Here is a 288,358-nt window from a genome sequence, read left to right on the forward strand (position 1 = left end):
GAAAAACTCCACTCTAAAATCTAGTGCACATTTTCCCAGAGGAGTGGAGATCCTTATTACAGCAAATGGGAATTGCAGTAAATGTGGAATGGGTTGTTCACAAAGTAGATACGAATCTTATGGTCCATATTATGGTCCAAAATTTGGTCCATATAGTGTATGTGCATGTATAAGGTAAAAATTTCAAACGTTGAAATCTTTCTTGTTCCAACCTGCTATAACGCTATTTGTCTGAATATCTGGATGTTAAAAAAATCCTTTTCCCATTGCTCTACATTATAAGTTATTACTTCATTATATACGGTAACATTATTGATTAGTATCCTGTTACCTGAACACAATTACCCCCATTAAATATATGGAATCTTTAAAAAGTTACAGTATCAAAAAAGCATATCATCTACATTCCCCAAAGACCAACTGTTACGTGCCACAAAAGTGCGTATTTGTTTGCATGGCTTTCCTCGAATGCATGATGGGGGATCTGCCACACCCCAGTCGGAGTTCTACATTTTCGGGTTCCCTCTTCTCTCGCTATCTGCCCCCCTTCCTTCCTTCGCAACAGCACTTTAATCCTCAATGCTCTGCCTCTTTAGTGACGTCTGCTTCCGATAGGGGTGTGGCAGATACGTTCTAATTACTGATGATGTAAAAGTTTTTCCCCCCAAAGTTTAGAATGCATGTAAACTATTAATTTACAACATTCATTTCCATGAAATCATTAGAATATCCTTAGAGTATTAGCATGGATGCTAGTTAGCCACATTTGCTGCATATTTGCTCATTCTATGCATTCTATCATTTAGGAACAAACTCCAGAAACCTGGTTTGCACAAACAAATAAATAAAATTCTCTGAGATTAGGGACGACATTTTTAAATGGTTGCATGCATGCTTTCTTTTTTTAATAATTTAGACAATCAAAAGCGTAGAATCAGTTATGAGTTAATATATCAAGTTTAATATTACTAGCATTCTTAGCATATGAGACGCTATGCTAATGATTTACATAGTTAATAAATATTTTCTGTCATGTTGTGTTACCAGTCAGGGATATTATGATACGGTGACATTACTATGTACTTTTCCATGCTGTGTTGAATAGCAACCTGACTTTATGGGTATACTATAAAGTATATGCTTATAAGATCGTATAAGTAATGCAGGAGGCCTTTTCCCTCCACTCATTTCTCTGTGTGATGCAGTGAGCTGATGAATGTCTGACAGGAATGTATGATCATCACCTATGCAGATCCTTTCCCTGCAATGCTATTCTGATCAGCTGCGTCGTACAGCACTGGATATAAATGCTCAATGCTGTCCCGCTACTATATGCAGGAGGAACATATTACAGTACTTACCTCGTATATTCCTGCACTTGGCTACACACAGATTCTACACACACACACACACACGGACAGCAGGTCGGATTGCATTTATGCAGAGTTCATCAATAATGGTAGGTACCTCTCAGGTTAGAGACCTGCTCAAAGGATCAAAGTTGTCAAAGGCTGAGGCAAACCATTCCACGCACTGTGTTCATGCTCGGCCACTGTCACGTCCTAATCTGACATCAGCAGCTGATGCACTGTTCCCTTACATCTCCTTTTCCCCCCTTTCCATCACCGCGTGCACACCGTAATCACCACAAAGGCGCTCGACCTTTGCCCAAAATTTCTAAATAATTTTCATTCAAACATATTAGCAGTCGGAATACAGGAATCCGTCACCATTTTTGTTGTGAGGACTATCTAAGAAGCAATCAAAGCCGCACGGATGTGTGTTCTTTGTCTTTCCTGGATGGGAGAAAAGCTGCAGATCACCTGCACCACACTCTTTTGCATAATGGCCTTCTTACTCTCCTCCAGCGCAAACGGACAGCGCTTTGAAACCTATGCCGGCAATCCATTACATTTACCAAGCTCGAGCTCCTTGTTCTTTAATCTAATGCTTCCTAGGGAAAGGGATCAGGATGGGGCTTTAAAGACCTTTTTATGAAGGCAAGCATGCAGCGCTCCATCTATCTTTGCCAAGAGGCTCCGACACATTTATGTTCCATGGACAGGTTATGTGCCGCCATCTTAAAGAGCAAAAACTTGCCATTTTTACCTCATTGGCAAAGAGGTGACTGGGAGAGAGGGGCCATCTGCCAAGGCCACACAGTAAATGCAAGGCTGACCAACCGCATGACCAAATTCTAATTACCCATAACTTAACTCAGCATTAAGCGATATAATTATTCATGGATTAATTGCGACCTATTCAAAATGATATGAAATATTGATGTAAAATAATGATTACAAATTATATTTGTTTTTGCAATATAATCATTGAATATTATCATTATTGTAATCTTGGTAGAATCTAAAATAGCTGACACAAAATATAAATTGTACTTCTTACATTCTGTAAAGCTGCTTTGAGACAATGTCCATTGTGAAAAGCGCTATAGAAATAAACTTGACTTGACGTGACTATTTAATTAGTCGACATAAATGTTAATTATGCACATTTGTAAAAAAGAGAAAATGTTATTCTAAAATTTATATTTGTGTTTATATTTGTGTATAAATTATATATATATATATATATATATATATATATATATATATATATATATATATATATATATATATATATATTTATATATATATATATTTATATACTGTATATATATCTGATATTGAAAGATATCCAATATTAAATATAATATAGACAAAATTTGGTGTCATTTAAAAAATTTACTCTCGAATATCATATGCAAATTACAATATTTTATAACAAAATATATGTAGCAATTGTAAGAAGAAAATATGAATGCTATTTGTATTCTTCTTCTCTCTTGCTTTCTCTTTCTCTCTCTCTCTCTCTCTCTCTCTCTCTTTCTCTTTCTCTCTCTCCCTTCACTTGGAAGCTACCCAAGCTTGACAGGACATTGACTGCAGTTTTATGTCAGCTCGTTTATCTGCAGTTGATATTTTCTATGACCGCACTGTCTCTTTCAAGAACCTTCAGAAATACACTGGCAGTAAAAACAGCCACCTCTTGTCCAGAGTATACCCCAAATATGCTAATGTTTTTCTAACTGCCAGTTGACAGATATACATGTTTTAGCTTCAGCTTTACATTCTCAGATTCATTTAATCCGTGCTTCGTTCCAAACCTGTACTGTGCACATCACCATGATTTCGACCGTGTGCACTGTAAAACATGAGTGATGATGAACTGTCGAGGATGAGTGACAAAAATGATTCCAAGGGTGCCTGCGGTGAGAGCAATAAAGGATACTGAGGCAAAGCAAGCTCACACTTCATAACATCCCTTATTACAATCTGGAGCATTTTACTTTCCATATTTTGACGAATTTTGTAATAAAAGCCAATACTTTGATGTTGGGTTTGGTCATTTAAAGAATAATAATGGGTCTTACTCTAATCTCGACTTTATTTAACTATTAATGCTTTCATGCTCCTATATTTAATGTGCTTACTGTATAATAATGTGCCCGGGAAATGTAATACACACACAGAATTAACACACTTAGAAAGAATTCACAGTACAATTCAGAAAACCACATATACACAATTAAAATATACTATATACATATACATATACATACACACACACAACACACACATTATATATATATATATATATATATATATATATATATATATATATATATATATATATATATATATATATATATATATATATATATATATATATATATATGTATTTATATTTATTGTATAAGTTTTTATTGTAGCCCATTTCTTAGATAGCAATGTAATAAAAGCAGTACTTTCTTACTGAACTTGGTAATTTACAGAATACTACTACTACTAATAATAATAATAATAATAATAATAATAATAATAATAATTATTATTATTATTATTATTATTATTATTATTATTATTATTTTATTATTATAATGTCCTTTATTCTCATCTCTAATTTATTTTTAATACCTTTGTGCTTGAGTATTTAAAGTGACTACTCTATAATGATGCATTATACAAATAGAAATCTAAATAAAAATGGCCAAAAAGTATACAGAATAAATGGATTTAAAGTCTTATACCAACTAATTAGCACAGAAGTACAGCACTGCAATAAAAACAAACTATTGTACATTTTCTACATGAAGAAAATATATATAATGAACAAATAACAAGCAACTGTTGTGTTTTACAGTTACACGTGTTCTGTTTTCTAAGAATAACCAGCACAAATAAGGGCAAACTGTAAGTATTAATACTAGGTATTAATTATATACTGCAAAAGATGACACCTTACCAACTTAAATCTTCCTTATGTTCTACTGGATGTGGTATTTTCTATTAAATGTGTAAAATAAACCAAATACATGACTATAAAACCAATTTACAGATTTTTACTATGTTTGACATGGTCATATTCTATTGGCAAATAACCATGCTAATTTTATGCATTTATTTATGTACTTATCATTTATTTATGTACTTTTTTTTTCGCTTGCTTAGATGTCGATTTTGCAGTGTTCTTATATTGTGGTTAAATGTTTGCATCCTATGTTTATGATAAACGAATTTACTGCCCATGCATTAAAAAAAAAACAAAAAAAACCCACATTGCATATTAAAACACAGTGTAGAATATTAAGCACATTATTTATCACTGTCCTGCAGTGCATATTTTGGTCAAGGCTAAATGTTTGAGCAGATGCACATAGAGATGCAGCGGGGAAAATGGCTGACTCTAGGCCAACTGCGTGCACGCTGTGAAAGTGTTTATTAAATTGCAAATCAGGACGAAAGCAAATTGAAAAACCCATGCTCTTGTCATAGCAGTTCAGTCCCTATGCAACTCCCCCTTACACATCATCTACCCCCCATTTCACACACACACACACACACACAATGATGCGCACACTCACTGCCCCTTCTGTGTGTGCTAGGGCACTTTGGAATTATAGCTCACTGAAGTGCAATGGCAAAACCTGCGAGATTCATAGACAGTGCGAATGATGAAGTCCGGCCTGGGAGAAGTGCTACCGGTGCAATAACAGCCTCAGAGGGTCACAATAAAGTTTAGTTTAATGACAAGAACAAATAACTTCAGCATTTGGCTGGGGTGCTGAACCCTGCATGGAGTTAGATCACATCTGATATATCAGAGCTCAACTAGCCGTGACTACTGGCCAATTGTCCTGGCCTGCGTACACTGAGGGGCCCCAGTGATACATGTGGCCGCCGTGGCAGGTGTCCATTTTATAGAGTTATTCAGCGAACAAGGCTGGGTGCTCGGTCAGGTAGCCAGACCCCAGGATTATTGTTCCTGTGCAGCTGACGCATCCCAAGCCCCTCTTCCTGAGTATGCCATGGTCCGAACCTTTGACTCTCATACATGCCTTGTTAGCATGGCCGTCTCGTAGAGTCTGCACAACAGCAATAACAAACCTGTCAGGCCTGGACACAGTCCCAGTGGCTGGGGTAAAGCTGACTTTCACTTTCTATAAAGTACATGTTCAGCAATTATGCGCAAGGTAATAATGTAAGCATTTTTATAAACTGCCAATATCGTGTGCTATATGAGATTTACATACTGTCTGAAACTTGTGATTTCATGCAGCTGCCATGCACATATTCTACATAGAGTACAATTTGCCAAAACTGTAATATAAGATATATTAAATAGTATATTCATTATTATTATATTTACATTTGCTCTTTTATATTACACCATTTGATTTCCACTGGATTAATTTTAGCATGTAATTTTGTTACACACGATTCATTTATTTGAATGAGATTTTTCACTATTTTATATTTTTCTTTTATCTTCACAATGTGCTTAGATATGTCATTTTTCCAAACACATGATTTATTTTATTTTCATAAATAATTTACATACAAGTTTTTAGGTATGGTTCTTAAATTCTCTCTTGATTTTTTATCTTTTTTTTTTACTTTTTATTTATTGACAGTTAATTTTTAACAAACAATTCATTTGCTTTTATGTGATATTTTCAGCGTATTTTTTATAACATGACTTTTAACACATGCTTTTTTCACGTTATCTGTTTACATAGCATATAGACCATACGTTTTTAATTTAACGTGACTTTCTTTAATAATACATTTAGTGTCATGATTGTGTGTGTGTCTACTTGAGTTCACAATTGCTATTTCAGTACACTTCGCATTCAAGTGCATTTTCACATGCAAAAAAAACTAATTTATTTGCAAATGCAGCGTAACACACTGAGATAAAAAAGTGCTGTCTACACTCTTCCACATACAATACAGTGTTATATTTAAAGCTGTATAATAATTATTCAGGTGTTTATTCCTTCTAAATTTTAGAGCAAAGCAAATCTTTTGAACAATAGTGACACATGCATTAGGTATCAAAGAATAGCACATTATAAGCATGTATGAGCAATTATGTAGTAAAACAGTTTGCAGCAAAAGGTTTTAATACTGTCACAGATGCTTTGCTAGTATAATTACAAATTTCTCATCTCTGTGTCAGTTTTTCAGCTTTTAAAATGTATTGTTTTCATTTTTTTATGAATTTGTACATATTTGTACATGTTTGTGCCCATGAACATGGGCTGGTCTGTTAATAGGCTAGTCTAGACTAATCACTCAGCTACACAAGAATCAGGCTGTACACTTTATAAAGTTCAACCATCTCACAGGTCATAAGGCACTGCTGTCAGTGGGGAAATGTTGTTTTTAGCAAACACAGTGCTCTAATAATGAGCATCTGCTCAGATATTGTTACATTTTAGCACAGATAATGTCTGCAAATGCTAATTACACAACAGCAAATCCTTGTAGTGACCCTCTTAGCCTCACTTATTTGTTGCCACATTTTCAGTTTACACGCGCCTCAAAGACCCATTTAGTCGCCCTATTGTCCAGTTTGGCCTGCATGCAAATCCTTTTCAAGATTCATTGCTTCAGAAGAATAGGAAATACAAAAGGAAGACAAGTGTTGACAAATGATTCTTCCTCAAAGTAGAGTATGATAAACTGATGCCAAGAACACAATGTATGCTTGCTTCCCATTAAAAATCAAACAAAGATCTGCGATTATTTAGAGCTGTCACCACATTGTTAGAATTTTAAAAGGCATTTGCATGCACAGTGCTAGCCATGAATTTATATTTCGCCTAAATCTTTTCATCCAGTCTGCAGCAAAAAAAGGGGTCACTATGCTTCGATTTTTATGATATTTGCAAACTGATCTGGCATAAAATAAGCGCTAGGAGGGCAGTTGATAACCTTGGCATGTAAGTGCAGATAAAATGTTATGCTAATTCTTGACAAGTTGGGGTAATACAGTGCCTCAGGGGACTGTTCCTCAGAGCCTGATTAGCGATCAGTGTTATAATTAAGAGTCACTTTGACACGGGCGGCGTTCCAAAAAACCCCACTCAACTGCAAAATCTCTCCTCCTGCTGCAAGTGTCCTAGCTCCCCCTCCCCTCGGCTCCCCCGGCTCTCCTCTCAAAAGACCCTTGAGGCCACTTCACAAGGCTGTTTATGGCACTACCCTATTATTTCCCAACAAAAGCCAGCAGGGCCACCCAAGCCCGAGCCAGCAGTGAGGAGAGGTTCACTGTAGAGATCTGCACCGTCTCTCTAGTGACGATAAAAAGCAACTTGAGTTTAAACAAAAAAAGTTACACCATATTTGCTCAAACTAACTATGATGAAAGGCAATGAAGACAAGGGCTTCTCATGCAGGTATCAATATAAATATTACTGGAAGGTCAATTAATATGTAAATTAACTCCTCCATTTAATTAGCTATTTAACTATTTTCTGAGGCATGGACATATTAAATCATGCTTAAAGACCTCTCTAACTAGCCTCTTGACAATAGTGCTAGGGAGTCGCAGGATCATAAAGCACCGGCTTGACCTATAAAGAGCCCCGAGTCTGCTAATTCCATCCCAGGCTAATTTTATTACTTGCATAAAATAACCATAGTGCTGCTTTGTGGCTGTAAAGAAGATATGGGTGATAAAACTAGCTGGGGGAAGCATCTGAAAATCTCCCCTTTACTAGTGTCCTCATTTATTATTCTATTATTCTTTGCCAGGTACCGAGCCTTTGTGAAAGACAAATGACCTTATTATATTAAATAATTTGTGAGGATATTAACAGTTAATCACACATAAACATCATTTTAAAGGTATTGATTTTGCCACACTTTCAACAGCTTGTAAAATTTACGCCTAATAACAAGATAATAGATAATCAGCACGACTGGGACGTGTCATGTAGGGGACAAATAGAAGGTGAGCATTAATACCCTATGTGACCTCTGTCGGTGACCTCAGGCTCTCATGCTAGTGTGTTTCTGTATTTGATCATTAATTTATGTAGTTAATACAGATTTTGCCTTGTCCAGCTCAGTGATTTTAATGAATGAATAGGCAACGACTGCATGCACATAAACATCTGTGCACATGTGGGTTAATTGCCATTCATATAATATTTGTGCACTTATAGACACACCTTGTTTGTCGTTCTGCAACCTATCAACATTACACTAATTATAGCATAAGTATTAAGTTTTATGGCATGTTATGGTAGATCATTGGTTATAGAATTTACACTACATGGCACCTGAGCATCACACCTAAACTGCTGCCACAGATATGGACGCATACAACTAGTGTGTGTAGTATGCCATCTTATCGTGTAGATTACACATTTTCACTTCAGTGGAACTTCAGACCTCAACACCACTGCACACCAGGCCTCCTCACCTCACTCCTGGCTGATCTCACTAATGCTCTTGTAGCTAAAAGATCACAAATTCCCACAACCATGCTCTAAAATCTGGTGAAAATCCTTCACAGATGTGCGGTGGATATTTTTAATAGCAAAGAGAGATTGAATCTGGAATAAGGCATTCAAAGATACATTAAATTGTGTATTTATAGTGCTGTAAGTTTTGATATTAATTTCAATATATGGAGGCTACAGACATAACTATACACCTAATTATATGATGGCTGTCGGTATTATTTTACAATCACAGCAGCTCTGATGAAGTTCCAGCTTAAAAATTAATCACAGATACACTATATGGACAAAGTTATTGGGACACATTACTTTTTCATCCATATGATGTATTCCCCAAACTGTTACTACTAAGTTGAAGGCACACAATTTTTAATCAAGTCTTTGCATCATGTCAATGCAGTAGCCATTTTTATTTATTTTCACTTGATCTAGGATACCCAAACCTATTCCAGCATGACAATGACCCTTTGCACTAATCTAGCTCTATTAAGATATATGCTTTTCATGGGTTTGAATGAAAAATCCTGACTGCTATAGCACTCTGACCTCAATCCTACTGAATACCTTTGGGATGAATTGGAAAACACTCCAGGACTCCTACATCAGTAACTGATTTTAGTAGTGCCCTTGCAGCTAAATGAGCATAAACCTCCACAACTACACTCCAAAATCTAATAGAACATTTTCTCAATAGAGTGTAGGGTATTATAACAGCACAAATGTATTTTATGGTCAGGTGTCCACAAACTTTTTTTCATATGGTTTAAACTTACATCCATCTACAATTTATATACAACTTACATGACTTGCATGACAGATAATGCATTAAATGCTTATAATATAAAACAAATAATGCACATATTAGTGTTTATATGCTGACATCTATGGTATCAGTGTCCTGCAACAGTTTTTTTTTACAATACTACTATAGAAATCATGTTTTTTTCTGCATACCTATATTTTCAGTTTTTCATTTAGCTTACTTGGTAGAGCCTAATATTTTGTTGGTCCTTCTTTTGCTGCCAAAACAGTCCTGACCCATCGAGCATTAACAGCATCAACTTCTTCAGCACTTTGAACTACAGGAGCTCATCTATCGGACCACACGATCCAGCCTTCGCTCCCTACGTGCATCATTGAGCCTTGGCCGCCCATCACTGGTGGTTCATCACTGATGGTTCATCACTGATGGTTCATCACATCACAGTTTCATCACTGTTCCTATTCAGCTGGCTAGATTGTGACCTAAAATAGCACTGAAGTTGATTAAAGTAAGTTTGTTCCATTTACATGACTGAGATTTAAGGAACTGGTACACATGCACAGACTGATGCTTGGCAGTTCAACCGACTCTCTACTTTCACAAGAACTGCTTCTTCCTCAGTCAAAGATCTAAAAGCAGTGAGGCTCTGAAGATAATGGCAAGTTCATTTCCACCAGCTGGTTATATAATGGCGGTTAAGGTAATTCAGTCATAATTATCACTTTTACAGCACCAACAGCTGGTGGTGGCATTGAATAAAACAGAGGTTTTGCTGCATATCCAATGTAATGTTCTGTATCTGGGATAATGCATTCAGTTTTACTTACAGATGTAGAATAATTACTATGATTCTTTGCCTAATAGGTGCATTGTCACTATATATGTGATGTACCGTGTGTGTGTGCTGCCACACCTTTACTTTTAAATCTACCTGTGTGTGTGTGTGTGTGTGTGTGTGTGTGTGTGTGTGTGTGTGTGTGTGTGTGTGTGTGTGAATAGACCCGCACTTTAAAGCTGACACAGGCCTGGCTGATTGATTATGACGGCACTATCTTTTATTAAAATTCTATCTTAGAGGGGAAAAAGCTGGGACTTTGGCTGGATTAATATAGCAGATTTATTATTTTAGCACCTTGAGATCGGGATAATCATATGAGGTGCTGTGTATTTGACAGTTATGAGAAAGACACTGCTTTTCATTTATCTGCAATGTCAGAATTTTTACTTAAAATTAGCATAGAGTATATTATACCTAAACATTCGGCAAACATCAATGCTGTACGTTTATCGCAACAACATTTAGGGGAAAGTGGGAGCACAGTGGTTACGTCTCTGCATTACTGATCAAAAGGTAAGAATGGGTTAATGCCTTAGCACCGCCAAGCTGCCACTGTTGGGCCCTTGAGCAAGGCCCTTAACTTGCTCTGCTCCAGGGATGCTGTATCATAGCTGACCCTGCATACAGACCCCGCCTTCCTAATAAACATGCATATGCAAAGAATTTGTATTAGTGACAAATAAATAAAAGCATCTGCCCAAATTGAGAGGATTGTTATGCAAGTGTGCTGTGATTTTCTATGATCAAGACTATTACAATATCCTTCAGGGAAAAAACAGGTCTGGCAGAGTGTCTTAGTTTGTGAAGAGAAACCAACCGATACATTTATTTAGATTTTGACATAAACAGCTGATGCTGAAAAACACAGACTTAGTCATGTTTCAAATAGACAGTATGAAGCAACACAAATTCCTGAGTTACTTAAATGGGGGGAAAAAAACTATTTAAATCCAGTGTCTTTTCTCAGCATTACTGGAAAACACAGAGGTAATATTTATTTTACTCATGAAAACCTGTGGAGTGAATTAACGATGATCCGGTGGAAACAGCGATTCAATTAAATCATCCGATCAACACTTGTAAGCTATGCCTCCATGCACACCGAATGGAAACTAAATGAAGGTGGAATTCATGGGGTTGATTACAGGCTGCTTTGAAAATATGTTAATAATGAATGGATTCCAATCAGGAAAAATTTGCCTTATTTATTGTATCATTCAGAGTTACAAAGTGAGCAACTGAATTACATCTGTCCAATTAATTCCAAGATTAGTTTCTAGATGCTATTTTTCATCCTATGTGGTTCAACTGGGTTAAAGAGATGATATGATATAGAAAGAGTCTTAGCATCAAGATTATGGACAGGAACTACAAGTCCCATCAGCCGCTGAACATCACTGAATCATGTCATGTAATTGCAAAACAATAAAAAAAAATTTTAAACCAAGAGATTTGTGATTGCATACATTCGTGATTACATTGCAAGTTCTTTACATTTTAGACCAAAAGTATAAAAATAAGACTAAACAATACCATATGAGATCTCATATAACATATACCCATTATTGTAGATGGGTGGTTGCAACAGTTGCACGACATTTCATTTAAAACTTGTTTTCCACACACAGTTGACCAATCGGATTTCACTTTGACTGTTTTCTAGTGTCATGGAGAGATATGTTGTTAAAACCGTCACTGGTAGTTTGATGGCAGCTCTGGAGATTGGGAGGAGACCCAGGCTCTGGGCTTTCTCTGTGCATCGGCTCACGCTATTGCCCAGGAATCAATTCCCTCTGTTTACAGACCATTTCACAGCCCTTTACCTGCAACATCACTTGTGTCAGGCCCATAAATACCTCTGGATATATAATGGTTGAATTAGCATAATGGCTAGACCCACAGTCCTTTGCCAGCACAAAAGGAAATGTCAACACGTCCCCCTCTCTGCGAAAGCAATTAGGGACCCATTATGTGGCCTCACTGGAAACATCATCAAGGTTAAAGACAAGCTGAACACCCCTCTGACCGCTTCTTTTTATTCTCGCTCGAAACAGATGAGCCATAGAGGCTGAAGTGTTAGTAAACATGCAGGAGGCAGGATTTTAAGATCATTTCGGGCTGCAGTGGTCAGTATCTATCAAAAATAGTCCAAGGAAGGAACAGTGGTGAACCGGTGACAGGGTCATGGGCGGCCGAGGCTCATTGATGCATGTGTAGAGAAAAGCCTGGCCCATGTGGTCTGATCCAACAGACGAGCTCCTGTAGCTCAAATTGCTGAAGAAGTTATTGCTGTTTATGCTTGATAGGTCAGAATTATTTTGGCAGCAAAAGGGAGACCAACACAATATCAGGTGGTCATAATGTTATGCCTGATCGGTGGCAGTTATGCCCGAATGATGTACAGCATTATTTTTTAGCTAATTTCAACCTCATATCATGCTAAGTGGTGTTATTTTGTTTACTGTTCATGCCAAAAGCAGGCAGGTTGATTTAATGTCACTTGCTGATGTCACTTGTAGTTCGAAATATAAGCTTTGACTTTAGTTTAAATAAATAATTAATTCTGTAGGATTTGATTCGTTCTCTCCAATAGCAGCTCTGATAATAGTTTAAACTGCAAGGCAGGTCAAACAAGTATTTTATAGTAAACAAGTGTTTTCATAGTAAAAACATATGCAGGGACTTGTATACTGGATGCTTCATATAAATTATTTAAATTGTGTGTAATTAAAGTTTTCTTTGAGGAGACATTTATTTACAATTAAGAAAGAATTCTCTGATGCTTATGCTTCAGAGAAATAGCTGTAACATTCATTTGTCCTGTAAAAACAGGAAAATATTTAGGATGCTGGCCATTAAATGACTACAGTCTGCATTTATTGTTATATTAACTTGAAGAGAAAGAGAAATAGATGCTGGTGAATGATGAGAAGCTGGTAAAGGTGTTTAGAGTAATTATAGTTGAAGTGAACACAAGCACATGTTCTGCAGATGCTCCTCAACAATGAATGTATTTAATAAAATATAAATATATAATCAATTACTCTATAAATAATAATCTTATCCCATTAGGGGTCGCCACAGTGGATCATCCGCATGTTTGATTTGGCACATGTTTTTATGCTGGATGCCCTTCCTAACGCAACCGTCCCCATTTATCCATGTTTGGGACCGGCACTTAGAGTGGCTGGGGTTGGTTCCCTGACCGGGGATCGAACCCGGGTCCGAGCGGTGAGAGCGCCGCTTACTAACCACTAGACCACCAGGGAACCCAATTAATCTATAAATAAGTATTATAAAAAAATTATTACAAATATTAAACCTATATAATATAACATTGTTGTAGCATCACAAGGAATCACATCACATGATCACTGATCATTTCCTTTTCACAGCACACCTCACCATGGTTTATTTCTTACTTACATAGTATTTTAAGTTGCATATAAATGCAACAATATGCTGAAAAGGGTCAAATCAATTTTGCATATTTTATAACATGTACATACAACATGTATGTTGTATGTAACACAAGGAATCTAAAATCACCATTTGTTCATTATCATACACTTAGTCGACTAAAATGGTGTTACTAATAATTCCCCAGGAATCGATAGTCTAAAATATCCATCAAAAGATAAGTTAGCGTTTTTGTTTTGTCGAACACTTTCTACATCCAACAAGGGAAGAGTTAAGAATCAAAAGGCCTTGTAAGTACTGCCACAAAACTGCAAAGGCAAGCAAGGCTAAGGAACAATAGTTCATGACCACCTATCATTTGCTGTGTGGTCAGTTTTGGCCATAGGAGTTAACATTAGCAACATATGGGTCATGGCCTTGAGAGGGAAAAAAACACACACAGCACAGTTATAACAACCCAAGCTAAAGCAATAAAAAGTGCTAGTATTCTATTCTGCAGAAATGTAATTTTTGCGGCTTTTCTTGGTACTGTTTCTGATTTTTTTTTTATCTGACTACACGGACATACTGTATATGCCAACAAAGATCAAATGCTTTTAGACGTGTATTGTTAAAACTTGTTCATTGGTTGGTATATACCCTGGCTTAGAACTAGCCAATGATTATTCGCATTGTGTTTTATAGGCATTTGAACAGGATTGGCAGTCCATATATATCGTAAATGCAAAGGCTGATGTGGTTTTGTTACACACCTCCACACAACACACACAATGATAAGTCACTGAGCCATGCAGTATTGATTGGGCTCCCAGAGACTTAGCTAAAGAGGAGGCGGGAGAGAGTGATTGTGTTTTACAGAGAACATTATCAGTCCCTCAGTGGCATTAGACACACACACAAAAACACACACACACACACACACACACACACACACACACACACACACACACACACACACACACACACATAAACTAACATGCACTGAGATTTAGCAACCAAACTCAAAGCCAGATTGTGTCCAAAGCTAATAAGAATGATTCAGTTTTTTTTCTTGTTCACATTCTCATTTTACTTTTTCCATGACATAATGATATGTGTGTTGGTAAAATGTCTGTCTTAAATTTGAAAAAAAAAAATGCCTTCTAGTGTGCATGAGGGTCTGCTCAGTGTTGGTCTTCAGTTTCTCACTGAAGCATTGAAAGAGAGGTAAAAAAGCACTTGAAAGCAGCAAGATGGATAAATCTGTCCTTTACAAGAATTTAAATAACTCTTTTCACTTTCATCATGGTCTATTTGTTAGGCCGGAGATTTATTCCCAGCCCCGCCTGGGTGGCCACGTTTCTGATCTGTCCTGTCTAGAGATTAAATCTGGATCAGCCCGAGGAGAAACCTGCTTGACTGTTGTAATCCACAATTGTGGATGGACGGTTAAAAAATCGCCCGGAGTCAACGGTGATGCTAAACAGAAGTCTTCTCAATTTCAATTTTTCCCCGTCTCATCCTCCTCTCACTCGTTCTCACTCTCTCTCTTTCTCTCTCCATTACAAATTTGCTACTATTCTGTAAAGCTGAAAGTGGTCCTAGTGATATTCTGCGCTCGTAAAGCTCTGAAGCCAGGTGTGATCCGAGGCTGTGGCCGGCCTAACAAGGAATTAAACGTTTCTTCTTGCTGCCGCTTTAATTGATTGATGCTAAAAGTTTAGCAAATAAAAAAGCGAGCGGGCGGGCCAGGGTAGGTCCTGAGAGGGGAGCTGGCTCGATTGAAAGTGGCAGCTTGTATTTTCGGCTTTCAGCCGCCTCTGTCATCTCAGGGGCTGCATGTGTGTGTGCGCATGTGGATGTGTGTGTGTGTCTGCTTCTTCACACAAGAGCCAGACTGAAAGACACATGTACGCCGAATCAGGGAATCAATAGAACACTTAATGAACAATTAGGGGAACAGCTGTAGACCTGTCAAAGACCCATCTGTACATGGCTGGAAGCAGCGAGAGGAGAAGGTGAGGGAGAAGAAGCTTTCTGTGGTGTGGACGGAGTGCTAAACACCAAGTGCATCGTTTACACCACCTGCACACAAACACACACACACACACACACACACACACACACACACACACACACACACACACACACACACACACTCAGAACACCTCTTCTGTTCATAGGAACTCCAGAGCATTCTGCATTCTCTCATACCACAATGCTGTTGAAAGCTCATTTCAGATTGGTCAAAGGGTGCTGATGAATTTTCTATAACAGCATCTCTGGCAGCAAGTCAAAATCAAATGTTTGTATTTGTTTGAATGCATGATTATTTCTATAGTAACAGCAAGTTTACAGGGACATACATGGCAGATGCTCCACATAGTCAAAGTGTAATAGTAAAAGGATTAAAAAATCCAGGTTTTTAAGAAATAAATGCGTACACTCCTTTGTAATGTGTAGTTTACTTTAAGAAGACGTTCATGTAACATTAATCGAAGGAGTCTCCAGTGTCAACACTTAGTAATGATCAGTGTTTTTTCACCAAGAGAGAGAGGTTTTTTTTTTCCTTCTGTAATATGACATGCTGTGTTTTGTTTGTTAGAAAACTCAAGAGAGATTAATAAAAACAAAAGATGGTTAAGAAACAAAGGTTAATAGTTGGTATAGTGTAAGTAATAACCCTATTTTATGGATGTTCCACAACATTAGAATGAATATATATATAAGGACACCTGAACATTCCTGCCATATGTGGTTCTTTTCCAAACTGTTACCCTAACGCTGAAGGCACACAATTGTATAGGACATCTTTGGATGTGGTATAATAAACTTGGAACTTGGAAACCCAAACCTGTTCCAGCATGGCAATGCCCCTGTGCACAAAGTGAGTTCCATGAGGATATGGTTTACATGGTTTGGAGAGGAAGATCTTGAGTGGCCATCTGTAGAGCTCTGATCTCATCCACACTGAATACCTATGGGATGAATTCAAATCACTACCTGACTTGTGGTTGATGAACACAAATCTCCACATGCACTCACTAAAAATTATTAGAACATCTTCCCAGAAGAGTGGAAAAAATTATAAGAGCAAATTGGTATTACATGTGGAATACGATGCTCAATAAGTACATGCTATACTTATGACTAGGTTTTCGCAAACGTTGGCCAACATATATGTATATTTTCATTAGAAAGTCTATTTGTGTATTTTATTTCAGGTAAATATTGTGATAACCTTTTGTGACTTAAGCTGACGCTGAGAAATGCACAAGAATTCCAATGTAAAAGCACTGCAATGTACCTGTGCAAATGGCAATAAACTTGAAACTTGCTGCAATCAAAAATAAATAGCAGAATGGCAACAGCGACATTAGTCCACCATGACATTATTTTCCTATAACAACACACGCATTCATGTTTTCTTCTTTCCTAATCAGATAATCTCACTCACAATCCAAAAACGCCTCATATCACACCACGATTTGCCAAAACTATGTTTAATTAAATCATCCAGGTTTAATCAGGGAAGGGTGTGTTTTGCCGAGCAGCTGTGACCGTTGCTACTTACTACTCCGATGAATACATAAGTGCAGACGTTATGCCTCCGGCTATTATATCACAGTCATGTCGTGAAGGGGGAGGGGCTGCACTACCTCGAAACACTCACATGCCCTTTTCTGCCATACCACTAAATGAATAGCTTGTGCTGCATGACTCCTAACATGTTCACGACACATAAAGAGATCCTCCAAAGCTGACACACACAGGAGCCAAGCCTGCGTCCTGTTCACCTGATACACAAATGTTGACCTTATATGCCAATCATGAGGAAAAATAGCCACTATAAAAAACACACACACACACATGCATATGCACACACTGATGAAAGATTGATAGAACCTTCTGATACTGGACTATGACTGACAGGTTTTAGTTAAGCAAGCACTGGTATCTGTGTCTGAGGAGAAAGCAGAGGCTTATAATTGATTTTGGACACCGTGAGTCGTGCTTTATTAAAACTTCATTTAAAGAAGACCAAACCATGGCGAGATAATGAATTAGACGGGAATCCATTATGCATTGCACACAAGAAAAAGTAGAGCCCGAGACCTGCTTAAAAATATATTTTTAGTACAGAAAATTAATGCGTCCTCCCCAGCCCACTGAATCATTTTAAATGGCTTTTTTTTAAGTATATATGTATATGTGTTAAGAAGAGCTATATTTCAAGCCGCACATAGACTAATGGCTCATTAATGGAGAAATTGCACTTGATGTGCTTGGGGATGATGGCTGGGTAGTGATGCTATTTTTGGTCGCATTTCTTTGTAGTGAACCCCTTTCTCAGGATGGGTCTTGATTGGAAGACTGTAACATAAAAAATCATTAAAATAAGTCAAATTAATGAAAACGTATGTCAATTAAGCCTCGTTAGAAATAAATACACTTATGTTTGCTGTCAGTTTTGTTGTCCTTAATGACCAATTTACTGTTGCGGTTGCAAACCGAAAACATTCTGGCGTAAAAAAAATTAATTAGACTAAATAGAAGCAGTTGGGATTTTATGAGCTATGACCCTTCTATTCCAATAATTGAAACTAGCATTAAATTAATTGCTGTCAAATAAGCGATTAAAACCTATGTTTATCATGAGTAGAGATTCATAATATATGAGATATTCATGAGATTATGTATAAACTTGTTTACTCACTCATATATATTTAATTATATCCATCCATTCCTTGTCAATAGCAATAAAAACTATTTTTTTTTTATATATATATTTAACACACATGATAATATCCTATAGTTATATAGTATGCCACAGAACCCTATAGGATGTTTTTTATTAATGGATAAAATAATTATAAAGTCTAATACTCTTGGGAAGTGGTAGCTCAATGATTAAGTCATTAAGTCTTCTGATCTGAAGGTGGTCAGTTCATACCCAAGCAATAGCAAACTGCTGTTTTTGGGCCCTCAAGCAAGACCCTTCATTCTCAGCTCCTTTGTTAAATACATTAGTATTAGTTGCTCAGGGGCCCAGCAGTGGCAGCTTAGTGGATCTGCGATGTTGGGACCTTGTAAGCAGAAGTCCAATGTTTTACCACTGAGCTATCACTTCCCTACAGAGGATGCGACTTCCTTGGCCATCTGACTATTTGGTTATTAGAGGTAAATGTGTTTAGTGTTGATTTCTTAGTTAGATAAATATGTTTTGTTAACATTTCAGTAAGTCAAACATCTAAAATTTACACATAGGTGACTGGGTTTAAAAGGTATTTTGTGATTACTTTACATGCGTATTTATATATCAGCTGGAAACTAATCATAGAACTGACGTAGCCATAGTTAGCTATGCAGGTTTTAAACCAAATAATAATAAAATATAAAGCCATGCATAATATATTAGTGACATTTCCATTGAATTAAAAAGGGTTGACTATCACATCAGGATAGCTGATGTCCCAGTCACTGTTAATTCCCTGTTGCAGTTGCAGACGAATCTCTGTTTATTAGTTGCAGATTTACTGTGGCCTGCATCATTATAAAATCTGCAGAATTGTAGAGCTGTAAAGCACAGCATTATCCATGAACTCAGCAGCATTTGGTGTGTAAACCACTGAGTGATAGTCAAAGTATTTTAGAGACAGATGTGCTGCATAGTGTCCCCTTAGAGTGAAATGAGTGTCAACGTGTTTTGAAGGCTTTTTGATGATCTACACACACACACACACACGCACACACACACACACACACACACACACACACACACACACACACACACACACACACACACACACACACACACAGAGCTTTCCTGAGCCTCCATCTTAGCTTCGTAGAACACACAGCTGACTCGACAGGCCCAACAGTAGGCAATATCCACTGCCATCAAGCCCACGCTCGCAGCTCTTCACCATGCATTCGGTTAGCAAAACGTGACAGGGGGCTCGGCCATGCCTGAGAGGAGAATGGAATGAGGACGCCGCCATTCGCTCAGCATCACCCAGGAGAGGAGAGAAAATGCCAGAGAGATTTTGCTGTCACTAAGAAAGGAAATAGAAATGGGCACACACATCTGTTATCCAAATGTTAACTTCGGGGTGCACCATGTTGTCACAGTGATAAGACCGAACGGGTGGGGGATTAGACACAGCCGGGAAATGGTTCACATGCAGGAAAATTTTCAGATAGAACAAGTCAGAAATATAATGTATTACCTAGATAATTTTCTGACTTTTGGAAAAAGAAGGGAGTGGTGTTTTTTAGTGCATGAGGGTATACAGCAGAAAAATCTTTAATTAATTTATTCAGATAAGGACATAACTGATATCAGGCACTGATGTTCCCTACGGAGGTACAAGGTGCACTCAGATTTTCAAATCATTTTATAAGTTCAACTGAATTTGTGTACAGGGGCTTTGTCATTCAAGTACAGGTTTGTGTAAAAAAAAAAATTGTTAATACTGCATGCAAAGACAATATAGACCTAATCACATGTGTGATTGTAAGGTGTCCTAAGGTGGTTTTGGACATATATTAGATTCTGCTGAATGCTAAACAAATTCCCAAAAAGAAACAACCTTACAATCATCCATCGGTGGGAGCCAGTGAAGCAAAATTGACCATGCTCTCAGGGTTCGGAGGGATGGCATTACTGTCGCTCCTCTGTCACTGTGCAATTAGAATAAATAGGCATATTTGAGCTCATGTATGTAGAAGAAAGGCCTCAAATAGAACTCCTTAAGCAAAGAATCCTTAAAGAGCACCTTTTCCCTTTAGGCTGTATCTATGGTCTTGGTACAAAATTCATTGATCATGGTCTAGAACAAGGTCTGACACCTTGTGTCCAGCTGTGAATGAATGAAAGCAAAACGGTTGGGCAAACAACAAGGTGAAATATGATGTAATCATTTACCCATAAATGTGTCATTCAAAAGTAGGATGCAGAGTATATATAAAATTAGAGAGTGTCTGGTTCGGCTCTTTTATTCCTACACACTGGAAATGAAATTAAAGGGGCAACACAAACCTTTTTAAAACAAGCTCCCTGAATGTAGTCCATTATACTCAGGAGGACAAATAATCATAATTGTAAAGGTAACTGTCTTTATTAGCATTTAGCTGTGAATATCTTGCATGCAGTCTAAGAGCCATAGACTACATAATCACTGGGTATCTTCTCTGCTGATTCTCGCTAATGCTGCTATAGTTAGTTCTATGTTGCTATAGTTAGTGTTTCAGGGGATGTTTAAAAGTACCAATAGTATTATCTCTTCTCTCATGGGCATTAAGAACAACTTGTCAATAACTTCACAGGAGTGGTTTTACTTTGACATGAAGCTTGTTGGACAATAGACTTCTATGTTTGTTAACAAAGAAGTAAGTACACTCATGCAGCCGGCAAGACGCTAGGCCATTCTTAGACCATTCGACTTCATTATAATCAGTTCATGGTGTAGACACACATTTAGTATTTACATTCTCCTGAGTGAACATACACAGTTCTATCACTGTAATATCAGCATGAGACTTTTAAGTGACACTTATTTTCAGGATTCCCAGCATTCCATATGACAGCAGTGAGAATAAATCTCACTACAGAGAACCTGGTGTGAAAGATCCAGCCTTACCGTCAGTACCTTCTAGAAACACACAGACTTATAAGTCACCTAATGGTCAATGTAAGATGAGGATGATGAGGAAAAAACATTCCAACATTTAAAACTAAAGCCAATTGATATGACCTGATGTCTTTCAGCAGAAACTTTTTTCTTTTGGACCAGCTAGTTCACCCAGTAGTCTTAACACTGGATTTGGCTCCTCTGAAGATGAATGAATGTACAACATTTTGGATTAAAAAAAAGCCTTTGCTATCGGGGCTGACTATTTGTAGTTTCCTGAGCTAAAACATAAAACAGCAAATAAACCCCCAATACCTGTGGTGTACAAATGCACCCTCCCCTATTTATTTGTGTTTTTACAATTTGTGATAATATCGTTGTGAGCATGTGAGGTTAAAGGCTAGAAACAGACACCAACAAAACAGAGAAACTACATGCTAAATGGCAGACTTTAGCATATAGTCCAAGTGCTTTGACACTGACAAAGACCATCGCTAGTAATCTAGAGCAGTCCAAATTTAATTCCGATGGATACGTCCTGGATCATCCATCATGAGTGGATTTCTCTGTCTCTCGGCTCTGTAAGGGCCTCAGCAGGGCAGCGTTAAGCACAAGATGGCCAGCACTAATTAAGAGGCACTGCATAATAAATGCACTGGTCTCAGCTCCACTGGGGCAAACACCTTCAACAGCCTGAATTAGTGTTCCACTGAGGTGAAAAAAGATGCACTCAGAGTAATGGATTTCAATTAGGACATACTGTATACTGAACCTGTTTTTCAATTCTGCAAATCTTCAGAACTTGTTTGGGTCTATATATATTAAAAACACTATCATTTAGCATGATCGTTTAATGAAGTAAAGGATTTGAATGTATAAATAGGCACATTTATCATGTAAATGATCTGTGTTTTCAAATTTTTCAGTCTCCACACTGCAAAGCACAATGAAATCATCAGTTCATTGAGTTTGCACACTTGGTTATGTTCTTCTGTAGTTCAGATACAAGCTTGAATATCTTCTTTCTCAAGAGCCATCAAGATTGTTTCTGAGTCCCAAAATTGTTCAGGAATCTGTAGGAATTAATGCCTCCATTGGCAACTATGTTAAACCCTAGCTCCTGGTTTCCTCCTCAGATAGCACATTCAGGCCCTGAAATCCGTGACTCATTAATCAAATATTCATCCAGACAGCATCGTAAATACACGCAGAACAGAGTCCCCTTAAAATCCCTGATGCCCCAGAGCACAAATGTCCTTTCATGTAACACTCACAAAATGGCATCTTGGCATCTTGCTGCATTCTTCTACCCCAGCAGTCCTCTTTTCCTCTTCCTCAGTGCTACATTTCCTAAAAACAGCCCAGAGTCAATTTACTGATCACAGACACAAATGCTGAAAAACGCAGCAGTTCGATGGACTCATTGTACTCTGTCGGGTCTGTCTTCATGACATGCCACGGTCAACACAAACGGCCGATTCTTCTGCTGCAGCCCTCAAAAGGGCAGACTGTTCCCCAAAACAGAGCCAATCCTCAAAGGCCATGGCCTTTTTAATACAAGAATTTGGATTTAACAAGGAAACAGGACAAGCATTTCTCAAACAGAACAGCAACAGAAGAATTAACCATGGCAACACTGAGTCCAGTACACGTACATTTTCTTTTCCTCTAAGAAATGTACAATAAGCTGTTGTCTCTTCTGGGGTCCTGTTTTTCCCATTCGGCTGACAGGAGTGTGGGTGGCGGGGTTGAAATGTACAGTTAACATTCATCTTGGATGATTATTGGAAAATCATTTTAAAGCATTAAAACAAACAGATGTGGAAAAAGTATAGAAAAATTATACTGTATTTGTGAAAGGATTAAATTGTGTCAAAAAAATTGCAGGTGGAAGTATCAAAGAAATATACTTTATTTGTTGCTATGGAATTAAACAGAAGTAAAATATCATGTAAACAACCGATATTTGCCACCATTAGCTAGATTTGAATTCCTGACAAACTTCTTCTGTTTATGCTACTATAATCGATGTCTAACCTGCATTATGAAAAATGTTAAAAAAAACAAAGCAGGTAGATGTAGCTAGTTAGTGTTAAAAATGTGCATACCTCAGCTATTTTTTTTTAATAACATGGAGTTTATGAATTCTAGAGAGAAAATCAAAAGACTAATTTTAGAGGTCTATGCTCATTTATGAACCCCAGATCATTAAATTCTCAAGTTCAATACTGTTGTTGGTTGTAATGTCCATAATCAGACACACAGGAACAAGTATAGTAACAGTGCTTTGTTAGCATCATGTCAGCTCAGATGACAAATGGATAATTCTTGAGTTTTTTTCTACATTGATGAATGTAATTGGATGATAAACTAAGCTTATTTAGCCAATACAGTTATTGGCTGAATAGGAGAATTATTGATGTAATTTGTAATGCAATAATTGCCATTAAATACAGTGGAAATGTTAACATGTAGAGTAGTTATATAACAACAACAACGCCTTTGCTCATAAATTCCTCATTAGCTTTGTGAACTGGCTTGTGCTGCACTGTAATTCACTGTGCAAGTTCTTCTATTGTTCTATTGCCAATTATTGTGTGTAATTTGTTGTTTTATGAGGCACGTTGGTCCCAGAGGAACATATTTAATTTCACTGTTTACTGTAACAACTGTATATGTTTGAAATGACATTAAAGCCTCTTGACTTGGCATTTATAAAAAATATATATATATAATAATGTAATAAAAATCGAATAGCTAATTATTAAAAGTGGAAATAGACCAAATAAACACATAAGTAGAATAACAAAGTATAAATTCTCAAGTATTTTTTACCAGTGAGAAAATTGACATTACTTGAAAGCACCATTTTACTCTACGTGCCATTTTAAAGAACTGTGTGGGAATAAGTTGCAATAAAGGGGGATCTCCAGGGTCTCTTCTGGCTTCATGGACAGTGTTTCTGGGATAGGCTCTGACCTGGATAAAGCACTTACTTAACATGAATTACCGAATAAATGACAAAGCAAATAAAAGAAATTACAAAAGAGATCAAGTTCGTCATTTCAGTTTTATTTGTAAATTACTGTTGCACAAAATATTAATGACCGCTGTGCAAAATGATTTGAGTTACATGAGCGATATATATATATATATATATAGTAATAGTGTTACTGTCATTTGTATACACTTGACATCAAGAAGATAGACAGAATCTTACAGACAATTTTACTTCTTATGAAGAACACTTTTTTTTTAATGGACATAACTTCGTACTGCAGCATAATCAACATGGTTATAAGCAACAACAACCATAACAACAACAAAAATCACGTTTTTAATAGTATTTAGTCTTTCTTTAATGGCACGGGTCAGGAGAAGCTGTCCTTCTGAAGACCATTATGATTTTAGCAGCACTGTGATCCGGAGACAATTTAAATCAGAAAAAAAAATATAATAATATATCATATATTAGCCAGAAACAACTTTTTTATGTGTGTGAGTGAGTAAGTGCTACAATTGCAATATCTCAGTGTGTACAAGACATTTCGGAAGCACTCGAATGCTGTAGGGCCCTAGAAACATCATGCTTCCAGGAGGCACTAGGACAATTTTGAAGGCTGTGTAGAGTTTCTAAGCTTCGTTTTTATGTTTAGTTTAAGCACAGTGTTGCAACCTGGAGTGTGATTCTTCTCTTCTAGATATAAAGTATCAAAAAATTGTTTAATAACTATAAGAGTAGTAAGAAGGAACATACTAACAATATACAGCTTTTGAATTTGAGTGCCAGATGAATACATAATGTAAACATGATGTATACATCCATCCTGAAGAATGTTTTCTGACCGGAAATGTGTGTGAAATATATTGCGTATGTTTACAGTGTTAAGTCGAGGTGTTGAGTTTAAAAAGTTGGTGTTTTAGTTTCTGCTTTCAAAAAAAAAAAAAAGAAATCCTAGAATCAGGACTATTTTCCGTACATGCTTGGTATGGCAGGACCATTAAAACCAGCATAATGCAGAAAAGAAATCATACACATAACTACATTTCAAGCCCTCATTTACAGCAGCACAAAGTCCCCTGCGGTGGCCCCAGGATTGCGTGTGTCCTTGATGAAGGGCCATTCTTTCTTCTCCATGGGAACAGACAGTTCATAATCTCTCCCGTGTCCTCTCATAAAGGTAAATGCCGGGTACTTCTCTTTCGATGACGGCTGCAGAAGCTAGCTCGTGCAATCACAGAAACAGATTTATAATGAATAAAAAGCCATTGAGATGCTTCGGATTTAAACTTTTTCCCACAATGGCAAATGTGAGTCAGTTGTGTCAGAGCAGACACTATAATGTGCACTAAAAAGTCAGCTGGACGGCTGTCATGTCGTACACGGTTAAATGCTGCCACCTGCTGACAGATTCTATACTGACTGCATTCGCTTCTAGTTCAATCCAAATATTCAGTCTGAATAATAGAGCAGGTCTTCAAAAACTGACCATATGCTTTTTGAACATATAATTAAACATTTATTCCCAGTTTGCTGTTATAATAACCTCCACTCTTCTGGGAAGATGTTCCACTACATTTTGGAGTGTGCTTGTGGAAATTTGTGCTCATTCAGCGACAAGGGTGTAGTAAAGATTTGTGAGGTCAGGATGCCTGAGGTCCTGTCAGCATTTCAATTCATTGCAAAAGTGTTCAGAAGGGTGTGAGATCAGAGCTATAAAGCAGGCAATTTAAGATCTTGCAATCCAAACCATGTAAACCATATACTCATAGAGCTGACTTTGTACACATGGGCATGTTGTTATAGGAAAATGTGTGATGCTGAAGTTGATTATTTTCCTATAAAAGCTACACACAATGTGCTTTATTCTCCAAATTCTACCATAACAGTTTTATCTGTTAAAATAGCAATGTGTGTTTTATCCATTATGGCTAGTTTCCAGTTACATTTTTCTCAAATAAGTTAGTTCCTGTTCTCACTCATATTATAACACCAGCCTCTGTTGTCTTGCTCTTGATGTTACAAAGTGCTGGCACTAGAGACTCTTTACAAAATGAATATGAATTAACCTCATCAACGTAAAAGAAAACTTCATTTCTACAATTACACATTGTCTATTTATATAAAACATCCACCATACAAGACCTTGTGTATGTCTTTACTATAAAAAATAATTACCTATAATGGTACGTTTATACAAGCAGCAGTAAATATTTGCAAAAACTTTCAATTTTAGAATTAATTTACAGTTACTGTCTGTCTGTCTGTCTGTCTGTCTGTCTGTCTGTCTGTCTGTCTGTCTATCTATCTATCTATCTATCTATCTATCTATCTATCTATCTATCTATCTATCTATCTATCTATCTATCTATCTATCGTCTCAGATTTATGGCGTAACCCGACACACCCACATCTAGTTGCTAATGATCGGCAGAATTCGCCAACTTTCATTAAACATGAACAATCTCTGGTCGCTTTGTAGTTGCGAAACGTTTTATGTGTGAACGTACCATTACAATAAAAACATTAATAATAAAAAAATTATTTGAATTAACGCTTGCACCGATGTCTCACCTTCTAGCCAATCAGAATTCAACAGCACTGTAATATAAAGAATACTAATATACATGTAAACATCTTCAGCACCTCAGCAGTTAACAGTTTTTACATTACACATTATATCTATAATCCTCTTATCCAGACAATAGCTTTATGACATAAAATCAAATGGCATTAGTTTATCATCCAATTAAGTTCATCATTGTAAAATTAATGTTTAAGAATGATCAATTTGTCATCTGCACATTTTCAATCTTTGGTTTTATTCATATATTTTTATTAGGATATTTAAATGGCGTACTTGAGCATTTTTGTTATTAATGATAACGACATGTAAATGTGAAACTCGGCACAATAAATGGTTTGCTGCTTTGTCAGTTTTGTCAGGGGATGTAAACCTGACTGCATTCCTTCACACAAAGTTTGTTTGCTTTAACACACTGATTTGGCTGTTTTTAAACCAACCTATACTACATCTCACTCTTTTACTTGTTTATCTTAAACACTGTACCGTTACTCTCTTTAGAACTGCAGGTTCCACTTACCTTAGACAGCTCACCACTAATTCTTTCATAATCCTGAACACTTTTGGAGTAAAACCCAATAGTGCAGCTTGGATCCATTTTAATGAAAGGCATCTTCTTTGGTGATGGGCAATGATATGACTGGAAAAACATACATACAGACCAGTGGTGGACAAAGTACACAAACCATGTAGTTGAGTAAAAGTAAAGATACACTAAGTAAAATATTATTCGAGTAAAAGTACAAATATCCACTAGACTAAAGGTTTATCTGTAGGTAGCAAAATAAAATCCTCACATGTCCATGTGAACTAGACAGAACAAATAAGCACCTTGACTTGGCCAGGTGAAATGTGTTTTTCAAAAATGTTGTTTTTTTCTTCTTCTTCAAACTTTCTCGTTTGAACAGCTGTGACAGACAGGCGAAAGGAACGGCTCGGTATTTCAGGCTGTCATGCCGCATTTTTACTGCATACGAAAATGTAAAAACATTTTATCGTGCCCATGAAAAAGGTCCTCACACAAGCAGGGGTGATGTAAGAGCTGATATATTTGGAATTCCGCTTGCCTCTTTTTTTTCACGAGACATGTCCTAGTTGTCAGATAGAGGTGTAAATCGACTTTCGTGTGTTCGGTAATTGAGTGCAGACGGGCTTCTTTAAAATTCATACCCTTAAGTACTAACAGAAACTATTAAATTCACATCACTAGGCAGCGGTCAGCTTTTTTTTTTTTTTTCTTTTTTTTGCAATTCCACATTACCTGCAGAGGAAAATTGCTTGTGCTGACATCCACAAAAGACTGACAGTAATGAGGGTCCATGTAAATCATGCTGTCATCTGCAAGGACAAAACAAAAGACAAGTTATTCAAAAAAAAAAAAAACAGCACGATGATAATAATCCATATCCTTTCTCAATTTCTATGCAGAGCAGCTCAAAGTCATGCACAGATTGTCTTAGGCTCCTAACAAATGAACCCCAGCATGGATTTTTTTTTTCCTCCCTGTATAGTCCTTCACCAAACTGAAATGGATTAAACTCTCTTTCTCTCTCTTCTTTTTTTTTTCCAATCTAGTTGTACAAGCACATCTGTTACAAAGTGAAACAGGATTGTCATTTAATTTTTTTGGTGCTGGAAAATTACTTTCACAAACATCCAATTATATTGCGTCATTTGCATATGATAGATGCGTGTGGCAGCTCGGGCCTGGCGGGGAGAACGAGTTGCTTGTCATCAGCCTGGTTTTAAATTGCTAAAATGTAAATGGGTAAATATTGACTGCTAGCATGTACAACCGAAGGTCCCTACTCACAGATCAAGGTGATGGAAAATGGACTACTTTGGGTGGCACAGATGTTCATACATGATAGATGGAGCGCTATCCATCATAAAATAAGCTCTGCTTCAGCCATGAGGTTCATTTCTCTGTAGAATGTTTTAACATGTTAAACCAGAAGACTCACCTTGAAATCCAACAAAGTAGTAGGCCTGCTTGGGTTTCCCTCCAATGATACCAATACAGTATTCCAAGCTCAGAATGGCCTAAAGAAAGAAATTATGTTAATCACTTTAATCATGTTATCTCAAGGACAAGTTCAATTTTCCCTTTACTTGAACTAGAAGACCTAAACCTGTTCCAGCATGACAGTGCCCCTGTGCACAAAGCATTTTGTAAATCTGGCAGGAACGCTGAGTTTGATCCACCTGTGAAAACCATTAGACCAAACTTAAAAAATTGAATGAGAAATGAGGCTCATTAACCAAAATGCTCAGATATGAGAAAACAAGATATTCTGTACCAGTAATTATAGACCGTGAAAATGTTAAGTTTCATAATATAAACAATTAGAATGACATTTTCCTTGAAATTGATTCTTTAATAAATAAAATGTGACACACATGATGATGTGAAATGTGTCCGTGTGGGACGGTGGTACAGTGTTAATGTTTTACTGAGAATGTGGGGAGTTTTACATGTTCTCATTGTGTCTGTGTGGCATTACAGTTGGCTTTCTGGTTTTCTCCCACATCCATTTACATGTACATTTATGGCATTTGGCAGACCCCCTCATCCAGAGCGACTTACAGAAAATGTACATTCAGAAGAAGACGTGAAATTGCTTTTGTATGCCTGCTAGATGCCACCGAAATCTGAATGGTTAAATACACAACTTCAAGCAACATGTCCTTTTTTAGCTACTAGAAGGGCCCTAAGTCGGCCTTAATCACTAACTACCACCTCCCCATCCAAAAACACGTGAATGTGTTTGTGACTGGTGCCTTGTGATAGACTGAGATCCTATTCATAATGTATTGCTAACCCTATACAAACCTAAACAGCACAGCCCCAGTGTTCCTGTGTTATATTGCAAAAATCCTGACCAGGATATAGCTATCGTAATACAATTTCTAATATACCTAAGTTCATTGTGTGCGTTTTAAATTTTCATTTTAGTGTGCGATTTTTGATTTCAAGTATTTGAGCACAAATTTCTGCAAATACAAATGAGCTCTTGTCACACCATAGCATCCTATTGAGAAAACTTTATTCAAACAGTAACAAAAAAGTAAGAAAATAATAAAAATAAAAAAAATTAGGACAGAATCCCAAAGAATAATTAGTCTAATAAGTGAGCAAATATTTAAACAAAAAATAAATTGCCAGTGCAACAAAGTATAGTAATACACTGACATTCACTACTGGTGTTAATAAGAGGTCCAACTTTATCTGTGGCTGCATAAATTCAAGTCAGTCATGCACTTCAGATTCAGAATACAAAAGTACAATGAAGGCAAGAACCTATTCATTGCCAGAGGTACACCAAACTTTCATCGTTCATTTTAAATACTGATAATAATAATGATAACCTATTTGTCAAGGATTTTTCAAGGTGAAAGCATCCTATAGGGAAATATATATAATATAAATATATAAATTATATACAAATATATAATTACTGATTCCCCAGTAAGATAAACTTCTGCAGATTGTCCAATATACATAGGATCCATCCTAACTTTAGTTCCTACCTGCATTCATTCAACACTTCATCAAATGCAGTGCTGTAGCAATAAAACCATAGGCTCACATTTAACCTGTATTTACTACAATATGGAAATATATTTGAAAAAAAATAAACATATTTATAAAAGGTATACGTTTTTAACTATATACCATTTTACAACCTAAGCTACTAATTGGTTACTAAGGTAAAACAGTAATAATCAGTAAATACCACAGCCCCCTGCTTTGCTTTGCTGGTTTTCTTCTCTGCACCTACTTTAGCCAAGAACTGTAGCCACACAGTTTTTATAGCCTCAGTATCCGCCTAGCAGCATGAGAATGGTTTGCTTCCCACCTGAAAAGTCACTCATACAAGGTAACATGAAGGGGAGATGTGGTTGCCCCACACAGACTCTCCAATGGTCCCACAAGGCTCTGTACTTGGTCCCCTCTTATTCTCTTTCTATACCCACTCTATTGGTGAAGTCATATTGATATAAACAGGTTTTCTTACCACTGCTATGCTGATGAAACTCAACTCATCTTTTCTTTCCCTCCTTCAGATACCACAGCTTCTGCTCTGACCTCGGCATGCTTGACGGACATATCTTCATTGATGATTGCTCATCAATTAAAACTCAACCCTTGCAAAACAAAACTTCTGGTCATCCCAGATGAATCATCTCCAGGTCAAGATCTTCAAATAACTCTTCATAACTATCTGCTCTCCTCTTCAGCCACTGTTTGAACCTTGGGTTAACTATGGACAATCAACTGTCCTTCTCCTCGCATGTTGCTAATGTGGCTCATTCTTGTCTATTTCTTCTCTACAATATCTGAAGGATTCAACCATTTCTGTCCACACAGGCTGCTCAGGTGCTTGTTCAGTCTTTTGTCATTTCGATACTGGACTAATGCAACTGTCTCCTGGCAGGTCTACCTCTGAACGCTATTCGTCCACTGCAAATGATCCAAAACGCAGCTGCACAACTTGTGTTCAACCTGCCCAAGTTCTCCAATGCCATCCCAGTGCTGCACTCCCACTACTGGCCTCCAGTAGCTGCATGTATCAGATTAAAAAAACAGATGCTTGCCTACAAGGCCAAAAAATGGACCAGCACCCTCTTACCTCAGAGACCTCATCACACCTGTCTGAGATCCTCCAGCACTACTCTACTGGTACCACCTTCTCATAGAATGAGAGGTAAGTATACTTCAAGGCTCTTCTCTGTTCTGGCACTGAGGTGGTGGAATGAACTTCCCTTTCAAGATGTTAAACAACCTTACCTTGACAAAGCTGAAGTATTCAGGGTTAATCTTCTCTCCCCCGAGTCTGACAGGAATGAGAATGATGACGGCTCTGTTGTCAGTGGCCATTCCCTCAGGAACCGAGCGTGTGTCCACCTGCACTGAATGACTCTCGAGAACATCAGCGCTGTACACTGCAGTGAATCAACAACACAGAGGCATTTCTAAAATCACTGGATTACTGCTTTAAATGTAACTAACAGCATTGTTGGTGTGTTTTACTATGTATTAAGGATTTATGAGTACCGTAATTTCCGTACTATTAAGCCACACCCACTGAATTTTACAAAGATTTTATTTTGAACATAAATAAGCCACAGGTGCCTACATTGAAACTAATGAACTTTACACAGGCTTTAACGAAAGGCAGTGTCTGTTACACGGCTTGTATCTAAACAGTAGCCTACCAAGAAAGTCATTGTTCACTGTCTTCCTCCTTCCTTTCACAACTATTTCTCTCGGGAGTTTTTCTTTTGGCATCGTCGTGCGTTTAAAAATCACCATCGGTGAAGCTTCTGATTTAATATAAAGAGTTTCATTGGTTCACCTGAACCCGTTCGGCAATTTCATTGGTCTAATGTTATGGGGTTCAGTTTTTTGGCTTGAAGTTTGTGAAACCGAGAAAAAACCCAGAAAAATCCATAAATTAGCCGCTTCATTGTTTAAGCCGCGGGGTTCAAAGCGTTGGGAAAAAGTAGCGGGTTATAGTCCGGAAAATACGGTATGTGATATTTTAAGGAAATGATTAGGGCATGTACAGTATTCCTTACACACCTGTGCAATCCTGTGCCACATAAACAGTCACACCTTGCAGTTCAGGATCTGTAGCCTCTTCTACGGCTTTCCTAGATAGTAAATGAGTATGGATTAGTGGAAGTTTCTAGTATAAGGTTGTTTTATATATATATATATATATATATATATATATATATATATATATATATATATATATATATATATAAGAGCAGCCAAACCAACCTGAGTATGTGTGCCACTACACCAGGGCCATACCAATCTCCTGCTCTTTTCCCTGAGGTCATACCCAGATGGACCAGCCTGTGAACACTGAGCTGGGCAGACAGAGTATCTCCAAACCAGGTCACAACAGTGCGATGGTACACCTCTTTCAGGTGAGCGTCAGCTTCTTCTGCCCCACACTGGGGCTGGCAAGATGGGAATCTCAGCCTATCTCCCTGGAATGAAGCTTCTAATGAGGCGACCAGTTTTCGTGCTGCGCTGCTCGTCCTTGTCTCGGTGTCCAGAGGCTCCAAGGACAGCGCATCTGGCCAGGTCCAGTCTGGGAGCACCAAAAAAAAATAATACAGTAAAAGTCAGTGTTGCAAACTTCCAAGACTGGAAAATTTCAATGGGAATTAAAATAAATAAATGAGAACTAATGAACTAAAATTGCAGGTTAGCCAATAAAAGGGAAAAAACACCATATTTCTTTTCATTTCTTAAAACATGTCAACAAATGTCCGTCTTGGCGAGTATTCATGTAAATTACATAAATAATGCACAAATTAAAGTTTCAAACTTCCTTGTGCTGTGTCAAGAATTTTATTTTTAAATGTGTAGTAATTTGCTTGCAAGTTCTGACAAAACAAAATGTTTATATTTATGTTTATAACAGAATATTTCCAAAAGTCCCCAGATGAAGTTTACATGGAAAGTTTCCAGAAATCTTTTGGAAATGTTGATAATATGTGCCTTGTATGAATAAATACAATACAATTCTTATTCAATATTTTGGAAGGTGGATGACCTTTAAAAACTACAAATGTCCATACTGGAGCAATAAGGATTGAGAGAAAAGTATTTTTTAAGCTGCTATAAATCATACAGGCATATTTTAAATGACTTCTAATGAGAAGAGCTACTACTTAAAGAACAGTCCAATTATAAGATTTACTGTTGCCAGTATTTTACTTTTACTGCATTTTATCCTTACAAAGGCGATGGGCACCTAAGTGGTGGGGCTAAGCCTAGCGAGTTCCATAAAGTGTCTGATTCTGAAACATTAACGTAATGACATCATGTAATTGATCAATAAATATGATTTATGTCCCTTCCAATACTTTGCATGAGATATTTCAAATCAGTCAATTTGGCACCAATTTCTTCTTAAACGTTGTTTTCTCAATGGAGGCTATAAAACAGAATCCGATCAGATGTTCATTATATAGAATATCACTATGGTCAGTTACAGAGGATCTTGCTTATCATTTGACTATACTCGCGCCCCAGGTTTATTGCATTTGCCACATAACTAATTTGTTTCGATTTGTTTGATTTTCCCGGCCTTCTCGCGGATAGCACGATAGACCAAAAAACATATAGGGAATTGTTTTTATGGAGTTTTATGTTTAAATAATAAAATGTATTTTAAAAAAATATAATTATTAATTACAAAGTGTACTGTAGTTCTATAAATTTACACAAAACCATACTGGATGCCCGTGATCTTTGGGCCCTTAGACGGCACTGCATCACATACAGGAATGCTACTGTAATGGAAATCACAACATGGGCTCAGGAATACATTCAGAAGACCGTTGCCGGCTAAAACTCTATAGGTCAAAAAAGAAGCCATATCTAAACATGATCCAGAAGCGCAGGCGTTTTCTCTGGGCCAAAGCTCATTTAAGATGGACTGTGACAAAGTGAAAAACTGTTCTGTGGTCAGACGAATCAAAATTAAAAAAAAGTTATTTTTGGAAAACTGGGACACCATGTCATCCGGACTAAAGAGGATAAGGCCAGTTTAAACATTTGATTTGTCATCTATGTTGTATTCTGAATAAAATATTAACATTTTAACTTCCACATTATTGCATTCGGTTTTTATTCACAATTTGTTCAGTGTCCCAACTTTTTTGGAATCGGGTTTGTACTTGACGTATAACTTGACATTATATGACATGACATTTTACATCAGTGTTATTAGCTAGGTTCGGGCTATTTTGTGTGTGTTTTGTTTTTAAAAGTGAGATCAATACATTTACTTCAAGTCACATAATAATTGAGCCTTGAGTGTCAGTATCAGTCATTTTGGCTTTAGAGGAAAAAGCATCATAACTTAAAATGTTTAATGTACAAAAGAGAAGTAAATCGCTGAGAAAATCCTAATGCTACATTCATACATATAGTTGACTCACAGCCACAAAGCAACCGAAGACCAGTAAATTTGACTTTTTGAGAAAGTTGAAAAAATATGGTGGATCTGGTGAAGAAATGCTGAACCAATAGAAAGTGAAGTCAGTCTCCTGATCATTCTCCTGATTTGTTGTCAAAAGTTGATGCTAGTTGTGACACCCACTTTTAAAAAGTTGCCACAACAATATGACATGTGAACGCAACATAACACAAGTACTGTTCCCTGTTTTTGAATCAATCAGCGTCTATAAAGTGGTTCTGTTCTAAAATGTACCAGGTCCAATTTATTTTCCAAATGTCCATTCAACACCAGACAAAGGGGAACTTAATCCAAACCTAAAACCAACCTCTTCCCAGGAAATTTAGAATGAGTGCCTGGGCCAGCATCATCTGCCCGGCTCTGAGAGTGCAGCCCCAACCACAGTCTGTGGTGATGGTCGATTCCGGGAGTGCAGCAAAATCATCCCGATAAGTGAGCCAGATCCGAGATGCGAAATCCCTCCGAAATCCTTCCACATTGCCAATGACAGCATAATCATCATCAAATAAATCTGTGCTGCAGCTCTCTGTGGGGCTGTCTTCATCTGTGAAAATAGAGCAGCAATAAACATCATGAAATTAGAATATAAAAATGTAGTAATTATCTCTATATAATATAATCTATATACTGTGCGTGTATTTGTGTGCATGTGTGCGGACAATCTGTTACCGTCTGCCTTGAAGTGATAGCATTTGCCAAGCAGGAAGACCACAGAATTGCGACTAAAGGACGTCTTTGATTTCAGCACCCAACCTATAATAATAATAATAATAATAATAATAATATTATAAAATTAAAAAAACACAATTAGTGCACAATGTAAGAATTTAAGTACTTTAGGATGTAGTGTAAAATGTATAAAATAATTCATTCATAGTATTAAATAGAACAAAAGGAACACACAAATTAATTGTAAATAAATAGAATAAAATGTATAAATACATTATTTATTTATTTATTATTATTATTTATAAATAAATAAAAAAAAACAGTGCATTATATTTTTAATGCTTATCCTTGCTGCATTTAATGTTGGGAAATGTCCATGAAAACCTTTACCTTTAATCACCAATGTTTAATTTTTTATCTAATATGACCAAATATGTCAAATAAAGTGTGTTATGTTACGGAGAAACTGGAAAATGAAAACAGGCAAAGCCCACAGTGCTGTACACTAAAGGAACATTTGTACCTGTAACACTTGAGTTGACTTTTGTTAAATAAATATCTCCTTCCAGTAAGAATATCAACAAATAACCATGATTAGCTTTAGCCAGACAAATCTTTTCTTGCAAGCGATTATAAAACAAGTGCAATCAGAATTTCATAATAATTTACATGATATATTATTTAATTTGAAATGTAAGAAATAATTGACTCTGGTCCATATAATGCATACAGAAGGTGTTAATCAGGCCATAATGTGAAGCGGGGTGTATTGGAGGTAAAGCGGGGGTGTGCTTTATTATTGAATGATTCCGCTTATACTAGTTACCACACTTCAAAACACTGTTGTTTCCCTAAAAGTCTTTTGTGTGTTGAGGTAATTTCTTACTAGGATGATATTCAGTAAAAAATTGGAGAGAGTAAGAGAGACAAGAAAAGAAAGAAAGAAAGAAAGAAAGAAAGAAAGAAAGAAAGAAAGAAAGAAAGAAAGAAAGAAAGAAAGGAAGAAAAAGATATCTATCTCTCTCTCTCTCTCTCTCTCACTCTCTCTCTCTCGATAGATGGCAGCCTGCCTATCTATCTATCTATCTATCTATCTATCTATCTATCTATCTATCTATCTATCTATCTATCTATCTATCTATCTATCTAAAATAATAAATGTAATTATTATGTGCATTTTTTTATTTCTAAATAATGCATTGAATAATGAATGGGGGGAGAGAGAGAGCGAGAGCGAGAGAGAGAGAGAGAGAGAGAGAGAGAGAGAGAGAGAGAGAAAGAAGGAAACAAACAAACAAAAAACGAATACTGAATCCCAAATCAACCTAATCACGTGCACTACACACTAAACAGACCAAGCAAACTCGCTGAATGTCTGAAAAATCAGGAAGCTGAAAGAACTTTTGACTAAATACAGAGTGGAAGATCACATGCTCAGGTCTATAACCCTAGAAATCAACACCTCTGTAAACAATGTAACCTGCAGGAGGTAGAAACAGAGACACGTTTCACTCTTATTAGTACGAAATCTAACCACATCAGACATGAATATAAATGAAAATTCTTATCCGTCATCTAAAACCTCTCTGAGCACTGAACATAAACTCAGCTGTGTTTTAGGGGAACATGTAAGAGGTACATGACTAGCAGCTACATTCATATTCACACTGCATCAAATAATAAACACATCACTTTATATCTACTGTAACCTAATCTAACCCTAACCTGTACCCCATTTATATACGTGCATTTGTGTGTTTGAGTATGTACATACAGATATGTAGGTATGTAGGTAAATCCAATCCTGCATATGTATTAGAAAATATGTATAATGTGATTATTGTTTATTTATGATTATTGTCTATGTAACGCTTCACTTTCTATCAATTTCTTTGAGTATTAATTGCTCATTTACATCACTTTATATTCAGCTTTGGAAACAATGCTAAAGCAGTCACACTAACACAACATTCTGAACTGAAGAAAGAGGGAGAGAAAGGGAGAAAAAAATGAATAAAAGAGATTGAGAGAGAGAGGGAAAGAAGAGTGAGAGAGCTCTTATTTTTGTTGTTATTTGTCCGAATGTTCTATGCTTTGGCAATACAAATGTTGGGGGGGGGCAGGTAGAAAGACACGCAAAAAAAGAGAGAGAGAGAGAGAAAGAGAGAGAGAGAGAGAAAGATTAATGATAATAAGTTAAATAGTTCGGCACTGTGTGTGTGGACGGTCAGTTGACTTTCCCAGTACCTTGGCGGAGTGATATAAAACTGTAATGCGGCCAGCGCCTGTCTGGATCTACTTCGCATTAACAAAAAATAACTGCGCACCTCAGAACCCCCATCCACCAATCAGAATGCAGGATCACACAGTGCCGCGTTATAAGAAGGGCACATGGCTACACTACTGTAGGGAGCAGGGTTTGATTTGTGACACAGCACGTAGCTGGACCGGTAGCGGCGGCTACGGCACTTACTGTATTTTACATTGTTCCACGCCGACATGAACTTCGACTTTATTTTCTCCACCTCGTCGTTCCCTTTCATCTCCATTGCACCTGGCACGGATCGGAACCCATCACCGCGCGCACGGCCAGAGCCTAGGCGGTAAAGACAGGAAGCCAGGTGCCTACAACTGTATATAAACATTTCACATGTAAACCTTAAAACATGACTAATGCACACACACGATTACAACCTATTCAAGGCCAAGAGAACATGAAAAACCCTCTCATTTAGGTTTCACTTATTAGCAATTGTTCCGCCCATAGGCTAGCTGTTCTAACACACCTCTGAAAATCAGTACAGCAAAAACTTAACGCCCAAATATTATGACTACTATCAATAATGCATACTACATTTACTGTCCCCTGAACAATTCTACCTGTTCACATGATCTGAGATATTTATCTGGTCACGTCGCCTGCATGTCAGTTTTGTTTACATTTTTGAGGAAACGACCTCGGAGAGTCCAGTGAAATCTCGCGAGACTTTGAGTTTGACTTTCCATATGTTACCACTAGGTGGCGAGTATGTGCCACACACTTGCTGTGAAAAAGTATTTGCCCTCTTCCTGATTATTTATTTTTGCATATTTGCTCATTTGTCACACTTAAATGATTTTGATCATGCAATATTTTTCAACAGCTATATGAAAGGCTCATTTGTTCAATCAATACTTGATTGCAGTTATGTTTAGGGGTGAAATAAATTCACATGAGCCAGGCAGGTTTGGACAGCTTTTTACCTGTAATAAATGCATTTTGTATTTACTTGGGTAATCTTTAGATTAAAATTAGCTTAATGATCTGAATCATTTAAGTGTGACAAATACTATTTCACAGCACTGAAGATAGGATTACACTGTGTATACATATACACAAACAAAAAAGAACAGAAATCAATATTTAGTGTGACTTCTTACACTTGCACTTATTTGGTGTTCATTTCTTACACTTACACACTTTCTGAATGGAGTTCTTTTTATTTAGAGACCACTCTGTGCAGCTGGGGATGGTTCCAAATGAACAACCATGAAGTTACTGAGCAACTCAAGAAGTTTGAGGATGGATTTGGACTCTATCTAATATCAACAGTCTGCTACAATGGCTAAGGACTGCAATTTGCATGAACAGTTCTGCATTTATGTACCCAGCACAGAACAGTTCATCTCAACAATGATAAAACTACAATAGATTGATATTTCTTGCCTGTTTTTGTTTAGTGGAAGGAAGCCAGAGAACCCAAAAAAACACTGGGGGAGCTCTTGCAAAGCTCCATAGAGATGCCAACCTAAACTCAGGATCTAAGCAGTAACATTGATGATGATGATGATGAACATAAGATTTATTATTGTAATTGTGCTTGTACAATTCATTATCTATCTATCTATCTATCTATCTATCTATCTATCTATCTATCTATCTATCTATCTATAATACATTTAATATTGTGCACTTTTAATAACAAAATAAGTAATTAAATTATAATAGTAACATATATATATATACACACACACAAATCTATCTATCTATCTATCTATCTATCTATCTATCTATCTATCTATCTATCTATCTATCTATCTATCATAATAAATGCAATTATTATGTGCATTTTTTATTTCTAAATAATGCAATAAATAAAAATTATTATTGTTGGAGAATGAAGAGAGAGAGAGAGAGAGAGAGAGAGAGAGAGAGAGAGAGAGTGTGTGTGTGTGTGTGTGTGTGTGTGTGTGTTTTATTCCCGGACGTTTTTCACACCTCATACAGCTCTATCAGTTTCCGCCTTCATTGTTACTGTATGGATACAGGATGTGAGTCAGGCACTACTGCACGCGCACATCTGCTGCTGCTGTTATTCTCTCCCATTACACACACACACACACACACACACACACACACACAAACGTTATATATAAATCTAGAATAAAAAGGCAGAAAACTCTACATAATCCTTACATTAGGCTTTATTTTTTAGGGTTTTATTTATATTAAGTGCGTTTACATGGAGCATTGTAATCGGTTTAAAATCCAAGCCGAATGAAAATGCTCGATATAAACATCTCAATCAGAATGAAAATGCTCAATATAAACATCTCAATCAGAATGAAAATGCTCCATATAAACACTTCAATCCGAATGAAAATGCTCCATATAAACATCTCAATCAGAATTAAAATGATCCATATAAACACCTCAATCAGAATTAATATGATCCATATAAACACCTCAATCAGAATTAATATGATCAATATAAACACCTCAATCCGATTTAAAATGCTCCATATAAACAAATCCGAATGAAAACGCTCCATATAAACACCTCAATCCGAATAAAAATGCCCAAACCCAACGAAATTGGAATCGGTTTGAGAGGGGTGGGATAAACCTTTCTATTAATGTAAACGCTTTAAACCGATTAATTGCAGAAGATATAGACGTGCTTTTTTTCACAAAACGTGTGAATGACCGGCCAATCATGCGAAAGTTTAGTTTCCATTCCCTCCAGTCCTCACTACAGACCTTCATCCACACGCTTCTGCTTTTGGGAGGATGGAGAGGACGTGTTAAGATGCTCCTTAGAGATGCACAGCCACCAAAAAGCTCAGCTTCCTGCGCCCGTCTTCTCCTCATACCGTCCAGCAGTAGTTCACCTACAAATTCACACTTGATGGAGCAACACTTTACATAAAAATAATGGCACTCCATGTGGGCTAATGTGCGCATGTCACAAAGTCATTCCAAATCAAAGCCCCCGCAAATGTAAACACCATATCGGATTAGATAACGTCTCATGCAAACAGTAAACCGAATCTTTCAATCGAAACGATTTTTAAAAGTGTACATGTAAACGTAGCTTTTGTCAGTCGGAGAGAAATGATATTTTATTTTCCGTTCAGTTTGAGCCCCCGTGTGTCAGTTACCGTAGTGAACCCGAGTGCGCATTAGATCTCTTCACTCCTGATTAGTTTCATTATTTATGTTGTATTAAATACAACATAAAGTTTCATAAATAATTGTGTATTAATTAAACTAAGATTAGCTCGCGACCTGGGGTTTTATTTGGAGGTTCGGTGAAGGCTCTGCGCTTCTTTTATGTGTTTTACGGTATTTTTTATCCGTTTTTTCCTCCCGTTTTATCCCCCTCTGTTTCTCTCTCCCTCACACACAGGGACCGGATCGCGTTTGGGATTCGGAGTAGCAGCAGCAGTCAGCGGTCGCGGCAATGGCTGAGCGCCGCGCCTTCGCTCAGAAAATAAGCAGGTAAGACCCTTCACATGGCGGGTTTCTAAATGTATATTATATTGTCGTTCGGCGTCGTTTCTTTGCTCTTTGGCTAGTCCCCGTTGGGCGGCTGCCTTCCGCGGGTGTTAACCGGTGCTAACCGAAGGCCTAGAGAAGGTTGGTCGGTTTACGGGTAGCTAGCGTTAGCGTTAGCGCTGTTGTTGTCAGAGATGCCCCAGTGACCCACCCAAACCACACGGAATGATGGCGTTGTGCCCTCGCACAGGTTTCTGCCCGCTTCTATATATAAAAAAAACAGAACATTCTTCACGGGAATACTCCATGGTGTAGCTTGAACCACAGGAGCATGCTGTGCTTCTTTATTCAGAGGGAAATCCTGCAAAATGATGGCTGCCAAGAACATGATTGATGCACAGAGAACTGCAGGGCTCTGGCTCCTCTGTTTACTCCATGTGTAGTGATCTAGATCCTCTCTCCCCCTTTCAATCCTCCAGACCTAGATCAGTTCAACTTGAAGATCCAAACCTGTTCCAGCATGAAAATGCACAAAGCCAGCTGCATGAAGATCTGGTTTACATGGGGTTGGAGTGGCAGATCTTGAGTGACCTGTGATAGACCTCTGACCTCAACCCCTTTTTGAAAACCTTTGGGATGAACTGATTCTATGTTCCAGGTTCAATCCTGGAGATCTAGATCAGTGATCAACGGTGCTATAATAATCTGCTTTTTAATGATTTTGAAAGAAATTGATTCTCACGTGTATTTGACAGCTTGCTGATTTGCCCAGTTTTGGAATATGATTATATCCAGGTAGCACTGATTAATGAAACCAATCCCTCTTTTATCTGAGATTAAAACAGCACATGGTTTCAATCTCCAGTTTCAATCCTGGAGATCTCCATCACTGCTATTATAATCTGTTTTAATTTTTGGTATTACTTGCAGAAAGAAATAGATTGTCACTAGTTTTTTTTTGCCCTGTCTTGGAATACGGTTTCATTTATTTAGCATTGCCTTATAAAATCAATTTCCCTTATCTGGGAAATAAAACAGCACATGGAGAGAATATAAGACAGAAAACATACAATATTTATGAATAACAGTGATTATGTTGTGGCACCTGTCAAAGTGAATAATCCGTTTTTGAAATTGACGTGTTGGAAGAAGGAAAAATGGGAACGCTTAAGAATCTGGCTGACTTTGGCAAGGACCAGATTGTGAGACCACTGGATCAGAGCATCTCTAAAATTGCAAGGCCTGAAGGGTGATTGATATGCATTGGTACTTACCAAAAAGTGTTCAAAATAAAGGAAATCATGTAAACAAATAACACGATCATGAGTGCACAAGAACTTTTAGGTACCCGTGGATTAAAAGATCAGCCCTGAATAAACCAGTCCCTCAAAACGCATACTAGCAATAGTTACTAAAAATCCTGGACGTGTGACTCCAGTAAATATATAAATATGTTAGTTATTTATTTATTTATTTATTTATTTATTTAGAATACCCACACATACAGCCAGTTCATCATGATGCCTCTCCAATCGGTGGTGGCGTAGCGGGAGGATTAGCTCAGCTATAAAGTGGGATAATGTGGGATTTTGCAAGGGCTTGCGTTTGAGCTTCAAGACGTAGACAAATATATTGCCTTTATGTGCTGCTCTTAATAGTGTACCAGTGAAATACTAACTTGACGCACAGGAGGAATTCTCTTTGCACCGCTTTATATTTTGAGAATCGTGCATGTCCAATTGTTTTAAAAGCACATAGTTTGCAAATAAAAGTTGTAGTGTCATTCAGATGCCATTATCCAATCTGTAAAAGCTTTAGACAGTACTTAAGAGTTTCGATTTCATTATTATTATTATGTGGTTGTTTCAAATTCAGTGATGTTCTCTTATAGTCTATGGTTATAATCTTGCATTTTGACAAATATATATATTTTTTTATACAAGTTGTTCAATGGTGGGCTTCAATCAGCTTCAGTTTTTATAAACTAATGGCAAATTTTGAGAAAAGCACTATCCACACTCTTATACACGCAAGAACTCACAGATACCTGCTGACTGGCCAGTGTCACTGAGACAGGAATGTCACTATGCTGTTTCCCACCACACAGAAATCAGTCATATTTTGCTCTCTTTTATTTCAATGGATGGCTGTGACTTTCAAGATCTCCAGGTGATGCAGTGCTTCATTAAAAACAGTGTATTTAGAATGTCTAAGCATGTTTTAACATTCAGTCCAAAGACTTCGCATTCTGGAGCGATTCTGGGATTATTCCAGGTCTGAGGTCATATTCACCAGAATAGATGGGAAGAAATATTCACAGATTGCACCAGCAAACCAAAAAAGCCAGCGTCTAAGCGATATTATTTAGAATAAATTAAACTCAAAATTCAATATTTACTAAGAAAATGAAAAAATGAACTATTTGGATACAGTGTAGTATAGTAGGACTGAAGAATACTTTTCGTTTAGTTCATTTAACTACACATAGAGCATTGTGGTTTCCCATGGACCATTATTACTGATGTACCACCCGCTAAACCCTGGAGGAGGTAAACAATGCAGAATGAAATAATAGAGGAATAGGGAAGAAAACAGTGAGGGTGAGGAGATTCATATGGAACCCCAATTCCACCACATAAAAAAAATAAAAATAAAAATCTCGCATTTTTATTATTTTTATTTTTTTTCCTTGCAATTCCAAATTTATATCTGGCTAGTCCGAGTATTTTTCTCGCAATTCTGATAGTTTTCTTTCTTTCTCCCAATTACAACTTTTTGTTCCCACAATTCCGAGTTTTTTCCTCGCAGTTCTGACACTTTCTCACAATTCCAACTGTTTTTTAATCCAATTGTTGCAGTCACCCTCTCTGTAGTGCCGGAAATCTTTACACATTGAAAATGAAATAGTCTACAATCAATAGAATCGCATGTTATCAAACTAATCATCTGATCCCTGGAGAGAGCTTTGTTTAACAATCAGCTCTGGAGGTTGTACGTTTACGAGAAAAAAAGTTGGCATTGCGAGTGGAAAAAAAGCCAGATTTGGGAGGGGAAAAAGTTGTAATTGTGAAGAAAAAGTTGACAAAAAGGTTTCCAAAGACATTTCAAACTAAAATATAAAGAAAACACCATATAGTGCATTTACTGTATTTTTTTTAAATCTGAAATTTTGTATATTTGTATTAGATTTTTTATTTATATATTTGTTCATGTTATTTATTTGCATTTTGATGTAATATGGCAATTTAATCTACTAAATGGGTTTCATTTTCACAGATAATCTTGTAGGCAATTTCAGCAATAAAACGTAAATTTTTCTATAAAGGAAACAAATTACTTGTTGATTTTTAGAGACCCGTCTTATTTTCTCTTGTATGTTTAGTATCGTGCTTTGATAAAGAAAAAGTACTTATTCGAATAACTCGATTAAACGACGGAGTAATTGGTAAAATACTTGATTAATAAAATAATTATATTATTATTATTATTATTATTATTATTATTATTATTATTATTATTATTATATAGTAGCTGCAGCCCTAAACGGGATTTTCAAAAAGCAAATACAAACCTTATGGTCAGATGTTAACAAACTTTGGTCCAGATTGTGTATTTCTAATTAATTATTTTTTTTTTTTATGTTAGATTATGGTTTGATTGTTTTTTTAATGTTAGATACACTCAGACCCAAACTGCATTTCGTTGCCTTGTACATGTGTAATGACAATAAAGTTTAATCTAATCTAATCTAATCTAATTATGTGCTGTTAGAATAGAGGAAAAATAGTGGATCACCTTTTGGCCAATAAGATTTGAGAATGTAACTGTGCGGGTGTATCTGATTGTATGCAGTGACAGTGTGGATATTTTAGTGTAGTCTGCCTTTAGTGATCAGTGGGCAGCTGTTCTGCTTTAATGGCAACCCAACTCAGTGAGATCTGTAATCTTTTAGGGTAAAATATGGACTTTAGAAAGAGGAAACACATGGCCTTGTGGTATGAAGTTTTTCACGATGATATGGCTGAACCTAAAGGTGGCTTTGGTGTATAGATTGCCCTGTGATCATTCCTAAAACTCTCTTTGTCAGAGGGTCAGATGTTTCAGATTTCCTACATCTGTTTGTGCTTTATTCAGGTATTGGATTTTTTTTTTTTTTTTTTACAGCATTTATACTATATTTGTGCCCAAGAACCTGGAAAAGTAGAAAAAACAAAGGTTCATTTCATAATACTCATTAGTCTTTTTCAGCTGCTAATGTAAGTGATAATATTTGGGTGCTGCACAACATTACATGCAACTATATGTTAATGCTAACTCCTTTTGACCTGTCCTGTACCAAAGACATACTTTTCTGCTCACCGAGGTTTCATGCATTTTTGAGCTGCCATACACATGAACCCTTAGCAGCTTGAACCGGTTTGACCATTCTACTGTGAATTTCCTTAATGAATGCCTCTGATGCTCACTGGATGTTTTTTGTTTTTCGCACCATTTTTGGTAAACTGCAGCGACTCCTGTGAGAAAATCCAATAAAACATTATTGCATGTTGTAATTAATTAATTGTAGTGTTTGCAGTTTTTTCAGATGCTTTTTATTTGCTGTTGTATGTAAACAGTGGTAGTGTCTGTTTTGTTTTTTTAATTTGATTAAATTTTTTTTCTCAAGCGTCTAATTTCTTCGATTAACTTTTCATGACGTATATAATTTGAAGAGTTTTCTGTGTGTGTTTTCTCTAACGTGCAGATAGAATTTAAAGGTGCAATATGTGATTATAATTATTTCTAATATGATTAATGTGGGGAAAAAAAATAATTATGCATTATGCAGCTGGAAAAAAACCAAAAACAAACTGGAACGTTGCCATCTGCTTCAGAAAATTCGTTGGTATTTGGATAGACTCACGTCAGCCATTTTATAGACACGCCCCGAAACCTTTTGTTAACTTACCCTCAAATTGTTTATAGCATCGTAACTACATTCAACCCGTTGAATATACGAGTGTGCTTTATAATTATGCCCTGGCTGTCGTTGCTAATCGCAGTTTAGCTAGTGTTAGTTTGGGCAGCAGAGCTTTTTCTGCATTAATAGAAATAGGAGTATTCAGTGCATTTTAAAAAAACAAAAAATAAAAAATAATAATTAACTCAGTCAAGTCAAGAAGCTTTTATTGTCATTTCTACCATATATATATATATATATATATAGCTGTTGCAGTACACAGTAAAATAAGACAATGTTCCTCCAGAACCTTGGTGCTACATTAAACAACATAGAGCTACATAACAGAACACAGAGTTAAGGACTTAAGTAAGTGTCCTCGCCACATGAAGTGCATCGTGTACAACCGAGTGCAGACAAAAACCAGTGCAGACTGACAACTGAAGACGGTGTTTGTAAACATAAACACAATGTTGTGCAAATACAGCAGTAGCAGCAGTCGAGAGGTGCAAAACAGCATGTAAACAGTATAATATGATTAAATATATATATTATATGGGTGGTGGATTGGATTGAGATGAGTGTGTGAGTGTGTGTGTGGAGGAGGCTGATGGTTTGAGCCTTGAAATGTTGCAGTCTGGATGTGAGGCCCGAAAACTTCAGAACCTCTTTCCTAATGGTAGGAGAGTGAAGTGTGTGTGTGTGTGTGAGGGGTGTGTGGGGTCGTCCACAATGCTGTTGGCTTTGTAACTTAATCCACCATGTACATAAATTGGATTTTTTTACTGGTAGTTGGACAGGGGAAGATGTTCAGTCTTGACCTCTGGTTACCCCCTGAGCTGATCTCAGGCTTTTGTTTTTATTCAGTAAATGTATTTTTTTTTTCCTGGTTTGTGATAAGAAGATTAAATCAGTTTCAGTTGATGTTGCAGTGTGATTTTATTTTGTGGGTTTTTTCCCATCGTTTCTTATTTTAGGCTTTAAAGTGCTTTTTATTTCCTAGTGATCAAAATCTCTTGACAAGCTGTAGAATCAGCCTCCTTATTTTCGAGTATTTTTTTTTCCATTTTTTATTTATTTATTTTTTTTGCAGAAGGCATAAAACAAATACTATGCTGACAAAATGCTCAACTTTGCACTACAGCCTATTTTTAACAGCTTATTTTGCCGTGTTTTGGTGCCAAGAAGAACATGGATATGGACATTGCTATTATGAATCGTCTAGACGTTACTTGTTCCAGGCAAAGCTCAAGGAACAAAAATGAAACTAGAACATTTTTTACTCCGGGTTCAAGCTGTTTCACAACTTTGGACGCAAGATCTTATCCATATGTTGCGTTCCAGCTTTAACTGTCTTTGCAATCAGGTTTGTACAGGAGCTGTCTCGGCTGGCAGTTATGCCACGAAACACGAAGGTTTTAACCAGTGCCTTAGTAAACATTATACTCTTTAAACTCATTTTCTCAGGTTTGTCAAGGAATGCTTAGTCTAAATAAAAGCCTGACCAGAATCAACAAGGCCACTGGTCATGTGGTGTTGACTCTGTAACCTCTACTGTTTGTGGGTGGATTGTCCTGTGCAATAGATGTGGTCTTAATATACAGTGAGCACTGTGTTAAGTGAATAAATTGCTAGTCTCAGGAACCCTGGGCGGCAAAGACCAGTGGTGACATCACGGCATCATATTGTTCCTGTTAGCGTCTTATACATGTAACAATTTAATGCTAATCAGTGATGTCACATTGGTTTTTGCTAAGATTTCTTCAAAATCTTCACCCAGCCAATTAGATACGTAAAAGTTTTTGTGCATAACTTGTTTTTCAAGACAGTAAATGGAAAAAAAGTTGTGTTCAAGAATGTAATAGGTTTTATATCAAGGCTGCAACAAAGTTTATTATTTTTGTGAATTAACCAACAACAATGAGAATTTAGAAGATAATCAGTTATGGAATTAATGGGCATTTCTGTTATTATTTTTCTGTTAAAGGATGATTCCACTGATATACATGTATTATAATGATGAAAATTAAACCTTGAGTATGTGCAAATATTGATCTGCAATATACAGCTCTGGAAAAAAAAATCAAGAGATCACTGCAATTTACTCCTTAATCAGCATCTCTATGCATTCAATGGCAGTCTTTGTTTAATTTTACACAAGCACACATCCTTCTGCTTAATGAGGTTCCGATTTGGTGATCATCTGAATCCAGTCCTATTTAATAGAGAGAAACGTGTATATTAAATCACTGCTGTAATCAACAGTCTCTTTTTGCAATGTGACCAATTGGAGGGTAAAAAAAGGCTAGAAGTCTTTCAGAGGTAATTGGAAATTAAAAAATCACCATTGAACATGCCAGAAACAGTGAAAAGAGAGGTTGAAGAAATGAAGAGAGGTTGAAGTGAAGAAAGAAAAGCCACAATCCTAGCTTCACTGGCACGAGGATTCAGTAAACGGAAAGTTGCTTCTATCCTTAATATTTCAAAGGCGGCATTTCACAAAAACAAGATCAAGCAGCAGAAACAAGGATCAACAAAGCTACAGCCTGGAAGAGGCCGAAAACGGGTCAGTAAAAAGCGAGGTGACTGCAAACTTATTCGAATGTCAATCAAGAACCGTAGGCTGACTTTCTACAATAGTGAGAAACTGAGACTGGGGTGAAGTGCACGGCAAGAACGGTTCGAAACAGGCTTCTACACGCAGGGCTGAAGTCATACAAAGCCAGAAAAAAGCCCTTCATCAGTGAAAAGCAAAGAGCCAGGCTAAAGTTTGCATAAGACCACAGGAATTGGACTGTAGTGGACTTGAGTGAGGTAATCTTTTCTGTCCAATTTTCAGCTTTGCCCGACACCCGGTCATGTTCTGGTTAGACGGAGACTTGGAGAGGCCTACAACCCACAGTGTCTTGCACCAACTGTAATATATGGAGGAGGGTCAGTGATGATCTGGGGGTGCTTTAGCAAGGCTGGAATTGGACAGATTTGTCTTTGTGAAGGGCGCATGAATCAAGCCAGGTACAGGGTTGTTCTAGAATAACTTTTCTTCCTTCTGCTAAGCCAATGTTCCCCAACTCAGAAGATTGAATTTTCCAACAGGACAATTCGCCATGACACATGTAGCCAGATCAATGAGAGTCTGGATGGAGGATCACCAGATCAAGACCCTGTCATGGCCAGCTCAATTCAGATTTGAACCCTATTGAAAACCTCTGGATTGTTGTCAAGTGGAAGATGGATGGTCACAAACCATCAAGCAAAAAGAGTGGTATAAAGTTACCCAACAGCAATGTGGAAAACATGGTGGAAAGCATGCCAGAATGCATGAAAGCTGTAATTGCAAGTTAGGATTATTCCACCAAATACTGATTTCTTCATGTTATTTAACCAATGCATTAACACAATTTGTTTACAAATTATTTGCATTTTGTTTTATTTGAGTTATTAAAGCTCTGTAAATACTGCATGATCCTGGGTTATTTTGATGTGATGTCATTTCCTTTAAATGTACACTCTAAATAACTAGTTATATATTGAATTTGGGAGAAATTTTGTCAGTTCACAAAAAATGAAACAAAATTGTTTATCTCACCAATACATGCACCTGTAAGAAAAAACACAAGAAACTGATTATTTTGCAGTGGTCTCTCCTTTTTTCTTTTTTCTTCTTTTTTCAGAGCAAATACAGTACAAATACTGATGTACTGATTAGTACAAATACTAATCCTTTTTTTAAATTTATAAAATCTTTCATTTTTAATAAATAAAATGTTAATCAAACAAAAATTTCAAACTAGTAGATTTTTGCAAAGGTTCTTTCTCTTTATTGTTGTTTATCTTTTATTGGAATAGTCCCATCCCTATTTATTATTTGAGGCATGCTTGCCAATTTCTACAGTCTAAGTGATCATTAGAGTTGAATCTTTAATATATGTCCCAGAAGAGGTATTAACTGAACAGACATAAAAAAATAAAATAAAATCAATGAATAATTGAAAATAAATATTTCTTGACACTTATGAAACTTGCAGCTTCTTCCCTGGGATGCTGCTTTAGTAGATTTTTAGATAGCGGCTATAACTTCTACTGTCGCTCTGCTGATGCAGGTGTTTTGCTGTAATGATTTAATAAACGTGTCTAAAGCGGGGAGGGGTGGGACGTGGGCTTCTTTTCAGTTTATTTGAATATCGCTGACTAATATTTAGGTGGCCATATAGTGTCATGAAGCCTATATAATGCCCCAACTAAGCATAAAACTAGTTCATGCCTGTATCAAATAGTTTTGTTGTATTTCCTGATGCTTTCACAAGTTCACAAAAGAACCCTAATTTAAAAAAAAAATAAAAAATCCCAGTGATATCAAGAATGTAGACCCTTTTGTCAGTGCATTGAGTGTAAACCTTTTGTGTTTCCGAGCCTGATTACAGTCAACATCCTTCCCTATTGTATGCTATTGTAGGTTACAGCAGGTAGGTTTTCAGAAGTACATACCCTAAAGGATGTTCCCAGCAATTTTAGGCGTGTTCATCTGGAATATTTGGTCTCCCCTCAAAGTGCTATGTCATAGGCATGAATAAAATATTTATTGATTCAGTCCATCGTTATTTAAAAATGAAGTTTTATTGTATGCAGGACCTAAAACTTGACTCTGTATCTTCTGTTCAGGACTGTAGCTGCTGAGGTGAGGAAGCAGATCGCTGGTCAGTATGGAGGGTCCCCTCAACTCCTCAAAAATCTCCATCTGGGGGGTAATGCAGCGAGCAACTCGGTGAGTGTAGTCCAACAACACTCACTCATGTATAACTTCCTCAGGCTCTAGAAGTAATAGTCCCTTTTTCCATCTTTCACATTTAGGTTTGAGTTCTTAGTATTTATCAGTGATGGATGAAGTTCACAACCATGTAGTTGAGTTAAATTAGAGATACAGTAGGTTAAATATTACTCCAGTAAAAGTGCTCCCTTTAAACTTTCACTTGGGAAAAAGTACAAAAGTATTTGCTTTGAAATGTACTTAAGTATCCAAAGTACTGTGATTTATTATGACTATGAGTAATGTTCCCATTATCTTTCTTGTCACAAGACCTAATCATCTCCGTGTATGTGTAAAGAGACTGTTGCTCTTAGCACACCAATCTATTAATAGAATGAGATTATTGAGTCAAACACTGAATCGTACCTATTAAAATGATCACGAGTCCAAAATCTTCTTTTTAACTACTTCAGAAAGATTGTGCAAATAAAAGAAGTCAGAAGCTTCTTCCATCATTTATTACTCTCAAAATGTTATACTTGCTTTTGAACCAACGCTGAACTGTTCAAAACAGAGCGCGCTCTTCCCTGATTGGTGGATTGCTGCATGTTTGACCTGTTATCTACTCATAAATAAAAAACAAACGACTGATTTCACAAAATGAAGTTGAGAAGTAAAATATTTGAAATGTAAACTTTGAAATGTAAAGTTAAAGAAAAAATATTCCCAAATGGAAATCATTTAATATAATACAGATACACGAAGAACCTATTCAACCCCTTAGTTGTCAGCGCCACACCCACTCTATGCCTTAAGCAGCGATTTCAGATCACTGGTTTTCAATGGAAAACGTAAAACGAAGGTATTTGCTGAATGTGTGTAAGCAGTACACAACAACTACATGCATAAATGCACTACTTTATATTATTATTGTAATAACGAGTCACAAACACATCCGCTGCTGCTAATCCCGGTTTATTAGGAAAGATAAGGGTCCAGTAAACAACATGCTGTAAAGCATTTCTGCTCCAAACAAACAATAGTGTTGTAATTTAGATGTTTATTCTTTTGTTTATGTCACAGAACTTCGGCTGGTTTTTGTGTTTACATATTTCGAAATAACTTTCGCATAAAAAAACGACATCTTGCTGGTAAAAAAACCCAAATATGGCTGGTAGAATATAGTGTTACAAAATAAGACCACAAAATAAATAAATAAATAAATAAAGTAAAAGAGGCGGAATCTTGGGTTGAGTCTCCACTATAGGTGTTTTTATTATGCACCACCTATCATTTCAAACCTTTTATTTCCAGCCAGTAGCATTATGGAAACAAAATGACTGATGGAAAATGTAGCCAGTAAGTGCAGGATTCTAACGATATATGAAAGGATTTTATTCCCCACGTGTTATGAGTCTTAGTTTTATTAGTCTTTATAAACTCTTACTGGCCGAAGCAGCACGTGGAGTGACGAACCAGGGAGTGATGCAGCTCTCCGTTGTTTTCGCACAACCAGCTGTTTGTAACGCGTGCAAACTGGACTTTGTTTACAAAAACAGAAAGCAAAGAAAAAAATGGATAGTCAAAAAAGTTGTTTATCGGAGATTTGCAAAAAAAAAAAAAAAGGCAGCGATGTGGAAAATATTCGTTGGGGTGGAGTAACAACAGAGACTTGGAGATCTGCATGGAGATGCTATTTTACATCTGTAAGTTACAATATATCTCCCTTTACAGTTTTATACGATTTTATAGGTTTTGAAGGTCAAAGTGTGTTCTTTTTAAATATATTTGTTTTGTGTATGTAGCCCACTTTTATCAGGAACTGTTAACATTTAAAGTTAGGTAGGGTATTTTCAGCTCCGAGTCCCAAAATCTGTGCCAAAGGCCAACAGGTTAAGAACTGTTACACATTACATTTACTTCATTACTGTCCACCACTGGTAATTATACTTTTTAAAGTCAAGTTTATTTCTATAGCGCTTTTCACAACAGACATTGTCTCAAAGCAGCTTTACAGAATTTAAGTTAAGGTGAAAGTTGTGTATTTATCCCTGATGAGCAGCCGTGGTGACTGTGGCAAGGAAAAACTTTTTTAGATGTTATGAGGAAGAAACCTTGAGAGGAACCAGACTCAAAAGGGAACCCATCCTTATTTGGGTGATATCTAGAGTGTGATTATAGTCTTTAAACATTATAGAACACATGAGCACTGGAATGTAAGATTGAAGGATGAAGGATGCCTGTTACTCATCAAAGTTTACACAGTAACGAAACAAGTGCATGTTATAAACGTAAATGCGATTCATGACTTTTTTTTGTGTGTGTGTGTAAACCATAATTTACCCTCATATCATATTTAGCTAAAACACACCCTTATTTATTCAGGTGTGATAATGTGCCAGTTAAAGGACAGCTCCCCTCAAGCTATGTGCATTTGGCTGGCATTTCAATTCAAACCGACTCACAGTTGAGACAGGATATAACTGTACAGCTTGGCGGTGCTGGGATTTGAACACCTGAACTTCTGATCTTCAGCTCAAAAGCTGTAACCAATGTACCAGAGAAATTTTAATGAAATTACTACGGTTTGTTTTAGCTACAGTGAGGAAAATAAGTATTTGAACACCCTGCTATTTTGCAAGTTCTCCCACTTAGAAATCATGGAGGGGTCTGAAATTGTCATCGTAGGTGCATGTCCACTGTGAGAGACATAATCTAAAAAAAAAAAATCCAGAAATCACAATGTATGATTATTTTTTACTATTTATTTGTATGATACAGCTGCAAATAAATATTTGAACACCTGAGAAAGTCAATGTTAATATTTGGTACAGTAGCCTTTGTTTGCAATTACAGAGGTCAAACGTTTCCTGTAGTTTTTCACCAGGTTTGCACACACTGCAGGAGGGATTTTGGCCCACTCCTCCACACAGATCTTCTCTAGATCAGTCAGGTTTCTGGCCTGTCGCTGAGAAACACGGAGTTTGAGCTCCCTCCAAAGATTCTCTATTGGGTTTAGGTCTGGAGACTGGCTAGGCTATGCCAGAACCTTGATATGCTTCTTACAGAGCCACTCCTTGGTTATCCTGGCTGTGTGCTTCGGGTCATTGTCATGTTGGAAGACCCAGCCTCGACCCATCTTCAATGCTCTAACTGAGGGAAGGAGGTTGTTCCCCAAAATCTCGCAATACATGGCCCTGGTCATCCTCTCCTTAATACAGTGCAGTCGCCCTGTCCCATGTGCAGAAAAACACCCCCAAAGCATGATGCTACCACCCCCATGCTTCACATTAGGGATGGTGTTCTTGGGATGGTACTCATCATTCTTCTTCCTCCAAACACGTTTAGTGGAATTATGACACAAAAGTTTTATTTTGGTCTCATCTGACCACATGACTTTTTCCCATGACTCCTCTGGATCATCCAAATGGTCATTGGCAAACTTAAGACGTGCCTGGACATGTGCTGGTTTAAGCAGGGGAACCTTCCGTGCCATGCATGATTTCAAACCATGACGTCTTGGTGTATTACCAACAGTAACCTTGGAAACGGTGGTCCAAGCTCTTTTCAGGTCCTCCAGTGTAGTTCTGGGCTGATTTCTCACCTTCCTTAGGATCATTGAGACCCCACAAGGTGAGATCTTGCATGGAGCCCCAGTCTGAGGAAGATTGACAGTCATGTTTAGCTTCTTCCATTTTCTAATGATTGCTCCAACAGTGGACCTTTTTTCACCAAGCTGCTTGGCAATTTCCCCGTAGCCCTTTCCAGCCTTGTGGAGATGTACAATTTTGTCTCTAGTGTCTTTGGACAGCTGTTTGGTCTTGGCCATGTTAGTAGTTGGATTCTTACTGATTGTATGGGGTGGACAGGTGTCTTTATGCAGCTAACGACCTCAAACAGGTGCATCTAATTTAGGATAATAAATGTAGTGGAGGTGGACATTTTAAAGGCAGACTAACAGGTCTTTGAGGGTCAGAATTCTAGCTGATAGACAGGTGTTCAAATACTTATTTGCAGCTGTATCATACAAATAAATAGTTTAAAAATCATATATTGTGATTTCTGGATTTCTTTTTTTAGATTATGTCTCTAACAGTGGACATGCACCTACGATGACAATTTCAGACCCCTCCATGATTTCTAAGTGGGAGAACTTGCAAAATAGCAGGGTGTTCAAATACTTATTTTCCTCACTGTGTATATATATATATATATATATATATATATATATATATATATATATATATATAAAAACCCCATCCCAGAGACTGCATTCAATCAAATTTTAATTGATAGCTCAAATTTAAAGATCAAAATCAGGCAGAATTTATATAAGGTCACATGCATGTAGTTATTCAAACACTATTTTTATTTGTATTTATTCTAAAAAATATGTCAAAAGCTGCAATTGCTGGATAAAGTGTCGAGAGTCTCAAAAATGGAAGTGCTGAAAGGCTGTTACAGAAAATGATTTTACAGACAAATATTTATTGAAAGAAATGCAGATAATAAAAGCAATCACTCAAATGGCAAACCAACAGGCTAAGCTAACATAAAAATGTGATTTAGTATTGATATAACAAATTTAATAACCTCAAATGTCATTAAACAAAAACTTGCTCAGCACAAATTAACTGGAGAAACAAAAAAAAAAAAAAAAAAGGGATGATGCTAAACATACTGTATACACATTTTAATCTGTTTTAACTTCCACCTCCCACCCATTCCTGTCTACCTGTAGGTGCCATTAACTGATGCTGTGGAGCCAGTGGACTTTGAAGAGTATTTGATCACTCATCCACCAATTATTGAGTCAGGACCTCTGAGAGACCTCATCGAGTTTCCTCCCGATGATATAGAAGTCACTTACACCCCCAGAGAGTGCCGGACACTGGGTCAGGCAGTGCCAGATGAAGGGTGAGCATGTGATGTGTGTTTATATCCAGTGTACTGTGAGGTGGTTTGCCGATTTTTTGGTGGCTGAGACACCGATGGAGATGAGTAGTAAAATTAAATGCAGTTTTAATTCCTCTTGAACATTTCCAGATTTCGCAACGTTGCATGCTGGAACAAAAGTTTGGATTATATAGCATTTATATAGAAAATATCCCACAAATAAAAGACAAAAAAATCAGCGGAGCAAAATTGGAAGAAAACAAAACCTATTACTACCACAAGTAACACAATTCCTTTCACTACAATACTACTATTACTAGTACTTTTAGCACTTCTCTTTCTCTTCCTCCTCCTCCTGCTACTTCCACTAATATCACTGCAACTACCACTATTACTCTGCCACTTCCAGTACGACTACCACTACGAATACTATTGCTACTATCATTAATTATATTATTACTAATACCACCCCAATATTATTGCTACTACCAATACTACTATAACTACTACTACTGCTACCAACATTAGTACTTCCAGTACCTCTACTGATACTATTACTGCCCCTACCAATACCACCACTACTGCAACTAATGATACTGATACCAAAGCTCAAGCAGTAACTACTAATTATACCATCACTAACAATTCTACTACAATCGATGTTACTTTCTGACCTTGCAGTCCAGCGTATTTTCTAAATAAGGTTTACAGAGCTTGTACGTATGCTTTGGGTCATAGTCTTGGTGTATGGTGAAGTTGGTTCTGACTAGACGCAATCCAGATATAATTGCATGACACTGAATTATGGAATGGTAGCCATATTGGTTCAAGATTACTTTCACCCAGAAAAGGTCTCCAAACTTCCCGGCTCTAAAGCAACCCAAATCATTTAGTTTCCACCTCCACGTTTCACTGTTGGTGTGAAACACTCTGCTGTCATCTACTCTCCAGTTGTCCATCTTGCATAAGTTCTAAAATTTCAGTCAGTCACTGCCCAATTCTTGGGTGTTTTTAACATTTACATAGTTTATTGCATATTAACAAAAAGAGCATTTTATATATTTATAAATATCTTCTTCTTCTTTCGGCTGCTCCCGATAGGGGTCGCCATAGGGGATCATCCGTCTCCATACCCCCCTGTCCTCTACACCAAACTACCTGCATGTCTTCCCTCACCACATTCATAAACCTCCTCCTTGGCCTTCCTCTTTTTCTCCTTCTTAGTGGCTCCATCCTCAGTATTCTCCTACTGATATACCCCATGTCCCTCCTCTGCACATGTCCAAACCATTTCAATCTCGTCTCCCTCACCATGTCTCCAAAACATCCTACATTCACTGTCCCTCTAATTAACTCCTTTTTAATCCTGTCCATCGTCGTCATTTCCAACGAAAACCTCAACATCTTCAGCTCTGCTCCCTCCAGCTCCACCTCCTGTCTTTTACTCAATGCCACTGTCTCTAAACCATACAACATCCTAGGTCTCACCACAGTCCTATAAACTTTCCCTTTCACTCTTGCAGATACCCTTCTATCACAAATCACTCCTGCTATCACTCTTCTCCACCCACTCCACCCTGCCTGCACTCTTTTCTTCACTTCAACTCACTCTTTGCACTGTTGATCCCAGGTACCTGAACTCCTCCACCTTCACCTCTTCTCCCTGCAACCGCACCACTTCACTGCCCTCTCTCTCATTCACACACATGTACTCTGTCTTACTCCTACTGACTTTAACTCGTGTACCTCCACCTCTCCAGGCTCTTCTCAACCTGCTCCCTAATCTCACCACAAATCCCAATATCATCCGCAAACATCATAGTCCGCGTATATATTTAAAAATATAAATAATAATAAAAAATTGATAATACACTAAATAGCAAAGTGGTTTTAATTAAATGCTACATTAAAAGTATAATTTTACCATATAACCCCAAGTAATGAGACGTACAGCATTCTTGGTTGAAAAGACTTGCAGAGGATTTATCCCATATTTTGTCTTTCTGGGGTTTGGTATAATTCAGTACATGGGTCTTTTTTCAGCTTCCCACGCTGTCTGCTGTTGTTTATTACAATGCCTGCGTATTATACTTAAGCATGGAGGGGAACTCCTCCATTTCCTGTCTGACACTCACATACTTAAGCCGCTTTCTCCTTGCTTTTATTTCATGGCCTATAACCCAGTCATGCTAGCTTAACTCGTTTTTTTTCCTTATTATTATTTAATTAGGTATATTTTCCTTTGCAGCTAATGCTGTGGGAGTAGATCTGTATTTCCTTAATATTTCACATCCACATTATGCACATTAAGTAAAAATGTACGAGCGTTTGTGCCCGTTTCTGAATGCCTTTTTTTCCATGAGCAAATTTGCGTTACTATTAATAGAGGTAGTTCCCCACAGCTGTCTTTATACTTGCAGTGAAATGTAGTAAATGTCGATTACCATGTGACTTAATCTTGTAATCACATTTCAGTGACAATGATGCACATGTCCGTGACTGTATCAGATCCTACACTGAGGATTGGGCCATCGTCAACCGCAAGTAAGACACCCAGATTCCTCAACTTTGGCTTGCTTTATGAAAAGTTGTATTTATTGTTTATGGAGATTTGACAGATGACATACGTTCCACAAGTCAAACTAGTAAAACAAAAATATTCAATATAACAGTGTTTGCTTATTAAGGTTTAATCTTTTGGCGTACTTGAGCACGTTCCCATCCTGTTTTCACTTTCTTCATTGTATTTCCTTCCACCTAATTTTCTCAGAAAGTGACTTGTAATGCATTGCACTTTATTCCGCTCTGTGTCTATGCTATTTGAGAATAATTAATGGTAAATACATAAGATTAGATTGTTATTGTTTTTATTCTACTGTTATTATACCTACAGTGTTTAGTTATAGATTACATGTATTTTGTACAGCGCTTTTAATAGTCTGGGTTCTGGAAGAGCAGTACAGGCCACAGTTACAGGGTTGTTTATTACCAAATCACCAGGATTGAGGATCACAAAGCCTACATTGTGTTAGCGTAAGAGGTTTCCTCTAATCTAAATTGCACCACACAGTTCAGCCTGTGATTAGAAACTGCAGTGCACGGCACCCTCCAGTGCAGTAGGAAACATTTAACATAATTTATTTATGTGTTGAACAGCGGTTCAGAGGTTGTGCTTGTTTTTTTAGTTACTGGTTCCCCACAGGTACTGAAAACAGATTGAAACCATGGTGTTAGCAAGAATGTGTGTAATTGTGGATAGAATGACATTTGTTCAAGAAATGTAGAATTCTCAGCATAATTTCTTGGTAACAGTCTGAGGTAAAAGTTGTTTCTTATATTTCAAGTTGTCTAATAAATGGCATTAACTGGTGGCACAGGTATCATAAGCTGGGCACCGGCTTTAACCCCAACACGCTGGACAAGCAGAAGGAGAGGCAGAGAGGTTTACCCAAGCAAGTGTTTGAGTCAGATGAGCTTCCTGACCCCAGCAGCTATCAGGACGATCAGGTAAAACATTTCCACACACACTGAGCTGGAGTTTTCATTTACCATGAGTGTGAATAGAGAGTTATTAAACTGAAATGACTAGAGCACTAGCTTGGCTAATTGATTGATTGTGTGTGTGTGTGTGTGTGTGTGTGTGTGTGTGTGTGTGTGTGTGTGTGTGTGTGTGTGTTTTGTAGGATGACCTAAAGCGCAGGTCCATGTCCATAGATGACACTCCTCGCGGTAGCTGGGCTTGCAGTATATTCGATCTGAAGAACTCCCAGCCTGACTCTTTACTCCCACACTTGCTGGACAGAGTGCCAAACGAGGAGATCGACCGGCACAACGAGGAGCAACGCAAAGCCAAACGACACCGAGAGCTCTTTGCCCTGCACCCGGCACTCGACGAGGTGTGTTTGAGGCTCTGTTACACCACGGTTATTAATGCAAATACCTACACTAAACTTGCAGTAACTTGTGGATGTTTATTGTTCGCCTATTTTTTTATTTCCACTGGGAAGCAGTAGTTATTATACTGACCAGGCATTACTGTCTGGCCACCGATCTGTTATAACATTATGACCACTTGCCTACTATTGTGTTGGTCCACCATTTGCTGCCAAAACAGTCCTGACCCTTCGAGCATTAGCAGCTTTAACTTCTTCAGTTATTTGAGCTACAGTTGCTTGTCTGTTGGATCGGACCAGCATTCGCTTCACAAGTGCATCAATGAGCTTCGACCGCCCATGACCCCTTCGCCGATTCACCACTGTTCCTTCATTGGACCACTTTTGATAGATACTGACCACTGCAGACTAGGAACATCCCACAAGAGCTGCAGTTTTGAAGATGCTCTGACCCAGTCGTGTCTAGACGTCACAATTTGGCTCTCGTCAATCTCGCTCAAATCCTTACTCAAATTTCGCCCATTTTTCCTGATTCTAACTCATCAACTTTCAGGACAAAATGGTCACTTGATGCCTAATATATCCCACCTCCTAACAGGTGCCATGATGAGTTAATCAGTGTTATTCACTTCACCACTTATAATGTCATAATGTCATGCCCGGTCGGTATACATGCTGATTGTGGGGAAGTGGTAGCTTAGTGGTCAAGGCTCTGGTTTATTGATCAAAAAGTCGGGGGTTTAAGCACCTGTATCTTCAAGCTGCCACTCTTGGGGCCTTGTGTTCTGACTCCGGCTTTCTAACATCGCTGGGATATACGAAGAAAGAATTTCACTTTGCTGTAATAATAATATAAAGTATAATTTTTATAAGTATAAAACTTTTTAATGCCATAACCTTATAATCTTCTACTTGTTTTTCATTTACAACAGTGTCTGCAAATTTTCTTCATTGCCTTAGAACCATTTACCTGTACTTCTCAAAAATGTACTATGCAAAGACAATAAATGTCCTTCCGTTTATCCGTCACTACGTCACTAACTGTTTGGTTTTGTTGATTAACAAACCGACCTTTCTGTAACTAAACTTAACTGAACTTACTGTAAGCTATGTATCATCAGAGGTTGTAAGAAATTGTAGCTATACGACCTGTTAATCTACCAATTTGCTGCTATTGCTGATTTCAAGGATTATTAAAAAAAAAAAAAAAATCATACTCTATACTTGATAATGTGTCATAAGTATTTACTACATAGCTGTTTTGTATTTTAGGAGGAGCCGATCGAGCGTCACTGTGTTCCTGATGTTCCCAAAGAGCACTTTGGCCAGAGACTTCTTGTGAAATGCTTGTCCCTAAAGTAAGTGCAGCAGAGTGTGTTTAAAAGATCAAGTTCTCTAGCACAATATTGCTTCCTGCCTTCCACTGACTCTTTTTTTTATTTATTTATTTATTTATTTTTTCTCCCTGTAAAGGTTTGAGATCGAGATCGAGCCAATATTTGCAAGTTTGGCTTTATATGATGTCAAGGAAAAGAAAAAGGTTAGCTATTATACCTGTGCTTTTGATTAAAAACGTTAGGAATTTTGCACAAGAATCGCTGTTATCATATCCCAGGTTATTAAGTGTTGCATTCAAAAGTCAATGTTACTGTATGATATTTTATATTGTTTGTAAGGGGGTAAACTGACAAAAGCAGCAGTGGATCAAATAATGATTTCCCCCACTGTATCCGTTAATTCTTATGTAGTTTTTAAAGTAATCTTAAAAGCATATTTGATCATTGTGCGTCTCTGTAGTCTACCACTAGAGGGCAACAGTCACCATTTATAAGAAGCCAAACAGTAGGCTGCATTTCAGATTTTTCTGTATTCATTGTTGTATTGTTCTATATTTTTCTCTTCAGATATCAGAAAACTTTTTCTTTGACCTGAACTCAGAGCAGACCAAATCCATGCTGCGTCCACATATCCAGACAGCTGCTATCTCCACCTTGGCCCGCTCCGCCGTCTTCTCCATCACCTACCCCTCTCAAGACGTCTTCCTGGTTATAAAGGTTTGCGTCTCTCCACGTTTTGTCTCATCTCGTCTTGCCTGACCACAATGGATTTTAAGTTATCTGCCTAGACCTTCTGTCCAATCAGAACTGAGTATACAATTTGACTATAGTGTAATGGAAATTATTTTGCTTTGTTGTAGTTAAAATGTTCCACTTAAAATAACTATTTGCTAATATGACTATTTAGTTTAATTAAGATAAAAGTATGTTTAGTTTCTTTCTATCTTTGTCAACAGATATATTGGAAATATTGGACAGAAATGAAGGTTGAAATACAAAGCAGGTTTGAGTCGTCTTGTTCAATTTTATTTTCTCGTTCTGTGTGTGTAGCTTGAAAAAGTTCTTCAGCAGGGGGACATCGGAGAATGTGCCGAGCCTTACATGGTCTTTAAGGAGTCAGATGCTGCAAAAGTAAGAGTTTTTATAAATAAATCCATATACTTCATCATCCCCTCTTTGTGTTCATGTAAACAGGAGATGTTTTTTTCCATTTGTTAGTTTTACTCGTGAACATTTATTTGTAGAATAAAGAAAAACTGGAGAAGCTGCGTACTCAGTCGGAGCAGTTCTGCCAGAGGCTCGGTCGCTACAGGATGCCCTTCGCTTGGACCGCCATCCATCTAATGAATATAGTCAACAGTGCAGGCAGTCTGGAGAGGGACACTGAGCTGGAAATGGGTCTCCCAGGTCAGCCTGTTTATTTATTTATACAATTTATTTAATTGTAAAATGAACTGGCTTTATACTCAGCAATGAAATGTTTTATCTTTGGCCTGAATTTTAATGGTGTGGTCGAGTCATGCTCATATGAGTTTTTTTTTTTTTGTATTATTTTTTTTTATATAATTTTTTTTTTTTACTGTGCACCACGTTAATAGAGCGTAAGGGTTCCTGGTCTGAGCGGAGGAACTCCAGCATTGTGGGTCGGCGCTCTTTAGAGAGGACCACCAGCGGGGACGAGTACTGCAATCTGACCAGTTTCAGACCTGCTACACTGACTGTCACCAACTTCTTCAAACAGGTCAGTCCTCATTGCGAAGGCATGAAGTCTGCTTTAACAACTTGCTGTAACAGTAATTCTGTATATGTAGATAAAGTGCTCATATCATCTGAGCTCGTATTAGTTCTGTAAGCGTTAAAAACTTGGAATAATGCTTAAGCTGAGCATTTAAGCGAATAAAACACCTATTTGCATTATTATTTAGTGTTGAAACTATTGAGATAAAATGCATTGGAATCTTATGAATTAAACTAATTGATAATTATTATATATTTTTTTTTTTAAGGAAGGAGATCGGTTAAGTGATGAGGATCTGTACAAGTTCTTGGCCGACATGAGGCGGCCCTCTTCAGTGTTACGCAGACTCAGACCTATTACAGGTGGGCTTAAAAATCAAACAAAACAAACTCAGGCAAAAGTACAGATATCTGTGAGAGACCCGATGTTTTTTTTTCCCCTTTAAATAAGGAGTCTGTATGCCTTGCTAGACAAGTGCCTTATGATTGAGTGCATGCAGTATTATTAGATTAGCATATTTCTACTAAGGTTTTAATTCTATAAATCCCAATATAAAATTAAATAATTTCAGTGTGCCATAGTCACCTTTTTTTTTCCTATAGACTTGCACATCTATCACACACACCTGATTCCACTGATTGGCAGTGGTTACAAATAACTATAAATAATAAATATAGATAAATAATAAAGCATAGATTTCCATAAAGTGACCTGTTTATTTAGCTGAGTGGTTGAGATGATGGACTTCTGAACTAATCTGCCACTGCAGGGCCCCTGAACAAGTCCCTTAACCCTCTGCTCAGTTGTACAGTGCTTCTGGAAAGAATTCAGTGCTTCACTTTTTCCACATTTTGTTATATTATAGCCCTATTCCAATATGGATTAAATTCATTATGTTCCTTAACATTCTACAAACAATCCCCCATAATGACAACGTGAAAATAAGTTTGTTTGAATCTTTGCCAATTTATTAAAAATGAAAAATAAAACAAAATCACATGTACGTAAGTATTCACAGCCTTTGACATGACACTCAAAGCTCAGGTGCATCCTGTTTCCACTGATCATCTTTGAGTTTGGAGGCCACCTGTGGTAAATTCAGTTGATTGGACATGATTTGGAAAGACACACTATATGTCTATAGGCCCCACAGTTAACAGTGCATGTCCGAGCACAAACTAAGCCATGAAGTTCAAGGAATTGTACTGTATGTAGACCTCAGAGACAGGATTGTATTGAAGGCACAGATCTGGGGAAGAGGACCGAAAAATTTCCGCAGCATTGAAGGTAAATTGAAGAAGCTTGGAGCCACCAGGACTCTTCCTAGAGTGGAGCCGCCTGGCCAAACTGAGCGATCAGGGAAGAGGTGCCTTAGTCAGGGAGGTGGCCAAGAACCCGATAGTCACTCTGAAAGAGCTCTGTGGAGAGAGGAGAACCTTCCAGAAGAACAACTTTCTCTGCAGCACTTTACCAATCAGGCCTATATGGTAGAGTGGCCAGACAGAAGCCACTCCTCAGTAAAAGGCACATGACCACCCGACTGAAGGACTCTCAGGCTTTAAGAAACAAAGATCGAACTCTGGTCTGAATGCCAAGCGTAATTTCTGGAGGAAACCAGGCACTGCTCATCAACTGGCCAATACCATTCCTACAGTAAAGCATGGTGGTGGCAGCGTCATGCTGTGGTGATGTTTTTCAGAGGCAGGAACTGAAAGAATATTCAGGATCAAGAAAAAAAAATTAATGGAGCAATATACAGAGACATCCTTGATGAACTTTGGCGACGGTTCATTTTCCAACAGAACAACACAGCCAATATAACAAAGCAGTGGCTATGGGACAACCCGTTTGAACATCTCTGGAGAGAGCTGAAAATGGCTGAACATCGACGCTCCCCATCCACGCTGATGGAGCTTGAGAGGTTCTGCAAAGAAGAATGGGAGAAACTGCCCAAAAATGTGTGCCAAGCTTATAGCATCAAAAAAAGACTTGAGGCTGTAATTGGGGCCAAAAGTACTTCAATTAAGTATTGAACAAAGGCTATGAATACTTATGTATGTGTAATTTCTTTTTATTTTATTTCTTTTTATTACATTTTTTAAATTTTTTATAAATTTGCGAAGATTTCAAACAACATGATCACTGGAGATTATACTTTGTTTTGTTTTTTTTATAGCTCAGCTAAAGATTGACATCTCTCCTGCTCCCGAGAACCCCCACTACTGTCTGACTCCAGAGCTACTTCAGGTCAAGCCTTATCCAGACACCAGAGTACGGCCCACCCGGGAGATTTTGGAGTTCCCAGCCAAGGACATCTATGTGCCCAACACCACGTACAGGTACCAGAGCTGAATCCTGTTTCACGCAAATACAGTTCTAATACAACCTATTTAAAAATAGTTATTTATTATTAATCATTTGAAGTCCCCCAAGGTTTTATTGATTTTGAACTCATGAGTTGAGAATCAGCTACTATATATGTCTGTCAGTGATTCAGCAGTGGGAAACCTTGGGATTTGACTTCTGGTCATTAGCACAGAATTGTATCTACTGGGCAACATGTTTTAATTTACCTTTTCAAACAAAATCATGGCCTTGCTACAGATTTGCAACTGACTGGTTCAAACTGCTATTTTAGTCAAGGCTTCACAAGGGGTTATGCTGACACAGTTATCTACTGTGTGTGTGTGTGTGTGTGTGTGTGTGTGGTGGAATTTAGCAGAGGTGCCATACTGCTTGCTAGACCATGCTAAACTGTATTTACAGTGATTTGCTTTGTACAGCAATAATGCAGAAGTGTAATAATTGTAATCAATTTGCTATACAGTATATAGACCAATGTTTGTGGGCACCTGACCATAAGAGTGAAGATCTTTTAAACAATTTATTACACTTTTCAGTCCCCATTTTCTGTTATAATAACATCAACTCTCCTAGGAAAATGTTCCACTAGATTCTGTAGTGTGTTTATGGAGATTTGCGCTCACTTAGCCACATGCATTTAAGTAAAGTCTGATACTGATGTAGGGTGAGGAGGCCTGCAGGGCTGTCAGCGTTTCAATTTATCCCATAGGTGTTCAAATTAAGGTTGAAGTCAGAGCTGTATATATAATGCTACCACATCCAAAGACATTCTATACAAAATGGTTAGGGTGAAGAACCACATATGGCTGAAAAAGTCAGGTGTTCTAATACTTTTGTTCTAATTTGTAAGTAATCTACCATATTTTTCAGGCTATAAGCCGCTTCTTTTTTCCCACGTTTTGAACCCCGCGGCTTAAACAACGAAGCGGCTATTTTATGGGTTTTTCCCGGTTTCGCAAACTTCAAGCCAAAAAACTGAGTGACATAACATTAGACCAATGAAATTTCTGAACGGAAACGAAAAAACGCACTTCACCTGTGTTCTAAACTGCACGGCATCGGGAGAAAAACTTCCGCCGGTGGCGCACGACGATGACAAAGGATAAACCCCCCAGAGAAATACAGTGGTACCTTGACCTACGAGTTTAATTCGTTCCGTGGACGAGCTCGTATCTCAATTTGTTTGCACATCAAAGCAGTTTTCCATATTGAAAATACTTAAAATGGCATTAATCCGTTCCAACCCTCAAAATGACACCCTGTTTTTATGTTTCATGTTATTAAATTGGAAAATACATTTCTAAATAACAAATCTTGTATAAAAACATAATAGAAAGAGAATGTAAAGATATAATAAGGATTTATTCAGTGTACTTAGGAGACAATTGAGCTAACGAAAACACCGGTGGGGGGGTGGGTGGGGTGTGTGTGTGTGTGTGTGTGTGTGTGTGTGTGTGTGTGTGTGTGTGTGTGTGTGGAGGGGGGTAGAGGCAATAAACGGAGGCGGAGGGAAAACTCGTTTTTTTACTATCACTCCTGTAGACTACGTATCCCTAAACTTTAAAATTTTTACTTTTTCTTCTTTGCTTATCTTAATTTTCATCACAATCTTCGCTTTCTGTCTTCGCTTCGCCATCTAGCAGCGGCGTCTCGAGCTCGTACCTCAATTTTTTGCTCGCGTAACAAAGCAAAGAAATCGACCGAGTGACCGCTCGTACCTCGGAAAACTCGTACATTAATGCACTCGTAGGTCAAGTTACCACTGTAGTTGTGAAAGGAAGGAGAAAGACAGTGAACAATGATTTACTTGCACGTTTTTTCTGGGTCAAGGGAGAGTTCACTAAAACTCCAGTTGCAACAGACAGGTTTCCAAAACTCGTGCTTTTTTATTTTTCTTGGCAACAGCGTTATGGGTTAGTCAAAGAAACTTCATCAGAAAATAATAAGGACATATTCCTCGGTCTTGCACACATGCAGTAATACCGGAAAATGCAGTGGCAGGCTATTCCCAAAATACCGCTATGCTCCTAATAGAAGCGCAACATATTGCATTTAGTGTCTTTCGTTAAAGCCTATGTAAAGTTCATTAGTTTCAGTGTAGACACCTGCAGCTTATAGACAGGTGCGGCTTATTTATGTTAAAAATAAAAATCTTTGTCAAATTCAGTGGGTGCGGCTTATAGAAGGGTGCGCTTAATAGTCCGGAAATTACGGTATATGTATATATTGGTTAAATAGTAATATATTGAAACCTTTGTTGATTGTTAACTAAAGTTAACTTTCTGTAAGGACAATTCTGTTATGAAAAAAATATGGTGGATTGAGTTATTTTTATTTCTATTATGAACTAGTCTTTTCCCATAATAGTCCATCTTGAAGTGTTTGGTATAAATAATTAAGAGGATTCGCTTATCGTAACAACAGAAACCGTGTTAGATCTGGCTATAAAATAAAAGTGACACTGGAGACGCCTCCTTAAAATTTGACTAAAATGTCGCCTCAGAGAAAACCCTCACCATATGAACAATTAAAACAATGTTTTAACTCGTGTATGATCAGCCTCTGCCCTGCGAGTCTGTGTACAAGTTGTTACTAGATTTTTGAAGTGATCTGAGCCTTTTAAGACAAAATGTGTGTCGTTTGGTGGATTCATTTATTTCGTTTATAAAAATCATGATTTCTTTTTGGGACATTCTGTAAACAAACATTTACTGTACAGTTGTGTAAATTGTGTAACCTGGAGTCAATATGACTCATACAGTAACATAAAAGAGAACCATGTTTCTTGACTAGCACAAAACATAAACTTGGCTTAAATATGGTGTTAAGTTATAATGCAGTATAAAAACAAGAAAGTGAAAACTGTGACATGGATGCGATTGTGAGACTAATTTTCTGTGGATGCTTTGGTATATAAGGATCTAGTTTCAATTCAGCATAAAATGTCACTAGCAATTTTTTAAATAGTTCAGAAAGTAAAATGCTGTAGCAAGTGTTCACATGCAACATCTGTACATTTAAAGGTTAAGGTCAGGTTGATGAACTGTTGCATCATGCTATAAAGTCAAGTCATCACCTTTGGACTAAGTATAGAAGAAAGGGGAAGTTTGTGTGAGCCAGAGCCATCACTGATTGGCTGAGAGTTGCCTGATCAGTCAGGCTTACTGGAACTGTGATGAAGGCCTAATGGAGATCTTTGTGAATTTGAGGGTGTAAGAGCTTCCATTGGAAGGTCTCCAATAGATCCCTTTCCTCCGTGGATTACGATTCCTGGACCGCATCCAGGTGAAGCGCCCGTTTAGGTTGGTGCCACCACATCCATTAAACCACCAACCACCTGAAAAAAGGAGGAAAAAAGGCTGTGTTTAACACTTCATTGTTTAAAATATGGTCTGTAATTGACAAATTGGGATCTATAAATGTAAGTGTTGCTACCTGAGTAGTTGCGAGCACAGCTGGACTCATCGAGATTGTCGTTGTCCTTATCTTTAGTCGAAAACATCATGCCAGTGTGGTTGCTTAAAGCATCGGGCAGGTTTCCAAACAGATAAGTCAGATGGATGGTGTAATGAGATGCAGGACCTTCCAGAGTAAACATGTACTCAATTAATCTTCTCTCATCCTTCCAGTCCTCCAGCTCAATGCTGAGAATGTAGACCCCCTGTCGGGCAATGGAGTAGATCTTTGCCAAACCAAGCCAAAATTCATCTGCAATACAGAAAAGTAGGTATTTTGCAGCCTGGTTTTTCACTTTAAACCAAGATTGTTTTTAAGAAAAGCTTTAGTTTATTTTTAAGGTCTGGCCCAACAAATGTGTTTGTGTTTCTTGATTAACTCTGATTTTGTAAGATTTCTTCCTGTCAGGTTTTTTTTTTTTTTTACTATTAAAATAAATCCATGTAGATTTCACATTGCTTCAAAGTGCTCACTTTCCAGATTTCCGAATCCAATCTCATATTTGTCCCAGGTCTGGTCAAAGTCCACTGTACCATTCATACGCCGTTGAATAACCGTGGCTGCTCTTTCTGCAACGCCAATAAAAAAATGATTTGATTTGTTGAACATCAACTAAAAGCAAGCTAATGTGTTTTCTGAAAAGCTATCTATCTCTGTTGAAAGAAATGAAAGTGTAACTGGAAGCTGTTTAGGTTTGCATAAAAAAAAAAAAGCAATAAACCAATGGTTACAAAGTTAAATATTAATATTATTGAGTTGTGTTGAAATGTATTTCTCTCTGACCTGAACTGATCTCACAGTACACATCGAATGGCTCTGATGTATTGGGTTTAATTGGGTAAACGCCGCTCTTCCTCTGGCCTCTGTTAAACACTTCACTGCAGTCGGTGGGAAGATCTGTAGCAAACGTTGCATTAGGGAACCACACTGAACAGCTGCATAACATGAACTTTCATCAAAAATTGACCTTTTTTTTTTTTTTTTTTTTTAAACTCACCGTCTGTGCCACTGGTTGAGTTAATTGTCAGGTATTTGAGAAGGTTTGGAGCGTCTCTGGTTGAATCTGCAAATTTCTCAGCAGTGTCTTGAAAATCGTAATTGATCTGTAAGGAAATGGAGCGAGAGATAAGGAAGCAGAAATAACATGTCAAGTGTGTTGCATAGTTTTATCTTCTTTTTTTAATCTACCTTCTCCTCTAGGCTTTTAATTTTGTTTTTCTGCGAGTTGAGCTGGTCATGCTGCTCTCTTACAGACTTTAGTAGGTCTTTTATGGTCTTCTCTTGAGTGTCGATCACATCCTGTAGCAAATGTTTATCATATGAAGAGTTGCATGAGTTACTGTTTGATCTGTTGCTGATTTTTGCATTTAGATTCATACACAAATTTTAGACCTACCTTCAGAGTAGCGATCTCCTGGATCTGTTCTAAGGGCACTACACTTTGGCTAAGGCCTTGCAGCTTCTCTTCCAGATTTCCAACATGGCTTTGAAGCTGGCCTCGTTCCTGCAAAATAGTATCGACTTTGGAGTTGATCTCCTGCGACATATTCCGGATTTCCTCGTTGTTGGTCTTGAGGATCAAAGTCGTTTTTTTGAGTTCCTCTTCCTCCTCTTTAATTTCGCTGGTCACAACAGACAGCTGGTAGAACGAGCGGTCAAAGATGTTCAGCTTCTGTAAGATATCATTGATTTGCCTCCTGGTCTTGTGCACGAACTCTCGCAGGCTCTGCCCTAATTGGAGGAGGCCGTTAGCCAGCAATCGCACATCGTCCAGCATCGCAAAGCTTGACTTTGCTTCCATTGGTTCCGGTTTGTGAAGTACCGGTGGGTCTGTGGCCGCATTAATGGTGCACATGCTCCCCAGGAAGAACATGCAAATAAGCTTCATTTTGACTCTGCAGCTAGTTGGTATTCTCTGATCTTATCTGAACTTTGGGTCTCTCTCCCTGTGGTGTAGACAGCAGAATGGGAAACCAGACTGCCTTCAATTTATACCCCTAGACCAGAAGGGGAGGGAGAATTTGTTGATCATTAAACAGATTATGCAGCTGCATCTGACCCTGACTATCAAGGGGGGAAAAAAATCTCCCAGAGGCTGCTTCAAGAGCAAACAAATTATAACGGCATGCACACCCACCCCCCTCGTAACCCACCAAAACCTGTCAACACACATCCATAATCCATTTCGCCATCCCTGTGGCTTCATTACTGGAGTGTAACCAGGGCACTAATGAATCATCTGCTTGGTCGATCGCATCATTTCAGAGATGGTAGTCAGGTGAAAATTCATAATAAACCTGTAAAATTTACATCTGTGCTTGATTTAGTGGCCTGCTGAAGCAGTGCTTTATCAATCTTGAGCCCCTGTGCAGGTCTCTCTCGCTCCGTGTGTCTGTGTTTGTGTGGGTGAAGAGCCTTGTTGATGGAGAGGAGTAATAAAAAATGTTGAAGGTTTTCTTCAACAACTGAGAGTTTCCAATGTCAAAACAGGAATGTTTCTTCCGATTCAGAGAATCCGAGAGGGGAAAAAAATGTGTTCTTTAAGCATGTGCTTGTCAAAGTGGCACATTATGGGCTTGGGGTTCTTTTAGCAAAGGCAGGGGGGTGTTACATAGTTATATAATATTGGTAGCTCAGTGGGATCATAAGTTTGTTAGTTCAAAATTCCAGCAACACCAAGTTTACCACTGCTGGACCCTTGAGCAAGGTTCTTAACCCTCAACTCCTCTATTGTATACACCGGCCAGGCATAGCATTGACATGACATTTATAACGTTAAGAACTGATTAACACTGATTATCTCTTTAGCATGCCACCTGTTAGTGGGTGGATATATTGGGCCACAAGTAAACATTTTGTTCTTAAATTTGATGTGTTCGAAGCAGAAGATTTTGGGCAAACGTACGGATTTGAGCGAGTTTGACCAGGGCCAAATTGTTATGGCTAGATGAGTGGGTCAGAACATCTCCAAAGCTGCAGCTCTTGAGAGTAGCGAAGGCTGGTCCCCATCATCCAGTGCAGCTACTTGCTGTAGAAGTTCATGCTTTTAATGCTCGATGGATCAGGACTGTTTTGGCAGCAAAAGGGGGACCAACGCAATATTAGGTGGTCATGATGTTATGCCTGATCAGGGGTAAATGAGATGAATGTAAGTCACTCTGTGTCAATCTGTATTTGAATCGGTATGGATTTTCAGTCATGCCTTTTATTTGCACTCGTGTCCCCACCAAATATATAGAACAGAGTACAGGAGGCTTACAACAGATGGGTTGAAGATTAATCTACTTAAGATTTGTGGAAACAAATCCCTTTTTGTAGTTGTAGTCTGTGATGTATAAAAACACATATTAAACATCTATTAATAAATTAAACTCCACTGGACTACAGTGTAATCGTGACAGCATTTGACTAAAACAGTTCCTTGATACTTTTCCTTAAAACAATTGATTTAAGCATAATTCAGTTATTCAGTCTTTATCTCCAAAAACGTTCATTAATAAATTAGAAGTAACGTCTGTAGGGTTCGTTATAAATGCACTGTATGGTGGTAGATCACCACATGAGTGATAAGTTGATAAGGAAATGTGACTTTATTTGGGGTTTTCTGTTCACTTCAATTGAAAGTGCTTTTTTTCCCCCTTTTGACAGTTTTTGTTTTTATAAATGAAACTTGCAATCCAACATATCAGCAAAAACCTATTTGAAATGTTTTATGTGCCTCTGTAGAGGACAATGTGTAATATATGGATGGGCCAGATAATGAAAACAGATGGAGATAGGACCGCTTCTGACATCTTTATATTGCATATATAAAGAACATACAGTATATTTACACTGTGAACTCGATCACACTGAATGTTTTTGGTATAATTCTTTATGTGCAAAATTTAGCGCTCATTTGTTTACCACTTCTACACGTATTCTGTTACGCATACAACAACTAATCAGAAGTTTAATCATATACAAATTGGCTATTATAATTGGACCTTGATATTAAAAAGTGATGGACATCATACAAGAACTGTATTAAAAGCTGGCTTTTTCACACGGCTGAAAGGTAGAATGCCGTGGGCTGAAATGGATAATAATCAATGGTTCATTGGAATTTCTTCCTGTAATTTTCTTAGGAATGGTAGTTTGATTTGTATCACCGCTTGTTGATTTTTACCGTCTGTCTTGACGAGAAGAAAAAGTGTTCTTGGTTTTGACACATTCTCAAATTAGCTGTTACTGTTAAACAAAACACAAAAATGGCGTTGACGCGGAACAGCGCCACTCCTAGTCATCTGGATTGATCCCGGACTTTCCTTTCGATCCACGTCTGGAAACAGAGCAAACACAACGCTATCCTTGTGTGTGCTCAGAGGCCTAGCTTATATAAGAGCCAGGCCCTGTCTTCCGGACCAATCAGAATTCCACATCTCTCAATAGAGAAAATGGGGATATAGAAACCTGTCTAACATCTGGAACCCAGCATGAAGAGCAGATTCTGACAAATGTAGTGTTTTCTTCTGGGCTGCTGTTTAAACGGCTATAACTATCTCACACATCCTTCTCATTTTTTCCTGAGGATGTCGGAACAACAGTTCAGGAAGAGCGTGAGATAGACATTGAAGTGGAAAACATGGTTAGCAGCATCAGATGAGGAAGAGGGTAAGAGACAGTGAGTGCATGAGAGAGGACCACTTTGCGGATAATATTTTTGACCCTCATGCTCCCCGGAGGTTGAGCTTCCTGTCATTTTTGCGACAAGTCGCCCAATGTAAACACTCCTGTATGCACTGCTCTGAAACTTCCTACTGTCCTTCAACTCTCTAAACCACAGAGTCCTTTCTGAAGTCCTTTTCCTCCATGTTCTCATTCTTTGGCTAAATATTTAGAAATCAAATACCCCAGGAATAAATGAAGTCATACTACGACATTGTTGAAGGGGTTGTTTAAGTTTCTGTGACAACAAGTCTGATATTCATGCTGACTCTAATTCAAATCTAACTTGAACCTGCTTGCATATTTATTATATATTTATTATTATTTATACTCGCACCTTATATTCAGTACAATGTTTACATGCTGTTTTGCACCTTTTATACTACAGTATAATGTTTACATGCTGTCTTTGCACCTCCTTGCTGCTGTCTTTTTTGCACTACATTGCCCTGTTCTGTTTATACTTTCTCCTGGGTATAGTTTTTACATTCACCTCACACAGTACTGTATATGTAAGTATACAGTAGGTTTACTAGTCGGCGCTATACTTGGTTTTTGTCTTTTGTCTTGTCTTGTGTTGTCTGTCTGCACTCTGTCTGTCTGTACTGTTCTTTTGTTTGCACTGTTTGCACCAGGCTGCACTCGATGCACTTTATGTTGTTTTGTTGTTTAGTATAGCACCAGGGTTCCGGAGGAACGTTGTTTCGTTTTTACTGTGTACTGTGTACCACTGTGTATAGTAAAAATGACAATAAAAGCCACTTGACTTGACTTGACTTGACTTGTTCTAAACAGTTCTTTAAAGCGTGTTAATTAAATAGGAAAACACGCACTCCTCAATATAGCGAACAGAGAAATTGTTTATGGAAGCAACCTCAAGTGTTTAAGTCCTTGTAATGGTTAGACGTTAAGGGGTCTGTGGACATATATTCGTTTATAGATTTAAAGAGGAATTAAGGGACACAATGTTTATAGCTGCTATAATGTAAGTGATAACAGGACGTAAAAAATTTATGATGCTTCATAAATAAAAAATCACATTGCTGTGAAATACGGGGAACAAAACTTAATACAGCATGCAGTTATATAAAAAAATCTAAATTGTTGGTCATAACAGAAGCACTGCATCCATTACATCACCTTATTTCTTTATTTTAGAGATATATATTATTGATTTACTCTGCCACCTTGTTATCTACTTCTTATCTCTCAGTTGTATCCATGTTTTATTGTTCTTATACCTTGCTTTTTTCTTATTAGGAACCTGCTGTATGTCAACCCACAGAGTCTGAATTTTGCCAACCGCCAGGGCTCTGCTCGCAACATCACAGTGAAGGTGCAGTTTATGAACGGGGAGGACCCCAGCAATGCCATGCCTGTAAGTAATGAAGCACAAGTTGACTGGAGTGTATTCTTATTCACGTACTGTACTTGCATCAAGGATGCCATGTAATCTGCCAATGCAAATGTAAAAAAATAGACTATAAGCAGAGTTTCCGCAGAGTCTAAGGAAAAAGTGTCAAATTTGATTGAAAAATGTAAATGTTAGACCTTAAAAAGTCTTCCAATCGCTGTTCTTGGTCTTAAATTCTAAGGAAGTCTTAATTTTCCAATCTCCAAGTAACGTGACCTCTAATGCTCATTGAAATGCAGCACTTTCAAATTATTTATTTATTTATTTATTTATTTTCCTTGGTGTTGTAGCTCTTTCTTTCGCTGGTCCAAAAATAATTTGCTGTATTACGACTTCTACCAACATTCAACAGCTTTCTGTTACTGGTGTAAATCTGTCTTGGATTGTACCACCGATATTAACCAGATTTTATTTTTCAGCTATGTGCAAGTTTAGCGATATTTGACTATAAAGGTAGCTAAAGACATATTTGTTTGTGTTTTTGATGTCATGATATCGGTCTTAAATTTCATTCTTATTTGTCTTAAAATTTACTTGGATGTATAAGGGTTTGCTATATGGAAAAAAATAACCAGGACAGGATACTGTGATGTGGCCAGGGGTAAGGAGGAGCTGCAACACGTGACCAAGTGTTTTATTTCTCTTATATCACACCAGTGTGGCGACAATTATACTTTATCAGTATGTAGCAATTAGTTCCTGTGATAAATGTCATTTGTTAGTAACACAGTATAAAATGCTGCTTGTTACTGAGAGAACTGAGAGAATTCCCTGTATCTAGACCTTCCCTTGTTAAAACATTTGAAATATCAGCTTTACCTAATTAGAATTTCAGATCATTGACACTGAAGACTTCGAGATTGTCACAATAACCGTTGTATGATTTTCTTAACTTTAGATTATCTAGGGCATATACTGAGCATGCTCAGAGAAGGAGTTGTTTCTATAGAAACAAATAAATGTGCTTTGTCTTTTGGCTGGAGCTATTGTCAGTGTTACTATAATAGATGGTTATGAAGCATCTTCTGACCAATCAGCTTCAAGTATGCAAATGTTTATGTAACAACGTGTTATTGTTGTAATATACACTACTATTAAGAAAATAAATCAAGCAACTTATCATGTAAAATTCTAAGAAACATCAATCCATACTTGGTTGTTTAGGTGATCTTTGGTAAATCCAGCTGTGGAGAGTTTTCCAAAGATGCATACACTGCGGTGGTCTATCACAACCGGTGAGTTTGACTCCAGTCCAACTTTTTTTTGATCAGTGTTCTCATTTTCTCTGCTGTTCTATTAACCTCGTTATCTTTTATTCATAAGACCAAATCACAGATGATGTCACTAGGTTTTAAAGTTGATCAGCTGATATTCAAGTCAGATAGCTATTGAAGGAAAGCGTAAACATTGCAAGCCGTCACCCAACCACACACTTTAAACTGCAGTTCATGACACTTTCACCACAAATTTCTTTGCTTGCTGTGGATTGTATTACATTGAATGGTATTCCACAAGGGTTGGACTGCAAATCAGCCTACAATCCAACATTTAACAATCCAAGAACATTAACAGACATCTCAAAAAGATCAGGCATTTACAGTTAAAGAGCTGTTCAGCAAATAGAGAGAAAAAAAAGATCTTTTAGTTAATTCTCACTTGTTGATTCGTCTCATGCACTCCTCCAGCTCTCCAGATTTTCATGATGAGATCAAAATTAAGCTGCCTGCCTCCCTGAACGACCACCATCACATCCTGTTCACCTTCTACCATGTCAGCTGCCAACAGAAGCAAAATACCCCTCTGGAGACACCAGTTGGATACACGGTACACACGCACACGCACGCGCACACACAGCTGTGTGCTTGAGAAAATCTGTTTCTTGAATCTTATATTATATTTTTATTTTTTTTTTTTCCCCCTTATTCCAGTGGATCCCTATGCTTCAGAATGGACGTCTTAGAACAGGCCACTTCTGCCTGCCTGTGTCTCTGGAAAAACCACCTCAATCTTATTCTGTTTTGTCTCCTGATGTAAGACTCTTTCGAATGCTCAAATACAGCAGGCTTTTATGAGGAAACTATTATTGTTTAACCAGCTACTTAGTGGTTTATTATTAATTGAGATGGATGTATAATTAATTTGTGTTGTATTGAATGTATTTTTTGAAGGTTCCTTTACCTGGAATGAAATGGGTTGATAATCACAGAGGAGTGTTTAATGTTGAGGTCATATCCATGTCCACTCTCCACACACAGGTACTCTTAGTCCATACATTTCAGATTTTAGTGATGAAGCAATGAGCTGTACTAAATCCTCTTCACTCTCAGGACCAGTATCTGGATAAGTTCTTTGCACTTGTGCACGCTCTGGATGAGCACATGTTCCCAGTAAGGATTGGAGATATGCGGATTATGGAGAACAGCCTGGAAGCAGAGCTGAAGGGCAGCATAACAGCTCTGAGCTCCTCTCAGCTAGAACCAGTGGTGCGTTTCCTCCACCTGCTGCTTGACAAGCTGGTGGTGCTGGTGGTGCGGCCGCCCGTCATCGCTGGACAGATTGGTAACAACTCGCATCTCTGATGCAACACTTAATTGCTAATCTTAACATCTTACTCAACTACTGCTACGAGACGCTGAGACTTTCTCTTTTTTTTCTGCTTCCATGTCCTCCTTATTGCAGTAAATCTTGGCCAGGTGTCTTTTGAGGCAATGGCGTCCATTGTAAACCGTTTGCATAAATATTTGGACACCAGCCAGGACATGCACGGCCGGAACAGCCTTCTCTCTTCCTACATTTACTACGTCTTCCGTCTGCCCAACATGGACCCTAACTCTCCTTCCCCCGGTAAGTCTTCTCTCTGCTACGACCATGGGCCGAATATGGTTTGCCCCCACATTTGGAACATTTGGCCCTGCGTATTTTAAAGATCTGTTTCTCATCTGTATTTTATAATACATGTTGGCTTTAAAACAAAAATTACCCGTAGTTTTTAATAAAGGAAGACGGCACTGAGCGCTATCGGCAAAAATCCGAACTGATAGTTTTTCCAGTTTACGGTCATTACAAGAGCGGCCTCTAGGGGTGAATCACTGGCCCCGCGTGCTGTTTGTTTTTACACGCGAGAATGCGCGCTGCACTGAGAGCGTTATATTTATTATTTATCATTTATTGAATTCATAAATTACATTTATTGATGAATTAATTTATATTTATTTTCTTTAGCACATTTTCATGATTGTTTTTAATTCAGTATCTATTTTTAAAAATCGGTTGATTATTTGGATATCAGCAAGTAGGGTCCAACCTAGAAATTCGGTAAAAACTAGTTATTGGTAACATCCACTATCGGTCGAACTCTAGTTATTAATATAGTCTAATTATTTGTTAGATTCACCCACCAACCACTTGCATATACATAAGAAAATGTCTTGATTTCAATAGCAAATAATAGGAAACAATTTGATTGTGATAGTAATAATGCTCTTCTAATAGGCTGTATATCTCTTAAAAATTAATGCTCATTTGTCTGTGCAATGCATAACAAAATAATAAACTAATCTAACATTAGGAGGCCTAATAAATACATTTTAAATCATAATGAACTCTCTACAGAAACGCTGATAATCACTCCAGCCTATGTAATGTTCTGTTACAGTTACTGACCTGGCCCCCATTAAAGAAAGGAAAAATTATGTGGTCCTCACAGAAAATAAGCTTGGAGACCCATGTGTTAAAACAAGCTTGACCGTAGGAGGTTGAAAACAGAAATAATAATTTATAGACGAGATTCTCATAATTCTTTTCTTCTCATTTATTCATTCATACAGGTCCTGGAGGTCTGGGGGGCTCGGTGCATTACGCCACTATGGCTCGCTCTGCCATCAGACCAGCCAGCCTCAACCTGAACCGCTCCCGTAGCCTTAGCAACAGTAACCCTGACATTTCCGGCACTCCAACATCACCGGACGATGAAGTTCGTTCTATTATTGGCACTAAGGTAGGAAGGTCTACATTTGAGGTTGACATCAAGAGAGAGTTTTAAGTGTCTGAATGAGCAAGCTGATCAACTTGAATTTATACATATGAGCATATAATGCACTTTATAAAACGTTTATAATCACATCCCACTAGACTCCTTGCTTTTTTTTGTATTTATTTCTTTATTTAAAAACCTTTCTAACATTGGCTTGTCAGCGCCATGCAACAGTGATTTACAAATTTCATTTGCTAGGCATCACAGTTCATAACTTACTCCAGTGGCATTTTATGGCTTCTTGAGCCGAATTTATTAACAAGCATGCTAGGAAAGCTGTGACTCGTCTTAAATCCTGCTGAGGATGAATCTCAGCAAGTGCCGCTGAAGTGCTGACTAAACTGACTGCATTCCACAGTCGAGTTACAGCTAACCCTATAGTTCATTTGTATGGCAAACATCAGCTGGAACATCTTATCTATATAGCTGCTGTATCATTAACCTGAAAGGAAATGGAAATTCTAAACTTACGTTAAGAAATTAATCAGTCACAAGCAAAGTTTGTAGTTAGGAAAATACGATTTAATTGAAATTTTATTGTCATGCGTAATTCCTGTTTTTGCATGCTCTGCTTTTATTATATCTGGTTAAAGACATACTGTGGTAGTATTTTCGAAATGCTGTCAAATGTTTTTCATTTATGTGTTGAATAATCAAATGCAACTTGCTTAATGGTATCTAAAGTGCAAACTGTGGTCGACAAAAGACAATGATCTAACTGCTTTTTTTTTTTTCTCTCTTTTCTTGCATTTCTGACTTGCAGTGTCTAAATTTGAATGTTTCTTTCCAAAACTAAATCTGTAATCCTTCTCGATAGCTTACATTCTAACCTAACCTACTTTCTGAACAAGCTCAGCGTCAGTGTTCGAAGTGCGGACTTAAACTGAATGACGTTTATCCTCTTTGTTTACTCATGGCATTGACCTGTAAATTTTGACCTCTCACTGTTGCTTTGCTTTGCTTTGCTTGCTCCTGCCCATGACACCTTTGCTTCCCTCCCCCTTGGCTCGCAGGGCTTAGATCGCTCCAACTCCTGGGTGCACACCATGGGCTGCAAGAGCGGCCCCTGGGGGACCAGCCCTGGCTCGGCATCCGAAACCGCGCAGGTCGTTAAAAAAATAATAATCCATCCCCTTAAAACAAAGCGAAGAATAATCACCTCTCATATCTGTCCCACGCACAAATGAAATACACCCCCATTGATTTTATTTATTTTATGTGGAAGGTTTTATGTCCTCACCCCACAATTCCTGGTGCGTTTTCACAAGAATCTGTAGGTTCAGTCCAGCCCTCAACCACCAGCCTGGTAGAAAACATACTGACTCTCACAAGCCTCTAACCCTATTGTGTGCTCTGTTCTCAGGCATGCATATCCCCTGTAAATCTGATACGGTCATAGGCCTATGTCACAAGCAGTATGTTTTAATGTTCATCATCTATGCAGCGTATCTAGAAACAACTATAAAATGTATTTCCTGGAGTGAATGCTTTTGAGGTTCAGAATCTCTTTTACCAGGCTCGTATCAAAATATTGGTAAGAAGGGCTGATTAGTTTTAGAAAAATCTTAAAGCGATCAGTCTTGCTTTAAAACTAACCAAGTGTATATTATGCCTGGTTTATGCTTCTTCAGAAGTGCTTCTGAGAGCAGCCCTAGGAAAAGCTCTTCAGAGCCTTGAGCATTTATGGTCTTTAAGGATAACTGGAGGTGGTTTGGTGTTTGGAATATTATACAGTAGTTAGAATAGTGAAAACACTGTCTTTTCTTGCTTCAGCTGAGATAATGATGTTGATTAAATATTTATTTGAATCCAGTCCTGACTCATAATACTAAAAATTTGTTAAGCCAACTCAGCAAAAATTTGTAAAGCTTCAATGACAAATATCCTTCTTACCACCACCCCCAGTTTGGTCACCTGCCAAATGCTACCCACCCTTCAGCTCTTTTTCCATCTACAAATTTGGGAGAGTGAAGGTGAACATTTTGCTTCTTCGAATCCAGACAAGGGCATTTTTTCAATATGCTGCATCACAGTGTTACACTGTATGCCCTCTTCCACATACAGGATCTCACACACCTACTAGTGCTGCTGTACATGTCAGGGGAGAGGTTATAGCCAGTTATTCTTTCTTGACTCATGGATGACTACTGCAATCGTACAGAGGAAAACAGTTAAACATCTATTGGTTATAAAGGCAAATTGTTTTTTCAAGTCGTTTTTTTTTTTTGTTTGTTTTTTTTTTACTACAAGTTGTTGTTGGTTCACTTACGAGTGAGTATAAATGAAATGAAACATATCGAATAAGTTTTAATCTCCTTTTTGACCTAAACCCTTCATCTCTGATACAATGCTAAATAAACTTTCTTTCGGCTTCTCCCGTTAGGGGTCGCCACAGCGGATCATCCGCACGTTTGATTTGGCACATGTTTTTACGCTGGATGCCCTTTCTAATGCAACCCTCCCCATTTATCCGGGCTTGGGACAGGCACTAAGAGTGGCTGGGGTTGGTTCCCTGACAGGGGATCGAACCCGGGCCGCAGCAGTGAGGGCGCCACATCCTGACCACTAGTATCTCTGATACGATGCTAAATATTTTATATAAATGTGTGTTGATTGGATAAAACCACAACAGATGATCTGCTACAGAAGCCTCTTTAGATCATGTTTCAAGAACAGAATTAGTATCTATTTTATTGATTAGCTAGTGACCAGGTGTAGATAAACGTTACATTTAGATTGGCGTATATACACTGATTAAATGATAGGATTTTATCTCTGTTACATAGTCAACAAAAAATGTTGGTTTTACACTGTCACAATGGACAAATCGAGAATAGATTATTCATTACGGCAAAGATGATGACCACTGTCCTGTGAAATAAACGCAAGGTAGTCCTAGATGTAGCTGATGTTGCTGCTAAACAATCACTGCAGAATTATATATTTATATATCCTGGTTATGGAAAGCCCACTTTTCCATAGCATTTTGGCACTTTGAAGGTCTTGGAAAACAGAAGGAAGCATAAATCAGGCCAGCTTAAATTCAAATTGGTGTGTTGAGTTTGAAACTCGTTACTTGACTGTAATTCCAATAAGAAAAGTGGTTGAGCGGGTCATCGGCGTTCATGACGTTCGCTCTATTCATGTGACAAATATTCCATCTTCATTCTCTCGCTCTCTTTGTCTCTCTCTCCCTCTCTCTCACTCGCTACATTGCCTTCATCACTCTGTGAGCACTGCATGGCCATAAAGCACTAATCCCGCTTTCTCTCTCACACTCAATACGGCATGTTGTGAGATGCTGCATGCAAACCGTGTGTGTGTGTGTGTGGGGAAAAGACAAATAGTCTTTGGATGTATGTGTGTGTCTGTGTTTGTTTTGTGGAATGAAGTTAAATGCAGTTACTCGTAGTTTTAGTTTTAAAACTGTTACTGTATAATGTAACACTGGATAATGCAAGGTTTAAATCTGAGTGTACAGTCTTACTGGACAGTACTATTCTCATTAGGAGTACAAGTATAATCATGTATATTACTGTCATTATTTCTTGTACTATATGGACAAGAGTTTGTGGACACCATAAGATTTGTATGTATTTTTTGAACACCCTATTACGCATTTAGTCCCCATTTGCTGTTATAATATCCTTCACCACTTCTGTGGAGATTTCGACTCATTCAGCCATCAGTAATGTTAGGTACTGATGTAGGGTGAGGAGGCCTGGGGTGCAGTCATCATTAAAATTCATCCCAAAGGTGTTGAGGTCAACGGGCCACTCAAGATTTTGTACCCCAACCCTTGTAAACCTAATCTTCTTGGAGCTGGCTTTGTGCACGGGTGCGCTGTCATGCACAGGTTTTGGTCCTAGTTCACGTGAAAGGAAAATGTAGTGCTACTGCATCCTAAGACATACTGTACAGCTGTGTGCCTTAACTTTGTGGTAAGAGTTTGGGGAAGAACCACATATGGCTGGAAAAGTCAGGGGTCCCAGTACTTTTGTCCATATAGTGTATAAGGGTTGATAGCTTTTACTATTTGAGAGTCTGTACTGATTTCTGGTGTGTGTGTGTGTGTGTGTGTGTGTGTGTGTGTGTGTGTGTGTGTGTGTGTGTGTGTGTGTGTGTGTGTGTGTGTGTGTGTGTGTGTGTGTGTGTGTGTGTGTGCGTGTAGCTGTGTCTATCTGACTAGCAGATGGCACCACACACTCCTGTCCTTCACACTAATCTGTTGTCACCCTTCCATTCATCCCCACCAATAGGCCATGGAGCGCAGTGGCAATCGCATGTCATCGCACACTGAGAGCGCCAGTTTCTTGCAAACTTTAACAGGACGCTTGCCGACCAAAAAGGTAGAGACCCGCCATGGTGGGGGAGGGGCCACAGCCGCCTCCTCGACCGCCCCCCTTCTTCGCCTGTGTCTTGTCTGTGGCTCTTGATTGGATGGTGTTTGGTGTGGTGGTTGTGGTCTTGTGGGATGCTGTTGTGTGTGTCTCGTTGCGAATGCTGTGGTGTGTTGGAATGATACAAGACTCCAAAACCTAATGTGTGCGAATGTATGTTTCGTTTCGAATTAATCCAAGGCTTCGTTTTTGCAGCAGCCAAAAGGAGTTTTGTCAAAGGCCTGTTTCAGTTCCTATAGTCATGTTCCAACAAAGTATTTACATAGTTCTCTCTTTGAGATGTGTGTTTGTGGTGAACAGCTGGTAGCTGATGGTGTTTTGATGCTCTGCTGGTGTTCCTTAGCTCTTCCATGAGGAACTGGCACTGCAGTGGGTGGTGAGCAGTGGCAGTGTTAGAGAAGGAGCTCTTCAACAGGCCTGGTTCTTCTTTGAGCTCATGGTAAGAATCAATATAAAATGTAAAAAAAAAATGGTGTAAAATGATCATGTTTTTAATATTTGCTAATATCAAATCAAAATTTGTCACATACATACAGAGTACGACATGCAGCGAAATGCTTTTTTACGAAGGTCCGGCATTCAAGCGTAAAAGGGAGCGGAATATAAAAATAGAATGAGGGAAAATAAACCAAGAAAAAAATAATTTGCTCTTAATTTTCTTTCTATTTCTTTTTAATATTTTAAAGTGACAAGACTTTATATTAAGAAATTCAAGCATTTACTCTACCAACAGTCCTGAAGTTCATGTTGTAGAAATAAAATTTTGGTTGAAGGTTAAAGAAAATATGATTTATTTTCAATAATAATAATTAATAATAATAATAATAATAATAATAATAATTCACGAGCCCAGGAGCTTTTGAAGTAATGGGTGGAATTTATTTGGTACCTGAGCTCGGAACAGGGCATAAATCTTCAGTTTTAAGAAGCATAGTTGTTTTTTTTTTGTTTTTTTTGTGAGAATGAGTAGAAACCCATTGTCCACACTTGGTTTGTGTTTTGCAAGTATACAGTAAGTCTTCTTAGCCTGTATTTCACATTAAATTAACCACATTTAAATAAGAGTAATCCTAAAAACTATGACAATTACAATATAAAGTGGAAATTTGTGTTTTTTTCCTTAAAAAAATTATTTGTTTAGGGAAACAAATAATACATACATGTCATTAGACCCCCAGGATTCATCTGGTAAATCATTATATTAGTTACCAGTAGAGCAAAGTTTGTTTTTTTGTTCTGGAAACTGTTACTGTATAGCTGAGAGCAAAGCGATTGATTTGCTTCCTGCAGAATCAGTTTATAATAACTGCTTCTTTACTGCCTGTAGGTCAAGAGTATTATCCACCACTTGTATTTCACTGACCGTCTGGAGTCTCCCAGGAAGAACCGCTTTCCTGAGCGCTTCATGGATGACATCACGGCTCTGGTCAGCACCATTGCAGGGGACATCGTCTCGCGCTTCCAAAAGGTAACAGAACTTACGCTTTTAGAGAATACCGTATATTTTTTTGCAAACTTGGTTTAAAGGCGTGAAGCTACATGATAATAGAATGGAATGAGTCTCGAGTGTAACAGTAAGAATTTAAATTTAGTCTAAAAATCTAGATATTTCTTATTAATCTAAAAACTGAGGATGGATTTGTACTGTAGTCATAGGACTGTAGTTTGCATGAAAAGTTCTGCATTTAAGAGCCCATTACTGAACAGTACACCACAACAATGATGGCGCATTCAGTGTTGAGGATGAGGGTGGTTCCCTTTAAAGGTTGTTTCTTCCTCATACCATCTTATGTAGTTTTTCCTTGCCACAGTTGTTACTCATCAGTGGAAAAACTTATAAGGAACAAACTTAGTCAAAATTTTTTTACAATTCAACCAAATAATTTCTTCCATTGAATTAAGTTGTCTAAAATAGATACCCACAGAGACCCCTCACATTTCAGGAACAATTTTATTATATGTTCTCAAGGGACTTGGATATCGATTTGAAAATTGGATATAATTGGTAGTAAATGTGCAGCTTGTATAGCAGTATAGATTTATATTATTGTTTAAATAACTGGCAGCAAAAGTGTGCACACAGTAAGTGAACGTGTAAAATTTGTGTCCAGATTGTCAATATATTGTGTGAGCACCATTGTTATGAGGGCATCGAGTTCTGCTTCAGAATATCACAGTATTTGTTGGTATCTATGTTTCCTTCAATGAAACGCAGCTCCCCAGTACCAACAGAAATCATGCAGCCCCAGACCATGATGCTACCACCACCATGCGTGACTGTAGGCTCCTCACCAGGGCAATGCCACACATGCTAAACACCATCTGAGCCAAACAAGTTCTCATCAGATCACAGGACATGATTCCAGTAATTCATGCTCTTGGACAAGTTGCCTTCAGCAAACCGTTTGCAGGCTTTCTTGTGAGCCAGCTTTAGAAGAGGCTTGCTTCTGGGCCGATGTCCATGCAAACTGACTTGTTGCAGTGTGTGGCATACAGTCTGAGCACAAACAAGAGGACCTTTTGCTTCTGCAACCTCTAAAGCAATGCTGCAGCACTCGTGTCTGTTTTTTGAAGCAGCTTTTTTACCTGACGCCTGAACTCCTGAAGGACTTAACTTCTTTGATGGACGATTGCAGTAAATCTGTACTGCTATACAATCTGCACACCGACTACTCTAAAATATATCCAAGTTTCATTTTTATAGTATTGTCCCTTTCAGAAAAAAATACATGGTTAAAAACTGTTTCTCTTGTAAAAGTTCGATTAGATCAAATTTGATACTTGGGACCACTTTATGATGAGAACAATAACTCTGGTTTGTGTAGGGCTACATCACACTCTTATTTTGTTGATTCTTTTTCTACCCTGCATAAACTCTCAAATGAGTATAGCTGGCTAACTGGGCATGGTGAAAAAATTTATTTGTTGGAAATTGAATTATTGATTGGAGGCAATGTAGAAATACTGAATGGTCTTAAATTAAAATGTAATAGACAATACATAATTTTAGATAAAATGTTCTGCTATAATAGGATCTGGAGTTGGTGGAGAGGCTAAACACAAGCCTGGCCTTCTTCCTTAATGACCTGCTGTCTGTCATGGACAGGGGCTTTGTCTTCAGTCTCATTAAGACCTACTGGAAACAGGTACACTTTATTTACAATCTATTTCCAATTCTGATTTAGCACGATTGAACTATAAAAGTAATTGGAATTATTTCTTAAACACCTTCTACAGTTTGGGGTTTCAGCCTCTTGTTTATTAGGTCCAGTTCTCAGCTATTCTTTTTCCCTTCAGGTGTCCACGAAGCTGTATGCTCTACAGAACCCCACCCTGGAGTCTCTGAGGCTCGACTTCCTCAGGATCGTGTGTAGCCATGAACACTACGTCACGCTGAACCTGCCCTGCAGTCTGCTCACTCCTCCAGCCTCGCCCTCTCCCTCAGTCTCGTCTGCCACATCACAGGTACGAATCCGCTCCGGTGAATTATACAAAATACACCAAGAGAATAAGCAACCTCTGGAGATCACAGATCTGACTGAATCATATCAATGCCATGAGAATACAAAATGAAAGATGAATCTGAAATGATTTTTATGAAAAGGTTTTTGGATTGTTAAATAATCCAAGGAAACACTGTTAATGTACAGAACGAAGTGATAAGAATATGTAACTGCTAAATCTCTGTTTTTATTTCCCTTCCCCTCCAGAGCTCTGGTTTCTCCACTCATGTACAAGACCAGAAGATTGCAAACATGTTTGAATTGTCGGTACCTTTTAGAGAGCAACACTACCTGGCTGGTTTGGTTTTAACAGAACTTGCCATTATTTTGGACCCGGAGGCTGAAGGGTCAGTACACTGGTGTGTGTCTCATCTCATCTCATCTCATCTCATCTCATCATCTCTGTTTTACATCCTGTTTGTTCTCATATTTAGAAAATGTTTTCTCTTTTTCTCCTGTTCAGTATCAAATCAAATAATAATATAATTGTTTACTGATGATTTAGATCTAGTGTTTTGTTAGCACCGTTTTTTTTTTTTTTTTTCTCCATCGTGTCATGAGGGAGGTGATTGCGCAACCTGCTGCTCGCGAGTCACGGCAGAACAGATCCAGTGCGACTGTTCCGAAATGACCAGTTTGCACAATAGACTTCACTAAAATATACCATTTTCATATAATGAGTATTATACAGTTTTTGCTTACCGTGCTGATGTTCCGCCCTCATCAGTAACCACACCTAGTGTGTTTTCTTCTCATCTGCTCATCTGCAATCACTGTGGTATTCCATACCGCACAAACTCCGCTTGCATGTTTACAGTGTTCTTTGTTGCGTTTAATAGAAAATGCTCCTAAGCCCTCAATGACTTGGGACGCACACTTGTTATCTTAAAGTCACGCTAACCCGTAACTTGAGCAGCCCAACTAATCGATAGTGGCATTCGTTACAACGAATTTCATTTTCGTTTGCAGCTCTATTTAGTTATCAGCATGAAAATCGCTCGTTTTAAAAATCGCCAAACATGCAAATCATATGCACTACTGCCCTCTCATGCAAATCATATTCGAGGTTTTCCATGTTTTTTTTCTTTCTTTGTGCTGTTAATGAGAAGTTTACTGTCACATTACGCTGTAAAAATGTGCAATGTGCTGATTTGCTCTTCTGTATTTAATATTGTTGACTAAAATTAAAAATGTTCAAACCTGTGTATTTTATTTAGGATGTTTGGCCTGCATAAGAAAGTGATCAGTGTGGTCCATAACCTACTGTCCAGTCATGACTCGGACCCACGCTATGCTGACCCTGAGGTTAAAGCGAGGGTCGCCATGCTCTACCTACCTTTTATTGGCATTGTCATGGAGACCCTGCCCCAACTCTATGACTTTACAGGTATGCTCAGACGCTTCCTATGTCCTGTTATTGTTGGATGTTTGCTTAAAGTGCAATGAACATTTTGATACTCTATGTATAAAAATCAGTCCAAGACTACAGGATTATTGATGGATGTGATTTGGTTAAAAGCTCAAGCTGCACATTTTGAATGTTGAGAAACTATCTGGATTAAAGAGCTCAAGGTGTTGATCATGGTGCATCATTTGACATTGTGTTGTAATCTGTTGATGTTCGGTTTGTCCTGTTTTACAGAGTCTCATAACCAGTGGGGTCGTCTTGGGCTAGACGAACAGGAAACTGAGAGCAATAGCATGATCAGTCAGAGCGTAGCAATGGCAATAGCAGGGACCTCTGTGCCTCAGACGTCACGTCCCAGCAGCTTCCTGCTTAATCCACAAGTAGGCAGCATAACTAAGCCTGGGAGAAGAGTCTCTTTTTTCTTTATTTTATTTTTTTTTCTTTCTCTCTCGTCTATTTTCTTACACTGTCTTTCTCTCTTATCTCCAGGCTACCCGTCAGCACGGTACCTTTTCCCCCGAGTCCAGTCGTAGTCTGCTCATCTGTCTGCTGTGGGTGCTGAAAAACGCAGACGAGCTGGTGCTGCAGAAATGGTTCACTGACCTGTCTGTGTCTCAGCTCAATCGCCTGCTGGACATGCTCTACCTCTGCGTCTCCTGTTTTGAGTACAAGGTAAAGTTTCAACAACACTAAATCCTGAAATCATTTCAACAATGTGGATTATTTAATCACAATGTAAAATCGTGAGTTTGATGTAAAATAAAAAACAAAATTAACCATCTTTTTTCTATTCATCCATCTTATCAAAAAGGCCCATTTTTTATTCATGCAGGGTAAGAAGGCTTTTGAGCGCATGAACAGTCTGACCTTTAAGAAGTCTAAAGACATGAAGGCTAAGCTGGAGGAGGCCATCTTGGGCAGTATTGGAGCCAGGCAGGAGATGGTGCGACGCAGTCGAGGACAGTTAGGTTTGTATTGGCAGTTTCTCATTATGACAGTTATGGCGAAAGCAACACTTGGTGTATCAGATATATTATTAGTTTTTGATAACCTGACCATGAGTGAAGGAATTGCAAAAGAGGGTGAACGATTGTCAAAAGATCTAATTAAGTAACATCCAGGATGGACAGGATTAGAAATGAGTTAATGAGAGGGACAGCGCATGTAGGACGTTTTGGAAACAAGGTGAGGAAGGCGAGATTGATATGGTTTGGACATATGCAGAGCAGGGACATGGGGTATATCGGTATAAGAATGCTGAGGATGGAGCCACCAGGAAGGAGGAAAAGAGGAAGGCCAAGGATGTGGATGTGGTGAGGGAAGACATGCAGGTGGTTGGAGGCAGATGTAGAGGACAGGGGGGTATGGAGACTTATGATCCGCTGTGGCGACCCCTAATGGGAGCAGCTGAAAGAATTAGAAAGAAATTGACCAAAAAAAGGACTGTCATCTTGACAAGTCAGGTATTTATGGGTCTTGCATTGCGTGTGCTTAAGAGATGACCTTGAGACAGTAACTCTTACAGCTATTTTTGGGCTGAAGTTATACAGGTTATACAGCTGCATAAGCAGATTTTGAAGTCCCAAGTCTCATCACATTCACCAAATCAGTGCTGGCATGTTGATTTCACACCACAGATATTTAGATATACCATAAATTTTACAACTTCCCCTAGATGTCCGTACAGCAGCGTCCCTGACTATCTTCAAGCGACGATTGAAGACTTACCTCTTCCTGAAACACTACAATTAGCACTTTCCAAGTTTGCCTTGTAGAATTCAAGAGTTATATTTATATTAAGCTTGTAATCTTGCGTACCAGTGTAGATTTATTCATTGCTAGAGACTCAAAGCACTTTTGTCCGTCGCTTTGGATAAGGCGTCTGCTAAATGCCGCAAATGTAAATAAAATAGCAATAATGCAGCACATTGCGCTCAGTGTATCTGTACGGCAGTTGCTGAAGCTGAAACTTCTCTCTGTTTCAGAACGGAGTCCATCAGGCAGTGCTTTTGGCAGCCAAGAGAACCTGCGCTGGAGAAAAGACATGACGCACTGGCGCCAAAACAGTGAAAAAATGGACAAGTATGACTACTCAAGCTTTCTTTTTGCTCATTTTATTTTTCAACCTAAGATTCACTACAAAACATGCCACAGCACAGCATGGATTTGTATGGCTTCACATAATAAATGGTAAAAAAAAAAAAAAAAAAACGTTTTTAGAAAGATACATATAGTGTTTTTTTTTGTTTTAATCCTGAAAATAAAATGCATTGCTTTTCATCTTATTCTTTTCAGGAGACATTGAGAGAATGGCACCGTATAGCTGTTACTTGATAACAGGAGCGAACATGTTCGAATGTAGCTATAGATTGATAAAAAAAAAAAAAAAAAAAAGCTTAAATAAGTACTAATTCTAATTATTAGGCAGTTTTGCTGTAATATACGATTGAATAGAAATGCATCAGGACATGCTAGGAAAATTGCTAAAGTTACTCAACCCTCCTACTGATCATTTTCCAATAGCTTCATGCCTCTTTGTTTTATTTCTTGTGTTCTGGTTTATACATCCGATACTCTTATTTATTTTATTGGATTTACTTATTATTTTATAATCATGGCCCACCTGTGTTCCTTCAGTACAGAGAGCATTACACATTGTACTCCCTTAACTCCTTTTTTTTTTGGTGTGGAGTAACACCTCCATTTGACCTTGTTCTTTCATGTACTGTGTGTCTAGGGGCCACAAATCAGTCAGGTATTGTACAATTGAAGTGTGTACTTACCAACCTTCCTCTGCTAACCCCCTCGAGTATAAAGACCACCTTCGCCCCTCTCCCCGCCTCCTTGCTTTTTTTTTACCTTACGCTTCAAGTGCTCTGGGTGAAGCTGGACTGCTATGTCTTTGTAACTGGGATTGCTCTGCGGTGTGTGTATGTGTGTGCGCGCGCGTGCTTGGTAAGAAAAATGTGAGCTGCTTGGGATTCAGTCATTCTTCCACATTTGAGCAAGCAACATTATTTCTGTGTTCAAGGCTGTAATTTCAATAAAAGTGTGCTTTTAAAGCATGTGCATAACTCCCGTTATACAGTGCTACTGAAATAATGACTCAGACACACCCAGACCGTCTTTTTGTACATAAATGGCAGGTTTTTGTGTAGATGTCTTAACATACACTATTTGTTAGTTTTATTATTTATTAATATTTACTAGTTTTAGCAGTACAGCACACCATTCCTGGGCAAATCCCCTGCTTATTATAGATATTACTCCTATAAAAGTACTCCTTTTACCTTCATACTGTAGTAAAAGTACTGATTTGTAAGAACTTTATTTGAACATGTTCTGTTCTCCTGCACATCATAACTTTTTAAGAGAGAGTTTTTTACTGTTAAAGACACACACACACACACACACACACACACACACACACACACACACACACACTCAGGAGAACCTTGGGGCTCAGTTTGTGCTTTCGCCACAGGTTATCCAGTTCATTTATTAGCTTTACATTCTTGAGCTGCAGCGTTTTTTTTTTTTTTCTTTTCTTCTAAAATGTAATGGAGTAAAATAATAATAATAGATATTAAGCATTAAAGAATGAAATTCTTTATCCAAAATAAAAATGCTGATCAAGTACAGATGTTAACCTACAGTACAGTAACGAGTAAAATAAAAATGTTTCGTTACTGTCCATCACTGGTTACATGTAAAAACGAAGATAGATCTGTCAAAGTTGAAACGAGTCCGTTTTCTGTGCCGAATTTTGCACTTAATTAATTAATATTTGATTATTCTGCAGTGTGTTAACCAAATCTGCCTAAAAAAAAAAAAACTTAAACTTTGAGATTTTGTATTTTATTCTTTTTAAAAACAAAAAACTTTACATTTTGTGTAACATTGTAAACAGTAATCAGGCTCGCAGCATTGGCTGTGACTCGTGCTTTTTTATTTTTCTTGGCAACAGCGTTATGGGTTAGTCAAAGAAACTTAGAAATGAGCATCAGAAAATAATAAACACATAATCCTCAGTCACACACGCACACACACCGGAAGAATGCAGTGACGTGCTGTTCCCAAAATGCCGCTCTGCTCTTAAAGGAGCCACAACATATTTTACCCGTTACACCCTGTAACAGAAACTCTCTTTCGTTAAAGCCTGTGTAAAGTTCATTAGTTTTAGTGTAGACATAGTGTAGGCTTATTTATGTTAAAAATAAAAATATTTGTAAAATTCAGTGGGTGCGGCTTCTACAAGGGTGCGCTTTATAGTCCGGAAATTACGGTACACACGTGTGTTTGTGCGTGTGTGCATAGAACTGATCATTATACTACAGTGCTGTGGAACTTTCGAGTCTGGTCAAAAGGTGTTGTTTTATTTTCTATATTAGTAGCTCTGACAGTTGTATTGGCTATAAGGCTATTATAGGTAGATGACTAAAGACTGTGTCGTCTTTCTCTTACTGTTTGCTCATGAGTTCTACTCACTGTAGTGTCCCTGCATCACTAACCCCAGTTTTAATTTATTTATAGTCAATGTGAATTGCTGGGACTCTAAATCCAGCTTCCACATGTGCTCAGTAGTAGCCCATCCAATTATGTTTCCTGCAAACCCTACCTACCCCTGTATCCATGATCCATCCATCTAAGTGTGCTTTATATGGATGCGGTCGCTTGGTTGGGTGCTGGCCCTGCTCTCGCTGTGTTGCATCTTTTATGCTGTTCAATTTTGTCTGGCTTGTTTTGAATGAGCGGTGTGCTGTGCAGGTTTACGGAAAGCCTTCCGCGCAGTAGGAGGAGCCAGGATGCCTTGTTGGATAGGTTTGTAAGCTTAGATGAATCTAAGTCCTCATACACCCCCTTCTTCCGTTTACGCCCCCATTGTACACAAATTACAATGGATGATGCCTGAGACGTCTTTTATATCTGTGTTAATTTGAATGAGCTGTGGACAGTTTGTGCGTTGTGTCTTTATTGTCATTGGATCTGTATACAGTGTGACGTCTTCAATTTTTGAGCAGTATTTTGCATTCAAAGGGGTCCTTGCCTTTTTTCCACACATAACATAAAGCTATTCTAATGTGTTCTCTGTTTTTGGCTTTTTTGCAGAACCAGGGCAGAGTTAGAACATGAGGCATTAATAGACGGCAATCTGGCAACCGAGGCCAACCTGATCATTCTTGACACTCTGGAGATCATCGTGCAGGTGAATATTTTAAGCAAAGAAAGAAAGATTTAGGGGCCCAATTTGGTGTAATCTTAAAAAGCGATGGTGGTGTTTTGTTCAGACCGTATCTGTGACCGAGTCGAAGGAGAGCATCCTTGGAGGCGTCCTCAAAGTCTTGCTTCACAGTATGGCATGCAACCAGAGCGCCCTCTATCTTCAGCACTGCTTTGCTACACAGAGAGCTCTCGTCTCTAAGGTGAGTACAAATTCATTAACAGTTGTATGGTGGTGGTGGAAACGGCTTCGACCATGCTGAGATTCTTCTGGTGGTTTGTGTGGTGTTTTTAGTTCCCAGAGCTGCTGTTTGAGGAAGAGACGGAGCAGTGTGCTGACTTGTGTCTGCGTCTGCTGAGGAACTGCAGCAGTAGCATCGGTACCATTAGGTCACATGCCAGCGCTTCACTTTACCTGCTAATGAGGCAGAACTTTGAGATTGGAAATGTGAGTGTGCTGTTTTTTCCCCTCTGACAAATTATTGATGGCTGCACCTGGAAATATCTACATTATCTTATCCGTTGGTTTGTTGCAGAACTTTGCCAGAGTGAAAATGCAGGTAACCATGTCTCTGTCGTCTCTGGTTGGCACATCTCAAAACTTTAACGAGGAGTTCCTGAGACGCTCACTCAAAACCATCCTGACATACGCTGAGGAGGACCTGGAGCTTCGAGAGACCACGTTCCCTGATCAGGTACGTTCTAAACTAGTGTCAAAGCCAGATTGCAATCTTTGCTAGAGATATTAGACGGAGAAATATTGGACACTTTTTTGCTTGTTTTTAAATCACACATGATGTTCATAATAAAAACATTTAAAAAAAAAGTATATGTATAATATGTTAATTAATGAGCAGTTGTACTTTGATGTTAGAATTATAATGCAGACATTATTCTTATTTCTAATTGTTTTTTATATAATTATATAACTAAAGCAATAATTACATGCAATGACAAAATAAATAAATAAATTCTCATGCTTTTGTGTGTTTCAGGTTCAAGACTTGGTGTTTAACCTGCATATGATTTTGTCAGACACAGTAAAGATGAAGGAACATCAAGAGGATCCCGAGATGCTTATTGATCTGATGTACAGGTCTGATTACTGGCTTTTTGTTGCACTTTATTTTGATACTGAATTTCCTCGCTTCTGTGGAGAAATTTAAAATTCTGGAAAGTCTTACAATTTAAAATACATTCCTTAGCCATGTTTATTCACAATGCAAACGCATGTGTAACAGAATTGCCAAGGGGTATCAGACATCCCCGGATTTAAGGCTGACCTGGCTCCAGAACATGGCAGGAAAGCACTCCGAGAGGAATAACCATGCAGAGGCGGCTCAGTGTCTGGTGCACAGTGCCGCCCTGGTGGCTGAATATCTCAGCATGCTGGAGGATCGCAAGTACCTACCTGTGGGCTGTGTCACCTTCCAGGTACTCAATCTGATTTGATCAGGCTTTCCAGAAATCTGATTTTTTCAAACTAATAGTTTTATTACCCCAACACCCCCTTTGTTTAGAATATCTCTTCCAATGTACTGGAGGAGTCTGCTGTATCTGATGATGTCGTGTCTCCCGATGAGGAGGGTATTTGCTCAGGGAAATATTTCACAGAGGCTGGGCTGGTGGGGCTTTTGGAGCAGGCTGCCGCATCCTTCTCTATGGTGAGGAAGTGCACAATCATAATCCTTGGAAGGTTTTTCCCCTGTCAGTGTATGTTTTAGTCCTATGATTAAAAACAAAAATAGAAGATTATAAGTAATAGGAGATCATAGAGATCTCTAGTCACCATCCAGCATAGCACCCAGCATTCCATATCTTGTGTTGTGTGGCATCATTTATTCTGTGACCTTGTTTTGACTCTCTGTCTGCAGGCTGGCATGTACGAGGCTGTGAATGAAGTCTACAAGGTGCTCATCCCTATTCATGAAGCTAACAGGGATGCCAAGAAGCTGGCCACTATTCATGGTAAACTGCAAGAGGCCTTTGGCAAAATAGTGCACCAGGTAAATGCTCACACTGTCCGGTAGCAGTTGTGTCGGGTCATTGCACTCGCTGGCTGTTTCAGTTTAAAATAACAGGACTTTGCTTTTACAATATCATCAAAACATCTTACCAAAGTCGGTGTAGAAAGTCTTGTTTATTCAGTTGTATGTACCCACTCGTACTTGCAGTAATGTTCGTACTGCCATCTACACATTGTGTGTTGTATATATTGTTTTGCACGGTATATCAATCCACTTAAATTTTTTATTTTTTTTAATTGTTGCATACTCGTACAGTGTTCATTCATGCATGGAGATATACAGTAAAAGCATATGTCTTTTCCACCAGTGCACACAGCAGGTGTTCACACACTCAATGTCAGCACACGAATGACTAAGCAAGGGGTTTTGCATGTGTTGAGACAAAATAATGTTTCCTATGAGAAGACCAAAGTTCTTGCATGCTGTTTACCAACACTTATGGGGTTATAAATGAAATGAACTCTAGCAGGGGTGGGCAAATAATAAATGTGTTACTTAACCCACTCAGGAAGTGGAAAAGTCCAGTCTGCTTGCTTTGTTTGCCCAGGAATATAATGGACTAGGTTTGAAACATACAAACTATGACTATGTAACCATAGTCTTATTTTCTATTGATCTAATGTAGCATATTATTTGTTGTTAATAATGACGTTTGCAGAGTTCCTCTCCCTGTTACGCAAATAAAATCTGTGTTTGAGCCCGTCTAGCTATATACTTTTGTAACAGTAACTTACCCTTGCAGTTTTTCACTTATTTTCATCAGTCTTCCCGAAACGATTCGCTGTCATCCTTAATGAATCACCACCAGTAAAAACTTGTATATGTTCGCAGGTGCTCGCTTTTAGAAGCTTTCAGTGTAGGTCTGAAATCTGACCTGTGTAGGGGATAGAAAAAAAAATGGAATCATTTTCGAGTTGCATCATCTCCTTTAACATTATTATCTAGTGTTTGAATTGACAGCAGACCTGTTTCATTTAACATTGCTCAAAATTTGACCAAATAAAGGCAGGTACGTCTCAAGAAATTTTGGCTTCCTGAAAAGTGTGCTAAGCAGATGGATAAGAAGTAAAACAGTTAGCTATGTATGATAAGGTCTGATGATGTAACATTGCCAAATATTGCATCACAATTTGACCAAATAAAGGAGAGTACGTCTAAAGGAATTTTGGCCTCCGGAAAAAATATGTAATATATAATTTAATAATAATTTAATATGTCTCAAGAAATTTTGGCTTCCTGAAAAATATGCTTAGCTGATGGGTATTGAGTATACTAGTAAGCTATGTATGATGTTAATACGTTATAATAATATGTATGGAGTATTTTTAATACAAAAAAATATTGAAACTGAAAGCGAAGCAGATTTGGAACTCTAGTAAACGTCACTAAATATTGTAGCACTATTATATTGAGTGATGGTGATTAAATGTTACAAAAGATATTAGAACTGTGGTCCGTTTTATTTCTGGGCAACTACAGATTAAAAAAAAAATTTAACCTGGTCCCAAAATCGGTTTGTTTAAGGCATCCAGGCTAGTGATTTTTCCAGTCCTGAGTACTGCATGCAGTGTTTTGAAGATCCCAAAGGGAAAAATATTGGCTTTTCGTAGTGGTGAGGGATTCCTGCTAAACTCATAAAAGGGTGTACTGTGGGCGTATGTGTTGATTTGTCTTATATTCTTTCTCACACAGAGCACTGGCTGGGAGGTAGGTGGTGAACCTCATGCTTAATGCTTGACCCACATGTGCAAGCTGTGGGCATTGATCCTGGCTTTCTCTGCTGTGAAATCGATCCATTAACCTTTTTATCGAAATGTGTTTTTTTTTTTTTTTTGTTTGTTTGTTTGTTTTTTTCCTTCATCTCTCTCATCTCTCACATCTGTGGCGTGTAAACATGCCATTCTTTTCTATCTCACGTTCCCCCATTTCTCTCTCTCACTCCCTTTTTTTCTTCTGAACAGAAACAGTGTTAACATTGCTCGTTTCAGCAGGCCATGTGCATGGGAGCCAGTGTGTGACACTAACGACGAGCTGTCGATGAATGCGTCACTTCATTTGCCTCATCTCTCTCCCTTTACTCTTTGTCTATCATCAGCACTGGCACTGATGTGACCTCACTACAGTCATCCTAAAGCACAGGGTTCGATTTATGCCAGTTAAAAATAAAAATTAAATAAATACAGGTCAATTAAAAATATGTATATATTATAAACCAGCAACTTTTTTTTTTTTCCCCCCTCTGTTACCACAAAGATTACTCTGTGGGTAATCGGAAGTTTTTTTGGAGCTTTTCCCTGACCGTCATTCTTTATTTAAAACTAAATCGACCCCTGAGTATTGATTTCTGTTTGTTTGTGAATCGCTTTTAATACATCATTTGTCTCTCATGGTTCTGTGCATGACTCCTTGACAGTTTGGCACGACGCTGTCCTCTTCATTTAACAGGATCTCAGACTGTTCCTGAATCCCATCTCATACTCACCAAATCCTTCCTGCTTGCATTCTGCATGTGCCCTGTTTTGGGGATCATTTTGCCTTTTTTTTAAGTCATAAATCCGTTTGAAGTGTTGTTGCTGTTTTGATTTGTCTCTACAAGAAAGTTCATGGTTCCCTGAATAAAATTGTTCTGTTCTCTCCTTATTTTTTTTTTTGCCCCTTCCCCCTCCCCTCGGTTGCTGATCCCTCTTCTTCCCACTTTAATTATTATGTCTTGTGGTAAGTTCCTAGTTTGAGGTTTATTTCTGTTGATTTAATAGCGTGATGAGTGACTGAGGAAACAGATAACTGATATTTTGTTTTTAACTTTTTAAGTATAGGGTTAATGATGTAATTTGAAGATGCAAAGTAATTCAGACTGGAATTTTATGTGCCTTTGTTTATTTATTTATTTTTAAATAGTATCAGTAACTTGATGGCCTGCTGATATTTGTGTGACACTTTTACACAGTTTATACATAGTTCTAAAAACTAGATTTAAAAATATGTTGATCTTTTGCAAATTTTTTTATTGTTATTTATTTTTTGCCACTGTCCTCACATTAACTTTTCAGGATTGCCTAGACATTTCCAAATAGTATTTTATTTTTTTTTGTGTGAAATTTTGTTTCTACTCCACTGCAATAGTTTTTCACCTAAGCATGCTGTCCTACTGCCTTATTCCCCATACCTATCGTCTCCAGCACCACCTCCCACACTTGCTGTCTAGCTAAATACTACTGGTTGATAAACTGAACCCATTTACGGTTCTTACTACATTCTTGTGGATTATATTGGTTTATATACTGTTATACTCCTGTCTTTAAGCTACTTTGGCATCCATATTTTGGGAGTTAGGTCAACCTAACTGTTCTCAAGCAGTATAAATAGATTTATTGGATGTTGACAGTCATGTCTTTGCCAGTTCAGAAGTTGTCAGTAAGGGTGTGGAATAAATGTTCAGTGTTAAAACATTTATTTGCTCTTTTTTTGAAATGCACTTTTCCTGCCTTTGGCTTTAAATCCAGCTGTATGGCATTATTTAGAAGGTTTCGTTTTTGGAAATGAAAAAAGTTTTACCTTTCTAAATGGTACAGTCATGTTTAAGTATTTAGCCTGGGATTTAAAAATTTCCGTCTCTGAATCTTTTGCTTTGTTAATGTTTATGTTAAGCAGATTATTAAATGAAAAAAACTGAGCTCATTGCTGCATTTATTTATCATAAAATTGGGTAGTAAAGCAATGTAGAATCTAGCAATTTGACATAGTAATAACATTTTAGTAGCAAATACTTGATTTTATAAATGCATTTTATTTCTATTTGTTGAGGTGCATGTCATTTCAAACTGTATAGTCCTTCTTGTACCGTATCAGAACATGTATGCTGGACAAACACACACATTTGTGAATCCTGCAACTAATGATTTCATGAACTGTATTACGGTGTAATGCTAATAAAAAAAATACTATATATATATATATAATTTATTTATTTTTTTCCCCATTTGAAATCTCCTTTCAAGCACCTGTGACATTTTCCTATAATACACTATGCAGTGTAGTGCACTGAGTGATTTGCTGTGTTGGAAGCCTCATTGTGTGTGGTCACTGTTTCTGCTTATATTATTTATTTGAATTAGAGATTTTAAAAAAAAATTTCTAATTATTAATTTACCAGACAGTGTTTGTCTTGCATGTTTACCAGGTCTGATAACTTGGTGCCATTTCAACATGAACTTTTCCTCCGCTTGTTTAACTTCACCTTATTCTGGCCATGGCCCAGGAGTTACTATAGTTCATTTTATAATACAAAGGTTGTAGTTTAAGGGATATTATAAGATGTGAACTGGATGATGAGAATGTCTAGATTGTAAGAATGTAAGAATCTTGATAGAATTGCACAAACTTTTTTTTTGTTTGCTAAATTTGTTGCAGGATGGAAAGCGCATGTTTGGTACTTATTTCCGAGTTGGATTTTATGGTTCGAAATTTGGCGACTTGGACGAGCAGGAGTTTGTGTACAAAGAGCCGGCTATCACCAAGCTGGCTGAAATCTCACACCGGCTTGAGGTACACAATCATTAGAAGCTGTTTTGTTATCTGTGTGTTTGTCTCTTGTCTTTTTTTTTTTTTTTTTTTTTTATCTGGTTTGTGACCTGTTGGGTTGCCCTAGGTCCACAAGTTTTTTTTTTTTTTTCCTAACCCAGCTTTTGTTTATAATGCAGATCTATTTATACAGATTATGTTCATGGAATATTTAAAAATAATTATCTGGTCATATACAATAGTGATGCATGTTTATAACATTTATAGCACTTTATATTTACTTAAACAGTGAATGAAATAATATAAATAAATTCTCCACACGCGAATGTGTGAAATTGTCTTTAATGTTCTCAAGAGCATCAAATCAAAATAGTGATCTAGGTTGGATTGATAAGTCAAGGTTAACCGAAAGCCTTCGTATTTTCATAAACATACTGTGAATGTTTCTATAGACCTTGTTCTCATTTTGTAGGGTTTCTATGGGGAGAGATTTGGGGAGGATCAAGTTGAAGTCATTAAGGACTCGAATCCAGTGGACAAATGTAAACTTGATCCAAATAAGGTATGTGTTTCGTGTGCACTTTATGTAGCTCTATGTTGTTTAGTGTAGCACCAGGGTTCTGGAGGATCATTGTCTCATTTTTACTGTGTACTGTGTACCACTGTACAGTAGAAATGACAATAAAAGCCACTTGACTTGCAGCAGCACCTTTATGGTCAGATAGACAGTAGCATTAATATTGAGTTAAATGCAGACGTTTGTATAAACTTAGAACCTGTTTGTATTCACAGGACTGCCTGTGCATCGATCTCCTGATAACTCTTACATAAGTGAGCTATAAATAGGCTAGATGTCATACACTGGCTTCTTTAAATCACGTGTAATGCTTGACACACAACCTTGACTTTGGCTCCTTATTTAAATTTTTTTTTATTTTTTTAAATATAAGCTGTTGATTTTGTCTTTTGTTTGTTTTTTTATGTTAAAAAAAAAAAAACTTTAAAGTGAGGTGAATTATTTATATATTATAAATTATATTTTATAATACATAACAAATATTATAATGGTTAATATATAATATAATATTGAATTTTTGTTTTTTCACTAATAATTCCAGAGCGTACTGTATATTTGTGCATCCCTGTGTGCTAAATGGATGATGCGTTTTGTCACAGGCTTTCGTTCAGATCACGTACGTGGAGCCGTACTTCGACACGTACGAGATGAAGGACCGCATCACATATTTCGACAAGAACTACAACCTGCGGCGCTTTGTTTACTGCACGCCGTTCACACTAGACGGCCGCGCACACGGAGATCTGCACGAGCAGTACAAACGCAAAACCATACTTACCACCAGCAACGCCTTTCCCTACATCAAAACCCGCATCAACATCATTCACAAGGAGGAGGTACAACCCGAGTATAACCGTCCTGTCCACCCTGTAGAACCGTCACATATAGTGAAGTCAGTTCATTAATTATAGGTCATTTTTCCCACTACTTTTAGATTATCTCCATGCCCATTGAGGTGGCCATTGAGGACATGCAGAAGAAGACACAGGAACTGGCCTTTGCCACACACCAGGATCCAGCTGATGCCAAGATGTTACAGATGGTCCTGCAGGGGTCTGTGGGCACCACAGTCAACCAGGTGATTAAAACAGTAGCTTTAGTAGAAAAATAATCTACTGCTGGAAATGTATGTGTATAAAAAAATATATATAAAATCGCTCATCCTGTCAGAATAACTGCACACTGGTGGTATCTAGTCAGTATTTTTCCTGACTTGATGTACATGTTCCCCAGGGTCCACTCGAGGTGGCTCAGGTCTTCCTGTCTGAAATTCCAAGTGATCCTAAACTCTACAGACACCACAACAAGCTCAGACTCTGCTTTAAAGACTTTACCAAAAGGTATAACGACTAAATATCTTTAATTGTGTTACTTTGTGTAGAATCACTTTAAAATCATCTACTGAGTTTTTTTTTTCTTTCCTATCATTGTACGTGTTCGTTATTAGGTGCGAAGACGCCCTCCGCAAAAACAAGAGTTTGATAGGTCCTGACCAAAAGGAATATCAGCGGGAACTGGAGAGAAATTACCACAGGCTGAAGGAAGCTCTGCAGCCGCTTATTAACAGGAAGATCCCGCAGCTCTACAAGCCTGTACTCCAGGTTAACTCTCACAGGTTAGAGAACCAAACATAACAATATTCCAGACTTGTTGTAACAAGCTGAAGGTGTAATATTTACACTGTTGTAGACAGCAGGGTTTCTAAAAAAAAAAAAAAAAAAAAAAAAGGAGAGATTGGTTTACATTTATACATGACACGTTTTTCCAGAGCAACTTAGATGTGATTTTCATCAAGAAAAGAATAGCTGAAAAAAATAATAATCTCAGCCAGTTTTGCCATCTGATCTTCTGGTGTGAAGTCTGTCCTGATTTGTTGTTAGTAAAACAAAAGTGCTGCATTGATTTGAAGCTTTTCTAAGGTCAAACACACACATTTATGAAGCATTATGAGGCAAGCAGTTACATTATCTGGCATATCCAGGAGATGGCAATAATCTAGAGTTTGAATTTGGTTTACTTGATGAGGAAAGGAAGAGTTGATATCTCACCAGACATATAGTACATCATGAAGAACACACTGCCAGACAAAGCAGCCTGGGAAAACCTTTCACACGGTTACATTTCCTACTGTATGTAGTGCGGCCATTCCTCAACTGAAATGAATGTACCATGTAAAATTGGCTGTGAGCAAGAGTATATTTATCTTTAGTCTGCTGTTTGTCAGACTGTTATTCGACAGAACTGATTTTTCATGCTCAGGCAAGGTTATGCATTTGTGTAAATATTTTTTAGTAAACAATGCCTCATCGAGTATAGAAGTGTATTTGTTGCAGGAATAAAAGTGAAACAGAAATTAAGAGAAAATATTTGACGATATTTTCCAGACCACCGCATACATTTGTTTTATTTTTTTACAGTGCACTCATTTATGCCAGTCCTAAGAGCCCATGCATTAATAATATTTCTTTGTTTTCTCGTGATTTTGATTAAAAAAAAAAACTTTTCCCCACGACGTAATTGTATAGTGAGAAAAGCTCGCACCTTGTGAACGTTTCTGGTGTATATCAAGGCGTACATGCTGGCGTCTGAAATCGGCGTCTCCATCATAGTCACCAATTTTCCACAGCAAATATCGACTATCTCTAGTTTGAGTGAGTCCCTACGAAGATTAAAAGATGCTGCCTTGATGCTGCCTCTAGAACATGTTCTTATGCTGATTACACAGACAAATTAAATGCTGATTTGATTAGCACTGAAATCGGTACTAAAAAAAAAAAAAAGAGGCTATGCATCATCATATATTTTTCTAAGTATAGAAGATTCATTAATTGCACTTATTTATATTGTCCCCCTCGCAGTAGGGAAATAAAATCCTATAAACAGCTGGCTTTTCTCCTGTCACTTAACATTTAAACCAGTTTATATCTCGGCTCTTGACTCGATAAATGCAGACATTTACAAATCAATGACGTTTACACTGCATTTCTGATTAGCGTTTTTTGTTTTGCTTATTTGGCAAGCAGCAAACGGACAGCTTGACAAGGTAGAACATCCGAATTAACATTTGTATTCATTGTAATTTAGGTGGGAATTTTGACTAAATGGACCTACAGCAAGACTGAATAATGCAGGCCATCATCAAGCCTGTACAGAACAGAATTCAACTAAACCATGTCTTTTTTTTTTTTTTTTCCCCCCCTTCTCTCAACAGAGATTCCTTTAGCAGAATGAGCCTCCGCAAGCTTGATTTGTGAGAAAGACGAGACAGCTGGCATTTAATTTATTTGCTTGTAAATATTCAACTCTACTTGGGGAGAAAAAAAAGAAATCAGTGTTTTTGCCAGAACGGAGAAAACTAAGCTAAGTGTTATAGTAGTGTCATTCCACTTTTGTATGGGTTTACAGAGACGACCTGTTACACTCTTTCAGCCTGTGTCAAAACTCTATTTAATATATGGTGTGCACTTTTTTTATTACTGTGTCTTCTAACATTTTATCACAAAATGGTACGACTTTAAAAGTTTACTATTTAATCCGAATGAAAAGCAAGCAAAAAAAAAAAAAAAAACGCGTACCATTATTTATCATGGACATTTTTCCCTCATTTTTTTTTTTTACACATTTGTTTAGTTAATGAAATGTTTCAAACATTTGCATAATTTTATGTAGCTTTTGTTTACCTTGAATATTTTACTAAATAAATATTTTAATGCACAACATCAAACAGATTGGTGACTTTTAATATGCTGGTGTTTTAATGAGTGTACAAAAGAATCTACAAAAAGTCATTGAACATAAAGCATTTTTGCTCCCGGATATAATCAAACTGTGTTTTATTTTGTACGCGTAGATGTCTCAAGCAGAAGAAAAATATTTATTGCTTATAGATACTGGCTTTAGCTTTGACACCATGTCAGCATGTGGCTTCGTTCTTCTATAACTATTCAAACGGTTTAGATCTTATCCCACATCTGACTCAAAATGTAGCTTAGTTCAGGCATGTTCCACTGAATGTAGAGAGCTGTGAAGAACACGGTCCAGATCTCAAAACATAGAAATGGCATTCAGGGGGGAAAAAACACTACAAAAATACACTTCTCTATTCCTGCAGTTTCCTATAAACAGCTCCTCTCTGCTCAGAGCTGGATTTTTGTTACAGCTTTTACACAAAGCAGAGCCTACATTTTATACTATGGTATATTTACACCCTAAAATGCAATGTTCAAGATTAAAACAAAAATGTACAAAAGCGAACTTAAAAAATATATATATATATATCCACGTATAAAAACCAGTGTGTGAACAACAAAGGCTTACAGGACATTAAGTGCACTACAGTTGGTGCCAAGGTGCATAATGAAAGGGCCTTTGAAAAATTAGGTGATAAAATGAATGTGGGGAATGTAGATGGGAAAGAAACAAAAAAAATTAAATAAAGGGAAAAAAATGTATTTATATATAGAGAGAGAAATTAGGGGGGGTTACAAAATACAGTGTGTCTATACAAAAGTCTCCATACTTTGTATGAGTGGTGTATGACAGCACCGCATTTGACTGGACGTCCACTTCTGCATTGGTCTTCCATTTTTTCAGCAGTGTCATGTGTGATATGCTTGCTATGTTTCCCGATCCAGCTATGAGAATGATTTGTCGAAATTATTGCTATTAAAGACTAGAAACTCAATATAAAAGATCTTATTTGTAAGCAGACTTTTAGGACACCCTGTAGAATAAAAATATCAGCTGTTAAAGGGATACACTGTTCTGCTCAGGAGAACCAACGTGCATCCTGTCCAACCTCATCACTGCAGTGACTGTGTTGAAATTCTCATTATGCGTCTGAGAATAACTTTTCATCCCTGGAATATTCCTTCCAACCTGGACCTCGTCTTCAGCTAGTTTCTACTCAGCAAGTTCTTTCTTAAAGATTTGGTCTAGCTGTCGTTCAGTTCATTTCTCCTGGGACTTTCTTGTAGAAAAGGAGGTACGGTGTGGAGGTGGCGCAGCTCTCGGGAGAACACGCGCGTAGGAACTCTTCCTCCTCGAACAGCCTCACCTCGGAATCGTCAAAAAGCATCCACTTCCCTTCGTAGTCCATAAGATTCTGTAAAGCCGTATCCAAGCTGACCAGACTGTGTTCTTTCACTGCTTCGTCCTCGTTCTCCTTCTTCACCGCTCCGTTCTGAACAGGAGAACCGGCGTACGCTGCCACGTTGGCGGTTTTCTCTGTAGTAGCCTGCTTGCTGGTGCTGATCTCATAGCTTGAGATGCTTCTCTGACCTCCCAGTAAACTGACTCCTTCTGTAGATCTTTTTCCGCCAGTTTTGCTCGACAGACTCGTTATATTCTGTGGTTTGGAGCTCACGCTGAAGGACACCTCGCCATCGTTGTAGTCAGGTGGCGAAACCTCTTCCTTCTTGAGCAGTTTTGTTTCTCCGTCTTCTTCTTTCTGACTCTCCTCCTGAGCCTGAAGCTCTAGCTTGGTGCGGTGGAGGTCCATCATGCGGATGTAGGTGGTGTAATGGCCACTGCTGATGGTCACACCACTGTGCATGACTACAGCGAAAAGCCTGTAATGGTGCTTCTGGGAGGGTTGTGTGCTCCATTCCTCCAGGGAGAGTTTCAGGGGGGTGAGGAGAGGCGTGTTCACCTTTGACAATCCAGCATACGGGTCCATCCTGTTCAAACATCAGGAATTCGATTGTTTAATTGGTTAAAGCATTCATTTTACACAAAGATGATCTAATTAGCTGTTCAAGTTGTGCTATAAAATTTTTTTTTAAATCAGCAGGATGCTGTACTGCATTACCACCAGCTGATCAACAACTGTTTACATTTTTAAAACTATTTTAAATCAAATGGCTGCTTGCTTAAATAATCTATAAAGTTATATTTTATAAAAAAAAAATAGAATAAATCAAATTTATGCAATATACTTTTACATCAATTAAGTTGAAGAATTGATTGAATTAAATAAATGGAAAATTTAATAGTCAGACGTAAACTAACTTAGCACTAACTATTAACGTGCAATTAATGCATTTTAATTAATTAATTAATGAAATTCTTTTTAAACATTTTTATCCAAAAAATGTGATAGAGGCAATATTAAAACCTTCAATGCAACACACACTGATTTTCAACGTCCTGTCTTTACTCATTATTTATATATATAATTGTATTTTTTTTTTTAAGTCCTGTAACGAAACAATTCGATTCTAATACAAGTACCGTTACACCCCTAGTCAGTACTATTCAGATTAGAAAAAAAATATTGGGAATAAATTAATAGGATATCAAACAAGTCCAGCTCTTCTAGATACAAGTCAATATCTGAAAAACGTATAAACTTTAAATCCTTATTATTAATAATTGTAATATTACAATTCAACAAACTCACTCTAAACCACTAGCAGCAAAACACTTGAGGTGAATGGTGACAATGTCAGGGGTCTTGTCAAACAGAAGACTCCTCTCCGCCTCTGTGTAATGGTGACACGTCTCGCAGAAATATTTATCCTGGCCGACGATTCGCTCCACTGATGCAAACTGGGAGATGGCCCACCTCAGAGTCTTCTGTTCTGGCTTAGGGTCTGGGGAAACTGATCACAATGTTGATCATTGACAAACAGTCACAAAATAAAAATCGTACTTTCTTACATCTAAACAAATAAACTCACTCTCTGAACTGGGTTCTGAGGAGCTGGGCTCATCCTCTTGCACTGGTACACTTATATCCTGGAAGTCCTCTCTCCTCTCGGTATAGCACTCACACTCCAGGCAGCGTGTCCTCAGCACCAGCTGACCCTGGAACAGCTGCTTCAGCATATCCAAGCCCTGGAGTTCTGGGGTTTCTTAGAAGAAAAGGTGTTGTGGGAAAAATGAGCACACAAGTCCATACAGCTTAAACTAAGCTTTATATTATAGTTCCAAAGCTTTATCACACGCAAAATTGCTTAAAAAAGCAAAATCCACCCGCAAAATCCACTACCGGTTGACCTCTATTAACCTTTATCCACCATCCACCCTTATCCACCCTAGGCTTGTTTGTTATTATTTACATATAATGATGTAATTGATAAATTACAAATAATAAATATAATCTGGTGCTCTCCGTGCAGCACGCAGTCTCACTTGTTAAAAATAAATAAACAAACAGGATGTGGCATCAGCGATTCACCCCCAGAGGCCGCTTTTGTAATGACTGCGGATTGCAAGCCGGATCAGTATTGATTTTTGCAGATAGTTTCAGCAATCAATCGGTGTTGATTAATCGGTTGACCTCTAGTATTTAACTGCTCAAAGAGTCAGTGGGTTTGTTTGTTTAGTGTGTAGTTACCTTCTGTTTCATTTTCTGTAGTCTTCACACTTTTGACAGTGGCTTGACCCTGGCCCTGAGGGTCACGGCTGCCCGTGTCTTGGTCCTTGTTCTCTGTTCGGTCTCCTGCATGAGAGCTGATTCGACCCATACTGCGGAATTTAGAGAAAATGCTAGGCTGCTTTCCTGATGGTTTCAGCCAATTTAGTTTTGGCCTTTTCTTCCTTTTATTCGCCTCCTTTGCGGTTTCTTCGCTCTTCTCTTCCTCTGCGTTGCCTCCTCCCTCTTTCTCCTCCTTGTCCTTCTCAGCCTCCTCCCTTTGACCACCAACAAAATTCCCAGCCACATCACCAAAAGACTTTCTCTTTGAGCGGGTTAAAGGGCCGCTTTCCTCGTTGCTTTTCTTGTGTTTGCTCTGAGATTTCGGCTTCTTCTTGGCATTGCCCACTTCTGTGTCACTCTTCCTTTTCCCATTCATCTGTCCATCAGGGTTCTCCTCTTCCTCTTGGGGAAGTGGTGTTGTCCCACTGCACGTGAAGTGCTCACTCTCTTCTGGTTTTTCACCATGGCTGGTTCTAAGGTTTTTCTTAATGGTATCGCAGGCCTCTTGGACATATGCGAGGATGCACTGTAGTACCTCCTGGGCATCATGCTGCAGATAGCCCTCATACATAGGATTCAGCTGTCTGCATGTGTACAAATTGCAACATTAGTGTTTATTCAGTAATCTCGTTCAAGAAAAAAAAAAAACATTTGGTGGACATAAGTCATCGAGTATTATGTCGTGATCCGTTTTATATAGCACCAAGAATTCCAATTTGTCTGGACCATCATCAAATTAACTTTGAAACTAATAAGGTAAGTTCAGAATGCATCAGGGAGTCACTACATTTTTTGATGGATAAAATAAGCATTTTGTAGCACAGGGTCGCAATGGGGTGGAACATTTCAGTTCAATTTCTGGAAACTTTCTATGGGAATCTCATTTGGGGAATTTTGTAAATATTCCAAGCCGAAAACTTGCCAGTAATTTATAAAAATTGATGGGAATTGAAATTTGAAGTAGTTTATATAAACAGTATCATATACAAACAAACCTTTTGTTTGGTCATAAGCTGACATGCATGCAAACTAATACATTATAATACAAAAATGACATTTTTGACTGATTTTATTGTTGGTATAATTTTGTTGCAGAATAGTTTAGACACAGCACAAGAATGTTGTCATTTATTTAAACTTTTTTTTTTACATTATTTTGTGTGCAGGATTCAAAATGTGTTATGTTAAGGGGAAATGCACAATGCATGAAAGGGGCGTGGCCTCAGTAGCCCTGCATGGTATTGATGAATATGCAGCATAGAGATTTAACTGAAATTGCCTTAAATCTGGTTGTTTTAAGATTATAAACAAGATTATAGTGCAAGATTTTTGTTTCAACATAAGTTCCCTGTTACGGGCTAACCGGCAAGTTTGTAAATTTTTCGTTTATTTCCCATGAAAAGTTTCCATTCTTGAAAATTTGCAACCCTAATTATCATCCATAAAGGATCAGCACTGTTAATACCTGAGTGTATTGAGAATCCTGCGTGGGGGTGTGGCCAAATCTCCTTCGTTATATTTGTCTGGGTTAAACAGGAAACTGGACTGCAGCTGCTCCACTGAAGATATGAAACATTTGAAGTTGTGCAGTAATTCCATTTGAACAGGCATCGAGTCTTCAGATGAGTCTCCCTGTTTATAGACATAGACACGTGTTAGAACGTGCCAAAAAGATACAACAGAGCAGGCTAGTCATATTCCACTAAATATGTTTGTATAGTAGGTGTTTCTACTCAATGTTTCTGCTCTAGAACACAACCAATTACAAATTGTTTTACAACTTTACAAGTTGATTTTCTGTCAATTTTATTCATTATATTTTTCAAACGAAATTGTACATTCATTTTAAATATTCTTTATTTATAAATAAAAATAATGTTGCGGTAACTGAGCACTATTACAATATTTAGTCTTGTAAAAATAATTTTATTTCTTTGTCTTGCTGCTGTAACATAGAAATTTCCCCACTGTGGGACGAATAAAGGTTTATCTCTTATCTTAACAGATATAAAAATATTTGGCAAACTATTTGTACTTATAAGAAGCGGTTTTAGAGCATAAAATGAGTGCATGGAGAACCTATTAACTTGTTTATAGACAAAAAAAAAAAAGAAAAAAGCCCTAACATTGTCAACTAATTAATTTATAAAAATAGTCAATAGTAACAGGCCTAACCATCATTAAATTAATACTAATTAAAGTTTTATTTGTACAGCAGACATGTTCACAACCTTAAACAAATCCTGGTGTAGATTTTAAACAGGAAAAGAATGTGGAAAAAAAAAATGCTGAGACAACAGGGGGATGGACCCTCAAGAAGAAATTGGATTACACTAGTTATTAATTCCAGTGACATCTTATCCAGGTAAACAAGAATTGCTGACTAGTGTATCAATACGCACACAAACATGCCAGTCAATTATGTCTAATCAACTCTAATATAAATGAATTAAATGATTTCAAACCTCTTCACTTTTAACCCCATCCTCTTTCTGTTTGTCTTTTAGCTTAGACATACGGCACAAGGAATTAACAGCTTCCTTAAAACCAGGGCAATAATACAGGACCTGCAACAACAAAGCGGGTCATTAGTAATGGCAAGGATTTAAATAAAACAAACAGCAAAACACAACATGGTACTATCTTTTAATGCATTTTAAATGCAGTTTTTGTGGTTTTAAAAAAGAGCTCAACTTCTAATTCTGCAACAATATATTCATGAATATTTTACACACACACACACACACACAAATATTTTAGATATTTAGATATAAATAAACCTGCAAACTGACTACATCCCAGATGAGTACACAATGGTGTAATGCTGACTATGCATGCTGATCACACAGCATTATTACATAACGTTTACACAGCGCGCACGACAAGCGCGCCATAATTATATTTGGATGTGGAACCGGTTCTGAATGCTTAATAAAGATAATGGAAACAAAGAGCTATGTGTGTCTGGTTATAAACCATGTTACAGGTGATGTGATTAAGATCAAGGGCGTTCCCTTGATTGTGTTGTACTCCATGTCCTTCCTGACCTGCCTTCAAGCTGATTTTCATAAAAATGTAACTCGAATGTGGCTTGAATCTGAATAGAAAACTAATGATTTTAATATTCTACATGACAAACCTAGTGGTTTAAATGGTACATACCTGAAGGATGCTGTTAAGGTAACAGGTGTTGCCCAGATTGTTAAGACCAACAAAGGGAACAAGACACTCTCTTTTTCCACAGGGAAGTGAGTGACATGGTGCTGGCACAACCTGGTCACAGCTACAGAAACAAAATCATTACAGTTTTGAAATATAAGCACTAGCATATCAAATTAATCATATCTTAATCACACAGTTTGTGCTAGGGCCAAACTGTCCCGTGTAGGGCCAAACTGTCCCGTGCAGGGCCAAACTGTCCCGTGCAGGGCCAAACTGTCCCGTGCAGGGCCAAACTGTCCCGTGCAGGGCCAAACTGTCCCGTGCTATCAGAGAGGCAAAGCGCGCGCACGCGAAGAAAATCCACGACCACTTCCAGGACAGTGGAGACACCCGGCGCATGTGGCAGGGCATCCAGGCGATCACGAATTACAAGACCACATCACCTGCTTGTGACCGTGACCCCTCCCTCCCTGATGTGCTGAACGACTTCTACGCCCGGTTCGAGGTGCAGAACAACGTGGTGGCGAGGAAGACCATCCCTCCTCCCACTGACCAGGTGCTCTGTCTAACCACAGCTGAAGTGAGGAAAACTCTATGCAGAGTTAACCCACGGAAGTCTGCTGGACCAGACAACATTCCTGGCAGAGTGCTCAGGGAATGTGCAGAACAGCTAGCAGATGTCCTCACTGACATCTTCAACATCTCCCTGAGCAGCAACGTTGTTCCCACGTGCCTCAAGACAACGACCATTGTTCCCGTGCCGAAGAAGTCTTCTGTCTCCTGCCTCAATGACTATCGTCCCGTCGCGCTCACACCCATCGTGATGAAGTGCTTCGAGAGGCTCGTCATGAGGCACATTAAGACACAGCTTCCACCCTCCCTGGACCCCATGCAGTTTGCGTATCGTCCAAACCGTTCCACGGACGATGCTATCTCCACAACCCTTCATCTGGCCCTCACCCACCTGGATAACAAGGACTCTTATGTGCGAATGCTGTTCATTGACTTCAGCTCAGCATTCAACACAATCATTCCTCAGCACCTGATCGAGAAGTTGAACCTTCTGGGCCTGAACACCTCCTCTGTAACTGGATCCTGGACTTCCTGACTGAGAGACCTCAGTCAGTCAGGATCGGGAACAGCATCTCCAGCACCACCACACTGAGCACTGGGGCCCCCCAGGACTGTGTGCTCAGTCCACTGCTGTTCACTCTGCTGACTCACGACTGTGTAGCAATGCACAGCTCGAACCACATCATCAAGTTCGCTGATGACACGACCGTGGTGGGTCTAATCAGCAAGAACGACGAGTCAGCATATAGAGAGGAGGTGCAACGGCTAACTGCCTGGTGTGGAGCAAACAACCTGTCTCTGAACGTGGACAAAACGAAAGAGATGGTTGTGGACTTCAGGAGAGCACAGAGCGACCAATCTCCACTGATTATTGATGGATCCTCAGTGGAGATCGTCAAGAGCACCAAATTCCTTGGTGTTCATCTGGCAGACAACCTCACCTGGTCACTTAACACCAGCTCCATCACCAAGAAAGCCCAGCAGCGTCTATACTTCCTGAGAAGGCTGAGGAAAACCCACCTCCCTCCCCCCATCCTGTCCATGTTCTACAGAGGGACCATTGAGAGCATCTTGAGCAGCTGCATCACTGCCTGGTTTGGGAACTGCACCGTCTCGGACCGCAAGTCCCTACAGAGGATAGTGAGGACAGCTGAGAAGATCATCGGAATCTCTCTCCCCTCTATCATGGACATTTACACTACACGCTGCATCCGCAAAGCACACAGCATTGTGGATGACCACACACACCCCTCACACACACTTTTTAAACTTCTACCATCAGGAAAACGGTTCCGAAGCATTCGGGCCGCAACAACAAGACTGTGCAACAGTTTCTTCCCACAAGCCATCAGGCTAATCAACACACAGAACTGAAACGGAACTCTCTCACACACACACACACACACTCAAATGTGTGTAACGAACTGAAAACATTTTTTCCTGGACTTAACACCTAACACACTCTCATCACTCATCTCAATCCATTCCACCACCATTCATTTATTTATTATTTATTATTCTTAACAGTACCACTCTCAACTGCTGTTCTTGCACATTTAGGATTTTCATTGTATTATACTGTTTACATGCTGTTTTGCACCTTCGACTGCTGCTGTATTTTTTTTGCACTACACTGTTTACACTCACTTCTGGGATATAGTTTAGATTTTTGTATAGTTTTTTACAGTTTTCTTGTACAGTACTGTATAATCTAGTATACAGTAGGTTTACTGGTCGGCGCTATATAGGGTTTTGTGTCTTGTCTTGTGTCGTCTGTCTGCACTGTCTGTCTGCACTGTTTGCACCAGGTTGCACTCGATGCACTTTATGTAACTTGTGTTTTAGCTTAATGTTGTTTTGTTGTTTGTTGTTTAGTGTAGCACCAGGGTTCTGGAGAAACGTTGTCTCATTTTTACTGTGTACTGTGTACCACTGTGTATAGTAGAAATGACAATAAAAGCCTCTTGACTTGACTTGAAAAAATGTATAATATATCTGGAAACACGTTCAATCTTTTAAGTATTTGTGAGATGTTCAGTGAGTTTAGATTCTTGTTAATGTATTTGATGTCGTACAGTTACTGTGTTTAACCAAAAAATAATCCCAACATTCTCAAACATGACAATAAAAAGATTGTCAGCACCATTTTCATTCAACTATCAATAAGAAATCAAACACAAACGTAGGGGAGCCTCAAACACAACGCAGTATACACATGGCCTGGGGATCCATGAAATTACAACATAATACAGCAGCTTGAGGATGGATTTGGACTGTAGTTAATGTCAACAGTCTGCTACTCTGACACAGGACTACAGTTTGCATCATCATCAATGGACATTTGGTGCCACCCAGATGAGGATGGGTTCCCTTTTGAGTCTGGTTCCTTTTGAGGTTTCTTCTTTATGCCGTCTCAGGGAGTTTTTCCCCTGCTCGCTCATTAGGGACAAACTTACACTTATAAAGAACAAACATTCATTCTTTATCACCGCATTATCTGTGTAAAGCTGCTTTGAGTCCATGTTCATTATTTTGTGGTATTAAGGCTAGAACTTAACCAGCTGGACAGTGGTGAGCAAAGTGTACAGATGAGGAGGTGAGTGCTATTATACACTCATTTCACCCGACTTCATAGTAACGCATTCTCCATGCCTTTAATTAAATGTTTTTAGAATTGAAGTCCATTAGCACATTTTGTTCGTCTTTTCCGCTGAGGCGATACAATGACGACTTTACACAAAACTGTTTAGCTGTAAGCAAAATCCTGAATCCTTTCTGCTCCATGAGTACTGTATCACAGCTGCGATAAGTACATATAAAGAGATCTTCCTTCACTAAATCACTCTCAGTAGAAAGGTAGGTCGAAGTCGGTGCTCTCAGGCTATATTCACATTTACATACGGGAAAATGCACGTTTTCCTGTTTGTTTTATTCAAACTGAACTTTTTGAATAAATGCTTTTAAGTAGATCAATCTAAAAATGCTGTTTTCACTCTTTTTTTGGGGGGCTTAATATTGTGCTGGTCCCCATTTTGCTGCCAAAACTGTCCTGACCCATCAAGCATTAATGAGCTACAGGAGCTCGTCTGTTGGGTCAGACCAGCATTCGCTCCCCACATGCATCAATACGCCTCGGCCGCCCATGACGCAGGTTCACCACTGTTCCTTCCTTGAACCACTTTTGATAGACACTGACCACTGCAGACCAGAAACATCCCACAAGAGCTGCAGTTTTGGAGATGCTCCGACTTAAATTGTCCCTCGTCAAACTTACTCAAATCCTTACGCCGCCAATTTTTCCTGCTTCTAACACATCAACTTCTAGGAAAAATCCACCTGAATCAGCACGAAAGTAACCCAAGTTTGCACTAAGCAGAAGAATCATTCTACGGTACGTATCCGTACGGCATCGTGTGTGATGTAGGAAGGTGATCCAAAAAAAGTCAGAATTTTACTACAGAATAAATCTCAGGTGCACATGTTAATGACGAACATCAATTTGCAAAGTATTCGAAGTGGATCATTCGATTTCTCTCCACACTGTAGGTAAGCAGGTAGAGTAGGAGGACTTCTCCCACCTTGAAGAGTCTGCTGCTCTGACACAGGACTACAGTTTGCATCATCATCAATGGACATTTGGTGCCACCCAGATGAGGATGGGTTCCCTTTGAGTCTGGTTCCTTTTGAGGTTTCTTCTTTATGCCGTCTCAGGGAGTTTTTCCCCTGCTCGCTCATTAGGGACAAACTTACACTTATAAAGAACAAACATTCATTCTTTATCACCGCATTATCTGTGTAAAGCTGCTTTGAGTCCATGTTCATTATTTTGTGGTATTAAGGCTAGAACTTAACCAGCTGGACAGTGGTGAGCAAAGTGTACAGATGAGGAGGTGAGTGCTATTATACACTCATTTCACCCGACTTCATAGTAACGCATTCTCCATGCCTTTAATTAAATGTTTTTAGAATTGAAGTCCATTAGCACATTTTGTTCGTCTTTTCCGCTGAGGCGATACAATGACGACTTTACACAAAACTGTTTAGCTGTAAGCAAAATCCTGAATCCTTTCTGCTCCATGAGTACTGTATCACAGCTGCGATAAGTACATATAAAGAGATCTTCCTTCACTAAATCACTCTCAGTAGAAAGGTAGGTCGAAGTCGGTGCTCTCAGGCTATATTCACATTTACATACGGGAAAATGCACGTTTTCCTGTTTGTTTTATTCAAACTGAACTTTTTGAATAAATGCTTTTAAGTAGATCAATCTAAAAATGCTGTTTTCACTCTTTTTTTGGGGGGCTTAATATTGTGCTGGTCCCCATTTTGCTGCCAAAACTGTCCTGACCCATCAAGCATTAATGAGCTACAGGAGCTCGTCTGTTGGGTCAGACCAGCATTCGCTCCCCACATGCATCAATACGCCTCGGCCGCCCATGACGCAGGTTCACCACTGTTCCTTCCTTGAACCACTTTTGATAGACACTGACCACTGCAGACCAGAAACATCCCACAAGAGCTGCAGTTTTGGAGATGCTCCGACTTAAATTGTCCCTCGTCAAACTTACTCAAATCCTTACGCTCGCCAATTTTTCCTGCTTCTAACACATCAACTTCTAGGAAAAATCCACCTGAATCAGCACGAAAGTAACCCAAGTTTGCACTAAGCAGAAGAATCATTCTACGGTACGTATCCGTACGGCATCGTGTGTGATGTAGGAAGGTGATCCAAAAAAAGTCAGAATTTTACTACAGAATAAATCTCAGGTGCACATGTTAATGACGAACATCAATTTGCAAAGTATTCGAAGTGGATCATTCGATTTCTCTCCACACTGTAGGTAAGCAGGTAGAGTAGGAGGACTTCTCCCACCTTGAAGAGTCTGCTGCTTCTGCAGGCTTGGCCTCCTCAGCCTGGGGCTCTGTGAAGTCGAGTGCACGCTTGGTTTCTTTCCTTTGCAGGAACTTCAGGGACAGACGGTTCCTCCTCATTGGACTCCCCCCAGCTCCTGCAGCTACTTCTCCCTGCACACCTGGCATCATCCTGAGCAGGCAAGCTTTCCTTTAAAACACACAGAAACAGAGGGCATCATTGAATAATTGTTTTAGTGCAGTCCAGTAGAACACTCTTAATACTAATAATTTAATATTATTTGACATTATTATTTATATTTAAGAAGATCTAGCCCTCTGAACTGTTGGAATTTTACCTCCAAAACTAATAGACCAATACTTTCAGGGGTATGACCGCCATAGTTCAGAACCCAAGGCTACGTTCCAAATAACCTTTTCTCCCCTGTGGAGTGCACTACCTAGGGCGCACGAGCAACTACCTTTGTACCCTACATAAGCCGCAAATACAGACAAGTGCACGCGATTTGTACCTCAGCCACACCACAACCAAACGAACACGAGCCAGGTGAAAGCCCCAGGCGGCCGAGTCTATATGGAAAGACCCGAGCGACATGCTGCGCCCTACCTCCAGTTGCCAGAGGAAGAGCGCAGACATGCTACAAACCTTTTACACGCCACTCCAGTTCTTCATCTTCGTCCAATGAAACTATGGCTAATACGATTTCCGCGCCGTTCCGCTGGATAAACGACTTGACAACTCTGATGGCGGGATATTACTCCCCATACCCGTTTTCAGACAAGCCCCGCCTTCTGTGTTCTGATTGGCTTGTGGTAATCGCTGGTCCGCTGGGGTTTCTTGACTCTTATCCAATTACCGTACAGGGTGGGACTTTCCACAATACTGGTGGGAAACAAAATAAACCGACAAACAGCGCGGGCTGTAGAAGTTGGCGCTTTTTTTCCAAGGCAACCGAATGAAGTGCCGTTTTTCACTTGTTTCGGATTATTATTTTTTTTATCATTATAAATATTATAAATATTAAGAAATCGATCTATATACTAAATACACAGGATGAATGGTTTAAAAATACAGTTTTATCCCAAATCTAAACAGACTGACTGTGTTAAAAAACATCAGGCGAAATTGGAGGCGACTCGCCCCATGTCACGTGACTTGAGGGTCCTTTTGCGTCTCAAAACACGGAAGCGCGCATTTATATTTGGTTTGGTTTTTTTCCTACGCATTTGTAGCGAATCTGCTGCTGAAATACATAATAAAGAAAATCAACAATAAATAAAATCATGGAAGTTTCATTTAAACGTTTTGCATAGATTTTATCCAGATTAAGATTATAAACTGTAATTTATTTCGGATTTCTCGCTAGTATTTAAGGATGTTTTGTTTGGTTTCTTTCATATAGAATAAAAGTGATATACGATAAGCAGGTTATTATCAGTTTATTATAATGCTTTATTTAACTTTTTATTTTTTTTCAAACATGCTTTTGTCCTGTATCTTTGTTTTTGTTTAGTTTTTTTCATGTAACTCTGCACTTGCTTTCTGTATGCACATTATCTTACAAAAGATATATTTTAGAGTAGCCAATGGGCAGCTTGTATAGCAGTACAGATTTACTGTCCTCTAGAAATAACTCTACATACACTCATTTTTGTCAATAGCAGGCGACAAAACTAAGTACACCCTAAGTAAACATGCCAAAACTGTCAAAAGTGTTAATATTTTGTGTGAGCGACATTGTTATCCAGCACTGCTAACTGGATGTTAGACACATGGCGTGACTGCCAGGTGATGCTCCCATGTTTCACAAAGGTGTAATGGCTTCCCTTTTTACTAGTGTCTGTGTGTCTGCATCATCTTACTTATAATCACCGTCGAGTTCATAGTATTCTTATTTGAGTTCTGTGATTTGTGCTGAATTCAGCTCTCTGCTGCTCATGCCCTATGTTTGCCCTTTCTCTCACTGTTGTTAACTAAATTTCAGAGGAAGTTGCTAAAGGCGGATCGATTTGTTGCTGAAAAAAAAAATATTGTGACGTCACCATGTTTTCTTAAATTGACTGGTTGAACTCAGGAAGAATTTTATTCGAAATACATTCATTTAGATTTTTTTGTGTATGTATTTATAATTATGTTATGTAAGTTATGTATAGTGTATATAGTGCTTCGACATGATTTTAAGGATTTATGAATGAACCGCTTTATAGCAATTGAGTTACCGTATTTTCCGGACTATAAGCCGCTACTTTTTTTCCCACACGGCTTAAACAATGAACCGGCTAATTTATGGATTTTCCTGGGTTTTTCCCAGTTTTACAAGCTTCAAGCCGCCAAAAAACTGAACCCCATAACATTAGACAAATTAAATTTAATTAAATGTATGGTTTAGGTGAACCAATGAAATTCTTTATATTAAATCAGATGCGCTCCCTCTGAATCGGGCCGCACCACATCATAAATATGGATGAGGTTCCTCTGACGTTTGACCTGCCGCTCACTCGGACTGTCTACAGGAAAGGCGAATCATTCGTCACGCTGAAAACAACCGGGCATGAAAAAAACGCACTTCACCTGTGTTCTGAGCTGCAAGGCATCGGGAGAAAAGATTCACCAATGGTGATTTTTAAACGCACAACGATACCAAAAAAAGAAATAGTTGTGAAAGGAAGGAGGAAGACAGTGAACAATGGCTTTCTTAGTAGGCTACTGTTTAGATACAAGCCGTGTAACAGACAGTCTTTCTTTAAAGCCTGTGTAAAGTTCATTAGTTTCATTGTAGGCAGTGCGGCTTATAGACCGGTGCGGCGTATTTATGTTCAAAATAAAAATCTTTGTCAAATCCAGTGTGTGCAGCTTATATTTGGGTGCGCTTAATAGTCCGGAAATTACGGTAGCTTGGTTCGTTTTCCAAAAGTTGCCAAATAAATTGTAAAAATTGCTCAATTAGTTGTTAAGTGCTTTTTGAAAAATGTTTAGGTTACTCTCATTTGTTAATAAACTCCTGGGGGAAAAAAAACCATGGGAAAAAATATTTTTATTAACTTGTTTTGCTTTTTAACTCACCTGTTCCCACTTTCTCCAGCTTTATATCTTTGGTAGTAGAAAAGCTGAATAGGAACAGTTCGGCTCTGGATGGAACACTATTATCCATCATGATGGTGAAAATGGTTGGCCGTGATCCACAGTGCTTTATGTGTGAGCCCTGTACCCCTTTCATCAAGGCATCAAAATGTGCACTTACAACAAAAACCAGCATTCATAAGCTGAAATGTAGACATATATTATGTACATATCATATATTGTAAATTTATAGAGCCCATATTTTTCTACACATATTATGACTTACTCACATGTTGATTAAATAAAATTGTTCTTAAAATGTTTCTTCTATAAGGCATATAGAAATGTCTTTCTATATGCCTTTGTTTATATATATATATATATATGTCTCTTTCTCTACACATATTGTGCTTAACACACATCTGCACTAATATATATATATATATATATATATATATATATATATATATATATATATATATATATATATATATAATGTGTGTATCCAGTGTTGGGCAGTAACGCGTTACCGGTAATGCATAACTTTTGACAGTAACTAATACTGTAACGCGTTACTTTTAAAAATAAAGTAACTCCGTTACCGTTACTGCATGGTGCGTTACCCGTTACTTTTTTAAATGAATGAATTTGGGATGAAGTGTAGACTACAGTCTAACCTGTTTACAGCAGCGACGCATTGTAGGATTGGTGGAGGAACCACTGTAAACACGAAGAAGACGCACTGTGGGCGTGTCTCCGTTTAAAAAGTTACTTTTAACAGTAACGCATTACTTTTTGGTGTGAGTAATCAACAAAGTAACTGAGTTTTTGAATGAAGTAACGAGTAACTGTAACTAGTTACTATTTTTTAGTAACTAGCACAACACTGTGTGTATCTATACAGGGAGTGCAGAATTATTAGGCAAGTTGTATTTTTGAGGATTAATTTTATTTGAGGATTTAATTTGAACAACAACCATGTTCTCAATGAACACAAAAAACTCATTAATATCAAAGCTGAATATTTTTGGAAGTAGTTTTTAGTTTTAGCTATTTTAGGGGGATATCTGTGTGTGCAGGTGACTATTACTGTGCATAATTATTAGGCAACAACAAAAACAAATTCATACCCATTTCAATTATTTATTTTTACCAGTGAAACCAATATAACATCTCAACATTCACAAATATACATTTCTGACATTCAAAACCAAACAAAAACAAATCAGTGACCAATATAGCCACCTTTCTTTGCAAGGACACTCAAAAGCCTGCCATCCATGGATTCTGTCAGTGTTTTGATCTGTTCACCATCAACATTGCGTGCAGCAGCAACCACAGCCTCCCAGACACTGTTCAGAGAGGTGTACTGTTTTCCTCCTTGTAAATCGCACATTTGATGATGGACCACAGGTTCTCAATGGGGTTCAGATCAGGTGAACAAGGAGGCCATATCATTAGATTTTCTTCTTTATACCCTTTCTTGCCAGCCACGCTGTGGAGTACTTGGACGTGTGTGATGGAGCATTGTCCTGCATGAAAATCATGTTTTTCTTGAAGGATGCAGACTTCTTCCTGTACCACTGCTTGAAGAAGGTGTCTTCCAGAAACTGGCAGTAGGACTGGGAGTTCAGCTTGACTCCATCCTCAACCCGAAAAGGCCCCACAAGCTCATCTTTGATGATACCAGCCCAAACCAGTACTCCACCTCCACCTTGCTGGCGTCTGAGTCGGACTGGAGCTCTCTGCCCTTTACCAATCCAGCCACGGGCCCATCCATCTGGCCCATCAAGACTCACTCTCATTTCATCAGTCCATAAAACCTTAGAAAAATCAGTCTTGAGATATTTCTTGGCCCAGTCTTGACGTTTCAGCTTGTGTGTCTTGTTCAGTGGTGGTCGACTTTCTGCCTTTCTTACCTTGGCCATGTCTCTGAGTATTGCACACCTTGTGCTTTTGGGCACTCAGTGATGTTGCAGCTCTGAAATATGGCCAAACTGGTGGCAAGTGGCATCTTGGCAGCTGCACGCTTGACTTTTCTCAGTTCACGGGCAGTTATTTTGCGCCTTGGTTTTTCCACACGCTTCTTGCGACCCTGTTGACTATTTTGAATGAAACGCTTGATTGTTCGATGATCACGCTTCAGAAGCTTGGCTATTTTAAGACTGCTGCATCCCTCTGCAATATATCTCACTATTTTTGACTTTTCTGAGCCTGTCAAGTCCTTCTTTTGACCCATTTTGCCAAAGGAAAGGAAGTTGCCTAATAATTATGCACACCTGATATAGGGTGTTGATGTCATTAGACCACACCCCTTCTCATTACAGAGATGCACATCACCTAATATGCTTAATTGGTAGTAGGCTTTCCAGCCTATACAGCTTGGAGTAAGACAACATGCATAACGAGGATGATGTGGTCAAAATACTCATTTGCCTAATAATTCTGCACTCCCTGTATATCTTACATACTGTATACCCTGTATTCTGTATCTATATATACACCTTTCAAACTGTAAAACCTGCCCACTATTTCACATATACATATTTAGTTTACTTGATTATTCAACTTTTGCATGTTTCTTTCAATGCCATAGCCTTATAACCTTCTACTTGTTGTACATTTACAACAGTGTCTGCACATTTTCACTACCATTAACACTTGTTTACACCACTGTACATATATATACATACATACATAAATATATACATACATACATACATAGGAGGAAAAACTCCCGAGATGGCATAAGGAAGAAACCTTGAGAGGAACCAGACTCAAGAGGGAACCCATCCTCATCTGGGTTGCACCAATGTCCATTTGAAGCAGATATACAATGTTGCGGGGTTCAGTGATGATGATCAGAAGCGAACTGTATCCTGAGTCAGTGTAGCAGACTGTTGACATTAACTACAGTCCAATCCATCCTCAAAGCGCCCATTCTTACTCCGGAATTTCATGGAACCACCCAAGGCGTTGATGAGAAACCGTCCCAAGCTGCACAGAGTGGCCTCCAGTTGAAGAGAACACTATCCAGAGGCAGGCCTGGACGAAGTGGGAAGATCCACGGAGGAGGGGCAGGAACAGTGGTCACTGGAGCCTCAGGAGCATGTTTAACTCGACCGAGAGAGAGAGAGAGAGAGAGAGAGAGAGAGAGGGTGACAGGAAGAGAAGGATATGGATTATTAAGTGTCCATATTGTTGTATGAAAGTAATGTCACTGTGCAGTTTGGACTCCAGCAAGACTCGCTATGGCAGCATAACTAAAAGGGAGAACCAGAAGGTAACACAGACATGAGGGATCTCTGGGATAAGAGACGACCCACCACACCACCGTCCATGGATTCTGTCAGTGTTTTGATCTGTTCACCATCAACATTGCGTGCAGCAGCAACCACAGCCTCCCAGACACTGTTCAGAGAGGTGTACTGTTTTCCTCCTTGTAAATCGCACATTTGATGATGGACCACAGGTTCTCAATGGGGTTCAGATCAGGTGAACAAGGAGGCCATATCATTAGATTTTCTTCTTTATACCCTTTCTTGCCAGCCACGCTGTGGAGTACTTGGACGTGTGTGATGGAGCATTGTCCTGCATGAAAATCATGTTTTTCTTGAAGGATGCAGACTTCTTCCTGTACCACTGCTTGAAGAAGGTGTCTTCCAGAAACTGGCAGTAGGACTGGGAGTTCAGCTTGACTCCATCCTCAACCCGAAAAGGCCCCACAAGCTCATCTTTGATGATACCAGCCCAAACCAGTACTCCACCTCCACCTTGCTGGCGTCTGAGTCGGACTGGAGCTCTCTGCCCTTTACCAATCCAGCCACGGGCCCATCCATCTGGCCCATCAAGACTCACTCTCATTTCATCAGTCCATAAAACCTTAGAAAAATCAGTCTTGAGATATTTCTTGGCCCAGTCTTGACGTTTCAGCTTGTGTGTCTTGTTCAGTGGTGGTCGACTTTCTGCCTTTCTTACCTTGGCCATGTCTCTGAGTATTGCACACCTTGTGCTTTTGGGCACTCAGTGATGTTGCAGCTCTGAAATATGGCCAAACTGGTGGCAAGTGGCATCTTGGCAGCTGCACGCTTGACTTTTCTCAGTTCACGGGCAGTTATTTTGCGCCTTGGTTTTTCCACACGCTTCTTGCGACCCTGTTGACTATTTTGAATGAAACGCTTGATTGTTCGATGATCACGCTTCAGAAGCTTGGCTATTTTAAGACTGCTGCATCCCTCTGCAATATATCTCACTATTTTTGACTTTTCTGAGCCTGTCAAGTCCTTCTTTTGACCCATTTTGCCAAAGGAAAGGAAGTTGCCTAATAATTATGCACACCTGATATAGGGTGTTGATGTCATTAGACCACACCCCTTCTCATTACAGAGATGCACATCACCTAATATGCTTAATTGGTAGTAGGCTTTCCAGCCTATACAGCTTGGAGTAAGACAACATGCATAACGAGGATGATGTGGTCAAAATACTCATTTGCCTAATAATTCTGCACTCCCTGTATATCTTACATACTGTATACCCTGTATTCTGTATCTATATATACACCTTTCAAACTGTAAAACCTGCCCACTATTTCACATATACATATTTAGTTTACTTGATTATTCAACTTTTTGCATGTTTCTTTCAATGCCATAGCCTTATAACCTTCTACTTGTTGTACATTTACAACAGTGTCTGCACATTTTTCACTACCATTAACACTTGTTTACACCACTGTACATATATATACATACATACATACATAAATATATACATACATACATACATAGAGTGGTGTGAACAAGTGTTTGCGGAGTTTTTTGAGGAAAAACTCCCCGAGATGGCATAAGGAAGAAACCTTGAGAGGAACCAGACTCAAGAGGGAACCCATCCTCATCTGGGTTGCACCGAATGTCCATTTGAAGCAGATATACAATGTTGCGGGGTTCAGTGATGATGATCAGAAGCGAACTGTATCCTGAGTCAGTGTAGCAGACTGTTGTAGCAGGCAGTTTGGACTCCAGCAAGACTCGCTATGGCAGCATAACTAAAAGGGAGAACCAGAAGGTAACACAGACAAAAGGGATCTCTGGGATAAGAGACGACCCACCACACCACCGTCAACAAACCCGAGTGAACGTGTGAATGTGAGGGGACGACAGCATACAAATATCCCAGTTCTTTAAACACTCTATATCCATGATCCCTCCAGATCTGAGCCTTTACCTAAGAAAAAAATCTACTGATCAAAGGCTTGACTAAATAAATACGTTTTCAACCTCGACTTGAACACTGAGACTGTGTCTGAGTCCCGAACACTGGTTGGAAGGCTGTTCCATAACTGTGGGGCTTTATAGGAGAAAGATCTGCCCCCTGCTGTAGTCTTCATTATTTGAGGAACCAACAGATAGCCTGCACCTTTTGATCTAAGTAGGCGTGGAGGATCATACTGGTACAGAAGGTCACTCAGATACAGCGGTGCGAGACCGTTAAGTGCTTTATACGTCAGTAGTAGTATTTTATAATCAATGCGAGATTTGATTGGGAGCCAGTGTAGACTGATTAAAACAGGGCTGATGTGGTCATATTTCCTAGATCTAGTGAGGACCCTTGCTGCTGCATTCTGAACTAACTGAAGCTTATTTATGCACTTATTTGCACACCCAGACAGTTTTTCTGCATCCTGTAACGACATCATATTTCTAATTTTAGCAATATTTCTAAGGTGAAAGAAGGCAATCCTGGTGATATTATTCACGTGAGACTCAAAGGAAAGACTAGGGTCAATAATCACACCAAGGTCTTTGACAGCCGTACACGCTGAAACAGAAACATCATCCAGAGATGCTACATAATTGGAAAGTTTACTTCTAGCTGCATGTGGTCCTAGTAAAAGTACTTCCGTCTTATCTGAGTTGAGCAGAAGAAAGTTATCAAGCATTCACTGTCTAATGTCCTTTACACACTTCTCAACATTGTTAAGCTGATCTCTCTCATCTGGCTTTGCTGAAATATACAGCTGTGTGTCATCAGCATAGCAATGGAAGCTAATAATATCACCAAGAGGCAGCATATATAAAGAGAAAAGCAGAGGGCCTAAGACAGATCCTTGAGGAACACCAAACTTTACCTCATAGAGTGTGGAGAACTCACCATTTACATCAACAAACTGATAGCGATCAGTCAAATAGGACCTGAGCCAAGAGAGAGCTGTTCCCTTTATTCCAACAATGTTCTCAAGTCTATCAAGTAGTATAGTGTGATCAATGGTGTCAAAAGCTGCACTAAGGTCGAGCAAAACAAGTAAGGAGACAAAACCCTGATCAGAGGCCAATAACAGGTCATTTACCACCTTAACTAGCGCCATCTCTGTGCTATGATTAGGCCGAAATCCTGACTGATACATTTAAAAAATGTTATCCATAAGTAGGTGTGAGCATAACTGCTGTGCTACAACCTTTTTTAATATTTTGGATATAAAGGGGAGATTTGATATTGGTCTGTAGTTGGACAACTGGCATGGGTCAAGGTCAGGTTTCTTAATAAGGGGGTGGATAACTGCCAGTTTGAAGGATTTTGGTACATAATCAGTGCTAATGGAAGAGTTTATTATTTTTAAAACAGGTTCAATTACCTCTGGAGTTATCTGTTTAAAGAAACTTGTAGGCAAGGGATCGGGAATGCAGGTTGATGATTTTGATGAGGAACTTAATGAAATTAAGTCATTCTCATGAATAGGAGTGAAGCTTTGCAGTTGATTGTCTGCTATAATTACGCTGCTGTCTACAGGGTTACTTGTAAAATAATTTGGATTTATATTAACCGTCTGTATTTCTTGCCTGATTTTTTCAATTTTATTATTAAAAAAGTTCATGAAATCATTACTACCTAATGATGGTGTGCATGTTAGCGCAGTGCTTTATTTTCCTGTAAATTTTGCTACCGTGCTGAATAAAAATCTAGGATTATGCTTGTTATTTTCTTTGAGGGTGGAGAAATATGCTGATCTAGCAGCACTAAGAGATTTTCTATAATTTTAGAGGCTCTACTTCCATGCTATTTGAAATACTGTTAATTTTGTTTGACACCATTTACGTTCTAATTTTCGAGTGGTCTGTTTTAAGGTGCGTGTATGATCATTATACCACTGTGCTAATTTTTTCTCCCTGATCATTTTGGTCTTAAGGGGAGCTACATCATCTAGATCTTCAGTGGCCCAGTCGAGCTCTGCGGGGTCAGACGGAGATCTATCTAATATCGTAATTTCTGGAAGATTATTGATAAAACGAGCTGCTGTATCTGACGTGAAAGTACGTTTAACACGGTAACGTGGTGAGGTAGAAATGCAATGACAGGCAGATTTTAAAAGAGATAAGATAATGGTCTGAAATAGCTTCAGACTGTGGAATTATGACTAAGTTTTTTTTTTTTTAATCCAAATGTTAACAACAAATCGAGAGTGTGTCCACCACTATGAGTGGGTCCTATAACATTCTGATTAATTCCAACTGACTCTAGAATGGACACAACTGCTGCTCTTAAGGAGTCTTCCGGATTATCAAAATGAATATTAAAGTCACCAATAATTAATGCTTTGTCTAAAGAAGTAGCTAAATTTGTGATGAAATCTGCTAATTCTATTAGAAAATAGTGTTAGAGTAGGGCCCTGGGGGTCTATAAATAATAATTAGTGGAATTGACTGACTGGACCTGCTTTCGGACACTGAATATTTTATGTTGGTGTAAAGAACTTCAAATGTTTTACATTTGTGTTTAGTCTTTTGTGTGACGTTTAGATTATTATTATAGATAGCTGCGACTCCACCTCCTCTGCCATTTAAACGGGGTTGGTGTATGTAACTATACCCAGGAGGACTCGCCTCATTTAATGCTACATATTCATTCAGTTTAATCCATGTTTCTGTCAAACACATTATATTAAACTCCTGGTCGGTAATAATTTCGTTTATAATTAGCGCTTTTGACGTTAGAGATCTAATATTCAGCAATCCTATATTTAGATCAGAGGTGCTGGCTGTGCGTTCAGTCCTATTTAAGTTAATGTTAATCAGGTTACTAAAACAGACTTTCTGATAATTCCTATATTTTGGTTTTGCTTGGGGGATAGACACAGTCTCAATTTGGTGGATCCTGAGTGACGACTCTGTGCAGCTAGCAGACGGTCGGTTTAGCCTGTCTGTCTGCTGCTCCCTGGCCTTGGCTGTAGACAGTCACTTGTCCAAAACTAAAAAAAAATCCAAAACTACATGGCCCTGTGTGAAAAAGTGTTTGCCCCCTTGTTAAAACGGTGGTTTATTACACCTGAGTTTCATTTCTCTAGCCACACCCAGGTCTGATTACTGCCACACCTGTTCACCAATCAAGAAATCTCTTAAATAGGACCTGCCTGACAAAGTGAAGTCGACCAAAAGATCTTCAAAAGCTAGACATCATGCCGAGAGCCAAAGAAATTCAAAAACAAATGAGAAAGAAAGTAATTAAGATCTATCAGTCTGTAAAAGGATATAAAGCATTTTTAAAGCTTTGGGACTCCAACGAACCACAGTGAGAACCATTATTCCTTTCCTGTTGGGAGCAGCCGAAAGAAGAAGAAGAAGAAGAAGAAGATCTTGATGATCCCCAAAACCTTTGGGAAAGTACTCTTTTTTATTTGAAGGTGTGTCCCATTACATCTGGCGTAAAAGTAACTCTGCATTTTAGAAAAAGAACATCAAACCAACAGTAAAAGATGGTGGTGATAGTGTGATGGTCTGGGGCTGTTTTGCTGCTTTAGGGCCTGGATGACTTGCTGTGATAAATGGAACCATTAAGTCTGCTATTTACAAAAAAAATCCTGAAGGAGAATGTCTGGCCATCTGTTCATGACCTCAAGCTGAAGCGAACTTGGGTTCTGCAGCAGGATAATAATCCAAAACACAAGCAAGTCCACCTCTGAATGGCTAAAGGAAAACAAAATTAAGACTTTGAAGTGGCCTAGTCAAAGTCCTGACCTGAATCCTATTGAGATGCTGTGGGATGACCTTTAAAAGGTGGTTCATGTTTGAAAACCCTCCAATCTGGCTGAATTACAATTCTGCATAGATGAGTGACCAAAATTCCTTCACAGTGCTGTAACAGACTCACTGCAAGTTATCGCAAACGTTCGATTGCAGTTGTTGCTGCTGAGGGTGGACCAAGCAGTTATTAGGATTAGAGGCAAACACTTTTTCACACAGGGCCATGTAGTTTTAGATTTGTTTCACCTCAATAATAAAAGCCTTCATTTAAAAACTGCAATAAGAAATCAGGAAGGGGGCAAACACTTTATAAATTAGAATATTTGATTCTGATAAAAATTATTTATGTTAGTAATTTATTACAAAAAGTGAAACTTGTATATTATATAGATTCATCACACACAGACCGAAATATATTTCAAGTGTTTTTTTCTTTTAATTTCGATGATTAAGCTTACAGCTATTGAAAACCCAAAATTTAGTATCTTGGAATATTACATTCCTCCAGAACCCTGGTGCTACACTAAACAACATAGAGCTACAACACAACACAAGCTGCGTAAAGTGCATTAAGTGCAACCTAGTGCAAACAGTGCAGACGAAAAACAGTACAGACAGACAGTGCAGACCGACAACACAAGACAAGACACAAAACCAGAGACCAGTAAACCTACTGTATACTTTGATTTTACAGTACTGTGTGAGGAGAACTGTAAAAACTATAACTGGCATATAAACAGACACAATGCAGTGCAAAAAAACAGCAGCAGTCTAGAGGTGCAAAAGACAGCATGTAAACAGAGTAACACACTCTCCATTTCTTTGCACTGTTGATCCCAGGTACCTGAACTCCTCCACCTTCAACTCCTCCACACTGCAACCGCACCACTGCAACCGCACCACTTCCCGGTCATTCACACACATGTACTCTGTCTCACTCCTACTGGCTTTCATTCCCCTTCTCTCCAGCGTGTACCTCCTCCTCCCCAGGCTCTTCTCAACCTGCTGCTTACTCTCGCCACAAATATCATTCGCAAACATCATAGACCACAGAGACTCCAGTCTGACCTCGTCCGTCAACCTGTCCATCACCACTGCAAACAGGAACGGGCTTAGAGCCAATCCTTGATGCAGTCCAACCTCCACCATAAACTAGTCTGTCGTTCCTACTGCACACTTCACTGCTGTCACACTGTCCTCATACATGTCCTGCACCACCCTCACATACTTCTCTGACACACCTGACTTCCTCATACAATACCACAACTCCTCTCTCGGCACCCTGTTGTACGCTTTCTCTAAATCCACAAACACACAATGCAACTCCTTCTGACCTTCTCTATACTTCTCAATCAACATTTTTAAAGAAAATGTTGTGCTCTTTCTTGGCATGGAACCATACTGTTGCTCACAGATGGTCACCTCGTCTCTCAGCCTCGCTTCCACTGCTCTTTTTCATAACTGATCAACTTTATTCCCGTGTAGTAACTGCAGGTCTGCACATCTGTCTTATTCTTAAAAATGGGTACCTTCTCCATTCCTCAGGCATCCTCTCACCTTCCAGAATCTTGTTAAACAATCTGGACTATAAGCACTGATGACATTTATCATTACCCCTTCAACTTTAACAGAAACAGAATTAGAAACTCTCTTCACCTTCACTACACTCTTACTGTACTCTTCCTTCAGGATCACCCCTAGACCATTTCTCTTTCCATCCACACCATGATAGAACAGTTTAAACCCACCTCCAATGTTCCTGGCCTCACTCCCTTTCCATTTGGTCTCTTGAACAAACAACATATCTACCTTTCTCTGCTCCATTATGTCAACTATCTCTCTCCCTTTACCAGTCATAGTCTTCCTCCTCTCCTTCTTCTCCTTCAGCCAACAGTAGCCTAATTTCCACCGGTACCCTGTTGGCTGACAATACCTGTGGCAGTCGTTGGTAACCCGGGCCTCAACCGATCCACTATGAAATTTTGTTTTGTGATCTGCATATTTGTCCAGGATTGGGACCGGAACTAAGAGAGCACTGGCAACTCTAATGGCTGGGTTAGTAACTGTGAGTCAAGTAACAAATAAGAAACACTCTGGTGACTAAATTATTTAACACAAGTACGATGCATGTAAGAAAAATAAATAAAGTAGCTAACAAAAAACAATAAGAAACAATAATATAGATGAAAATTCTGCTCTTGACCAGCAGAGGGCATCAACATCCGCATAGTAATATTCAGGAGCTCACTGGAGTTGCATGAAAACAGCCAGATATTTGAGCACATTTGCTTTGCGTTGCATTTAAAAAAGCCTTTTATAAAAATAAAATAATAGAAATAACTATAATGACCAAAAAAATAAATTAATAATAATAATAATAATAATAATAATAATAATAATAATAATAATGCGACCCAATTGTGCATCATTTTTTTTAAATTAGAATATTAAATGCCAATTGAATATTTGCACATTGTACGATTTCTAAATGTAGCTTTGGAAAAAAATTCTAACTACCAACATGTGTTTTGTATTCTTTCCCATAATCGTTATATTGGCTAATAGGAGCAAAATAACACTGGGGCGTGGGCAGGCTTGTGCGCATGCGCGTTACTAGACAATACTGGAGTACATGCTGTAGTGTGCAAACTGATGTGGAAAAGAGAGAGAGAGAGAGAGAGAGAGAGAGAGAGAGAGAGAGAGACACACACACACACACACCTTCCTCTTCCCCTGTGCCTTATTTTAATTAAGCTGAACACTGCATCTTGCTGCATGCTATGCAGGAGGCTAAACAATCTTTCAAGAGAATACAACATGCTGCCTGAATGGCTGGCATGTCCTCCTGGAATGTTTTTCTTCCCCCTTCTAGAGGCATGCTGTTTTTTCAATCATTGCTAGCATCTTGTTTTTAATAAAAGCATATTTCTTTGATGTAAAGAGGTGTCTATGTTTCTGAATGATCACAGATGAGTCCATGGCTTTATTCTATCTATATTCCATGGTATACATATTTATTGTTTTGCTAATTTTACATGTGCATTGAAAAATAACCATACGTTTTCATTCCTTGGTGTTTTTCTCTTCTCTTCTGCGTGTGTATGTGTGTATGAGTAAATTTTTAAACAAGCAAGTGCTGAAATTGGGGTGGTGGTTTGTGTGTGTTTGTGTGTGTGTGTGTGTGTGTGTGTGTGAGAGAGAGAGAGAGAGAGAGAGAGAGAGAAAGAGTGTATGTGTGTTCTTCTATGTATATGTATGTGTAGTGAACCCTCAAGCTGCGATTGGGCGAGCACTAGAGGAGGAGGTGTGTTCAGTTTCACAGTATAGCACTTGTGTTTTGGTAGCTTTCTGCCATCCCCCTTCGTAGTCCTCAATAGTGAGTGTGCTGCAGCTCCGGATGCTGTGTATGCACGAGGGAAAGAGAGGAGGGACTGGTGCTGCTTCTCAGAGCCATCTGAGCCTCTGCAGTGGAGACAGGAGGAATCCCTCAGAGACAGAGGAAAGAAAGGTGAGATAAGCCATTGCTTTTCTGTCATCTCCATCATTTGTCTGTTCTGTTATCTTGCTGCCTTTGATGAACGCCTTTTCGTTTCCCCTCGTCTGTCTAATGTTTTTTTTGTTTTTGTTTTTTCCCCTCCTCTTGTGCCAGCATGACTCTGTAAGGTTAGCTTGTGAGATGAGCCAATAAGACAGCCATCACTGAAGACATAGCTTTTACCTTATCTCACATGTCTCTCTTATATCCCATCTTATCGCTTTGTTTTAACATGTTTTAGTCAAAAGCCCCGTCCACCTCCCTCCCTTCACTCCACTGGGCTGCAGTAATATCATCCAGCTGGCTGTTCCTGAGCCAAGGGTCACCCGAGCCCAGAGCGGTGCTTTTGATCAGGTTTTAGTGCAACACTGCTCTCATTATACTGGATTGCTTCATCTAGAGATGACAGTCTTTACTGCTGCCCAGAAAATGACAGAGAGCTTGTCCTGTTGGATTCAGAGCTTTACGCCGAGGATATGAGGGAGCTGAGATTGCACGGCTCTCCTGTGGCAAGGGGAGGGGACTGTAAAGGAGGTCCTGTGGGAGTCTTTTAGCTGCTTCATTCATGGCATCTTATCGAAGAGCAAGCACGTTAGCTGTTTGGTTTCGACCTAAGATTATAAAGAGCTCGCTTTTGAGCTTGTTTTTTTTAATGTGTAATATGTTTATAACACTCAGGGTATTGTACATATACAATGCAGAGTAACCACATTGGAAATCTTAAAGGAAGATTCCAACAGTTTTCAACCAATCTCTATCTAATGCATAAGTGATATAGGTGAAATTATCATAAAATTACATTCATTTCAACCTAAGCTTCACTGACATGATTTAGAGTTCCAACAGAAGTCTAAGGTCAATTATTTTAGTACTGTATTTCAGTCTCCCAAATATTTTTTTCTTGAGATGTGATTTACATTGTAACATGAAAAAATTCCAAAGTGTTGCTGAATTCTCGACTCTGATTGGCCAGAAGGTGTTGCCTGAAAGTAATGCTGGCTGTAATTCAAAATGCAGGTTTCTATAGTAACAGCTCATTTAGAGGTACTTGTATAGAAGATGCTCCAAATAAATAATTGCCTGATAATAAGTGCATATAAAATGTCTCTTCGTCGACCTAGTTAAGTTTTTGTTGAATGAACATTCAGTGTCAAGCAGTGTCAAAATTTTGCTTAGTTGAAAACAGGACAAATGACTTTGTAGTCATTTTGATGATTTTTTCAGGTTGTTTATCCCTCTGTGCATTAATCTAAGATTCTCTTTAGCACCATACATCGAATATGAGTAGTTGAATGTTTATAGGTGTTATATGGAATTATCATAACCAGCAGATGAACTGATTAGATTTCAGAATTGATTCACACAGGTTCAAGGTGGGAGCAAGGTCGAATTTCTGAAGTAATATATCGTCAGTATTTTAAATGAAATGTCTCACACAAATTGGTAATATAAAAAACCACATAGAAACTAGAGAGAGCCACTGTTTAAAGCTGTTATAGAGTAAATGGTAACAAATCACAATTTGCTTAGGAATGAAACAGCTTGACACATAAATAGTAAAACGTGTCTATTTTATCCATTGTATCCATTTTTCACATCTGCATGAAAACAAGAAAACTCAAAGCATACACGATTTGGAAATTTGGATGAGAGATATTCTGGCACATCTGTCTCATTCAGATTACATTCAACAACTGCCTGAATACTGACTATACAGACGTGGACAAATTTGTTGGTTGCCCCTCCATAAAAAATAAAAACATTTTTGATATAAAGAAAAGTAAACTACGTCCATCTTTATTTATGATGTTTTCTTTATAGCACTATGATATACAACTGAGGCTGCAATTATTTAGGATTCTGAGCTATTATTAAATATTATTAATACATATATTACATTAAATATTTGAAATACATGCTGCATTATATACGTATATTAAAAAAATCCTAGAGATTGGTTCTGTATTTTCATCATTCAAATTAGGAATTTAGTGATTGTCTACCTCTCTTCCTCAAAACTTTATTGAGCCTCCTCAATATTATGCATCATGTTCTTTTCTTTGAAAGCTTAATTTTTACATCTGTGAACACACAACTAATGTGACTTGTCAGCTACAGAGAAATTCTCTGGACTGTTTCTAGTGTGTGAAACATTTGGTGGAATATTTAAGTTAATTTCCATAAGGAAGTGTTGTATTCTTGACCTGTAGGGGTGTTTAGTGGTAAGGCATGTGTTGGAAGGGGCCTCTAAGAGGTTCTGATGGATAAAACAGCGTGATGACTGACTTCTCTGTGCAGTCTACTGAGAACTTTTAAACATTATTGTCCTGAGCATATTAAGCATATGATCGGGTACACCTATAGCTGTACAGTTAGTGAGTGTGCTTTTATTGTGTTAGTTAACATTGATTTATATTAGTATTAGAGATGGGGGTACAATGCATTCGTGTATGATATGTATGAAGCTTCAGATATGCTGACTGAGTACTCCTCAAAACAGAATAACCAGACTAGAAATTGGAAATTAAGGTGTTCTTGTAGGTTGTTTTGAACCTTCCTTTACTGCACAATTATGCCTAAAATGATATTAATCACTGGTAAGATCACAGTGGTAATCTGGCAGCATTTTATTTATAGGTCCTTTACATTAGATGGTGTTTTTGCAAATAATTGTCCCCTCTGAACGTTTGGTGATGCAGCTGCGCACCATGTGCTCAATTACTATGTTTCCAGGCAGAATCTAGAGCACACCCGTATGTTACATAACCAGAGACGCCACCATCCTTTACATTCGACAGCAGATGGCACACACTCCAACCACTCTTTAGCCCATACACTGCAATGACTGACTACATTCCCAGATGTTTGAAGCTCATACTTATGTATAATTTGTTCAGATCTAAACCTTATCTCTGTGTCAGTTGTTTGAGTTTATGTATGTCAGTTATTGAAAAACTGATTTGTGGTCTAAATGTATATTTAGGTATATCATGGCATTTGCAATCAGGGCCAGAAATGGCCCAAATGTAACCAATGTAAACTCTAACGTTGTGTCAGAAATGAGTCAAATGTAAATGTGTTGGTCTATAGTACTAATTAGATGCATTCTCACTATTAAGGATGAGCTGTGACTGGTTTCAGACACTCAAATGAGCAAGTATGGAATGGCGGTTGGCAGGGAGTAGAGATGGTAGATCTGTTATAGGAGAATAATTAATCAGCTGATGTAATGTAACTCAATGCTAAATAGAGTACCTGGTTCCACAGTAGAGTACAGTTTTAAAGGTGTGAAAAGTCAGTCTTTCATGTTATAATAGCCATAAAGTGTTGATTCTTCAGAAGCTTGCCTGTTTTCACACTCTTGTCAATGAGGCAAAACAACAGCGTGTCATGTTACAAAGTGAAAATATCCTGAAGACTTTCCATTGATGAAAAAGTTGCAAAGTGCCCACACTGGAGACTCTTTCTAAAAAAGCCGAATAAACATCTTCTCCTGAAAACTTCACCATATCCACAATGATACATTTGAATATGTTTATGATTCGAATGATTCATCATTCAACACATTATAACCAATCAGATTTCAATGATTCAACTATGACGTGGAATTAATTTAAAGGATGTATATGCTTTCATTTTTTGCTATTAATTCTTCCATGCTTGCAGTGTTTTTAAACCTAAGGTTGTCTTACAAACATAATGATTTCCTGTGGGGATGTTTTAATTAGAATATTGCAGTGGTGCTAGCACTTAGTTTGAGGAGAACCTAAGCTTTCATAACAGCTGAGACATGCTGTTTGCTTATTGTTAGCTTTATTATAAGACTCATGAGTCAATGTTTTAGACTGTTGGACCTGTTATTTTCTATCTTTATCTTGTGAGTTATTAATTTGTCAGCATATTCATGAAGCTTTGAGAGATAATCTTACCTTTTGGGAAGTGTATGTGGGAGGATATGAAATTAGATGATTGCAGCTGTGGTCTAGTTGCATTAAATGTGATTATGAAACATCATTTCAATATAGCTTCATCTATATTTATAAGTCTTATATAGTCTTGAGAAGGATTTTCATCTATTTTGCTATGTGTATCACCACTATGGTATACCTCTACAGCTTCAATTATTTAAAATCGACAACTATTATAAATTATTCTTAATATTTTTTAGGAAAATTATATTCCTTGAATTAATTTACATTAAATATATATCATATATACAGTATTATATGTAAAGATTGAGTGCTGATTTGGTAGTTGGTGCTGTATTTTCATCATTCCATTGAGAACTTGAGTGGAGAGTCCTCTACTCTGTCATCCTAGGGGGTTGTTTATAGTGCATTAACACTGCTGATGATAGTCAGGTTTTGATGTTAGTTTAAAAGAAAAAAATTCTCCATATTTCAATGTTGTAATAATGAAAAATGTAATACAAAAGCAATTGGAATAGTCTAAGAAATGATAAACACTTGCAACCTTAATAGTGTATTTCTCACTGCTGTGATTGAGTGAAAAGCCCAATATAGGTACATTTCAAATAAGATGTTACATAATAGGCGTTTTCACTATGTCTGCTAAAAAAAAACACTGCACATGTGTGATAGGAAATACAGGATGCGGTTGTGTCCCACTGAGGAGTCATATGTGTGAGTCTCATTGTTAGCGTAGCAAAGGGCAATGAACAATGCTACTGTACTGCAAAGCTTCATGGTGGCCCTTCAGTGCAATTGTGGAACACAGTGAAAAACTATTCTTGATTGCACTGGGAATTCTCATATGTGCACAAAGAGTGTTTATGTTTTCTCAAACTGGAATCGCAATAGGGTTGAAGCTTGCACTGGTGCCACTCTAGTGGGTGTTAAGGCACTCAGTGACTGAGGAGGCTTTCTGTTGCAGAAGGGAATGTGAGGCTCTTGAATGTCACATGTGATCATCTGTAGGGGTTATCATCAGTGTCCTGTTTCTTTGTGAAGGACATTTCTCAGGATACAAATACAAGAACAATAGATGACATCACTGTTACACCTCCCAGTAGATTTGTTTTACTTATGAGCATTAAGCATTAACAATACAGCTGAGGAAGCACATGGATAAACAATACAGTTTCATGATTTTCACCTTCATCTTGTTTAAAAAAATGATTTTAGGTTAAGGTGAAGTGTTGGAGTTTGTAGTTCCAATGTTTTTTTGGAGAATCACTCAGAGATCTTTTAGATAAGGTTTGCCATAAACAATTATCCAATGTATTGAGTATTGGTAAGTCTGAGCCAATGAGATTTTATCCTTCACTGTTTTCATCTGTCATGTCAAATTGGAAGACTTTCACAATATTCAAAAGGTTAAATGCAGTTTACATTGTACACTAGGTGAATCCAGTGCAATTTAATGTGATTAGGATCATGTGTGCATGACAGAGCTTTACCGAACTCTAGCCAAACAGGATCATATCTGTTCCACCACTGTTTCAGACATTCCTGAAATGGAAGAAAGACTGGCATAGACTGAACACAGCAGTGCAATTTAACTGCTACTAATATTGTTGCTAAAGCATGTCTTTTTTCCCCATGCTATATACAATTCATACAGTTTTTATTCAGATATATTTTATATTCAGTAGCCAATAGAGATTGAGGTTTTCTTAGTTATATGTATTTTTTATTTAACCAGATATATCACACATTCGGCTTTGTTATGTTTAGAAGGTTTGCTTATGTTTTATGTTATACTTCACCCAGGAAACCTTACATCTGCATTTCTGACAAGTATAGATGCCATATATTTCTGTCCACAATGTTAACTAATGACTAATCGGAATGATGCCAAGACAGCAACGTAGAAGGGGATTTGAGAATGGGAGTTTCAGCTTGTGTGAGGTAAAAGAATGTAGATAAGCTGTAGAGCGTATCAGCAGATCGACTGATATATCAGTATGTCACCAGTGCATGTGGTGGAGAGTGTTTGCTTTTTAGAATAGTTGTACCCAACAATGTCCTGATTTTGTAGGAAATAACAAGGACTTGTCAATACTAGTAAACTAGTCCTGTGTTTGTATGTCAATATAAAACATATATTTACCTATTAGAATGTGTACATCAATTTAAAATCAGTGATTTGCCTTATAGCCCACAAACAGCTGAGTAATCAGATTTAAAAATTTAACATCTAATTTTTTTTATAAATCTAATAGCACCCCAGTCTTAATAATGTCATACATGTCATAAGAAAATACAGAACAAAATGTTCCTTATATTTGATGCCATAACAGCTTGTCCCATGCTAATTTGTGCTCAAGTTCACACATCCTATATGCCAGATGCCAATCTGTTCATTGTCATTGCATGAAATTTATTTTCTACCACAGCAACAGATAATACTGGTGTCCAAAAGTTACGATTAAAAAACATGCTATTTTCATTATCATGGTAACTGTCTTAATGTTTGATACAGTTTACATTTTAGTAGCATGTAAGTTTTTTCTCTTCTCTTTTTAGCAAACATAATAGCAGATTAATGTGTTTCATTAATGGAACCATTAGACTATCATAAAATGTGGCCATATTGGAAAACATTCTGCTGGCCTTAAGACATATTAGGATCTTAAAGTACTAACAATTATCATTTATGAAAAGTGTTATAAATAAACTGAGAAACTGAACTCTACCTTGTCATATGCTGAAACTTGGGCTAGCATGTCAAAATAATCAAATATTTAATTTTTTGTTTGATAATTTATGTAGTGATTTTTTGATGTAATATACACTATATGGACTAAAATTATTGTGGACACTTGACCATAAGATTACATTTTTAATTTATTTTTTACATCCTATTCCACATTTAGTCTCCATTCGCTGTTATAATAACATCCACACTGCTGGGAAGATGGCCCACTAGATTCTGAAGTGTGTTATGAGACTTGTGCTTATTTAGACACCAGGGCATTAGGAGAGTCAGGGACTGATGTAGGGTAAGGTGGCCTGGGGTGCAGTCAGCATTCCAGTTCATCCCAATGATGTTTAACAAGGTCTTCCACTCTAACCCATGTTAACCATATGTTCATGGAGCTGGCTTTGTGCACAGCATCATTGTCATGCTGGAATAGATTTGGGTCTTTTTGTTCAATTGAATGGAAAATCCGCATCCAAAGACATCCTGTACAATTTTGTGCCTTCACCTCTGTGGTAACAGTTTGAGAAAAAACACATATAGCTGGAAAAGGCAGGTGTCCCATTCCATTTGTCCATGTATTACAGGTTCATCTCAATAAATTAGCATATCATTAAAAATGTTAGTTATTTTAGCAATTCAATACAAACAGTGAAACTCGTATATTATACAGATTCATCACACACACAGACATACATTTCAAGTGTTTATTTCTTTTAATGTTGATGATTATGGCTTACAGCTAATGAAAACACAAAATTCAGTATCTCAGAAAAAATTCATTATTGGAGACTCGTGGTGTCACACTCTAATCAGCTAATTAACTTAAAACATATGCAAAGGTTTCCTGAGCCTTTAAATGGTGTCTCAGTCTGGTTCAGGCTACACAATCATGAGGGGAAGACTGCTGACTTGACAGTTGTCCAGAAGATGATCATTGACACCCTGCACATGGAGGGTAAGACACAAAAGGTCATCGCTTAAGAATCTGGCTGTTTACAGAGTGCTGTATCCAAGTACATTAATAGAAAGTAGAATGGAGGAAAAATGTAATAGATAAACTGAGAAACTGAACTCTACCTTGTCATATGCTGAAACTTGGGCTAGCATGTCAAAATAATCAAATATTTAATTTTTTGTTTGATAATTTATGTAGTGATTTTTTGATGTAATATACACTATATGGACTAAAATTATTGTGGACACTTGACCATAAGATTACATTTTTAATTTATTTTTTACATCCTATTCCACATTTAGTCTCCATTCGCTGTTATAATAACATCCACACTGCTGGGAAGATGGCCCACTAGATTCTGAAGTGTGTTATGAGACTTGTGCTTATTTAGACACCAGGGCATTAGGAGAGTCAGGGACTGATGTAGGGTAAGGTGGCCTGGGGTGCAGTCAGCATTCCAGTTCATCCCAATGATGTTTAACAAGGTCTTCCACTCTAACCCATGTTAACCATATGTTCATGGAGCTGGCTTTGTGCACAGCATCATTGTCATGCTGGAATAGATTTGGGTCTTTTTGTTCAATTGAATGGAAAATCCGCATCCAAAGACATCCTGTACAATTTTGTGCCTTCACCTCTGTGGTAACAGTTTGAGAAAAAACACATATAGCTGGAAAAGGCAGGTGTCCCATTCCATTTGTCCATGTATTACAGGTTCATCTCAATAAATTAGCATATCATTAAAAATGTTAGTTATTTTAGCAATTCAATACAAACAGTGAAACTCGTATATTATACAGATTCATCACACACACAGACATACATTTCAAGTGTTTATTTCTTTTAATGTTGATGATTATGGCTTACAGCTAATGAAAACACAAAATTCAGTATCTCAGAAAAAATTCATTATTGGAGACTCGTGGTGTCACACTCTAATCAGCTAATTAACTTAAAACATATGCAAAGGTTTCCTGAGCCTTTAAATGGTGTCTCAGTCTGGTTCAGGCTACACAATCATGAGGGGAAGACTGCTGACTTGACAGTTGTCCAGAAGATGATCATTGACACCCTGCACATGGAGGGTAAGACACAAAAGGTCATCGCTTAAGAATCTGGCTGTTTACAGAGTGCTGTATCCAAGTACATTAATAGAAAGTAGAATGGAGGGAAAAAATGTAATAGAAAATGGTGAAACGAAGCCCATTAAAGAATTTGGGGAGCTTCACAAAGTGTGGACTGCAGGTGTAGTCAGTGCTTCAACAGCCTCCACACACAGACATATCCATGGGCTACAACTGACGCATTCCTTGTGTCAAGCCACTCCTGAACCAGAGACAACGTCAGAGGTGTCTTACCTGGACAAAGGACAAAAAGGCCTGGACTGTTGCTCAGTGGGCCAAAGTTGTCTTTTTAGATGAAAGGAAAGAAAATTTTGCATTTCATTAGGAAATCAAGGTCCCAGAGTCTGGAAGAAGAGAGGAGAGGCACAGAATCCAAGTTGCTTGAGGTCCAGTGTAAAGTTTGCACAGTCGGTGGTTTGGGGATTCATGTCATCTACTGGTGTCAGCACAGCCACGTACCAGGAAGTTTTAGAGCACTTCATGCTTCCCTCTGCTGACCAGCATTATGGAAGATTTGACACCTGCCCACACTGAGCCATGGTGTTGGTGTGCTTGACTGGCCAGCAAACTCACCAGACCTAAACCCCATAAAGAACTTTTCTAGGTTACGTATGTAACCCTAGTTCCCTGAGGGAATGAGACGCTGCGTCGAAACGCTTTGGGAACACACCCGAGTATTCACGCTCTTAAATAATGTGTGTAATAAGTCAAATATTTTACGCTGGCCATCACCGGTGGGGTGACGTCACGACCAGGAGTATAAAACGCATATGAGTGAGGGCAGTGGCAGCTTCTGTAAGGGAAAAGAAAGCGCTGCAGGGATGCTGGAGGTGTGGCATAGAGACACAGTGTCTCGTTCCTTCAGGGAACTAGAGTTACATACGTAACCTAGAGACGTTCCCTTTCAGAAACTCGAGCTGCATCGAAACGCTTTGGGAACAAGTGTCCAATCATGCCAGACTGACCAGTCCTTGCCTAGTGTGTGTCTGTCAACACAGCTAGAGGAGGACTGAGGGGCCAGGAGTGGCTCTGCGGTCTATGTTATAGAACTGCACAAAGGTCAGCGTGGTGGACCAACCCGCAGCTTTACATATGTCTTGGAGGGGATCACCAAAGGACCAAGATTTTGAGGCAGCCACACTCTGGGTGGAGTGAGCTCTGACCCCGAAGGAAACGGGGAGACCAGAGGACTCACAAGATGATGTGATAGCATCAACAATCCACCTGCTCAGAGTATGCTTATTAGCAGGAAGGCGTCTCTTGGTAGGGCCATAGCAGATGACCAGCTAATCGGTCTTTCGCCAAAGACCCGTTCTGTGGAACTAGGTGTCCAGTGCGTGGTTCAGTTTCTCCTGGTCTGGGGCCTGGAATGGAGGAGAATAGAATGCCTGTAATCTTACAGGTCGTGGGACGACCGAGGGCACCCTGGGGATGTAACCTGTACGGGGGTACAGAAAGGCAGTGGCCATACCCGAGGTAAACTCTAGGAAGGAGGGGGCCACAGAAAGGGCCTGCAGGTCCCCTACTCTCTTGATAGAGCAGATGGCCAACAAGAACGCTGTCTTGATTGAAAGGGCCTCCAAGATGCCTTGGCTAGAGGCTCGAAGGGGGGCTCAGAGAGAGCCCCCAAAATGATGGCCAGATCCCACCCAGGCACTCTATGTCATACTGGGGGCCTCAGCCTCCGGGTGTCGTGGAAAAAACGCATTAAAATCGGGTCTCTGCCGAGAGATTGCCGGCCACAGGAGCAACGCTCGGGGACTCCCAGCACAGGGCCAGGAGATAGTAACCGGGGATCTCTCCAAACATCTAAGGCATGTAGGCATCACTGTGTGACCTTGATGGTGCAGAGGGGGTTGCCCCTCGGTGAGAACCCACGGGTCCTTAGCCACCACTGAAGGGGTCTCAGAAACAGCAGGAACTGTAGTGGAATCACACTAGACGCAGCTGCCATAAGCACTTGCAATTTTGGAACTGCTTGACAGTGAGAGACAGTGACCCCGAAATAGGTGGTTCTCTGTAATAGAGAAAGCACACTCTTCCCAGCATTCAGCCGAAACCCCAACGCCTTCGTGTGGGCAAGAACGACATCTCGATGCTGGACTGCCATTTGCTCTGATTGAGTTAGGATCAACCAATCGTCGATGTAGTTGAGGATGTGGATGCCCTAAAACCTCCACACATTTTGTGAAGGTATGGGGTGAAAGGGGAAGGCCAAACGGAAGAACCCGGTATTGGTAAGCTTCGGCCCCGAAAGCGAACCTCAGGAACTTCCTTTGAGAAGTTAGGATGTATACATGAAAGTATGCATCCTTTAGATCTACTGTGACAAACCAGTCTTCGGATCTCATTTGAAGCACGACCTGCTTGAGGGTCAGCATCTTGAACCTGAATCTCATGAGAGAGCGGTTCAGCTGACGTAGATCTAAGCAACCTTCCAACCTTTTTGGGAACTATGAAGTACCGGCTGTATAACCCGGACTCTCATTCTGATGGATGGACCACCTCGTTGGCCTCCTTCCTTAGTAGAGTGTTTACTTCCTGTTCCATGACCAGAACCTGCTGGCTTCCCACCAGGGTGGGAACAACCCCGTGAAAACGGGGCGGAGGAGACCTGAACTGAATCGAGTAGCGTTCTACAGTGTGCAGAACTTACTGAGACACATCTGAAAGAGCTTTTCAAGCTGCCAGAAAGTGCCTTAGTCTCTCGAGACCGACCTCCGGTGTGCCTGTTTCTTATTCTCCTGAAACCTTTCGACCACCGATCTTACGGAGTTGCCGAAGAGGCCAGAAGGGGTAAGCGGGGCATCCAGCATTACGGCCTTGTCTCTATCAGACATCTATGACAGAGAGCTACAGGTGCCTTTCTGTGGACACCAGGGCAGCCATAGACCGGCCAATGGCCCTAGCGGTCTCTTTAGTGGGTCTGAGAATCAGATCTGCTGTAGGGCGAAGCTCATCAAAATGGCTGCCCGGGGCACCTCCCACATCCAACTCATGCAGCAGGTCAGCCTGATATGTCTGCAACACCACCAAGCATAGGCTTTAACCCCGAGTGCTGATGTATTGCGTAGGGGCTTTGTGGGTAATGTTGGGGTCTTAAGGGAGGAGGTGATTCCCGGGAGAGATGTGGCTGGCAAGTATCTTTTCAATCCGTGGCATCGCCTCATAACCATGTTCTATTTGCCCCATACTGTGGGATTACACAGTAGAACTAGGGGTGAAGATCAAAGTACAGTATCTTGTAAATTCAAAACACATTAACCAACCAGAAACATGACAATTGTAAAATAAGAAGCACCAATTACTTAAAATGGAAAGAGAGGAACCTCACTGATAATGTAACATTAATATGAGTTTGAATGCTGAGAAAGCTGCCTAAAATAAGGTGGGTAATTCAAAATTTCTCAGCAGAGAGTATGATGCCCAATCAGAGCCTGTGTTTTCCGTTTTGCGTTTGTTGATGTGTTTGAGAGTTTATAGTCATTTGTTGCTTGTTCTGTTTTTCTAAATGGTGTTCGGTTTTGGGGTCTGTTAATGAGTTAAAGGGGCATCATTCCAAACCCTACGTTTAGACATGAATTAGTGGAGGAGGTAGGTTTTAAGGATATCAGCTTTAGTGTAATCTTTGTTTTTTAGAAATGCTGCAAGCTTTTCCAGGGTTTTTAAGCTTTTCCAGTTTAATTACAGATGTGCTGCTTGGGTGGAAAAAACAGGAAACGTGTTAAAATGTGTTACTTTGTCTTGTCATTGAACTCAGTTCTTCTATACAATCATCTGTCCAGTTCTGGGGGATCATTTATTCATCATCTATTCATCACCTTGCTTTTGTCAGATATTCGTGGTATTTGACTGATCTGTACTGAAAAAAATTGTAAGTCAAAAACAATAGAACTCCACACTTAGTTAACACACGGAGTAAGCCCGACTGTAGCTCTTGTAAGTCACAGTAATATTCCACAGCTGTTTTAACAGTCATTAAACGTCATTATGTTGGGTTTACTTGCATATAAAACACCAGAGAGATGCTCTCTATTTAGCCTCATTAGACTCACTGCAGCATTGTGAACAGTGAGAGGCTTCTGGCGAGAAGGCTGTATCTGTGGCGTGAGTGATGTGATAGTTGTAAACCCTGTTCATTTAAAATTAACATCATAGCAGGCAGTGCCCAAGGCTGGAAGTGAACTTCTGCTGTCGGTTTGCAGCAGAAGGGCTTAGCATGGACACTGATTAGTAACTAATGGAAGAGGATAAGCCTATGTGATTACACTCATGAATAGGGTGGCAGCACTTTCAGAGCAGTTTCAATACATGTCTTAGCAGCCTTTGTACTGTTCTGCACAGTATTTCTCATATAATATAAAAAGAAAATGAAAGAATATAAGTTATTGTGTCATTCAGATGATTCCCAAAGGAAATGAGAAATTAACTGCACAGGCTCAGATCCATTCTTGGACCATGACACTGATTTTTAGAAATTCAATACTTTCAGAAGCACTGAATTACCACTTTTTTTTTACCACAATTGTCTGAAAACAAACACTACAGAACCACTTTTTATGTTATATTATTAATAATAATAGTAGAAAAGGTAAAAGGAATGTGTTTAGTAACAGTAGTAATAATTTGAAAGAAATAATTTTCCTTTCCGGGGTCTTTGCCCTACTTTCTCATAGACTTTCCATTTCCAGTGGGATTACAACTGTTGTTTGTCATTAAAAAAGAGACCTCACTTCACCTTTCGGTTCTAGTAGGAGCATCTGCGCAGCTTGAAGCTGTCAACTCATCCATACAAATTTGTGGCAAAGTGGGGGAATGCAAGGCAAGCAAATTATAGCAATAATAAAACAGATAAAGAAGAATCCAATGCCAAAAATGCACTTAAGAAAGAAGCAGTGATAAGAGAGAGCCAGGAAATATGGGCAGAGCCCAGAGTTAGAAAATAAATGTTTAAAAAAAATTGTACATATACAACCTGGACTTAAAAAACATGTCTCATTGCAGATCACCTAATTTACTAAAGCTTCTAGTGCTTATATAAAGAAGTGTGTCATGGTGAAGAACTAATCTACCCATCTGCCCTAACAAATCACATTGCCCTGTCACATGTCTAGAAGCAAGAGTGGCATGGGAAAAACTCCCTGAAATGATATGAACCTTGAAAGAAATCAGGCTTAAAAGGAAACCCACCCTCATCAGACTAATGGTTATGCAATTATAAATAATTCCCTTCTATTATTGTGTACTACTGTATATGGTCAAAAATCACAGCTGTACAAACAGGAAATTAATTATAGCTTTAATATAAAGTCTATTTTGTTGAAGTAATGAACTGTTATGAACTCACTGATGGAAACTTGAGTGCAAACCTCCTTACAGTAGCCATAGCAATTGTAGCAGAGAACCATCAAAGCAAAGCCATTTATATCAATTGTAGCCTAAAGCCATTTTAATGGTTTCTAAGTGGTACCATTCACAATGAACTCATGTATCTTTAAGATGCCATGTGGGGCCATCCTCAGCAGTGATTTCCAAATTATGAGAATTTCAATCAGGACCTCAGGATAGATAAGCCCAGCCTGGAGGGCAGACAGGGTCAGAATCACTGGTATCTCAGGTTTATTGCCATATGGGCTATGCTACTAAACACTGTATGTATCTGATTTTGTTTCATTCATAAACTGACTTCTTGTCTTGCTATCTGTTTCCGATTCTGATTCTGTTTTGTGACTTTGCTTTGTTTGTTCTTTTATTAATAATCCATCTGCATCTGCATATTTCCCAATTACGGATTCCTGACAAAATGAAAACAGTTTATAAGAGAAGTGTGTGTGTATATATATATATATATATATATATATATATATATATATATATATATATATATATATATATATATATATATCAACCCAGAAACTGTATGAAAAAACATAGATAAAAGTGCCTACACTAGGTGCATCAGTTTAAAAGTCCTATACGAATGAAAATGCTTCATATAAACACATCAATCAGAATATAAATACCCAAACTGAATGAAATTCTAGTCGGTTTTAGAGGGGTGGTCAGGACCTCAGGATGGATAAGCCCGACCTGGAGAGCAGACAGGGCCAGAATCACTGGTATCTCAGGTTTATTGCCATATGGAGGAGTTGCTTATTATTAGTGTTTAAACTACAATATTATGTCATTTAAAAACTGCTAAATGAAAGTTAGCTAGGTAAAATTATCTTTACACTCCAGATTTAACATTCTTCTAAAACATATCAAAGCACCACATCATCATTTTACATGCTGATTGGATTTTTAGACATTTATTTGGACATTTAGAGTTTGAAACACAACAGTTTTAATACATCCCTTTCCTTCCTGACATACAAACAGTTCAAACATTGGTATCTGGAATTGTCAAAACGAATCTCATATTTTGAAGAATGTTTTTACTTAGAATATACATAGTTGTATATATTCTGTATTCTGTCGCATAATTTCCAACCAAAGTTAAACAGGGATGCGTTTCCCTACATCTGCGTTAGATACATTTGTTATGCTGAAGTCAGAATATTATTTGTCAGTCTTAATTCTTTCTAAATGTCCCAGCTGCAATTTATCTGCAAAAAGAATGAACCCGTGTGTCCTTTTCCATAATGCATTAGTTAGCCTGATTTTTAAGAAGTAACTATTTATTCTTGTTCACAAGCTGACAAAATGGTATTCTTTTCACACCATCGAACTAACTACATTGTCAATACATATTTCAAAAGCTGCTGAGTATTGTAGAAGCAATAAAAAACAAGTGGCCTGCCTGTAGAAAAAAAAAACCTCATACCTTCCAACTGCAAGAGAAATCACAGCCCATAGCTGGAAAAAATATTTAGGAGAGATTAAGTGCTCTTTTATTGCACATATATTTCACATCAGATTTAACCAACACTGATATTTAGACCTCAGAATTCAGATTATATAAGCACTGCAACTGGAAAAAGTTATAGAGTTTTGTCCAAAACAAGGCGTGTTGACCACAATTCTGTCATTGCATGCGAGTCCAATTTTCTTGCATGAGATGTACAAACGGCTGTTGGGAAATCCCTGGTTACTATCTGACCATTTGTTATATAATATTTCACTTTTAAATTCGGCAGTGTGAATACATGCAAAAATCAATGGAATGCCATTTAAAATAAATATATAAAAATTTTTAACATGACATTAGGTTACAATTTAAACATGGCACAGTCAAATGCAAGTGCAAGTTAAATATAGTATGATATGGATAGCCATTACTACACCAAGCTTGTCACAGAGTATTTTATTCCTTTTATACCACAGTAACTATAAAAATAAATGTTAATTTAATAAAAGTCCATTTGATAGTTCGTTTTTCTCTCTCTACATTAATAAGACATAAAGGCCACTGTGTAATGGTAGCAACGGACAAATTCCTCCTTCCTGAAGATTACCTGTGTTAGAATTCTCACTGTTTGACAGTAATAAAGTGCTGACATTCGAGACTCATTCCATAAATGCCTTTTAGTTAAAGAGCATTCTCCTACTTTTATGTTGTAAAAATCTGCTTTACACCATTGGAGTAAATGCTATTAATAATGTGAATGGATTTCAGATCTCTTAACTACAACAAATTTTATTACAATATTGTGATTACTACAGCTACCCGCATGTATAGGGAACTTCAGTATAGTGTTTCGTTTGACACGTCTGATTTGTAAATGATTTTGAAAATCATTCCAAAGAGTTTCTTGCTAGTAAGTAGCAGTTAGGCTTAATAAAATGTGAGCAGATAGATCTGAAAGATGAAAGAAAGTCCACATGACATTTATTGCCTGATTTTGCCATATTTCCCATATTTGATTTTGAAATGCAAGACTATGGATATTTTTTTTATTTTCTTCTATTTTTGTCTTTTTTTTAAAGGCGTATTTTGAATGCATTTAGAGAAAAATCTTTTTTAAAAACATTCTGAAAAAGAAAAATCTGGCAGTTTTGTATAAGTCAAGTCAGGTCGACTTTATTCATAGCGAATCACAAGGCCTAAAAGCTAAAAAACAAACAAGACAAGACAATGGACTCATAAAATAAAAGTAAAAGAGAATAAAACATAGAACAATTTTTAAACAATGGTTGAAGACCCACCTTTTCCTGACAGTTATTACTTAATTTCCCTGTTTGTTTTATGTATTGCTGTGCTATAATTCCTCCTAACAGAGTTTAGGCTGGTGGCATCCTAAGTCTGCAACCTAATGAACCAGTGCTGATTTATTTATTGATAGAGACTTCAAAGTACTTTTGTACATCACTCTGGTAAAGGGCGTCTCCTGCTAAATACCGTAAATGTAATTGCACATGTAAATGAATGAATATTGTAAAGAGACTGAAATTAAGTATGAAGGAAAAAAACTTAAATAAAGAACCGAATGAACTAAAAGAAAGCCCACATAAACCAACTCTAAATAACCTTTAGTTTTCTCATAACTAAACCTGCATTTTTTAACATACACTGTCTGACTGCTGCTCTAAGAGTGTTGTCTTTTATTGTTTGCAGAGTATTTCTATTTATTCTACCTTAATATATGGCATGAAAATACATGATTTAACTGCATGTCTTATTATTATCCTCTTCCATGAAACATGGTTTAAAGCATGTTTAAGCAAGACTGGTCTTCATATGGGTTGCATTTAGATGCCGCTTTATTGTAGAAATAGAAAAGTCATATTGCCCATGACTCCTAAGAGATAGTATTTATTTATTTTTTAATTTTTTTCTCAATGAGTGAGTGACCTTGGTAATTCTGTGCTTCTCTGATATTTTAGAGTGTGATGGAGGTTTAAAATATCATATTCATTCTTCATTCCGTGAGCTCTACCTGTCTTGTATGTGCATGCTTGCCACTGTGATTCACGCTGTACCATTAAATTTAAACCATCAATATAAATTAAATTTCCTAAACACATAATGGCAACAAAATAGTATATAAATTGTTATTTAAACTGTTTACTGTAATTTTAAATCATAAGGTTTGATTCATATAAAATAATTATTAAACAGGAAAAAAAATAGTGTACAAAACCTTTCAAAAATGCCTTTGTTGTCTTTTAGTCCTACTCTTGATATATGTTAATGTTATTGATCAGCAAACTACAAAAAACTGTTCAGACTCAGCTGCTTTCTTTTTCAAAACAGGTGCGTCATTCATCACGAGCACACACGCACAGAAACGTTTTGCATTTGATCACCCACTTTAAGTAAATTTTGTGCACACGTTTCTAAGGTTTTCTTGGTGAAACATCATGCCATCTCTGGGAAACAATCCCAAATATTATCTCTGAAAAGTTTTACATCTTATCAAATCAGATTCCAAAGAAATCCACACATGCCTGATAAGAGCTAGTGACCCAAGTTCAAACTAAAGTAGTGCCAGGTGAGGAGGGAAGACATTACATTAAAGGAATGCAGTTTTCCTGCAGCTGCTACCTCTTAAACATTCTTCTGTCTGGGAGATCTAAAGGGTGGAGAGATTCACTGTTGGAGGCGTCTTGCTGTTGAAAAATTCAGATAACCATAAAAAACAGAAAAAAAAAAGAAAAAAAAATAGGAGACGGCAGATCAAAGAGGGATGGGAGTGCAGTATTGTTTTTTTTCCTCTCGAGGAATGAAGGAAGGCAGAATGTAAGAGCAAAGGCCCACAGAGGGAGAATTTCCTGTTTAAAATATGTGGAACATTCGATACATCTCTTAAGCATTAAAAGATGTGGAAGGATGCCAATTTCCCAGGTTCAAGTGTCTGTTGTTTTCAAAATTTTCTTTCACAAAAAAACATTTTCACCCAGAAACTGGGTGAAAACGTTTACACATTGGGTAAACTTGTTTTCAGTACTAACTCAATTTCATAAAAAATAAATAATAATAATAATAATAATAATAATAATAATAATAATAATAATAAAACCATTTGTTTGACTGTGATAGACATTTACATTTACATTTGCGGCATTTAGCAGACGCCCTTGTCTAGAGCGATGTACAAAAGTGCTTTATTGTATACCTTTGCTTATTGTATAGCTTTGAGGCATATAGCATTTGTATATTAAATATAAAGACAGTAATATTTTTCTACTTTGGTAGTAGGATTTATTAATGCATCTTATTGCTTATTTTTCAGTTTTACCAGGTTTTAGCAAATTATATAGCACAAATACAAGTCATAAACAGACAAAATGCCAAAAACAAGCCCCCCAAACAAGGTCACCATGCTAGACACTTATAATAATAATAATAAATCCATACTTCATAGACCCACTGTCTGCACTTAGACTATGTGTTTGTTTTGCAGAAATTGATTCTATTGTGATTCTGATCATTTGCTATAAAATAAAACCTTGGATGCCACGGAGTATTATTTTGAAAGTTTTCAAATGTGAAAAAAAAAAGCAACCTAAGCATCCTTGTAATTTACTGTTCTTTCTAGTGTGCACCGTACACCTACATATTCACAGTGTAAACATGGACAAGAGCAAATCTTGTACCATTGATCCTCTATTGCACTTGTTGCAGTTCTTTTGGTAATAATGACTGATGATTGCACAACATCTAAGAGGTTAAGAAAATCAATAACAAATCAGTTTATATCTGTGAAATAAACGTTTTTAAATCTTGGTTAAAAAAAAAGGTGAAAAGTTGAAACACCTTTTGTAACACATACATCAGAGCCCAAAATAGCAATGCTCACATGCCTTTCAAACTTTTGGGTGCTCTGCTTTATTTATTCTGTGTGTGCCTATAGTGTCTATATTAAGCATAGTTACCTCACTAGTACACAGTTGAAATGCATAGTAAGGATGATTAGAACTTGGGATGAACTGGAATGCTGACTGCACTCCAGGCCTCCTGGCATGACATCAGTACCTGACCTCACAAATACTCCTGTAGCTGGATGGTCCCAAATCACAGCCATTTTCTTTTCTTTTCTTTTCTTTTCTTTTCTTTTCTTTTCTTTTCTTTCTTCTTATTAATTTGCTTACATTTTTTTCTTTACCCATGCCACATCTTTATGTGGGCTATATGTTTTACCATTTAGTTTTTTTTAATTGGGTCTTTTTTGTGTATCATACAATACCATTTCTCCATGTGCAGTCCATCATTTGATGCAGGTTTTCATCAAATAAATAAATCAAACCAGAGAAAGCAACACACATTTACACATGTGGTGTTCCTTAAATGGCCAGATAATTTTTATGTGCTTTTTTTTTAAAAACATTCATCAGCTTGGGGGTATTGTTGTTTTTTCCCTTAGCATGATAAGCACAGTAAAGGTTTTGCTCTATTTTGCTTGGCTAAAGTCAGAACACTTTGAGGAATATGCTACGATGAATGCCTTCCAAAACTGTTTAGCCTAGCTAGACTACATTAATTTCCAAATAATGTTGTGCCAAGTGTAGCTTCCATAAGACTGATTGAAGCATTGTCAGATTGAGTGAACACACAGTACAGAGCAAACTAACCCCAATTTCATTAATTTCATTGATTATTTTGATAATCATTTGTGATTGAGTCCCCATTAGATGTTGCTGAATTAATAAAAAAATAAAAAGGCAATACAAGGAACAAAAAATAGTATTTGGATTTTGTTTTATTTTATTTAATGTATATTCTCGGTGTGATCACACATGACAATTTAACTAATTAAATTAATACTGTAGTCAGAATTAGGTGACTTGCTCCTCTGCTAAATTTATATTAAATGATTTGCTTTGCAATAACTTAAAGCATTACATTACTGAAAACAACACAGACTCCTGCAATATACCTATTACTTATATTATAATAAGTAACTGTGCCTTGTTTCTAAAGCTGTGTTTGTTTTCTTTGAAATGGCTCATTTAACAAACTAATGAGGGCCGGCAATTAACCGCAAATGAAAGTGTTTCATTTTCTTTAGTTTTTTGTTGTTTTTTGGGAAATGTTTGAATATACATTGCTAAGTGACAATTAAGGCTTGTTTATTGGCCTGATCACCATATCAGCGTCCTAAGCCAGATTTTCAGCTTTATTAGCTCTATTAGCATCTGATACATTCATCAGGCCAAGAACTGTGTGTTTCTCATCAACTCATTTAATTTTTCTTTGTAACTGTCACCTCTGGATTGACATCTAGAATTGACATCTAAAATTTATATTTATAATAAAGCGGCTTTGTGACAATGTTCATTGTTTAAAGTGCTGTACAAATACTGAATTTTCACTCTGGAAACTAGTGCCACAGATGTGCATTTATGTGGAAGTATAAATCAGACCTCAACCTTTTTAATTTAAAGGTTGTGGTCAGTAAATATACAGAAGACCTCACATGGGTGAAACATCAGACATACAGACTGTGTGTGTGTCTGTGTGTGTGTTGTCCCCTGACTGTATAAAGCCAATTGTCTTTTAACAATTGACAATTGACTGTGTATTGTTAACAACTGATCACATATTTGGTAGTGGCATGCAGTAGAAAAATAAATCTTCAGTCAATTGTCACAATTGTTCCATTGTTAGTCAGTTTAAGGTGAATTTTAAAAATCATACATAATTAATAATGTGAAATAAACAAATAATGATGTGAAGAAATAATGTGAAATAAGGAGGAAATTTAGTAGATTACTTTAGTTAAGCACAGACAAGAACAGAATTTTTTTTTTAAAAATGGAAAATCCATATAGAAAAATATGATGAAAAAAAAATGGAAAATCCATCTTTTGACAAAAACAAAACAACAAAACATGGTATGGTCAATCAAAGAATTAAACCCAGCTCTGAAATTACACTATATATATATATATATATATATATATATATATATATATATATATATATATATATATATATATATATATATATATAAGGCTAGAAGTCAGGTGTTGACCTCTGCTGGAAAAGCAGTGCAATGTCCTGGGCTTTTGTGACATAATGACAGCTTTTTACTTCGATGAACATTTTAGATACATGTAAAAGATTGGATTAAACATTACTACAGAGTAACTATGTATGGACTCTGTGTGTGTGTGTGTGTGTGTGTGTGTGTGTGTGTGTGTGTTGTAACATTTATATTTTCCATGCTAATTAAACTTACATCAAGACTTCCTCACAAAAACATTTTACCCATGGGACAATCACATCACCGATACACACACACACACACACACACACACACACACACACACACACACACACACACACAGAAGTCTTTTCTTTTGTCAGGCTGATGATGAGGTGGCATCTTGAGAGTGTTGTGCTCATATCCCCATTTTCTTTTAACCACATAGCGTTCAAATAAAGAAATAACACATGAACAGCCATGGGAAGTATTTTGTGGTTGTGGAAAATAAAGAGTATTATTAAAAATAATGAATATAACAAATATGTCTGCACCTAGAAATTAAGGTCATCTACATATAATATTGTAAAAACATATTCATATTTATAAAGTCAATATTTTATGTTACTCATGTTCCAGAAATGGCTAACATGCAAAAGTGCACATATCCCCAGTTAGGTGTGTAGGTCAAACATGAATCATAGGGTTTTACTACTACAATGCTCCAGGGGCATGATATGATTAGGTGTGTTTGTAGGGATTGGATTAGCCTTTGAGTGGGTCTAATATGAAATTTGGCAAAAAATAATATGTTTAATTAAAGAATTAGAATACATTTTAGAATACACTATATGGATGAAGTTTATGGACACCTGGCCATATGATTGGTATGTGCTTTTTAAACATCTAATTTCACATTTTGTACACATTTTCTGTTATAATAATCCCCAGTATTCTAGGAAGATGTCCCACAAGATTGTATAGTGTGGTTGTGGATATGTGTGGAAACTACAGTAAGTTCCCTTTTTTTTTTTTGATAAATCAATAATACAAAAATCAGTCTGTTTATAACACCATAACATACTGAAATGTTGGGTTCCTATTACACTTTTCTAGATTCCATCTCAGTTTTTCACTGTGTGGGTGGAATTTTTTTTCATTAGCTTTGTTCTCTGGATTGTTGCTCTGATTCAGTGATGGCTGTTTAAACTTAAGTTACCCTAAGGGCCTTATCGTCCTCTCTCACACAGCACTTTTCCTCAGGAAGCCTGTTCAGACCTCCCTTTATCTCAATTTCTCTCCTGCATGCCTCTCTCTGTCCCTGTGCCTCTGAACACAGCTGGACACTGAACATCTCACACGTTAATTCCATGCATTCTTTCCCTCTTTCCAATTGTTTCCCTTCTCCTGGCTTCAGGTTTTTGGTTTGCTTTATTTCACATCATGCTCTTCATACTGTATGCTGTCATAGACATTCATAGACATTAGAGTTACAATTTATCTATTTTTAAAATTATTTATAACTAATATTTCTAAAAGTTTGCATGTGTCATGTCATGTGCACAACTGAAAACAAAAACACTCAAGCTACAGATTCTTTTACAGAGTATTACAGAGGGGTTTTTAAAGAGGAGATTCAGCACATATTGCTGGTTGCCTTACTGAATTAGTTTTTAGCATTTTCCCCAAAAGAACAATTAACACACCACATCTTTTGTGTTCCTACTTTGCATATTACATGATTCACATACTTTTTCTATGTAAATCAGCCTCAACACATCCACTAAGTGCACCTGCAGTTTATTCTTTTAAACAGTTTTAATTTGGCACTTTAGCACAGCAGAATAAACATTTGCTAAGTTGGATTTCACATACATAATATACTATATAAAATTGTTTTTCCAATTTGCTTGTTTTTCCAATTTGCTGTTCTCCTCTAGTTTCCTATTCTAGTTAAATGACATGTATTGTAAGCTGATTGGCATTTACAAACTGTCCATAGTTTGTGTTATTTTGGCCAGTTTGGTTATGCCCTGTGCTTAAGAATAGAGGTAAGATTTAACATATTAACAGCATTTATCACATTTACAGCATTTAGCACATATCCACTCACACATCTAATCTCTATAAAAAAAAAAAAAACAGGCCCTACATATCCGTGCACAAACAGGCCAAAGTCCAGCTGAGAATACCATTTTTACCTGAAAAGCAACCATTAGAAACAGCATATCCAAAATATTCATATGCTAGGGAACAGGGAAACAGAAGCACTTATTTTACAGGTGTTAAACACAACTAGACTACTGTTCACAGAATACACAGGTATTATTGAAATCAATTATATACAGCATGAATGTTAGTGGTGGTAAAAGCAATTTACTTATATTTAGTATCTTTACAACAATGTTTGCTGAAACTTTTCTGGAGTTGAATTATGGGATTATTTACATAGAGAAGAATACATCAACGTTTTGAACAATTGAGCTGGACAGCGATGCTGGTCTCTGGTAGGTTTAATTCTTAATTGTTTAAGAAATGTAATCTTAAAACATTAATAACCAATACATTATATTTATATTGTTGTAAATAAACTATAAAGTGTATAATTCAATGTTTTATGTAAACGTTCAAGTGAGGGCAAACGTAATTACGGCTTTCAAGTTCAACTTCAAATTTTATTTGTTACATACACATACATACAGAGTACGACATGCAGTGAAATGCTTTATACGACCGTCCGACATTTAAGCATGAAAAAAGGGATTGAATATAAGGATAAAAAAATTAAAGAGAAAAAGTATAAACTATAAAAAAATATAGAAAATATATGTATGTACATGAATCTAGATGGAAATAAATGAATATGGCAGATATTGAAAGTACAAATTAAAGTGATTTAGTGTGATTGTCCTTAAAGTGTCCAAGTGTAGTATGGTGTGGTATAAACTGACACTGTGCTGTGCAAGTTCAGCGTTGAAATGACAGTCCAAAGTTAAGGTGTCATATAATAGTGCAAAAAAGTTGTGCAGAAACAGTGAAGACGGAGAGAGAGGTCCAGTACTAGTTTTTGGTTTTAACTCCGAATGACCTGCGAGAAGAAGCTCCTCCTCATTCTCTCTGTGTTTGCTTTTAAGAAGCGGAAGTGCTTCCACAAATGACTGAGGTCCTTCACAATCTTCCTGGCCCTGGTCCAACAGTCTAGTTGTTTCCCACTGACTGATACTGGAGACTCTTTCCAAATATCTCACAGTTCCTTATTGAATCTATGACCATATCAAAAATAATTTACTTATCCAAAAAAAAAAAGCAAAAATGTTTTGAGTGTGCATTATACAAATCCCTTTGTAAATATAATAACATCATTATAGTGAAAAAAATTATGCATTATTGATTTAAGTCAAAAAGTTGTATACATTTTTTTTACACATTCATTCAAGACCATTTTAATTAAGAGTACACTTGAACAAATCTCTCTCTCTCTCTCTCTCTCTCTCTCTCACACACACACACACACACACACACACACACACACACACACGTATCAGTTCTCTCCAAGAAACTTGCTATAGTTTGAATATCTGTTAACAATACCTGATTGCTCTTAAAGTGACAGAAGTGACACAAAATGGAAAAAGAAAGAAAGTAAAACTGAAAGGTGTAATAATGGTCCAGGCATATTAATAATAACTGCAGTGTGCAGTGCATTGAGGATATTTTAAGACCAAATTTAATGACTTTCCAAATGCTAGACGTTTCTCCTTGGCATTTCATTCTCGTTTCCTTTGGTACAGTATCTTGACTGTTATCCCATGTTTAGCATGAACAAATATGATCCATTCCAGTTTGGGCGGAAATGAAATGCTATGTTCAATAGGACGTGCCACTGTAAACACACACGGATGATAAAGATCTGGTTGTATAGATAGCAGCAGAGGCAGACGCCATACGTGGAACTCTATATGCCATGCACAGGAAACGTGGAGAAATTATATCAGGGAGTGTACTGTAACTACAATAACACAAAGGGCCACATAGTTTGTGGATGTGAATGTGTAATGTTTGTGCCACGTAAAAAGTGAGCTTTCTCATGCACTGGATTTTGGTCTATTTTCTGAACAACACTAGGCTAGTCAACCCATGTGCTCGGTTCCTGCTTTCTCTTATGTTTTCCACTTAAACTCTTGAGAAAACAAGCCTACTGCTTTTGTGTGTGTGTGTGTGTGTGTGTGTGTGTGTGTGTGTGTGTGTGTGTGTTTGTTTATGTTCATATATTGAGGTGTATTTCTTTAATAAAAGTCAGTGTCAGTAGGGGGGAAGGAAATAATAGGTAGCCTTCTTCCAATTTAGCTGAACCAGCCAGACGCCACAGGCAAGATGAATGAAAATGGGCTTTCATTAGTCAAATCAATCCTCTGGTGCAAAATGCAGTACATGCAAAAAAGTTCACAATGAGCTCCCCCTCAGGGTATAGTACGCATTACGTTTGTGATAAGTCAGTGTCCCTAAGCACCCCTGCGATTCATACATTTACTGATGAGAACCTCAGGAGTTGTGCATGTCCCAGCTGTTCTGCACTCACCACAATCCTTCACTCCAGTCGTGTCCTGTAAAAGTAAAACACTGACACCAGCCTATGACTCACTCAGCTGCTCTGTGAAATATAACCACAGCAAAGCCAGCACAGGTCTGGGAATCGACAAATCTCTCTACTGCATGTCTGAATTTAATAACCATCTCGAGATGGAGGAACCTACATACAAATGGAAAAGCAAAGCATTTCTCTAAAGCATATCTCCTGAAGTCAGCCAGGTTGACTATGACATGGCCGAGGAGAGACTTATGTACTGCACTACAGGATTTATACAGATATTAGCTATTACAGATAAAAGAAAGAAGATAAATTGGTAGAAAAAGAGTGGTCTAAAAAGAGGTTAAACTGTAGAATGACATCCAATGCATGCATGCAAAAATTGTAATGCTTCACTAGTTGCTTGTTTGGGAGACTGATGGATGTTTTTTTTCCCATTATATGCTAACTGTAGAGATTCATAAAAAATTTTTATAGGTTGTAATTTAATTAGATGGTTGGTAATTTTGTGGAACAGCAGTCCTTGTCCAACAATACTAATTGTATTCCTATTATGTATGTGTATTGTAGTGTATGACTAGTTATTTGTCTGCTAATAATAATAATTTATACTATTTATTCACGAGTTTTAGTCTTATTTAAAGCCTCCACATAAACAATAAAGAAATAAACAACTAATGAAATTAAATTGAAAAAAAAAAAAACTAAATTATAATAACAAATATGTAAGTGTAAATGACTGCAGAATAATGATGTCAAAAACCCAGGAATAAAGTACTCCAAAAACACAAAAATAATACATAAACTCCATAGCACCACTTGTATAGATTTGCTACAAGATGAGGGATAGTGTGTACTTATATCTCTATGTCTGACTAGCATGTTTAACAAAAGCAAGTCTTCATACACATTAAGCAGCATCATCAGTGTAATGGATTTAGTCTGCAAAGACCAAACCAACCCACGCTCCATTTAATATCAATAAACACTTGCTAACCTCTTGCCATGGCTAAAATTGGAATATCAAAGTTTTAACTAAAGAAAAACAAAAAAACAAGTGAAACAAATCCAAGAACTCTATGAATGTGAATTATTCATTTGTCAGAATCACAATTCTTCCTCAACATGTACATTTATGTAAACAGCATCTTATAAGCTAACACTGAAATATAACATGAAATATCATGATATGCAATTGTGCACATTATAACGGGATACCCAAAATTTAACAGATTATGTATGCAAAAAAAAAAAAAAAAAAAACTGTCTACAGTGCAAGATGTTGAATATAAAATTGCTCACTGGAGAAAAACGTATGCTAATGTACTGCTTATGAATTGCTAGACCATAGATATGACAATGCCGTCGTTTGAAAAGCTAGTGTGGTGGGATTGATAAGTGAGCAAGTGTGTGTGTGTGTGTATAAAGAGAGAGAGAGAGAGAGAGAGAGAGAGAGAGAGAGAGAGAGCAGGAGAAGTAGACCTATCATAGCATGGTTAATGATTCCCCCCCACCCAACATTAATGATTACACTGTTGAGTTGTGGGAGTTCACTCAAAGTTCAGTCATATTTACAGGGTCTTGAGCAGACAGGAGTCATAGCACGAGGGATTTTCTACTTTTCTCTAGGTCACTGCATTCGAGGCAGCAGAACATGTGAGTTTAACTGACATGAAAACAGGGGAGGTGGTTGTCAGGGTGGGATTGTAACAGTGAAGTGAACATTCCTGAGTGTATGAGGCACTGTTTTCTTACCTTTTTGCCCAATACTGTCATTAGTCTTGGTATTGTTATGGTCTGGTTTGTTTCAATCTGTGTGTTGTGATTAGCAATCATCTGGCCAGTGTAGGTCTCTTTCTTTTTTTCTTTCACTCTCGCTTTCTTGTGACAATCAAACTCCACAGTCTCATCCCCCTTTCCTTCCTGTATTGTATTGTTAGGTTGAAACTGGAAGGAAGGGGAAAAGTGACGGTGAGAAACACAGTTTAGGGAGAAGAGAAGAGGGATTAAATACTTTACTACACACATGCCAGGTAAAAGAATTCTTCTCTATCTATCTCTGTCTTCCTCTCTCTCTCTCTCTCTCTCTCTCTCTCTCTCTCTCTCTCTCTCTCACACACACACACACACACAAACACACACTCTCTCTCTCTCTGTCTGCAGTTGCCTTTCCAGCACAGGTGAAGCACAGGTATATATACTGTATGTGTGTGTGTGTGTGTGTGTGTGTGTGTGTGTGTGTGTGTATATGTGTGTGTGTGTGTGTGTAAGACCAAGTCCCCCCTCCAGTGCTGCACTTTCGTTTTTTGCCTCATCTTCTGAGTGGCTCGGTTGCTGCTGCAGTGCAGGAATAACAGAATAGCAGACAGGCTTTATCTCCAGGCACAGAGGCAGCTTGCAGACAACGTCGATTCTGTCTGGCGCCCAGCCAACCTGTTTTGCATTTAGGTGTGAAGATGGGCTTCTCTGTATCTGCTGTGTGCATATTTCCTGGGCATTCTTTTGCAGTCAGCGTGCAACGTAGTACATGTTCATGTACTGTGTAGTGCTGCTTACTTTCAGAAGCTTTGCAGTTTAGTGTAGTGTAGTGGTTGTTACCATGCAGACTTTCATTTCCTTACTGAGTTGCTTCATGACCCTCGAGTGCAAAACTAGCAGGAGTGTAACATTTCATACTGGATTCTTTTTAAAAGGTATTTTATTCCACCATCCATATCAATGATCTGTAGGTCTGGATTTTGTTTTGGGACAATCGATATCCATTAAATCGGTATCACCTATATAGACATCTAACAACCTTTTTCTGTCTCTCGCTCTCAGTGTGTGTGTGTGTGTGTGTGTGTTTCACTTCTGATGTTGTATCCTGTTAATCTGAGATGACACAATGAAGCATTTGACACACACACACACACACACACATACACACACACACACACACACACACACACACACACACACACACACACACACACACACCTAGAGCTTTGCTGTCACTCATTACATCAAGATCTCAATCCCTCTCAACCATCACCCTTTACCCACACCCACATCCTCCACAATTCCTGTCATCACTCTGCATCTCGCCATTCCCTCTTTTGTCCCCCCTTGTCTTCCCATGTTGAAAAATACACTGTAGCTCTGACTTCACACATTCTACCAAGTTCCTCTACTAATTAACCAGAGCTCTTTTCTCTGCATCTCTCCCTCGCTGCTCTGCTCTACTCTCCTCCCTCTTCCCTTCATCTCTTAAATCCACAGAGAACTAATGGAAAGCGTTTTCTCGTTATTTTCTTTACCACTGATGCTCTGAGTAGCATTAGCTACAGGGCTAGAATAAATAATTTATATCCAGTCGCCTCACATGCCTAATGAAAGCTTGCACACTCGCATGTGTAGCTGAATTATGTGCCAGTGTATCTGTATGTGCTCTGCTGTATATACACATATACTCTATATTTCTTATGTGTGACATCTTTTCATTCTTTGCATAATATGTTATATACAAATTTTGTGGTCCTTTAATTTTTTCCTCCTCAATGCTTCTTTCTTCTCTGAAGAACAGATTTTTTGACTCCCTCCTCCAGATACATGCACTGTGGACTAGTTAGTTCTAAGACCTGCCATTAAAAAGGACAAGACTAGTGAAGTAGATGTAGAGGGAATAAAATAAGCACAGAGAGAGAGAGAGAGAGAGAGAGAGAGATGCTACTTTCAATTATACTAATAATGTTTAAGTAAGTAAACCAGTGTTACCTTTACAATATACTTTACATAAGAAATATAACAAGCTACAGTAAAATAAACCAGAATCACTAATGAAAAAAAGGTACAAGCCTGGAAATACATGATGAAATTTGGACATATTCTACTGAAATAGGGGTGCCTCAATACCATTTTTAGACCAAGTATGAGTAGGATTGCATGTTTTTGGATACTTGTCAAAGCCAAATCTAATGCTAACATGAGTAACCTATTTTGTATTAAGCACGTTATCAGGGGAATATATATATATATATATATATATATATATATATATATATATATATATATATATATATATATATATATATATATATATATATAGGGCTGAAACGATTCCTTGAGACCATTATTACTGACACACCATTTGCTAAACTCTGGACCACTCTGGAGTCTCATTTACAAACGTGGCATGTGCATAAAACGTACGTACGCCACTTTTCAGACAAAAGTTTTGAAACCGTGAGGGCGAGGAGAAAATTCAGACCAAAGAAAAAAATAGAAAGTTTCAAAGTTTGGGATCATTTCAAACTGAAACATGAAGAAAAGACCATACAGTGCATTTACCTTTTTTAAAGTATTTATGATTTTTTATTTATATATGTATTTGCATTTTGATGTAATATGGCAGTTAAATGCACTAAATGGGTTTAGTTTTAACAGATTGCAATTTCAGCAATAAAAATATAAATTACATTTTCTTAAGAAAAGGTAACAGATTACTTGTTTGTTTTAAGAGACCAGTCTTATTTTCTCTTGTATATTATGTTTGGCTCTTTAATAAAGAAAAAGTACTTCTTATCCGATTACTTGATTAAGCGATGAACTAAACAGTAGAATACTTGATTACTAAAATAATCAATAGATGCAGGCCATATAATACTGTATAAATATAAACAAATACTGTATAAATATATAATATACAACCACTATTGTCAAAATAGCTGCCAACACGTGATAACAGCTGTACGTTGTGTAACCATGCAAAGCCACATGTCCTGTTCATCATGTTCATGTTTTTATCTGCTTGACAGGACCATACAAATTTGTGTATTTTGTATTTGAGCAGTCAAAATTTGGTGCTTTGAGTACAGTTCTCTCATACTGACCACTGGATGTTTAACATGGCACCTCATGACAAAGAACTCTGAGGATTTGTTAGTGCTCAGACCATACGCCACACACTGCAACAAGTCAGTTTGCATGGCCTTTATCCCAGAAGGAAGCCTATTCTATAGCTGGCTCACTAGCAAGCCTGCAAACGGTTTGCTGGAGAACCTGTCCAAGAGCATGAATTACTGAAACCATGTCCTGTTGTCTGATGAGATAAACTAAGATAAACTTGTTTGGCTCAGATGGTGTCCAGCATGTGTGGTGATGCCCTGGTGAGGAGTACCAAGAAAATTGTGTCATTAAAGGAAACATGGATTCCAACATATACTGTAACATTCTGAAGCAAAACATGATGCCCTCCCTTCATAAACTCAAAACACGAGCAAGAGGTCAACTGCCTTGCTGTAAAGTTGTATATAGCTTTTAAACCATAGTTGTATTATAGTACAATGAAGGCCGACCTGGGAGTTCAGAGTGTAGAGTATAAAATGCTGTGAAATGCAACTTGACCTAGGAGCAGAGTAAAAATCTGAAGCAGGCATTTTTCAGTGCTCAAAGAGTTCAGTAGCTTGTAGAACTGAATGGCCCCTCTTCTGGATGCTCACTTCACTGTGTTGATTTTTAAAAGGACCATGGTTAACGATAAAGCTCAACACCGCTTTTTCTCTCTATGGCAAAGTTATACTGTTTTCTTGATATCTTTGCACAGTGGTCTGCTTTGCTTTGCTTCATTAATTAATCCAGATCTCTGACAGCATACATTAGTTTTATGTCGCGCACTCTCCCATGGTGTCTCCTGTTAATATCAGGGAATTTATACAAGCACAAGTATAATAAATAACCACAGAATTAGGCAGATACCTAATACCAATAACAAAGCATCTGTAATGTGTATGGGGTTATCTGGAATTTGATTTATGCCAAATGGACCTCTATCTCTAAGTGTTTCACTACTAATCTGCAGCTTCTTCAGTCATCATTCTTCTTCAGCTTCTTCAGACTAAAGAAGCTGTTTAAATGAGTAATGAAACGCTTTTGATTTAACCAGATGATAAAGGTCCAGTTGACATGACTCAAGTTCCAAGAAAATACATCTATACCGTATGAAATTGTATATTATCCTATAATCCTATAATGATATATATGAACTAAAATATGCATCCCTGTTACATGTACCTCAACCAAAATACATTCATAACATGTAACATGTAAATCTGGGCCATAGCCATACAACAACTTGATCAAAGTCTGAGATCCACCATGAGGTATATATATATATATATATATATATATATATATATATATATATATATATATATATATATATATATATAATCACATTTCGCTAGCAAGGTTTTAGACATCTTTGAGCAACAGACTGACAGATTTTTCCAGTATATTTCTTAAACTGGCCCCTTAAACAACTTTATTTTATAAAACAAATTTATTAAAGATTTAGGCAAGAATGAAGATAACAATTTATAACATTTCCATGTGATTTCCATGTGTTAAAAGTTGAAGTAATAAAGAATCAGAATCAGAAATATCTTTATTAACAAGTATGTTTACACATAAAAGGAGTTTGACTTAGCAACAGGAGCTTCCAGTGCAGGAGTAAGTACAGACATAGTGCAACATATAGTGCGCTATATATGTATAGTGTATAGATGGAATATAACAAAATATAAGAAAACAGACATTTAAGTAATGCACTATATAGATAAGTAGGAATATTGTTTAAATAAATGTACATATATGTTATTTACAAGTGTGTAGTTTACAAATGTACCATTCAGATTCTATGTCTAAATGTGTCAGTTATGATAGACAATGTATAGTTATGAATATTTTCATTGTTCAGGCTGAATATAGTCTGCAGAAAAAACTGTTCTTGTGCCTGGCTGTTCTGGTGGACGGTGCTCTGTAGTGCCAACCAAAAGCCAACAGTTCGTAAGAGAGAGTAGGCTGGGTGTTTGGGGTCCAAAGTGATTTTCTTAGCCTTTATCTCCACTCTGAAGGTGTGAAGATCTTGGAGGTTGGGCAGGGGGGCACAAATAATCCTCTAAGCAGTCCTGACTGCCCAATGTAGTCTCTTGATGTCTGATTTGGTAGATAACACAAACAAGACATTTATGGATGTACACAAGGCAGACTCAATGACGGGCAAAATAGAACTGTTTCAGCAGCTCCTGGGGCAGGTGTACAACCCTGGGGCAGGTTACATTTTGCGAAATCAGTCGTTCCTTTTTTTTTTTAAGAGAGGATAAAAACTGGTCAAGCGGGCAGCAAGTCACCAATCAAGGTAGAGACAAATTTGTGGACTGCTCTTAGAATATTTCTTACTCATCCAGAGATAGAAGCCGAAGCAGAGAGGAGCTTTTCAAAGCTGAAACGAATCAATAGAGGGAGATGTTGGGTCATGGCGTGGTTCACCCAGGACATCATTAAAGCTAGACCCACCAATGCCAGTTAGTGGTATCTACTTAGAATGAACAATCAGTTCAGCATCGAGGAGAACATTTTGAGAGGAATAAATAATAAAAGAACTCCTGACTCGAACTTGCCACAGATTTTTTTGTTGTTGAAAAGGTTTTGTGCTCATGATAATTTATTAGATATCAATCAGTGTTTAACTCATTTAAATCATTATATTAATAGATTGGTGTGTTAAGAGTAACAAAGTCTTTTTACATAAACTGAGTTGATTAAGCAAGAGTCTAGTGATAAAAATGATAAGACATTATAGCCATAATAAATCCTAGCATTTGGATACTAAAGTACATTTTAAGTAAAATACTTTTGTACTTTTACTCAAATGAAAGAGAAAAAGGAGTACTTTTACATTTACTGTAGGAATATTTTACCTACTCAATCTCTACTGTATCTCTACTACAGGCTTTGTGTACTTTGTCCACCACTGATTATATATTATATTATATTATATTATATTATATTATATTATATTATATTATATTATATTATATTATATTATATAATAACAAAAGGTTTTGTCAGACATCATTACATTTTTGCAATGGTAAAGATGAATAAATAGCACTCCAGTGTAAATGTTTTATGTAAAACTAAATATTTACATCTTTGCAAGGGTTACATTTGTATTTCTATAGCTTCATATTTGTGTATTTGTCTATCCTACATATATCCTTTGAGGTATTAACAAAAAATTTACAGAGACTTTTTGGAACTAACATTAGTAGACTATAAGCGCATTTCTGGTAAATACATGATCATTCAATAGACCTAATTTGAAGTTGGACATTTTGCAACACAGCAGAAAAAAAAACAGTCTGTTTTTATTTGACATGTTCTGCCTGATTATTCAGAGTAGAGTCAGGGTCACAGTAAGGTAAACACTGTTTGCAAGCATGCGTGGGTTTACTGTTTTTTGGTTCTGCAGTGCTGAATGGATCTGTCTCCCCACCATGAAAGAACAGAACTGATGAGTGGACAGAGGCGCAGCTGCTGAGCTTGTAGACCTGCCTGCAGGTGCATTTGTGTGTGTGTGTGTGTGTGTGTGTGTGTGTGTGTGTGTGTGTGTGTGTTACATTTATGTAATCACAAGAAGGTAGGGCAAATCAAATTCTTCTCTCTCTCTCTCTCTCTCTCTCTCTCTCTCTCTCTCTCTCATTTCCTCTGGTCCTCTATTCATTAGTTTAATTCAATTTCATCTATGCAGAATAACAAATGGCCTTTGTCATTGAGAATATACAGTAGTTCATATGTGGGCCAGTGGGACACATTTCATCCACAGTATAATAAAGATACACAGGCTTCAGATGAGTTAGTAATTAGATTTCAGCTGATGAAGTACAATTGCTTCCTCAGTATGGTGTCAAAAGGCCATGCACAGGCCTGCCCTGTTTGGTATTTCATTTCCAAAAATGAATGCATGCTCTCTCTCTCTCTCTCAAATTATTATTATTATTTTTTTAGCGTCATGCATGTTCCTTTTGTTGAAATTACCTAGTTGCACAGCACAGTGCACTTTATACTAAAATGTGATTTGATAGGATTTAGAGAATAGGTGGGCAGGCCAATCCAATATTGATAACACTTTAGCTGACTGTTTGTGCTCTAAATAACGGTTACAGAGCTTGGATGTATGTTTTGGGTTACTGTCTTGTTGTATGATGACATTTAATCTAATTAGCCGCAGTCATCTCATTGAATTATGGAATGGTTGCCATGTTAAATCAGTATTTCACCTGGAATAAGTTTCCAGCTTTCTTTGCTCTTAAACAACCACAAACCATTACCCTTCAACCTCCATGTGGAAGTTTAATACAATGACATTGCTAATACACTGACATTCTATTGGCAATTAATCTTCGTCTTCTTCTTTTGTCTCCTCCCATTAGGGGTCGCCACAGCAGATCAACTGTCTTTATACCACTCTCTCCTCTACATTTGCCTCTTTCCAACCAACTACCTGCATGTCTTCCTTCACCACATCCATAAACCTCCTCCTTGGTCTTCCTCTTTTCCTCCTTTCTGGTGGCTCCATCCTCAGCATTCCCCTACTCATATATCCTATGTCCCTCCTCTGAACATGTCCAAACCATCTCAATCTCGCCTCTCAATTTGTCCCCAAAACGTCCTACATGCTCTGTCCCTCCTATAAACTTGTTCCTAATCCTGTCCATTGTCGTCACTCCCAATGAAAATCTTAATATCTTCAGCTCTGCTACCTCCAGCTCTGCCTGCTCTCTTTTACTTACTGCCACTGTCTCTAAACCATACGACATCACAGGTCTCACCGCAGTCCTATTTCAACAGTCCTTTTCACTCTCACAGATACTCTTCTATCACAAATCACTTCCACTGCCACTCTTCTCCACCCACTCCACCCTGCCTGCACTCTTTTCTTCACTTCTCTAACACACTCTCCATTACTTTGCACAGTTGACCCCAGGTACCTAAACTCATCCATCTTAATCACCTTGTGTTCCTGCAACCGCATTTTAGTAAAATATTAAATCACTGTTGAATCACACTTTTTGGCAGATATGAAGTGAGGGCTAACTGTCACTGGCACCAGTATTAGTGGCAGTCATTCAACATTGTGGTTAAAGAAGAAACCAAAATGAATTAGATTAATTTTTCTGTGTGTGTGTGTGTGTATGTGTGTGTCTGTGTGTGTGTGTGTCTGTGTGTGTGTGATTGTTGGTTTGCTTTTGCTTGTCGTATTGTTGTGTTTTTATGGACCGTGTGTGTGTCCTTCAATAAATTAAATATAATTGATGATTTATATGCAAGTCAAACAAGATGTAATCGTTCTCTCAAATTACATTTTTCTATAATAAAACATGTCTTTATGTTTAAATGCATATACTACTTCCAAAACTATTTCCAAAAGCATTGTAATCTTAACCATTGGTGCAAACAATATTCATTCTATTATACATTCTATTATTACAACTGATATTCTAAATGTTTAGAATTCAATCAGCTTTTCCTCCAAGATGTTTGGGTGGAGTGCAAAAACAATATGTTGCCAGGTTGATTGATGACCTGCTCACCAGCTGCAGCACTGGCATCCTGTAGTGCTTCTCTGGCAAGAAGGGGGATTTCTGAGAGTGTTTGGACTCTTTGTTGAATTGCAGTATAAAACAAAAAGCACAACAACTATTCAAACAACTTTAATAGACTTCAGGCTGCTGTCAAAAACTCTGAGATATATGATTTGGAAGTTAGAATAAATTATGTAGTTATAAGTAGTAATTGCAAATGGTATACTGTAAGTGATAAAACTTGAATCACTTTTAATCTACACCGATAGCTTCAAGTCAGGATCCACTTTTGTGACTCACCACTGCTTTGTACATTTGATCAAAGTCTCTTTTCCCAGAAATGATCGAGTCCTTGATCAAATTTTAAGCCTCTGGCCCAAACAGCAAAGATCAAAATCAGTCTCATGTGCAATATCGGAATAAATTCCATCTAAGCACAGAAGGTAGTTATGTTTCACACACTTGCCTTCAGGATTTTCACAGTTGTTCTACAGTAACCTTTACAAGAAATTGCTTACACTTGTCAATGGTTCATTATCTGTTTCATTACACAAAATAATTGCAACTTCAGGGTTCTAATGGATCTCCTATCTAACACTGGACACATTAATAATTGCAGTGCTAATACTTTTAATAATTGCAGTACTATACAGCACTATAGTAAAGCAAAGAATATGGCAAACAAATACATCATATCTAATTAACAAGACCTTCTTTGATAATTAATCTGACTGAGAATGATATATAACTTGCAGCCAGTTTATATTGTGATAATGGGAATTTAATATTCACATTTGTAATTTGTAATTTTACTATTCTTGTCTTTCAACAGTCTGCTAATATTTAGAACAGAGAGAGACAGAGCGAGAGGGAGAGTCGATGACACTGAAAGACACAAATGATGGACAAGAAAAGTGGTAACAACTGTTGTTTTTTTTAACTATTTTGTAAATGTAATTACTTAAATGGAAACCAATGTCAAACAATCATAAAAAAAACATTTGGATTTGTGTTTCAGCAAATGGCTTTTCCACAAAGACGTCTGAGAGTGGGGGACAAAGGAAACAGCTGCCATATTCTGTGGAAACACCCTACGGCTTTCACCTGGATCTGGACTTCTTAAAATATGTTGATGACATTGAGAAGGGTAATACTATCAAGAGAGTGCATATACAGAGAAAGAATAGGGGGCCAAAATATAGCACACTGCCACGCAATTTCAGCCTTCCAGGACATGGTGCAAGGCCTGCAGCCAAAGACACATGGTCTAACACATCGACCCTGGGTTCCAAGCCCAAGTCACGTGTTACTGAGGTCCAACAACTTTTTGATTTTAAAGCCAGCAATGACAATGCTAGCAGTAGCAGTAGTAGCAGCCAAAGCCCCTCTGCAGGTCAATCAAATGTGCAAGGCAGCAGCTTCCTCTCTTCCCCCAAAACTGTGGAACAGGTCCATATTCCAGCTTCCCAACAAGACCAACAAGCTTCCCTGAGCCTTAATGTGAGGCCTCACTTGTTTCGAGCATCTAGCATGCCTGTTAATGTACCGCACAGGAAAGCTTCAGACTCTACTGATGACCAGAGCTCTCAATCACAAAATGGCTCAACTGAAAAACTGTTTCGCCCTGTAGATTGTAGTGACAGAAGAGGGAGTATTCCCCAAGACAGGGCCAGCCTGCATCAACAGATAACAACAGCACTGAAACGGGTGCGAGAACTGGAGGAGCAGGTCAGGACAATCCCTGAGTTAAAGGCTCAGATATGTTCTCTAAGAGAAGAAAGGGAGCAACTGCTCCAAAGAATCCAAACACAGGCTCAGTTTAAGACTCAATCAGAGACAGAGACAGATGAAAATCCTCCGCCAGAATCGCAAGAAAGTGCTAACCGTCCTTCAGCAACAAAACAGCAAGAAGCTCCAACCATTTCCCAGGACATTATGAGTGACAGTCATACTAAAATTCCTGAAATAGAGTCAACTAGAGATAAGCTGGCCCAGAACCTTGAAGGGCCACAAACTTACACAGTTTGGGAAAGAGGACCAATTCTAGGTGTGGTCTCTATTCCAGTGATACGTATTGAAAAAGTTGAAAGCCCAACTGATTCAGAAGAATCAGAGAGAGCATTGGAAGAATCTGAGCATGAGACTGAAGTATCTGAAAAGCTTTCAGAACAAGGATTAGAAGAACAGGAGGAAAAGCTAGAGACTCCATTAAAAGACAAAGAGTCTGACCTAACAGTAGACGTTCCCATAAAAGAGGAGAAAGAAGATATATCTGAAGGCACAGTATCCCAAGATAAAACTGAAAAACCAGAAACAACTGATCAGCCTGTTGTAAAAATGGAAACCTCGATAATACACGAACAAGATGTTCTCACTGTCCATGAACTCAAAGAAAAAGTCAAAATATTGGAGGAAAGATTAAGGCAGGTCAGCTGTGATCTGGAAACAACAAACTCCTTATTGAGGGAACAAGTAGAAGAGAATAGGCAAAAAGATGTAACAATTGGGGAGCTAAATGAAAAAGTAAAAGAACCCATTGCACTCAGTGTAGAGCAAGAGTCAACGGTTCCACAACCGCTACTTCCACAATTCATAATTACTTGCGATGCATCAGTCAATACTGACAGCAAACATGTATTAGAAAAAGCAGTTCTAACAGATATTGACCTTAAACCTATTGACAGTATCAAAGAACGAGACCAAATGTGCTGTAGTACTCAAACAAATATAATTGAGACACGAGAAATGGAGGTGTTAGCACAGGTGATGACAACTGAAAAGGTTGTGGGTGTGGAAATTGTTACATGTGACCAGGCAGTTGAAACTGTATATGAAAATATCCTGGAGGCCAAAGAAAGAAAAGAGTTTGAAGAAGAAAGTGTAGATAGAGATGATGCAGACAAAGAAAAAATGAATGAAAGCATGATCACTGATAGTGATGTGGCTGAAGAGTATGTAATCATAGAAAAGACTGAAGATGATTTGGTTGGAACAGTACCCAAGGATAATGCACAAGTCAAGTCTATGGCTGGGGAAACAGAATTAGTGGAGAATGTTGTTGTGGCAATAGAAACCATTAAACCAGATTCAAGCACAATTGATCAATTACAGCAAGACCAAAAGCAAAGGCAAGGACAAGACATTCACCCGCAAACTCAGAGGCCTGCTGAAGCTTCAGCATCCCCTGCAGCCATAGGCCACGTTGTTACTCGGATCCAAGGTCTTCTAAATGAACAGTGGGCCAGCCTGGGGAGTGGGAGCCAGGAACCAAAACCAGAGGGCACGCAGAAACAGCCTGTCTCAAAGATCAGCACCATCCAGAGTCACCTCCGAGGGTCACTTAGTGCTCTGTCAGCCTTTTATTCTCCGGTTCAAAAAGGAGGTGCAGCAAAGCAGTCCGGTACAGTACCATTATCTTAGTATTATCTTAGTTGCACATGTACATGCTTGACACAGTGGTGTTAAAAAAAGTAATGATTTTGGCTGGTCAATTCTTATACATGAACATTTTTCTTCATTTATACGTTTGACATATCATTTTATCCAAAGTGTCATGTAGTTGAATTGGAAAATAAAGAGATATAAGCATAGCTAAGATGGGCATTCCTCAAAAGAAACATAGGATTTTAAAATTAACCTTCCAATCAATGGGTCAGGATGGTCAGCTATCTTAAACACTAAGAATCTAAAACATGGGTGAACCATGACCCCATGCTTATGAGAAAACATAGATCCACTTTAACCCAACTCCTGAGAGGGAAGACCTGCAAAAACAAATCTATGGAGCTGTTGAGACAGCAATTTCCTTTCCCCAGGACTGGAGGTCAAATCAACATTGGTTTATGTCCTTCAAATAGCATTTGAAAAAAATATTAGTCACACAAAATAAGTGGTGGACAAAGTACACAAACTATGTAGTTGAGTTTAAGTAGAGATACAATAAAAGTACACCCTTTAAACTTTTACTTGTGTAAAAGTACAAACATATTTACCTTCTTAAGTATCCAAAGTACTATGATTTATTATGGCTATAATGTCCTATTTTAATTTTTGGCAAGACTCTTACTTAATCAACTTCCTTAAACATTTTTATGTAATAAAAGATTTTATTGTTACTCTCAGCACACCAATCTATTAATAAAATGATATTAATGGGTCAAACACTGATAACAGTGTAGTATGGCAGTATTTTAGTAACTACTAATGCGTACAGGTAATTCTTAAATTTGACATAAGCTTGCATTTATGCAGCCACAGTCAAGCTTTTTCGTTTTGCACATTAATCAGGAATTCCTGAGTTAATTGAATATTAGTTAAATTCTTTTTAATGTCAGTGGTGTGATAAGAATTTATAAATGTACAGGTGTACAGACATAGCAAGCCACAAAATTGCAAGATTTAGTTATATATGGTTATATATAGGTGTATTTGTGAAAGCTAGGCTTTATGCCTATTTTAGAAAGTTAATGCAGATTGCACAAAGGCAGCCAAAGGGGAATTAACCTTATTTGTAATCAATCTTCTATCTAGAGGATTGATTTTGTCTGAAGGGGCCTGTGCCAACCACACATCCTACAATTCGACATTCTTTGATTTATTTACTTAAATTTTTTCACCAAAGACATAAACAATATTTCTTAGGGCAGTAAATATAAAAATAATAAAAGGTTTATTGTTTTTACAGTACAATTGTAGAATATATTTAGGGAGGATAAACAGTTGCAGAGTTGGCAAAAATGTCACATCTGATCACTCTCTCCCTTTCCAGGCCTCAAATCTATCATGAAAAAAAAAGACTGTCCTGACAAGCAGGGTACTGGAGGAGCCAAGAAAAACCTGAAATTTGTTGGCGTAAATGGAGGGTAAAATTTTATTATAATTTTTGCTATGCTCTGCATTTTTATCTTCAGTTTTCACCATCCATGTAATGGCTTCCACTTAAATTTTTTTATTGTATTATTATTATTATTATTTTTTACAAACAAATACTTTTATGCACCACTGGGGTACTCATCAGTTGGATGACTGAGAAATAAGTTTGATCTTAGTAGATGCTGTATGAGGTGGGAATGCTAATTTATTACATAATTCTCTACTTGGCCAATGGTACTGCAAAGACAATATATTATTAGTTGACATGGCATGCTAAAAGCCTTTTTACATTTTTGTATGTTTTCTGTTTTGTGATTGAAAACTTTATTTGACAATGACCTTTTTGAATGGAGAAGTTTAACAATTAGTCAGTTTAGATATGTGCATGACTGACTTTGAGTTTACTTGTTGTTTTTAAGCAGTTTGTTAGTGCTAAGAAAATAAGCCTACAAAAGTAACGCATGGTATGCCACAAGTTCTGGTTTAGTCTGTCAAATGTCCTCCCTTTATATAAAGACTCTTGGGCATTTCATTTTTTAACTTTTTTTATATATGCAGTAAAACAAATTCAACAAATTTTAAAAATTTTAAGAAAAAAATGTGTACAAAATCAAATGCCTTCCTTCTAAATTACTGAAAACGACTGTGTTATAGTTTATTGCTGTTTTCTGTGTATTCAAATACCGTAGGATCGAGAGCAGGATATATTTATTATTTATCATCATTTTGACCCCAGATTAACTTTCCAATTTGTTGCATTGTCACAGTGGCCAGGCCTTGGGAAAGTGCAGGAACAACAACAGTTTATTTGTTTCGGTTTGTTTGGATCAAAATGATTATTAATATAAATAGAACCAGAGGTTAGAGAGTGATTATTGCTTTTAAAGATCAAATGCGAAACTAAGAAACAGAAGGAGTGAAGACTGAAGACAACAATTCTTGGGTTACTTAACTAGACTCAGAGCCAAGAAAATGAGGTCAATGACAAAAAAATAAACATATGATCAGGGACGACCCTAGGCTGTATTTTATCTAAGCTAACCTAACTAACAGCAAAACAAACCAAGTTAAGATAACATAAAGAATACAAAGGTTGGCACCTATCCTCGCACCTAGAGTGTTTAGACAATCACAAGACCTATGTGGTGGAATGTAGACGTGCACACAGTCTTACCTAATCTCAAACCAAGTGAGCGGGTTTGATATGATGGCAAAAGCAAGGTAAAATATAAATAAATAAATAAATAAATAAATAAATAAATAAATAAATAAATAACATAAAATAATAAAACAAATAATACAAAAAATATAAGAAAACTAAATAAAACAAAACAAAATAAAATAAAATACATTAAAAAGAGGAGGGGCTCTAACAGACTTCTAACACAGGGTGCTGCTTTCAAACTCTAGGCTCCACCACTTTCCCAGCCACTATTAAATTATGATTGAAAGGGGGCTCCACCAATAGTAGGACAGCAGAAGCCAGGTCAGCAGAGAAAAACATGGGACTGGGGGAAAAAAAAGAGAGAAATACAAACAAAACAGCACAGACACGTATAGTAACACACTATTTGTTGGACCTTGGTGTAACCAAGATGCTGATTAATTATTTAATTCCCTTGAGAACTGCTCATTTTTAATTAATGTTTATGATTTTTTTTTTAAACATGCTAAATCATAAATAATTTTTAATTATTGCTTTATTTACTGATATTCGAGTACAACATTAGTGGCAGAAATATAAAAAGAAATCATGTGCGATTAGAAAAGTGTGTACATGCACACATCTGATTTTTGAGAAGTTCACTAGTTCGTAGCATGCTACAGATCACCCAGTTTTATTTTGGACAAATTAATAATAAATATAGATGGTTTTATATACTAAACAAGTATTAGGTCATTTGTGAGAGAAGTACCCATAATGAAAGGTACACAACCTCATATTCAGTAATGCAGATGGAATATATAATCAGAATTAAATAAATGACTTAGTCACTGCTCAATCTGCCAAAAAAGGCTAATGTCATATTTTTATCTTTGTATTAGTCATCAGAAATTGTGTCCAAAGGTCAATGTGATTTTCATCAATTAAATTAAAAGTGCTCTGTCTTCTGTTTTACATCTGTTCCTATTTCCCCTGTTTCTTCCATGAACTCAAAAATCAGGCAGAACTTCAAAATGTAAGTGCATGTTTTGTTTGCTACTGGCCATTTTGATAAAAAGCCATGATTAAAAAGTAGAAATAACCTCTGCTATAATAAAAAACAATCTTTGCACTTTGGAATAGGACAGGAAATAGGAAGGATGGCAAATCAGCTGATTTCAACCCAATGTAACACCACTGGGTGATTTTGGAGATCATCTTTTTAGACTAATAGTTTTATGCCAAGGTGACCTCTGTTGGAACAACTGCTTACTTATAATAGTTTGTTCAGACTCAACACTCACTCATATATGTAGTAAAAGTGATTTTACCATAGATTGGTTGAAAACTGATGGAATTAGTATATAATATATATTCATATGTAAAGTTACATTTAAATATATGTTATTTAAATGGCTTGTGGGATCCAGCCAGAGTTTAAGTTAAAGTTCCAAGTTTGAGTTAAATTGCAATTACTACAGTATGCATTGTTGTACTAACTGCTGTAGTGTTCATCAGTTTTAAACTAGGGCAATAATATATATATATATATATATATATATATATATATATATATATATATATATATATATATATATATATATATATATCTCACCGTATTTTCCGGACTATAAGCCGCTACTTTTTTCCCACGCTTTGAACCCCGTGGCTTAAACAACGAAGCAGCTCATTTATGGATTTTTCCTGGGTTTTTCCCGGTTTCACAAACTTCAAGCCAAAAAACTGAGGCCCATAACATTAGACCAATGAAATTGCGGAACGGGATTAGGTGAACCAATGAAACTCTTTATATTAAATCAGATGCGCTCCCACTGGCAACAGCGTTACGGGTTAGTCAAAGAAACTTAGAACTGAGCATCAAAAAATAATAAGGACATATTCCTCGGTCTTCCACACACGCAGTAATACCGGAAAAATGTGGCGGCAGGCTATTCCCAAAATGCCGCTCTGCTCTTAAAGTAGCCACAACATATTTCACCCGTTACACCGTGTTACAGACACTGTCTTTCATTAAAGCCTGTGTAAAGTTTATTAGTATCAATGTAGACGGCTTATAGACAGGTGCGGCTTATTTATGTTCAAAATAAAAATCTTTGTTAAATTCAGTGCTTATATATATATATATATATATATATATATATATATATATATATATATATATATATATATATATAGTGAATTTGCGTTGAATTTGGCTCTTCTACATTACACTTATACTGACTCACACCATAATTTTATATAAAAAACAAATAAACTTCTTTGTACATGCAATAATTCCTAACTAGACTGGTGGGAAGAATGGTCAATAATTACATGTCTTGGCAGATGTAGTTATTTTTGCTATCCTGCTATAAAGCTGATCGATTTGTATTCTAAAACCTGTAGAGGATGAGCTAGGATTATCTTAAGCGGAGTCTGGCAGGACTGTTGTTAGAGATGACAGCTAGTAATTTCAGAATTTAACCACACAGCAATGATCCAGGCAAACAAAACAGCAGCCGAAGAAATTCAGATAACCACAGCCCAGTTAGTATGAGGTTTCATTATACCATTCTCTGTACTGAAAAAAGTTTTAAATAAATAATCTACTCAGAAGTCAGACTAAATAACCCAGTTGAGTCCCTATGTCTATCATATTGAGCATAATGTGTGCTTTGTTCATTTTCAATTTTGCAATACAAAAGCCCAACCAGAGCTGATATTTAACATCGAAACTAAACAGCAGCAAAAATTTCTAATGTATCTCAAGAAGAAAATCTTGAGCACAAACCTGGGGTCTGTCTGCATTCCAGTCAAAGAGAAAAACTTATAGGTTGTGTGAACTCTTTTAACCTTTTTTAAAGCAGTTTTACATAGAGGTTTATCAACGGATTATAAAAGATCAAGTAAACATTACCTACATAGGATTTTTTTTTTAAACTTTCTTTGTACATTATTGTGCTATGAGTGGAAAAAGGGCTTAAACCATTCGTTTATGTTCATTCATTTTTAGAAAGAAAGTGAATAATAATACGGATGATAAAGGTTATTCAAGCTATTTAAAATAAAAAAGTATGCCTGACAATAAAAATCATGTACATTTTTTAAATTGTAAGAAATAAATAACACAATATCACAACACTTCCTACATATACTGCCTCAAACGAAAAATACCATACTTGCCTTAGTAAGAAATTAAATGGCCTTACTTTCATAATAAAGATGAAAAACACATGCATTTTAATTGAACCATGATTTATTAATTTTTTATATTTACATTTCACTGCACAATTGTTTTTTATGTACTAGATGCAAAATCCCTCTTGCTGTAATTTAACTGGACAAACTCATGAACACAGCACTTTAACTGTTGGTCTTGTAAAATGATGAGAATTACATGGTTCCTGATACGGTTTTAATGAAAGAGCTGGAATTTTCAGCTGAGCAGATAAAACTGGTGTCTCATAACACATCTTAGAGGCACTCATATTTCCTTTGTACATTCATAGCAATCTACTGCTGTTTCATTGTTTAAACGTGTGTTCTTTTATTCAGATACATATATGAACATGTGGATGCTTTTATTTTGATTTATTATTAGAATAAACCAAACTGTCTGTAATGTTGTCTTTTTTTCATATTTGTTGCCGTTTTGTACATTGGTTGCTGGTTGATTTGCTGAGTATTATTATTATGTCACCTTAATAATGCATCACTCATATAAGCCAGTTAACCATAAAAAAGCCTGGCATCAATAACCGAGGCTGTCTTTGTTGTTTAGCTATGAGACAACCTCCAGTGAGGAGTCCAGTGGGGAGGAGAATGAGGACGAGAAGGAGGAGGAGAATGAGGAGGAGAAGGAGGAGAGGGATAGCTTGGAGACAGAGGAGCAGGAAGATGAAATTGGAGGTGCCCAGGAGGAGGTGAAGGAGGCTGCTACTGCTATGGAACAGCCTGAAGAAGCTCAGGCAGGTTGGTGCCAGGGTGCTGAGGAGCCTCAAGACCCTCAGGCCAGTGTTGATCCCCAGGAGGAGCAGCCCAGCAGGTGAGACAGAGGGGCGATGAAAAAAAGAAAAAAGAAATCAAGTAAAATTGAGCCAAGTTTAAAAAAACATGATTACATACCATATAATAGGACCCAATTTTGTGCTTTCTTATATATATTATACATTTGTAACAAAATAACAACAACAACAACAACAACAACAACAATAATAATAATAGTGCCACTTTCATACCCAGATGAAGTAATTTTTTTCAAATTGATCATTGATGATCTCATTTAAATCTCATGATTGGTTAACCAACTTGACCTCATTATGCATTTTCTTTCCATTATTCTGTCCCATGAATTCTTTTCATGGGTTGTCAAAATATGTACAGTAAGTGCACAAGCAATAAGCAATGTTGTATAAAAAAAATATCATATTACTACACTATTGTTATTGTTGTAAGTAGTATAAATGTTATTGCATACCTTTCAGTATTTATAATATACTGTACTACTCACATTTGGTGCTATTTATTGTGGTATTTTTTTTTTGTTTGTTTTTTTTTAGATTTTAAGAGTAAACAGTAACAAAAAAAAGTTTTTGTTTGTATATATTTGTTCTATATAGTTAAAAGTGTGTAATATCATTTTTTCACTCAGTAGTTCTAATACTAATACTTATTTACTGTTATACTGGTATAACAACCCCATCAACATTAAACATACACACACCCACAGAGTCCTAAATATAGCCATCCTGTGCATGTTACACTTAGAGTAGGTGTTGAGATATTACAGTTATATTAAAAAAAAATAGAACGTACAAAACAAGCTACCCATTGTAGTAGATGACAAGTATTATCGTGACTTTATGGTCAAAATTTAATTATGTGAACTTGAGGAAGAGGTTACATTACTACTTTCACTAATGAAACATGTTTTTACATATACTATAATGAATAGAACGTTTTCAGTAATTAAAAAGGTTCATAAATAAGGATGTGTGGTGGACCATATTAACAGCATGTACTTAGTCTTACCCTCACACACACAATCCCAACCTTTGTTATACCATTCAGCAGTCTGTAGATAGTAAGCAGGCAAATGCTTACTATCTACAAAATGACAGGTTTAATAAACTTAACCATGAGAACAAGCTCAATAAGCCAGGAAGCCACATATAGTTCTAGGGGAGAGCAGATAAGCATATGGATGTCTGGAATTGTGTTCTAAACATAAACCACAGCTCTAAATATGTGCGGTAAAGAGGAAGACATGCGCTAAATAGAGCATGTGCTAGACCGTGCTGTGAGCGGTGGTTAACACAATACAGAGCACATTCTGGATTTTGGAATTAATTTTGGATTTCACTCAGACAAAAGTCACCTGACCTTCACATGTTGACAAGCACATGGTGCAAATTTATACATGTGGTTCTCAGACACATTTTTGAAATGAAATACATGGTATTATTTTCATGTTAATTTTTCACATATTGGACACATGGTTTCATTTTTAGAACCACTTACTCATACATTTTACTCACATGTATATTTACTTTTTACTTCACATGTGATTTAGGACATGTATCAGTTTCATGTTTCATAATACATGTTCTCAAATGTGTATCACATGAGACCACAGTTTAATCACCTAATCACATGTTAATTATGTGCATGAATCTTCTGTTAGTGTATATCATAGGCTTCATAATGCTTTTTGCATTAAGGTTGTCCTGTTTAAATGTTCTTATTTTTTTACTTGATTCTTAATACGTGATAGTATTTCACATTGTTTTAAAAGAAAAATTGGATTCAGTACTGTGAATATATTTATATTTTAAAAAAATTTAAACAGACTTTTGTTTTGAATGTTGTTTTACATTTACAGTTTAAATGTAAAAAAAAAATCCTGAACCAGCCAATCTCAGTTTATTTACATTTTTAGAATTATAGCCTCAAAATCCACTCTGAAAAAGCATTACTTGCTTCTGTATTTATTGTATTAAAAGTCTTTGACTAGCTAGATTTATTAATGAACATAGATTTGTGTTGAACACATTTTGTTTATTTTGTTATTTCTGATTTTACTTACTGCTGGGATGTTGTTTGTAATCTTACAGTGAACTTGTAGATAAAAACTTCATGGCTGCCTGTCACTACCTAAAGGATCGAATGGCAGAGGTTTCTGTCCCAAACAAGGAGATGGTAAGAAATGCAATTCATTGCAGGCAGAGTAGGGTTTTTAAGATATATTTTTTAAAAACAATGCAGATAATTTTGTTTATTCAGCTTGTTCTACCGCAAAAACAATATGCAAAAAATGATTAGGGCTAAGATGATCAAGAACTCATCTGTGACACTTAAAGAAAGCAATGGATCTTCATCATAATTTAATCTGTTACAAAATCTTTGAGATAACCATCGTCTCCAATTGGTATTATTAAAATGAAATCTCTTATGAATGGAAAAAAAACAGTTTGTGGATGATAATTTTTTTGAATAGTGTAGATTATTTATGTATTTAACATTAGTCTTATATAGCATTCCATTGATCTATTGATCGCAGTGCATTAATCTTAATGTGACATACAGTGGTCTATCAGACATCAGACTACATCAGTACTGTTGACTTAAATACTTCTTTTTGTTTGTTGTTTGAGACAATTTCATTGAGCAAAAATGTCAGAAGTTCAGTGTCAGAATTGCGTGTAACTGAGACACACCTATGCTTGTCAGGACTCTGTCGTGTGCGTAAGTCTGACTCAACTTTATAACACTTAAGCTGTAGTTATACACAAGGTGTGAACACTATGTTCTGTTTTAGTAGTAAATCCTCATTATATATGCTTAACTCAACTTTTAACATGGCCCTTCTACATTAAGCTGTTGAAGTTGATGCAAAAAAAATTAAATAATTACAAGTGAAGACCTCAGGTTCAATTTAATGTTATGATACAGTGACAGTGAAAATGTTAACCAGTGAGTCCTGCCTTTGTGGTATCATCTTTAGAGGCAGGTTCTAATGGTGATCTATCAGGAATGGTTTCGTGTATCCAGTCAGAAAGAATCCCAGGCAGATACGGTCACTCAGTATCTCAGAGAAGTTGGAAATCACACCCCAACTCTCCTGCGCTATATAGTTAACCTGGCTGATGGCAACGGCAACATGGCTTTACACTACAGCGTTTCACACTCCAACTTCCAAGTAGTCAAACTCTTACTGGATACTGGTGAGATGAAACAATTTTTAAACATTAATGGCTTTGTGGTCGAAAATGCAATTATTTACCTTTGATCCCTAATTGTTATGTTAATATGAATTCTTTAAAAGTTTTTGTATATTAAATTGTGCTCCTAAGGTTTGTGTGAAGTGGATCATCAGAATAAAGCCGGCTACACAGCGATCATGTTGGCAGCACTGACTGCAGCAGAAGGTCCTGAGGACATGGAGGTGGCCCAGCACCTACTGAGCCTGGGCAACATCAATGCTCGGGCAGGGCAGGTTGGTACATACGTACTTGTATTATTTGTACCAGGTAGGTACAAATATCCTGTAATCTTTGGATACACATAGTTTAGTCTAAAATGTTAGCACTTTAAATGTAGTTATCTATACAAACACACACACCCCACATACCACAAAAGTGCCCTGCCCATATCATGTCTTAATTCTACATTCTGCCCCATCTGAAATAATTCTCCTAAACAAAAACGCAATAAAGCCATACAGTTTGTACTCATTCAAACATACAAGCATTTACTTAAGTTATCTTGCAGCAGTCCTCATTAGCTAAGAGAAAAAGTATTATTTGTCTTTTTAGCTTACAAATTGTTTTTGAGAACTGAAACTATTAGAATTTTACCGATTCATCCTAATGCTGTTCTTCTGCTTTGACCTTTTGAACTTGCACTTGATGTGTCTTCTGCTGCCGTAGACAATCCTACACAAACATTTGCACAAGGATACTATACACTTGTCTCTGTAAAGATGTTTTGTCAATATCGATCGTTAAAAGTGATGTACAAATCCCACTTATTGTAACCCTCGTATTAAAAGCATGCTAGTTGTTTGACTGACAACTCAAAATTCTAGGTGAAAATGTTTGTAACTTGTACCCAATTTAAAGTGTATTCCTTATTCACCAGGGTCTAGTGTTTTACAGACCCTGCAGAATATGCAGAATAAAGTGTTTCATGAAGATAAAAGAATACAAAAAAAAATCTCTATTCATTCAAACTGTTTCATTTCCCATAGTCTGGTCAGACAGCACTGATGCTGGCTGTTAGTCATGGACGTACAGCGATGGTGCAGGTTCTTCTTGACTGTAAAGCTGATGTGAACATACAGGACCAAGACAGCTCCACGGCTCTCATGTGTGCCTGTGAACACGGCCATGCTGAGATAGCCAAACTACTGCTAGACACACTTGAATGTGACACTAGCCTGATAGATAAGGTAGGTGGTTGACACTCACACACACACACACACACACACACACACACACACACACACACACACACACACAAATTTTAGTGCAGCCAGAAGTCCAATTTATTAAAACTAAAAAATTTATTTGCATTTCCTTTTTATTTAGAGAGAACATTTAATGAAACCCCTGAAGAAACTTGGTCAGCTTTAAACACAACACTCCCATCTCGTGGTTGAACTGTGTAGCAACATTTGGATCATTGTATTTGTTTTAGCAATTCGAGGTGTAAAATTATAAACTAAGATTAACTAGCAAATACTGAAAACACTATAGAAAACCACCACATTAAAAAAGACCACGAAGATGAAATACAACTCTGAATGATATTACAAAATCTCCATACATAGGAAAAACTTTGTGCTATTTAGCAAAAATTTAATTTTGCTTAGCATCGATCGTCTACATGTTTAGGGTTTAATTTTCTGGTCTCTTCCCTGATGATGATATGGTGTTATGCATGTCATTGCACTTGCAATTAGAATATGCAAATTAATTCCTTTAAATTATTATTTTTTGCTGTAAATTCATTTTGTCCAAGCACAATACAAACTAAAATAAAAATCTCAGAAGACTACATATTCACACTATATCTACACATACCTGTATATTGACATACACATATAGACAGATATAATTTGTTTTCCCCATGATTTTAATTTAGCCTAAACATCCTTTTTAAGAAGAGGTAATTTGACCTGATTTTAACCCAAGAAACAAACATTTCTTATGTATTTTTTTATGTGTGCATGTTTTGCTGTCTAGAATGGGAACACTGCTCTGTCTGTGGCCATCAAGTTCTCCCACTCTGAGATAGTGAACCTTCTGAAGGCCCATGCTGAAGAGGCTGTAACTTCACACACTGCAAGTCTTCTATGAGGTTGCTTGTACACTTCCTCTGCAGTAGCAACAGTACCTGCATTCACCCTCCAGCTGCCTCAACCAGACAAACTGACCAGTGAGACTTATTTGGAAAGGGATAAAATGCACTTTCCTTAACTTGAATAAGCAAGAGGCCAAGTTTTACAGTTCTCTAAAGCCCAGTTTAACGTCAAAGCTCTTAACTTAATGTGGATGAAGCATGGTACATTGTTACACGTTGTGTCCTGTTTTTCAAGTATTATTATATTTTTGTCACGTAGAGAGCATTATACATGAATGTTACTATAGAGTCTATCAAATACACACTATATTTATTTTATATTGCACCTTGCTATACTGTTTCTTTTATTATTATTTCTCGAAAATATATACAAGGCCTGTCTGAATATAACCTGATGAGCAAAATTGTGTCTTCCATCATGAAGGTTATCAGGTAACGATTTTCATGTTAAAACGTAAAAGGTTTATTTTGTCATTGTTTTTAACATGAGGTCAATAAAATGGCAGGACAGCTCCCATACCAAATACGTTCAATCAATAAAACAGAACAAAAAAAACGTTAGGTCAATGCTGGACTCGTCAATGTGCATCACACTCTCTGGTCAGGTGTTTTAAATAATTAGTATATAGTGAGCTGAGCTAGAGAAAGTCTGTTTGGTCATTTTGGCTTGGCACTTTTTCCTCCTTTCTCCCTTTCTTATAAGTATAAACTGATTTCAGCTTAATAGACCAGGGGTGGACAAATCAGTAGGTTCTCTGGCAGCGAAAGACTACATGTCTTCTAATGTTTACAAACCCAACAAAAAATGTTGCTTAAAACACTTCAAAATGACTGAAATTTATTTATATTCTATGACGGCTCACTCTAATCCCACTGCCTGCTAGGCTACACACATTTCCTTTTACTAGCCAGACTAATTAGCAAACACAGATGATACACATCCTTTCCAGAATTAGAAGCTTGTAAGTATTAGGAAACACTGACAAACCCTAGCAGAATAACGTCCAACATAGATTTGCTCTACGACTTTTCTGATAGCACAGTATGTCATTGAATGAGAATAATTAAAGATGCTAGCCAATTCCATTTGCATCAGCGTTTTCCTAACGTCTTGCTAATTAATTACTGCTTTATTTTAGATTCTACAATATGGCCAGATGTATTGGGTTTCCAGGCATCCAAAACATATGACTGAGTAGCAGACTGGAGCATTTACTAGCCATGAGTACTTTATAATACATGCATGATTTCTAATCATGTTTATCAATGCTTTGCTGGATCAAGCTGGACCTGGACCTACAATGAATTTGGTAATGATTATCATTAAGTATTTACACCTGCTATTGCGTTGGTGCTGAAGTATTATCAATAACCCTTGAAAAATATGAATAATGTGGAACGCAATGTTCTGCAGAATTTAACAATGCAATTTTGCTAAGTTTGGCTGATTACATTATTACAAGGTATTGGTTTATTACGCAAGAAAATCTACTTAAATGCTATATATTGAAATAAACAAAGATGATGGTTGTTTTGCATGTGACTGCTCTACAGTGCATTTTCACAAAATGGTGGATGACAGTGATAGATGATAGTCAAAAATGAAAGCATCCTCACTTACCAATGAATTATTTTATCAGCTGTTTTCCAGCAGTACAGAAACAAACTATAGACAATAGAAGTGAAGAAGATACTTTGAGCGTCCTTTGCACACTGTCATAGCAGTTATATAGAAAGGCACTTCAGCAATCTTGGCCTTGTCCATAATGTACCAAATTTCCAATATGGCAAAGATTATCTTGTAAAAGAATCCATAGAAGGCACACACAGGGTGAACCAAATACATTTTTAAGGGCAAATCATGTTGTTAGACTACAAATAATTATTGAAAGTGGTACTTTATCGTAAAAGCGCTCTACATGGGACCCTAAAATAAATAATTATTTATTTTTAATGCTATATTTTACATGCTGCTATATGTATGGATAGAGTATTCACATAATATCTATAAATCCAATATGTTTTGCTTATGTGTGTCTTTAAAACATGTTTGTATAATGTATCTTTTTATACACTGGTAAGAAATATTTTTCTTTTTCTTTTATTTTTACTAATTTTCTCTATGAAAAATATATCACCTCTGACACCAGTGATTCCAGTACAACCAGTTCAGCAACATGAAACTAAAAATGTCTATTTACTTTTTAAATAGTTGTTTTTTTTTCTATTGTATTATATGTAAGTAACCGGACTGTGATGTTTCCCCTCCAACATATTCTTTCCCCAGTAAAAGTAATATGAATAAATAATAATATAATTACTATATATATATATATATATATATATACAGTACAGACCAAAAGTTTGGACACACCTTCTCATTCAAAGAGTTTTCTTTATTTTCATGACTATGAAAATTGTAGAGTCACACTGAAGGCATCAAGGGCAATTTGACCAAGAAGAAGAGTGATGGGGTGCTGCGCCAGATGACCTGGCCTCCACAGTCACCGGACCTGAACCCAATCGAGATGGTTTAGGGGTGAGCTGGACCGCAGAGTGAAGGCAAAAGGGCCAACAAGTGCCAAGCATCTCTCGGGGAACTCCTTCAAGACTGTTGGAAGACCATTTCAGGTGACTACCTCTTGAAGCTCATCAAGAGAATGCCAAGAGTGTGCAAAGCAGTAATCAAAGCAAAAGGTGGCTACTTTAAAGAACCTAGAATATGACATTTTTCAGTTGTTTCACACTTTTTTGTTATGTATATAATTCCATATATAATTCCACATGTGTTAATTCATAGTTTTGATGCCTTCAGTGTGAATCTACAATTTTCATAGTCATGAAAATAAAGAAAACTCTTTGAATGAGAAGGTGTGTCCAAACTTTTGGTCTGTACTATATATATATATATATATATATATATATATATATATATATATATATATATATATATATATATATATATATATATATATGTGTGTGTATATGTATATGTATACAAGGTTGTTTCTGAAGCTCTCTGATATATAAGGAAACACTTGTGTGAAAGTGGCTCTGTTATGGTGAGAACTTCTATCAAAGGCATGGACTTTGATTCTATTGCTCTATTCTTGTGCTCTAAATAACAGTGCTCTGTAAGGGGGAAGAAACTCCGCAAAGCCAAAAAGCACAGTATACGTACATGTACAGTATATGTTGAATACCTATAACAGAATAATGAATGTTTATTTTGATAAATGCTTCAGCATCTGGAGAGTTACATGAATGACAGAGAAAATGCAATAGTGAGTTGAATATACTCAATTTAATACCAATATTATGCGAAATATAAATTGTGTTTGTGATATTCTAAACATTTATGAAAGCAATCCTTCTCAATAAAGATGCAGACTTGCGAATGATTTGTGAGCATTTTGTGAGCTCAACGTTACGTTCTTTTTAGCATTTTGAACAAAAATGAGTTAACCCTATTTTCACATGTACTGTTATTATTGTTGTTTTCTTTTTATTTGCAAGACTTTTGGTTTAGAATCTGGAAATAAAATGAATCTCCAAATTTATTTTATAAGGTTTCATTTGCCAGCCAATCATCATACAGGAAGAACAACATTTAAGATGGATTTTCTACGTCCCAAAATGCTTTGAATGTCTTTAGTTTCTTATTATTTATAATTGATTTAATGTGATTAAAAGACAGCCAGAAATCAAGCCGTATTGCTGCTACATAGGTATTAGTTTCAGACTGTGGCAACTGTTCACGAATGTAGTATCATAAGGGTCTTTAAATTACTTATTTAAAGTATGTCATGTAGACTTTGTTCAGCTGTAGAGAGTTTAAAAATAGAATGGAAAAATCTTTGATGACCATCCTTAAAAAAACTGTCAGGTGGAACCTTATAATGCTAACATTAGCAATTACAAACTTGCTATTCATCACCCAACTGCACTTTCCAAAATGTATGCCCAATTAGTTTAATAACTTAATTAAAAATGATTTCATACCATTACATTTATACTTGGGAAAATCCTTATTATATTCTACGACTGGTCAGTGATGTAAAATTTCAATTAAAAAAATACACAAATCAAAACAATAAACTCAAATACTTACACTGCATCACCTATAGATACATTGTCCAGTGCAGGGGTCACCGACCTTTTTGAAACTGAGAGCTACTTCTTGGGTACTGATTAATGTGAAGGGCTTCCAGTTTGATACACACAGTTTTCAGTTTAATCTGAAATAACCAATTTGCTTAATTTACCTTTTTTTATATGTTATTATTAATAATTAATGATATTCATCTATGTGAAGACACTGATCATGTTAATGATTTCTCACAATAATTATCAACAATGATTTAACAAAGTAGGAAACAGCTATTTTTAGAAAAGGCCCACCGGCTACTCATGTTCCTTGCAGGCACCACGTTGGTGACCCCTGGTCCAGAGTATTACCGTTTTAATAAAATATATATTATATTTTGTTGTATGTTATATAAAAAAAATGAAAAGGTTACAGGTACATTTTAATTCTTCTGTAAATGCAGGGTATAAATGTGTGTACTGAGTGTGGGAGGTCATTTAGGTTAATGTGGGGATTGGTTGATGTGTTTGTTCTGAGCATCTTAGAGAACCTGCCACAGTTCTTCTGGAAACTTTGACTGTCACGCTTGCATCTGTTTTTACAGGTAATCCCTATTCCTTTTATATTCATTGCCAAACATGGTTATGCCAAACCTGTTATGTATGCTGTATGTTATATGTTTCAAAATCTCGAAATTGCTCTTTTGCTTAAATCTTAAATCTTAAATTGCTCTTATTGATGCAATAAAACATAACATTTCCATTAAAAAGTAGACTAGTCTTAGACTTTAGCTCCATGTACTGTATATTGCTAATTGCTGAATGATATCAGGTGAATAGACAGTCAGACACAACAATGACTCGCTTATTTCTTTGTTTAACAACTTGGCTTTTTATTTAATTTGGTCGCTCAGAGTTTGTGGACTTCATAACAGAAACATTTAGAGACATTAAAAGATCATAATCATTATCATAATCATTAAAGAAGTAAAAGATGTGTAAACATGAATAAACATTTGAATAATCTAATGTTTACAAAGAGATTATCCTATTTACCAAGCAGGTGTTCACTGTTAAAACCATACATCTCAGTGTTGCACGCGGTTTCTATTTTTGTATTGTTTATTCTGTAAGTTTATTCTTACAAAATGTGTTTAAATGTGTGTTTGTGTCTGTTGTGGATGGATACTAACTCTGTTTACAGTTCATACTGCATATTCATATATCTATACCTCTCTATATACAAAATATTTATTAATGATCAGGTCTTTCTTTCCAATTAGGGGGTATGGGAGTGCGGAGTATCTACATTCATTTATTTATCTCTAACACTTTATCCTGATCAGTGGTTGTTGTGGATCCGCACAATTCAAAGTTTCAGACATGGCCAAATAAAAATCAAACATACAGTAAGAAACTGGAAATTGTATTAATAAAATTAAATAAATATATATTTTTTAAGCCAAACATTGGTCTTCCATTTCATGTATGTTTGAGGCTCCAGTGATTACCATGTACTGTCAAGTCAGACATTCTAATAAGGTTGCAACTTTAAGTATGTTGATCTAGCACAAACTTATTAATCAGAAAAACAAATATTTTGCATTAAATTGATAGGGATTTTCTTCTGTTATAGCAAACATTGTGGTAAACAGATGTCAAGAACTGACAGGACCACCCATTATCTTATAATAATGCATTCTTCATCCTACTGAATAAAACTAATAATAGTTAAAGGGTGTGCTCTTTCCATAGATTATATAACACGGAGTGTAATCAGGTTTTGTCCATCAAAATGAAGTTGCTTCTAGCTTTCTACTTCTATTCCTGTCTTTTCTCCTCAGGTAAATATGTTACATTCTATTGCATAGATTAAAACATTATACAACAGTACTATGATTTTTTTTTTGTTTTGTTTTTACATTTTGCAATTATTTTATACTTTACCTTGCCGTATGTGACAAATTCTACAATTTTGTTGAAAATGTAATGTTATTTTAACAAGATCTATATTTTATATCAAGACTTGATTCTTAACTGTAGGAACTAGAAACAGGAATTAGGAATTAGCAGTGTAGAAAGTCCTTAGTATTTTATATAAAAAATATAAGAAAGTATATATACCCTTTGTTTTATCGAATTCCAAAATACATAGTGCAGAAGTCGAATATTAAGATTCATCTAAAGTAGTATAGCTAGAATTACTATTCTTCAGCTATCTAGAAATTAAAAAATTGTTAGCATGTTTGTATTTCAGATTGTGTGATTCTCTAGCTGCATTATTCTTGCATTAAGTTTCTGTTTAATTTCCCCCCCCCTAAGTAACCTTGCTGAATTGTTTCAAGTGCACTAGTGATTCAGGAAGGTGTAGCACGACATTTTCACAACAGTGTCCACCTGGAAACTTATGTGCTGCTCTGATATACAATTACTCTGTGCCAGGTATGCTTTGGACAAAATAAGTTCAAATTTGATTCTTTGTGTAAAAGAATGTAACTAATAACTGAACAGTTCAATGAATGATATGGGCTTTATGTTTAAATATCTGTTAAAGGGTTTTCTGTGAATAGGAATGGAGAGATTCGAGGCTGTTTTCCACAGGCTGTATGTAAACAAGTGAATCCAGGGGGTTTAAAAACAAGTTACTCGGCTAACATTGGAGTGGCGAAAGGTTTTCTATCCGTCTCTTGCTGCCAGTCGGATTATTGTAACCTCATCATTATCTCTGGTAAGAAAATATGGTATTTCGTATAGTAATTGTATTTTTTCTAATTCAGAAGTAATGTAAGATTTTATCATGGCAGAACTCCAAGGTTTTCTAGAGCACATTTGCAACAGCCACATCTTAACAGCTTCACATCTTCACATCACAGTGGTGAACTGCTTAGATGAATTGAGATTAAATGGGCACACCAATATTATCTAACAAAAAATATTACAATTAAAAGACAATACAAGAATAAATCCCCTCATTTATCACATACATTCATCTTGTCACAACTTGGATAAAAGATTTTCATACATAAAATTAATTTTAGCCATAAACAATCATATTTCTGAGAAGCTAATTCTTGAAAGATTTAAACACTCATGGTGCACTGGGACAGCTGTGTATTTATACTGCCCCTTAGTGGTGATAAACTTAATTTTTTATTAATTCCTTTAAATTTTAATCATGGGCTTTAAACCGGGGGTCCGCGACCCCTAGTGGCATCCGCGGCGGTATTGCAAGGAGTCGGCTAATTAATGATGAACCACGAATAATTAAGAAAAAAAAAACCCTTGGGTAAAAACATCAAAGATTATATATATATATATATATATATATATATATATATATATATATATATATATATATATATATAAATAAAATAAAAGATCTAATAAAATAAAAGTTGAAGTTCAAGCAAATGTATAATTGTCCACCTGAAATTTCTTTTTATAAAACTGCAAATCTATTAAAATAAAAAACCTAATAAATTGTGATTTAAGTGCAAAATATATGTTTGTTGCATGTATGATGCATAAATCTTTTTGAAAAAAATTTAAAATATATGAAAATAGACAATAATGTTTGTACAACAACAACAACAACAACAACAACATAGTTCTAATTGTCTTTACATAATATAACTAGCATAATATGATTGGTTTCTAATAATATCACTGGCTATGTTTAACACATTTTGTATCAGGGGTCCCTGCCCCATGTCTCTATCGCCTAAGGGGTCCTTGACCTGAATAATGTTGAAGACCCCTGATTTAAATGATTTTTTTTATCTTTACCATAAAGCAGCATTTTTTAGTTAAGTGTTAGTCAGTACCACATTTATTGTATTCAATAAATTAATTATTACCTACATAATAGAAATTAAAGGTCTAATCCAGCCTTGTTTAGTATATTGTACCATTTCTAATTTACATTTTTAGGGTTCTGAATATATTCTTATCCTTAGGTACTTACACTAGACTTGTAGTCTCAATCATATCCTCATGCTAAACATATCCTCATTCTAGTTCACTAGTATAGTACCTGAGAACACCATTTACCTTAAAACTAAACTTCAACTACCATGAAATAAAAACACAAATCAAGAGATTTAAATGGTATTCTGTGAAATTGCAGATGTTTCTTTGAAGATGAACAGAATTATATATATATATATATATATTGTTTATGTGACACTGTCTCTACCCTCTTGCTATTACTGAGTACTGAATCATTATTATCCATTGTAAATATCTGAATGCTGCTTCATATTACCGCATTATTACTCTGTATATATTTGACAGACAAAAAACCAAATGGACTTCAATGTTTAAGCTGCAGGAAGTTAACAGACACAGTATGCAGATCTTCCATTTCTTGTGTGGGAAATCAAGATCATTGTATGACTGGAACAGGTTGGGCGCATGCAATTACTTTCACTAATATACCACATAAATGTTGCAATATCAATTTGGAATACAAACATTTTAAATCTTAATTTGACCTGTTTTCAAATTATGATATGTAAAAAAAAACAAGGATTCATGATATCATCAAACACAGTTGTTGTGTATTTTAACGCAACAAAAGAAACTGTCACCATTTTAGTAAATTCTGAAGGTTTTAACAAATAAAAGTGACATATGTGATGCTAGGAGTCAAATTTGACATGCCAAGTATATAAAAGTTATGGGTTGCTTTGTAAATCAAATTTGGCTCAACTACCCATATCACAGCACAGTGTCAATGGGGGACACATAACCCCATGGGAACACAACCTTTCTTGTGGAATATTGATACCAATCATTTTTGGGGTGTGGTGTAAACAATATGAACAGAATTGTCTGAACATTGTTATCTATAAATAAGGCTCATGTCTGTTATCAGATTTATTCTGCATCATCATTCATTTCAACATAAGCACGAGATTCAGTTGCGTTTCTTAGGTTGTCCTCTTTATCAGATGTGTCTTCTTGTTCAGGATCATACTCCACATCATCCTCATCATCAGACACATACTGACTTTCATGACCAAAAATATGGTCAATAACCTGATAGACTGCTCAGAGATTCAGTGTCTATGGGGTTACTGACCACAGAAAAACATGATGTTGTTAGATGTTCTATTTGAATTGGGAATTTTGAGCAAAATTATGTTTGATTATGTGAAAAAGTTACTTTTATTTATTTTATTTTTTTACCTATTTCCTAACATAGATCGTTGTGTGCTATTTTTGACCCGTAACACAACAGATGTCACTAAGGCTAATAATATTAAGTAAAAAAAACACAATCAATATATTTTGAAGGTATTCTAATATTTATCTATTATAGTGAAATAACATAAATACCCATCGGCTTCACTATCACAAATATAATGATTACATTTAAACATTTTGCAATGAAAACGAGTGGTATCAACTTATATGAATAGACAACGTGCCCCCCCAAAAAACATTTAAAATTGTGTATCCATGGTTATGAATGCATAACAAGTTAAAAACAATACTGGATAATAACATTTGTTCTTTGAGCATTTTTGGATGAGTTGTTATGGGTCTAATGGGTCTTTTTAACACATTACAAGGGTTAAAAAAAATCTGAAATGTCAAATCCGAAAGAGAAAAAAGCCAAAAGAAGCAAAAAAACAAAAACAAATCGTTAATAAAATGATGCTCAAACATAATTAGCAGGATTTAATCAAGGTGGTAGGTGGAACAGTGACTTGGTCTGTAGGTCGTGTGGTGACCTCTGCTGTTTGGGAATGTGAAGCATAATATGGAATTGTGTTCACATCAGTTCATTATAAAAACAATCAGCTAGAGACAGAATTATTTGTCAATACATCAGAAATCTAAATGATCCAAATTTCTGCGCCTTTACTAGTCCTAGCAGAACACAATGTGTGGCTACTAGTTATTAGTTGCGTATACATCAAGCATGCCAGGAGCATGACAGGAATTATTACGTTATTAGAAGCTCAGGGACTCCTGCATGCAAATATTCAAGAGTTTGCACAAAGGGAATTTAATATAAGCTTTAGAGCATCTGCCTGTCATTTCCTCAATCCAGACAGTGTCTCATTTTCTACATTTCAGAATTAACTAGTGTATATCTGAGAAAAAATACTGCCAATCAACCCTCAGCAATCAATTATATTACTGAGGTGCATTTAATTAAGGGGCACACTTGTGTTTTTACAAAGTTTTACTCTTTAGTTAGGTCAGGTATTAAGACAAGTATTGTAGATGTAATATTATACTATACAGGTACAACAAATCCTTTAGTCATTCCCTTTGCTTTGTGAGACCGGTCCTTCTGAGTTGCATTGACTCACTTTGGTTTGATTCTTGTAGTTATCTAAACAGATTGCTAGAGTGTTAATGAAGAATTTACAGACAGTACTCTGCTGACCCCTGCTGGCTGGGGGGAATTCGGATGTGACATTTCTTACCTTTTCAAATGATCTTATTCCAAAATGATAGATGCAAATGAATGAACTTAAATTTCATGCCAATCTCTGAAATGTACTACCCATCTATAATATTATATTTCTTTCCCCAGTTTTAAGCCTGGCAAACTTAACAATCAAGGGATGTGCTTCTAAAAGTTTCTGCACTACAAATTTTCAAAATTCCACATTGGGAGATGTCCAATGTTGCAAAGGAAACTTGTGTAATAAGAGTAAAACTTGGAATAGGCCGGATGTTGGCCTGTTACTGATGATCCTAATCTTTACAAAAATACTCCAGTAAGAATTTAATCAGCTGCTCTTTCCCTCAAATTGCACAATTTTGCTCTACCTATATAAATATCATGGTATGTGTTAAAGTATTTTTGTCATTTAATATTTTCATATTGTATTTTTATTAGGTTTTGTTGATGATTTTAATGTAGATGAGTGTGAGTGTGAAGTGCTGATTTATTGCTTGGCTTATAGGCTGTGTAAATTGTTCAAATTCGTTTGTATGCATTCTGAAGATGCAAGGTCTAAAACATTGTTCAGTATTTGCACCAAAATTTCTGTCCAGTGATAATAAAAGCACTAAAACAAACCAGGACTCATTTCTATTCCTGAGATTTTAGTTATTGATAGTAAATAGTAGAATTAGATATAGCAATAGAACAGTGTATACACACATGTAGGAACGCAGCAGCAATGCAGCAGCCCGTGGCACTTCTTCCTAAATTGATTTATATTCTTGAGATATGGCTGATGTACTGTAATCTCTGGCAATGTATGGTAATACAATTACCAGCATCGACAGTTTAGCAATACAGAATTAAATGTTATATTATGTTATATTGCTGGAATATGACCACATATGGCTGGGAAATTATATTATATTATTGATTTGTTTATAGTAGTTACTTCACTTTTGACACAAGGAACAAACATACAAGCCTTTTTTTTTTTTCTAATTTGGCCTTTTTATGCATACATGGTCATAAAATGACCAGTGATTGTATACATGGAGTACAACATGTAAAAACTTGAATAAATAAATTTCAAATGATGCTTCTCTAATGATTTCTGTAACAAAATTGTAAAATGTATTGGTATAAAATAACTAATTGTTGTTTAGGAAACTTAATAGGAACTTAATAAGGAGTAAAGTCTGGGAAAAGCTGAAGCAGCAATTTATTATTACAACAAATACAACAAATCTTATTAACACATTTTATTATCAATTGTTATCGACTTTATCGATTAGTTGTTGCAGCTATTTTATGTGCATTTTTTTAGCATCGCATTCAACTCTTATACTTCCCTTCACTCTTCTAGAAAGATGTTCCTACATTCGGAGTGTGCTTATGTTCATTTGTGCTCATTCAGACACAAGGGTGTTTGTAATGTCAGGTACTGTTGTAGGTAAAGTGGGGAGGCCTGGGGTGCAGTCAGAGTTCCAACTCATTTCAAAAGTTGTTCAGAAGGGATGAGGTCAGAGCACTATAGCAAGAGATCTTCCACTCCGGACCATGCAGATAATATCTTTATAGTTTTTTTTTTTGTGCACAGGGGCATTTTCATGCTGGAACAGGTTTTGGTCTCCTAGTTCAAGTGAAGGGAAAATGATGTTACTGCATCCAGAGACACACTACACAATTGTGTGCTTTCAGCTTTGCGATGACAGTTTGGGAAAGAACAACATATGGCTGAGAAAGTCCAGTGTCCCAATATTTTTACATATAGTGTGTGTGTGTGTGTGTGTGTACGTGTGTGTGTGTATATACATGTGTATTTTGCTTTAACTATTGTAGCTAACCCCTAGCCAGACAATGGTGAAGCGTACTGATGTTTCAAAAAGCCTTTATTTTGTGTTCAGCCTTCAGCCTTTCCTTGGGAAACACAAAATCTACCTTTCCTTGATGAGAAACCTTTTCTTAGTGAAACACCGTAAGAGCTACAGAACAGATAAATAACAAATAAAACAATCAGCTCTTACAAACATAAACATGAATAGCCATTCAAAAGAAACCCCCTGTGATGTCACACGATGATGTCACAGATGTGGCAGTGACAACAACACATTAAAAACACTTCACAGTTAAATAGATTAACCAAAATATTAATACATATACACATCAAACAAATCAATCATAGTACCTTGTTCCCGTTCCAGCTAGGTGCTTATTTATCCCTTACTTTCCTTAAGAACCTTGTGCTTAATTATCCCTTACTTTCCTTAAGAACCTTGTACGATTTCAGAGCATTTAAGCGACATGACTTTCCTTTACCATGGTGTACGTCACACTAACTAGTGGGGGGCAGAGTCAAAGGATTATACCGTAAGGGGGCGGGGCTAAAAGACAATACCGTATGGGGGCGGAGTTAAAGGACTATACCGTATGGGGCGGAAGAGACCAAACAAAATGGAGCTCAAAATCATTACCTTACTAACTCTTTTCTAAGAGTTAGTTACACTCCCACCAATCATGAGTGAATAATGGGACGTACACAGACTACATTAAGCACGAATGATTTAAACTGAAAATTTACCTTTCCGAAAACCGTATAAGAACGAAGACAATTTATGCCAAAGTTGTAACGTAGCAACGACTATGTACTATTATGTACTATAGAGGGAAGGAGCAGATTTAATTAGACTCCAGCAACAGAACAAGCTTCTGGATTGGGCGCTCAACTTCTGACTTCTTGCCAAGCTTACGGTCACCAAGCTGGGGTTTAACTCTCCGTACAAGTCCGTCTTTGTCAGTAGTGACTTTTGAAACTCTACCCAATCTCCACTCATTCCTCTGCAAATCCTCTCCTTTCAGGATTACGATATCTCCAACTTGTAAATTCCTTCTTGGAGCATGCCAGCGCTGTCTAAGAGCTATGTTGGCGAGGTATTCCTTTCGCCATCTACTCCAAAACTGTTCTGCAAGGTATTGAACATGTCTCCACCTTTTCTTGCCATACATATCTTCTCTGATGAATTCACCTGGAGGAGGTAAGGCCCGAACAGATTTCATTGTCAGAAGATGATTAGGGGTGAGTGGTTCGAGGCTATGGGGATCACTGAGATTGTCAACAGTCAGAGGACGGCTGTTGACTATAGCCATAGCTTCATAGAAAAAGGCCCGTAACGAAGCATCATTTAGTCTACCAGAGGAAAGAGCGAGAGTGGATCTTAGGACACTTCTCACAGTCCTTATATGTCTTTCCCACACCCCTCCTGAATGGCTAGCATGGGGTGCATTCATTCTGAAGTCGCACTGCCTATTTGCAAGAAATACAGCAAGACGATCTGCATCAACTTCCTTTAGAGCTTCTCTGAACTCATTTTTGGCTCCTACAAAGTTGCTTCCTGGGTCAGACCTGATCAGACGAACAGCACCACGTATGGCGATGAAACATCGAAGGCCGTTGATGAAAGCATCTGTCGACATGTCCTCGAGAATCTCAATATGGACAGCACGGGAACTAAGACAAGTGAAAAGAAGACCGTATCTCTTGTTCTCTTTTCTTCCTTGTTTTGTAAGGAATGGCCCGAAGCAATCCATGCCACAGAAAGTGAAAGGAGGGGATGGCTCCAACCGTTCTGGCGGTAGATCGGCCATCTTTTGCTCCTCCATAGGTCTGCGTAGCCGTCTACAGATGACACATTGACGAATGTAGGATGCAACAGCCCGGTTGATTCCTGTAATCCAGTAGCCACTGCGCCTTATTTCGTTGATAGTAAGACCTTTACCTTGATGTTTCATCTTTTCGTGATGATAAGCAATAATCATCCTTGTGATGTGATGATCTTTGGGAATGATTGCAGGGTGCTTGAAGAAGTTGGGTTGAGAGGAGTTGCATAGCCTCCCTCCCACCCTGAGTATGCCGTCGTCATGGAGAAAAGCGTCAAGAGCGTGCAAAGGATTATGCCGTGGTAGAGGGATTCCTTTGCTCAGCAGTTTTAGCTCTTCTTGATACACATTTTTCTGCAGAATTTTGATTAGATGATGTTCTGCCTCTTCACGTTCGGTTACAGTGGTGAGATTGTTTGATCTGTTATTGCTTATGCGCCTTAGAATGCGTGCAATTGCTCGTATAGTTAGCGACCAAGATGAGAACTTAGACAGACGATCAATGAAGCTTGCGTGTTCCGTGGTTTTAGTACTGAGTGCTAGAACACTCCTGACCTCTGGATCTCCGACTGATAACTCTGGTACTTCCTCTGTAGCCAGCTTTATTTCCTTGTTCCATAAGAACTTAGGTCCGCAAGCCAGGTAGATGATAAAACTCACTGGCAGTCAAGCCCCGGGAGGCGTGGTCAGCAGGATTCTCATTTGTCGGGACATATCGCCACTGTTGTGGGGCTGAGCTGAGCTGAATCTTTTGAACCCGGTTAGCTACAAACGTGTGGAACCGTCGCGCTTCATTTCTTATGTATCCTAAGACCACTTTAGAGTCAGTCCAGAAGAATTCCTCTGCATTAATGCATCCCAATTCCTCCTTAAGCATGTTGCTTATTTTCACGGAAACAACTGCTGCTGTTAATTCTAGTCGTGGGATGGTTGTGACTTTGGTTGGAGAGACACGTGATTTTCCTACAACCAAGGCACAATGAACATCTCCCTTTTCGTTTTGAAGTCGCAGGTATGAACACTGACCATAACCCCTCACACTGGCATCAGAGAAGTGATGCAGCTCTGTCTTAGAGACCCTTCCAAATCCAGCAGGTGAGTAGGTACGGGCTATGGTAAAATTATCTAAGTGGGCTAGATCTCTTTTCCATTGTTCCCATTTATGTCGAAGCTAATCAGTAAGAGGATCGTCCCAGCCAGTACCTCGCCTGCACATCTCTTGAAGAATGCTCTTTGCTTTGAGGACGACTGGCGCTACAAATCCAAGAGGATCGTACAGTGAAGCTACTGTAGATAAAATGCCGCGTCGCGTCGCAGGCTGTTCTTTGAGGCTGACGTTAAGCTTGAAGCGGTCAGACTCCACATCCCATTGAATCCCGAGAGCTCTCTCGAGTGGCAATTCATCAAATGAGAGATTCTTATCCTTCACGTTGGTGGCTCGTTCGGAGAGTGGTATACTCTCTAATACCCTTTTGTCATTAGACACAAATTTATGTAGTCGGAGACCGCCCATGGCGCAGAGTTCACGAGCTTCCCTGGCAAGCTGAATGGCATCTTCGGTGTTTTCGACGCTTGCGAGCCCATCATCCACATAAAAGTTCCTCATAACAAATCTTGAGCCTTGAGGGTAGATGTCGCGATTCTCCTTAGCTAGATGTTTCATCCCATAGTTTGCACATCCCGGAGAAGAAGCAGCACCGAACAAATGTACCTTCATGCGAAACTCGGTGGGCTGTGAGTTCAAATTTCCTTGCTTCCACCAGAGGAAGCGCAAGAAGTTGCGATCAGATTCAACCACATGGAACTGATGGAACATCTTCTGAATGTCGCACATCAACGCATCATCGTGTGACATCACAGGGGGTTTCTTTTGAATGGCTATTCATGTTTATGTTTGTAAGAGCTGATTGTTTTATTTGTTATTTATCTGTTCTGTAGCTCTTACGGTGTTTCACTAAGAAAAGGTTTCTCATCAAGGAAAGGTAGATTTTGTGTTTCCCAAGGAAAGGCTGAAGGCTGAACACAAAATAAAGGCTTTTTGAAACATCAGTACGCTTCACCATTGTCTGGCTAGGGGTTAGCTACAGTAAGAGCTTGACCCGCACCGATTCCAATAACTGTTGTCTACAACGGGCCACGGAGGGTCTTCAAAGCGCCAGTTATTGGAATCGGTGCGGGTCAAGCTCTTACTGTAGCTAACCCCTAGCCATGTCGCACATCAACGCAACTGGGTGCTGTCGGAAACGGATGAGAACTCCACCTAAGTTGTTCAACATGTCGGGCCCAGAGAGGAGGTGCTCATTCAAGCTTGTTCCTTTGTATCTGGCTGAGCAATCAAAGACCACACGAAGTTTATCTGGCTTCTTCGCGTGACGCACACCATGATGGGGAATGTACCATCTCTCCCCTTCACTCCCACCGTCATTGACCTGCTCAGCATCTCCTTTCCCAATGACTTCCTCCATGAACTCAACATAATGTTCCTTATACCTTTCATCCCGTTGTAATTTCCTTTTAAGGTGAAGAAGGCGCGTAATATCTGAGCCTTTGTTGTCAGGCAGGCTGGGCCTGGTTTTGAAGGGCAGAGGCATTTCATAATGTCCAGACACATTTTTCCTTATTCCCTTCTCCAGTATGTTAAGAAATGTGATGTCGTCTTGTGACACAACTTTGCTGTCGTCATTGCCATCTTTGAAGTCAGACTCAAGAACGCGAATGACATCGGTAGGAGTTAACGGAGGTAGCTCTTTAACTGTAATTCTGTGACACAGATGATGTGTGCTCAACACATCCTGAGTTTGTAGTGAGCGCCCTACAATACTCCATCCTAAATCAGTCCTTACAGCATAGGGTTCCTCGTCGTCTCCTAAAAGGACCTTCCTTGGTGCCATAGCTCTTGAGCAGTTGTAGCCAATCAAAAGACCTACTACACAGTCCTTCAGTGGTTGTATTTCATCCACTATTTCTGCCAGATGACTCCATTTTTTAGCCGTCTCACAAGTGGGAATGTGAGAGCGGTTGACAGGTATGCAGTCCTTTGTATAGGTAACCGGAAGATCGACTTGAACTGCAGAACTATATCCTCTAACACGAAGCCCAGAGACACCTTCGCTTGTGATCACCGTATCCCTGCCGCTCATAGTCGTCAACTTGAGTTTCACTGGATACTTGTCAGCATTAAGACCATCACTCACTTCTTGGTCAATAAACGTAGTATCGCTTTGAGTGTCGAGCAGTGCATAGACGAGTTTCTCAGTGGTTGGATCATTTTAGATGAAACCCAGACTGGTATCACCATAGATGTGTTTGATGAGCTTTCACCTGCTACACTGAGTGACGCAGCAGCACTTTGATTTGTTTCTGGTTCTGATGTAGTCCTTTCTCTTTTATAGTTGTCATCATGCAGGGCTGAAGGATGCTTTCCTTTACAGTGGTTACAGAAAAGACGATGACGGCAGTCTCTCACGCTGTGGCCGGGTTTCAGGCAACCATAACAGAGTTTCTTCTCCTTTATATATTTGCGTCGCTCAACTAATACCATCTCAGTGAACTTGTAGCATGCATGTAGTTGGTGTCTATTATCTTGACAAAAGATACATGAAACCTTAACTTTCCCCTGTTCTGACTTGTGTTTTTCATTTTTAGTGACTATTTGAGTGGTAAACACACTAGCTTTGGTTTTCTTCACATCTCTGAGGTTTCTCTTCTCAGTGATAGAATCTGACAAATGAAGGGCATGGAAGGACGTAATGGGATTGCAAGCAATCTCGGCTTCGTCTGACGTGAATCTAGCAAACTCCTTGAAACTTGGGAATTCTTGATTTTCATTTAGACTTTGCGTGACTTGTCGGTTCCAGCGTAAAGCTGCCCAGTCTGGTAGCTTGTGAACGAGCTTCCGATTTTCTTCCCAGTCGTTTAATATGTCGAGACCCTTGACATGAGGCATGGCATCTTGACAAGCATTCAAAAAATCTGAGAAGCGTCTCAGTCCTTCAGCATCCTTCGATGGAATTCTCGGCCAGTTGGTGAGCTTCTCTCTAAACGCTCTCTGAATAGCGAATGGCTGGCCAAAGCGACGATTTAGTTTGTCCCACGCGTCTTGGTATGCTTCATTGTCATTTCGGTAAAAGTTGCCATCTAAAGCCTGCCGTGCTGAGCCACCAATGTACTTTTTTAGGTAGTATAGTTTTTCGGCTGGCGTGATTGCCCTTTGGTCTATGAGTGAAGTGAATGCTGCCTTCCATTCAATGAATTGTATGGGATCGCCGTTGAAGACAAATGGCTCAGGAACAGGAAGCCTATTTAAGGCTATGTTGTCTTGAAAGAGCTGAGTGAGAGAGGGAATGTCTGTATGATGGGGCGTTGCAACTTGAGAGAGGGCACTGTAGTTACAGGTGTATTCTTTGCTTCCATGTTCCTTTCCTTCTTGAGATAAATAGCATCCTTGTGATCTGTCTCCTTTCGTAGATTTTCAACTTGGCTTGAGCGGCCCTTATCTCTTTCGCTGCCTGTAATCGCTCCAACTTACGCCTTTGTGCCTCTAGTGTCTTGCGTTGTGCCTCTAGTGTCTTGCGTTGTTGTTCCTCTAGCTCCCTTATAGATTCCTTTTGCTTTTCTTCTTCCAGCAGCATCTGATAATTTGCTTCCTTTACTGCTAGTTCAGCTGCTGCGTCCATGCGTTTTACTATCATGGATGACGTTATGGAGTAGAGATCGGACTGGCTGTGACTTGTCCAAGAAGCTGCGGATCCATAGACAGACTTTGCATAGTCGTGGCGGAGCAGTTCGTGAAGGCGGTGTCTTTCCTGCGGCTCATCAAACCCGCTTTCCTCATTTATAGCTCTGCTGTATGCAATGTTGATGATTTCTGTGGTCACAGCTTCACACGTATCAACTCTTCTTCTTATGTCGATGGAGGGTGAGGTGAGATTTCGAATATCATAATAAATGTTCATCATGTTATCTTTACTTTTCTTAAGCTCGTGAATGAGAGGCCAGAGCTGACTCTCTGACATATAAGTCTTTAGCTGATCTCTTGCCTTCCTTACGTGGAGCTTCCACTGTTCGTACATGGCAAACAGCCTTTTCTCTTTTCTCTTGGCCTCTTCATATTGGTGCGCGAGCATCTTCTCTGTAAGATGGCGTGTGCGTTCAGAGCGTCTTGGACCTTCAAGAGCATTATCATCCTTATTAAATTTGCCTTGGAGATCAGTTAGACATTGTTGTTTAACTTCATTTGTTTCCTTCAGACACGGTCGCTCTGATTGGTCAACCATTATGTGGGTTTCACATTGTAAATCTTCATGCTGGTAACTAGCCATCTGCTCCTCCACCTCTATCTCATTTCCTGACTGTGACATTATCACTTATAAATTTTAACTCTAATGGCGGAAGAAGACCCCCTTAACTGATAAGAAGCCCTGAATAAGCACTGTATAAACATAAAATATCAGAACATCAATTTAAGCAGCTGACATATATGCATTAACATATAGACACTAGAATTATTGTAAATGTCAGTGTAAATATTACAATGAACAAGTTATCAACAATAATAAACTGCCACATCTGTGACATCATCGTGTGACATCACAGGGGGTTTCTTTTGAATGGCTATTCATGTTTATGTTTGTAAGAGCTGATTGTTTTATTTGTTATTTATCTGTTCTGTAGCTCTTACTGTAGCTAACCCCTAGCCAGACAATGGTGATGTAGCAGAAGCTGTAACTGGCGCTGTGAAGACCCTCCGTGGCCCGTTGTAGACAACAGTTATTGGAATCGATGCGGGCCAAGCTCTTACTGTAGCTAACCCCTAGCCAGACAATGGTGAAGCGTACTGATGTTTCAAAAAGCCTTTATTTTGTGTTCAGCCGTCAGCCTTTCCTTTGGGAAACACAAAATCTACCTTTCCTTGATGAGAAACCTTTTCTTAGTGAAACACCGTAAGAGCTACAGAACAGATAAATAACAAATAAAACAATCAGCTCTTACAAACATAAACATGAATAGCCATTCAAAAGAAACCCCCTGTGATGTCACACGATGATGTCACAGATGTGGCAGTGACAACAACACATTAAAAACACTTCACAGTTAAATAGATTAACCAAAATATTAATACATATACACATCAAACAAATCAATCATAGTACCTTGTTCCCGTTCCAGCTAGGTGCTTATTTATCCCTTACTTTCCTTAAGAACCTTGTGCTTAATTATCCCTTACTTTCCTTAAGAACCTTGTACGATTTCAGAGCATTTAAGCGACATGACTTTCCTTTACCATGGTGTACGTCACACTAACTAGTGGGGGGCAGAGTCAAAGGATTATACCGTAAGGGGGCGGGGCTAAAAGACAATACCGTATGGGGGCGGAGTTAAAGGACTATACCGTATGGGGCGGAAGAGACCAAACAAAATGGAGCTCAAAATCATTACCTTACTAACTCTTTTCTAAGAGTTAGTTACATAGAACGCGAATGACATCGGTAGGAGTTAACGGAGGTAGCTCTTTAACTGTAATTCTGTGACACAGATGATGTGTGCTCAACACATCCTGAGTTTGTAGTGAGCGCCCTACAATACTCCATCCTAAATCAGTCCTTACAGCATAGGGTTCCTCGTCGTCTCCTAAAAGGACCTTCCTTGGTGCCATAGCTCTTGAGCAGTTGTAGCCAATCAAAAGACCTACTACACAGTCCTTCAGTGGTTGTATTTCATCCACTATTTCTGCCAGATGACTCCATTTTTTAGCCGTCTCACAAGTGGGAATGTGAGAGCGGTTGACAGGTATGCAGTCCTTTGTATAGGTAACCGGAAGATCGACTTGAACTGCAGAACTATATCCTCTAACACGAAGCCCAGAGACACCTTCGCTTGTGATCACCGTATCCCTGCCGCTCATAGTCGTCAACTTGAGTTTCACTGGATACTTGTCAGCATTAAGACCATCACTCACTTCTTGGTCAATAAACGTAGTATCGCTTTGAGTGTCGAGCAGTGCATAGACGAGTTTCTCAGTGGTTGGATCATTTTAGATGAAACCCAGACTGGTATCACCATAGATGTGTTTGATGAGCTTTCACCTGCTACACTGAGTGACGTCGCAGCAGCACTTTGATTTGTTTCTGGTTCTGATGTAGTCCTTTCTCTTTTATAGTTGTCATCATGCAGGGCTGAAGGATGCTTTCCTTTACAGTGGTTACAGAAAAGACGATGACGGCAGTCTCTCACGCTATGGCCGGGTTTCAGGCAACCATAACAGAGTTTCTTCTCCTTTATATATTTGCGTCGCTCAACTAATACCATCTCAGTGAACTTGTAGCATGCATGTAGTTGGTGTCTATTATCTTGACAAAAGATACATGAAACCTTAACTTTCCCCTGTTCTGACTTGTGTTTTTCATTTTTAGTGACTATTTGAGTGGTAAACACACTAGCTTTGGTTTTCTTCACATCTCTGAGGTTTCTCTTCTCAGTGATAGAATCTGACAAATGAAGGGCATGGAAGGACGTAATGGGATTGCAAGCAATCTCGGCTTCGTCTGACGTGAATCTAGCAAACTCCTTGAAACTTGGGAATTCTTGATTTTCATTTAGACTTTGCGTGACTTGTCGGTTCCAGCGTAAAGCTGCCCAGTCTGGTAGTTTGTGAACGAGCTTCCGATTTTCTTCCCAGTCGTTTAATATGTCGAGACCCTTGACATGAGGCATGGCATCTTGACAAGCATTCAGAAAATCTGAGAAGCGTCTCAGTCCTTCAGCATCCTTCGATGGAATTCTCGGCCAGTTGGTGAGCTTCTCTCTAAACGCTCTCTGAATAGCGAATGGCTGGCCAAATCGACGATTTAGTTTGTCCCATGCGTTTTGGTATGCTTCATTGTCATTTCGGTAAAAGTTGCCATCTAAAGCCTGCCGTGCTGAGCCACCAATGTACTTTTTTAGGTAGTATAGTTTTTCGGCTGGCGTGATTGCCCTTTGGTCTATGAGTGAAGTGAATGCTGCCTTCCATTCAATGAACTGTGTGGGATCGCCGTTGAAGACAAATGGCTCAGGAACAGGAAGCCTATTTAAGGCTATGTTGTCTTGAAAGAGCTGAGTGAGAGAGGGAATGTCTGTATGATGAGGCGTTGCAACTTGAGAGAGGGGCACTGTAGTTACAGGTGTATTCTTTGCTTCCATGTTCCTTTCCTTCTTGAGATAAATAGCATCCTTGTGATCTGTCTCCCTTTCGTAGATCTTCAACTTGGCTTGAGCAGCCCTTATCTCTTTCGCTACCTGTAATCGCTCCAACTTATGCCTTTGTGCCTCTAGTGCCTTGCGTTGTGCCTCTAGTGTCTCGCGTTGTGCCTCTAGTGTCTTGCGTTGTTGTTCTTCTAGCTCCCTTATAGATTCCTTTTGCTTTTCTTCTTCCAGCAGCATCTGATAATTTGCTTCCTTTACTGCTAGTTCAGCTGCTGCGTCCACGCGTTTTACTATCATGGATGAAGTTATGGAGTAGTGATCGGATTGGCTGTGACTTGTCCAAGAAGCTGCGGATCCATAGACAGACTTTGCATAGTCGTGGCGGAGTAGTTGGTGAAGGCGGTGTCTTTCCTGCGGCTCATCAAACCCACTTTCCTCATTTATAGCTCTGCTGTATGCAATGTTGTTGATTTCTGTGGTCACAGCTTCACACGTATCAACTCTTCTTCTTATGTCGATGGAGGGTGAGTTGAGATTTCGAATATCATAATAAATGTTCATCATGTTATCTTTACTTTTCTTAAGCTCGTGAATGAGAGGCCAGAGCTGACTCTCTGACATATAAGTCTTTAGCTGATCTCTTGCCTTCCTTGCGTGGAGCTTCCACTGTTCGTACATGGCAAACAGCCTTTTCTCTTTTCTCTTGGCCTCTTCATATTGGTGCGCGAGCATCTTCTCTGTAAGATGGCGTGTGCGTTCAGAGCGTCTTGGACCTTCAAGAGCATTATCATCCTTATTAAATTTGCCTTGGAGATCAGTTAGACATTGTTGTTTAACTTCATTTGTTTCCTTCAGACACGGTCGCTCTGATTGGTCTACCATTATGTGGGTTTCACCTTGTAAATCTTCATGCTGGTAACTAGCCATCTGCTCCTCCACCTCCATCTCATTTCCTGACTGTGACATTATCACTTATAAATTTTAACTCTAATGGCGGAAGAAGACCCCCTTAACTGATAAGAAGCCCTGAATAAGCACTGTATAAACATAAAATATCAGAACATCAATTTAAGCAGCTGACATATATGCATTAACATATAGACACTAGAATTATTGTAAATGTCAGTGTAAATATTACAATGAACAAGTTATCAACAATAATAAATTCAAATGAGGGAAATGTGAATGTTAAATCCTCAATAAACACTGTTAACTAAGTTAACTAAACACTGTTAACTAAGTGGATAAATGCAAAATCCAAAAAACAAAAATCTATGTCCTTAATTAGACAAAGTCCATGTGGACTTTGACCTGATCAGTGAGAGAAGCCGTTCATCCGTTGCTCGTCGTATCGTTGTACTATAGTAGATTAATACTCACGACCTTGCATCAATGTCCGTAAGTGTGGCTGTACTTGACCATTGCACCGAATCTGTGAGACTGCTGTCCGAAGTATAGGTCAGGCGCGAGGAAGCAGCTTGATGAGTCCACGCTGATGCCTTGTGATGGTGATGTAGCAGAAGCTGTAACTGGCGCTTTGAAGACCCTCCGTGGCCCGTTGTAGACAACAGTTATTGGAATCGGTGCGGGTCAAGCTCTTACTGTAGCTAACCCCTAGCCAGACAATGGTGAAGCGTACTGATGTTTCAAAAAGCCTTTATTTTGTGTTCAGCCTTCAGCCTTTCCTTGGGAAACACAAAATCTACCTTTCCTTGATGAGAAACCTTTTCTTAGTGAAACACCGTAAGAGCTACAGAACAGATAAATAACAAATAAAACAATCAGCTCTTACAAACATAAACATGAATAGCCATTCAAAAGAAACCCCCTGTGATGTCACACGATGATGTCACAGATGTGGCAGTGACAACAACACATTAAAAACACTTCACAGTTAAATAGATTAACCAAAATATTAATACATATACACATCAAACAAATCAATCATAGTACCTTGTTCCCGTTCCAGCTAGGTGCTTATTTATCCCTTACTTTCCTTAAGAACCTTGTGCTTAATTATCCCTTACTTTCCTTAAGAACCTTGTACGATTTCAGAGCATTTAAGCGACATGACTTTCCTTTACCATGGTGTACGTCACACTAACTAGTGGGGGGCAGAGTCAAAGGATTATACCGTAAGGGGCGGGGCTAAAAGACAATACCGTATGGGGGCGGAGTTAAAGGACTATACCGTATGGGGCGGAAGAGACCAAACAAAATGGAGCTCAAAATCATTACCTTACTAACTCTTTTCTAAGAGTTAGTTACAACTATTGCATTGATTACAAACTATTTCAGCCAGTTACAATTGATACAGAGAACTTGTTAACACTACCATCATACTGCATAATCTAAACAATGCTGCTAGTTATGAACAAAATTTTTCAATACTTAAGATAAGATAAGATAAGATAAACCTTTATTCGTCCCACAGTGGGGAAATTTCTATGTTACAGCAGCAAGACAAAGAAATTAAAATAGATGCAAATATATAAAAAAGAATATACAAAAATAAATACAGAGAAATAAAAACAAATAATAATAATAATAATAATAATAATAATAATAATAATAATAACAAACAAAGAAATAAAAATAAATGCAAATATATGAAAAAGAATATACATATACTACAATAACAGTATATACACAGTATATACAATAACAGTATATACTTGTGCGGGTGGATGAACTCTCTAAATTTAAAGCAACATTGCAGCAACATTAATGCAGCTGGAGACAACTACTTGTCCTGATTTGTGAGATTGTTTTTTATTTTTTTTTAATACAGCATCTGGCTCATCACAAAGGCCAAAGTTTCTCTCCAAGCAAACAATTCAAAGATTCAAAGGTTTATTTGTCACATGCAAATTCATTGCTAGTTCGAAGGTGCATTGAACTGAAATACACTGTGCGTAAGGAAAAATTAATAGACCCAGACCAGATAATATAGCTTGTTCAGAACTACATAACTAGCATTTTTAACTGTTTATGCTGAATAATGTAGCACTTGGGTCTTTAGGACTCCCTTTTCTTCATTACTTTCCTGAATGTGTCCACTGACAGTATTTTCACTAATGCTTAAATGAGCACAAACCTGTGTACCTAATTGTAACAACATATCACATATAGCTACAGAAGAAGAATAAGCTGAAATTGACTAATTAATAGATCTAAAATACTGAGTAAATAAAATAAAAACAATGAAGGCTTTAATGAAGGTTTAGCATGAATAATATATTTTACTTTTACATTCTACATCATTTTTAATGAAATGTTTCCTAACTTCTCATGCATAGATAGATAGATAGATAGATAGATAGATAGATAGATAGATAGATAGATAGATAGATAGATAGATAGATAGAACTTTATTGTTATTGCATTGTACAGGTACACAGCAACGAAATGCAGTTCGGCATCTACCAGAAGTGCAAAAATGTAGGAATAGTGCAGATAAATATATAGCATATATAGCAGAGGAAATGTGCAGAAGTGAAAGATTATAAGATTATGGCATTTAGGAAATGTGCAAGCTGAATAAATGAGTCTAATATATACAGTATATATATACACGTTATATACAGTGCTGTGCTAGTTACTTAGAAATAGTACTAGTAAATAGAAATAGTTACTAGTTACTTCATTCAAAAAGTAACTCAATTACTTTGTTGATTACTTACACCAAAAAGAAATGCGTTACTGTTAAAAATAACTTTTTATTTACTTTTTTAAAGATTGTTCTTTGATGTTCCCATTAATGCCCTTTTATGCGTTATGGTCTATAAACACAAAACTGACTTAAACACAAAGTAATTTTTAAACACTATTTTATTTAAGTCAGACCAGCACAAACTGAATATATCACAAGGATTTCTGAAATAAATAACAAAACAAGCTGAATAATATATTCACAATCAAAAACTAAAGTGGCTCCTGCATCATAAAAGCTGTTGTGTTCAGCCCTTAAAATGTTCCTTTTACAGTTGAAGTATGAAAACTATCAACAATGTAGAACAGAACACCGGGTTAGCTTCTAGCTTCTAGCTCCTAGCTCCTCAGGCATGGAGTTTCTGGAGGAGCTTCGACAGATTGGAGTTGCTGTTTATCGCAGTAGATACGAGCTTCGAACCAGAAAGACACAGCTTACATTTGAATAAAATGTTTTTGTCTTTATGCTCAACTAAAGTGAAATAATGAGCATATTTCCACTTTGAGAAACTCGTCTTGCTCTCGCCTCGACTCGCCATTACTGCCGCACAGACCTGAATAAACGGAGACACGCCCACAGTGCGTCTTCTTCGTGTTTACAGTGGTTCATCCACCAATCCTACAATGCGTCGCTGCTGTGAGCAGGTTAGACTGTAGGCTACACTTCAGCCCAAATGAATTCATTAAAAAAAGTAATGGACAACGCACTATATGGTAACGGTAACGGAGTTACTTTACTTAAAAAGTAATGTTACAGTATTAGTTACTGTCAAAAGTAACTGCGTTACAGTAACGCGTTATTGCCCAACACTGGTTATTTACACATACATGAATGTGCAATGTTGGGCAGAATGTACAGTATGGATATAAAGATACATATAAATAAAAAGAATAGTGCAGATATAATAAGGAGTAAAAAAGATATACTATGTAATATCTACATGTATCGTAATGAGGTTATATACAGTGTTTTGTTTTGTGTTTTTTATTTTTTAGTAAACTAGCAGTGTAGTGTAGAGTTCAGTAGTGTGATGGTGGATCTAAAAAAGCTGTCCCTGAACCTGCTGGTTCTGGTGTGTAAGTTCCTGTATCTCCTTCTTGACGGAAGGAGGTTAAACAGTTTATGACTGGGATGTGAAGAGTCCTTGATGATGATGTGAGCTCTGCACAGTTGAAGGTGTTCAATGGCAGGTAGTAGGGTGCCAGTGATGCTTTGGGCGATTTTGACCAGCCTTTGCAGGGCTTTACGTTCACACACAGTGGAGCCTCCGTACCATACAGTGATGGAGTTGGTCAGGATGCTCTCGATGATGCAGCAGTAAAAATTAAGCGTTCAAATCCCTGGGGAGAGATGAGCTTTCTTGAGACTTCTCAAAAAGAACAGGTGTTGTTGTGCCTTCTTAACCAGAGCTGAAGTGTTCTGGTGCCACAACAAATTTTCAGAGATGTGAACTGCCAGGAACTTGAAGCTGGATACTCACTCTACCTCAGTTCAATTGATGTTGACTGGGGGATGTCTTCTGCTGTTGGATTTCCACAAGGCCAAGATGAGCTCTTTAGTCTTCGAGGTGTTGAGGGCCAGGATGTTGGTGGCACACCATGCTATCAGGCTTCGGATCTCTTCCCTGTAGGCCGATTCGTCGTTGTTGTCGATCTGGCCGAGCACGGTGGTGTCATCTGCATACTTAATGAAGATGTTGGAGTTATACAGTATTAGAAGTTTGTCCATTGTATTGTCAGGAAATTCTTTAGGGAATTGTCAGGAAAGTCTTTTGAGTGTGAACAAACATTGAATTCTAGCGTGTGCTTAAGATCCTGGGTCATATATTAAAGTCTGGAGTTCAATGATTAAAGATTGTACAATGTGTGGATTTCCATTTATCTGTGCTACATACTTTTTTGGGGGGATTTGGGTTTGCATCAACTTCTATTGCAAATCTGATGTTAAGCTGAAGATTATTTTAATATAGTATGTATTCAATATATAGTAAAAGGCAGAGCAGGAAAAACAAAAACATAAATAAAAATAAAAAAACTCGTGTTTGTATTTATGTAAATTTTTTTTGTTTGAATATTTTATATAGTAAGATTTTATTTTCAGGCAATTGAATGCTAATAATAACATGAACGTGAAGAGAGAATAGAGTGCGCACCCTGTCTGTTTTCTTTATTTTACAAAAGCACAATATTGTGTTCAAACTAGTTTCTTCCTCTAGTGGTGGATAATATCCAAGAATTTGCATTTGCATTTATGGCATTTGGCACACACCCTTATCCAGAGCAACATTTATCTCATCCATACAACTGAGCAACTATGGGGTTAAGGGCCTTGCTCATGGGCCCAACAGTGGCAGCTTGTTGCAGCTGGAATTTAAACTCATGATGTTCAGCCTCAAAGTTCATCACATTAACCACTAACTACCACCTTTCAAGTGGGAGAAAATATAGAAAACTGTCTATGCATGTTACATATTCTTCATTGAACATACTGTTATGTACCGTATATGTTTGCTCTTTGCAAAACAAGCTTTATTATTGCTACTACTATTTGTGGACTTGTGGCTAAGGATCTTATACTCTAACAACCATGGCCCGGGTTTAACTCCTGTATATGAAACCAACCAGTGAACGATCAATACTAGTCTCATGCCAGGTTCAATCAGGAGGGTTGTGTCAGGAAGGACATCTGGTGTAAATTCTCTGCCAAATAAAAAAAACAGATTAATGACCTTTTGTGGTGATTCCTAACAGGAGCAGTTGAAGGGCAACATTATTTTCAAATAAAATAATCACATTCCAGTGTGATACATAAGTGTATAAAACACAGTGAGTACTAATGTAATGGATAACTGTTGGTTTTGTGGATGGATGTAAGATTTCTTACCATTACAAATTAATTTCCTACCCACCCCAACAAAAACTGTTATCCTTCCCTTTAAACTGAGCATTGTCACACTACTCGTATCAATAGATAATATACATAGCCAACAAAATAATTGGAACTTAATTACAGTAATTAATTATGCAGTATCCTGTAATATAAAATAACAATGATTATCCAAAGCTTTATCTTTACAATGTTTATAAATATTAACCTAATTTAAGACATCTGAGTTGTCCAGGGCTGGGACGCAAAGGTATCAATTACCAAATGATATATTAAAGAAACATGAAACATCATACAACACAATAATCCAAATGATACATAAGACAATAAGGTAATTTATTTTATACATTTTTTTTAAAGCAAATATTTTTGGAACAGTACAATACACTGAACTTTGTAAAAAGCTTTTGGATCATTGCTCAGTATTTGCTTCTGATTAGGTAACAGTACAACAATACAAACAAACCATTTTCATTTCTGGGAAATCTGAGGTAATTTTTTTGTTTTTAATTAGCTAGCATGTAGAAAAGAACTTTGAACTTATTTATCAGAATGCGATCGATCAATAAAGATTGAGTTTTTTAAATGTATTTATTGGATACTTTCAAAGTATGTTAACTCTCTCGGTTGCATGAAGTAACCACTGCAGTGATGTTCTGAAAGAGAGAACGCTATTCTCCAGTGGAATACTCCATTATTCAGTAATGCAGTAAAACTGTCCTATGTGTACATACTGTATAACCACAAAATAAAAAGATAAAAACCCTGGTGTAAATATGGTAGCTTCTAATGACTGGCACAAGTGCAGATTTTAACTCCGCCCACACCAATATAAAAGAAGAAATTGTCCATTTTCTTATCAGTCCCAAGAGGTCTATTTCTGGTAGTATATTCTTTATTAGAAATTTCAATTACATTTAATCATTAACCCTGGACATCTCTAACATTCATGAGACTCTTTTGACTAAAATAAAAGAACTAATCTATACATAAATGACAATGTTTTAAAATTACTAGTTTTTCAAAATAATTTTAATATACTGTGACATGAGTTTTATAAAGAAAATAAAATAAACAGGGTTTTATCACTATGAATCTTTTTACATATTTGCCATTATTTAAACATTTGATATTTGTTAGATACAATTCAACATCAAGATGAAGCTGCTTCTGGCCTTGTTCCTTTTATCTTCTTACTTGTCTTCAGGTAAAATTATTTTCCTTACATTTACACACCTTGTATCTATCAATAATAATAATAATAATAATAATAATAATAATGATAATAATAATAATAATAATAATAACATTTGGCACTTTTCCAGAGTTACTTATATTTGTACAACTGAGCAGTTGCTTTGTTTAGGGGTGGTACATTGTGGTACTGGGATTTGAACTCATAACATTAAAAGTCCAACACCTTAACTACTAAACTGCTACCTCAAATAAAAATAGTAATAGGTTGAGTATAGTTATTTTATTGTCCTTTTTTTGTTATGCATTTACTATGCATTTTATTTCTAACAGTGTATAATGATCCTTTCATAATTGTATATAAACAAATTATTCTATTCTTTCTTTTATAGAATAAAAATTTATACAAAATGTATAATGTATTTTATTTTCTAAATGTATATATGTATGTTTATATGTTGTGTATTTGTCAAGTAGAGTGAACTGTATTAATTTGCACATATTATTATTATTATTATGTATTGTTGTTTTTGTTGATACAAAAACAAAAGTAGATATTAAGATTTCTTTACACAAACCAAAATATTTGTGATTGAAAAACTTAAGGCTACAATCCAAAGTATTGCCAGATGTGTTGTACATAATTGTATGATACACTCTTCCCCCTTTCCCTAGTGTTCATGTTGCATTGTTTGGACTGCACAAGTGAGTCGGGTCAGTGCAACACTGAACTTAAACAAGAGTGTACTGACAACCAAGTATGTGCTACTTTGAAGTACAGGTTTTTTATATCAGGTAAGTTTCATTGAATGTTTATATATGAGGCTAAATCTATTAATATTTCTGACTGTAATGTCATTATTATGCAAGTTCTTTTCATTTAGTAATGAAATATTTCAAAACTAAAAATGGATAATGGACAATATGATCAAATTGTATTTTTATAGGGGTTAATATAAGTAGTACAGAAGTGAAGCGCAGCTGCCATTTAAGAAATGAATGTGAAAGGTGGAACACATCAAATGCAGGCATCATTTACTCAGGAAATATTGGAATAGCCTCTGGCACATTGTTCGTATCCTGCTGTGACTCTGATAATTGCAACAACATAGTCATTCCTGGTAAGAAACTTGATTTTTGTAGATTGTGCCATTTCTAAATAACATTTCTGACTTATTTAGCTATTATTATATAAATTATTTTTTATTATTAGTAGTAGTGTTGTAATAATAATAATAAATACAAATAAACAACAACAATAATAATAATATAGAAGAAATACTATACTATTACTACTACTACTACTATTTATTTAATCCAATCCACATTTATAATTATGAAATGAATTTTGTTTCATAGAACTAGACAGCAAGCCTAACGGTCTACAATGTATGGGCTGTAACAACTTGGCAGACACAGTCTGTAATACTACTGTGTCCTGTGTGGGAAATGAAGATCAATGTATTAAAATCCAAAGTAGGTTTTACCCCTAGTTTAATCCTTACTAATAAAATGGCTATAGCCTTATTCTTTTCTTGAGGACTTTGATTTCAAATTCAAATTGGCTATGTCTATATTTTTTTCCCTTAGATGAATCACCTGTATTTTGGACCCCAGCTGAAAAAAGTCACACCATGGGATGCATCTCTAAATCTATTTGTGACATGAATACTAACAAACTGAAGTTGAATCAAACCTTGTGTTGCTCTGAGAACTTTTGTAATAAGTTGTGAATTCTGTATCAGGCTGGCTTTACTCTTTCTGATGTATTATCTAAAAATCATCAAAAACAATTATACATTAATTTCCCACAAACTGTATATTGCACTCTTCAGATTTTTTTCTTAAAAAGTTTATAACAATGGAAATGAGGATAAGGGCAAAAAACAGCCATAGAATATTTGCTGATATAATAAGTAAAAGTGTCTAACAGTAAAATGCCTTTAGTGATTTACTTAATGTGGTCAAACTATGAATAAAATGTCTTCATTGTTGCATAACTGTGCATCGTGTATGACTCAAACTGTATTTTAATTGAAATGAGCAACATTTCTATTTAATGAAAATATCTTATAAGCTTATAAAATATATAAATTCTAATATATAAAATATTGTACATATATTCAGTTGTAAAAAGAAGAATTAGATCATGAAGTACTTCAGCTGGTTTCACTTCCAACAGAGAGAACATCACCTGCATACCACATAATTGATTCATTTTAAAGGCATAGGCAGTGTAAACATTTACTTAATATTTCAGCCCAGAGTTACTCTTCAAACCACATGGACATTTATACCTAAGGCAAAAAAAAAAACATTCACACAAATAGATTATGTAATGTTCTGTTTGGTTGGATGTTGGATATCCATATAATTTTTCTTTGCATCTGGCACAGCAAATAGATACAAAAACTATCAAAAAACTATTACAAAACATTTCAAAATTAGCAATCATAATATAACGACACTTTAAATAAATAAAACAAATTTCATTGCTCTTTTAACAAACATGAGGCTTTACAGAAATATATAGATTCTGATGATGAAACCCTAGCTGACAACAGGAGAGAGATGTTAGTGAGAGAGAGATTGCTTTAAGGAGATATTTGCAGGGGTATCATTTCAGTCTGTTTGTCATTACTTGTAAATGAACATGTCCAACTTATTGTGTGACCTCAAAGGGCCCTTGGTACATCTTTTGTATTTGGCAGACATCCGTTAAGGGCACAGCAGTGGCAGCTTGGTGGTAACTCCGAGGAGAGTCGCACACCCAGTGAGCTGGATGAGCGTTTCCTGCACACCGTGTCACAGCCTCCGTGCCGGGGCCTACCATTCTTCCTCGACCTGCACACCGAGGTGTCTAGGTCCTGGGAGACCCCATACACGGCCCGTACCTTTTCCCCACGTGCAGGGTTCAAGGAGTGTGGCTATGGGGTGATGCCCTGGTCCTGGGAACAGGAAGTGCGCACCCTCCTAAGGAAAGGGGCCATCAAGGTGGTTCCTCCCTTAGTCAGAGAGTCAGGCTTCTACAGCCAGTACTTCGTTGTCCCGAAAAAGTTTGGCGGATTGCGGCCGATCCTAGATCTGCGCTCCTTGAACCACTCACTCGTGAGTTTCAGGTTTAGGATGCTCACCCTCAAGGAGGTAGTGTCTCAGATCAAGTCCAAGGATTGGTTTGTCACAATAGATCTAAGGGACGCCTATTTCCACATAGCCATCTTTCCACTCACAGGTGGTTCCTAAAGTTTGCTTTCGGGGCCGAAGCTTCCTAATATCAGGTCCTCACGTTCGGCCTAGCACTCTCACCCCGCACATTCTAAACTATATCGATGACTGGTTGATATTAGCTCGAGCTTTATGTAGTCCAGAAACGAGATGTCATTTTCACCTGTATGAAAGGAACTGGGGTTAAGACTAAATGCAAGGAAGTGTGCTTTCTCCAGTACAGAGAACCACCTTCTTGGGCATAGTGTGGGACTCGACCGTGTTGCAGGCAGAACTGTCTCCCGCCCAGATCAAAGCTATCCTCACAGCAGTCAGGAGAGTAAGAGAAGGCCAGACACTTACTGTGAAGCAGTTCCAGAGGCTGCTGGGTCTCATGGCAGCAGTGTCCAAAGTAATCCCACTTGGCCTCCTCCATATGAGACCCCTCCAGTGGTGGCTCAGAGACAGAGGGTTCTCCCGAAAGGGAAATCCACTCCGTATTATAAAGCTCAAGGCCCCGTCTTGGGAGCTCCTTGTAATCGCATAACACTAATGACGGACGAATCTCTGACGGGGTGGGGAGCGGTCATGAGTTGCCACTCCGCCCTAGGCCGGTGGAACGAGCTACATCTTTCATGGCACATAAACTGCCTGTAGATGATGTCTGTGTTTTTGGCTAAAAACTAAAGCACTTAAAACCTCTGAGACCCGAGAGATTGCCATGTGCTGGTCAGTACGGACAACACGTCAGTGGTCTCGTACATCAACCACCAGAGGGGGGTCTCCGATCTCGCCCCCTGTACAGGCTGGGGCAGCAGATCCTCCTTTGGTCCCAGGGAAAACTCCTCTTGTGAGATCAGTTTATATCCCTGGCCAAATTAAAGAGCGGACGCCCTTTCAAAGCAAGGGCCGAGGCCCGGGGAATAAACGCTTCAGGAGCCCAGGTGGATCTGTTGGTGACTCAGGAGACTTTACACTGTCCCCTCTGGTTCTCTCTCTCTCACCCATCCCCACTGGGGCTGGACGCCATGGTGCAGATGTGGCCGAGGCTAAGTCTGTGGGGCCTCCTAGTGGCACCTCGGTGGCCGGGCAGACCATGGTTTACGGACCTGGTGTCCCTCCTCGAGTGACCTCTTTGGGAAATCCCTCCCCAGGGGGATCTCCTCTCTCAGGCAGGGGGAACCCTGGTTCACCCCCGCCCAGATTTATGGAAGGTATGGCTGTGGCCCCTGAGAGGGCACAGTTTCTAGCAGCTGGTCTCTCTACTGAGGTAGTGGAGACGATCCTCCATTCCAGAGCGCCCTCCACTAGGAGGTCATACGACGCTACATAGCACCTGTTCACCACATGGTGTAAGCACCACCAGTTAGACCCAGTCTACTGCCCGGTTGGTTCAGTTCTGGAGTTCTTGCAGAAACAGTTCACCACAGGGTTGGCTCATCAACCCTGAAGGTTTATGTGTCTGCTATCGTGGTTTATTGTACCCTGCCCGCGGGGTAGTCGCTAGGGAAACACCCTCTCGTGACATGTTTCCTACGCGGCACCCAGAGGCTGAGGCCTGGGATGCTATCCAAAGTGCCTGTGTGGGACTTGGCCATTGTGTTGGCGGCTCTATCTGAGCCCCCCTTTGACCGAGGTGGCCCTTAGGTACCTGTCTGTAAAGACCGTTTTCTTCTGGCAATATTCTGACCTCCTTCCACCAGTTCTGCTGCATCCATGTTGAGGTGGATCATTCAGTCATGTAATGATGCAGATGCAGTTACAGTTTTAATATAGACAGGCAGACGAATCCAAAACAGTCACACAGGTAACAAGCAGCTTGACGAAACTAGACTGAGAGCAAAGTTGTTTAATAAACAAAACAAAGACTTACGGGCCTGGAATAATCGTTGTGCACATAGACAAACATGAGTTTGTGGTTTTGGAGGGTGGAATGGGGAATCTAAGGGTCTGAAGAATCTAGTCTATGGTGGCCATATTTGAGGGCTGCAATGCCTGCTGGAAAGTGGAGTTTCTTATATGATCTGACTTGACACATTACAATAACCCCTTTAAGGAAAGGAGTAATTTATTGTCTTTAATACCTATTAAAAGCCCACTGAGCATTTAATTTAAATTTTTAGTACTAATGAAATGAATAATACGGAAAAAAAATTTATGAACAATTCAGATTTATGATTAAGACGTATATAGTTAAGATCAAAACCAATGTTGAAATGTAATTAATTTTGATTGAAAACTTTTTTGAACCACGGATTATACTAGACAGGAAAAATACCTGCTTATTACCTCAATAATAAAATTAAGGTACTGATTTCAAAGTGACTGAGGGGTTCTTTTTTGAATGCACATACACAAAACACAAAGACTGGAAATCTTAGATCTGTGTATTGTAGATGTTCACAAATTACTTTATTTCTACACACATTCTTGGCCCCATTCTCCTGTTCTCTTTGTTAGACTTTCTGCATATATATTTTATGCCATACTCTGGAGGCTTTTACCATAAATTATACAGACTCACTAAGCTTTCCATTTGCTAGACAGATGGTTTTTTTTAAAGGAAGAAAAGGAGGACTTGTTCATAATTCAGAGGTAATACTGTCCAGGAAATAAATAACTCAACACACAGACAAATAAACGAACAGAACAATAATACAAAGTACAACTCCCTTCACAATGTAGCATAATACCTGTTAAAACTTGAATAATGCTAATTAAGAAGATATCAGTTTTTTTTTTTTTTTTTATAAACTATATATACTTATATATCCAGTTTCTGGGCACTACCATTTCCCAAGACCTGAAATGGGAGTCCAACATAAACTCCATACTCAAAAAGGCCCAGCAGAGCATGTACTTTATATGCCAATTAGGGAAATATAGTCTGCCACAGGAGCTGTTGATGCAGTTCTACACTGCATTCATCGAATCTGTACTGTGCACATCAATCACCATCTGGTTTGGAGCAGCAACAAAACAGCAGAAAAAAATCATTGGTGCTCCCCTGCCCACTCTCCAGGACTTGTACCATACAAGAACCAGAAACTTGACAAAAAAAAAAAAATCACTACTGACCTTCGCACCCTGGACACAACATTTTTCAGCTTCTCCCTTCTGGCAGGTGCTACAGAACTCTGTTTACCAAAACTGCCAGACAAAGGAACAGTTTCTTTCCTCAGGCAATCACTCTCATTTATAACTGACCTTATATACCTTCATATGTATAAGAACTGCATTATCAGAACTATCAATTATTACATTATCCGTATGTTACACACACTATTGCTGCTGTATATTGTTCAAAGTTCTAAAGTAACATCATACCTGACACACAATTCTGTTATTTGCACTACCATGCACTCTCACACTTTATGTACATTACTGATCTGTCATATAATCTGTATTCCTTTTAAATACTCGTACTGTCTATATTGTCTCACATTGTCTGTCTTGACTTTTCTGTTTCGTCTTGTATAGTCCAAGCTTAATGTATAGTGTTATTTATGTTTGTATTTGAGAGTCACAGCTGAAACCAAATTCCTTGTGTGTGTCAACACACATGGCAAATAATCACAATTCTGATTCTGATAACTATGTGGAACTTTTGAAGATGACTCTCATTAAATGTGCATAAATACAGCACTTGCTTTTTTCCTCCTGACCACTTATAGGAAAACTTTTAAACTGTGGTGTTGTTACTATTGGACAACACAAAGGGAAATACTGATATACAGGACACATGAACAGCTACAGCATGAAACACAGGCACACAATTACCAGGATAAGATGCCCACACACACACACACACACACACACACACACACACACACACACACACACACACACACAGTAATCGCGAATGAAAAACCACGATAAACGGATGCCACCCAAAATATGCTTTTTTTTTTTTTTTTTTTTTTTAAAGCCATAAATCATAGCCATACATCATCCTCCCACGCACATTAAATACACACAGAAAACATTTGCAAGAATATAGCGAGATGAATTTTGTGGAGATTCATAGAAATACAGTACACATTTATAGTGAGTATATGGAATGTACAGTATTTTACTCCATTTTATAATAATTAATATAATTAATACAAATATTTGTATTATTAAATTCATATGTAACAAAAACATTGTTGTGTAATGGCGAAAATATAAATTATAAGTAAATATAATAAAAAGTTACTTGTTCTTAGGTTACGCACTCAATTTAACAAATTCAATTTTTTACTTTTGTAGATTTTCACCCTAAACAATTATTACTAAATTGTAAAAAAGCCTAAACTAAATGTTTTTTATAGAGGGGAAGGCAAGAAGGGTAATGCCAAGCTTCAGCTACAGGTTATATCTGAATTATTTTACATTTGTAGGAATTTATTATGTAACTAGTAGACCAAATTAAATTAAAACATTGTAATTGTTTTTTGAAAAACTGTTTGTTGAGAAACATTAAACTTAGAAATGTCTGATTTCATAAATTGTACAGTTTTGGGTAAAAACACAAAAAACTAAACATGAATGCAGTAATAGCTTAACATGTTGTTATTCCTCTATATACTGTTTTACAGTTGCACACCCTGGTTGTATGCTCCCTGTCATCCAGTGTGGAGGTTCCACACTGTACCCCTTAGCAAAATAAATCCTCAAGAGTAATTTGGTAGATCAAATCATGAATTTAAGTTTTAATTTAAAATCCATGTGTATTTAAAATAATTAAAGAACCCAGCCATTAGGGAGGCACAAGCCAGTGCATTCTTAGTGCCGGTCCCAAGCCCGGGTAAATGGGGAGGGTTGCGTTAGGAAGGGCATCCAGCGTAAAACACGTGCCAAATCAAATATGCGGATCACAAATGAGAATTTCATACCGGATCGGTCGAGGCCCGGGTTAACAACGACCGCCACAGGTATCGTTAGCCGACAGGGTACCGGTGGAAATTGGGCTACTGTTGGCCGAAGGAGGAGAAGGAGAGGAGGAAGACGTCTACAGAGACGGCAGGGAAAGGAGCAGTGTAGGAGAGTGGAGGTTCGGGTTGGTACTTTAAATGTTGGTACTATGACGGGTAAAGGGAGAGAGGTAGCTGATATGATGGAGAGGAGAAAGGTAGATATGTTGTGTGTTCAGGAGACCAAGTGGAAAGGGAGTAAGGCCAGGAACATTGGAGGTGGGTTTAAACTGTTTTATCATGGTGTGGATGGAAAGAGAAATGGTGTAGGGGTGATTCTGAAGGAAGAGTACAGTAAGAGTGTAGTGGAGGTGAAGAGAGTTTCTGATAGGGTGATGATCGTGAAGGTGGAAGTTGAAGGGATGATGATAAATGTCATCAGTGCCTATGCTCCACAAGTTGGCTGTGAGATGGAGGAGAAGGAAAGATTCTGGAGTGAATTAGATGAAGTGGTAGATGGTGTACCTAGGAAAGAACGGTTAGTGATTGGGGCGGACTTTAATGGGCATGTGGGTGAAGGGAACAGAGGTGATGAGGAGGTGATGGGTAGGTATGGTTTTAAGGAGAGGAATGTGGAAGGGCAGATGGTGGTAGATTTTGCTAAAAGGATGGAAATGGCAGTGGTGAACACTTATTTTAAAAGAAGGAGGATCATAGGGTGACGATAAGAGTGGAGGAAGGTGCACACAGGTGGACTATGTGCTATGCAGGAGATGCAACCTGAAGGAGATTGGCGACTGTAAGGTGTTGGCAGGGGACAGTGTAGCTAGACAGCATAGGATGGTGGTCTGTAGGATGGTTTTGGAGGCGAGGATGAAGAGGAGGAGAGTGAGGACTGAAAGAAGAATAAGATGGTGGAAACTGAAGGAGGAAGAGTGTAGTGTGAGGTTCAGGGAAGAGGTCAGAGAGAGGCTCAGTGGTGTTAAGGAGGTGTTGGATGATTGGGCAACTACTGCAGGAGTGATGAGGGAGGCAGCTAGAAAAGTACTTGGTGTGACATCTGGAAATAGAAAGGAAGACAAGGAGACGTGGTGGTGGAATGAGGAAGTGCAGGAGAGCATAAGGAGAAAGAGGTTGGCAAAACAGAAGTGGGATAGACAGAGTGATGAGAAAAGTAGGCAGGAGTACAAGGAGATGCGGCAGCAGGTTAAGAGGATGTGGCGAAAGCCAAGGAAAAGGCATATGAGGAGCTGTATGAGAGGTTGGACACTAAGGAAGGAGAAAAGGATTTGTACCGATTGGCCAGGCAGAGGGACCGAGCTGGAAAGGATGTACTGCAAGTTAGAGCAGTAAAGGATGGAGAGGAAATGTGTTGACTAGTGAGGAGAGTGTGTTGAGAAGGTGGAGGGAGTATTTTGAGCAGCTGATGAATGAGGAAAATCAGAGAGAGAGAAGGTTGGATGATGTGGAGATGGTGAAGCAGGATGTAGATAAGATTAGTAAGGAGGAAGTGAGAGCAGCGATTAAGAGGATGAAGAGTGGAAAGTCGGTTGGACCAGATGACATACCGGTGGAAGCGTGGAGATGTTTAGGAGAGATGGCAGTGGGGTTTTGACCAGATTGTTTAACAGGATTTTGGAAGGTGAGAAGATGCCTGAGGAATGGAGAAAGAGTGTGCTGGTACCGATCTTTAAGCATAAAGGAGATGTGCAGACCTGCAGTAACTACAGGGGTATTAAGTTGATCAGTCACACCATGAAGTTATGGGAAAGAGTAGTGGAAGCCAGGCTGAGAGAAGAGGTGACCATCTGTGAGCAACAGTATGGTTTCATGCCGAGGAAGAGCACCACAGATGCCATATTTGCTTTGAGAATGTTGATGGAGAAGTATAGAGAAGGACAGAAGGAATTGCATTGTGTATTTGTGGATTTAGAGAAGGCGACGACAGGGTGCCAAGAGAGGAGTTGTGGTACTGTATGAGGAAGTCAGGTGTGTCGGAGAAGTATGTAAGGGTGGTGCAGGACATGTATGAGGACAGTGTGACGGCAGTGAAGTGTGCAGCAGGTACGACAGACTGGTTTAGAGTGAAGGTTGGACTGCATCAAGGATCGGCCCTGAGCCCTTTCCTGTTTGCAGTGGTGATGGACAGGTTGACGGACGAGGTCAGACAGGAGTCTCCCTGGACTATGATGTTTGCGGATGATATTGTGATTTGTTGTGAGAGTAGGGAGCAGGTTGAGAAGAGCCTGGAGAGGTGGAGATATGCACTGGAGAAGGGGAATGAAACTCAGTAGGAGTAAGACAGAGTACATGTGTGTGAATGAGAGGGAGGGCAGTGGGTGGTGCGGTTGCAGGAGAAGAGCTTCAGAAGGTGGAGGAATTCAGGTACCTGGGTTCAACAGTGCAAAGTAATGGAGAGTGTGTTAGAGAAGTGAAGAAAAGAGTGCAGGCAGGGTGGAGTGGGTGGAGAAGAGTGACAGGAGTGATTTGTGATAGTAGGGTATCTGCAAAATTGAAAGGGAAAGTTTATAGGACTGTGGTGAGACCTGCGATGTTGTATGGTTTAGAGACAGTGGCATTGAGTAAAAGACAGGAGGTGGAGCTGGAGGTAGCAGAGCTAAAGATGTTGAGGTTTTCGTTGGGAGTGGCGAGGATGGATAAGATTAGAAATGAGTTTATTAGAGGGACAGCGCATGTAGGATGTTTTGGTGACAAGGTGAGGGAGGCGAGATTGAGATGGTTTGGACATGTGCAGAGGAGGGACATAAATTATATTGGTAGAAGAATGCTGAGGATGGAGCCACCAGGTAGGAGGAAAAGAGGAAGGCCAAAAAGGAGGTTCATGGATGTGGTGAGGGAAGACATGCAGGTAGTTGGTGTAAAAGAGGCAGATGTAGAGGACAGGGTGGTATGGAGACGGATGATCCGCTGTGGCGACCCCTAATGGGAGCAGCCGAAAGAAGAAGAAGAAGATTTAAAATAATTAAAGAAAAAACCCTTAGACAAAACTGACATTGCAGTAGATAAAAAACACAATTTAGTAAAGATTTAGGTTAGTGTGATACTGAAACATGGTGTGTTGACTTTTAATTGGTCCTCAACTAAATTGTATCTTCTTTGCAGAAAAAATATGGAGAGGTTCTCTGATATTTTGGTGTCATATCCTACTGCTGAGCCTCACAGACGCTTTGCCCATCCTGGTATTTTCAGCAGCAGAAAGCCTCAGAGTGCTGGAAAGAAGCAAGACCATACTACCTAAAATGCCTTATTGCAAAAGAGGCTGTTGGTCATCCCGTGTTAGCTTTGCCATGAGACTGCTGCCTAGGTTGGTTTTCATTAATGTTAAACTTTATTTACCCAGGGTAGACTTGCTGAGAATTAGTGCTCAGTGCCCTGCTTTATAGGTTAGGATGCATGCTTGGGTACACAGATTAAAACCACATTATTGAGAAAAGTAAATCCAGGACCTTCTTGCTGTAAGATGACGGTGTTTAACACTGAACCACCGTGTTACCAGGCAAACCAGTGATTTTAATGACCATCACTGGTAAAAAAAAAAAAAAAGAAATAAAAAAATTAACTATTCCGGTATATTTTGTAGATTTTATGTTTTTCACAATAGTGTGCTGTGCCATTATGCTTACAATTACAGTTGTGTCAAAACCTATTGTATAGCACATGGTATTGCCATTAGCCGAAACTAAGACATACATCTTTAATTTTTGTCCTTCGCAAACAAAAAATAATAATTTGTTAGCTGTTGCAAAACAATAACATCCTTTGCATCCTTCCAGCATGAAGTCTAAACAGCACAGCTGTTTGGAATTTAGCGAGTTAGACAAATGTAAACAATGTGTGACACTACACAAGAAGTTAGGTATGGTTAATTATGCTGAACTGGGATTATAGGAACTTGTGCAATGTCTCTCAACCATTTACAACATGCAGAATTACTTAACTGTTGTAAAATTATGTGGATCATTTTTTACATTCTTTTTTGTTCCCAGGGCGTTTTGACTTGCATCAGCCACTATATGTTTGTCAGACGTGCCAGCATCAGTGGACCCCTGACTTGAAGGACCTCCTTAGGAGTGGATATTGGCCATCCTCGATCACCAAAAAGGACCTCCTGAGCTCCTTTCAGGAAGTCAAGGTCATCTCTCCGGGATTCTCCAGACAAGCCTTTGCAAAGCGGCTGGAGCGTCGCACTAAGATTGGAGGAAGAGTGTAATTGTTTTACCATATTAAAAAAAATCTTTCTATAAGCAGATATAACCACATTCCATTTCATCTTATATATCTTCCAGTCTGGACATATCAACAGCAATACACTACAGCACAGCTTCTTAGGAGTTTTCATATTTATTTGAGGAACACCAGCTCTGCAGGCCATTAAATGTGTATGCAAACACGCTGTTTATATTTGGCCTCATATTTTACATCACATGCCAGCTCATTAAAATAGTAACTATAGTAGGCTTCTAAAAGGTTTTACTGAAACTGCTTGTTTCTCACAGACGATTTTCCGGTTCAAAATCTAGTTTCTCTGGCTGGTTTCTCCAACATTGCCTATCCTAGCTTTAACAGTGTAACAACAATGCCTCTGACATATAAGTGTATGAGGAAAAAACAAACAAACAAATAAACAAACATAGGAATATTCATTTCAGCATTCGGTTAGTAGTATTTTTTTAATTTATGATAGACTCATGTAATTCATTCCAACAGCCCTAGTACAGACAGATATCATCAATTATGTAATATCAGATATCAGACTTTTCATTTAGATTATCTATAGAAATTGAGAACCTTGTAGGTTTTACTTTAGTATCATGCAGCAAAAAAGATATAGCATGTTTGAGTTATTTCCCCCTTCTTGGCATCATGTGTTCTGCAATGTGACTATTTCAAATGCGCACATTGCAATGTCGATTCGGAAAAAAGATATATCATGCAGCCCTCGCCTGCATTAAGCTCGATAATAAAAAAACACTGAAAGTCAAGTAATGTTAAGGTAACTTATGGTTCAAACACTACAAGCCTTTAAAATTAAAACTGTAACTCTTTCAATTTGTCTTAATTACCTTGTCCCTCCATAGTGCTCATCTGCTCCACCTGCCCTTCTGTAGTGCTCATTTGCTCCACCTGCTCCTCCTTAATGGTCACCTGCTCCACCTGCTCCTGCTTAATAGTCATCTGTTCCACCTTTTCCTCCTTGATGGTCACCTGCTCCACCTGCTCCTCCTTAATTGTCATCTGTTCCACCTGCTCCTCCTGGTTGCTTATCTGCTCCACCAGCATGTTTTTTGTCTCTTCCACCTGTGTGTTCCGCACCTCCTCCCGGTTGCTCGTGTTCTCCAATGGGTCACTGGGTGTGGGGTGCAGCGTAAACAGCTGATCATCATGGCCACTGGAATCTTCGTTCCAACCTTTGCAAGTTAAACAAGTTGGTATGTTTTGCTTACTTAGAACAGGTGCAGTTGAAACTCTTGTTTAACCTCTATTTTTTTTTAAGTGTTAATCTGTATGAATTTAATTTTGTGGGATTTTGGGCACCAAACTGCAAATGTGGTAAGATGGAATTTGACATGCATGTGTTGTGCGCTTCCCAAAAGATTGCTCTCTTTTGGTGACTGAATAAGAAAATTGTTTAAAAGATGGTTCACCCTAAAACTAAATTCCAGTCATCAACAACTTGTAAATATAATTAAAAAAAAAAACAACAACACTATGTAGATCAAATTGTGATGGTAGACAGGTAGAAACGTTTTTGGAGGCAGTTGTCTTACGAGTTGTAGTTTGCCAAATCTTACTAAGCGGATTGAGGGAGTGCTGTTTGGCTGTGTCTAAGCATTGTGTTAACAAATTCTTGTTGGTTATATAAAAATGGAAACCTCTCCCAAGTTTCTACTGTCATGGAGGTTAGAAGATAGGAGACAACTGAATTAAAGTTTTAGGGGGGAGCCCTGATCTCTTTAAGATTTAAACATTGATTAAAATCATTTGCATATTTAAAACAACTTGTGAACTGTGACATTAACAATATAGTGCCTGCATCGTACCTTCACAAAGGTATTCATAAAATAAACCTATCTTCTGAAGGTAGTCCTGGGCATAGGTGGAGAGTTTGCAGCGAGGGGTTAATATTTCACACTTGTATTCTTTCTTCTTGGTCTCCTTGCCAAGAAGCAAAATTGGCTTGTATCCACTGGCATGTAGTTTTTCAAGCTGCAATGACAAACATGTTTAAAGTAATAAAAAAATCAACAGCAAATAAAAAAACCCTAAGCATATTAGTTATTAAGAATATCTCACATTAAATGATTTAGTTAATAGGTTAATGCAATTCAGGATTTTAACTTTATGGTGAGTTTAGCTTTTGTATAACCAAGTTTGTGCAAACAGGAAAGGCTCATACTGTACAGTAGAAGCAAAAAACTATTATTTTATATAAAAAAACAGCAAAAAGATGAATCTGACACCATGAGTGTATCATAGAACTTTTTGCAACATTAGTAGCTCAGATTTAGCACCTACATTGGCAAGATTGTGTAACCACTGTACAATTGGACAATGACAATCTACAGATTTATTTAAAATAAAGGCAGAACCTTTATTATATGCCCAGGGTGAATCCTCCACATACATTTACAGCTGACGTGCACATTGTAAAGAGCTTTAAATAGTGCAGTGCGAATGTAGTAGAATTATTGCAGTCCATTTGTTATTTCTCATCCCCCTGATAAGAAAGTTTCATTATTGATTCTGTCATAATTCAAATCAATAAATTTTTTATTTGTATAGCGCTTTTAACAATGGGCATTGTCTCAAAGCAGCTTTACACAGATAATATGGTAAGAATAAATAGTTCTAGGTTTGTCACTTATGAGCGAGCCGGTGGTGACTGTGGCAAGGAAAAACTCCCTTTATTTATCCGGACAGTTTAATGTCACATACGAAATTGTACATACCATGACAATGGATTCATCCTTGATGGATGCAATGTTGTGGTTCTTCTTACGTCCAACCACCCATTCCTCTCGCTTCTCATCAAACCTCTGAAGCTTCTTCTTGAGCCGCTGCTTCAGAGGCTGCTCCTTTTTACAATTAGAACAGATCTTCTGTGCACAAAATAGAATGCCCTGACAAAAGGGACAAATCTTTTTTGTAGACCCCCCTGGCATTATATCAACCTGAAAGACTAAGGACAGACAGACTGACAATGATGGATAAGACAGACAGGAACACAAAGACAGATAGAGAGAGAAGTTTATGAAATAAAGACTGAAAAATAGATAATGATATTGATTAAAAAGATGGATAGAAATATAGTTAGTGAGGTTAATTGACACAGAGGTTTTGAGAGATTGACAGAGGTAGATAGCTAGACAGACAGACAGACAGACAGACAGACAGACAGACAGACAGACAGACAGATGTTGGCTCTTAGAAGTGCCTTTGGGTTCTGTAAATCAGGTGTAGCTTGGTTCGGACCGGTGACTCGTTTGACCTGATCTGGAGGAAGAACAGAAAATAATAATTATGTAGTGTAAAGTAGTTATGTTACATTAAAGTTTAAAAAGTGTACTCCATTAGTAAGATTCCCATTTTCTTATAAATACTTCAGATAAATGAATAAAAAAATTTTTGTACAACTAACATACGACTGGGGTTCCTCTTTCCAGATTTAAAAGCAAAGTTATGTGTATTAATGTCAGGCAATGTTTTATTGTTATTACTGACACATCCAGGGGTGTAGCCATCATTTCACAAGTGAGGAGGACAGAAGGAATAATAGAGTTCGGTTTCACAGCATTTCTTGATTATAGTCATTCAATTTAATCTACTGATTCAAGTTCATGGCTTTTGCATGCAATGTATTTCAATAGGAAGTATTTTTTTGGTGGCTCTGCAACATTTTTATTTTTGCCACTGGATACCACGGACTCTGTATTTATTTATTTTTTTTGTATTATAATAAACCATCGGCTGTGGTTCCTTCCATTCAAAATACAAAAATATATATTTCCCCGGTTAATTAAGGAGACTGCGTTAATTAGAGACACGCACATTTATTACAGTATAACGCTATATTATTTGTTTTGTTCTCATAAACATGTGGGGGAGAAAAATTACATTTGGCATTTCTGTCAGCATTACCCATGAGCCTCTGCCTCCGTTGCTATGGAGACGAAACCAGTCGTGCTAAGTGACACGAAAAAAAAAAACACGAATTAGTAGACTACATTTCGTGACTATATCACGAAATTCCGTAAGGTGGTGTTAAACAATAATAATAATAATAATAATAATAATAATAATAATAATAACATAATACCTTTTAACTGACAGGGTTTATTGACTGGCCCTTGAGAACGTAAACACAAGCATTCACGTCTTTTTAAATGCAGGGAAACACGTCCCCCACGTCCCCCGTGTTTTCTACACCACGTTGATCGAGATAAAGATAACTCCTAACCCAGACAATAACGCAATGCTCCAAGCTAATTCACCGTTCATCTGATATAATTTAAACTAGCTGGTATTGATGTTAGCTAGCCCTGTTTAGCAATACCTAATTTCACAAGTGTTTATTTTTTTTTCGCTGATAAGAAGTAAATCATTGGTCGGGCTATAATTATTGCTCTAGCATCTAAATTATATGGGTTTAATGGCAAAAAAGGCATTAATTACAACATTTAAACAAAATGTGATCATTCATGAGCCTGTAACTTACCTGGACAGTGGCTTGAGCACAATGAGAAGATTTCGCCTGCTGACTGGCTGACGGAGGCAGAGCATCATGGGTAATGCTGACAGAAATGCCAAATGTAAATAAAACATTTTTTCCCATCATTTTTATTAGAGAATGCAGAAAATATATTTTATAGTTTTTATACACTTATCATAAACGTGTGTCTCTATAATTAAAGCAGTCTCGTTAATTAACCAGGAGAATGTATTTACTGTATTTTGACTGGAAGGAACCCCTGACTGGTTTATAATAGAGAGTAGCTTACAGAATAATAAACAATAAAAACACGGATACAATCTCCTGATTAAATGTTGAGTAATAGTGCTTGATTAAAAAAAATCAATTGATTACATTTCGTGAACTATATGAAGAAATACTGAGACTGGGATGGGTGTTTTGATGCTAGAGCACCTCAAGACCTGGAGACTGTCCCATAAATTCTGGACACAAGAACAGGAGGAAACCCTCTGAAGCACAGGGAGATTATTATTATTATGTTTTATTATTAATCAGTGGTTAATTATATCATGTAATTATATCATGAGCTGCAGTGTGCTGATATAGTCAGAAGGGGGCGCTGTAGTCAAACTCATTCAGCCTTACCACACAGAACGCAAAGGTCACTGGCTTTGTTTCCACACACAACTCCAGATTTTCTCAAAATGACTTTAATAATTGTCTTTTTTTATTTATTTATTTTTTTTCCCCTAATTTGCTATTTTAACTTAACTTTTAAAATTTTCCAGCAGGTACACTGGTTTTTAGTAATAATTTGAACACAGCTAAAATACAAACACAAATATCTGACAAATCACAGGCAAACATGGCATGTACGTTACATTCTTAATGTTAACTCTCGCTCATCTTCTGTAATCAAAATTAACCTTAAAATTAGGGAATAAAGCCCAATAAGTTTGCTTTGGCATCTTCTAAAATGAACAAATGTCAGGTCTGAAAAAGTATTCTATATTATAATAAACCCTGTCCTACAATATAATGTGGATTGAGACAGTGCCATTGTGCCAGTAATATCAGTGGCCTTTCATAGTTTTTGTGTGCTAATCCATGTTATAGTGAAAACAATGTTACCTGAGCATATGATATAATAGTAAAATAATCTGTAATCTCAATAGTACACCCATGTTCAACAATTAGAACAAAACAGTTCTCATTTACCACAATGTTTATAAAGGATTAAAAAAGGGGAAAAATGTAAACCTACATGCATTTCTGACTACTTCTGTATGAATCTTAGAAGATTAATGCACACCATTTAGGTGTAATGATTTTGCAAGGATTTTGTGCTCCACTTTAGAAATAGAAACTGTTTGTCTTTCCAAGATTTATAGCACCATGATGCTGTTCTGTTGCCTGACTTATCAAGGGTTTGTAAATTTTTTAAAGAGATCTTAAGTGGTCAGAAGTCTAGCATTAGGGGGAGGATGTGAAGTGAGAGATAAGGGTCAGTTAAGAAGAAGGGGTCACAGGGGTAATAGAGTAATAGAGTAATGTGGAGTGATATGCTACTGTGAAACTGATATGAGGGATGAGGAGGATATAGTGAGATGAATATAGGACAGACCAGATTGAAAAAAGGAACATTATAAGTCACAATGAAGGCAGAAATTAGATGGCTCACAGATAAATAGAGATGGAATAAATGAGGGTACTGTATTGGGAAGTAAAGTGGCATTAAAAAAGAACAGATGTTTCTAAAATGTTTATTAGCAGAAATAATCAGTTATTTGAGGAGTTGTCTCATTCAGTAGAGTTTTAAAATAAGACATAAGGAGGAAATTTAGATTGAAATTCTCTCTCTCTCTCTCTCTCTCTCTCTCTCTCTCTCTCTCTCTCTCTCTCCCTCAGTCTCTCTGCTTAGTCAGCTCATTATCTAGTGGAGCCATAGACAGAATGGGTTTAAATCTCAGCATTGCCCCCCCCAGCCCTCTCTGCTTCTCTCTCTCTCTCTCTCTCTCTCTCTCTCTCTCTCTCTCTCTCTCTCTCTCTTGCTCCTCACCAGTTTGTTTACCTAGCTCCTCTTTTGTTGTCTAAGCCATCTTTTCTATCCCTTACTTTTTTTTTTTTGGAACTGCCATGTCTTTGACTGCTCCTCCTCATCAATGGCTTGCACCTGCATCCACACATCGCACACATTCAAGGTTGCACATCTTTGTTGTGCATTAAAAATTCTTCATAGAGTTCCTAGGCCGAGTTTGTTAGCTGGATCACTGAGAGGTCTTGTTGTGGGAGGATATTTTTTTTGTGATAGTTTTACTTTTTTTGCTTTTGGTGTCTCTCAGCAACTTCGCATAAAGTAGAGAATTTCCACATTTTATGATACACTTTCTGTAAATTTTGTGAGATGCTACGAGGGTTTCCTAATGAAATGGCCCCTTAAAATGGCAGTTTATTAGTCAGTTTAATGCTTTTAGGACGTTTTACACTGTAACTTAATTTATTAGAAAGAAAAATAGTAGGAAAGGTATGTGTATAAAAGGGAGAAATGTGTCAAGTGTTCTGCTGATATACCCTGTAAAAGTAAGTCTAAATTGTTTACTCTATTTCACTACCGCTAACATGATTGCTATTAAATTCTTGTATTTAGATATACATACAGTAAAATACAAAAGCAGTAGAAGCATCAGTATTTGGATTTAACCTTCTGATTAGTGCCTAAATACCTTAACCAGAGATCCATCAGTGTGATCTTATTGATAATAAAAATAATAATCTAAAAAATATTTTTTTTATATTGTGGCCCAGAAATAAATAAATTCATTCATTCATTCATTCATTAAAACAATCAAATTAATGGATAAATAAATAAAACCAATAATAATAACTAATACTTTAGAAATTATATATTTTTTGCAAAACTTAATTTCACTCTAATATAAAAAATGTAAGTCTATACTATGGAGTTGTAGGGGGTGGCTAAAGTGAAATTTTGACCTGTGGACATTAGATCAAGCTAGGAATTACATTTGACGCTCTTGACTAGGTGATTTTTCTCTTCCTCCCTAGAGATAAATAAAGAGAGCGAGGGGATCTGAAACCTACATCGCCTTTAATACACTGCAGAGCCAAGCGCTGCTCTGTGGCCCATGTTGTGTGAAGTGGGTAATGTGTGTAAGGAGCCCTAGAGGAAAAAGCCTCAGGCTGTTTGGCATGCTTGGCAACTAACCCCCTCCTTCCCCCTCTCACTCTCTCTGTCTGCCTCAGTGCATCCTGGTAGCCCAGTACTCTCCGCACATGCACATGTGTAAATATTTTAGCGTGAGGGGGAGGGCGGTGGGACCGGCGACAACTTCATAAATACTCAATGACAAATGGGCTGCCTTGCCACCGCCTGTCAAAGTTCACAATGATTTATTGATTTCTTTATTTGTCACATAAAAAAGGGAAATATCTTTCTCTCTCCATCACACTTACACAAGGTTGTGGCACATCGCTGGGTGACGTGAAAAAGAAAAAGGCTTCATGACCCGATCCTTGGATCCGTGAGGGATGTGAAATACATATACAGTAAATGCTTTACATTTTTCCGTTCGTTATAAAATAGCAAAGGGATCTGGGGTCTTGCTTTTCTCCCACTTCACTCTCTCCTGTGTCTGGAATTTATTTCTGTCTTGGTGTTAGCAGATGTTGTGATTGGTGTGGACAAGCTGATCAGTTCTTAGCCTGTTCAAAGATAATAATTATAAATTAGATTATGCCCCCAACAACTTATTTTTTATTGTATCTTATGTGTGATATTAAATATGTAATATTTGGATACATTTCAGGAACTTTTGCATTTTGGATGCAGCTCTTTAAGAAACTTCAGCACCTGTGAAAGAATATCGGGGTTCATGCCTTTATTTTATGTTGTTCGTCAAGTAGTCTGCAACACTGCACATACAATTTTCTCTGTTTTTCTTTCAATCCCTTTTTTCTTTGTGCCTTGTGTCTTCTTGTCTACCTTCTTGTCTCCCAACCAGCGCCCCCTCCCTACTGCATCGTCCCGCTCATGCTTTGGCGGTTGGCAGCCTGTCGATGAGAGTCATTGGTCGACGGCAGGCATAGTCAATGACCCTGACAGTGCGCAGTTATCGCCCTAATTAAGATGCCACACTTGAGTTAAACCGCTGCATTAGGATTTGATGGGGAATTGATCAGAGTGTCACAGGCAGCAATCGGATGAGAGAGATGAAGAGAGTGAAAGAGAAGCCGGGATGGAGGAGGGAGGTTTACTCAGGCACGCCACCTTCGTGTCAATGGTGTCTGAGGTGCAGGGGTTAAAGGTTAAGACAACCTTTGATTCCACTTGATCATCCCACTGCGTCTCAGCTTGATGGATTAATTACTGTGATATTGAAATGGAGGAATCTCAAGTGGGCTGTTAAACAGCGGGCAAGTGCCTGGAAGCCAATGTGTACATGTCTGTGTGTGGGGGTGTGTGTGTAATTTGGTTCATGTTAATTACAGTGTTTTTCAAATAGTTTACTCTCAAGTGGACTAGCAGAGTGTAGACAAACACGCATCTGGGGGTTAAAGGAACAGTTTACGCAATTTTCCTTTTAATGCAAATTCATTTGATCTACTATGTTATTTCTACACTTTACACTTTAAAGTTTTCTTACTTGCCGTTTCATTGGTTGCAGTTATAAGTCAACATATCTTAGAAGTGCAGGAAGCTTATAGCTGTAACTTTAGCATCATGAAAACTAAATCATCACACACTTTCCTCAAGTTGGTAAATAACTTTAGACATGCTAATAATTACATATAAAATTACCTATTAAAATTGTCTGATTAGACAATTTGTATATTTCAAAAGTTTATAATTAGAAGTTATATATTAGTCTATAAATATAATTAGAGTTGCATCACCCTGCAGAAATTCTACATGAAAACATTATAAAGGGTTCTTTAAAGAACCTATAAGAGGAAGAAGAATATTTTAGGCCAGGTAGTTGTCAAACTTTAGGCCAAATTCTGGATGCAAACCTAGCAAAGTAATTCAATGGATCAAATCAAGAAAACACTGGCCCAGAACTGTATCAGAACCATGAAGCTTAGTGCCTGAACCTAAATGTCTTCCGTAGCAGACCAGTGCCCCTTTGTTGCAGCCAGGCAAATGCATTTAAGCAAAAGTTTCATTTTATAATTAGGTCAATATAGCAAATAGAGAAAAGAAAAACAAAAAGAAAAATAAGAAAAATATGAAAAAAAAAAGAATTGTAAAATCAAAACAATTACAGTTTGTAAAGACAAATTGCAAATTGTGATCTAAGACTTCTCTGTGTTTAATAAGAAGGATATTATAGGAAAAAATAGCAACACAAGTATAAAAGGATAGGATGAGGTATTAATAATAATTATTTATTTTGAAAGCTAGAGCTAATCTCTGAGATATTGTTATGAACATTTGTAGTTTATTCATTTTTAATGGGCTGATATAAGAACAGCAAGTCTATACTCAGTTGTATAAATTAATTATAACTGTAAGTATCTCTAAGATAATTGTGAGTAACCCTGGATAAGGGTGTCTGCCAAAACTGTTGTAAATGTAACAAGAAAGACAACAAAACAAACCAGGTGAATACATTAATATACTGGATGGGAGACAAGGCAGATGATGTGTTAAGAGGGCAGTCTTTGGCTGATGTGCAGCAGCAGGAGTACAGTACTGTTAAAGAAACATTCAACAGATTGTTTTGTGCCCAAAAGAACGTAATCTACGAATGAGCAGATTCAATCAAAGAGTGCAGCAGCCAATTGAACCAGTTGATAATTTCCCTGTATGCTCTTTCAGAAAACTGTAACTATGGTGCTCGTCATGATGAACTACTTACAGATAGACTTTTAGTTGGTAAGAGACAGTACATTATCTGATGCAGCTAGACACAGACCTCACTCTTAAGAAAGCTATTAATATGGCATGAGAATCAGAAGTCATTAAAAAACAGCAGGCTGACTTAAGATGCGAGTCAAGTAGTGGGGCTAAAATCGATGCGGTGGCTGCAAAATCAAGCAAAATAACAGCCACACAGAGCCCATCAAAATTCAAAAGATCAGTTTTTCTAAGCATGCATTAACCTCAGCTCGGAACAAAACTGATACAAGGCCTTGTCAAAAAATACCTGGAAAATACCTGGTCATGGGAAATGGCAGTGCCCAGCCAAAGACTTTTCTTGCTACACATGTGAGAAGAATAAAGGGTACTACAGCAAGATGTGTAGACCTGTCAAAACAGTGCATGCTATCGAAGCAGGGGTGTGCAATGAATCATCAGAGCACTGTTTTTTAGGCTGGTTTCATGATGTTGGCTCATGGTTCATGATGATTTTCTATTAAAGAGATCCCAGCTGGTAATACCTTCAATTCAATTCAATTCATTTTTATTTGTGTAGTGCTTTTAACAATGAACATTGTATCAAAGCAGCTTTACACAAATAAGCCGCAGCTATGCGGAGCACAGTCCTGGAGAAGCTGCTCGAAGTGCACCAGGGAGTTGCTAGATGTCGACTGCGTGCTCGAAACTCAGTGTGGTGGCCGGGGCTAACTGGACAAGTAAATGAGCTTGTACAAAAATGCACGATATGTATTAAAGAATGGGTCAATCCAACTGAGGTTTAAATGCCTTCTGATTTTCCGACCAGACTGTGGCTTAAACTGCTTAAACTGGGTGCAGACTTGTTTTCAATACATGGGAGCCCTTATCTACTGGTGGTGGACTATTTTTTCAGGTTTATTGAGATTTCCAGGCTAACCCCTGCAAGATCAGATGATGTGATGGTCTATGTTTTCACGGCATGGAATCCCAGAGTTCCTTTTCTCAAATAATGGACCTCAATTTTTCAGCCAGACGTTTGCAAACTTTGCAGCAGACTATGGCGTCAGTCACATCACCAGCAGCCCAAGATTTGCTCAAAGCAATGGAGAAGCTGAGCGCCATGTTTAGATGGTAAAACATCTTCTTAGTTGAGCGGCATGTTCAGATGGTAAACATCATCTCAGCAAAGCAAAGTGGCCCTATTTGACAATGCTGGCCTACAATACAACACCGCAGCCAATGGCTACAGCCCTGCTCAGCTCCTAATAGGAAGGAAGCTATGTACACCAATACCACAGCATAATTCATTGTGCAGCTTGTATAGCAATATAGATTTACTGTCCTCTAAAAATAACTCAACATACAGCCATTATTGTCTAAATAACTGGTAACAAAAGTGAGAAAACTGTGTCCAAAGTGTCAATATTTTGTGTGAGCATAAATGTTATCTAGCACTTCCTTAATCCTTCATTAATCCTCAATCATCACATCATCCATCCATGTTACACACTCTATTGCTGCTGTATATTGTACAAAGGTTCCAAAGAAACTCTTTATCGTACCTGATGCACAATACTGTTATTTGCACTACCATGCACTCTCTCAAATTATGTGCATTACTGATGTCATATACTTTGTATCCCTATTTAATACTCATACTGTCTATATTGTCTCACATTATCTGTATTGTCTCATATAGTCTGTTTTGTCTTGCTTGTCTGTTTTGTCTTGTATAGTGATATTATAGTGATATATAGCCAAACGTGGAAGGACACAAGGAATTTGGTTCCAGCCATTGGTTACTCTCAAAAGTAAAGACATAAATAACACTTATGTCTTTACTTTTGAGAGTAACCAATGGCTGGAACCAAATTCCTTGTGTCAGAATTAGAATCAGGTTTATTGGAAAAGTGTGTTGACACACACTTTTCCAATAAACCTGATTCTAATTCTGATCCTCCTTCACCTGAGCTGCACAGGTTGTTGCTGGGATCCTCTTCCACTCCTCCATAATGTCATCACAGTGCTGCTGGATGTTAGACACATGGTGCTTCTGCAGCTTCCGCTTGAGGACGTCCCACAGGTGCTCAATATGGTTCAGGTCTGGAGACATACTTGGCCACTCCATCACTTTCACCTGTATTATGTAATTATGTGTTTGGGGCTGTTCGGCCCAGTTTCTGAAGGGAGGGCATCATGTTCTGCCTCAGAATGTCACAGTACATGTTGGAATCCCTGTTTTTCTCATTCAACCGCAACTCCCTAGTACCAGCAGCAGTCATGTAGTCCCATGATGTGACCACCACCATGCTTGACTGTAGGCAAGATGCTATTTTCTTGGAACTCCTCACCAGGGCATTGCCACACATGCAAACAAGTTTATCTTAGTCACAGGACATGGTTCCAGTAGTTCATGCTCTTAGACCGGTTGCCTTCAGCAAGCTGTTTGCGGGCTTTCTTGTGAGCCAGCTTCAGAAGAGGCTTATTTCTGGGACGACGGCCATGCAAACAGACTTGTTGCAGTGTGTGGTGTATGAGTACTGACAAGCGGACCATCTGCTTCTGTAACCTCTAAAGCAATGCTGGCAGCACTCCTGCATCTGTTTTTTTGACCACTGCACAAGGACTCAACTTCCCTTGTGAGGCCTGGTTCACGTGAAACCCGTCTTGAAAAACCTCTACTTGACCCTGGACAACTGTACTGTGACTTAGTATTCGATCTTATGGCCTCAAATTTTTAAAGCACCAAATGTTAACTGCTTTAATAAAAAATACGCACATTTGAATGGTCCTGTCAAGCAGACAAAAACATAAACATGGTGAATAGGACATGTGGCTTTGCATGGTTAGATGATGTACAGCTGTTTTCACTTAGGGTGTACTCACTTTTGTTGCCATCTATTTTTACAATAATGGCTGTAAGTTGAGTTATTTTTAGAGGACAGTAAATCTGTACTGCTGTACGAACTGTACACTGACTATTCTAAAATATATCCAAGTTTCATTTCTCTATTCCCTTAAGAAGATAAACTGAAAGGTTGCTGAAATGTGAGAGGTGTACTCACTTTTGTGAGATACTGTATTTCCTCACAGAAGTGACTTTTAGCATGTGCAATTTAAATGTAAAGGGCCCTGATGCTATAGGCGTTGATTAGAGGGCAGTAAGGTGTTTTACATACCTGAAGGAACAGATCCAAACATATTCATTTCTAACTATCGAGAGAGAGAGAGAGAGAGAGAGAGAGAGAGAGAGAGGTGTGTAAGAACTAATGGTTTGGTTTCTAAAATTAGTGCATTTACTATCCCATCAAGCCATCAATGGTTTGGCATAAGTGTACAGGATCAATTAAAGTGGTATAAGCTACATTCTTGGTTTATGTCACTCATAAATTTTACATAGATATATGATGCCCTTCTCATTTATGACAACCATAAAATGTAAATATCCAACCAGGAGGATTTTAAGTTGCAAGCCTTTTTTCCCCAAACCATCTTCAAGTGGAAAACGAAGTCTGAGGTTCCTACACAAAACAGTTGAGACAAAAATTCAGTCTGTATTGACACTATATAGCAGTTAGTATGACTACCTGAAGGTGTGGAAAAGGTTCACTAGAATACAGTGAATAAACAAATTTGTTAGAGCTATTTAGACTTTTTAGACAACTTTATTTGAACAGACTAGATCAAATAAATGTAGTTATTAATAGGATAAGGATACAAAAATATATTTTTTTCTTTATTGTAAATTAGACAACTCACCCCAAAGAATCACAGGATTTCTGGTTAAGAGTCTTAATGTGTAACAATCCTACGAGTTGCAACAAAAGTAACATAACTAGAGGTTTTTACATCCTATTATTCATCCTTTTACATCCTACCATCCCATCCATTCATAGGCCACGCCTACTTTGGGTTTAAATCCGAACACAGCTCCAGATATTTGGAGCAATAAATAGGTACAGATACAGTTTCTAACTTGGTTTTACATCCTTAGTGAGTATCTACCCAATTTGCACCCAGTGCTCCACTACAACCAGGATAAAGCCTTACTCAGGATGAATCTGATTAGAGACAAGTCCTTGGTGTGATGAATATAGGTAAATTCTGTAAATGGTCTGGTGCACAACCCATAACAAGTGCATTTATCTAGTACATGATCCAAGTTATGTACCAGTACAGAATTTCTACACAACAAAGCAACTCCCCAACCCTACTTTAATCCTAATCTTTTTTTTTTTTTTTATCTATGCAACATTATCATAAACAGTAGTTAAACCCTAACCCAGAGGTCAAATAGACATGAAATAGGGTTATTTAAGTTATGTATTTCTCATGTTTAAATGCATGAAATAAGGTTATGTGAGGTTTCCAAAAATAATGCATTTCCTACATAATATCATGGTCTATTCACACCCATTTGCACACACTCATTTTCTGTATTCCTTACTTTTTTCATTGCGCTGTCCTTTTCCACACTCATATAACCTGGGTCCTTATGAACTTTTTCCTCAGTGAGCTGATTTTCTTTTCCTTTCACCTTGTCCTTTTTTCTGACTCTAAATCTATGTCTCTAGGATATTTATTTCACCTGAATTTTCTTTCCGTTTCGAACTTGAATATATTTTCTTATAAACATTCAACATCTCTCTTCATCCATGCACCCCCCCCCCCCCCCCCCACACACACACCATTTTCTCTCTTTTTTCTCTCTCCTGCTCTCTGTCTCTCAGAGGGTCATTTGCCTTTTCAGATGAGATTATGAGGTATAATGGAGGGGGAGGTGGAGAGTGCTGAGACAAGGAGAAATGGCCTGCAGCAAAGATAGGAGATTTGATGGCTAGTCGATACAGCGGTCCGGCTGACAGAGAGCATGAGGGAAAAAACAGCTAAGGAGGGAAGACACATGGGAGAAAAAGGAATAAGAAGAGATTGTGCAACTCGGCCAAGCAGGAGCTGTAAGCATGGCCTTTATAAACTTTGTTTGAACACCATTTTCAATTCATAGAAATCAATCGACATCCCATATCCTCTTCTTAACGGTGACATATGCCAATTCGTGAGTGAGCCTTATATCACTATAATGTACTGATCATACATCATAGCGTATCTGACACTCACACCCATCGTAGCTTTTGCTCAGGCTCCTTAAATGCCCTTTATGGCTGCTTGGGGAGACAATGGTGCAACGCCTCTCAAACGTCCCACTCCACATCTCAGGCAGAATAGAGGGGCCCATTGCCGCGGTAACATTTCCATGGTGATGGATGGGGAGTGAAGATGACAGAATGGGGATTAACCTTGGTTTTATGGCTGAAGGCGGGGCCAGATGGCTGCCTTTGGGGTGGGAGGGGAGGGAGCCCCGCCTTAATGCATCATAAACAGGGCAAATGATGCATATGCAAAGTTCCTTTAAAGGAAAAACCATCCGTTACTGACTTAATGAGGGTTTTTTAATCAAACAGAGGTCAGTGCTATTAGAGACAATGACAAGATCAAATGTAGCTGCCAAAGATATATGGGACGGATGGTCACCTATTCCCAAACAAGATGGCGAAATGTCTTTCCTTACATCCTTCTTTTTGCTCCCCTCTCTCTCTCTCTCTCTCTCACACACACACACACACACACACACACACACACACACACACACACACACACACACACAAGCACAGAGTCAAATTCTCTTTCACTGCTTTTTTTTGACCCCCTGGGTGCTCAATGTTGATGGAGACAGTCTTCCTTTGCTTTACGACACATTCAATATTGTCTTGGATTGACACTTCCTGAGAGGGAGCATTTATGGGTCAAAGGCCGAAGGCAGACAAGCTATATTTGTCCCAGTCATTCTTTCCTAGACTCTTTTTTTTGTTTTTTTTGTACTTTACCTCTCAGGTTACTTGCATATCATGTGGCATCTACCTACAGGTCGGTACTGATTCAGTCTCTCCCATTGGGTCCTTGTGTCACAACAGTTAAAATTCAATTAAAATCAGATTTTTAAATGACAAACATTGCCCTGCAATTAATAATAATAATAATAATAATAATAATAATCATAATAATAATAATAATAATATTTAATAATAGTAATAAAAATAATAATAATAATAATAATTGCTTATAATACAACAGTTATGAATTATCCATCACAAGTCTTTTTTTTCTCTTTCATGAAGTTAATAATATATAATAAAATACTGCACAGTCATGTTTATTTTGAACGCACTCTTCCAAATAAACATTTACACATTAATTCATACATGTCTACTATGTAAACTGCTACTAAAGAAGTGTCATTATATACATATGCACATATAAAACTTTATAACCGTTTTATCTCTGTAAAGCTGCTTTGATATGATGTCTATTGTTAAATGTGCTACACAAATAAAAATGAATAAAATTGAATTGAACATATATGAAAAAGTGCATTAATAAAAAGATTTATTCGGACCAATCAGAGCCGCCACAAAAGAAAATGAATCAACTATAGCAACCAGATTGCTATAATATGTCATTGCATACTTTTGGATAACAAGAGTTAAGAGTTCCTTGATAGATAAGGAATTATTAATTGAAACTCCTTGTGTGGGTAAAGTCTGTAAGGTTTTATTTTTAACCTTTAAAGGTTCTTGCAGAGGTGCAAGCTAAACACTCCATCAATTTGTGTCTGATAAGTATAATTTTAGGAGGCACAAAGTTCCCACCTCACTCTGTTATCATAATATATCCAATTGAAAATGACACACACACACACACACACACACACACACACACACACACACACACACACACACACACACACACACACACACACAAAACCTCACTCTATCTCTCTCTCACAATGATTGAATGGGGGTGAAATAAGGGTGTCCCCTGATTGCTTTTGAGCGATTCCTCATCACAAGCGGGTACAAGTTCAACTCTAATAGTGTGTGAGAGTGTGTGTTTGTCTCTCTGTCACCCTGGGGCAGTAACATAAAGAGACATGTACGACTGGCCCCCCACCTTACTGTTAACAGAGTGTCTGGTGCAGTAATGTGCCATAAAGACAGACAGACGATTAACCTTGCTGGCCCGGCATGCACACCGTGGAGTGTGTGTGTCTGTGTGTGTGTGTGTGTGTGTCTGTGTTGGATGTCGTACTCTAACATGTCACTAGGTTGGTTTTATAGGCATGTTGGCGGACAGCTGACAGAAGTAAAGAGGCTCTATTACAAGTGTTATACTCACAGCTTCTCACAGACAGTCCATATCCTCCTTCATTTACTGGAAGAGAGACACGACTAAGGTTTCTTTTTTATGTATTTATCTGTGCATCTGAGTTAAATAGCCCAGTAAGCCCTACTCAGTGAAATGCAAATGGTTTACTATTCAAGTGAATTTTGTCTATGTTTGCCTGCAGCAATTCCGTAAAACTGAGAAATCTCACAGATTTTGGTTTCCGGTGCACCCTTCAAATGTTAGAAAAGCATCAGTTTCCTTTAACGGATAATGCGAGGAGACGGCTTAGCTCCATCAGCCTGTCAGCCCATGGCAGCAGCAATAAGAGCTGATGAAAGGTGATTAGAGACGATAGCGGTCCCCTCTTAGTGTCACGGCACATGACAGCAGTCCTCAGGCACAGGATAGAGTGGACGCATAAGAGAGAGGGGAAGGATGGACAGAAGAAGCAGAGTGGTTGAGTGGCCATGGCAGTCTGTCCCAGAGGATCTGTCTCCCTGCGTTGACCCGCTGACCTGCAGGACAGATCAGCACCTGGACCTCAGGCTGAAGAGACATGTAGACCCGGGAAATGAGAAATAGATGCAGACAAATACATCTATACAGACTGGTGCGCACACACACAGAACAACACATCCCATCCCAGTAAGAGAGTGACAGTAGCTCGCTGCCATTTCCAGAGTGTAGGAAGCAGTGTTATGTCTTGCAACATTGTCAACATTCATAAGCATTACTTTCAACCGTATAAATGAAAGAAAGAAAGCCAAAAAGTTGAGACAGTACATTTATGGCATTTGGCAGACACCCTTATCCAGTACAACTGAACAGCTATGTGGTAAAGGCCTTGTTCAGGGGCCCAGTAGTGGCAAATTTGTGTGGTTGGGATTTGAACTCACAACCTTCAGATCAAAAGTCCAGTGCCTTACCACTTAACTACCACCTCCAAGGAAAGAGTTTTTGATCTGAGTTTCTTCTGATCTGTTTTAAAAAAAATTGATACCCATTTTTCTTTTTCTGACAAAACCAACATTAAATTTTTATATTTTGTATTTGGTTTTGTGATGGTGAAAGTATATCGTGTGTAAGGAATAAAGCATGATTAGGGCGTGCTGTTTTGATGTGGCCTACAATTACAATGATGATGCCATTGTCAAAATTATGCACTTTAAGAATTCTTTTATGACTAATTAAACCATTTAACAGCTACATTTAATGTTCCAGAACATCCAAGATAAAAGTTCCTGTTATCCATTTTAAAACAAAAAAAGGGTGTTACATTAACAAGGAAATGGAAATCACAAATTCACAATTCTCTTAATGGAGGGCTGAGCCTGGAAGCTTCTTCCAAAGATAGATATGAATATCAATTGTATTTAATGTTTTTATTATAATCTTTGGATTACAATAAATGCCCACCATACACATCAGTGTGTTGGCAGCTACTATAAAAACAACATATATTAGAACAAGTGCATTGATTTTATTTATTGCTGGCAGTATTGCCAGAAATCTCTCACTTTCTGACCAATCCGAATTGAGCAAGTTATATATGTAAAACAAAAGCAACATAACAGTTTGGTTGAGAGGATTTATTTTACAGTTCTCTGGACTATAGTTTCATTTTTCAAGATATTAAAGAAAAACTTTTATTCGCCCTTTTTTTTATTAGGATACTAATAATTACAAGCTAAACATGCAAAATATGTGACTAAAATCTTCATATGTTACAATAGCAATCCATGTCTTAAAATATGAGACAGACACGAGAGTGTGATCAAACTTTCAAACACTGAAGCAAAAGAGTAATATGAATTCCAGTTTATTCAATTAACTGTAAAATACTAATGGATTTATGGCAACCATTTGGAATATAATTGACAAATTCACAAAATAACATTCTACACAAACACAATGTGTTTCACATACACAATTTTAACTGTCCAGAAATCTAGGTGTGTTTTTCTAAAAAAATGACCTTTTTGTTCGCTTATTAGTATACTGACATTTTTAAATTGTTGTCCATTTTCCAAATCACTTTGTAATAATATAGAAATATTCCTTCTAGCTAAACAAACAGTAGAAAGCATGCAAAAAGCATAAATCTAGTCTTTTGGTGAGGTATTAACTCAGTATTGATCACGAAAAATGCAGTACATGCCATTTAATGGCATGTCATGGGTGGTGTATGAGCAAAGAGTAAAACTATCCGATTCCATCAACAATTCCCCTCTGTTCATTCAGCTGGAGGCAATAACAATAACTTTAAAGGTTAATTGCTCCGTTTGCTCTTGTGCACATCCACCTTTAAGGTTGATGTAATGTTTAAGACTGTACTTTAAAACTCATTCCACTTTTATACCTCTCCTTTCATTTCATATTGTTTCGTTTCAGGATTTACCCACCGCTTCTACTCTGTCCATCTATTCCTCTGCTCTCCTGGCCTCTCCATCGATCTCTGCCAGTATCCAATGTCAAAGACACATTCAGATGCTTTTCCTCTCTCGTTAATAATTCACACTGTCTGAGTCATCAATAATAATTCTCACCAAGCAATCATTCAGCTTCACAACCAGTTCCAATGCATCACCCACTCTCACTGTCTCTCTTAGACTGGCATACATCAAGGCTCGGTTTTCTCTTCACTGTTTTGCACAAGTATATATTTAAGGAGAGTATTGTGTATTTCTTTTCTTACTGTTTTAGCTTAGTGCTTGTCTGATACTCACTAAATGTGTTTCCTGAACTGATTTCGTACTGTACTCCAGTGCATTGAATAATGAAGCACTGTGTTAAGACTACAACAAATATCCATGTGAATGTATACTTGTTTTTTCATTTATAAGACATTTACTTGTAAATAGAATACAATTGTCTATTAGTACAATACAACAGTGTATAGCTGTGTAAAACTGCAATGAGACAATGTCCATTGTAAAAAGTGCTATACAAATAAAACTGAGTTGAATTGAATTGAACTGAACTGGAAATGTAACCAATGTAAACCAGAGTCCCTGTTAGTGTCCACACAACAATGTGAAGACTTATATTAAACTTTTCAATGAGTTATAAGTCATGCATGCAGTAGTATCTATTCTGTTCTGCACCATTGCATAAAACATACTGAAATTACTATAAGTAAAGAGTCCTTCCTTAAAGGTTAAATAAAATAGTAAGCATGGTTCTTACTCTTGGGTTTGAACTCATCATGTGTTTATTTAAACAAAACCTTAACCCCTAAGCCACCACTGTGCACAATGTTTTCTCAATGATTCATAACACCAAGTCAAATGGCACAGTCCCATTGTGGTTTTTCAGATGATCAATGTGTTGTTGGAGTAATCACATCTGTCCTTCTTGCCCTACATAAACCATCCTTATCTCCAATCTGCTGCTGCTGTGTTTGAATCTTGTCTTGTCATCCTCTATATTTAAATAAGTGGACCATCATGCTGTAAAAGAGATAAGCCAGGAGAAGGAATATCTAATGGACATGTGAAAAACTCTCCAGTGGAGTTTGTGCCAAGTGAAAGTGGTTGAGTGATATTGGCAAAAGGGCCAGTGAGGAAAAAAAGAGCATGTTAGATTTAAGCATTTTCTTTAATGCTATAAGAGGTTATTGATATTTTGATTTTCGCTGTGGGGCAGCCTGTGCTGACACAGCACCTTTGTAGACGACCGTTTATGGGTGAAAGACATGCAGCTCCAGAATCCTGTCTTCAGAGTATGCTGAAACCCTGAAGAGAAATGTGATATATACATTTGGAAATACACAAGCCAAGGTATATTTGGTATTGTTGTTGTTGTTGTTGTTTTTTTGGGGGGGGGTTTTGTGTTAGATTTTGAACTATAACAGAGGTGGCAACATTGCTGACTAAAAAACCATCCTAGCAGAATAAATGTAATTGCAAAATGCCTAGTTATTTCAATGAATGGAACCGCTTTTTACAGTATGTACAATCTGAGCCAAGCAACAGATTTAAAACTCTGAGATTAAACATCTAATGTAACTGATACCTAACAATAAACATTAGTATGTCCAAAGGCCAAAGTTAATCTAGATAGAGTCACTGTGAAGTAAAAGTAAGCCCTACGATAGTCTATCACTTCCTGTGTCCTTTCTCTTCCAGTGAAGATGCTGTCCCATCAGGCAAATGTAATTCTATAAGAAAGTTGGGTCAGCAGAAGCACCTAGTTTTCAGGGGTCACATCTGCAATCTGCTATTCTCACAGAAACACAATTTGCACTAAATTCTTCTGCAGCATATTCCATGCACTAAATAACTATGTTCTGTTCGAGCACCGATTCATGTCAAAGTAACAAACTGTCACTCAAATGTTCTGTATTTTGGCTTCCTGCACCAATGGATTTTAACCGAGTTAACCTTTATCAATTCTTTTATTTTTTTTTAATTTATTTTAAAGCTGCCAACTTTGGCAGTAATAAACTATGGCACACATCTATCTTTACATTCAGGCAGAGAGAAAGCAATATTAACACTCAAATAATATCTGGAAAATGTTGGTGTTAGACTCAATGAAGCTTTATAGGTTATTTGATTGAAATATAACTGAAATGCATACCATATGAGGTAAAGATATCTTCCAGATTATAGGATGCTTAAAATGGGAGTCAGTTAATGACTACTTGCAAATGATAGACAAAACAATATAGAAGAAATCTGCACTGATACATGACTGTGTGAAACTAAATCATAATTGATCTTGAGATGGGACATGCTTTTAAAGCAAAATAAGCAACAACAGAGTTCTATATTGTAGTATGAAGGTATGAAGTGGTGTTACTGTTAATCCACTCCAAAGTTGTCTATTTTCCGATAACAGCGTGTCCCAGTTTTCATATTTTTCTACAAGCCAAGAACATACCTTATCATGTTCAAGATTATACATACACATATGCACATAATTAAATTTTTTATTAGAAAATATCACAGGATTGAAATTTGTGCTCTGCTCATGCTTTGTCTTTGCCATTTCATAAGATATTGGAGTACCTCCTCCCCCAGCATTGATGTGTAGTGCTGTAAATAAATATTAGCCCCTTGCCTTGCTCGTTAACCACCGGAAACCTGTAATCACCGCAGACCACAGACCCTTCAACACACACACCTCTGTCTCAGGACACTCTTAATTTATGCTGTTCACTAACGACCCCCACTGGGATGAAGCCTATTTAGCTTATAACAGACCCGACCCCCACTGGGATAAAGCCCAATGCAGAAATCCAGGAGGATAGAAGAGAGTGAGGAATAGATCTACTTTAAAGCACATCTGCCCTTTACTACTAGTCACATGGTGTAAAATACTTATATTATTTACAATCCAGGAAAAGTGTGCCATTATCTACTGTACATGTTAAACATTGCAGATGTCTCTGGAAGTAAATCAAATAAGAGAGTATTTAACTAATGAAACATCACAGCTTTGTAAACTGAAGACCATTTCTAACATTTCTGATTAGGTAGTACTATTCTGTATTATTCAATATTACCTAGACACTATTTAGTATACAATATTGAATAATTATTACCACTAAAAACTATGTCCTTATAGTAATTAGCATGAAAATTACTAAAAACAAATGATCAAGATTTTTTTTATATCATATTTTACCTGCGACCAGAATGCATAGTCACTAAAACTGCTTTAATACATAGGTATTACATTCTACATTTCATTGGGTTTTACAGTAACTTGGAATATGATCATGTTTGTTTTTTACTTATTGTCTATTACATTGTAAATGCCAAATACACCATATGGACACTTTTTGGACATCTGACTGTTATATCCATGTGTCCTTTTTTGAACATCCCAGTCTACATTTAGTTTGCATTTGCTGTTATAGTAATCCCAACTCTTCTGGGAGACTGTTACACTAGATTTTAGTGCTATTGTGAAGATTTATTTAAAATCAGCCACAAGGGTGTTAGTAAAATCAAGTAATGGTGTAGGGTGAAGAGGTCTGGGGTGAAGTCAGAGCTCATATAGCAGGCCACTCAAGATCGTCCACTCCAAGCCATTAACCCATATTTTCATGGAGCTTGTCTTATGGACAAAAAAAGGGAAAATTGAATTCTAGTGCATTGAAAGACATCCTATACAATTGTGTGCCTCCAACTTTGTGGTAACATTTTGAGGAAGAACCACATATGGCTGGAAATGTCAGGTGTTTCAATAATTTTGTCCATATACTGTGTAATTGGTTTACCTTTGTTATCTTATTTTCCTGTGTTAACTCAGTGTTCTACACTCTACAATTAATCAAACACTCCCATGCTTGTAACTTATTTAGTAAGTCCTGGTGACAAGTCAAGTCAAGTCAAGTTTATTTCTATAGCACTTTTCACAACAGACATTGTCTCAAAGCAGCTTTACAGAAATCAATTAAGTTGAACGATGTGTATTGTTTGAATGACAGTCACACTCGCGAGGTTAACACAACCAAACTCCTTTATTGCGAACCTTGTTTATCCATCATCTTCCAATGTGCCTTTTCTCTATATCACCACCAATGCTTACGCATACGTCTGACGTCATCACTACGGATACCCATTTATACAAATGCATGTTAAACAGACATGTATTTACCCCTGATGAGCAGCCATGGCGAGTGTGGCAAGGAAAAACTCCCTTAGATGTTATGAGGAAGAAACCTTGAGAGGAACCAGACTTAAAAGGGGAACCCATCCTCATTTGGGTGATATCAGGGGTGTGATTATAAATCTTTAAAAAATACAGAACACTGGAGAGTGAGAACTAAACACTGGAAAGTGAGAACTAATTTCATGAGCACTGGAGTGTGTGATTATGAGTAATGTCCTTTCCACAGTCTTATACAGTCATTTTAGATTATGGAACTAGGAGCTACTAAGCAATTCATAATATAGCTCAACATTTGGGATCATCACAGATCCAAAACCAGCTTCTCCATGCCAGAGCCTTTAAACACTCAAAGAGGTCCAGTGTCCAACTCCACATGAAGTGGGATCCAAGTGGCGCTGGTACATTTCTCTAGAGGGTTCGGGATGTTTGCGGGGTCAGCATCTACTTCTTTAAAGGTCCACAATCTTCATAAGGTGGGGCATGACTGGAGCTGGCACAACCTCAGGATGGGTAGAGAAAGAGAAGCAGTGGAGAGGAATTAGCGTAGCTGCTGTTCATGATATTAACAGCACAAGTTGATATGTGTTATGTGTAGGTCTTGCTTAAAAGATGCGTCATTAATCTGAGAAAGTGTGTCTGAGCCCCAAACACTGTAAGAAGACTATTCCAAAGTTTGGGAGCTAAATGTGAGAATGCTCCACCGCTTTTAATTGACTTTGCTATTGCTATTGCTAAGTCCCGAGTTTTAAGATCTTAGGGATCGTGACGGATTGTAGCGTAGTGTAGGAATGATAAGCTTGGGGTTATATGATCATATTTTCTCGACCTTGTGAGAACTCTGGCTGCTGCATTCTGGACTAACTGTAGCTTGTTTATCAATGATGCAGGACAACCACCTAGTAATGCATTACAGTAGTCCAGTCTGGAGGTCATGAATGTACAACTAAAGCTATACACTATACACAACTAAAAGATAGAGCTTATATAAGACAGTTTGAAAAAAATATTGAATTGCAAAGTTTATTATTATGATTAATTATTATTATAATTATTATTATTTGGTCAGACATGACTGAAATGTTTGTAGATAAGCCATTGGAGTGGATTATACACACCACAGAAGAATCTGGAAATGGAAATCTGGGAGAATCTCCAAAAACAAGCTTCTAACCTAGAGTCCTTATTTACATGACAAGGCCTGCATGTGCTAAACTCCAAACTGTGGCACATCCTTTATGTGTCTTTAACAGAAAAACAAGGTGTTCACTGCATTCATTCACAACAGACACACATCTTGTTACTTTGAAAGGTTTGTGTGTGTGTTGTGTTTGAAGGTACAAGGTGTAACTTAAGGGTTAGCACTTGCTCTTACTTCCTGTCTGTATTGATAGTCATTTCCTGCTGCTATAGGAAGAGGCATGCAGTAACAGGAGAGTGTGTGTGCATTGCCACGCACTCTGATGGTGTCGGCAGAAAAAAGACCCTTCAGATCAATTATGAATGAGACTGATGGAGGGGATAGGAGAAGGAAAGGTATAAAAATGAGGAAGGAGGGAAGGAGTGAGAAATGAGATGGGATGACATGACTGTGTTATCGCTAGATAAACCAAAACAGTTTGGGAGCTGAAAGAAAAGATAAGTACCTAACACACACACACGATCACAGACTAAACAGTAAACCACACACACACACACACACACACACACACACACACACACACACACACACACACACACACACACACACACACACAGAGAGACCATTACATGTTTATCCCTTTATCTACATCTATTCTATTCTACATCAAATCCTTACACTTATATTTGTGCATCTTATGTAAAAAGTTAAGACAAAAGCATCTAGTGCTCCTGGGATAAGCTCTGGATTTACCACCAGGAAAAGCGAGTATTAAAGACAAATAAATGAAGGATAAATATAAAATTGAATGAATGAATGAATGAATGAATGAATGAATGAATAAATGAACAAATTTATGAATAAATAAGTGAACACAAAAGAAGTATTCATGTAATCACAAATTGTCTTAGCATTGCTTTTTAAAGAAAAAATCTGCATCTTTTGAATACATAATAAAAATAAACAAAAAATTATAAACATTATAAAATTAATTGACATGAGAAGTGTCTCATGTAATAAATCAATAATCTGCATTAAGGAAATAAAATATATTAAAACATAAACACCTTTGAACAGCTGCACTTTCTCTGTGTGGACCCATGTCACAACACCAACACCTAAATAAAAAGCTTTTTTTTCTTTTTATTTTATCTATAATTGATAGTGTTCATGTATGGGAGAAGCTGTACAAAAAAAAGAAAAGGGAAAAAAGAGAACAGGAGAGAGGGATGATAATGCTTTGGTAGGAGCTAACAAGCACGTCTCATGCTGGATGACGGTTTCATGACCGCAGGTTGAGCAGAGACGGGGCTCACTTCTCTTGCTTGATGTTCCCTCTTTTCTCTTTTAATGAGTGTCAGCACTGTTCTTTTTTACTTCGCTGAAAGAAAAAGAGAGGCTGGAAAAGCAGAGCAACAAAACAACAAGAAAGCAAAAAAAAGACCAAAAGAACAAGCAGTTTTTGATAAAGTGCTTACAGAGCGATTAGCGTGAGTTTTGCAGACAACGACGCAATGGTGATGCAGGATTGGAAACAGCTCGCATAAACGTGGACAGGTTCAGTCTATTAAAATATAGTGGATGATTAGATGGAAAGAATGCATGTTTACGTGTCTTAATGAAACTGCGATGAGAATAAGATATTTCGAAGTCTAGTACGTGGGCATTCGATTCAAATTTGTAAATGTCCAACCACATGAAATTCCTTGTTTTACGAAGTAACTAACATGACTAAATAGTGACAACAGTTTCCTTTTAGTGCATAAAAAAATACAAATATACAGGGAGTGCAGAATTATTAGGCAAGTTGTATTTTTGAGGATTAATTTTATTTGAGGATTTAATTTGAACAACAACCATGTTCTCAATGAACACAAAAAACTCATTAATATCAAAGCTGAATATTTTTGGAAGTAGTTTTTAGTTTTAGCTATTTTAGGGGGATATCTGTGTGTGCAGGTGACTATTACTGTGCATAATTATTAGGCAACTTAACAAAAAACAAATTCATACCCATTTCAATTATTTATTTTTACCAGTGAAACCAATATAACATCTCAACATTCACAAATATACATTTCTGACATTCAAAAACCAAACAAAAACAAATCAGTGACCAATATAGCCACCTTTCTTTGCAAGGACACTCAAAAGCCTGCCATCCATGGATTCTGTCAGTGTTTTGATCTGTTCACCATCAACATTGCGTGCAGCAGCAACCACAGCCTCCCAGACACTGTTCAGAGAGGTGTACTGTTTTCCTCCTTGTAAATCGCACATTTGATGATGGACCACAGGTTCTCAATGGGGTTCAGATCAGGTGAACAAGGAGGCCATATCATTAGATTTTCTTCTTTTATACCCTTTCTTGCCAGCCACGCTGTGGAGTACTTGGACGGTGTGATGGAGCATTGTCCTGCATGAAAATCATGTTTTTCTTGAAGGATGCAGACTTCTTCCTGTACCACTGCTTGAAGAAGGTGTCTTCCAGAAACTGGCAGTAGGACTGGGAGTTCAGCTTGACTCCATCCTCAACCCGAAAAGGCCCCACAAGCTCATCTTTGATGATACCAGCCCAAACCAGTACTCCACCTCCACCTTGCTGGCGCCTGAGTCGGACTGGAGCTCTCTGCCCTTTACCAATCCAGCCACGGGCCCATCCATCTGGCCCATCAAGACTCACTCTCATTTCATCAGTCCATAAAACCTTAGAAAATCAGTCTTGAGATATTTCTTGGCCCAGTCTTGACGTTTCAGCTTGTGTGTCTTGTTCAGTGGTGGTCGACTTTCTGCCTTTCTTACCTTGGCCATGTCTCTGAGTATTGCACACCTTGTGCTTTTGGGCACTCCAGTGATGTTGCAGCTCTGAAATATGGCCAAACTGGTGGCAAGTGGCATCTTGGCAGCTGCACGCTTGACTTTTCTCAGTTCACGGGCAGTTATTTTGCGCCTTGGTTTTCCACACACTTCTTGCGACCCTGTCGACTATTCTGAATGAAACGCTTGATTGTTCGATGATCACGCTTCAGAAGCTTGGCTATTTTAAGACTGCTGCATCCCTCTGCAATATATCTCACTATTTTTGACTTTTCTGAGCCTGTCAAGTCCTTCTTTTGACCCATTTTGCCAAAGGAAAGGAAGTTGCCTAATAATTATGCACACCTGATATAGGGTGTTGATGTCATTAGACCACACCCCTTCTCATTACAGAGATGCACATCACCTAATATGCTTAATTGGTAGTAGGCTTTCCAGCCTATACAGCTTGGAGTAAGACAACATGCATAACGAGGATGATGTGGTCAAAATACTCATTTGCCTAATAATTCTGCACTCCCTGTACGTAAGGAATAAATTTATGGCTAAAAATTAGACTTAAAAAATTAACTAGAAACTAGACTAGAAAATTTGTTCCAGAACAGTACATCAAACTTACACTATGAGGCACAAGGACCCACCATTATCTCTGACCTGCCTCCACAAAAACTATCATTAATGCAAACCTTACAATGTCATCTCATATTGGTTACATTCACGCAATAAACAAGAACTACTATATCGCAACCCTGCACCTTTAAACTTATTTGGTAAATGTTGTAATTTGCACTGCCTCACTTTACATACCCTGCACAAATGGTATAGTTAATGTCTTTATTTGTATTTATTACTTTATTTTATTTTATTATTTTTTTTCTTTCATATTTTTATAGCATCAGCACACGCTGACAAATTCCTGTACATGCAACCTATGATATTTGGCAATAAAGATGATTCTGGTTCTGATTTTAATCTGACATGGAGAGACTGAATGCATGATTCTCTTTCCAATCATTATTTAACATTTTTGCCAACTTTTTTCAAACAAAGCCATCAGACCAGCAAATACAATAAAAAAAGATAAAGTATAAAAAAGAAAAAGAAAGTATAAAATTTCTATTAAATAAAACAATCTCTGCAAGTCTATAAAACAGAAATAATGGCGTTGTCATAAATAGTGTAAAATTGTAAAAAAAAAAAAAATGTAAATATTGTATTGTATGTTTTATTGTATAAATGAAAGGAGAAAGTTTTAGGTCCTTGTCTTTTCCAGTCAGATGTGGTTCTTCCCCTTACTGTTGCCACAAAGTTGGAGGCACACAATTGTATAGGATGTCTTTGGATATCGCAGCATCCCATTTTTCCTTAACTTGAATCAGTACCTGACTTTACTAATTGCCCTTCTGATTTTTTGGCCATAAATCCCCATAAAATCTAGTAAAACACCTTCCAAAAATAGTGGAGGTAATTATAACAGCAAATTACTAAATGTGGAATGGGGTGTGTTGTAAACTTTTTTCCAGCGAAGACCAGGAAACTTGGATATCTTTCAGCAGTAGTCTTTATTGAAGATGAGCCTACATGTCAGAGCGTACTGCTTCAGCACTGCAGTCGTCAGGTCCAACTTTAAGAACTAATCATTGTGGTTTTATACACATTTTGGGGGCAGTCCCTCTGAAGGAGAACAAAGCACTCAGGTGATAGGTAAAGATGATGTATAAGATGTATAGCATGTGTGTATATGCATGTACAGTTCACTATACAGAAGAATAAAATAAAACAACTGTTTAAAAAATGCCATTCCTACAGGTGTTTAGAAAGCACATATGAATCTTACTGTATGTTTAGGTGTGCACAAACCTTTGTCCATATTTGTATGAGGGAAAGTGTTTTTAAAGTATTGCATTTGATAAATGTTGCATTTGTGAAAGTTCTCCTCTTTTTCTTATATCTTTTTTCTTATAATCTTATATCTTAAGCTAGTTTCTGGTCTGATGAGCTAACTTTAGCTCAACAGTTTGTATAAATGCATGTGATTGGCTTCAAAAATTGTGATAAAGGGAGTTTGGGACTGGATAGGTAAATAAGCACTAAATAGTTATAAATAAAATAAAGTCTCTTGTGGAAGCACAGCACTTCCCTCGAACAGGGCCTTCTACACAGTATTGTCTCTTTTCATTACAGCCACTGATCTGTCAAAGAGAAACTACAAAGAGATGAGTGTGAAGTATTTGCCCCCATTTTTTTGGAAATATAAAGACAATATGAAAATGAAAGAACAAATGAAGCAGTTACTGTATGTAGCACAAAAGTGACTTTTAGCACCAATTCAAGAGTGACAGAAGATAAACAATCCCATACAAGATGTATTTTTTATAATAAAGTCTCTGAAAGTGATTGAACAAATATGAATACTATAGTAAAAAGGACAACAGTCGGCATGCCGAGTCTGTCTTGTTTTCCATTTTGAAAATAGACACAAAAAAGATGAATATGAATAAATAGTACAGGACTATAATAGATCCTGAAAGCCTAATTCAGGAATCTCTCTTCACTGTCTACACTCTTTTCATCTTGTGTTACTGCATGTGATAAAAAAGAAGAAAAGCCAGGTCCTGTCTACTTGATGACTGTCCCTCTGTATTACTTTGTGCTGCCAAATCTTAGTAAATCCCCCCTCTCACAAACACACACACACACACACACACACACACACACACACACACACACACACACACACACACACACACACACACACACAATTCTGTGCACAAACAAACTATGAAAATTTCCTGTACAGTATGTACACAAGCGTTACACTGTATAATAGTGATGACCACATGCTGCGCTGTTAGATTAGTGTAAAGCATGTGATAAAGCAGCAGGAGCAGCACACATATTCACACATATTCACACACACACACACACACACACACACACACACACACACACACACACACACACACTGTGCCAATGCCTCACAGGTGCCAAGGGAAAGCTAAAAAATGTGCAATATGCAATGATCCATCCAGAAACATACCTGGTAGTGGTTATCAATGGGTTGCCATTTTGGTGATTAGCAAGCGAAAAGAGGTTGCTGAATTGGTGCTTTGTGAGAATTATTGTAAAGCAATCTTTAATTTTTTTTTACCTCAGTTTTGGCCCTAACCGCAAGGTATAGCAGCACAGAGGTGAAATCTACTGCTGTGAAGTTCACAGCTACAAAACGCTCATGACTTTAGCTTGGCGGGTCCTGCTAGCACCCAGAATGTATTTAACTCTATACAGCAAGTATTATAATAACTCTAATAAAATAAAAATAAAATAAAAAAAACATAAAACATGTACTAAACTCATTATTTCGTAACTTTTTTGCATATCTCACTAGAAAAGGTGTACATAGTGTATTTTAAAGTTACATGATTGCAATGTTACTGGGTTTTAGTGTAAAGATTTCCAACAAACACCAAATGCACCTTTCATCTTTACACTTGATTAAACCAGTCCAGAAACAAGGAATCTTACCAACAAATTCTTCTTCTTTCAGCTTCTCTCATTAGGGGTCGCCACAGCGGATCATCCGTCTCCATACCCCCCTGTCCTCTACATCTGCCTCTTTCACACCAACTACCTGCATGTCTTCCCTCACCACATCCATGAACCTCCTCCTTGGCCTTCCTCTTTTCCTCCTACCTGGTGGCTCCATCTTTAGCATTATCCTACCAATATACCTCAAATTATCAATCAATAAATACTGTAGATTTGTTCTTCTTCTATTTATTACTCTTGCTTTATGAGCTTGTTACCAGGCCCTTGATCAACTATATCAGTTGTTGCATATAACCAAATGACAAATGTCATAAATGACAAAATCTTTAAGAAAATAAAATCCCAAAAGCTATTTTTGGACAAATCCATACACTAGACATTGGTTTATTTTGTATGTTAATTCTTCATAAAAACATTTATTAATTAGCTAAATGTTACATACAAGAAGTAGAGTATATATTCCTCAGTTTCCAGCTTTTTCACCAAACAGCTCAGTGCAGCAAAATTAAATAAACAAATGGTGCCACAGGAGGTCTCAGAAGTGCATTTATTAAATGTTTGCTTATTTTCTAAGCAATTAATTTTAAGACAATTAAAATATTAATATCTTACCCTGCAGTGTAGTACCCTTATTACACAGTAGGAGTGAATCTAATTAGTTATACAACATCACAATATAACAGTCATTTCACTTTACATATTGCTTGGATGACTTGAAGCAGATATTATGGGGAAAACATTTTTTTATTATTATTTCCAATATAAGCCAAAAACAGAAAATAGGACATTGTGTATAATGTAATTTTTTTTATTTATGGCATGAAAGCCCACAGAAGTAATTAACTAATTAGGCAACAAATAAGGACTTCTGCACAAAGTATAAACTGTGTAAAAAAAAAAAAAAAGGTGTATATATTATTTGCATAGATAGATGACACAGGTTTCATTATCCAGTATGTGTATACCTCTCTCTCTCTCTCTGTGTGTGTGTGTGTGTGTGTGTGTGTGTGTGTGTGTGTGTGTGTGTGTGTGTGTGTGTGTGTGTGTGTGTGTGTGTGTGTGTACTTCTATTTAGTGTCTAATTTTATTTAGACCAAAAAGGACCAGGTATCCTTATACACAATGATGTCAAATGTTATTACAATCATTCAGATTTCACGAAGTTATACGCTTTAAGAGCTTTTTTTAATTTATGCATTCATTCATTCATTTGTGTCTTTACTAACTGCTACACCATGGATATTGTGAATTGTGGTGAGATTAGGGAGCAGGTTGAGAAGAGCCTTGAGAGGTGGAGGTACACGCTGGAGAGAAGGGGAATGAAAGTCAGTAGGAGTAAGATATAGTACATGTGTGTGAATGAGAGGGAGGGCAGTGGAGTGGTGCAGTTGCAGTGAAAAGAGGTGGAGAAGGTGGAGGAGTTCAGGTACCTGGGGTCAACAGTGCAAAGTAATGGAGAGTGTGTTAGAGAAGTGAAGAAAAGAGTGCAGGCAGGGTGGAGTGGGTGGAGAAGAGTGACAGGAGTGATTTGTGATAGAAGAGTATCTGTGAGAGTGAAAGGGAAAGTTTATAGGACTGTGGTGAGACCTGAGATGTTGTATGGTTTAGAGACAGTGCCATTGAGTAAAAGACAGGAGGTGGAGCTGGAGGTAGCAGAGCTGAAAATGCTGAGATGTTTATTGGGAGTGACGAGGATGGACAGTATTAAGTTTATTAGAGAGACTGTGCATGTAGGACATTTTGGAGACGAGGTGAGCGAGGCAGATGTAAAGGACAAGTAGTATGGAGACTGATTATTCTCTGTGGCGACCCCTAACGGGAGCAGAACTTTAACAGGGAAAAAGAAGAAGAAGAAGAAGAAGAAGAAGAAGAAGAAGAAGAAGAAGATCAGTGTTGCATGGTCAGTGTTGCAGAGGACTCAGATCCACAGTGCTACCATTACCATATCTTACAGCTTTGATTTAAAAAAAAAAAGAAAAGATTGCAGTCGTAACATTAATTGGCTACAGCAATCAGTATGTTAGTCAATGGTCCTCACAATGATATAAAAGCAAACACATGCACATCCATGTGTGTGTGTGTGTGTGTGTGTGTGTGTGTGTGTGTGTGTGTGTGTGTGTGTGTGTGTGTGTGTGAGTGTGTGTGTGTGTGTGTTTGGGTGGGTGTGTTGTGGAGCGGGTGGTGGGAAATGGTGGATGATTAGATTTCCATTAATGAGAGGGGATAATGATGGGGGTGGGGGCTGTACTATGGTGGTGAATTAAAACAGCATTGACTATGTGGCAGCACACACTATAAATTCAGTGTGGTGTGGTCAGTCTGCCAAAGCTCCTATACATCTTTTCCTCTGTCCCAGATTAGAATACCTCCCAAATTAATTAACATTCTGCAGATCTTTAGCTCGTTAATCTATTTGTAGTGGTCAGCATAAATGCACCACAAGCTTTTTTCAGGCATCGTTGTTCTTACAGAAAGGAGAAAGATGTGGTGTAGATATAGATAAACAAATCCTGGCGTCTGTCTCTTTCTCTCTCTGTCTTACACACACATTTCGAGGCACACAGTTGTAAAGGATGTCTTCAAATGCACTATCATTATCAAATTCTTCCTTCATTTGAACTAGGTGACCCAACCCTGTTCCAGCATTACAATGCCCCTGTGCACAAAGCCAGCTCCATAAAGATATGGGTGGGAGAAGAAGATCTTGAATGACCTACTATAGAGGTCTGATCTTAACCCTTTACGAATGCCATTCTCTATCACACTCTAAAATATAGTGGAACATCTTCCCAAAAAAATGGAGGTTAATTATAACAGCATTTATAAACCCATGAAGGACTCTCTGCCAGTCTGAGTCCTTCATGGGTTTTTCTCTGAGGAAAGGCTTCAGTCTGGTCACTCTGCCATGCCCAGATCTGCGAGGGGCTGCAGTGATGGTTTGTTCCTTTGGGACAACTTTGTCCCATCCCCACACAGGATCTCTGGAGTCAGAGTGACCATTAGGTTTTTGGCCACCTCTCTTATTAAGGCCCTTCTCCCAAAATTGCTCATTTTGTTTTGGTGATCAGCTCTGGGAAGAATTCTGCTTGTGCCACACAATTGAGAATTATGGAGTCCACTGTGCGCTTGGGAATCTTCAGTGCCCCAGCAACTTCTTTTTGCCCCAGATATGTGCCTTGCAACAGTCCTTGTCTCTGAGCTCTGCAGGCAGTTTCTTTGAGTTCATGGGCTTTTGCTCTGATATGCATTGTCAGCTGTAAGGCCTTCTATAGAGAGGTGGGTGCCTTTCCAGATCACATCCAATCAATAAACGTTTCCACAAGGTGTAGAAACATCTCAGCAACAACCAAGACAATTGGAAGCAAATTTTCAAGTGTTGTTGCAAAGGGTCTGAAGACTTATGTACATGTTATAAGAACCTCCACCCTTCTGGGAAGGTGTTTTACTAGATTTTGGAGTGTGTATGTTGAGATTTATGCTCATTCAGTGACAAGAGCATTAGTAAAGTCAGGTACCGATGTGGGGTGAGGAGGCCTGGGGTGAAGTCAGAGTTCCAATTAATTCCAAACATTTTCATTTGGATTGTGGTCAGACCTTAAGCAGGCCCAGGGTTTCCACTCCAACTCATGTAAACCATAAATTTCATAGCACTCCCTTAGTGCACAGGAGCAGTGACCTGCTGGAAAAGATTTGGGTCTATGAGTGACAGGAAATTCTATATAAATGTGTGCTGCCAAGTTTGTGGTAACAATTTGGGGACATACAACATATAGTTCGAAAATTAAGGTGTCCAAATACTTCTATATAGTACAGCTCGTAAACACACTTAAAACTCAGATACAATTCAGAACCAACAAAGATCTTCTTTCCTACCTACTCTTCTCTCTATCGTCTCTTTCTCCTTCTCTCACAGTCACAGATGTTTATTTCTTTCTATCTCATCTGCTAATCTATTAAAATATGATCCTCTCCTCCCCATTCGACTCTAGCTGTTAATATATTCACCTCAAAAACACGAAAGAAAGGTGTTAGCATCCCATATCAGGTTTTTTCCCCCTCCGGTGGTCGCTAGCACAATCATCCCAGGACATGAGTGTGTGCATGTGTAAAAGCTTGTGTGTGCCTCCTGGTTGTAGTCAGAGCAGTGAGTAAAGCCCAGCATTGTTATTTTCTCACCTCTGTTGCTGTCACTTTGGGCCTCCCAGAGCGCTCACTGTCTTCATTAACACTGGAGAATGACAGGGAGAGCTAATTGCTTGTTACCATTGTGTCTTTCACTTTAGCTATTTCCATTAGCTCTAAGCTTTCTCTTGTTTTTGTTTTTGGGGTGTTTTTCTTTTTTTTCTAAAGGTTAAATTGTTAATGTGCTAAATTGTTCATCTTTTACAAATACAATTCTAACTCAAGATATTTGTCAAAAAATTTTTGTATTTGTAATAATATATATAATATTATATATATATATTATATATATATATATATATATATATATATATATATATATATATATATATATATATATATATATATATAGAGAGAGAGAGAGAGAGAGAGAGAGAGAGAGAGAGAGAGAGAGAGAGAGAGAGAGAGAGAGAGAGACAGTTAAGTATAGCTTTAATAATAATAAACATACATACATTTGAATAAAGCATTCATATTTGTCCATGCCAATGTTGATTAGAATTTAAGGTATATTTAGAAGATTTAAAAATGTGCAATTAAGATAAAATTAATCACAAGTTAACTCAAATCATGAATAAATACTGTAATCGATCGACAGCCTTCATTTATTTAAATATCAGTACATTTTAAGTATGTTAGGGAAGAAATGCAAAACAAAATTGCTTGTTGTATTTTTATTAACACCGTTTATCATTATTTAAATTTTTGAACATCAACAGTTTACAATTTTCTAAATCAATTTTAAATAAAATGCCTGCTTAAAAACATAATATAGAAAATCATAATTTATAATATTTTATAAAAAGATAATTATAGAATAAATCAAATGAATGCAATATACCTTTATATTATATTGATTAAATTGAATAATTAATTATTTTGGCACAAAATTAAATGGATTTAATAAAATGTAATAAATACAAAAATGTATATACGTGTCAGGTGGATTCCTGACAATATGTTTATATTAGAGCTGTCGATCAAATAAAATATTTAATTGTTACTAATCACATGATTGTCATGAGTTAACACATGATTAATCACAACCTATGACTGGAATCTAATTGAATACAATTTCAATAAAACATTATAGAGGGAAATTTACAATTGTACAGTATGTCTTATTTGAATGCCCCTGTGTACAAAACTAGCTCCATAAAGATATGCTTTACATGGGTTGGAGTGGAAGATCCTGAGTGGTCTGCACTGACCTTAACTCTACTGAACACTTTTAGGATGAAGTGGTATACTGACTGTACCCAAGGCCTCCTCACCTCACAAAAACCAGTACTTGACTTTACTAACACCCCTTCGGCTGAATGAGCACAACTCTACACAAGCACACTCCGAAATCTAGTGGAACATCTATCCAGAGGAGTGGAGGTTCATATCACAGCTCAAGCAGACTAAATGTGGAGATATTTAAATATTGTTGTTATATGTCTACAAACTTTTGTCCATATACTGTAAGCTGTAAATCATGTCCAATATCATGAGACAATTAATGTTGTCTTAAAGCCTAGTGTATCATTACATACTTACTTGTGGTGCCATTAAACATTTATTTAAAAATCTTTGTTTTTTTAAATATTTTTTCTGAACATTTGTATGTGTGCATTAATGTCAAATAATTTTGCTGATAAAAGTTTTGTTCAGTAAAGATATTTTGGTCGTTGAGATGAAAAAAAAAAAATAGACCCGATTGTCTAAAGCTGTCTCAAATTGGAATACACACACACATGCATATATATTTGTGTGTGTATTCCAGTTTGAGACAGTTTTAGACTATATATTTATATAATTTTTATTTGTTTTGTTTTTTTTTACATAATTTTGCCTTTATATTTCTCTTGTCTTGAACCCATCACAGAGATGTTTTAGGAAAAGACAGTGTTTGTATGAGAGACAGAGACAGAGAGTCCTCTCTTGTATCCAGCTACAGTGAGGCTCAGGAGAAGAAACCCATTTGTCCTCCTGAGACAGTTTGAGAAAGTGGTGCACTGATCCCTTGCTTCCTTTCTTTCCCTCTCCTTCTAACAAGGAGAGATTTGTGCAGATTTCTTCTCTGTCACAGTAGGAATAGATCCCTTTCACTCCGTCTCTTTCCATTTATCTCTCTCCTCTTTTCCTAGGAGCAGCTCCAATCCCAAATCTGGGCATAAGCACCAGAATGCGAAGCTTTCCATAAGTCTAAGACACACGCGCACACACACACACACACACACACACACACACACACACACACACACACACACACACACACAAACACACACTCTTCCCTCTCAATCCCTATACTGTATACCTCTTTCGTTAATATCATCCTTTCTTCACCTTCATATACCTTTATTCTATCCCTCTATCCACATATATCCCCTATCCTGCTATTTCTCTATTTCTCAGCTCCTCACCCAAACCATCATCTCTCCGAGTCATTTACCCCGCCTTATGATGTTGTCATGCCATGTTAATGTGAAGTGCCCCACTACCACACACACACGCACACACACACACACACACACACACACACACACACACACACACACACACACACACACACACACTCACACACACATACACATACACAGTGGTCAGTGTGGAAGGAAGAGCTGCTGACGCAGGATCGCCACGCTAACAAGCTTACCTGTGGATAATCTTCTCACAGAAATTTCAAGAGAGGAAAAAAGAGTGGGTGAGGAAGGGAGCGAGGGATGGAGAGGGAGAGAGGGAAAAAGAGAATGGCAGCGTGATGGCAAGGCAAATAAAAAAGACACTTAGGAAACTTTTTTCGGAGTCACCAGCTTGCTGCGCCAAGCAGTTTCCATTCTGAACACTAACTTGACCTTGTGGTCGAGCACTTTTCAGCATCCCCAAAGCCATGAAGAACATGGTCTGGGAGAGCAGCAAGAAAATGGATGGATGAAAAATAGAAGTTTAAGTAGGACTTGAAGAATAGACGGATTTCGAATATGTCTATTTTCTAATATGATATGAGAGTTATATGGGTGGTGGCATTTTTCTATGCTAATAATGAGAAGATTTAGAAGTGCTAATAACCTATTTTTTGGTAACACGATGGCTCAGTGGTTAAGGTATTAGGCGACTATTCTGAAGGTTATGAGATCCAATCCCACCACCGAACTATTACGGTCAGGATCTGCCTTCCTTGCACTTTGCTTCAAATAAAAGCATCTAAATCAATATAAATCTTACAGGAGACATTTAAATAGCAACATGCAAGGTGGTATCAAAAAGCTTTGAGACTAGCTCTGTGTACAAGAATTACTTTATTTATCTATGTTTACACACTCTCACCTTTAAAATAGTGCACAGCAATACAGCACTCCCAGCGTTTCTGCCACTTCTGGAATGTGCCCTGGGAGTTTTCTTTTTCTGAGAGAGGTTCTGGTTTTTGGCAGGGAACTGTGGGAGATGGAGTTAATTTCCAACAATATCTTACTAAAATTATTTCTAAGAATCTTCTTGTAAAGTCATAAAGTGGCCTTTTAGCATTAGATAGCTTAATAAAAGTAAACATTAACATATCAATATAATTTATCTTTAAACAAATTATTGTGACAGACAGCTTTTAGCCATCAGCCAGGTAGTATGGTTAGAATTATTGTCATGCTAGCATTTGTAAGAACCTGTTATTAGTTAGTGTTAATTAATATTCTTTACACATTTAGAAAACACTCCAAACATTGGATTGATGAAGGTGGAAAACCGTAGCATCAGCATCCTACCTTGATATGCATTAATTAAATAATAATAAGAAAACGTTTTGAGTTCACTCCATGTGCTTCTGCTTTGTTTTTAACTCTGTTTGTTTGTTATTGCTGTATGACTTGAATGTTTTTACCTGTCCTATGTTATACTCTGCTATTCCTGTGTTTAATTACAAAGACTTGTGAATCGTATGTGTGCATTTTTAAGCTTAGTGGTTTGTAGTTTCTGTTCTTTCCCTGTATTACAGTTTATGATTATGGATTATCTGAGTTTGTTGTTGTCTGTTTGTGCTCTGACCCCTACGTGGAACTTTGATAATGAAGCTTGACTTGCTAATAAAGAGCATGCTGAGTTTACACAGAAACAATGAAGTGTTCCTCTGTAACCTGCAGGTATGTAGACCTGGGAATTAACATATAATTATTATATTATTATGAACAAATAATTCATGACTTCTGACCAGGAAAAACACTCTCTAATTCAAAATGTGCATGTACACTGTATGTAGTCTAAAACTTGGAGGCATGCATGTGCCATACATGTGCAAGGTTTTGCAGTGGGCGATTGGATCCATGTTGTTATTCATTGTATAAAGGGGTGTAGGCCTATGTGTGTGTTTTATATATACAGTATGTACACATGTCTTCAGAAGAACTTCACACTTTACAATATTAATATTCTCCTAATTCAACTTATTTACCAGTTTTTAGGCTAGCCTTGCGTTAGAAACAGAAAAGAAAAGTGACTCTGCAGATTGATTTGGTTGGATTTGGTTGATTTGGTTCCACCTTAGACGTCTTCAGATTCAAAACTTAAACATTGTATTAAAAAATTGGCTTATTTGCATTATAAGGCAAATTAAACCATGCTATTAATGTGTTTATAACAGCATGACTTTATAAAGGACATTGACTGGCTTAATTGAGACTCAAACTCTCAAATTAATCAAATACAGAGAGAGAAAAATACTGGTGCTCAAACACACACTTTAATCAAGCTGCAATTCTAATGAACTGTCTCTGCCTCTCTACATCATTTCCATTAGTGCTCGTAGATCAGTCAATAAATGCTGCACTCTCAAGCCCATCACTCTGATGCTGCTGCTAGAGGTGTGTGTGTGTGTGTGTGTGTGTGTGTGTGTGTGTGTGTGTGTGTGTGTGTGTGTGTGTGTGTGTGTGTGATTCTGTGTAGTAGAAAAAGACCATCCTGCATGCAACCACAAAAAAGATTCACCTTATCATTCTTCATCGCTGTCTCTTAAGCCAGTGTTCCAACAGAAAGATTATTCACTTTTGCTACACCCTTCTAGCAAATGCACTTACCCCACAATTCCTATCAGCTGCTCACTAATTACTATTCTGGCCACTTAATTAATTAGCTGCTTGACTTAATTATGACAAACTGCATTATGACACAGCACGTGAAGTGAGAGGGGAGGAGTGTGGATGCGAGTGGAGAGAGGAGGAGTAACTGAGTGGCAGGCAGCGATCGGTAACAATTTGATTTAGAGCGGGAGGTGGGTTTATTGAGCTGAAAAAGACACATGATGAAATTAACATTAATCAGGGCACGATAGGGAATAAGAGTGAGAGCGGAATGCATGGCTGATAGATCTGATTAGGTCTGTCTTTTTATTAGGGCTATTCCGCTGACATGTGATGTATGCTTTATATTAGAGGCAAATGCATTGAGGTGAGTGGAAGGTTAAAGAGAGGCGTGGACATCGTGTGCATGTGCATGTGCATATGTGTATGTGTGTCTGGTAAGAATATTTTATTAAAAAAATAATAATAATTCTGAATTAAATAAATAAATAAATAAATTAATTAATTAAATTAATTAATAAAAAATAAATAAATTGGCCAATGTGGTAATGCTGGATTTTAAATAAATAAATAGTTTTTCCTTTCAAATTGTATATTTTATTGTTATCTATTTATTAATGCAACTGAAAAATAATTTCACCTTCTGTTTAAATTTCTTTTTTTTTTTTTTTTACAAAACTATGTATAAAAGCTTGAAAGGTTTGTGACCCTAAATTCTTTCGAAAGAACAATTTATATAGTCAAATGTTCCAAATTACAGTTACATATAATCATATCAAGGCCATACTTGATGTATAAATCTACACAAACATTTCTTTCTGACTCTCAAGTCAAGTCAAGTTTATTTCTATAGCGCTTTTCACAACAGACATTGTCTCAAAGCAGCTTTACAGAATTTAACAGTTAAGGCCTGTTTTAAAGCAGTCAGTGTATCTTATAAGATTATCCTTATAAATGTCATGATTGTTCTTTTATTTAGTTTAACCTGTGGAAATCACAACCCACAACTGAGAAAGTAGGTTAATTTTTCTTCATGTCTTGTTGCTAGTTCATAAGACAGGAATTGAATGGTTTTAATCTAAACTTTAACAACAGAATTATAAAAACATATAAATCAAATGTAATTTGTCCTATAAATGGTGATACTTTGTGAATAAAAAGTTCTACATTTCCAATAAATAAAAGAAACATGTATTAAATAAATCTGCACTGAGGGGCTATACTGAATTATAATAGGTTTCTCATTATGAAATATTATTATAGGTTATAATCCTCACATTTGAATACTTCCATAACTTATAATAAAGAACGAACATGTATAAAACCCAACACGTAAAAAAATTGATTTGTTTTCTGTCTTTCAATGCTGTCCTAATATCCGATCGCATTCAGATTCTTTTATACACATAACAGAAGTACCTTTTGTCCTTGCTGCTTCCCAATCAAGGAAGTGTGGCTCACAATGGAAATGTTCATTAAGGCTCAGAGCCACAGTAGAGTTAACCACATTAGATGTATCAGGATGGTGGTAAATCCTAAGTAGAACATTAGCACAGATTTACAGTACTTCTAGGTGCTATTGTCAGAGCTGTCAACAGTTCCCATGCTATCGGGGTCATCACTGTCCCCTGTTGTCCGTTCCCATTACCCTGACATCATTAGTGTAATCGGTGGCATCATTAACATTGAGATCAAAGTACACATCACCGTTTCCTACGCCATCATCATCAATAGACATGCAGTGGGCAAAGGGTGAGAATGAGGTAAAGATGGAGCATGTAAGAAAACGAGGAAATTGAAGGTCTCAGGTTAAGCAGAACAGCAGGATGATAGATTTCTCTGCTAAAATCATATGCAGCCTAATTTGGCATTGTCATTTTGTTCGTGGTTCATGGCCACCAGCCATTTTCTAAAGAAAAGATTTGAAACGATAAAAAAAAGAACACTATAATACAATGAATTATGGGCTGAGGCAATAAATTGCTTGTAAATGATACATTATGGAAAGTGGCTCTTCCAGTAAAAGCATGAAAAGTCCTTGCAGAAAAGAGGAATCACCATGATAATTCACCATGCCATATGTTTTCGTCAAGGCCTTGGAGTGCCTTTATATATTTTATTCTTTCTTTCACCGCTTTTGTAATTTTTTGTTCTCCAGGCCCATGTAGGGGGAACATTTAAGTATCATGTATATCTGGAGGGTTGAGGTTGCTGAGAGTAAGTTTGTGTGTGTGTGTGTGTGTGTGTGTGTGTGTGTGTGTGTGTGTGTGTGTGTGTGTGTGTTTGTGTGTGTGTGTATACATATATACGTGATTTTGAAGCTCACTCAATCCCCTACAATAAACACAGCCCCCTCCCCTTTTTTTTTATCCCTCAGGCTCAGTTGGTGTAGATTTAGTGTCCTGTGGCGGATGAACCCACAACATTTTGACAATATTTAGTCTGATGCTGTCAAAGTGTGATAATGCAGCTGGATCATTTGAGGAAGGTTATGGGGATGAGTTTTCTGTGCTAAAGTTAGATTGAGTTAACTGAGACTGTTAGTTCATCCATGTGTGGCAACAGTAGGATATAATAGTCACATCACATTACAGTAGCTGAGTCCGGGTCTGAGCAATGTAGCAGGAGTCATTCTTATTTGAAAAACATTCAAAAGCACAGTAAAAAAAATTGATAAAATAAAACACCCTCACTAACCAAATAGATACAATACCTAACCAACTAACTAAATGACTGAAATAATAATTTTTATGAATTGATACAATTTTAATAATGTTTATAAAAATAAAATGAAAATAATCGACAATATAGTAATATATAACAATAAAAAACAATCAACCAAACAAAAAACCCATAAGACACATAATAAATAAGCAAATTAATAAATAGCAATTACAGTAAATATTTGGGTTAATAACATACTATTGAAAAATAAAAAAATAATATAAAATAAATGTTTAATTAGTGAATTTATAATTGAATGAATGAATAAACAAATACATAAATAAGCATATACATATATAAATGTAAAATAATATAATATAATATAATATAATATAATATAATATAATATAATATAATATAATATAATATAATATAATAAAATAATAAAAAATAATGCAGTGTCTGTAGATAAAGTTCAGTTTTTTGCACAGAGCATTTTTTGTAACGCATCATATATTATTTTCTAGTCTGATGAATTGTCTGATGATAAACACACTGCTAACATTTGCATTAGCTTTGTGTAAAAACCCAGTGGACTCGGTGAACATGGAGCTCAGACAGGTGTAAAGGATGAGGGAGAGGCCTTGGCTCTGTTCAGGCTTAATTAGAGTTGTATCGAAGCAACTGAAGTGTGTTAAGTGTTATCAAGCCCGAGTAGTGCAGGAGAACAGAGACATTAAGCAGCTTGTCAGAGACCATGGGCAGAGCTGCTCGAGTTCTGCTTCTCTACATCCAGCAAGCTCAGAGCTAGATCATACCTTTACCAACAGGACAAGAGGAATTTTAATACAGATCTCCCTTTGAATTTTATTTAGAAGTTAATTCACTAAAGATTTGCAATTTATTTAATCATATGTCTTGATTTTTCTTGTGTAAAACGTTATTTAATTATATACAGTAGTACATAGTGCATGGATTAATATTTTGTTCTTTTTAATGTGAGTTATGTGCTTTATTTATTTTTCATTCTTTTTTTGGTTTAATCATTTTTATATATTGTTACATATGTTTATATATTATACATATATATGTTTACATATATTATAGTTTTTGTGTTTACTTGCACTCACATGTGCATGACCAGGGATTCAACAAGTGCAAAGAGAAAAAAAATCCTTCGCATGCAGGAAGAAACACACTCTCATGCATATCACGTGCTTTAGCTTTGTGACTTTTCGAATTCAGGTTTGATTCACTATAGCGCCATGACACAGACCCATCTTTTATCCTCACCCCTTTCTCATTTCCCTCTCTCTCTCTTTTCTCTCTCTTGGGTGCCTTTGTACTTCCTAAGGACATGTTCAGCCAGAGAAGCATTAATTGGGCCCTCTGGTATTTAACACAGAAACAGGTACATCATTATACAGGTGTGCTAAGCTCTCTCTCTCGTTCTCTCTCTCTCTCTCTCTCTCTCTCTATCTCCCCCTCTCTCTCTCTTAAATTTTTTTCTTTTAGAGACCAGGCAAGGTGAAGGTTTTTTCCTTCTTTTTCTTCCACTCTATTTACACGTGTGGAGTGCTATAACAAAGCGCTTTGAAAGATCAAGATGTTTATCGTTGTAGTTTATACTCAATTGCACACGTATAGACACACACACAAACACACACACACACACACACACACACACACACACACACACACACACACACACACACACACACATTGATTGAGATATAGGATGCTGAGGTTAGCATATCTGATCATCCTTAAAGCGCATGGCTAACCTCAGTCCCTATATATATGCAAATCCTTCTCATTCTCCTGACTCGCTCGCTACTGACAATCTATGACCTGTATTGATCAACAAGTAAATGTCTATGTATAAGCATGTCTGTGTGTGTGTCTGTGTGTGTGTGTATGTTTGTGTGTGTGTGTGTGTGTGTGTGTGTGTGTGTGTGTGTGTGAGCACACGTACTGACAGAATTAAACTGGATCATTTCAATTAATGGGAAATGACTCTGCTGGAATGAGTTAAACAAAGCCAAGGAACCAGTTTGATCCGGTTCACCATGAATCAATGTTATTTAGTTTAAAAGTTCAGCCCGCGGGTGAAAAGAAAGACAACAAACTACTCATGAGGAAGCTGAGAGCCATGAAAGCTTCCGTTCTCCCTCTGCCCTCACTTATTTTTCTTTCTTTTCCTCCCATTCATCTCCTTAAACTTGTCTTTATTTATTTCCTTTTTCCTTCATCCTCTCATTTTTTAATCGTCTTTCAAATCTTTTTTCCTTCTTTTCTATTTCTCTTCTTTCATTTATACTCCCCATTTATTTTTTGCTTTTATTTCATCTCAGTTCCTTTTTGCTCTTCTCTTGCTTTCTTAATTCACCTAATATACTTTCTTTATTCTTCTCTTCATTTAACCTTTTGTCTTCTTCTCTGCTCTTCTGTCATCTCTTCTCTTACCTCACTCCATTTATCTTCTCTCTAATTTCTGCTCTTCTCTCTTCCTTTTAACATGAACTCTCTTCCTTCATCTTCAGCTCCATGTTCTTACCTTCTCTAAGCTCTTTTATCAATTTCTTCTGTGTTTTCCTATTGACTTTTTCCTTTATCTCATCTCATCTCATCTCATCTCATCTCATCTCATCTTCTCCCATCTACTCGTCACTTCAGCCTCTCCTCTCTTCAGCTCTCCGGTCCTATGTTCACTTCTCTCCTGTCCTCTCTTCACTTTTCCCTCTCCTCTCTTCCATTCTCCCTCTCTCCTCTCTTCACTTCTCCCTCTCCTCTCTTCACTTCTTCTGTCCTCTCATCTCATCTCCACTTCTCTTTTCCTTTTTCACTCATCTTATCTCCTTTCCTCTAATCCTAATTTACTCTCATTCTTTTACACAACCCTTCCCTCCCTTGTCCTCTTCTCCTCTCTTCTTTTCACTAATTCCCTTCACTTTTTCACTTCTCTACTCTCTTCACCTCTCCTTACCTTTCCTCTGTTGTAAAGAAGCCCAGTGGATGACATGATTTATCGGTTTGTCCTGTTAATCTGCAGTGATAGGCAAAGAGATGCGCTTGCCTGTGCTTGTTTACCAGTGACCTCCATGTGGGGTGACAATAGTTCTGTTATTCCCTCCATGTACACAGGCCTCCTGAGGTTCTTTCGGGCTCCCGTGCTTTCCTCTGCATGTGTGTGCATCCTTGAAGACATGCTTCCTCAGCAACGGGAATTTTCACCTATGGAACAGCAAGAAAAAAAAGAAAAAGCAATGTGAAGCCCCACACTGAATATTTGTTATATATTTTATTATACACACACACACACACACACACACACACACACACACACACACACACACACACACACACACGTGTGTATATATAATATTTGTTACTATTCTATATCAACAATAACAATAAAAATCATAATAATAAGAACAATAATAGTAATAATAAGAACAATAATAGTAATAATAAGTACAATGAAAATACTACTACTAATAATAATACTAATAATAATAATAATTCACACCCATAATCTAAGTCACAGATAAGTCAAACTGTCCCTCCGTGATTTAAAGAGAAGAAAATGATAGGGGAAGTGATACCTCCATGATTGCCCTTCTGCCCCCTGGCTGAGCTGTGAGGGGGGCCCCCCTTCACTGGGGTCACTATGTGGAGACGGGGTGGAGATTGATTTCACACTTCTAACACTAAAAGTAGGAGCCTAACTCTGCTACTCCTGGGACTGTACACACACACACACACACACACACACACACACACACACACACACACACACACACACACACACACTTGCACTAATACTTTCTCTCCCTCTATAGTCCTTATACACTACATACTTTTTTGTATTAACAAAAAAAAAACACTTCATATAAGAATAATCTCACATGATTAACATGGGGTTTTTTTTAGACATTTTCCAAATGTGAAATCATGTGATTTTGTTATGGCATGATTTTTACACATTATGCTAATGTTCATTTTTCACACATAAAACTTGTGCCTTTATTTTATTCACGTGATTTTAAAGAATTTATTTTCGCATGTCCCTTTTTTTTTTTTTTTTTTTTTTTTACATATATTGCATGTTTTGACATATTGGTCACACTTTGGGTTCACATGCGCAATTTCAGGGAATAATTTAGGCATGATGCATTTCCCACATGTGACCCCTCATATATTACATATTACTTGTGAGGGGTGCCTGTGTCACTTGTGTCACGTGAGGGTTTTTCCATAATGAAGCAGATTAGAAAATGATTAGATAGATAGTAGATAGATAGATAGATAGATAGATAGATAGATAGATAGATAGATAGATAGATAGATAGATAGATAGATAGATAGATAGATAGATAGATAGATAGATAGATAGATAGATAGATAGATCGATATTTATAGTGGGGGGAGTATGTTGTAAAAAAAGACTGGCAGTTGTTTATGGCCAGCTTGTCACGTCTCTCTTTCTGGGACAATCAGGAAATTAAGTGGTGAGGAGCGTCGGCGGGAGCCGAGGGGCCGTCAGATAACATTACTCACTCCCTGCATCACAATTAGTGCAAATGGTGCATTACAGGGAAATTATCATCAATATGATATTAGCAGATGCTCCCTAAATGAATCAAAGGGAAAACTGCTTATTCCTCTGTCTATCTGGATAACGAGAAGATCGAATGAAGAGCTCAAGGGGAGGAGAAGGTGGACTGGCATGTTCAGAACGAGCGATCCGAGGCCACAGAGACGGAATTCGATTAATTCCCTTGCAAGACGATTTACTCGATCTGAATAATTTGAGTCTTTTCTTCATGACTCAATACTTTCAATGATAAATATTGACATTCCTGTCAAGTTCATGTTGCCAAGTATTCGACTTAACCATTCCATTATTCACATAAAGCAGCTTAAATTAAACATATTCATATTGTCATTCATTTCACTGTGGTTACAGTACATTGTATGGTACAGTCCATAACATTATCAGTTTCATTAAAATGGCAAATCTATAAGATGAAATGCATGTCTTAAAAAAAAAGACTATTAGTGTGTTTTCCTTTAATTGCTTTAACGGCTTGTAGCCAGGAAAATATAGTTTAAACTGTGGAAAGTTAAATCTCTGTTATGACAATGCAAAGCACCATTATACAAAGCAAGCAAGGCTATTTTGTTAATGCTGCCATGTAAGAATTGGCCATCTTGGCCAATAGCTCTTTCTCGTATATCTCAGTTCATTTACTTAGTGCACACTCAGCTAAATCCAGATGCCAAACAATAATGTATCTAAATATGGAAAAGTAATGCATGTGTGACAGAACAGTGCCATGTGTTTTGATTAAAGGGAAGCATGGACAGAAAAAAACCTCTTCCTTTACTACATTGAAAACAGTGCATTACATTAATGAGTCTAACGTCTCATCAGTTTTAAAAATGTCTTCTGGAGCTCCTTGCTATTTGTATCTTAGGTGGTTTATTCAGTCTCAGAAATTTCTCAGATGTTTGATTAACTAATTTCCCCATTGCATTATATTTCCTCTTGTCGATTAGCTGAACTGCCACAGTAAATAAAATGTCACGTGGCTGATTGATGGGAGCGAAGGGAATTTCCTTCTGCCTCCGTGGAGTTAGTGGTAATTTTTTTTTTTTGCTCAAAGGTGGAGGGATGTTAAAGAAAAAAGGAGAAAGAGGAGAAGAAGCAGGTGTCTTACATCAGGAGGAACCCTCGAGGCAGGTGACCTTACTGATGCAACCACCCATGGTGTGTGTGTGCATGGTTGAACAAGTGTATAGGCCAATGGCTCTCAAAGTGAGGTCCATGAAGCATAGCCAGGGGGTCTGCGTTTTTATTTTGTAAGTATGTGTGTGTGTGTGTGTGTGTGTGTGTGTGTGTGTGTGTGTGAGTGAAACAACAATGGATTTCACAATGTTTAAAGCTGATTATTGTTTTTGCATATTTGTAAATGATTTCTAATTATTTTTTTTTAGCCTGTATGACACAACACATTAATTAAACAGGTCAATCCAAACCTCAATTACAAACCCAAACCTCAACTCTATTAATGACCCTAGTAAATAAATAATAATATACCTTTATAAAATAAACCTTTACTGATATAGGGTATGTGAATTTATGCTACAGTCTATAAGAGGCAGCACCTATAAGAACTAGGAATTAGCTCTGGTTACTGTGGTGCCTCAGTATGTAGGGCACCCCATGATTGCAAAAATAAATAATGAAATAATATATAAAATAAATAAAAAAGGAGAAAAGAACAGTAAATTCATGAAGTACCTGATCAACATGACCTCAGAAGGCTTATTAATATGTACGTTTCTGATTGGCTCATTTCTGCTGTGCTTGCTTTTATCTCTTTTACTTTATATTAGAAATGCTGTCATCTTTCCACACCATTAATATAAGCATGTAAATGTTAAAAAGTTGCCTGAAGGAAGAAAAGTTATTCAGAAGAAAGAATTACACCATATTGCAATAACATTAGAAACTGATTTTTTTTTTCCATCTGCAAAATAAAAGTCTGAGGAAGTGTAATTCTTTTTACATGTGAAAATCAGAATGTGATTTTAAATTTTAATGCAATGTTAATGTGTTTTCCGGCTGTTGTGTTTTCTGATTTTCTGATGCATGATTATTACTTTAAACACACACAGTACTAGAGCCTGGTTTAGGCCAGACACGTGTACACACTCATACTTGAATGTGACCGTGTGTGAGAGAAGCAGGTTGAGGTAAGGGGTGGCCGGGAGAGGGCTGTTCATTTCACAGCTGTAGTGGGATTATGTGCAGGGGGAGCAGTGCGGGTAATCCTGACCCTTTTATCTCATTCAAACATGCTGCTAATTCAGCAGCACATGGCTGGCACTGTGGCTAGTGCGCTAATCAGCGCATCACTCTCTCTGCTGTGAATAAACCTCCATTCTAATCCCCAATCAGCCACCCTGACACCCGTTTACACAACCTGACACACACACACACACACACACACACACACACACACACACACACACACACACACACACACACACACACACACACAGAAGAGGTGGCATTTGCTAAAAATCTGCTCCGAATTGTCACTGCACTTCTCAGCTATGTGTACAGGTATTTGCCATTTCTCATTCAGAAACTCTTAGTGCTACAGTAAAACTCATACTCAACGACTGCATGCAAGCAATGAAAGAAAAGAAAGAGTGAAATAAAAAAAATACCTATTGTTTCCATCAGCTCCCATTATTTAATAAAAATGTTTGTATGCTTGCACATGCGATGTGAATGTTATTGGGAGCAAGTAATATAGTAACTAACTTTCAGTAAATTCAGTAAGTAAGTAACTTTCGTATTCCTAATTTAATATACAGTGTTTTTTTTATCATAGACATGAAAATATTTATAAGTTGGATATATGAAAAAAGCTAACTATAACAGACTTTTCTAAGCTATGAGTATGTATTATTTGTTGCCCCTCTTTTGACATAAGAAATAAAACTTGTGGTGTACATCCAGCTGATTTATTCTAATATACCACATTCACTTACAGAAATAATATTATTTTTTAAAGCATTCATTAACATGGGCAAAAAAAAACAAGTTAGCTCATGTTAACGCTAAAGAAAAGAAAAAAAACTGACCCTTACTGGCATCTCTTTTTGTTTCCTTTGCAAGTGCAAAAACCTAAAGTTTCTTCTGTGGTATTGTAACAAAGCATTATCACTGGAGACTCATTTTAGTAATGTTAAATATTAAATCTCATGTCCTTATAGAACATTGAGGGTTTTTTTTTTAAATAATAACACATTTTAATCAGTTTTATTGCTGGATGCTTTTAAATAAGCATTTATTATACAACTCTGTGTGTATGTTGTTACTGTCAAAATATCATATAAGAACAGTAATATAAACCAATGATTTGGAACAAATCTACTGCCAGAGCTTCTGCTATAAAACATCAATCAATAGGTCTGAACCAATAGATTCAACGTTTCAACAATGTTAGGGTATAAATGAATATGATATTAACAGAAATACATAAACTCATACATTTCAGTAATTTCCAGCCATAAAACCTCAGGGAATCGAGATTTTCATTGAGAGTGATGAAGATGGACAGGATTAGAAACGAGTTTATTAGAGGGACAGCGCATTTGGGACATTTTGCGTACAAAGCGAGAGAGGATCGATTGAGATGGTTTGGACATGTGCCGAGGAGAGACTAAGGGTTTATCAGTAGGAGAATGCTGAGGATGGAGCCACCAGGAAGGAGGAAAAGAGGAAGTCCAAAAAGGAGGTTCATGGATGTGGTGAGGGAAGACATGCAGGTAGTTGGTTTGAAAGAGGCAGAGGTTAAGGACAGGGGGGTATGGAGACGAATGATCCGCTGTAGCAACCCCTAATGGGAGCAGCCAAAAGAAGAAGAAGAAGAAGAAGAAGAAGAAGAAAAAGAGGAAGAGGAAGAAGAAGAGGAAGAAGAAGAAGAAAACCTCTGGGGGATTCAAACAATGCTATAGGTTTTTTGTTGTTGTTGTTGTTGCATATTACTATATTTTAAATGTTTATTGATGCAACAACTAAACTTGTACTTTTGAAAGGTCTATATTATTTTTTACATTTATAGGTTTAAATTTTTTCTCAAATAAATTCTACACATGCTGCAGACTGGGCAATGAAGGGTTCTGAAAGTACTGCACAAAACATATTTACATGTGCACAATAAATATAATTTGCTAACAGCAAGTCAGTAAGTAGGTAAGCAAGCAAGTAAATAAACAAATCAACAAACAAATAAGTAAATAAAAAACTAAAGCTCCACTCCTGGTGATTAACCCGAATTGACACCAGATAAGCTGCATCTTCTTTAAATGGGCTCCTGGCTGGGGGAAAAGCATTGCTTTATCAAGGGTATAAAAAAGTGATGAGATATTGATATAGCTATTAAAAGCACATTTCAAAACATGCCATCTCATCAAAGAGACAACTGTATTATTAAACATGGTTGAATATAAAATTACACAATGTTGTTCAAGAGTAATCATTTTCATACAGCCCCAGATCGATAGCAAGTACATGTTTTACGTTGTGTCCTCTCGTAATCTTTTACAGAAGAGGGAGATGATGTACAGTACAGTAACCATCGCTGCTAAGCAAACACACTTACTGACAATTGATCATGCTACTGCATAAAAGGTTATTTGACAGGCTTACACTGATGGCATGGACCGTTCCGGATGCTAGAGAGTCTAACGATTGTCAAGTTGATTAAGCTTCAAACTTCTCGAATTGTAAAACAAAAAAAACACACAAAAAAACCCCCAATGATCTGTTTCAAATAATGGAGAAAACCATGCATTTAAAAACAGATTTTAGATAATACAGTTTAAACAGTTAGAACATGCGTAATGTAAGTAAAATAAGCAGGGATGGATTAGTAAGTCTTGGGCTTTTTTTGACTCAAATTTCCCCTACATATGAACCAATGGATTGAGCGCTGATGTCTGCACCCTGCAGTCCAACACATAAGAAATAAATAAATAAATTATTACATTACATATTTATCATGAGAATTTGAATATTGTGTTGTGCAGAAATCAGACTTACCTTTGTGTTTTTATTCCTGCTTTATTCTTGCTTTTCCTTTTGCAGCCTCAACCACCAAGTTCCATCTTTTTCATAAACTCAGACTAAAATGACCGGGCAGGGACACCATTTTAAAGCTGTAATTCAATTTTGATCAGCATTATTTAAGAAAAAAAACACATTCTGGTTTACGTTCCTTTTAAAGTTTTCTTTTCAGTGTTGCAATTATTATAGTTTTTCAGTTTTGTTTTCCTCAGCTTATTTTGATAAAGCAGTTAGAACCTAAATGACTGCTTATTGGTTGCAGATTCAGACACACATTTCTAAAATATTTCTGAATTTGTCTCAGATTCTGTGGCATCATTCATTAACTTGTATTTTATGTATTGTGTTATTTGTAAAAGTTTAATGGCCTAACTTTTCACTTAAAATACATGCATATCTAGTATCTAGAGCCCCTGGGCACATGTCCAAACTGCCCAATTAGTAATTAATCACTGAGTGTAAGGTAGCAGAAGGAAAAATCACAGAATTAAAACTGCACCCTGATAACACAATAGAAATGTTTCTCCTCAATCAGTCTTAGCTTGTTAAATAGTATATGGTAAATGTGAGTGTGAGCACTGGTAAGCACCCTGGCTCACTGATGACTCATTTTACGATTACATGACTATGTATTCAAGTTGTAAAATATCACCCCTGGCATTTACCCACAGCAGGCAGGATGAACCTTCTGCATTAGTCACTGTAAAAACCCAAGCTTATAAATTATTAAAGTTTTAAATGCCATATAAATTTGTTAGCTTACTCACACATGCTTTGGTCATGGAACTTCGAGCAGAATCATAGACCAGCGAGTGGATGAAAAAAATCATTAACCACTTAAAAGTCGACTGAAACTAATCGTAAATAGATCGTCAAATAAATTTTAAAAATCGTTAGTACGAAGTCATTTTAGATCTACAACAACAATAACAAGCTGAGAGCTTTTATTTCCAGTAATGTAACACAGTGAGTATTAATGATCCCTTGTTTCTGAAGTGCATTGTGGGACTTTTTTTTGGCAGCATATTTTCCCAGTGCATTGAAAGGATTTAGGAATTGGAACAGCCCTTAAAATGGCAGACTCCTATATCAGTGCCCTGATCACCAAACTTGATTGAGACTCACCAAAACTCTTTAATATCTGGAAGCTAGATACTATCACTATTGTGCCCATTTCATATCAATGTACTTGATCAACTCTTACGGCAATCCATTTTTTCCAGTTCCACTAAAACTCCCCAATTTCTCCAACCCTATAATACAGTTTGTTTGGATGTTGTTTTATGAATTACTAAACACCTTTGAGGTTTAAAGTACAGCTTAATAGCACTGTTTTGATGTAGTGATTCATACATTTTACTCTGTAAGTCACAGAAGATGGTGGATTGGCACATTTGGGATCTTTATCAAGGAAATGTACATACCTTAGAGCTAATTTATGAGCGTTTGTGCAGTTCATACAATTGCAATAAATAACAGCTCAGTTGCAAGCTTTCAAAAAGGCTGATGACAAGACTCAATGAATGGAAGAATTGTTGCTACTGTAAATAAATAAAAATCTACAATACATCTAGAGCATTAACAAATATAACCAATTGATTTTTTTCCTGCATATTACTTTTTAAACATGCTGGATGATTGGGCAACCACTGCAGAAGTGATAGAGGGGGACAACTAGGCAGATATTTGGTGTGATTTCTGGAAAGAGAGGAAGACAAAGAGATGTAGTGGTAAAATGAGGAAGTGCAGAAAAGCATAAAAAGAAAGAGGTTGGCAAAACAGAATTTGAATCTGCAAAGAGATGGAAAAAGAAGGCAGGAGTTCAAAGAAATGCGGCAGCAGGTAAAGAGGGATGTGGCAAAAGCTAAGGAAAAGGCATATGTGGAGCTGTATGAGAAGTTGGACACTAAGAAAGGAGAAAAGGATTTGTAGCGATTGGCCAGGCAGAGGGACTGAGCTAGGAAGGATGTGCTGCAAGTTAGAGCAATAAAGGATGGAGATGGAAATGTGTTGACTAGTGAGGAAAGTGTGTTGAGAAGATGAAGGGAATATTTTGAGCAGCAGATGAACGAGGAAAATGAGAGAGAGAGAGAAGGGTGGATGATGTGGAGATGGTGAAGCAGGAAGTGGATAGAATTAGTAAAGAGAAAGTGAGAGCAGTGATTAAGAGTAAGAATAGAAAGTCGGTTGGACCAGATGACATACCAGTGGAAATGAAGCATGGAGATGTTTAGGAGAGATGGCAGTGGGGTTTTTAACCAGATTGTTCAACAAGATTCTGGAAGGTGAGTGGATGCCTGAGGAATGGAGAAGGAGTGTGCTGGTACCGATCTTTAGGAAACAATAGCAATGTGCAGACCTGCAGTAACTACAGGGGAATAAAGTTGATCAGCCACAGCATGAAGTTATGAAAAAGAGAAGTGGGAAGCCAGGCTGAGAAAAGAGGTGACAATCTGTGAGCAACAGTATTACTTCATAACGAGGAAGAGCACAACGAATTCAATATTTGCTTTTAGGATGTTGATAGGGAAGTATAAAGAATGTCAGGAGGACTTAGTTTGTAGATATAGAACATTTGCACGACAGAGTGCCAAGAGAGAAGTTGTGGTATTGTATGAGGAAGTCATGTGTGGCAGAGAAGTATGCAAGGGTGGTGCAGGACATGTATGAGGACAAATTGACAGCAGTGAAGTGTGAAGTAGCAACGATAGACTGGTTCAAGGTGAAGGTTGGATTGCATCAAGGATCGGCTCTGAGCCCTTTCCTGTTTGCAGTAGTGATAGACAGGTTAACCGACGAGTTTAGAGAGGCGTCTCCATGGACTATGATGTTTTCGGATGATTGTTATTTGTGGTGAGAGTAAAAAGCAGGTTGAGAAGATCCTGGAGAGGTGGAGGAATGTGCTGGAGAGAAGGGGAATGAAAGTCAGTGGGAGTAAGACATAGTACATGTGTGAACGAGAGAAAGGGCAGTGGAGTGGTGCAGTTGCAGGGAGAAGAGGTGGAGTAGGTGATAGAGTTCAGGTGCCTGAAGTCAACAGGGCAAAGTAATGGAGAGTGTGTTAGAGAAGTGAAGAAAAGAGTGCAGGCAGGGTGGAGTGGGTGGAAGAGAAGAGTGGCAGGAGTGATTTGTGATAGAAGGGTATCTGCGAGAGTGAAAGGGAAAGTTTATAGGACTGTGGTGAGACCTGCGATGTTGTATGGATTAGAGACAGTGGCATTGAGTAAAAGACAGGAGGTGGAGCTGGAGGTAGCACAGCTGAAGATGTTGAGGTTTTTGTTGGTAGTGAGGAGGATGGACAGAATTAGAAATGAGTTTATTAGAGGGACAGCGCATGTGGGACATTTTGGAGACAATGTGAGGGAGGCCCGATTGAGGTGGTTTGGACATGTGCAGAGGAGGGACATGGGGTATATCGGTAGGAGAATGCTGAGGATGGAGCCACCAGGAAGGAGAAAAAGTCAGAGGAAGACCAAGGAGGAGGTTTATGGATGATGGTGAGGGAAGGCATGCAGGTAGTGAAAGAGGCAGATGTAGAGGACAGAGTAGTATGGAGTGAAGACAGTGATTCTGGAATTACAGTGCTGCCTGCAGGATAGTAGTTGGAAACACTATTTACATCTCTACAAACACAACACAAACATACATGCACACACCTCTAATGACTGAATATGGTCCTGTGGGACTTAGGCTTGGTGTTCAGAGCCATTTCAATTAGCTTAAACCTACTTACACACCAATGCGCAACAGCATACACACATGAAGACCCAGCCTCAGACACACAGCCCCACACCATCAGCCCCAGGGGTAATTAGGTTGATAAGCCGCTGCAACCTGAGTATGTTACTCAAGCCGCACCACACAATCCATAAGGGAACTGCTATTATTTTCCTATTGACCATCTCACCCACAATCCCCAACCTGTCACAACTAAGAATTTAAGCTATTTGAACTCAGTGTGCTATATATGCATTTATTTGTGTTTACATCTGCGTGTAATTGAGCCTTATTTTATTTTTATTGCACCTGAGGCAAAAGGAGGTGTTTGGATTTGCTTGTCCAGATCAGTAGGTCATTTATTTCGTTTATTTATTTACTTTTAACAATTTAAACATAATTTTAAATGGATTTCATTTTAATTTGATTGTTTGTTAGCATGTTTTCACTTGCCCATAGGGACCACTGAGAAATTCACAAAGGAGACCTTCTCTTGAGTATTCATCATGACAAAGAGAGGCAGCTGAATTACTAACCTGCTTTATAAACAAAACTAATTTTCTACTGCATACAAAAATAGGTTTTACAATGTAGTCAAATGTTTTAAATAACTTTTTAAAAATTATTAATAATTAAAAAATGTTTCTTGGTTTTTGCAATTACTTGCAAATTACAGTATTCAGATGTAACCAAATCATCTGCATTTTTGCAAGCACAACTGTTATATCTAAATGAAGCTTGGAAAGCACCATCAGAGAAACATCAGCACCATGGCCAGCAACCACAGCCAATCCGAGGCAGACTCTGGAACAATCACTCATGGATTAGAGGTAGTAATTGCACAGCTCTAGTTAAAAGCTTAATCACAAACTCAAAAATAAAAGTGTAGCATGAAAGCAAAAATATAGAGGGGGACAGGGAACATAGAAATGAATAAAGAAAATAAAAGCTATTTTCTGCAATCTAGTACTAACAAGTCTCTATGGCCTAAACCTGCAGATTCCTCTAAGGAAGCTATTCCCAGGCAAATGGTAAACCTTTGCCTGGCCGTAAACCTGCTCATACAATGTTTTGCCCATGCTTTTTTCACATTTGTTTCAGGTGTCTACTAAATTTTATGTATTAAAAGTCACAGTTGTTTAGGAAAACCAACTGGAAAACCACCTTCTTGACAGCTAGACACCAGTAACCATCATTAAGAATGAACCGCACACTGATTGCTATTATTGTGAGGGTCTGGTATCCTTCACAGAGAGCAGGTCACTCATGTGGGAATGCTGTGAAAAAGGTACAATAGTGCCCAGGACAGGGACCCGTTCAATGGGCAAGCTTTAACATGAAGTTGCACAATATCCAAAACCACAGCACTGACCCTCTTTGCTTCTGTAAAAAAAAAATGCCGTAAACGAAATAAAAAGAAGTTAAAAAATACTTTTAACTTGCCGATCCAAAACTGCCAAGAATCCCCCTCCCCCAGAAGCCTCCCCTATCATCAAACAGACACTGCCTCTATAAAAAGCTTTAAAAAAGAGTTTTGAGAAAAATAAGCCCTTCCCATGAGCAGTACAAAAATACAGTGCTTGTCCTACACCGTGTACCATTGAGATTGCAGTTTGACATGAAATTGAGTTTGTGAGATGAAAGTGAGATGAACTAATTGATGGAAATGATTTGTATATGGTTTTAATGCCTAAAATACGATTCATTTGTATGTACTGTATGCATTCATAAAATTGTCTTTTTACACGTTACATGGTGAGGGTTAAAAACAGATGAGGTATAGAAATAGCTTTGTTATTGTTTATATATCTGTGTGTTTGTGTGTGTGTGTGTGTGTGTGTGTGTGTGTGTGTGTGTGTGTGTGTGTGTGTGTGTGTGTGTGTGTGCGTGAGTGAGAGAGAGAGAGAGAGAGAGAGAGAATGTACTTGAACTTCATGGACCTACAGTAGATGAGAGACTAAATTGAGCACTAAATTGGCTGTAAAAAATCTCCCCCAATCCTTTGCACTTGTTTACTCTTCTTCCTTTTCCTCAGATCCTTATGAAATGAAATAGTCTTTTTCCTCTCATCCTCACTTACTCACTTGATATATGTCTCAGAAAACCCTTATCCTGTACCATGCGCAAAGTCAGAAAGTAAGTGTGATACAGTATTCCTTTTTTATAAAGTTTGCATCCATTCATTGTAAGCAGTTGCAATTTGTTGTGAACCTTTCATGTGGTAAATATACAAAGCTTGGAGAAGGCAAATACACTAAAGCCAGAGCAGACACAACCAAGAAGGGGAAATGAAAAAAAAAAAAGACTGGTGAGTTGTGAGAAATATTAAAGATAGAGAGAGAAAAGGGAAAATTAAGGAGAACAGAAGGGTGAGAGTTAAAGTTTGTGGTCAGCAGCACCACAGGCATCATAAATCAGATTTCCCACAATCCCTGTGGAGGAGCCCTGCGCTCGGCCTGCCGTGGACACGCTCAGTGGGGCGCAGCACATCGATTGGCGTCGCTGCAGCAATGATGAGTGCTGTGGGGTCCAGGGGCGCATGTGTGTGTTTGTATTTGTGTGTGTGTGTGTGTGTGTGTGTGTGTGTGTGTGTGTGTGTGTGTGTGTGTGTGTGTGTTTGCAAGGGTTTGTTCTCTTATGAAGAAGTCTACCTCAGCACCTGCCCCCCAAAAAAACATTGAGTCGGACCTGAGCGAATGTGCAGACTCGGGGCCTATTTCCCCTCAGATCAGCATTCACACCCACACGCACACAAGTACACACACACACACACACACACACACACACACACACACACACACACACACACACACACACACACACTAGAAAAAACAAACAATAGAGTACTCTGTCTCGCTCGTCTTCCTCATGCACACACTTTTTATATTAACATATTCATCAAAAAAACAGCTGGTGTTTTGTGCATTGTAAAATTAACACAGATTCACTTTATCAACACTCTCAGTTTCAGAGAACATGCTTCACTGTTCCTCATCTTTCCAGAAATATCATAGAATGGAGACAAATTGAAAAGTGCATACACTATATTGTCAAAAGTATTGGGACAGTTGACTTTTTCAACTTTTTTATGTTTTTTCTTAAATTGTTCCTACAATGTTAAAGACATGCAGTTGTGGTTTTATTAAAAAGTTGAAAAAGGGTTTTTCTATTTGTCACATGTTCATTGCTGCACAGTGAAATTCTTTCTTCACGTATCCCAGTGATGTTGGGAAACTGGGGTCAACCGTGATACAACACCCCTTCAGTGCATTAAACAGACATAAGGTCAGCTCTATGAAGATATGGTTTGCATGGGTATCCACTACAATTTGTCTATATAGTGTAACATACAATAAATAAATCAATACAGTCAATTAACATCACCTTCTAAACATACTGATTATGCTGTGGGTATAAAATAATTGCATGATTGATTTCATGATTGCGCTGTCAATGTTCACTGACTCTGTTACCTGAACCAACTCTTTATGGAATAGTATGAACAACAGTATGATGCGTCATTTGAGATTCCTGAAGATCTCAACAAAGATGAAAATAAAGTTCTTTCTTTCATTACTTTTCTTTGTTTGTTTGTTTTCAGTGCTACTGTGAGGCCGACCAGAATATAATTTTAAAGTACTTTGAATTTACTTTGTAAAACGATGAAGCTCGAATGAGCTTAAATTACATAATCAACAGGAAATTAATAATAAATAATTATCCATTTTTAAAAAATCACTGTAGTGTTATTAAATGTCATTTATGCTGTTAGCTAATTTTGGACAGTTTGTAAACAATACTAAAATTCATTAGTGATGGACAAGTTGCAGAAGTTATGGCTTTTGCAAACTGCAGAAGCTCATATATATTTGTGTGGATTACATTATTATTATTTTTTTTTTATTAAAATGGTAAAAAAAAAATTATTCCAGAATGGCTAACAGAGGAAAAGAAATTGATCTGGTCGCAGATTCACTTACAAGGACATTAACAAGATGGACATTTAAAGAAAAAATTTCAAGACATTACAAGTTAAGGTTTTTCATGAACCATTTATACTTTTGCATTTTACTTCCTGTAGATTTTTCACAAAACATTTGCCTCAAATTGAAATCCACAGGAAAACCATAATTCACTGAAAAAATGCGCATAAATGCACAGAAAACCTGGTGTCATTTTATAAGTTTAACATCAATGTGTCTGTTAGAGATGATGTATGTGGTCAGCACAGTTGTGGCTGCAGTGAAATCAGACTTGTGGAATTGTGTTTATTGGGTTTCTTGCTTTAACAATATGAAATTCGTGTCATTATGTTTATTTATTTGGTGAGACCTGTAAAATTGTATGGTGGCATTGAGTAAAAGACAGGAAGTAGAGCTGGAGGTAGCAGAGCTGAAGATGTTGAGGTTTTTGTTTAGGAGTGATGACGATAGACAGGATGGACGAGGGACAGCGCATGTAGGACGATTTGGAGACTTTAAGGATGTGTGATTGGGAGGGTTGGACATGTGCAGAGGAGGGACATGGGGTATATCAGTAGGAGAATGCTGATAGTGGAGCCACCAGGAAGGAGGAAAAGAGAAAGGAGGAGGTTTATGGATGTGGTGAGGGAAGACATGCAGGTAGTTGCTTTGAAAGAGGCAGATGTAGAGGACGGGTGGTATGGAGACGT

At 37.7% G+C, this 288,358-nt stretch overlaps 8 protein-coding genes and 1 long non-coding RNA gene across 45 annotated transcripts; 4 read left to right on the top strand and 5 right to left on the bottom strand.

Moving 5' to 3' along the window:
* Nucleotides 1-24,497: 24,497 nt before the first annotated feature.
* Nucleotides 24,498-41,147, bottom strand: atg4c (autophagy related 4C, cysteine peptidase). 3 transcript variants are annotated; one of them, XM_046848271.1, is made up of 11 exons: nucleotides 40,730-41,147; nucleotides 38,183-38,340; nucleotides 35,710-35,793; nucleotides 35,348-35,584; nucleotides 32,823-33,141; nucleotides 32,619-32,689; nucleotides 31,824-31,978; nucleotides 28,996-29,074; nucleotides 28,293-28,369; nucleotides 27,552-27,671; nucleotides 24,498-25,668 (listed from the first exon to the last, which is right to left on the bottom strand). In XM_046848271.1, the coding sequence occupies exons 2-11, from the start codon at nucleotides 38,256-38,258 to the stop codon at nucleotides 25,507-25,509; spliced, it is 1,380 nt and encodes a 459-aa protein (XP_046704227.1). In that variant the 5' UTR covers nucleotides 38,259-38,340; nucleotides 40,730-41,147; the 3' UTR covers nucleotides 24,498-25,506. The 3 variants fall into 3 exon arrangements, with proteins under 3 accessions (XP_046704227.1, XP_046704218.1, XP_046704237.1); XM_046848262.1 differs by lacking the exon at nucleotides 40,730-41,147 and adding an exon at nucleotides 39,968-40,063; XM_046848281.1 differs by lacking the exon at nucleotides 40,730-41,147 and adding an exon at nucleotides 38,591-38,695.
* A 231-nt stretch (nucleotides 41,148-41,378) lies between these two features.
* On the top strand, nucleotides 41,379-104,873 carry dock7 (dedicator of cytokinesis 7). Of its 21 annotated transcripts, XM_046848089.1 has the most exons (53): nucleotides 41,379-41,470; nucleotides 51,069-51,171; nucleotides 55,895-56,070; nucleotides 58,525-58,593; nucleotides 59,427-59,556; nucleotides 59,733-59,945; nucleotides 61,215-61,300; nucleotides 61,416-61,482; nucleotides 61,847-61,996; nucleotides 62,330-62,410; nucleotides 62,524-62,686; nucleotides 62,878-63,020; nucleotides 63,286-63,379; nucleotides 65,194-65,356; nucleotides 74,805-74,922; nucleotides 76,123-76,193; nucleotides 76,644-76,782; nucleotides 76,887-76,988; nucleotides 77,127-77,213; nucleotides 77,286-77,517; nucleotides 77,638-77,802; nucleotides 78,786-78,955; nucleotides 80,005-80,097; nucleotides 83,251-83,340; nucleotides 83,735-83,830; nucleotides 84,719-84,859; nucleotides 86,424-86,537; nucleotides 86,689-86,856; nucleotides 87,102-87,253; nucleotides 88,112-88,281; nucleotides 88,537-88,682; nucleotides 88,792-88,974; nucleotides 89,114-89,270; nucleotides 90,288-90,384; nucleotides 91,040-91,057; nucleotides 93,070-93,123; nucleotides 93,412-93,508; nucleotides 93,591-93,725; nucleotides 93,818-93,970; nucleotides 94,059-94,217; nucleotides 94,518-94,618; nucleotides 94,764-94,956; nucleotides 95,043-95,186; nucleotides 95,397-95,528; nucleotides 97,242-97,256; nucleotides 99,969-100,094; nucleotides 100,543-100,632; nucleotides 101,247-101,483; nucleotides 101,582-101,725; nucleotides 101,881-101,987; nucleotides 102,095-102,262; nucleotides 103,671-103,690; nucleotides 103,859-104,873. In XM_046848089.1, the coding sequence occupies exons 1-52, from the start codon at nucleotides 41,433-41,435 to the stop codon at nucleotides 103,684-103,686; spliced, it is 6,456 nt and encodes a 2,151-aa protein (XP_046704045.1). In that variant the 5' UTR covers nucleotides 41,379-41,432; the 3' UTR covers nucleotides 103,687-103,690; nucleotides 103,859-104,873. The 21 variants fall into 21 exon arrangements, with proteins under 21 accessions (XP_046704045.1, XP_046704018.1, XP_046704038.1 ...); XM_046848062.1 differs by lacking the exon at nucleotides 103,671-103,690; XM_046848082.1 differs by lacking the exon at nucleotides 103,671-103,690 and having other exon boundaries at nucleotides 89,135-89,270.
* On the bottom strand, nucleotides 68,016-70,813 carry angptl3 (angiopoietin-like 3). The gene is made up of 7 exons (XM_046848290.1): nucleotides 70,234-70,813; nucleotides 70,026-70,136; nucleotides 69,835-69,940; nucleotides 69,621-69,734; nucleotides 69,311-69,406; nucleotides 68,817-69,089; nucleotides 68,016-68,718 (listed from the first exon to the last, which is right to left on the bottom strand). The coding sequence occupies exons 1-7, from the start codon at nucleotides 70,723-70,725 to the stop codon at nucleotides 68,543-68,545; spliced, it is 1,368 nt and encodes a 455-aa protein (XP_046704246.1). The 5' UTR covers nucleotides 70,726-70,813; the 3' UTR covers nucleotides 68,016-68,542.
* Nucleotides 104,380-118,681, bottom strand: usp1 (ubiquitin specific peptidase 1). 4 transcript variants are annotated; one of them, XM_046848249.1, is made up of 9 exons: nucleotides 118,538-118,681; nucleotides 116,676-116,864; nucleotides 111,230-111,350; nucleotides 110,533-110,634; nucleotides 109,533-109,699; nucleotides 107,987-108,651; nucleotides 107,328-107,501; nucleotides 107,048-107,249; nucleotides 104,380-106,325 (listed from the first exon to the last, which is right to left on the bottom strand). In XM_046848249.1, the coding sequence occupies exons 2-9, from the start codon at nucleotides 116,843-116,845 to the stop codon at nucleotides 105,593-105,595; spliced, it is 2,334 nt and encodes a 777-aa protein (XP_046704205.1). In that variant the 5' UTR covers nucleotides 116,846-116,864; nucleotides 118,538-118,681; the 3' UTR covers nucleotides 104,380-105,592. The 4 variants fall into 4 exon arrangements, with proteins under 4 accessions (XP_046704205.1, XP_046704194.1, XP_046704184.1 ...); XM_046848238.1 differs by lacking the exon at nucleotides 118,538-118,681 and adding an exon at nucleotides 117,321-117,856; XM_046848228.1 differs by lacking the exon at nucleotides 118,538-118,681 and adding an exon at nucleotides 117,187-117,314.
* Nucleotides 118,682-132,049: 13,368 nt separating this feature from the next.
* kank4 (KN motif and ankyrin repeat domains 4) lies at nucleotides 132,050-184,596 on the top strand. Of its 10 annotated transcripts, XM_046847808.1 has the most exons (13): nucleotides 132,050-132,260; nucleotides 160,430-160,522; nucleotides 160,653-160,680; nucleotides 166,780-166,868; nucleotides 169,725-169,809; nucleotides 169,911-172,292; nucleotides 173,661-173,754; nucleotides 178,690-178,953; nucleotides 181,022-181,106; nucleotides 181,912-182,131; nucleotides 182,261-182,403; nucleotides 183,157-183,357; nucleotides 184,154-184,596. In XM_046847808.1, the coding sequence occupies exons 5-13, from the start codon at nucleotides 169,791-169,793 to the stop codon at nucleotides 184,265-184,267; spliced, it is 3,522 nt and encodes a 1,173-aa protein (XP_046703764.1). In that variant the 5' UTR covers nucleotides 132,050-132,260; nucleotides 160,430-160,522; nucleotides 160,653-160,680; nucleotides 166,780-166,868; nucleotides 169,725-169,790; the 3' UTR covers nucleotides 184,268-184,596. The 10 variants fall into 10 exon arrangements, with proteins under 10 accessions (XP_046703764.1, XP_046703800.1, XP_046703729.1 ...); XM_046847844.1 differs by lacking the exon at nucleotides 166,780-166,868; XM_046847773.1 differs by lacking the exon at nucleotides 160,653-160,680.
* Nucleotides 184,597-188,943: 4,347 nt separating this feature from the next.
* Nucleotides 188,944-195,810, top strand: LOC124388890. Of its 2 annotated transcripts, none has more exons than XR_006926483.1 (6): nucleotides 188,944-188,962; nucleotides 190,113-190,201; nucleotides 190,703-190,799; nucleotides 190,912-191,085; nucleotides 192,651-192,761; nucleotides 194,911-195,810. It is a non-coding gene; the product is annotated as an uncharacterized LOC124388890 (long non-coding RNA). The 2 variants fall into 2 exon arrangements; XR_006926484.1 differs by having other exon boundaries at nucleotides 190,680-190,799; nucleotides 194,911-195,809.
* Nucleotides 195,811-199,081: 3,271 nt separating this feature from the next.
* LOC124389589 lies at nucleotides 199,082-201,679 on the bottom strand. Its single transcript, XM_046854956.1, has 2 exons — nucleotides 200,634-201,679; nucleotides 199,082-200,248 (listed from the first exon to the last, which is right to left on the bottom strand). Exons 1-2 carry the CDS (start codon nucleotides 201,561-201,563, stop codon nucleotides 199,595-199,597), a joined length of 1,584 nt encoding a protein of 527 aa, XP_046710912.1. The 5' UTR covers nucleotides 201,564-201,679; the 3' UTR covers nucleotides 199,082-199,594.
* A 12,384-nt stretch (nucleotides 201,680-214,063) lies between these two features.
* LOC124393275 (phospholipase A2 inhibitor gamma subunit B-like) lies at nucleotides 214,064-216,399 on the top strand. The gene is made up of 6 exons (XM_046860966.1): nucleotides 214,064-214,088; nucleotides 214,346-214,412; nucleotides 215,075-215,194; nucleotides 215,347-215,520; nucleotides 215,759-215,875; nucleotides 215,990-216,399. Exons 2-6 carry the CDS (start codon nucleotides 214,364-214,366, stop codon nucleotides 216,130-216,132), a joined length of 603 nt encoding a protein of 200 aa, XP_046716922.1. The 5' UTR covers nucleotides 214,064-214,088; nucleotides 214,346-214,363; the 3' UTR covers nucleotides 216,133-216,399.
* A 9,687-nt stretch (nucleotides 216,400-226,086) lies between these two features.
* Nucleotides 226,087-231,254, bottom strand: LOC124388767 (ring-infected erythrocyte surface antigen-like). Of its 2 annotated transcripts, XM_046853899.1 has the most exons (6): nucleotides 231,236-231,254; nucleotides 229,955-230,013; nucleotides 229,470-229,714; nucleotides 228,561-228,726; nucleotides 227,583-227,927; nucleotides 226,087-226,706 (listed from the first exon to the last, which is right to left on the bottom strand). In XM_046853899.1, exons 3-6 carry the CDS (start codon nucleotides 229,680-229,682, stop codon nucleotides 226,639-226,641), a joined length of 792 nt encoding a protein of 263 aa, XP_046709855.1. In that variant the 5' UTR covers nucleotides 229,683-229,714; nucleotides 229,955-230,013; nucleotides 231,236-231,254; the 3' UTR covers nucleotides 226,087-226,638. The 2 variants fall into 2 exon arrangements, with proteins under 2 accessions (XP_046709855.1, XP_046709773.1); XM_046853817.1 differs by lacking the exons at nucleotides 229,955-230,013; nucleotides 231,236-231,254 and having other exon boundaries at nucleotides 229,470-229,930.
* Between the last annotated feature and the right edge of the window lie 57,104 nt (nucleotides 231,255-288,358).

Source organism: Silurus meridionalis, chromosome 1 (assembly GCF_014805685.1).
Source record: "Silurus meridionalis isolate SWU-2019-XX chromosome 1, ASM1480568v1, whole genome shotgun sequence".
In the NCBI taxonomy this organism is placed as follows: domain Eukaryota; kingdom Metazoa; phylum Chordata; class Actinopteri; order Siluriformes; family Siluridae; genus Silurus; species Silurus meridionalis.

Excerpts from the sequence above, each read along its gene's own strand:
- atg4c (XM_046848262.1), bottom strand. Across the intron at positions 35,585-35,709 it reads CTATCACTTCAAGGCAGACG|ATGAAGACAGCCCCACAGAG; the intron begins GTAACAGATTGT and ends CTATTTTCACAG. Across the intron at positions 27,672-28,292 it reads CAAGCAATTTTCCTCTGCAG|TCATATCATTGCCCATCACC; the intron begins GTAATGTGGAAT and ends ATGTTTTTCCAG.
- dock7 (XM_046848062.1), top strand. The coding sequence starts at position 41,433 with ATGGCTGAGCGCCGCGCCTTCGCTCAGAAAATAAGCAG. Across the intron at positions 61,997-62,329 it reads ACGTCTTCCTGGTTATAAAG|CTTGAAAAAGTTCTTCAGCA; the intron begins GTTTGCGTCTCT and ends CTGTGTGTGTAG. Across the intron at positions 77,803-78,785 it reads CCCTAACTCTCCTTCCCCCG|GTCCTGGAGGTCTGGGGGGC; the intron begins GTAAGTCTTCTC and ends TCATTCATACAG.
- angptl3 (XM_046848290.1), bottom strand. The coding sequence starts at position 70,725 with ATGAAGCTTATTTGCATGTTCTTCCTGGGGAGCATGTGCACCATTAAT. Across the intron at positions 70,137-70,233 it reads AGGAGATCGCTACTCTGAAG|GATGTGATCGACACTCAAGA; the intron begins GTAGGTCTAAAA and ends CATTTGCTACAG. Across the intron at positions 69,090-69,310 it reads TGGATTCGGAAATCTGGAAA|ATGAATTTTGGCTTGGTTTG; the intron begins GTGAGCACTTTG and ends TCTGTATTGCAG.
- usp1 (XM_046848228.1), bottom strand. The coding sequence starts at position 117,311 with ATGTCTGCGCTCTTCCTCTGGCAACTGGAGGTAGGGCGCAGCATGTCG. Across the intron at positions 116,865-117,186 it reads TTGGTTGTGGTGTGGCTGAG|GAAAGCTTGCCTGCTCAGGA; the intron begins GTACAAATCGCG and ends TGTGTTTTAAAG. Across the intron at positions 107,502-107,986 it reads TACAGAAAATGAAACAGAAG|AAACCCCAGAACTCCAGGGC; the intron begins GTAACTACACAC and ends TTTTCTTCTAAG.
- kank4 (XM_046847808.1), top strand. Across the intron at positions 172,293-173,660 it reads AGGTGCAGCAAAGCAGTCCG|GCCTCAAATCTATCATGAAA; the intron begins GTACAGTACCAT and ends CTCCCTTTCCAG. Across the intron at positions 181,107-181,911 it reads CTGTCCCAAACAAGGAGATG|AGGCAGGTTCTAATGGTGAT; the intron begins GTAAGAAATGCA and ends TATCATCTTTAG.
- LOC124389589 (XM_046854956.1), bottom strand. The coding sequence starts at position 201,563 with ATGAGCGGCAGGGATACGGTGATCACAAGCGAAGGTGTCTCTGGGCTT. Across the intron at positions 200,249-200,633 it reads CAGTTGCGTTGATGTGCGAC|ATTCAGAAGATGTTCCATCA; the intron begins ATGGCTAGGGGT and ends TTGATGTGCGAC.
- LOC124393275 (XM_046860966.1), top strand. The coding sequence starts at position 214,364 with ATGAAGCTGCTTCTGGCCTTGTTCCTTTTATCTTCTTACTTGTCTTCA. Across the intron at positions 214,413-215,074 it reads ATCTTCTTACTTGTCTTCAG|TGTTCATGTTGCATTGTTTG; the intron begins GTAAAATTATTT and ends CCCTTTCCCTAG. Across the intron at positions 215,876-215,989 it reads TCAATGTATTAAAATCCAAA|ATGAATCACCTGTATTTTGG; the intron begins GTAGGTTTTACC and ends TTTTTCCCTTAG.
- LOC124388767 (XM_046853899.1), bottom strand. The coding sequence starts at position 229,682 with ATGCCAGGGGGGTCTACAAAAAAGATTTGTCCCTTTTGTCAGGGCATT. Across the intron at positions 228,727-229,469 it reads AGGATGAATCCATTGTCATG|CTTGAAAAACTACATGCCAG; the intron begins GTATGTACAATT and ends TTGTCATTGCAG. Across the intron at positions 227,928-228,560 it reads TTATGAATACCTTTGTGAAG|GTTGGAACGAAGATTCCAGT; the intron begins GTACGATGCAGG and ends TAACTTGCAAAG.